The 256,403-nt window shown below is 40.0% G+C and overlaps 4 protein-coding genes and 1 long non-coding RNA gene across 19 annotated transcripts; 1 reads left to right on the plus strand and 4 right to left on the minus strand.

The window, feature by feature from the left end:
* The first annotated feature begins 41,575 nt into the window (after positions 1-41,575).
* Positions 41,576-158,564, plus strand: PPP4R4 (protein phosphatase 4 regulatory subunit 4). 15 transcript variants are annotated; one of them, XM_078335691.1, is made up of 26 exons: positions 41,576-41,868; positions 43,328-43,401; positions 84,470-84,572; positions 102,241-102,344; positions 105,318-105,465; positions 105,977-106,050; positions 108,068-108,174; positions 109,271-109,378; positions 112,337-112,458; positions 115,943-116,065; positions 117,110-117,279; positions 117,623-117,742; positions 120,044-120,121; positions 120,993-121,076; positions 121,765-121,947; positions 125,679-125,784; positions 127,250-127,397; positions 133,111-133,255; positions 135,413-135,454; positions 135,922-135,996; positions 141,407-141,476; positions 141,912-141,998; positions 142,325-142,418; positions 143,487-143,557; positions 151,909-152,056; positions 155,110-158,564. In XM_078335691.1, the coding sequence occupies exons 5-26, from the start codon at positions 105,345-105,347 to the stop codon at positions 155,132-155,134; spliced, it is 2,301 nt and encodes a 766-aa protein (XP_078191817.1). In that variant the 5' UTR covers positions 41,576-41,868; positions 43,328-43,401; positions 84,470-84,572; positions 102,241-102,344; positions 105,318-105,344; the 3' UTR covers positions 155,135-158,564. The 15 variants fall into 15 exon arrangements, 12 of the variants coding, with proteins under 12 accessions (XP_078191817.1, XP_078191814.1, XP_078191816.1 ...); XM_078335688.1 differs by having other exon boundaries at positions 154,406-156,177; XM_078335690.1 differs by having other exon boundaries at positions 116,042-116,065; positions 154,406-156,177.
* On the minus strand, positions 127,589-132,775 carry LOC144577465 (uncharacterized). The gene is made up of 2 exons (XR_013521502.1): positions 132,573-132,775; positions 127,589-127,936 (listed from the first exon to the last, which is right to left on the minus strand). It is a non-coding gene; the product is annotated as an uncharacterized LOC144577465 (long non-coding RNA).
* A 1,468-nt stretch (positions 158,565-160,032) lies between the features above and the next one.
* Positions 160,033-169,079, minus strand: SERPINA10 (serpin family A member 10). The gene is made up of 5 exons (XM_002754245.7): positions 169,000-169,079; positions 165,690-166,442; positions 164,106-164,379; positions 162,632-162,782; positions 160,033-160,879 (listed from the first exon to the last, which is right to left on the minus strand). Exons 2-5 carry the CDS (start codon positions 166,390-166,392, stop codon positions 160,688-160,690), a joined length of 1,320 nt encoding a protein of 439 aa, XP_002754291.1. The 5' UTR covers positions 166,393-166,442; positions 169,000-169,079; the 3' UTR covers positions 160,033-160,687.
* An 11,106-nt stretch (positions 169,080-180,185) lies between these two features.
* Positions 180,186-197,935, minus strand: SERPINA6 (serpin family A member 6). The gene is made up of 5 exons (XM_002754244.5): positions 197,867-197,935; positions 189,918-190,549; positions 185,887-186,157; positions 181,971-182,118; positions 180,186-180,542 (listed from the first exon to the last, which is right to left on the minus strand). Exons 2-5 carry the CDS (start codon positions 190,528-190,530, stop codon positions 180,357-180,359), a joined length of 1,218 nt encoding a protein of 405 aa, XP_002754290.3. The 5' UTR covers positions 190,531-190,549; positions 197,867-197,935; the 3' UTR covers positions 180,186-180,356.
* A 41,458-nt stretch (positions 197,936-239,393) lies between these two features.
* On the minus strand, positions 239,394-248,991 carry LOC100388006 (alpha-1-antitrypsin-related protein-like). The gene is made up of 5 exons (XM_035261371.3): positions 248,843-248,991; positions 244,547-245,205; positions 242,767-243,037; positions 240,819-240,966; positions 239,394-239,682 (listed from the first exon to the last, which is right to left on the minus strand). The coding sequence occupies exons 1-5, from the start codon at positions 248,893-248,895 to the stop codon at positions 239,491-239,493; spliced, it is 1,323 nt and encodes a 440-aa protein (XP_035117262.1). The 5' UTR covers positions 248,896-248,991; the 3' UTR covers positions 239,394-239,490.
* Positions 248,992-256,403: the final 7,412 nt, after the last annotated feature.

The raw sequence follows: 256,403 nt of genomic DNA on the forward strand, positions 1-256,403 counted from the left end.
AGTCCCCTCCTGCAGGAAACCGGTTCGATTTTGGCTCTCTTTTGCCTGATTTGACCCAAGGCTAACCCTCTGACCAGTTCTGTCTCACCTTCCAAAGCTGTGCCATGGTACCAGCTGGATATAACTTCAGATCCCTGCTCTCTCTCTGCCAGTGCAGATCTGGTTTACACTCTCTGGGTGCTGTTAGCTCTGCAGTTGCTTCTCTGTATTTCTGCAAACTCCCTCACTTCTGGGCTGAACTGGATCTTAGCTTAGTTCCCAGGACTATGTGCAGCTGGTGTGGCTGGGCCATGTGACACCCTGGCATGTTATTACCATGTGTATCTCGACATGAGAACATGCCACAGGCTATGTCATTCATTAGCCACGATGAGCCAACAGTATCTCACCTTCCCTCTCTTTCCTGTTCTCCCTTTCTCCCTCCCTGTTTCTCTTCCTCCTGTTTTATTTTTTCACATCGACCACATGGTACACTGGTTTGCTACAGCCACGATAATGTTGTGTAATAAACTATCCCAAAACATAGTGGCTTAAAACAATTCTTTTTGTTTTTGTTTTCTTGAGGGTCAGGAGGCAGACTAAAGCCTCCCTGTTGATCTAGGCTGGTCTTGGCTGGGTGGCTGTCTCGAGCTGTGGCACCTACTGCAGCACTGATGTCCACTGCTAGCCTGTGGTGTGGGTCAGCTGGGGTGACTGTTTCATGTGTGTGCATTCTGGATCCCAGCCTGATGGACAGCAGCTGCCCAGGGGAAGTCCTTTTTATGGTGATAGCTGAAACATATGAGACCTCTTAAGGCTGGAACTGGCATGCTGTCACTTTCAGTTGGTCAAAACAAGTCACACCATTAAGCCCAAGTTCAGGCGATGGGGAACTACTCTGCCCACAATGAGGCCCTGCAAGGCTGTGAGTCAGGGAGTGGTGAAGAACTGGGGCTAGGGATTCACTCAACCACCTGTCAGCAGTCAGTAAGTTCTCCCGCAGTGTATTTCACTTGCTGACGTGTATATTCTCGAGGTTTCGAATGCACACATGGGAGCATTTAAAACTACAGTCAGAAAGGACTTCTTTAACTTGATTTCCTCAAGGGATTGGGTTCAGCTAGGAAAAGCACATAGGGCCAAGCTGCTTGTGTTTCTTGAAGCCAATAGAAGAGCTTTTTCTGAAAAGAACACCCTAAGCCCTGAGTCCAGCTTTTAGGATCAGGACTCATGACTCCATCACCGTGGACTTGAAACATCGATCAGCAGAGCCATCAGAGTTCAGCTGCTGGTGGAGGCCAAGGAAGGGGCCACTGGGCCAGAGCAGAGCTTTCGATTCATCTGCAAGACTGGGGACAAGGCTAATTGCAAACCTATGCTAAGAGCGGGCCACACGTTACCACATTTAATGCTCACCACAGCCCCATAAAGTGGGTATTTTTAAAACCCACAAAATGGAGCACTTACGTTCTTGCAATTATAATATCTCTCTCTGGGTAATTACTTGAATGGAGTCTTGTCAAGTGTGATGCCGTCCATTTCCCAGCCTTGCAGGAAAATTTTGAAACACAGGTCAAGTGCCCTCACCTTCGAGTTACATCAAGAAGCTTGCTTAATAGAAAAGCCAGTGTGATGAGAATACCACTCTTAAGTGTGCAGACAATGCCTCCGAGACAGTCTGCAAGATCCTCTCGACTGTCCCCTTTGCAACCTGGAGGATGGGGCTACTCCAGCATTTCCCGATCCACTTGCTGAGCTCAGTCCTGGGTTTACAGGGGATACTCTGCAGCCTGGGCCAGGCTGAAGACCCCTCCAGGCCTCAAGATGCCACTTTTGATATCTGACAACTAAGTAGGACTGTCCACTTCTCAGCTACCTTTGGCCCACAACTGACTTGAGGGTCCACACCAAGAATCTTTGGTGACTGGGGAGGGAAGGGGAGGGGTGGGGGTGAGCGGGGCTGGCAAGGGGAAGCGCTGATCTTTCCCTGCTCTTCTCCATTGTCTTATCTGACCCATTTCATTTACACCACTGGGAAGGGGCTCCCTGCTGCTCAGCCCTTTGCCCTGTGCCCCCTCTCCTCTCCATTCCAATTCTCCTATTGCAGCAGAGTGACACTTCTTCTACTAAGGAAATGGAGGCCCCAGCCACCTCCCAAGGCCAGGAAGGACTTCATGGCTGAGCTGAATTTGAACTCAGAGCTCCAGGATCCAGACCGCACATTCTTCCCCCCCATATCACATTTCTGTTAGCATATTGCAATACTTCTCATGCAAATCACGTGCTACTGGAGTTCCACTGCCGGTGGAGGCCAGATGCAGATTCGGATCCAGTAGGTCTGGGGTGGGGCCTGGGATTCTGCATTGCCAGCAAGCTCTCAAGTGATGCTGATGCTGCTGGTCCATGAACCAACCTTTATGCTGCAAGTGCATAGCGTTTTATTAAAAAAAAAACCAAAATACCTCATGTAGTTTTTATTCCTCTTGATCCTAGCTGCAATCCAGCAAGGCTGTCAGGGCAGGAGCTGATGCCCTGGGCGGAGGGGAGAGGAGGCTGAAGGCTAGAGAATTGCTATGGTGTGTGTGCGTTCCCCTGGGCAGCAGGTAGGCAGCATCAGGGAAATTCAGCCCCCACTTCGGATTACGAACCTCTTGCCTGGGGCACCATGCTGCTCACCTGCAAAGAAGCAAAGGGACTCCAGCCTGCCAGCATGGCCCTCCAGCGGCTGGAAACCACCCGATGTGTTTAATGTCACCCACATCCTTGTGTCTGAGAGCAGCCTTGAAATTGTGGTGACTGTCCTATTATTCTGAGGTCCCATTGTTCCTGCCCTAGTGAGGTGCCCCAGTAAAGCAAAACACTCTGGAAAAGTCTCGTGTGTCTGTAGGTGGAGAGCACACGCACCCCAGAGGGCAAAGCTCGCTGTTTTCTTGTGCAGGATCAAGTATGCTTTGTGGGCTGTCCTTGGCAGTGAAAATGGGCCACATAAATTATACATTGAAATAATAGAGGCTGCTGCAATCTGCCAGAAGGTCTACAAAGGTAGAGATGACAAACTTCTTTGTCAGTGAACTGTGGGCTGTGCCGAGGGCACCCAGAGAATTCAAGACAGGAGGGACATTGAGGCCAAGCGTTTAACCTCCGGGATTCCAGTCAGCAAGGACACATGCTTTCATCTGTGTTTAAGCTTGCTGGCATTTGACAAAGGACTAACATGCTCAGGGTTTCAGGTCTTGGGTATGAAAAGAATGAAAAACAGTCCAATCAATGAGTGACAGTATTAGCTCTGGTGAATCTGAGAATGTCCAGGGTGGGGGGTAGAGCTGAGAGTCTGAACACCTAGATCCTCTGTTGAACAGCTAAGGAAACAGAGGCCCATAGACAGGGACATTTGACTGAGGTCACTCATTTATTACAGGCAGTGACGGGGCCAGGGAGTGGGCTTCTGAATTGTATTCTCAAGTTCATCACCTGGCTTCAACTCTGAGCCTTCTCCTGGACCAGCTCTTGTCTGACTTTTTTTAAGCAGGTCAGAGGGGCTCTGGATTTAAAACAGATGGCAACAGGGCAGCACACTGGAGAGCCTTGGAGAGAAAGGCTGGTTCGGGGGTACACATGGAAAGACATCAGAAAAAGACACATGCCTGCAGGTTGTCTCCCTGTGTGGGGTTCTTTCCTTGGGCCACTATTGGGTTTGACCCAAGGAAAGAGCATTTCAGTCTGCCTTGCACTATTTGTCTCTTCCTCTCAATAAATGCTTGTCAATCAAATGAGGAGGATGAGCTGTGTTTACAGCTCTCTCAGGGTTCTCATTTTCTTTGTTAACAAACCTGATTGGATGCCTCTCTCCACAAGTCAGGTCCTATGCCAGGCACTGGCTATCTTTAAATTGGAATATCCATTTTCTTATTGTTGAGCTTTACATATTTTAAATACAAATCCTTTGTCAGATGTATGATTTTCTCTCTCTCTCTGTTTTTTTTTTTTTTTTTTTTTTTTTTTTAAGATAGAGTCTCGCTTTGTTGCCCAGGCTGGAGTGCAGTGATGTGATCTCAGCTCACTGCAACCTCTGCCTCCTGGGTTCAAGTGATCCTCCTGCCTCAGCCTCCTGAGTAGCTGGGACTACAGGTACACACCACCACCCCCAACTAACTTTTGTATTTTTAGTAGAGACGGGTTTCACCATGTTGGCCATGCTGGTCTCAAACTCCTGATCTCAGGTGACCTACCCTCCTTGGCTTCCCAAAGTGCTGGGATTACAGGAGTAAGTCACCATGCCTGATCAGATGCTTGGTTTTCAAATATTTCTCCTCAGTCTAAAGCTACCTCAACATCCTCGCCCAGGCTGCAGTGGCACGATAACTCACGATAGCCTGCAAATCCGGAGCTCAAGCAATCCTCCTACTTCAGTTTCCCAAGAAGCTGGGACTACAGGTGCACACCGGCATACCTGGATTATTTTTATCATTTTTTATTTGTAGAGACAGGGTCTCACTATGTTGCCCAGGTTGGTCTCAAGCTCCTGGCCTCAAGCTTCCTTTTGCCTAGGCCTCCCAAAGTGCTGGGATTACGGATGTGAGCCACCATGCCTGGACCTTAACATTCTCTTAGCAGTGTCTTTCATGAGCAAAACTTAATTTTGATAAGATCCAATTTATCAATTTAAAATTTTATGGATAGTGTTTTCAGTGCCATTTCTGAGAACTCATTACTAAATTCAAAGTCATGTAGATGTTCTCTGGCCTTTTCTCCTAACAGTTTGATAATTATACATGATAATTATACAGGGACTTTGTGTTTCATGGAAGGAATGAGGTTTAGGTTCCCTTTTCTGCATATGGATGTTCAATGGTACGGTAAGTCCTCACTTAATACTGTTGATAGGTTCTTGGAAACTGCGACTTTAAGTGAAATGGCAAAACAGTGTATGATGAAACCAATTTCACCGTAAGCTAATTGATAAAAAGAAGAATCAAATTTCTATGGCATATTTCTCATCACAAAAACATCACCAAGCTTCTAAATAAAGACCAAAACACTTCTAATATTAAACATGGAAATACATGTCAGTTATCTGTACATTTAAGAAAGATTAGTAAAAATAAGCAGAATTATTTGCCTGCCTATTTTAGTTCAGGGTGGCGATTGGCTGGAGCCTATTCCAACAGCTCAGGGTGCTAAGCGGGGACTGACCTTGGACAGGAGGCCATTCTGTCATGGGTACACACACACACACACACACACACACACACACACACACACACACACACACACACTGGCATGGGGACTATATAGACATATCAATTCACCTAAGGTGCACATCTTGGGATGTGGGAGGAAACTGGAGGACCTGGAGAAAACCCAAGCACACATGAGGAGACCGTGCAGGCTACAGTGGCCCCAGCTGGAAGTGACTTTTTTTTCTATCAATGTTATAACAAAGCAATGTTGAAGGAAACAATGTTATTTGAGGACCTGCTGCATGGACACAATTGGGCATAAAGACTATGTTTTTTCCATTTCATTGTTTTTGCAACTTTGTCAAAAACTAATAAGCCTTATCTATGTGGGTCTATTTCTGTATCTCCCTTCTTTTTCATTGATCTGTGTGTCTGTCCCTTTGCTAATACCACACTGACTTCATCACTATAGCTTTACAATAAGCCTTAAAATTACAGTGTATGATTCTTACAACTTTATTCTTTTTTTTTTCAAAATTACATTAGCTCTTCTCATTCTTTTGCCTTTCCATACACACATCTATATCTCAACAAAAATCTTGCTAGGACTTTGATTGGTACTGTATTAAATCTATAGATTAATCTAGAGAGAACTGGCATCTTTACTGTGTTGAGTCTTCTAATCCATGAAAATGGTATGTCCCTGTACTTATTTAAAACTTTGGTTTCTTTAATCGGCATTTTGTGGTTTTCAGCTTAGAGAGCTGGTACTTTTTTTTTTTAGATTTATACATAAGTATTTCAGTTTTTGAAGCTATTGGGAATAGTATTAATTTTTTGTTTCCAACTGTACATTGCTAGTGTATGGAAATACAGTGGATTTTTATGTATTGACCTTGTATGCTACGATCTTGTAACATTTATTAGTTTGGGGAATGTTGTGTTGTTTTTTGTGACTTTCTACATAGATAATAATACTTCACATTTTTCACATATAGTTTTTGCCTCATAGCTATGTCTATTAGGGACCCTAAATAACAGTAGCTTAAAAACCATACTAGTTTATTCCTACCCGGCTCTTCTCTGTGACATTTTGGGGGCACATGCACCTTCTATCCCCAGGGTACTGACTCCACCTGCAGGTCTGAGTTAGCTCTGCACTTATGTCTGCATTCCAGTAGGGACAGGAAGAAGAGGGTAAGCCTGGAAATTCTGCTCACATCTAACCGCAAAGGATGCTGCGAAATTGGGTCTTTATTCTGGACAGCCACTGTCTGTCTCCAGCCTCCTCCTTAAAATAGGAAGGGGCAACAATTACCAGGCTGTGGCACAACAATGAAGTTCAAGGAATGTCTCATTTCTTTATTTTTAAAATCAAATTAGATATGGCTCGGAGCTGCCACTGTCAAGGTTTGAGACTGGCTATCAGTCATCACAGGACTTTCTCCAACATTCCACTCTGCCCAGAACAACACGGGGACCAACTGGTTTCATGGACGCTGTTGCTCAGTGCCACTAACAAGGGCATAGCCTTCATTCTCTGAGGGGCGCTGTGGCTCCAAAGAGGGGCAAAAGGTGCCCCTCCCTGAAGGCTCAGCCACAGGGGCATAAGCTTCTGTGAAGGCTGCTGCCTTCAGAGTATGGCTTCCACCACATCTTCCCAGTTACCCCTCATCCAGGACCCAGGGCTTTAGGGCACTGCATGGCAATAGGGCTAATTTCTCACTCTTGAAGAACACTCCAAATCTCGGCAAAATTCACACTTAATAATAATCTTAAAAATACATATCTATGGCTGAGTGCAGTGGCTCACACCTAGAAGCCCAGCACTTTGGGAGGCCGAGGCAGCAGATCTCAAGGTCAGGAGCCTGGCCAATATGGTGAAATGCTGTTTCTACTAAAAATACAAAAATTAGCTAGGAGTGGTATTGCATGCCTGTAATCTCAGCTACTCAGGAGTCTGAGGCAGGAGAATCGCTTGAACCCAGGAGGCAGAGATTTCAGTGAGCTGAGATCACGCCACTGCACTCCAGCGTGGGTGACAGAGCGAGACTTTGTCTCAAAAAAAAAAAAATCTATTTAAAATAGTCTTGTAGAAAATACATTCAGGGGAGCCTCAAGGAACCTGCACAACCTATGACATTTGACAAAAAAGCCCAGAATATGGTTAGGTTTAATATTTAGAAAGTAGGTGTCTCAGTCAGGGTCTTGGCAAGAAACAGAGTCAATCTGGGACGTTTCAGGAGAATTTAATGAAGGGGACATTTACACAGGTGAGGACAGGTGTTGGGGAGCCACAAAGACCGTGAATACTTTGGGGTTGGTAACATCAGGGAGCCTGGGGGGGATTTGGAGAGGGAGAGAGCTGTGAGGAGGGGGTTTCAGGCGTTTAGCCGCTCGCAGAGAAGGTGCTGGAAAAACACAATACCCTGACGTGCTCCTTCCTTCTCCTGTTCCCTCTCAGTGTTCCTCCTCCCTCCTTAGTTGAAGCCAACAGGAAGTTAGAGCCCAGAGGGCCTCCCTATGCAGTTCCTAGGAGTCAACCCCTGTGGACAGAGATGGCACAGAGTGGGTTGGGAGGGGCCTGTGGGGGCATCCAACACAGTGGGCAAGGGAAGACAAGGAGAGAGGATAATAATGGCCAACATGTCCACAGGGCTAGCTCTGTGCCAGGAATTATTCTAAGGTCTTTCATAGGATAACTCCCCTAATCCTCTCAGGGCCGCAAACAAAGGACACAAAGAGTGAGGTGGATTCAGAGGCATTCCAGGGAACCTTTTTTTATGAGCAAGGGTCTCACTGTCACCCAGGCTGAAGTGCAGTGGTGCAATCACAGCTCACTATAGCCCTAACCTCCTGGGCTCGAGGGATCCTCTCACCTCAGTCTCCTGAGTCACTGGGACTACAGGTGTATACAACTATGCCTGGCTAATTTTTCTACCTTTTTTTTTTGTAAAGATAGGGTCTCACTATGTTGCCCAGGCTGGTCTTGAACTCCTGGGCCCAAGTGATCCTCCCATCTCAGCCTCCCCAAGTGCTGGCATTACAGGTTCAATCCACCACACCTGGCCCAGAGAACTTCTGATTGAAAAGATGGAGAAGGGCTTCCCGAGGGGAGGTGGTTTTGAGCTGGGCCCCATGGAGGGAGTGGCTTGAAGAGGAAACACTTATTTGAAAGGCCCAGCAAACAATATCCCAGGATTAAAGTGACCATTCATCTCATGAACCAACAACAGTGAGTAGCATTTTGTGTGTGCTAGGAGGGAGCAACTGTGCGAGGCAGGAGATGTTTGCATGTTTAGACAGGATTAGGGTAAGAAGGAATTGAGTGCCATTCTGCAACTGCTGCAGCCTACTGACTGTAATTAGGACCTTAAAGAAGGCCAGGCCAGCAGAAGGAGGACTTACTGCTCATTAACACCAACGGTGGCCATCATTATTAAGCTCCCTGCGTGCCACTGCGTTTATGCCCATTACCTCTAATAATCACCAGAATTCTGCAAGGTAGGCATTATTGTTTCTCTTTTATAGACGAGGAACTGAGGCCCAGAGAGATTAAGTAACTTGTCCAAGGTCACACAGCTAATAGGTGACAAAAGTGAGACTCAATTCCAAAGGAAGTGAGCTTCCTATTATACTATACCCCCCTCCACATTTAAAAAAAAGACAGAAAACACAGAAAACACAGAAGACCGGAACAGACCATGTGCAGAAAGATGGGTGATGTGGCTTCACTGTCTCCATCCAAATCTCATCTTGAGTTGTAATGCCCATAATCCCCATGTGTTGAGGGCGGGACCTGGTGGGAGGTGATTGGATCATGGTGGTGGTTCCCCGAAGCTGTTCTCATGATAGCAAGTGAGTTCTCGTGAGATCTGATGGTTTTTGAAAAAAATTATTGTTATACTTTAAGTTCTGGGATACATGTGCAGAATGTGCAGGTTTGTTACATAGGTATACACGTGCCATGGTGATTTGTTGCACCCATAAATCTGTCTACATTAGGTATTTCTCCTAATGCTATCCCTCCCCTAGCTCCCTACCCCTCAATAGGCCCCAGTGTGTGATGTTCCACTCCCTGTGTCCATGTGTTCTCATTGTTCAACACCCACTTATGAGTGAGAACATGTGGTGTTTGGTTTTCTGTTCTTGTGTCAGTTTGCTGAGAATGATGGTTTCCAGCCTCATCCATGTCCCTGCAAAGGACATGAACTCATCCTTTTTTATGGCTGCATAGTATTCCATGGTGCTTATGTGCCACATTTTCTTTACCCAGTCTATCATCAATGGGCATTTGGATTGGTTTCAAGCCTTTGCTATTGTGAGTAGTGTTGCAATAAACACACATGTTCATGTGTCTTTATAGTAGAATGATTTATAATCCTTTGGGTATATACCCAGTAATGGGATTGCTGGGTCAAATGGTATTTCTGGTTTTAGATCTTGAGGAATCGCCACACTATCTTCCACAATGATTGAACTAATTTACACTCCCACCAAGAGCGTAGAAGTGTTCCTATTTCTCCACATCCTCTCCAGCATTTGTTCTTTTCTGACTTTTTAATGATTGCCATTCTACCTGGTGTGGGATGGTATCTCATTGTGGTTTTGATTTGCGTTTACCTAATGGCCAGTGATAATGAGCTTTTTTCCCTATGTTTGTTGGCCACATAAATGTTTTCTTTTGAGAGTGTCTGTTCATATCCTTTTGATGGGGTTGTTTTTTATTTTCTTGTTAATTTGTTTAAGTCCCTTGTAAATTCCGGATATTAGCCCTTTGTCAGATGGATAAATTGCAAATTTTTTCTCCCTTTCTGTAAGTTGCCTGTTCACTCAGATGATAGTTTCTTTTGCTTTTCGGAAGTTCATTAGTTTAATTATATCCCATTTGTCAATTTCAGCTTTTGCTGTCATTGCTTTTGGTGTTTTATTCAGGAAACCTTGGCCCAGGCCTATGTCCTGAATGGTATTGCCTAGGTTTTCTTCTATGGGTTTTATGGTTTTAGGTCCATTTAAGTCTTTAATCCATCTTAAGTTAATTTTTGTATAAGGTGTAAGAAAGGGGTCCAGTTTCAGTATTCTGCATATGGCTAGCCAGTTTTCCCAACACCATTTATTAAGTAGGAAATTCTTTCCTCATTGCTTATTTTTGTCAGGCTTGTCAAAGGTCAGAAAGCTGTAGATGTGAGGTGTTATTTCTGAAGCATCGGTTCTGTTTCATTGGTCTACATATCTGTTTTGGAACCAGTACCATGCTGTTTTGGTTACTGTCAAAACAGTAACCTTGTAGTTTAAAGTCAGGTAGTACGCTGCCTTCAACTTGTGCTTTTTGCTTAGGATTGTTTTGGCGATATGGGCTCTTTTTTGGTTCCATACGAAATTTAAAGTAGTTTTTTCTAATTCTGTGAAGAAAGTCAGTGGCAGCTTGATGGGGATAGTATTGAATCTATAAATTACTTTGGGAAGTATGGCCATTTTCATGATATTCATTCTTCCTATCCATGAGCATGGATGTTTTTCCATTGGTTTGTGTCCTGTCTTATTTTCTTGAACAGTGGTTTGTAGTTCTCCTTGAAGAAATCTTTCACATCTCTTGTAAGTTGTATTCCTAGGTATTTAATTCTCTTTGTAGCAATTGTGAATGGGCGTTCACTCATAATTTGACTCTCTGCTTGTCTATTGTTGATGTATAAGAATGCATGTGATTTTTGCACATTGATTTTGTATCCTGAGACTTTGCTGAAGTTGCTTATCAGCTTAAGGAGATTTGGGACTGAGACGATGGGTTTTCTAAATATACAATCATGTCATCTGCAGAGACAATTTGATGTCCTCTCTTCCTATTTGAATATGCTTTATTTCTTTCTCTTGCCTGATTGCCCCAGTCAAAACTTCCAATACTGTGTTGAATAGGAGTGGTGAGGGAGGGCATCCTTGTCTTGTGCCAGTTCTCAGGGGAATGCTTCCAGCTTTTGCCCATTCAGTATGATATTGACCATGGGTTTGTCATAAATAGCTCTTATCATTGTGAGATATGTTCCATCAATACCTAGTTTATTGAGAGCTTTTAGCATAAAGGGGTGTTGAATTTTATCAAAGGTCTTTTCTGCATCTATTGAGCTAATCATGTGATTTTTGTCATTGGTTCTGTTTATGTGATGGATGATGTTTATTGATTTGCATATATTGAACCAGCCTTGCATCCCAGATTTGAAGCCAACTTGATTGTGGTAGATAAACTTTTCGATGCGGTGCTCAATTTGGTTTGCCAGTATTTTACTGAAGATTTTCACATCGATGTTCATCAGAGATATTGGCCTGAAATTTTCTTTTTTTTTTGTTGTGCCTCTGCCAGGTTTTGGTATCAGGATAATGCTGGCCTCATAAAATGAGTTAGGTCCCTTTTTTTCTATTATTTGGAATAGTTTCAGAAGGAATGGTACCAGTTCTGTTTTGTACCTGTGGTAAAATTTGGCTGTGAATTCATCTGGTCCTAGGCTTTTTTTTTTTTTGGTTCGTAGGCTATTAATTACTGTCTCAATTTCAGAACTTGTTATTGGTCTATTCAGGGATTCAACTTCTTCCTGGTTTATCCATTTCTTCTAGATTTTCTAGTTTATTTGCACGGAGGTGTTTATAGTATTCTCTGATGGTAGTTTGTATTTCTGTGGGAATCAGTGGTGATATCCCCTTTACCATTTTTTAAATTTTATATATTTGGTTCTTCTCTCTCTTTTTTTATTAGTCTGGCTAGTGGTCTATCTAGTTTGTTAATCTTTTCAAAAACCAGCTCCTGGATTCATTGATTTTTTTGAAGGGTTTTTCATGTCTCTATATCCTTCAGTTCTGCTCTGATCTTAGTTATTTCTTGTCTTCTGCTAGCTTTTGAATTTGTTTGCTCTTGCTTCTCTAATTCTTTTAATTGTGATGTTAGGGTGTTGATTTTAGATCTTTCCCACTTTCTCCTGTGGGCATTTAGTGCTATAAATTTCCCTCTAAACACTGCTTTAGCTGTGTTCCAGAGATTCTGGTACATTGTATCTTCGTTCTCATTGGTTTAAAATAACTTATTTATGCTTTAATTTTGTTATGTACAGAGTAGCCATTCAGAAGCAGGCTGTTCAGTTTCCATGTAGTTGCAGGGTTTTGAGTGAGTTTCTTTATTTTTTTAATTGCATTTTACGTTTTGGGGTACATGTGAAGAACATGTAAGATAGTTGCATAGGTACACATGTGGCAGTGTGATTTGCTGCCTTCCTCCCCTTCACCTATATCTGGCATTTCTCCCCATGCTATCTCTCCCCAACTCCCCACCCCCCGCTGTCGCTCCCCTATTCCCCCCAACTGACCCCAGTCTGTAGTGCTCCTCTCCCTGTGTCCATGTGTTTTCATTGTTCAACACCTACCTATGAGTGAGAACATGCAGTATTTCATTTTCTGTTCTTGTGTCAGTTTGCTGAGAATGATATTCTCCAGGTTCATCCATGTCCCTACAAAGGACACGAGTTCATCGTTTTTGATGGCTGCATAATATTCCATGGTGTATATGTGCCACATTTTCCCAGTCCAGTCTATCATCGATGGGCATTTGGGTTGGTTCCAGGTCTTTGCTATTGTAAACAGTGCTGCAATGAACATTTGTGTGCATGCGTCCTTATAGTAGAACGATTTATAATCCTTTGGATATACACCCAGTAATGGGATTGCTGGGCCAAATGGAATTTCTATTTCTAGGTGTTTGAGGAATCGCCACACTGTCTTCCACAATGGTTGAACTAATTTACACTCCCACCAGCAGTGTAAAAGTGTTCCTATTTCACCACATCCTCTCCAGCATCTGCTGTCTCCAGATTTTTTAATGATCGCCATTCTAATTGGCATGAGATGGTGTCTCAATGTAGTTTTGATTTGCATTTCTCTAATGACCAGTGACGATGAGCATTTTTTCATATGTTTGTTGGCCTCATGTATGTCTTCTTTTGTAAAGTGTCTGTTCATATCCTTTGCCCACTTTTGAATGGGCTTGTTTGTTTTTTTCTTGTAAATCTGTTTTAGTTCTTTGTAAATTCTGGATAACAGCCCTTTGTCAGATGGGTAAACTGCAAAAATTTTTCCCCATTCTCTTGGTTGCCAATTCACTCTAATGACTGTTTCTTTTGCTGTGCAGAAACTGTGGAGTTTGATTAGGTCCCATTTGTCTATTTTGTCTTTTGTTGCCAGTGCTTTTGGTGTTTTGGTCATGAAGTCCTTGCCTACTCCTATGTCCTGAATGGTTTTGCCTAGATTTTCTTCTAGGGTTTTTATGGTGTTAGGTCTTATTTTAAGTCTTTAATCCATCTGGAGTTAATTTTAGTGTAAGGTGTCAGGAAGGGGTCCAGTTTCTGCTTTCTGCACATGGCTAGCCAGTTTTCCCAACACCATTTATTAAACAGGGAATCCTTTCCCTATTGCTTGTTTTTGTCAGGTTTATCAAAGATTGTATGGTTGTAAATATGTTGTGTTGCCTCTGATGCCTCTGTTCTGTTTCATTGGTCTATATCTCTGTTTTGGTACCAGTACCATGCTGTTTTGATTACTGTAGCCTTGTAGGATAGTTTGAAGTCCGGTAGTGTGATGCCTCCTGCTGTGTTCTTTTTACTTAGAATTGACTTGGCTATGCAGGCTCTCTTTTGGTTCCATATGAAGTTTAAGGTAGTTTTTTCCAGTTCTGTGAAGAAGGTAGCTTGATGGGGATAGCATTGAATCTGTAAATTACTTTGGGCAGTATGGCCATTTTCACAATATTGCTTCTTCCTAACCATGAACATGGAATGTTTCTCCATCTGTTTGTGTCCTCTCTTATTTCATTGAGCAGTGGTTTGTAGTTCTCCTTGAAGAGGTCCTTTACATTTCTTGTTAGTTGTATTCCTAGGTATTTTATTCTCTTAGTAGCAATTGTGAATGGCAGTTCGTTCTTGATTTGGCTCTCTTTAAGTCTGTTATTGGTGTATAGGAATGCTTGTGATTTTTGCACATTGATTTTGTATGCTGAGACTTTGCTGAAGTTGCATATCTGTTTCAGGAGATTTTGGGCTGAGATGATGGGGTCTTCTAGGTATACTATCATGTCGTCTGCAAATAGAGACAATCTGGCTTCCTCCTTTCCTATTTGAATACCCTTTATTTCTTTTTCTTGCCTGATTGCTCTGGCTAGAACTTCCAGTACTATATGGAATAGGAGTGGTGAGAGAGGGCATCCTTGTCTAGTGCCAGATTTCAAAGGGAATGCTTCCAGTTTTTGCCCATTCAGTATGATATTGGCTGTTGGTTTGTTGTAAATAGCTTTTATTATTTTGAGATACGTTCCGTCAATACCGAGTTTATTGAGCGTTTTTAGCATAAAGGGCTGTTGAATTTTGTCAAAGGCCTTCTCTGCATCAATTGAGATAATCATGTGGTTTTTGTTTTTGGTTCTGTTTATGTGGTGAATTACATTTATAGACTTGTGTATGTTGAACCAGCCTTGCATCCCTGGGATGAATCCTACTTGATCATGGTGGATAAGCTTTTTGATGTGCTGTTGCAATTGGCTTGCCAGTATTTTATTGAAGATTTTAGTGTCTATGTTCATCATGAATATTGGCCTGAAGTTTTCTTTTCTTGTTGAGTCTCTGCTGGGTTTTGGTATCAGAATGATGTTGGTCTCATAAAATGATTTGGGAAGGATTCCCTCTTTTTGGATTCTTTGGAATAGTTTCAGGAGGTATTGTAACAGTTCCTCTTTGTGTCTCTGGTGTTGCTTTAAAATCTATTTTATCAGAGATGAGAATTGCAACTCCTGCTTTTCTTTGCTCTCCGTTTGCTTGGTAAATCTTCCTCCATCCCTTTATTTTGAGCCTTTGTGTATCCTTGCATGTGAAATGGGTTTCCTGGATACAGCACACGGATGGGTTTTGGCTTTTTATCCAATTTGCCAGTCTGTGTCTTTTGATTGGTGCATTTAGCCCATTTACATTTAGGGTTAATACTGTTATGTGTGAATTCAATCCTGCCATTTTGATGCTAGCTGGCTGTTTTGCCCATTAGTTGGTGCAGTTTCTTCATTGCGTTGATGCTCTTTACCATTTGGTATGTTTTTGGAGTGGCTGGTACTGGTTGTTCTTTTCTATGTGTAGTGCCTCGTTCAGGAGCTCTTGTAAAGCAGGCCTGGTGGTGACAAAATCTCTGAGTACTTGCTTGCTTGCAAAGGATTTTATTTTACCTTCACTTATGAAACTCGGTTTGGCTGGATATGAAATTCTGGGTTGAAAGTTCTTTTCTTTAAGGATGTTGAATATTGCCCCCCACTCTCTTCTGGCTTGTAGGGTTTCTGCCGACAGATCTCCTGTGAGTCTAATGGGCTTCCCTTTGTGGGTAACCCGACCTTGATCTCTGCCTGCCCTTAGCATTTTCTCCTTCATTTCAACCCTGGTAAATCTGATGATTATGTGCCTTGGGGTTGCTCTTCTTGAGGAATATCTTTGTGGTGTTCTCTTTATTTCCTGGACTTGAATATTGGCCTGCCTTGCTAGGTTGGGGAAGTTTTCCTGGATAATATCCTGAAGAGTATTTTCCAGCTTGGATTCATTCTCTTTGTCACATTCAGGTACACCTATCAAACATAGATTAAGTCTCTTTACATAGTCCCACATTTCTTGGAGACTTTGTTCTTTCCTTTTTGTGCTTTTTTTCTCTAATTTTGCCTTCTCATTTTATTTCATTGAGTTGATCTTCGACCTCTGATATCCTTTCTTCTGCTTGGTCAATTCGGCTGTTGAAACTTGTGTGTGCTTCGAAAAGTTCTTGTGTTGTGTTTTTCACTTTCATCAATTCACTCATATTCCTAAGTTGTCCATTCTTGTTATCATTTCATCAAATCTTTTTTCAAAGTTCTTAGTTTCTTTGCATTGAGTTAGAACATGTTCTTTCAGCTCACGGAAGTTTCTCATTACCCACCTTCTGAAGTCTGATTCTGTCATTTCGTCACACTCATTGTCCATCCAGCTTTGTTCCCTTGCTGGTAAGGAGTTGTGATCCCTTGTAGAAGAGGTGTTCCGGTTTCGGGTGCTTTCCTCCTTTTTGAGCTGGTTTCTTCCCATCTTTGTGGCTTTATCCACCTGTTGTCTGTGTAGTTGCTGATTTTCAGATTGGGTCTCTGAGTGGACATCCAGGTTGTTGATGATGAAGTTATTTCTGTTTCTTAGTTTTCCTTCTAACAGTCTGGCCCCTCTGCTGTAGGACTGCTGAGGTCCACTCCAGGCCCTGCTTGCCTGGGGATCACCTGCAGCAGCTGCAGAACAGTAAGGGTTGCTACCAGTTTCTTCTTCTGCTATCTTTGTCCCAGAATGATGCCCGCCAAATGTCAGTCTGATCAGTCTTTTGTGAGGTGACTCTGGATATACAGGGGTCAGGGAGCTGCTTGAGGAGATAATCTGTTCTTTATAGGAGCTCAGGTGTTGAGCTGTGAGCTCCATTTTTCTTTCAGAGCTGCTAAGTGGGTACATTTAAGTCTGCTGCAGCAGAACTCATAAACCACCTTTTTTTCCCCAGATGCTCTGTCCTGGGGAGTTAGGGCTTTATTTATGAGTGTCCATCATGCTGCTGCCTTTTTTTTTTTTTCAGGGCTGCCCTGCCCAGCTAGGAGGCAGCCTAGTCGCTGTCTGCCTGCAGAGGCTTTGCTGAGCTCCGCCCTGCTGCTGTTGAGCTTCCCTGTAGTCTCGTTTATGTGGGTGTGGTTAGAACTGCCTCGGCAATGGTGGCCTGCCTCTGTAATGGTGGACTCTCTCTGTTGTGGTGGGTTGCCTCAGCAACGGCAAGCTGCCTCAGCAATGGGAGACTACCTCCATAGGGGTGGAGTGCCTCAGTAATGGCAGAAGCCCCTCCCCCACTGAGCTGCACCATCCTGGGTTCAGATGTGCTTGCTGTGAAACTCTCAACCCCGAGCGTTTCCAATTGCTGTTTTTTGTTTGTTTGTTTGTTTTTGTGGGGGTGGGACCCGCCAAGCCTGATCACCTGGCTCCCTGCCTCAGAGCCTTTTTTTTTTTTAAGTTGAACGGTTGACTCTCTCCTAGGTGTTCCAGTCACCTGCTGAAAGGGCGCCGGGATCTGTGTGATTTCCCATGCAGTGACCCACTGCACCGGCTGAAACAACGGCGCTACCCAGGAATCTCCTGGTCAGCTTAAAAGGGCAACCAGACCAGTTGGTCTGGAGAGCCGCTGCACTGTGGCACCGGCAAAACAGCCGCACTGGCTAAAACAGCCATGCTGACCAAAACAGCCGAGCTGGCGACCCATAGGGCTCCTCCTCCTAGGAATCTCCTGGTCTGTGGGCAATAAAGATCTGTCTGGAAATGCGGCATCCACTCCCCCTCTGCACTTTCACTGGGAGCTGCAATCCTGAGCTGCTCCTAAAAGGGCCATCTTGGATCTTCTCCTGAGTTTCTTAATCTTCAGTACTAATTTGATTGTATGATGGTCTGAGAGACTGTTTGTTATGATTTTCATTCTTTTGCATTTGCTGAGGAGTGTTTTACTTCCAATTATGTGGTCAATTTTAGAATAATGTGGTGCTGAGAAGAATGTATATTCTGTTGATGTGGGGTGGAGAGTTCTGTAGATGTCTATTAGGTCCACTTGGTCCAGAACCGAGTTTAAATCCTGAATATCCTTGTAATTTTCTGTCTCATAGATCTATTATTGACAGTGGGGTGTTAAAGCCTCCCACTATTATTTTGTGAGAGTCTAAGTCTCTTTGTAGGTCTCTGAGACCTTGCTTTATGAATCTTGGTGCTCCTGTATTGGGTGCATATATATTTAGGACAGTTAGCTCTTCTCGTTGCATTGATCCCATTACCATTACGTAATGCTCTTTCTTTTGTCTTTTATGATCTTTGGTGGCTTAAAGTCTGTTTATCAGAGACTAGGATCGCAACCCCTGCTTTTTTTTGCTTTCCACTTGCTTGGTAAATATTCCTCTATCCCTTTATTTTGAGCCTATATGTTTATGTCAGCTGAAGCTGTGCCCATAGCCACCCCTTCCTCCAAGTGCTCTGTCCCAGGGAGATGGGAGTTTTATCTATAAGCCAGTGACTGGATCTGCTACCTTTCTTTCAGAGATGCCCTGCCCAGAGAGGAGGAATCTAGAGAGGCCGTCTGATAGGTTCCTCCCATCACAGCACGGCAAAGTTCAAGCTTCCTGGAAGCTTTGTTTACACAGTGAGGGGAAAACCTCACACTGTAGCCTCAGTATTGGTGGATGCCCCCTTCCACACCAAACTAGAGTGTCCCAGGTCAACTTCAGACTGCTGTGCTGGCAGTGAGAATTTCAAGCCAGTGGATCTTAGCTTACTAGGCTCCATGGGGGTGGGATCTGCTGAGTTAGACAACTTGGCTCCCTGGCTTTGGCTCCCTGGCTTCAACCCCCTTTCCAGGGGAGTGAACAGTTCTGTCTTGCTGGTGTTCCAGGAGCCACTGAGGTATGGAAAAAAAAACCCCACCTCCTGCAACTAGCTCAGTGTCTGCCCAAATGGCTGCCCCATTTTGTGCTTGAAACTCAGGATCCTGATGGTGTAGGCACCTGAGGGAATTTTCTGGTCTGAGGGTTGTGAAGACCATGGGAAATGCATAGTATCTGAGCCAGAATGCACCATTCCTTGTGGCACAGTCCCTCAGGGCTTCCGTTGGCTAGGGGAAGGAGTTTCCAGACCCTTTTCACTTCCCAGGTGAGCTGATGCCCCATTGCCTTTGGCATCACCCTCCTTGGGCTGCACCCACTGTCTAACCAGTCCCAATGAGATGGGCTAGGTACCTCACTTGGAAATGCAGAACTCACCTGCCTTTTGCATTGGTATGCTGGGAGCTGCAGAGTGGAGGTGTTCCTATTTTTTTATGAGATGAAGTCTTACTTGTCACCCAGGGGGTGTGCAATTGTGTAATCTCAGCTCATTGCAGCCTGCTCCTCCCAGATTCAAGTGCTTCTGTGGCCTCAGTCTCCTGAGTAGCTGGAATTACAGGTGTCTAACACTACTCCTGGCTAATTTTTGTATTTTTAGTAGAGATGGGGCCTTGCCATGTTGGCCTGGCTGGTCTCGAACTCTTGACCTCACGTGATCCACCCACCTCAGCCTCCCAATATGTTGGGATTACAGGTGTGAGCCACCACACCTGGTGTCTGATGGTTTTATAAGTCAGTTTTCCCTACTTTAGCTAACTCTCTCCTGCTGCCATATGAAGAAGGTCTTTGCTTTCCCTTCTCTTCTGCCATGATTGTAAGTTTCCTGAGGCCTCACCAGTCATGTAGAACTGTGAATCAATTAAACCTCTTTTCTTTATAAATTACGCAGTTTTGCCAGTTCTTTATAGTAGTGTGAAAACAGACTAACACAATGGAGGACCCAGGATGGAGGAGGAGAGGGGTAAGATTATTCAACATAGTTCTAGGAGGAAAGCAGGCACACATTGTAGGACCTGCTTTCCTAGGAGGTGAACGGAAATTCACCTTGTCCTTCAAATGTACACATTGTAGGTACACATTTGAAGGTGCACATTGTAGGTGCACATTTGAAGGACAAGGTGAATTCCTGTTAGTGGATAGTGAGAAAAGAGCTTTGGTGGTGGCGGAAAGCTTCAGCAAATGTATGAAGGCAAGAGTGAACACGATTTATAGCACATGATGGAGGAAACCGTCCTCGTTAGAGCAGGTGGGCTACTTTGGGAAGGGACTTTGCAATAAAATGTCTGGGGGCAAGACTTAGGACTGACTTCAGTAGGACTTAGGCATCAGCTTAAATTCTTGAACAAGAAAATGACATGATGAAAGTGGCGACTAAGGAAGATTAAGATGCAAGGTAAACAATTCAGTGCCACAGACAGGACGTGAACAATGTACATGACACAGGTATATAGATTAGGTCTTCATAATAAGGGGCTCTCCAACACAGTCATTGTCCAAGTCTCTCCTTTGGCACTAGGTATTCAAACAAAAGGCTGTCATTCAAAACATAAGTAACACAAAAGGTGGCTGGGGTTTTTGTTTGTGGGTTTATTTTGTTTTTTAACCTTTTCTGGCTTAATGAGTTTAACCTACACTTACATTACTTTTATGGAAAACTACTGCTCACAAATAAAACCTATGAGCATTTGTGTGCCTACCACATAGTTCGTGCAAGGTGCTCTGCTATTTTGTCAGGGTTGATGGTGGGTCCCTCTAATAGAGCCCTGCTACCTGCTCCCTGACTTGCCTGAATCCCTCAGCAGGTGCTAAAAAGGAGGGCTTAGTCTGAGGAGCCTCAGGACATAAATGTCTAGAACGGGTCTGGGTAGACCTGTAGTAGATGACCTCCTCTTCCAAGACAAACTGAGAGCCTGGAAGCTGGGTTTGACTTGGTTTTTTATAAAATTGGAAAATCAAACTTTAACTGGCGCAGTGGCTTATGCCAGTAATCCTAGCACTTTAAGAGGCAGAGGTGGGTGGATCACTTGAGGTCTGGAGACCAGCCTGGCTAACATGATGAAAGCCCATCTCTACTAAAGATACAAAAATTAGCTGGGCATGGTGGTGCATGCCTATAGCTCCAGCTACTCAGGAAGCTGAGGCAGAATAATTGCTTGGATCCAGGAGGCAAAGGTTGCAGTGAGCTCAGATCACATGACTGCCCTCCAGTCTGGGTGACAGAGTGAGACTCTGTCTCAAAAAGAAAAGAAAATAAAAAACCTTAAACACACATAAGTGAACTTACTCCCCAGGGCTCAATGAATGAGGGAGTGGGAGAAAGGTGAACCCAGTTGCTCAGGTGTCATCTGGGATGACTGGATAGGTGACAGTGCAAGCCAGTGGTTCCTCCATGTTCACCCTGCATAAGACTCTGTACCAGGTATGGGAAAATGCAAAGCTGGCTGGGACCAAGTCTCTGCTCTCAAGTGGGGAAGCCACAGCTACAGGTCCTCAGATGTCACCTCTTCTAGAACTCTTCTTTCCCATGCAGGTGCCTCACTGGGACCCCACAGGCCCATATGTTCATACTGAGCATGTTGCTCACTGTGCTGGATGGTTATTTGCTAACTTCTGTCTTCCTACGCTCCTTCTATTGCATCACTGCTGGGACCCATGCTTTAAACAATTGATTGTCTGGTGAAACAGGGGATGTGAATTTAAATTTAGCTGAGAGGGCAAATGAAAAATTTTGAGGTGGACCTGAAAAAAGTCAAACTCATACAAATGGAGAGTTAAAGAATGGTTACCAGGGGTTGGGGATGGGAGAAATAGGTAGGATACAAATTTGTAGTTAGTTCCAATATGAGTAAGTTCTGGAGACTTAATATATAGCACAGTGACTATCGTTCATGTATACCTGAAATTTGCTAAGGGAGTTGATATGGTTTGACTGTGTTCCCACCCAAATCTCATATCGTTGTTCTCATAATCCCCACGTTATGGGAGGGACCCACTGGGAGGTAACTGAATCTTCGGAGCAGTTACCTCCATGCTGTTCTCGCAAAAGTGAGTTCTCACAAGACCTGATGGTTTTATAAGAAGCTTTCCCCCACCTTCACTCTGCCCTTATCCCTGTTGCTGCTATGTGAAGAAAGATCTGTTTCCTTCCTCTTCTGCCATAATTGTAAGTTTCCTGAGGCTGATTGTAAGTTTCCCAGTCCATGGAACTGTGAGTCAATTAAACCTCTTTTCTTTATAAATTACCCAGTCTCTGGTATGTCCTTATAGCAGCATGAGAACAGACTAATACAGTAAATTGGTACCAGGAGTGGGGTGCTGATGTCAAGATACTAAAAAATGTGGACACAATTTTGGAATTGCATAATAGGCAGAGGTTGGAACAGTTTGGAGGGCTCAGAATAAGATAGGAAAATGTGGGAAAGTTTGGAATTTCTTAGAGACTTGTTAAATGGCTTTGACCAAAATGCTCATAGTGATATGGACAATAAAGTTCAGGCTCAGATGGTCTCAGATGGAGATGGGAAACCTGTTGGAACTGAAGTAAAAATAACTCTTGCTATGCAAAGAGACTGGTGGCATTTTGCATCTACCCTGAGATTTGTGGAACTTTGAACTTAAGATGACTTAGGCTATCTGGTGGAAGAAATTTCTAAGTGGCAAAGCATTCAAGAGGGAGAAGAGCATAAAAGTTTGGAAAATTTGCAATCTGACAGTGTGGTAGAAAAGAAAAATCCATTTTATGGGGAGACATTTAAGCCTGCCACAGAAATTTGCAAAAGGAATGAGGAGCCCAATGTTAATCACCAAGACAATGGGGAAGGTATCTCTAGAACATGTCAGAGACCTTAATGGAAGTCCCTCCTATCACAGGTCTGGAGGTCTAGGAGGGAAAAATGCTTTCATGGACCTGAGGCTCTGTGCAGCCTCAGGACATGGTGCCCTGCATCAGCTGCTTCAGCTCTAGCTTGGCTAAAAGGGGCCAAAGTACAGCTCTAACCATTGCTTCAGAGGGTGGAAGCCTTAAGCCTTGGCAGCTTTCATGTGGTGTTGGTCCTGTAGGGGCACAGGAGACAAGAATTGAGGTTTGGGAACCTCTGCCTAGATTTCAGAGGATGTATGGAAATGCCTGAATGTCCAGGTAGAAGTTTGCTGCACGGATGGAGCCCTCATGGAGAATCTCTGCTAGAGCAGTGTGAAGTACAATGTGAGATTGGAGTCCCTACAGAAAGTTCCAGTGGGACACTGCTTAGTGGAGCTGTGAGAATAGGGCCACCATCCTCCAGATATCAGAATGTAGATCCACTGACAGTTTGCACTGTGTGCTCAAAAAGCTGCAGGCACTCAATGCCAGCCCATTAAATCAGCTGGGAGGAGGGCTGTACCATGCAAAGCCATGGGGCAGAGCTGCCCAAGGCTGTGGGAGCCCACCTCTTGAAACAGCATGACCTGGATGTGAGACATGGAGTCAAAAGAGATCTTTTTCAAACTTCAAGGTTTAATGACTGCCCTATTAATTACAGACCTGCATGGGGCCTGTAGCTCTTTTGTTTTGGCCAATTTCTCCCATTTGGAATGGCTGTATTTACCCAATGCCTTTACTCCCCATTGTGTCTAGGAAGTAACTAACTTGCTTTTGATTTTACAGGCTCAAAAGAGGAAGAAACTTACCTTGTCTCAGATGAGACTTTGGACTTGGGAGTTTTGAGTTAATATTGCAATGAGTTAAGACTTTGGGAGACTGTTGGGAAGGCATGATTGTGTTTAGAAATGTGAGAACATGAGATTTGAGAGGGGCCTGGGCAGAATGACAGGGTTTGGCTGAGTCCCCACCCAAATCTCATCTTGAATTGTAGTTCTCATAATCCCATATGTTGGGGGAGGGACCCAGTGAAAGGTAATTAAATCATGGGGCTGGTTACCTCCATGCTGTTCTCATTATAGTGAATACTCACAGGATCTTATAAGGGGCTTTTCCCCACTTCCCTTTGCTCTGCACTTCTTCATGCTGCTACCATGTGAAGAAGGTTGTGTTAACTTCACCTTCTGCCATGATTGTAAGTTTCCTGAGGCTGCCCCCATGCTGCAGAACTGAGTCAATTAAACCTCTTTCCTTTATAAATTGCCCAGTCTCAGGTATATCCTTATAGGAGTGTGAGAATAGACTAATATAGGAGTAAACAGACAGACAGACACACACACACACACACACACACACACACACACAAAGGCGATATATATCTTAATTAGCTTGATTGTGTCATCATTTCACAATGTATATATATTTATCAAAAATCACATAATTTTTGTCAGTTATATCTCAATAAAGCTGGGGGAAAATAATTTGGAGTTACCTTGGAACCATTTGCTTTCTTAAGAGAAGTGATTCACAGAACATCTTCCAGCAGCTCAGAAAGAAGCCACCTAGGGTGTTTATCTAGACTCCAGGGTGGTTGTGGGACTCTGGGAAACTACAGTCACCAATAGGTGTATGGATGCCCAGCTGTCTGGACTGGCCGGATAGTGGGTCAGAGCTACTAGGAGGAAACACCAATCACCTCTTACCCTCTCACTCTTTGGGGAGGAGAATGCCACCATATTCTCAATGGCCTTGGTGCTCCTTGGGCTGGGGGTAATGAGTGGCTAAGGATGACTGTGACAACCACTGTGGAAATATTGTCCCTCACTCTACTGGTCAATGTACATGATGGCACCAAGTCCTAGGCGCTCATACTTGACCAGATGACAACACAGTATTTGACAGGGAAAAAAGTCAAAAGATAGATTGCCACCTCGTTTAAATGTGGTCATTGGTGTACCTCTGTCTATTGTCATGTGAAGAATCATATTTCCCTCTTCCCTCCTATATGCTTTCAGTTCTTCCTTGCCCTCTCTATTCTTTCACCTTGTTCTAGAAAATACTCTTTAGATGGCTGAACAATAATAGACTAACTGCATAGGTGATGAAAAATGAAATCCCATATTCTATTCTCCAATGTTAAGTTCACTCTAATTATGTTGGCATAGTAAGGCGACACAAGAAACAGAGTGCTCACACACTCATACCAGGCAGTAGTGGTTACTTAGCAACAAACTGGAAACTATGTTAAGTAGGTCTTGTTTGGGTCCAGGTTCACATACTATAAAGAGCTGGAGTCACTGTTGAATGTGGATGGACATTTTGTGCGTGCGTTGAGTTCTATAGGCTCTATTGCAATGTAGTTACCTAACAAAGAGTTTGAAAGGCTGCAGTATTCCTGAAATTGTTTCATGGTTCTAGAGCTAATTTTAAGAACTAATCTCATCTGCTTATATTTGTCATTAATATATTCTTTGAGTTATAACAATTTTCCTGGAGTAGCATAGAATAGCTATTCTAAAGATCTTAGTTTCTAAATTCATCAATCCCTATTTTCTGTTGGTTGCTTCAGTGATCATAGCGAACATGCTTTAATTTCAATTTTACCTCCTGCAGTAGAGGCTCAGAGAGGAGAAGAACATGTCCAAGGTCACACAGCTAGTGAGGGGCAGGACTAGGATTAAGCCTAAAATCTGCCCACTCTGTCATGTCTATGGTATTTGTAGGAGGTTTCTAGTTTGAAATTTAAACCATTAGAGTGTAACTTCTAAAATATTGTAGCCAGGGTGTTTTGGGGTGTCTGTGACATATGTTATCACTCTCCCAGATTTCAGCATCAAACAGTCACTGTTCTGGCAGCCTTTCTCTCTGGATCAAGAGGTAGGAGAGAAAAAAGCCAGACTAGTCTCCACTGCCTGTTGTGTTACTGGTGTCTTATTAGTATGTACTGAATAAATGAATGAATGAATGAATGAATGAATGGTTCCAATCCCATTTACCACCAAGGTTTAAGCTTGCCATGAAAACTGAAGAAGAACATATGGTTTCTGTTACCCAATACTCAGAAGAGTTTTTTCTGTGAATGACACCACTTTTGCATGTTACTAGAGAATTATAAATTCTCATTGTTCAAATTATTGTTCTCAATAATTACTGTGGTGAAACAGGGAGAGAAACAGAGCTGCCACCTCTTATGAAACTGAGCCAGTGTGAGTCAGGAAGGAGCATCAGCAGGTATTGTGGTGAAACAGGTGGCGGCGGACTGCTGATAGCTCTGTTTGCCAAGACAAATGCTATCCCAGGGCATGCCTTTGACAATCTCTGCATAGTCTTGCTGAGAAATTATGTAGAAGCATGCCTACATCGACTCACTTCGTTTTCTCTTGAACATGAGTTGTTCTGACATAGGCTGACTTCTGAGGCATTTTGAGTTTTGGGGGCTATGGCATCTATTTATAAGCTGGGTCTCCAAATGTAAAGGAACAGAAGCCCTGCATTGCCTCCCCCTCCAACCCACATCCTGGGACAGTGCTCTCCTTGGGTGCATCCTACCTTTCCAATTGTACCCAGATGTAAGGTTAGAGAAATCCTATGCTATTCAATCATCATTCACTCTTTTATCATCTATTTATTAAACATTTCTTCTTTTAAAAAATCTCTCTTATAATAAATAGTCATCGATTTCTTGCAAAGTGCCAGACACTTGGGGGAGAAGTAAAAATGGGAATGTCATTTTTTACAGTGAAGAAGCCACACCCATGGGACACAGTGCCTTTGTCTCTAGGGCCAATTGTCTTGAAGATTTATTGTCAAAAGAGGAGTCTTTACCACTCAGCAATGCAAACTTAATATTGAATATTAGACATCACCATCCTTAAGTCCTTTTTTTTTTGAGACAGAGTCTTGTTCTGTCTGCCAGGCTGGAGTGCAGTGGCACAATCTTGGCTCAGTGCAAACTCCTGGGTTCCAGTGATTCTCCAGCCTTAGCCTCCTGAGTAGCTGGGACTACAGGCATGCACCACTGTACCTGGCTAATGTTTTTTTAATTTGTATTTTTGACATTTAAAAATATTCATTCATTCTTTTGTTTATTTTCCCCATAGGTTATTGGGATACAGGTGGTGTTTGGTTATATAAGTTCTCTAGTGATTTGTGAGATTTTGGTGCATCTATCACTTGAGCAGTATACACTGCACCGTATTTGTAGTCTTTCAGCTCTGGTACCCCTCCCACACCTCCTACTAAGTCCCAAAGTCCATTGTATCATTCTTATGCCTTTGCTTTCTCATAGCTAAGCTCCCACATATCAGTGAGAACATATGATGTTTGGTTTTCCATTCCTGAGTCACTTCACTTAGAATAACAGTCTTCAATCTCATCCAGGTTGCTGCAAGTACCATTAATTCAGTCATTTTTGTGGCTGAGTAGTAGTCTACTATATATATATATATATATATATATATATATATATATATATACGCACCACAGTTTCTTTATCTTTTTCAGATAGTGACTTCTTTTCCTCTGGGTAGATACCCAGTAACTGGGATTGTTGGATCAAATGGTAGTTCTACTTTTAGGTCTTTTAGGAATCTTCACACTATTTTCCATAGTGGTTGCACCAGTTTACATTCCCGCCAGCAGTGTAGAAGTGTTTCCTGTCCACCACATCCACACCAACACCTACTGGTTTTTGATTTTTTAGTTATGGACATTCTTATAGGAGTAAGGTGATATTGCATTGTGGTTTTGATTTGCATTTCCCTGATCGTTAGCGATGTTGAGCATTTTTTCATATGCTTATTGGCCATTTGTAAATCTTCTTTTGGGAATTGTCTATTCATGTCCTTAGCCCACTTTTTGATGGGATTATTTTTGTATTTTTAGTAGAGAGAGGGTTTCACCATGTTGGCCAGGCTGGTCTTGAACTCTTGACTTCAAGTGATCTGTCCGCACTGGCCTTCCAAAGTGCTGGGATTACAGATGTGACCCACCGCACCTAGCCACCATCCTTAAGTCTTTCCACTATGATGCCTTTCTTTTGTCTTGGGTATCTTCTTTCCCTGATAGGGAAAGACTTTTATCCCTGCCTCCTGATGACTCAGGGAATGTCTTGATGGCCAAAGATTCATTCATGCAACCTCCTTGAACAGCAAACAGCTACCTTAGGTGTGATTCCTTGCCCTTCCTGTCTTCTGTAAGGGAAAGGAGTGAATGGTATTAAGATTTAATTTATCCATGGATTTAAGTTATGTCACACACTTTCTCCTCTCGACCCTCCACTCCTGCCCTGACCCTTAGAAGTGATTTCTGAGTAACTACAATCAGTTTTGGTTTTAAACCACATATATTTGCATTATATGCAGGTGCTCTTAACAGTTTGTCTCTCTTGTTTCTTGTCTTAGATCATAAGCTCATTTGGGCAAGGGCTGCACCTCATTTACATCCCTTTTGTTCTCTCTTAGTTCCAAGCATGGTGCTAAGTGAATAGAGCAAAGCTTTAGAAATATTTTTGCTAGATTGAAACAGGGTTTGCATCGGGTTTGAATAAAGGGGTCATTTCCTTTATGCAATAGAGCGAAGCATGCAGGACAGGAACTAAAACAGCCTTCCTTCAACTTTGCTTATTGAAGAAATTGATGAATAAAGCTGGGATAAAATGCTCAGAGAAATAACAAGTGGGTGGCATGGCCAGGTTATACCCCAACCAGTAGTAAGTCCAGAGGCAACTGGGCAGGACTGTTCCCATTCATAGTTTTGAAATTCAAATTCCATAACAAAATATTGTGCTGGCCTACGAAACGTACAACCCCATCCTCAGAAACCAATGGATAAGAGAAGTTTTCTCTTCCTTGGAATAAATAATAATATTAGCAAACCCTTTGCTATAGTTTGGCTGTTTGTCCTCTCCAAAACCAGTGTTGAAATTTGATCCACAATGTTGGAGGTGGGTCCTAATGGGAGGTATTTGGTCATGGGGGTGGATCACTCTTGAATGCCTTGGTGCCATGCATATGGTAATGAGTTCTTACTGTATTAGTTCCTGTCAAAGCTGGTCATTCAAAAGAGCCTGGCATCTTCCCTCTCTCTCTTCTCTCTCTTGCTTCCTCTCACGTGATCTCTGCACACATGAGCTCCCCTTTGCCTTCTGCTATAAGTGGGAGCAGTCTTGAGGCCCTCACAAAAAGCAGATGTATGTTCCATGCTTCTTGTACAGCATGCAGAACTGTGAGCCAAATAGACCTCTTTCCTTTATAAATCTCCCAGCCTCAGGTATTCCTTTATAGCAACACAGATGGACCAAGACATCCTTAAGATAACACTTTCTATGCTGCAAATGCTGTCCTCAACATTTGACTTGTACTAACTCATTTAGTCCTCATCAACTCTATAAAAGTCAGTTATTTATGCCTTCTTACTTCCTTCAAAACTGTTTATTTTCTTGCTCTGCAAGGGCTGGGATATTTTCCAGAATAATGAAAGGAAGAAGAAATGAGCTTTTTGGAGACAGGCACTGTGTTCCCATCTTGTGACCACAGGGTTGGCTACATAATTTGTGGGGCCCAGTGCAAAATAAAAATGTGAGGTTCCTTTCTCAAAAAGCAGAAAAAATATCACTAGAGATATTAAAATAGAAACCACTGTGGACACTCTGGGTAAGGAAAGGTGGACACGTCTTGTACTTCCCTCCTCTGCTCACAGACATGCTCCAGCATCCCATCGGACTTCACTTGCAAAACACAAGTTCAAAGATAAAATTGTTGAGAATTTCAAGATGGCCACAGCAGGAAACCAAGCTCAGGGCCCCTCTGAGCTCTGGACCCTGTACAACTGCCCAGGTCATCTACCTATGAGGCCTGGCCCTGCCCAGCCATAGGAAGTACTCAATAAATACTTGGGTAATGAATAAGCAAATGTTACTTCTTAAGCACAGGCCTTATTAACCAAAGCTCAATCTACTAATGGTAGACAACACAGATATATTAATCCCTCAGATAATTTTTGTTGAAAAAAACTCTTCTTTTCTTTTCTTCTTCTTTTTTTTAAAACACAGTTCCACTCTATCACCGAGGCTGGAGAGCGGTGGTGTGATCTCAGCTCACTGCAACCTCTGCCTCCCGGGTTCAAGCCATTCTTGTGCCTCAGCCTCCCCAGTAGCTGGGATTACAGGTGCCTACCAACACATTCAGCTAATTTTTGTATTTTTAGTAGAGACAGGGTTTCACCATGTTGGCCAGGTTGGTCTCGAACTTCTGACCTCAAGAGATCTATCCACCTCGGCCTCCCGAAGTACTGGGATTACAGGTGTGAGCTCTCGTGGCTGGCCTAATCTTTTCTTATATGAGATTGGTTAATCAGCTGCAATTCTGAGTAGATTTGAGTTTCATCAACTCCATTCTTTGCTAGAGAAAAGGGGATGTAAACTGATGAGGCATGAATAATTCATGTTGGGGGAAGCAGTTCCAGGCAAAGGAAAGATTAACTCTTGTTGCATACAGAATTTGATGTATCAATAACCATCGAGGTTTGGAAGGGCTTGTATGAATGAATATGCTGAAGAAATAGTACTTAAAAAATCTGAGTCTGGTGGGTTGTATCTGCATGCCCGGGGCTTTCCTAGGGAGATCTCATATTAATGCCAAGGGGAATGAATGCCATTTACAGGGGCTGAAATGCAATTTTCTCAAAGAAGGTAAGTGGGGAAGAGACCAAGTAACAGATGCCTGGAGTCCTAATTCCATTTCCTCTCTCTTCTAAATGAAGTGCATTGTTGATTAAGATAATCAGATTTACACTGCATTTATTCATTCGACCAGCATTTGTCATCTGCCCACTGTATGCCAGGCACTGCGTTAGGCTTTGGGACTTTGAAGCAAAATTCAGCCAAGTCCTTGTCCTCCAGAAGCCCTCAGTATATCTTGAAATGAGAACTGAAATGATGATGGGGTATGGAGGAGTTAGGTGTGTATCCCTCCCATCTCCTGGTGCCTTGGTAAAATGACCATAGACATCCGCAGCATTTGGACTTTGGAGGAAGTCATTTTACCCTACAGAGGTTGGTGAAGCTGTGATTGTCATGGCAACAGATTAAATGGAGCTGGAACTTGGGTGTGAGGGCCCCAGCTGTGAGCATTGCTTCCTCCTCCTGGGCCTAAGTTCTAGCCTGACAATCCTTGCTTACTGCAAAAACCATTTTCCTGGATGTGGGATTTGCCTGGAGAAGAGTAAGCAGATGGCAAGGGGCTGCTGGGAAGGGGAGAGGGTAGTAGAGACGCTATAGGTTTAGATAGAATAATCTGAGGCTGAGTGCAGTAACTCACGCCTACGATCCCAGCACTTTGGGAGGTGGAGGCAGGTGGATCACTTGAGGTCAGGAGTTCGAGACCAACCTGACCAGCATGGTGAAATCCTATCTCTACTAAAAACACAAAATTAGCCAGGTGTGGTGGTGCATGCCTGTAATCACAGCTACTTGGGAGGCTGAGGCAGGAGAATCGCTTGAATCTGGGAGACAGGGGTTGCAGTTAGTGGAGATCACACCATTGCACTCCAGCCTGGGTGACAAAAGTGAAACTCTGTCTCAAAAAAAAAAAAAAAAAAGCAGCAGCAGCAGCAGTTGAAAGCCTAACATTTATTCGGCTCCCCTGCCCCTAAGGCGCTAGGCCCTGTGCTATGCTTGTGGCCGCATCTCATCTGATTCTCATGGTAACTGCACGGTTGGCAGTCCTTTTTCCTCCACTAGACAGATGAGGAAACTGAGGCTCAGATGGGCTACAGATAGACTGTCCTGTCAGATCCGAAAGCCAGCACTTTTAATGGCAGATTACAGCAGCTCTGAAATGCAGGTCCAGTGAATCTGGGAGGCGCAGCGGGTGTAATGGCTAAAATGCAGATTCCTAACTCCAGCTGTGGACCTACTAATCACAATGTTTGGGGTGAGGCCCAGGAATCAGAACTCAAAGAGATCTTGGAGGGTGCCTGGTCCAAATGAGGACTGGAGAGCGGAAGCCAGTCGTCCCGGGTTCCAGGGCTAACTAGTTAGGATTAGGACCCTGGCCTTCTATGGCAGCTCAGTGGGCTTAGAGCAGGTGGAGTGAGGTTTTCAGAACCAGAATGGGATATGGTGGGTCCAACCACAGAAAGTTGTCCTTCGTTTATGATGACAAGGCTCTATTGAACTGTTGCCCCAATCAAGAAAAAGAAAAGAGAAAATCCCTAAACGGTGCTTATTATATTTTCCTTCCAGCATCTGTCGGCAAGGCCAACCCACTTTCCAACCTAGTCACCAGGGCAACCATCACCCCCACCTTGACAGGCAAGTGCAAATGCAGCTTCTTGCACCCACATCCAGGGCCACGGGACCCAGCCCTATAATCAGTCTCCGGCTGCCTCTGCAGTCAGCCAGCAGCGACAGTCACACACACTCCCTGCACTCCGGGCCCATCACCCCATCACAGTTCTGCAGGCACACCCTCTACATGCTCACACAGTGCTTTCTGCTTCCCTCGCCCACTGCCTCCCAGGAGACAAATGTGCAATCTGCTCCTGGCGAGTATCATCACCTTTGGAGGGAGGAATCTGCCCTCGAGTCGAGGCACAGCCCAACACACACAGCCTACACATGAGAAAAAAAACACCCCTTCCCGGAGAAGGGGAGTGGTGGCAGCAAACGCCCTCTCTCCCTCCAGAGACAGCTGAGGGGGTGGCTGGAGTTTAGGAAGAGTTTGCAAAGTGTCGAGCAGATGAGCGGCTGAGGCAGCTGATGGGGAGGTGGTTGGGGGGAGCTGGGCATCCACAGCCTGTTGCTAATGAAGCAGCTCTGGCTGCCACTTGAGATCAGAGCCTCTTCCGTGGCCGCAGACACCTGGAGTTACACCCGGCAGGGAATGAAGCTGGGCTCCTTCTTCAGGGTCCCTGCTAGAGCAGCTTCATCAGACCACACTGCCAGGGACATGGATCCTCTGTCAGGACTTCAAACAAACCAACCCAGCTCCTTGGGTCCAGGGCACCTACCCGAGTGCCCACCTGCAATACTGCACTCATCTGAGCTCTCTCCTCAACTGCTGGAGCCCACCTGTGCTTCTGACTAGCTTTATCGTGGCCTCTGTTCAAGATGCTCCAGTTGTTCCCCTCACTGACTCCTTTCCCCATCTTACTTGTCTTGGACACATCCTGGGCATCTCAGGGTCTCTGGGTTTCCCTTGTCTCCTAGGCTCTGAGCCATTTGCCCAGCCTGCAGGGATCAGGGCTGCGGTCTTCATGACCCTCCTTCCTCAGGTCCCTGGAGCCTGAGGCCAACCCCTTCAGGCTCCTCCATCCACTTCCTGGCTGGAGGCAGTCCTCCTCCTGAGGGGTTGAGCCCCAGAGGCTGCTGAGCCAGGTGAGAGCATTCCAGTGCAAGGGAGTTAATCCCCAAGAAGCCAACTGTGACCAACAGGAGGTGGCAGGAAGCCTGACAGGCCTCCTTCCCATGGACAGTTCCCTAACCTGCCTGGAGATGTCCTGTGTGGCCAGGCATCTGGCTGTGCCTATTGGTAAACTGAGGCCTGGTAGACAGCACGGTGCTCTCTATTTGCTTCCCTTCCTGCCCCACTTCACTGCACTCTCCCTCCACTCCAGTTGCCCTGGGATTGTACTCCCCAAAGGAAGCATTAACACCTAATAAGCTTCATTGCAGACTGTTTTCTAGGTAACCCAGCTACGCTGCACTGAGATTTAAATAAAACAGAATTTTTGTTCTGTATTATTTAGCCTAATTCCCTTATTTGACAGAGGGAGCTGAGGCTCAGAGAAGTTAAATGGAGGAGCTATGTCTATTCATTACTGTCACAAACAGTTCACAAGCATCTGCTATGCACCAGGCATGATTCTAGGCACTGGGAATGCAGTAGGTGAATAATAAAATATTCAGAATAGTGGGGACAAAACTCCCTGCCATTATGGAACATAATGTGATTTCCAGTCACACATTCCCATCCAGGCCTAGGAAGTGCCCATGGGAAGGAGGCCTGTCAGGCTTCCTGCCACCTCCTGTTGGTCAGAGTTGGCTTCTTGGGAATTAACTCCCTTGCACTGGAATGTTCTCACCTGGCTCAGCACCTCTGGGGCGGAAACCCTCAGGAGGAGGGCTGCCTCTTATTAGAGGAGAAAAAGACCACAGAAAGGTGAATGAGTAAAATATTCAGAATGGTGGAGTGATCATTGCTGGTGGTGATGTCATGGGCTGAATTGTGTTTCTCTCAAAATTTGTATGTTGAGGCTCTAACCCTTAGTACCTCAGACTGTGACTATATTTGGAGATAGAGCCTTTACAGAGGTAATTAAGTTAAAATGGGCCCTAATCCAATAGGAATGCCTTCATAAGAAATTTGGACACAAAACCAGGGAGGTCTGCACACAGAGTAAAGGCCTTATGAGGCCCTGGCAAGAAGGCAGCCACAGGAGGCAAGCCATCCTGCAGATGCCTTCATCTGGGACTTCCAGCTTTCCGAACTGTGAGAAAATACATTTCTGTTGCTTAAGCCACCCAATAAGTGGTATTTTGGTATGGCAGCCCTAGCAAACTAATACAGTGAGATTTTAATTTCATGAAAGGCATCCCAAATTGGCCTCATCGAGAAGATGACATTTGAGCAAAACCCTAAAGGAGATGATGGAATGTGATTTGAAAATCCAAGGGAAAAGCATTCCAGGAAGAGGGAATAGCAGGCTCAATGGCTCTGATCCAGATCATACCTGGAGTGTTAGAAAAAGAGCAAAGCAGCCAGTATGCATGAAGGAAGAAGACTGGGTGAGGGAGAAATGGAAGGACATGAGATCAGAGGGGTGAGGGCACGTGGAAGGACATTCACTGCGTGAGATGAGAAAATTGCAGGGTTTGGGATGGAAAGAGGGAAGGAGAAATTTTGTCTCCAAGGCACATTTGGCAATCTCAAGAAACATTTTTTATCATCTTCCTGTGGGGAAGAGGGTAGAAGAGAGGTATGACACTAAGTAGGTAGAGGATAGCTTTCAATGCACCGAACAGCATTTTCCTCCCCTCTCCAGCAATTACCAGGCCCACAGTGTCTGTGGTGTCAATGTTAAGAAATCCTGGTTTCAAGCTTGTAGTGACTAGATCTGACTTTTGTGTTAATAGGTTCACATTGGCTACGAACTTTAGAAGAGTAAAAGCAGAAGCAGAGGCACCCTTGATCCATGGTGGTAGACGGCCTCCTAATATTCCAGTTTATTGTTCCCTGCCTCCTCCCTCTTTCTCTTCTCACTTTCTCAATAAACATTAACAGGGCTCTTACTATGTGCTAACCATTGTGTCAGCTGCTGGGTAGATTCCAATGGGTATGGCCCACTGGGAGCCTGGCCTAGTTCACTTAAGATCCAAGCTGAAGAGAACTGCAGAGAACAGCTGCTGACTTGGGAGGCAGACTGTGACGTCCACTTGGAGCTGCAGATGGAGCTCTGGGGCAGTTGTCAGCAAATGCCATCTACTCAGACATTAATGAAAGGACAGAATGAACACTGGGTGGGTGATGTCTTCATCTATCCAGCTCCACAAGCCAAAAACTTGGAAGTCATCTTTACTGCCTTGGCCTCCCTGACTTCCATGCACCACCCCCACTGCCCATCTAAACCATCCCAGTTACCTCTAAAACTTCTCTTGAATCTGTTCACATCTCTCCATCTCTATAGTAATGACTCTAGTCCAAGCTACAATCATTTCCCACCTGGTCCCTGTTGTCACTCTGTGGCCTGAAATCTTTATTAGTGAGAATAGTCAATGGTGCAGAAACAGAAAGCACGATCTCTCAGTGGCTTAACACAAAGAAAGTTTATTTCTCATTTACACAAAAGTAGGTGGGGTGATGCTCCTCTATCAGTCTAACTACCTGTATTTTTTCCATAGCAATTATCCTAGTTTGTAATGATATATTTGATTGTATGCTTATTGGATTAGATTGATTTTCACTGTTCTCATTAGGATGTGTGCTACCTGATAGTAAGGCCTACACCTAGAACAATGACTATAATATAGCAATAATCCTTGAAATATTTTTGAATGAATGAATGGATAAATGAAGTAGCTAAACTATAACTGGAAAACATATAATTGCCCTGATCTAAAAATATAAAATATTATTTTATGCATAAAAATTATATGTAATACATATGGATATTTTAAGCATAGCAATAAAATAAACACTCAGGTATCACCAATTCAAAATAACACATTACCTATACCCTCTGTGTGTCCCTCCCTGATCACATCTTAGTCCTAGAGCTAAACAATAGGTTGCATTTTGTGTTTACCATTCCTCTTCTTTTTTTGGTAATTTTAACCATATATAAATATTATATATTATTGTTTTAGAATATTGTATAAATAGTGTCATATGTAGATAAACTTTAGCAATTTGCATTTGTGTTCAACATGTTTGTGAGATTTGTCCTCACTTAATTAGGTAGTTGTATATTTTCACTGACAGTTTTCCATTGATTGAGTATAATGCGATTAGCTTAAGTATTTAAATGTCCTTAAATGTTTGAGTTCTTTCCAGGTCTTTGCTATTGCAATGTGTACTGCTATGAACATTCTTGTGCATAGTTCTTTGTGCAAATGTGCGAGAGTTTCTCAGGTGTTTTACGAGTTAATGCCAAATTATTTTCCAAAGTGGTCGTACCAGTTTACACTTCCACGAGCAATATGTAAGTCTGCCTCTTGACATTTGCAAAACATTTGATGTGATCAGATGTTTAAAATTTTGCCTGTCATGGGTATGTAAATTTGCCTTTCCACTTTTATTAGAGAGGGTTGAGTTTAATTATTATTAAGGTCATGTTAATTATTCTTAATTAAGGACTACTGAGATTGAGCTCTTTTTCATATTGGTGATTGTTTCTCTGTAAAATGATGGTTTACATATTTTGTCCATTTTCTATTTAGTTGTCTTCTGATTTTTTTTTGAGGTTCTTGATTCTGGACAATAATTCATTTATGATTAATTGGTTGTAAATATGTTTTCCCAGTCTATGGTTTGTCTTGTCAGGGTTTTTGTGGTGTATTTTTTTTTTTTTTTTTGAGAGGGAGTTTTGCTCTTGTTACCCAGGCCGGAGTGCAATGGCGCAATCTTGGCTCACCACAACCTCTGCCTCCTGGGTTCAGGCAATTCTTCTGCCTCAGCCTCCTAAGTAGCTGGGATTACAGGCACACACCATCATGCCCAGCTAATGTTTTGTATTTTTAGTAGAGACGGGGTTTCACCATGTTGACCAGGATAGTCTCAATCTCTTGATCTCGTGATCCACCCGCTTCGGCCTCCCAAAGTGCTGGGATTACAGGCTTGAGCCACCACGCCCAGCCCTGTGGTGTATTTTTTTGATAAATACAAGTTCTTAATTTTAAAGGAGTTAGATTTTTTTCTTTTTTTGAGATAGGGTTTGACTTTGTCACCCAGGCTGGTAGACTTAAAGTAGTTAGATTTATCAATGTTTTATTTTATGGCTCATGCTTTTAAGAAAATTTTCCCTATTCAGATGCCATAAAATTATTCTCCTATATTTTCTTCCAAAAGTTTGAAAGATTTGCCTTTCATACTTCCGCATTTTATTCACCTAAAATAGTTTTTTTTTTTGTGGATGATCTGAGGTAGAAACCAAGTTTAAGTGTTTTTCTCACATGGATCATTGTATTAGTTTCCTACGGCTGCTGTAACTAATTACCACCAACCTAGCGGCTTAAAAGAACATAAATTTATTATCTTACAGTTATGGAAGCTAGAAGTCTGAAATAGTTTTCACTGGGCTAAAAATCAAGGTATCAGTAGAGCTGCATTCCTGGGAAGAATTTTTAAGTTTTTTTTTTCCCCCAAATTCTATAGGGTGCTGGCTTATGGCCCCATTTCATACTGAAAACCAGCAGTTAGCCAAGCTTGGTGGTGCATGCCTATAATCCCAGCACTTTAGGAGGCCGAGGTGGGCTTTGAGTCCAGGAGTTCCAGACCAGCCTGGGAAACACGGTAAGATCCAATTTCTACCAAAAAAAAAAAAAAATTAGCTGACACACAGCTGTAGTCCTAGTTACTCAGGAGGCTGAGGCAGGAAGATCACTTGAACCTGGAAGGTCAAGGGTGCAGTGAGATCCCATCTCAAAAAAAAAAAAAAAAAAAAAAAGTAGCAGGTTGCATCCTCCAACACTCAACTTCTGCTTCCGTTTTTCACATATAAGGTCGCTGTGATTACAGTGAGCCCACAAAGGTAAACCAGAATAATCTTCCTACTTCAATATCCTTAAATTAGTCACATCAATTTCTTTAGACCATGTAAGGTAACATGCCCATATGTTCAGGGGATTAGGGTGTGGACATCTTTGGGGACACATTATTTTGCCTCCCATTGTAATTAATTGATTCACCACAACTTTTTGACTCTATTCTGAACCTGGGTTCAGAAGGACACTGGTCTGGTGGCAATAATAACAGTCACAACAAACACTTGTGCCAAGAATGTCTCTAAGCATTGTATGCATATTATCTCATTTAATTTTCACAACACTTTGCACTAAGTACTACTGTTCCAGGAGTTCCAGACCAGCCTGGGACACATGGTAAGATCTTAGAGATGAATAAAGTGAGCAACAGAGAGGTTAAATACTTTGCTGAAGATAGGAAGCAGCAGCACTTGACTCAAACCCAAGTACCTGAGCTTCAAAGTCCATGTGCTTACTTGGCACCATGCTATTTTATTTTTGGACAGGGTCTCATTCTGTTGCTCAGGCAGGAGTGTAGTGACGCAATCCCCACCTCCTGGGCTCCAGTGATCCTCCTGCCTCAGCTTCCCAAGTAGCTGTAACTACAGGTGAGGAACCACCATACCTAGCTCATTTTGTCTATTTTTTGTAGAGAGGCTGTGTTGCCAGGGTTGGTCTTGAGCCCCTGGGCTCAAGTGATCCTCCCACTTCAGCCTCCCTAGTAGCTGTGACTATAGGTGTACACTGCCATTCCCAGCTAATTTTCGTATTTTTTGTAGAGATGGGGTTTCACTAAGTTGCACAGGCTGGTCTCGAACTCCTGAGCTCAAGCAATCCACTTGCCTCTGCCTCCTAAAGTGTTGAGATTGCAGGCGTGAGACACTGCACCCAGCCTGTCTGCTATTTTTAAATGAATAAACAAAGTGGATAAATCTAGTTTCCCTTAGCTGTGTGTTTATGACTAAGTCACATAAATTCTCTGAGCTTCAATTTCATTATTTGTAAAATTAGAATAGTGATGCAGACTGCACTCCACAGGGATGCTGTGAGGGCACGTTGAGACAACATGCAGGAAAGCAGTTCAGATAAGGAAAACAGAGCTCCAAGAGTCATTCTGCCACATGTTACTGGCAGAGCCAAGACTGGGACTCAGGTTTCCTGGCAGCCAGGCCGGGCAGGCTACTTCCACCACACAGTGGTAATTAGAGCAGTTACAGATTCCGGTCATCAAATTGAACATTTTCCCTTCATCAACCTCCTGCCCTGGAACAGCCAACATTAAAGATACATCTGTATATTCAATCAATCCTTCATTAAGAATGTCCTCCAGTTTTAGATGATACTGTTACAAAATCCAAATGTGAGATAATGCTTCTTCGCTGGAATAGGGTAAAGTTGACAGGTAATATTTCCTATCATTTACAAATCAAAAGACAGAGAATTTCAGAAATTGACAGAAAAGGGGCCTGTAAGATATTTGCTTAGGAAAACCACCTTGTCATGTGTTTGCCTCTTCTCCATCCTCATCCCACCAATTTCTGTGCCCTTCTACTTCACTTCTCCTTAGTAAAGTAGGGATTAGAAAACCCGAATTTTAGCTGTGGGCATCATTACTGACCATTTTGCTTTGAACTACAAAGGCAAAATTGAAAACAAAACAGCCAGGAATGGGAGATTCACTCTACCAGATCTTAGGATGTATAATTAAGCCGTAGCAGTAAAATCAGCACAGCACTAACATAGGAACAGATCTAGATCAACAGAATAGCAACAAAAGCTCAGAGACAGACATGGCATATGATACAGATGTCATTACATGTGGAGGGGAAAAGATGGATGGTTTGGTGGGTGCTTCTGGGAAAACTGGCTCACTAAATGGAGTTAATAATAATACTATATTCCTGCTCACACTGTACGCAAGGTGAACCTCAGATGGTTAAGAGCTGTGATAGGTAAAAGTATGAAGCCAAATAGGGGAAAATGTAGGAGAATATTTTGCGACTAATAGGTGGGAAAAGATTCCTAAACAAGATCAAAAAGCACACTCCACAAGGCTAAAATTTGATGCATTAGGCTAAAGGAAAGCTAAGGATTTCTCCTCAATGGTAACATAGCGAAAACCAAGCTAACAGGATGCATGAAAGGTTGAGAGAAATATTTGCAATATTTGTCTAAAGCTGACAAAAGATTAGTATTTAGAACATACAAGAAACTCAACTCCTCCAATTCCTTTATAAAAAATAAAATTCAGCAGAAAAATAGGTAAAGGATGTAAATAGATAATCACAGAAGGAAAACAATCCAAATGGTTCTTAAGTATATGGAAAAATATAGTGCATGACACCACCAATAAAATAAATACAAATCGAAATTACAATGTGATGCTACTTTACTGATTTTAGATTGACATCAATTAGGACATCAGATAATACCAAATGTTATCATATAAAATGGGAAACGGGTATCTTCCCACCTTCATGTGCCATTGGTGTGGGTGTCAATGCAAAGCCATCTGGAGGGAAACATGACAGAGTGAAGCCAAGCGCTGTGGACCTCATGACCCAGCGACTCGATTTCTTATGTTCTGTAAGGGACACGTCTAACAACCATTTCAACGTGGTCTGTGTAGCAAGGAACTGCTGGCGACCTCACTGTCCGTTATTGAGGAAATGGTTAGTAGAATATGTTAGACACAGAAATCAAATATTATTATTGGTCATAATTAATGAACTCGTTGTATAGTGTCACATGAATAGATCTTCTAAGAGAAAAAACAAGGAACAGAATGAGTTCTCATCACAACGCCATTCATGTATGTTAAAAACAGACACAAACCATGTATCTTTTGAGGCTGTATACAGTGCATGAACTGGGACATACCTTAATTCAGAAGAGGGCGCATATGGTGGGAAGAAGAAAGGTGTGGAGGAACAAGTGGAAAATAAAAACAAAAAAGGGGCCTTGCTGACTGACGAGCCGAAGGGTACCAACATAACTTGTTCCCCAGGTCCAAAACAATCGCCCCAATCCCCCTTCCATCGCTTCCCATTGTTAACAGAACTAAGTGCAAGGGACTCAACGTGGCTGTCCAGAGCAGGGCTTTCCCCCACCGAGGACCTAGGTCCTCTTCCTCTTCCACCCACCTCGCCAAGCCCTGGATGCCTGAGCCCGGAGCTCTACTTTGACGGCACTTCTCAAACCCAACCAAACACACCCAGGCTTCAACCCCAGACGGGCTTGCTCTAATTATTTCTCTTAGGAAAGCCTTATCGGTCTCTAAGATTCAGTTTAAATGACTCTTCTCCAGGAGGCCTTTTCCGATTGCTGCCCTTGCCCAAAAGCTAGTCACCCCCCGTCTGCCGGGCACCTCACGTCCTAATTGCTTATTTGCGGCACTCAGCCCTCCTCCAGGGTTGGAGCTGTGCCGGGGGCGGTCTCTGGGTCCGCTGCCCCGCCAGCTAGGGTGGGCGGTCTGGGAATAACTGGACAGTTAAGTCAGTAGGTGCAGCCGCAGCCCCGCCAGCTTCCTCTCCTCGGCTTCCGCTCTCATTGGCTCAGCCTCCCCGCCCCCAGCCCGCCTCTGCCGGCTGCGGGAGGCAAAAGGCTCTGCGCACGCGCCGCGGGGTGGGGCGCCCTCAGTTGCGGGCGGACGGGGGGTTAAGGAGGGCGGCGGGGAGCGGGCGCAGAGGGGTGGCGGAGCTGCCGCGTAGCTGCTCGGCAGTTGCGTCCGGCCGCGTGTGCGCGGCGCCCGGGAGGGGGCGGGGCCGAGGCGGGCAAGGTGGCGGGCACCCGCCCCTGGCCCCGCCCCCGCAGCGCGCCCGCGCGCCTTGCCCCGCCCCCTCGCCGGGCCCGCCCCGCCCCCTCGCCGGGCTGCGCTCGTGCTCCAGCCACCCGCCAGCCTCACGTTCTGCTCCGGCGGCCGAAAGCGGGAGAAAGTCCTGCTGGTGGGCGGCCGCTGGGCTGAGCGCGTCCGGCATCCCGGGGCCGCTCCGGCCCTGGTGGCGAAGGTGCCCGGCGGTCCATGCATCCGCCGCCGCCGGCCGCCGCGATGGATTTCAGTCAGAACTGCCTGTTCGGCTACATGGAGGACCTGCAGGAGCTCACCATCATCGAGAGGCCGGTCCGCCGGAGCCTCAAGGTGCGCCCCGGGGAGAAGACCTGCCCTCAGGGCGTCCGGCCGCCTGCCTCGCGCGGCCCCGCGCCGGCCTTCGCCCCACCCCGCCACCCTCCCCTTCTCCGGGCGGCCGGGACCCTCTCAGTCAGACCGGCCCCTCTGTCCTCCTCCAGCCCCTGTCGCCCTAAGCCAGCTCCTCCCGGACCCTTCCTCAGAGCGGACTCGGTCCTCTCAGTCTGGACCCCCATCCCCAAGAGACGGGTCCCTGTAGCAGCCCTGACCGGGCGCCAGCCCCGCGGCCCTTGCCCCTCCTGAGGCGTCCGAATCCCCCCGTCCCACCCCCAGGAACGGCCGAGCCCCAGCCCTCGGGGCAGCCCCAGCGTCCTCAGTCGCGGGCCCCCTTCCTTCCTTCCGCCCCCCCCGCGGGAGCTGCCTCTCGAGGCCGCAGCCCACTTCTCCCCGGTCCTCTCCTGGGCTCCCCGACCCCTGGTCCGCTGACGACGCCCGGGTTCTGGCCCCAGGCCCACCCCTTGGTCCACACCGCTCCTACTCCTCCCCCCACCTCTCCCGGAGACACCACCCGTGTCCCATCCCCTCACCCTTAGCCCACCGAGTCAGATCAAGCTCCGGTCCCCTTGCCCTCGAGGCAGCCCGGCCTCCCCTCGCCTCCCAGCTAGCACCCTTTCTCAGTGTCGTCCTGGTTCCGGTCTTCAAAGCCCTCGCGATCCTCTGCCGCCATCCTGAGTCACCGCGCATCCTTTCCTCCCAGCCCCTCCAGGACTCTAGCTGGGACCCTGCTCCCCAACCCCCTTGAGGGAGTCAACCTTCACCTTGTTCCCCCCGCCCCCACTGGCTTCCCCACCCCGCAGAGTCATCTTCCTCCGGGAGGTTCCTGCCCTTAGCGCAGGCAAACCTAATTTACGGACCCCTTTTCTGACCATCGCTTAATAGCTGCTTTAGCTGGTCTAATTCCCACCTGCCGCAATCTCAAATCTCTGTTTTTCTTCCAGCCCCAGAGTTTATTTTCCTCCCTCCCCCACTCCAGATCTTGTCCTTTTCATGCCCACTCGTCTGCAGTCTTCATCCATCCCCCCTTTTAGCATTTCGTGGGTTGGAAACTGCTGGAGAAATAGCCTTGAGGTATTAGAGATAAAAAGTGTGTGTATTTATTAGTTTTATAACATGCGTATGAAATGGATTTCAGCCAAGGTTCTGAAGCCACGATGCGATTCTCAAGCTGCAGTCTAGAAGCTAGAAGAAGAAAAACAGAAAAAAACAATCCCCTCCCCAAACTCGCCCACCCAATTAGAGACCTCCGTGATTGATGTTGCCTGGTATCCTCAGCTCCTTGATTACTTTTCATTGTTAATGCTTAATTGTGAAACTTTTTCATTCTTTTATCCTCATAGAGGTTCACTGGGAGGTTGGGGGGCAAGACTGACCCAATGTTTGTGGTGCATAATGTGTATTTTACCCTTGACAGACACCAGAAGAAATAGAAAGATTGACAGTTGATGAAGACCTCAGTGACATTGAAAGGGCTGTTTATCTGCTCAGGTATTTCCTAATCATTCTGTAAAATTGCTCTTTTTTTTCCCCCTGTGGCAGCATCGATGAATGCTTTCTGAAATGTATGTTCCCGTTATGTTCAGATTTACTTAGCCACTTCAACAAAGTACTTTTGTGTGCATAGTACTTAACTGTATTATAAATTATATTTGGCTGTGGACTTACGAATTTGAGAACCCAAATAAAATACGTAATTTATAGAATGTTGCTTGGAGGAGGAAGAACAGATGGTTTGAGTTGAACCTCATCTTTTTTTGTTCTTTTCTGGCATTGGTTCTTCTCATGTAAGATTCAGTAAGTTTAGATGAGACTTGAGTACACAGTGATTAGTTTTAAGTTCATTGTAGAGTATGAACATTATATGGGATCTACTATATGGAAAAAAATCCACAAATGTGATAGTTACTTTTGCTGTTCAGGATGTCCTATTTGTATTACTTTTGCTATGCAAGCTTTATTATTTTGTCTGAGGGGTTTTAGAAACTTAGTTGGGCCTACTGTCGTTTAAATTTCAAACCATCTCACAGGCTCTACAGAATTGCTTAAGGCAAATGGTTACTGCAAATATTTACAAGATTTTTCTGAACTATTTAAAACATTGCCTTGTAGACTGAGCATCTTAAAAACTAATACAGTGAACATTAATGATGTTTAACGAATTGATGAAAATCCTTTAGAAACAGAAATTTCCTACAGCATTTTGTGCATATTTACGTAAAAATTTTTCATTAGTTTACACGACATTTTTTTCCCTTTTGGCAAATTAGTCTTCACTTTCTCTTTTTTTCAGAATCAGATTTTGAAAGCTGATGTTATTTACCTCCTAGGGTATTTGTTGTCTTGTTTCTTTAGCTCAGCGCCAGTTTCAGGTACTGGCAAGTCTCTTGTTCTCCTTTCTTGTTTATAGATCGTGTTTCCAGTCCCGTGTTATTCACTGAATGATCCTTTGAAAAAAAAATCCCTCTCCAGGTCTTCAATTTTCTTAATTACTTTTTTAGCCTACTAAAAGTGGCATCATGAGTTTCTGTTCTAACTTTAGTCAGAATATCAGCATATTTACCAGGTAGACCATTTCCTCTGATAATTGTATCATTTAGAAATGTTTCTGCATCTTAGACTTTATGTTGATGTAGTTTTTCCCCATCTTTGGGGTATCTGTGGTAGCATGCTCTCCTCATTTCTACCTATTTGCTTAAAAGAAAACTTCTGTTTGTATATGAATTCAACAGTATATGTTTTGGGTGTTTACTGAGAGAATAATTCAAGTTTTAATCTATTTTCATATTTTATTGTGTTATATTTAGAATACTTTATTCCTTAATAATTACCATGTTTATTATGGTGAACAGTAGTTGTCAACATTTACCTTTTTCCGCAGTTGTTTTACTCAAAGTAGGTAGAAAATTGAGAAAGTGTGGATAAATGTGTTTTAATCTACAACAGTAAGCTCCTGTTTATTCCTACTGAATTTTTTTCTTTAGTATAAAAACTGGCTTAGAATTAGGAAATGGAGAGTCTTGATCTATTTACTTGTGATAGAAGACACCATATTCTAGATATCAGTGATAAGATTTCTTTTTTAGGAAAGCTTATTTGTTTTCTATTTTGCTTTTATTGTTTGTTAGCAAACCAGGATGTCTGAGTTGTCTTTATTTCTCACACTCAACATAAGTTTCACTCAGTTCTGGAATTTACAAAGCCCTTATAGAGACAGATGGGCCCTCTTATTCTTAGACAAAAGAGTTTTAAAAGAGATCCAATATCTCCTTTAGTTTCCTGTGGCTCATCTAACTTGAAGGAGGTTTGCAAGGTGACTCAGAAGGAAAACACTAGTTTGGTTGTGTATGGGTTCTTCAACTGAGTTCTTCTTTTGTATCCCTACCATCTTCCCACCTCCTGGGGGAATGTGGGATTTCACTTTAGTTCAGCAGAGGGAGGGATGATGCCAGGAATGCCTGAAAGGGTCTTTCTTCCCTGGGATTCAGGGGAGGGGTCAGGATTGTTTCATAGAGATGTTCCAAACTTTGCCTCTGTTTAGGCCTTCTCATCTTCTCTCATGTACTGAGCCTGCTATTATAAATGCAATTTATTCATTTTTTAAAAATTTGTAATTTGATGAGTCTGTTTTTCCCCTCTGTCAGTGATTTTCAGGTTTATTTTTGAGCATTTTACCTTTTCCTCTACATTGAATAATACATCATGTGTAAAATAGTATATATATATTTGTTCTCTGCTTTTATGTGTCATTTGTTTCTTTAGTTCTTTTATTTTGTATATTAAAACTATTTGGGAGTATTATGTTAAAATTAGAATTCAAAGTCATATTTGTCTTTGTCCACCTTAGTGGAGGTTCCGATAGCATTTTTATTGACTCCAATATCTTAAAAAAAGCTTTATTTACAGAGTACTGTCATTGATAAGAAACAAATTATACTGTTCATTGTCTTACCCTGAAATATGACAGGTCAGTTATTAATAATATTTTCACAGTTAAGTTTAGAATATTACAGTCTTCAAAGATTTGACACAGATGAATTTGTGGTTTTTGCATGCATATGATACTGATATACCCATCTGTGGCATTTAGTACTGAAGCAAAACAACTTTCCTAATAGTCACAGCTTGTGTCTTAGTCAGAATCATATCACATCTTTTTCTTGTTCATTCTCTTCTTTGTGATTTGCATATATTTTTGGATTGTACTTAAAACATGTGAATGATTTTGTTATAGAAGAATCTTAAGTATGTGTACTGTGCTTTCATTAGGTAAATCTTTACTTGTCTATCTCTAGTTGCCTACCAGATCATGTAGACCCTGAAGCCAGGCATTCAGAATACTCCATAAGTGACTCTGTCTTAGCTGTGCAATGTGATATCCCACCAGTCCCTCACTTTTAAAACTAACTTTATTGAGATATACTTCATAGTTCATATAGTTTACCCATTTAAACTGTATTGTTAAGTAGGTTTTATTATATTCACAGAATTGTGCAACCATCACTGCAATCAATTTTAGAACATTTTTGTCATCCCCGAAAGAAACCTTGTACTATTAGCAGTTATTCCTCATTTCCCAACCCTCTCAGCCTTTGGGAACTACTATTCTGCTTTCCATCTCTGTGGATTTGCCTATTATGAACATTCCTAAACATGGAATCCTACAGTATGTGGCCTTTTGTGACTGGCTTCTTTCACTTAGCATAATGTTTTCAAGGTTCATCCATGTTGTAGCAGATATCAGTACTTTCTTCCTTTTTATTGCAGTGTAGTATTCTACTGCATGGATATAGCATTTTTGTTTAGCCATTCATCAGTTGATGGATACTGGGTTGTTTCCTCTTATTCTCAGCATGGAATCATGCTGGCCTTTTCACTGTTACTCAGCTTCACTGTATTTATCCTTAACTTTTGCTTTTCCCCATCCTGGAGTACTCTTTCATTATATCCCTACCCAACATATACCATCTCTGGGATCCAGTTGTAATCGTGCATCTTTCATAAAGTCTTCCCTAACTTCTTAAACCACCTGGATCCCAGGATTCTTTGAGCTTCTTTATCACTTAGTGGCGGCTTTCATCAATTGGCTGTGAATCATCGATTTATATTCCTGAATGATGTTTTCTTCAGTGGATTGTAGGTCCTGGAGGACAAGCTTTCAGAGGATAAGAGCAAACTTTCTTGTTGTTATTCTTTCTTGTTCTTTGGTGTGATATAAATATATACCTCTTATTTCTTAGATGGTTTTTAAGGGAATTCCCTTATGAATAAAGTTCACGATAAAGGCTAAAAAAATAAATATATGCTTAATGGAATAAAGGGTATCTAAGATGACTATACTGCCAGATGAATTATGCAACTTCTGATATTTTTGGTTTTGGGTATTATGGGTTATATCTTGTTCTACAATTTGTTATCTATGTGATAATAGTTATGGTTTTCAAGCCCTGTTTTTCATCCCTAAAGTGGAAATAATAATTCCTTTGCCCAGAGTGGTTGGAGCACCTGGCACTAATTTTCATCAGTGTCAACTCCCTTCTGTCTCCTTTTCCTTTTCCCTACTTCCTTGCTACTTAGGTGCTCTAGTTAAATTTAAAACTTTAAAAGAGGATAATGGTATTAATTTAGCCTTCCAATAATTGAACAAACAGACAAAGTGTACCAACTGAAGTTTGTGATAGATATCCATTAACTTCCTTTGCTAATAGTATTTATCAGAAATTAGAATCTTCACAAATCATAATTAAGCATTTTTAACTGAGTAATAGAAGGTCAGCCTGTTGATATATATATTTTTACCAAATATATATATATACCAAATGACCTTAAGTAATATTTGCTGATATGCATTAAAATGTGTTGACTGGTTAACGTACTGAGCCTAGCTTTTATGTTGCTTACTTTTAAAGTCATTTGTGACTTTAAAAATATTTTTTACTTTGTGCTGTGAGTTTTAAAGCATTTTTGTACTTTTCTTTTCAGGGACAGTCAGATAAAGGGCTTTACTTTTGTTTTCTTTTCTTTTTTTAAGACAGGATGTCACTATGTTTCCCAGGCTGGAGTGCAGTGGCTATTCACAGACACAGTCGTAGTGCTGTAACTCCTGGGCTAAAATGATCCTCCCACCTGAACTTTCTACAGCCTCTAATTCCTGGCTAAAATGATCCTCCCACCTCAACTTTCTGAATAGCTAGGACTACAGAAGGCACACACCCCTTCCATAGCCACTGCCCCTATCATAAAGTGCATCTTTCATTGGAACTTTTTTTTCCTTTCTCTTCCCATCTTTTAAAGAGTAAGTGCTCCCCCTAGTGATATGAAAGAGTGAGATTTCTGCAACTAAATCTGGAAATAAGAACTCTGGCGTACTTCTTCTTGGGTTCAGGGCTAGGATAGGGTAGCAATGAGACTGTGAGGAAGAACTCCAGTGATGAAAATTTTGCTACCCACCTAGCTCTGGATTGTTTTATCTTTCAAAATACCTATCTTATTTGCTATCCAAGAGTGGAAAGTTGTGTGAAAAACTCCTTTGAATGCCCTCATTTTTAAGACCTGTGTCCCCACATTTCTTTTACTTCCATTTATTGTCTTGATTTGTGTCTTTGATGCTTTCTGCCTTTCAGTATTGTTTTAGTGAGGCATGGTGTGTGTATTTGTGTGTGTGTGTGTGTGTGTGTGTGTGAGAGCGCATGAGAGAGATCATACTTGCGTGTGTGTGTGCATGTGTGTATGTGTATATAGGTGGTCTTGAGTCACTAGTATTGCTTGCCCACTTTTCTTTAGTGATATACAGGAGAGGACTTTTGCATTCTTCATAATTAAGATAGATAGTTGGTTAGTTAATACAAAAAATTGGCTAGAGTGGGAAATCATAAAATTATAGATGATACGTATTTTCAACGTTACATTTTAATGTAAACTATAAATATATTTTCATTTGCCAATCTTTCAATGTAGAGACATGATCTTTACTTTGAGTATGGGGCTGCTGATTAAAGTTTGAAATTCTCCTTCTTTCATAAATCAACCCATAATGTATTTACAGTATCAAGTTAAGTTTTCTTTAAAGTTGAACAGGAATTTAAATTTGCTTATTAAGCAGTTTGAAAGAATGGTCCTAGGTCTTTATGATTTTCTACTTGTCTTTTAAAACCTGTGTTCTTCCATACTTTAATAGCAATTTTCTTTGATAACTTATGTTTATTGAATTTAGTTTCTCTAAAACTTCTAACTTAATTTTTATAGAAATAAATATATTTATTAGTATTCAATTAAATTATGTAATTGTGTAATTGCAACAGCAAGTGAAATTTGAGATAAATTAGTTTGGGAACATACTTAGCTGACTGTTGATTACAACTCAGCTATTGAGAGTGGTAGTCTGTGGGCATTCCAGAGAGTAGCTTATTAGGGACCAGCTTTCAGCTTGCAGTTGCAAGGGAATAGAGAGAGTATTTATTGCTTAATCAGATCTTTGAACACTTTGTAACATCTCAAACACCTTTGTTTGAGAGAAATACATACCATCTCCTTTCCAAGTGTGCTCTGTGATGATCTTGCTTCATTCTTGATATTCCTCTCCTGTGTCTCTGTTGAATTTGTTCCCATGGTCTGGTTTGTTCTTTGTTTGCCTTTATACATTTAAAAAAATTAATGAATTTGGAATATCAGTTAAAGGAGTACTTTCATAAGCATATATTTTATTTTTTAAAGCGAACTTTGAATATATGCAGAAATGTGCACAAATCATAAAGTACAGCTTGTTAAGTTTTCACAAGTGAACACACCCATGTACCCAGTATCCAGATTAAGACATAGAACATTATCTATTGTGTTAGCTTAGTAGCTTCCTTTGGATTCCTGTCCCGGTGCCTCATACTTCCTGCAAAGGGTAGCCATTCTACTGACTTCTAACAGCATACATTGCTTTGCCTGATTTTGAACTTTACATAGTAGGAAGCACTCTATGTACCTTTTGTATGTAGCTTCTTTTATTCAACATTTAAAAAAGATTTATCCATATTGTTGCATGGAGCAACAGATTGTTCATTCTCATTGCTGTATACTATTCCATTATGTGAATATACCACAATTTGTGCATTCTACTGCTGATGAACACTTGGCTTAGTTTTCAGTTTTGAGCTTTTATGAATAATGCTGTTATAATCATGTACAAGTCTCTTGGTGAATACATGTATACATTTCTTTTAGGTATCATTATAGAAGTAGAATTGTTGGTCATAGCATATGCCTATGTCCAGCTTAAAAGAGATTGCTAAACAGTTTTCCAATGTGCTTTTGCCAGTGTATACTTCTGCTGGTAGTGTTTGCGTGGTCCTGGCCTATATTTTTTAGGAAATAAAAGTGACAAACTTTCTAGTACATAATTTCTATCATATCAATAATGGGCTTCCTAGTTAATAGCCTTCAGATGTTTCTGTTTCTCTGTGTATGACTTACATCATCTAACTTTTTTCTTTCCCTACAAGAAGAGTTCTATAAGTTTTTACATGGCTAGACTGTTGGTTGGAAGACTCTCAGTTATTAAGTTGTCTCTTAGGAGATGAGGCTTCTTGTGTGATTAGTTTTTCTTAGAAAAAGAGAAACAAAGTGGATATTGGAGTCCTTTACCTGTTTCTGAGTTCTATTCTCAGACTCTGTGCCTTTAATAATTCTAAGAGGTCCTCGTTAAAAAAAAAATTGCCCTCATTGTTATCTTCTGTGAAGATGATGTAAAAATGACTTGCCTTTCTACATGGAAATTGCAGGTATCTTCTTTTTATTTTTTAGGTTAGAAGGATCAGTGTTTAATATATTAAGAGCAGTATATAATGGATTCCAGCTGTATATCTTCTATTATTGCTAAGGCCAAATTACTGAAGTCTTTGGCAAACCTTGAATTCTCTGTTTTGGAAAAGTACTAGGTCTCTGAATATAAAGGGTTTGGAGATTGTTTCCCATCTCCATATCCTTGTCTTTTGTTATGAGAGCAACCATTTGAGGCATCTGTGTCTTTTTTCCTGCTTACCAAAGATTCGGAAAGGTTTCTCAGTGACATAGGTAGAAAGCAGAATGTCCTCATGGGATCTGTAGGAAAAGCTTAAAAATAAAAAGTAAAATATTTTCATCAATGTAAAAGTGACCTGCATAATGTCATTGAAAAGGTTTCTGAAGCGTAATAACGTAACATGATCTTAGAGAATTGAGCAAAGTTTTCATCTTGTAAGCATAGTGTTTTATTACTTTAAAAATGCCTATAAATTTCTATAATATAAAATAATATAATTTCACAATATAGAATAAAATATATTAAAATTAATCTATAAAATATCTGATATATAAAGCAATATAAATTAACTATATATATTTGAATAAAGAATGTATTATGTAACTACAATGCAATCATGTTATAACATGTACATTTTAAATGTATATGGGCGTGTGTCTGTGTATGTGTATGTGTATGTTTATGTTTATTTTCATGAGCAATTAACTAATACCAATGCTCCCTCTTGGGAAGTAGCTAAGTGAGACCCAGGGACAAAGGAAGATTGAGTTCTATCATAAATTATAATTAATTAGTTCCCAGTAAAAAGTGGGAGTTGTATTTCTTGGCTCCCAGTTTTGTAACATTGAATTGTGCAGTAGTTTCTTAGTATTTACAGTAAGAATTAAAGTGTTCACCATACCAAGTAGTAAAATTAATAGCTTTTTTTTTTTTGGATAGGGTCTTGCTCTGTCACCCAGGCTTGAGTGCAGTGGTGCAGTCATAGCTCACAATAACCTTGAACTTCTGGGTTTAAGTGTTCCTCCTGCCTCTGCCTTCTGAGTAGCTGAGACTACAGGCACTAGTCACCATGCCTGGCTAATTAATTTTTTTTTTTTTTTGGTAGAGATAGGGGTCTTGCTGTATTGCCCAGGCTTGTCTTGAACTCCTGACCTCAAGTGATCCACCTGCCTTAGCCGCCACAAGGTTCGGGGATTATAGGTGTGAGTCACCACACCTGTCTTCCTCCTCTTTTTTTTTTTTTGGAGACGGAATCTTGCTCTGTTGCCCAGGCTGGAGTGCAATGGCACACTCTCAGCTCATTGCAACCTTTGCCTTCCAGGTTCAAGTGATTCTCCTGTCTCAGCCTCCTAAATAGCTGGGATTACAAGTGCACGCCACCACACTTGGCTAATTTTTTTGTATTTTTAGTAGAGACGAAGTTTCACCATGTCAGTCAGGCTGTTTTTGAACTCCTCACCTTGTGATCCACCCGCCTTGGCCTCCCAAAGTGCTGGGATTACAGGTGTGAGCCACCGTGCCCAGCCGTCTTCCTTCTTAAAATTAGGATTACCTGAAGGGAATTAAAGCATTGTATAAGGTCTAATGATCTTTTGAATCTGTACATCTTTCAGTTTGATCTTTTGGGTATTATAGTGTCTTTCATTGACTTTGTTGGCTATCAGAAATGGAAAGCATAAAGTGTTTAGGCTTAGGTCTTCATAGTTGTCCCTTTTGGCTTATTCTTATATGATACTGGTATATGGTAATCATGTTAGTAATAATTGCAAAATCTGTTATACCATTAGAATGCAATTTTCCCTCCAATTAGAGATGTTAATAATGGAAAAGATTTGTAATACAACTAATAGTTGCTCTATAGTAAATCTTATGAATTTAGATTAACATATATAAAATGTCTGAGTACTTATGTGCTAGGCATCTCCTGGGGAATGAAGGTCATTATACTAGCAGAACTTGTATTCAGGGAGATATTCGAAGGAAACAAATACATTTTTCGTAAATTTCAGTAGAATAGAGGTTATCCCCAATTAACAGGTATTGAGAGTCAGTATGTTGTGTTGGAAATAGTTTAAGACAGACCCAGATTTATTCTAGGAGGCTGAGGCTCGCTCATTTGCTTACTGAAAGACCTTGGGTGGGTTGCTTATCTTCTCTGAGCCTAAGTCTTTTAATCTAAAATGCGAATAAATAGGTTGGGCACAGTGGCTCACTCCTGTAATCCCAGCAGTTTGAGAGATCAAGGCAGGAGCATCAATTGAGCCCAGGAATTCGAAACTAGTCTGGGCAATATAGCAAGACTCTGTCTCTACAAAAAAATTTAAAAAATTATCCAGGTGTGGTGGCTTGTGCCTGTTTTTCAGTTACTTGGGAGGCTGAGGTCTGAGGATCACTTGAACTCAGGAGTTTGAGGCTGCAGTGAGCCATGAGTGTGCCACTGAACTCCAGCCTGGGCAACAATGTGAGACCCTGTCTCAAACAAAAAATGAAATGGGATTAATAATGATACCTTCATTGCAGGATTGTTGAGAAGATTAGAGGAAATCTATGTATAGGGCACAGTGCTTTGTACAGAGTAGTGTTCAGTAAAGGATAGTTGTTGCTGCCCTTTTAAGTCATGTGTTTGCGATTCAGAACATAGTTTAGTTTGGATAGATAGGAAACATCCTATCTATCCAACAGAAGCTTGTTACAGAGTTTCCTCTCCAGATTAGTTTTCTAGATTGGGCACCAAATCTCCCACATCCATTTTTGGAAAATAACTTTATTGAAGTATAATTTAAATAAACTAAGTATATGGTTTGATGAGTTTTGACAAAAGGGTACACCTGTATAACTAGCACAAAATATAGAACATTTTCCTCACCCTACAAAAGCCACTAGTGTCTCTTTGCAGTTAACTCCACACCCTAATCCTGAGAAATCATTGATCTGCTTTTTGTCATTGTGGAATAATTTTGCCTCTTCTGGAATCTAGATGTTTTTCTGTCTTTTGGATAAATAAGATATATGTTTTTATATCTCTTGAATAAATGCCTAAGAATGGAATGTTGGGTCATATGGCGACTATATATTTTTTCATTTTTTGCAGCTTTTTGAGGTATAATTGACATCCAGTAAATCACACATATTTAAACCATGTAATTTAATAATTTTTGACATACATATACACAATTCAGATATTGAACATATCCATCACTCCCAAAAGCTACTTGTGTCCTTAGATTATCTATTTCTTTCTCCCATGAGCCCCTTCCCTTCCAGGCAACAACTAATCTGCTTTCTGTCACTATAAATTAGTTTGCAGTTTTTAGAATTTTATAGAAATAGATCATACAGTCTACTCTTTTGCCTATCTTCTCTCAATCTAATTATTTTGTAGTTCCTCCTTGATGTTGCTTTTATCATTAGTTTACTGCTTTTTATTATTGATGATTATTACATTTAATGGGTATAACACATCTTGTTTATCCATTCATCAGTTGAACATTTGGGTAATTTTCAGTTTTGGACTGTTATAAACTTAGTGGTTATACACATTCATTTTTAAATCTTTATGTAGACATGTACTTTCCTTCCTCTCTGGTAAACATCGAATGACTGGACCATCTAGTAAATGTTTGTTTATATCTTTAAAAAACTGCTAAACTGTTTCTAAGGTGATTGTACCATTTTATATTTCCACCAGCAGTATATAAGAGTTTGAGTTGCTCCTTATGCTCTATAACACTTGATATAATCAATATTTTTAATTTTAAGTCATTCTAGTAGTGTGTAGTGATATTTCATTGTGTTTAGAATTTGTTCTATTGATTACAGAGAGTATTGAAGTCTCTCTGTAATTGTAATTGTAGGTTTGTCTATTCCTCCTTTCAAATATGTAATTTTTTTACTAGTAGTTTATGTATTTTGAAACTGTGTGGTGAAGTGCACATGCAATTTGGATTATTATGTTTTCTTGAATTGACCCCCTTGTCATTATGTAATGTTCATCCTTTGAAATATACTTTGTTAGCCCAGGTATGGTGGCTCATGCCTGTAATCCCAGCACTTTGGGAGGCTGAGGTGGGTGGATCATGAGGTCAGGAGTTTGAGACCAGCCTGGCCAACATGGTGAAAACCTGTCTCTACTAAAAATACAAAAATTAGCTGGGTGTGGTGGCGGGTGCCCGTAATCTTGGCTACTCAGGAGGCTGAGTTGGGAGAATTGCTTGAACCTGGGAGGCAGAGGTTGCAGTGAGCCAAGATAGTACCACTGCACTACTCCAGCCTGGGTGACAGAGCAAGAGTCGTCTCAGGAAAACAAAAAAAAACAAACAAAAAAGGAAATGTACTTTGTTTGAAATATACTTTATCTAATCTTAACATATTCATTCCAACTTTCTTTTGGTTAGTATTTACAAAGTATATCTTTTTCTGTCCTTTTAATTAAATTAAAAAAAAATTTTGGAATAATTTTAAATTTTCACAAACATTTCAAAGTTAGTACAGAAAGTTCCTATATATCTTCCACCAGTATCCCCTAATACTAACATCTTATTAATACATAATCATGGTACATCTTTCAAAAATTCAGAAGGTAGCATTGATACATCACTCTAAACTTAAGACTTAATTTGGATTTCTCTAGTTTTTTCACTAGTGTCTTTTTTTTTTTTTTTTTTCCTGTTTCAAGATGAACTCCAGGAAACTACACTGTATTTAGTTGTCATGTCTCCTTAGTTTTCTCTTGGCTGATACTTCCTTAACCTTTCCCTATTTTTCATGATCTCGATAGTTTTGAAGAGTACTAGACAGGTATTTCATAGACTGTCTCTCAAGTTGGGTTTGTGTGTTGTTATTTGCCATCATTAGATGGGGGTTATGTGCTTTTAGGAAGAGTACCCTAGTGGTGAAATGCCTTTCTTATCTCATCAGGGGGTTCATGCTATCACCATGATTTATCATCAGTTATGTTAATCTTGGTCATTCAGTTAAGCAAATACCTGCCAGGTTTCTCCACTGTAGGAGTGGTGAGAAAGGACTTCCAGCCTTCCTTCATCTTAGAGAGAAAGCATTCTATCTCTTACTTTTTAAAGCAAATACCATTAGGTTAAGTTTCCTCTATTCCTAATTTGCTAAGTTTTATTATGAATGGGTATTGAATCTTGTATAATGTTTTTCTCCTTGTATCTATTGTTATGGTATATGGCTTTCCTATTTAGTCTTTTAATACAGTGACATACACTGATTAATTTTTGAATAATGAACCAACCTCTCATTCTTGGAATAAATCCTACTTCTTCATTATGTATTAGTCTTTTTGTATGTTTCTGGACTCTATTTGGTAATGATTTGTGGAGGATTTTGTCATCTCTGTTAATGAGAGGATTAATCTTCAGTTTTCTTTTCCTGTAATGTCTTATTTTGACTGTATTTTATGAGGATGACACTACAATCAAAATGTCTTTTATTTTGTTACCCTGCTTAGTTTCTTCATTATTACTACATAAGTAGCATATGGACCTGGTCTTTGGACAACATACTGAAATCTTGACAGGGATATATATATATATATATATCTATATCTTGCCTATACTATATCTATCTTGCCTATAATATATATACGTGTGTGTGTGTGTGTGTGTATTTAAAGAGTACTGGTCATGTATTTCATAGACTGTCTCTCAAGTTTGGTTTGTGTGATGTTATTTTTTCTCATCATTAGATTGGGGTTATGTGCTTTTAGGAAGAGTACCATAGTGGTAAAATGTGTGTGTGTGTGTGTGTGTGTGTGTGTGTGTGTGTGTAGTCTATATATTCTATATATATAGTCTCTATATATTCTATATATATATATTCTTTATATATAGTCTCTCTATATATTCTATATATATACTTTATATATATTCTCTCTCTATTGAATACATATATTCTATATATATACACACACACACATATCTATAGATATATACACATATTGATATGTGTATACATATATCTATGTTTACCTATATCTCTCTATATATGCACACATATCTATATATACACACACACATACATGGAGATATATATCTTGATATCGTACCTAAATTATTTACCCATTGAATTACATGTTATAATTAATAATTGTATTTCCTTAGACATTTGTGTAGTTGAAATTTGCTAAGAGAACAGATCCTAAGTATTCTCACCACAAAAAATGTCAGTATGTGAGGCAATGGACTTGTTGATTAGCTTTATTATAGTAATCATTTTACAATATATATGTATATCAAGACATCACTCATGATCACTTTGTAGCCCATAAATACGTACAATTTATTTTTTCTCAATTTACCATTAAAAAGGATTTAAAAATCCCATCACATTGTAATATGCACCATTTTTATTTGTCTATGCCTCAATAAAACTGAAAAAGGAATTATTTTAGAATAACTAGAGGACTGATGACTCATATATTGTTGAAAGGAATGATAATAATGTCTAAAACAGTTATAATAAATCAGGGAGCAAATTGACTTCTTTTCTCTTAAAGAAAAAATATACATATGTAAAATATATTTAAATGAATAGTTATTTAAGAACCCATGAGAGATCTTATAGGTGCGCTAGTTTTTACAAATCCACTCTTGCTTTGTGGAGATGACATTTTGACTCTGATAGTAACTAGCTGGTTGACTTTGAACAAGTTCCATAATCTCTGTAGATGTTGGTTTCTTCATTGTCACAATGTGAAGGAGATGCATTATATTTCCAAGGCCCTATTTTAACTTGAACATAATATCTTATCCTGTCCTTATTAATATTAGAGAAAAGAAATTATTATATCACATAGCTTTTACAGATTGATTTTGAATTGACTGATGAGGTTTTAAATATTATAATTGGTTTGTTTGTGTTAGCTTTTTCCTGATTCAGTGACCCATTTACAGTGATAATCAGTCCAATAAACAGGCAGGAGCCACTGTGTATTATTAGGGATTCTTTTTCTGGGTCATATTATACATTCTGGACTTCAGTCATCATTTCCATGGCATGATTTCCAAATGTGTGGCTGTAGCCTTGGCCTTTCCTTCTCATTTCAGTTTACTGGGTACCTCTACCAGGGTGTCTCCACCAGAATGTCTTGCTGGCTTTTCAAACTCAATGTGCCTGAAACTGCATTAATCACTTCTTATCTAAATGCGCCTCTGCTTGTTATTGAAGTCTGACCATCTTTCTATATCACACAGCAGGGAAACCTGGGAGTAATTTTATACCGTTTCTTTTTCTCTCAGTATTCTAAGTACTCCGACAGTCGTCTTTATCTGACACATTCTGTGTTAAGCATAAAGCACTATTAGATTGTGTTGGAGAATCCAGAACCAGTGCCTGGCACCCAGCAGTTCCTGAATGATTGAACATATCACTTCATCTGTTTAGGTTAGGTAATTGGATCTCTTCTCCTTCCTGTGATACTTACTTGTCATCCCTTCTTCCTGTACATGTCAGGGATTTGGACTGCTTTTATTAATTCATTTCTTTGAGATAGGGGCTTACTATATTGCCCAGGCTGGTCTCAAACTCCTGGCCTCAAGCAATCCTCCTGCCTTAGCCTCCCTAATAGCTCCCTAGTGGAATTACAGGAGTGTGCCACCAAACCTGGTATGTTTGTTTGTTTATTTACTTATTTTTAATAGCTGTTGGTTACTATTCTGTTTTCCCTTCTGAGTTTGTCTTACTGGGCTGGCTGGGATGGCAGTATGTTGTCTTAGCTAGCTCTTTTCCCCTGCTATGTCCTAACATAGCTATATATTTTTTAAAAAGTCTTTTAGGCCTGGGACTATTATAGGTGTGGCTCACACCTATAATCCCAGCACTCTGGGAGGCCAAGACAGGCGGATCACTTGAGGTCAGGAGTTCGAGACCAGCCTGGCCAATATGGTGAAACACTGTCTTTATTGAGAAATTAGCCAGGCATGGTGGTGTGTGCCTGTAGTCCCAGCTACTCAGGAGGCTGAGGCAGGAGAATTGCTTGAACCCAGGAGGCAGAGGTTGCAGTGAGCCAAGATAGCGCCATCTTGCTTTAGCCTGGGAAATGCAGGGAGACTCCATCTCAAAAAAAAAAAAGTATTTTAAAGGAATTTTTACTGCTATTTGTTAATGAAGAGATAGAAAAATAGAAAGCGTGGTTAAAAAAATTAACAGGAATGACCTTACAATGTTCCCAGAACTCTTCCAAGTTTATATAGTTATTCCTGAACTAATGTTTTGCATACCTTTCAATATTCCTGCTATAGCTCAGATATTTAGGAGGGACTTTGGTAATATTCCCTTTTACTCTATGTAAAATATTGTAGAGCAGTGATTTCCTACCTTTTTTTTTTTACTATGACATTATCTTGTAAGGAATACATTTTAAATTGTGACTCTACATGTACACACACGGTTGTGTGCATATATATTAATAGATATAACTGAAACTAAAATTTAACAATAATTCTCCCATGTATAATACAGTAAAACATATCAAAGTTAATATGAAATATAATCTTGTTTATATTTTACAACTTGAAAAAATCCAAGATAATACAAAAAACAAGGATTTATTAATGCCGCAGGTGTGCTTGCACCTTAGTAAGTTCTTTTCACTCCAGAACAATTGGGAGTCATACACATCTTATTATACTGTTGTGAAATGTGCCATGGGGTGTGAGGAGAAAGGGAAGGTTAAAATAATTCTAGACTGTATCCTGAGGAATCAGAGGACTGTTTGTACCCCTGTTGATATAAAGAGGGATGGGGAAAATAAGGTCAAGTGTTTTTTCAAGCAAATTTTGGGCCTTTATTTATTTTTTATTTTGTTTTTAGTTGACATGTAATAATTGTTTAGATTTATGGGATACAGAGCATATTTCAATACATGTAAGCAGTATGTAATGATCAAATCAGAGTAGTTAGCGTATCATCACCTTGAACATTTATCATTCCTTTGTGTTGTGAACATTCAAAATTCTCTCTTCTGGCTTTTTGAAAATATACACTATATTGTTGTTAATCATATTCACCCTACAATGGTATAGAACAGCAGAACTTATTCCTCCTATCTTTCTGTATAAATTGTTGAAGAGCCACTCAAAAGGCAATGTTCTCTCTATACTTGGTAATAAAGGTTTAATCCAAAGAGGAATTTGTCTCTTCACAAGGAAGATGAAACACTTGTATATGGTTTTGACATGGCATTCATGGTAAAAGATACATAGTGGACATTATTAGTAAAAGAATTTATTTAACATAAATATTAAATAAATAATGAATATAACTCATAAAATTATCAACTTAGAAATCCTTTTAGGCTGGCAATTAAGCCAGTTCTTCTGCTGGGACTATGATCTGAGGTGGTATGATGGCTGTAGGTTATGGACTGAGAAATCATAGGTTGGAATCCTGGCTCTAATCTTTAATAGTCTCATAGCTTTGGGTGAATCCCATTTTTTTTTTCTGGGCATCAGTAAGGATAGAAATATACTGCTCATATATTGTGGTGATTAATGCAATTATGTATGTAAAGTGCCTTGTATAGCACATAGTAGGCCCTTAGATGTTAATTTTCTTTTGCTCTTTTTTTGGTCCTACTAAAAACCATTATTTGTTTCTCTATGGTCTTAAGCATGAAGACTATAATCAGGTTTGAATGGTTTTCTAAATAAACCTTTTAAGGCAGTGTTTTAAAGACTTAACATTATTAAGGATTTGATTTTACACAACTAACATGGAAATATGCTATATTTGAAAAATTACTGATGTTAGGGATTGGTATTCAGTATCTTCTGCTTAAGTTTCTTGAGTCATCTTTGCCTTTGGTTTTGTCTTTCTTGGAAGGTTAATTCTCTAAGGTAATCATTTAATTTATTTTGTTCTATTCATTAAAACAAACTTTAATAATTTAATTTGAGTAAGGAAATAATTAACTATCAACTATGTAAAGTTTAATTTTTATTGTGAACTCAAAGCGAGGCCTTTGTGGCATCTGCTTTGTTGTTATAAATTCAAGCACAGATCAGCAGCTTATGAGTTATATTTTGGATTTTAAGTGAGAGCTACTAGGAGTAGGATCACTGGCTCTCTATAACTACAAACATTTGATATCCTATCCAAGCTGGAGTTCTCAGATACTGATTATGCCACATCATAATTTTTGGATAGCATCTGCTCATTTCCTTTCCTTTGTCCAAGTGGTTTAGGATTAAACAAATTATGAGGATGTCCAGGCTAGAAAAAGAGGACTTTGTGCTATATAGTCAAAATTTAGTGTGTGAATCTGTTTTCCTTATTAGATTTTAAGTTCTTAGAGGTAGGAGCAAGGTACAAGAATACTGGAAGATAATATTGTTAGCATCTGGATTTATTCTAACATGTGGCTTATTTTTTGTGGAGAAGGGCGAAGATTTCATAAACTAGCACAGGTAGCCTCATTTGAGAGATCAAAGATGTTTTTGAAAATGCTCTAGGCAATATCATAAACTAAGAATTTCTGGTTCCTTTCTTGATTGCAACAAATTGGTTATCATTTTGTATTTTTGTCTAGCATCATTGATCTTTGAGGACAAACTTTTTTTTAACCATATGTTTTTAAAGCATTAAGCAGGAGTGGGAAAGGAAAAGCTGATGGATGTGTTTGCTGTTGTCTGTATGCGTAGTTCGAATGGGAGTTAGTGTAGTATAGTGGTTGATAGCCTGAGTTTTGCAGTAGTACAGGCTCCATAACTTTAGGCAAGTACCTTAGTTTTTCTAAGCTCTAATTTCCTTATATACAAAATGGGATAATAATAGTATCTACCCACCTTATAAAATTATGAAAATTAAATAAGATGAATGCAAGTTAGGTGCTTATTTATTAGCACAATGCCTGGCTTATAGTATATTATATACTATTTTTATTTTGTTGTTATTAGAAGGAGGTTATTAAAGTTATGGGTGAGAATCTAATTGAAATAATAGGGAGGTTTAGGCTGGCAAGGAAGAAAGTGAAACTAGCAATAATTTAGGGACTGGAGAATAAAAAAGTTAATAGATAAGAAATGTAATGAGGGTGAAACATAGGCTTAGCTTAGCAATAGAAAAATAAGAGTTGATGGTCAATAAGTGAGATCACAATTTGAGATTCTAGAGATGGAGTATTTCCAGATAATAAGATCCGGCCTTTTACAAAAGGAGCGGGTTGCTGATATGAAGTGGAGATGAATTCATTTTAACAAATGTTTATAAAGCCCTTACTGTGTGCTGCTTTGCTAGGAGTTGAGGAATGCCGTATTTGGGTAAAACATCCTTGGATTACAAGAGATCAGAAACCAGCTATTGGCCACTCACCTTAATGATAGAGCTTGCCATGACAATGGCAGAAGCTGGGACAATAAGAAAGACTATAACACTTTCATTGTAGCAAAGAATACTTCAGTGGATTGACTTGTTTTCCACTGGCTTAAGATATTACTATAAATGGCTCTTTAAAATAGGTGCGTCTCCCAGTAGGGATAAAATAATTAGTAACATTAATTTAGAGTTTAAAAGATAGATGTCCTAAATTCATTTATTTAACTAGTCTTTTTTTTCCCAGCTTTTTTTTTTAGCCACTAGTGTACAGACTAGATGATTAACCCAATTCTTTTTAGTTTTAGCGGAATGGTTTGTTGAGTGGGCTTGTGTTCATTTTGTTTCTGAATGAGTATCCTAGAAAAGGAGCATGTCCCAAAGAATAACACAACTGGGGCAAAAAGGAGCAGCTCAAGTTGTAACCATGATGGTTGTTTCCCATGCTGGGCTTTTCAACAGAAAGTTGTAGATTTGAATGTCTGGGAAGCTTATTCTGAAACAAAAATGTTAATGTTGATCAACTATTTATTTAGAAATTACATATATGATATAAAGTAGCAAGAAAGTATAATCTATGCCAATTGTTTTTTGGGTTTCTTCTAGTCAGTGATGGTAGCATAGATCCACACATACCTTTTTTTTTTTCTTAAGAGATAGAGTCTGGCTATGATGCCCAGGCTGGAGTTGAATGCCTGGGCCTGGGCTGGAGTGATCTTCCTATCTCAGGCCCTTGACTGTCTGGGACTACAGGTGCAGTACCACTGCACTGGGTAATACTTGGTTTATTTGTACTGATTATGACTAAAGTTAGCAGGACAAACAACATGTTCACAGCCCCCAAAATTCCTAGGCATGCAAGTTAAGAGCTCTCACTTTAATGCACAGCCAAGTCTACTCAGTGCCTCTTTTGTCTGATACACAACCCTTTCCCAATCTCCTTGTTATACTTTAATGACATTTAAGTAGACTTACATGTTATTCCATCTCTGCTATTTTTTTGCCATATTACTTTTAATATCATTATGAAAAGCCCTGTAGCCAGGACTAACAGAAGTTGTGAACATATGCAGTCTACTGTCAGATGAACCTTCTGCTTCATTTGGGCAAACTGCTGCTATGCACTTGGCTTATTTCACTCATATGGTCTAAAAAATGTTGCTTCTGCAGTCTCCTTTTCCTCTTTTTTGTTTTTGACTGTCCTTCTACCATGGTGACTCTTGATGTGTGAACCTGTTAGAAATCAAGTTTACAGGCCTCAACAAGACCAATTGAACCAGTATCTCTGGGGGTTGGACCCAGTTTTAACAAGTGCTGTACAAGGTGATTCTGAACTGCTGCTCTGCATGCAAGTTTCAGAACTACTGCTCTGCATATTGTAGTTACTAACCTGTATACATTTTCTTGATGTTACGGACAATATGTTTCTGCCAAGCTCAATATATATGTTGAACTATGGCCAGTAATTAATATTGGTGGTTTCATGTGGCTCAACTAACATTTGCTTTGTCTAAACCAGGATTTCTTAGACATATTTTGTTGAGATATTGACATTCTTTGTTGTAGGCAGCTGTCTTGTGCACTGTAGGATGTTTAGTGGTATCCTTGGCTTTTGCCATTTAGATTATAATAGTATTTCCCAAGTGGTGATTAAAAAAAAAAGTCTCTAGACCTCAAGTAGAGGGGAGGGGAAGGAGCAGATCACTCCTGGTTGAGAATCACTAGCTAATCTAGTTTCTTTTCCTTCAAACTCATAATACCCAATGTACTAGCCATAATATATCAGTTTTTCTCCCTGGGTAGGAAAAGGGCCAGATATAAATTGATTATAGAAATTAAACATTGTGGTGATTATAATTTTTTATTCTTTTTAAAATTTATATTTATTTTTATATTTTTTATGTCCTGTTTATAGTGAGCAATATCAGCCTACAGACTTAGTATTATTTGCTTTTCTTGTATCTTATTGGTGTGAAAGTCTAATGATAATCTACTTTTCTTTTTTTTCCTAAGTAACTTGCTTATTTTGCTTGGATGCCCAAAGGATTTTGCTTTATCTTTAAGGTTCAACAGTAAATCTCAGTATTGGTTATATTGCATTGATTTTTTTCAGGTTTGTTGTATGTGCTTTTGCATATATATTTTTTTTTATTTCTAAATTATAGGAAAGGGCTGTTTTTTTGTTTTTTGTTTTTTGTTTTTTTGAGACGGAGTTTCGCTCTTGTTGCCCAGGCTGGAGTGCAATGGCGCGATCTCAGCTCACTGCAACCTCCGCCTCCTGGGTTCAGGCAATTCTCCTGCCTCAGCCTCTGGAGTAGCTGGGATTACAGGCACGCGCCACCATGCCCAGCTAATTTTTTGTATTTTTAGTAGAGATGGGGTTTCACCATGTTGACCAGGATGGTCTTGATCTGTTGACCTCATGATCCACCTGCCTCGGCCTCCCAAAGTGCTGGGATTACAGGCTTGAGCCACCGCGCCCGGCCTAGGGCTGTTTTTATTTATTTATTTTTTGACTTAAAAAAATTCCTTCCTTTGCTTTAGTTTTCTTATTCAGGAACTCCTATTAAAAGTTGTTGGATCTTCTTTGCCTATCTTATATATTACTTTCTCTCAATTTTTTTTTTTTTTTTTTTTTTTTTTGGGAGATGGAGTCTCATTCTGTTGCCTAGGCTGGAGTGCAGTAGCACAATCTCAGGTCACTGCAACCTCTGCCTCCTGGGTTCAAGTGATTCCCCTGCCTCAGCCTCCCATGTGGCTGGGATTACAGGTGTTTGCCACCACACCCAGCTAATTTTTGTATTTTTAGTAGAGACGGGGTTTCACCATGTTGGCCAGGCTGGTCTTGAACTGCTGACCTCAGGTGATCCACCTGTGTCAGCTTCCCAAAGTGCTGGGATTTTCAGGTGTGAGCTGTAGCACCTGGACTCAAATCTTTTTTATTAAAAAATTGTTTTTCTTTTCACCTTTTATTTCTCTTGAGGTATTATCTTATTGTGTTCATTCACCTTTTTCTTTTTTTCTAGCTCCGTCTTTTCTGAAATACTTTCTTCTAATTCTTTCCTGAGTTCTATCACTTCATTTCTGAGTTTTCATAATTGATTCATGTATTTTTTCATATCTTATACATCGAAAATTTCTTTGCTTGTGGTAAAAAGTAGCTTACAGTTACCTGTTTTGTAAGGATGTCTGTCTTTCATTGTCTTTAGGAATATTAGTCTTCTCCTTATTCTCTCTTTTTAAAAAATAACGATCCATGGAATTTAATCATGATCCTTATTTTTGATTTTTAGGTGAAATTAGTTTTCATAAACCTTAGAAGGAGGTGTGATTCAGGATAGCTTTTCTAATTTCAAGGTTCTAGAAATCCCTTTTTTGTTGTTTGTATAGTGTTCGAATTAAAATACCTTACTTTCTGAGGTTTCTTGGTTCTCTTTCTCTCCTGTACTCTATGGGGACCTTCTCTGTTGTTCCTCTGCTGCTCAATTTGGATTCTGTTTCCCAGAATTTTTCTTCAACTTGGGTCTCTGTTCTTTTCCATTGATTATATACCAGTATTGCACTATCTGGTTTATTGTAAAGCTCATGGGAATAAGACTGCTTGGCCCTCTCAGATGTTACTGTGGACTTGAATTAATCAGCTATTGGAGTATACAAAACCATTTGTAGTTTTGGCTGCTGTCCACACATGGCATACATTTTTGATTTGTGTGGGAAATCTTATCACGTAGTTATGGTGTAGATGTCATGCATGGTTTATTTTATTTATTTATTTTGTTTTTTATTATTTTTGTCCCAGTTCTGTTTTTTTTTATGAGGGATTCAGGAAATTAAAAAAAAATGTGTTTACTGCTGCCATCTTTATAAGGGCCCTTTCATCAGTCTTTTAAAATTTATATTTACTTTGTACTAGTTTATTGAGGTATTGATGTACAGTAAACTATATATATTTAAAATGGGAAATTTAATGACTTTTCACATATGTATATTCCCATGAAACCTTACCATGATCAAGACAATAAGCATATCCACCCCTGAAAATGTCCCAGCTTTAATTCTCCTTTCCTCATTCCTGGGCAAAAACTGCTCTCTGCCACTACAGTTCAGTTTGCATTTTCTGTAATTTTCTGTAAGTGAAAACATACAGTAGTAGTAATTTTTTTTAGTATGACTTCTTTCATTCAGTGTAATTGTTTTGAATGTAAATGTTTCATTTCTTTTTATTGCTAAATGGATATCACTGTATGGATATATCACAATTTGATTATCCACTTGTTAGTGAACATCTGGATTGTTTTTATCTATTACAAACAAAGCTGCTATAAATATTTACATTTAAGTGTTTATGTGAACATATACTTTTATTTTTCTTGGAGAAATATCTGAGTATAAAATGTCTAGGTTGTTTGGTAGGTGTATGTGTAACCTTTAAAGAAATTGTCAAACTTTTCCAAATGATTGTATTATTTTATATTCCACAAGTAGTATATGAAAGTGCCATTACTCCTCATCCCTGCCAACATTTGGCATGTTCAGTTCTTACCATTTTCGTATTTTAGTGAATGTGTAGTGATATCTCATTGTGGTTGTAATGTAATTTTACCTAATGATTAAAATTTTGTTGAGCATTTAAAAATTTATTTATTTGCTATTTTTATATTTTCTTTGGTGAGGTGTTCAAATCTTGTCTGCTTTTTATTGGATGTTCTTACTCTTGTAGTTAAGAATTCGTTATATATTCTAGATAAAAGTCATTTGCTAAATATTTGCTTGGCAAATATTTTATGGCAAGTCTCTGGCTTACCTTTTCATTTTTGTAACAGTGTCTTTGGAAAAAAAAACATTTTAAATCGTGGTGAAGTTCATTTAGTTGATTTTTAAATTTTTTATACTTTACCTTTTGTATTCTCTTCAAGAAATCTTGTCAAATACAAGGTCCCTAAGATTTTCTGCTGTTTACTGCTAGAAGGTATACATTATTGGCTCTTACATTCAGGCCTGTAATCCACTTTGAGTTAACTTCTGTTTATTGTTTCAGGTTGAGGAGACATTCATTGTGTTTGTATATGGCTATTTTACCACTTGTTGAAAAGATTATCATCCCTTCATAGAGTTTTCTTTTCACCTTTTTAAAAACTCAGTTGCATATTTATGTTTGGGTCTATTTCTGGACTTTCTGTTTTTTTCCATTGATTATATACCAGTATTGCACTATCTTGTTTATGTAGCTCTATCATAGGTTTTAAAAATCAAACAGTATTAGCCCTACAGTTTTGTTTTTGTCACATTTGTTTTGGCGATTCTGTATCCTTTGCATTTCCATACAGGTTTTAGAATAAACTTGTTCATTTCTGCAAAAAGCCTACTGGGATTTAGAAGGAGATCATATTGAGTCTGTCTTTAATTTGTGAGATTGACATCTTAGCATAATCCTTGAATATATTTAGGTCTTTATTTTACTCAGCATGTTCTGTAATTTTTGATCTATAAATCTTGCACATCTTTTGTCAAGTTTTCCAAATATATTTCGTATTGAAACAGGAAAAGTTTCCCAGTCCCCCTCGCAGGGCCTGCAGTAGGGGAGTGGCTAGCTTCTTTGGTGCCCTGCTGCTCAAACCTCTAGGGGGAGCATGCAGACGGGCAGGTCGTGGGGCTCCGACCTCACCACAGTGTCTAGGAGTGAATGTTTACAGCTCCTGAAGCCTCAGTGGGTATGTGTTACAGAGCGCTCTTTTAGTTTTGCCAGTTGTGGGTGGCTTGTGTTAGCTCAGTTAGACCCTGTGCTTTATCGCAAGGAAAGAGGGCTTTCTGTATTCCGGGGTTTCTTGCCTCTGTGTACCGGAAGAATTGGATCACATTTGGACTTGAAAAATTAGTGCAAGGTTGCAATGAGTGGAAGTAGCTCTCAGCAGATGGAACCAGAAGACAGACCGAGTGGAAAGGTGATTTCCCCCTGGAGTTGGGCTGCTTAGCAGCCGGACCTCACCTCTGACTGCCTCAGCCAAACTCCGCGTCATTCTGCTTGAGGCACGTGTTGGTGTGCTCTTGGGTGGATGCGTTTTTTTTGACGTCCTCTCTCGACCTCCTCTCTCGACGTCGTCTCTCAACGTTCAGTCGCTTGTGTGTTCTTCTGCTGGTGTATTCCTCTCAATGTCCATCTGCTTGCATCTCTGTCTGCTAGGGTCTCCGGGGTTTTTACAGGCACAGGATGGGGATGTGGTGGGCAAGGATGGTCTTGGGAAATGCAGCATTTGAACATGAAGGCGGGAGTGCCTGTCCTCACCTAGGTTCGTAGGCACAGGCCCAGGGGTGGTACCTAGACAGGGAACACGCCCTTCCCTTCCCAGCACTTCCCTGCGCTGCCTGCCATATCAATATTGTTATGTTAATGTAAATTAGATTACTTTAAAATTATAATATATATTTTCTATTATATGGAGAATATAATATATAAAAGTGGAGGTACTTTAAAATATATAAAATATATTATATTCTAAAATATATAAAAGTAGTGGTATTTAATATAATATATATTTATCAAATATAATATATAAAAGTAGAGGCACTTTATATATTCTCCACATAATATAATAGAGGTACTTTTATATATTATATTTTCCATATAATAGAAAAGAATACTTTATCCAGTATGCAGGATATAAGGTCAATATATAAAAGTAGAGGTACTTTATCCAGTATGCAGGACATATCCTGCATACTGCTAGACTCACTTATTCTTCTTGTCACTTTGTAAACTATTTAGGGTTTTTCACCATAGACAATGTTGTTTGTGAATAAAGACAATTAAACTTCTTCCTTTCTAATCTGTTTTATTTCTTTTTCTTGCCTTATTGCACTGGCTCAGATCTCCAACACAGTGTTGGATAATGGCAATGTTCCAGTTTCAGTAGATTTGGTACCAATTCTTCTTTGAATATCTGATAGAATTCAGCTATGGATCTGTGTGGTCCTGGAGTTTTCTTTGTTGGCAATTTTAAAATTACATTTTTTAATCTTGCTGCTTGTTATTGTCTGTTCAGAGTTTTTTATTTTATTTTAATTTTTTATTGGATTTTAGGTTTTGGGGTACATGAGCAGAGCATGCAAGACAGTTGCATAGGTACACACATGACAGTGTGCTTTGCTTTCCTTCTCCCCTTCACCCACACTTGGCATTTCTCCCCAGGCTATCCCTCCCCACCTCCCCCTCCCACTGGCCCTCCCCTTTTCCCCCCAATAGACCCCAGTGTTTAGTACTCCCCTTTCTGTGTCCATGTGTTCTCATTTTTCATCACCCGCCTATGAGTGAGAATATGCGGTGTTTCATTTTCTGTTCTTGTGTCAGTTTGCTGAGGATGATGTTCTCCAGATTCATCCATGTCCCTACAAACGACACAAACTCATCATTTCTGATTGCTGCATAATATTCCATGGTGTATATGTGCCACATTTTTCCAATCCAGTCTATTATCAGTGGGCATTTGGGTTGATTCCAGGTCTTTGCTGTTGTAAACAGTGCTGCAATGAACATTCGTGTACATGTGTCCTTATAGTAGAACGATTTATAGTCTTTTGGATATATACCCAGTAATGGGATTGCTGGGTCAAATGGAATTTCTATTTCTAAGGCCTTGAGGAATCGCCACACTGTCTTCCACAATGGTTGAACTAATTTACACTCCCACCAACAGTGTAAAAGTGTTCCTTTTTCTCCACATCCTCTCCAGCATCTGTTGTCTCCAGATTTTTTAATGATCGCCATTCTAACTGGCATGAGATGGTTTCTCAATGTGGTTTTGATTTGCATCTCTCTGATGACCAGTGACGATGAGCATTTTTTCATATGATTGTTGGCCTCATATATGTCTTCTTTTGTAAAGTGTCGGTTCATATCCTTTGCCCACTTTTGAATGGGCTTGTTTGTTTTTTTCCTGTAAATCCGTTTGAGTTCTTTGTAAATTCTGGATATCAGCCCTTTGTCAGATGGGTAAACTGCAAAAATTTTTTCCCATTCTGTTGGTTGCTGATCCACTCTAGTGACTGTTTCTTTTGCCGTGCAGAAGCTGTGGAGTTTCATTAGGTCCCATTTGTCTATTTTGGCTTTTGTTGCCAATGCTTTTGGTGTTTTGTTCATGAAGTCCTTGCCTACTCCTATGTCCTGGGTAGTTTTGCCTAGATTTCCTTCTAGGGTTTTTATCGTGCCAGGTCTTATGTTTAAGTCTTTAATCCATCTGGAGTTAATTTTAGTGTAAGGTGTCAGGAAGGGGTCCAGTTTCTGCTTTCTGCACATGGCTAGCCAGTTTTCCCAACACCATTTGTTAAACAGGGAATCCTTTCCCCATTGCTTGTTTTTGTCAGGTTTATCAAAGATTGTATAGTTGTAGATATGTTGTGTTGCCTCCGGTGCCTCTGTTTTGTTCCATTGGTCTATATCTCTGTTTTGGTACCAGTACCATGCTGTTTTGATTACTGTAGCCTTGTAGTATAGTTTGAAATCCGGTAGTGTGATGCCGCCCGCTGTGTTCTTTTTGCTTAGAATTGACTTGGCTATGCAGGCTCTCTTTTGGTTCCATATGAAGTTCATGGTGGTTTTTTCCGGTTCTGTGAAGAAAGTCAATGGTAGCTTGATGGGGATAGCGTTGATTCTGTAAATTACTTTGGGCAGTATAGCCATTTTCACAATATTAATTCTTCCTAACCATGAACATGGAATGTTTCTCCATCTGTTTGTGTCCTCTCTGATTTCGTTGAGCAGTGGTTTGTAGTTCTCCTTGAAGAGGTCCCTTACGTTCCTTGTGAGTTGTATTCCAAGGTATTTCATTCTTTTTGTAGCAACTGTGAATGGCATTTTGTTCTTGATTTGGCTTTCTTTAAGTCTGTTATTGGTGTAGACGAATGCTTGTGATTTTTGCACATTGATTTTATATCCTGAGACTTTGCTGAAGTTGCTTATCAGTTTCAGGAGTTTTTGGGCTGAGGCGATGGGGTCTTGTAGGTATACTATCATGTCGTCTGCAAATAGAGACAATTTGGCTTCCACCTTTCCTATTTGAATACCCTTTATTTCTTTTTCTTGCCTGATTGCTCTGGCTAGAACTTCCAGTACTATATTGAATAGGAGTGGTGAAAGAGGGCATCCTTGTCTAGTGCCAGATTTCAAAGGGAATGCTTCCAGTTTTTGCCCATTCAGTATGATATTGGCTTCATAAATAGCTTTTATTACTTTGAGATACGTTCCATCGATACCGAGTTTATTGAGTGTTTTTAGCATAAAGGGCTGTTGAATTTTGTCAAAGGCCTTCTCTGCATCAATTGAGATAATCATGTGGTTTTTGTTTTTGGTTCTGTTTATGTGGTGAATTACGTTGATAGACTTGCGTATGTTGAACCAGCCTTGCATCCCCGGGATGAATCCTACTTGATCATGATGAATAAGTTTTTTGATTTGCTGTTGCAATCGGCTTGCCAATATTTTATTGAAGATTTTTGCATCTATGTTCATCATTGATATTGGCCTGAAGTTTTCTTTTCTTGTTGGGTCTCTGCCAGGTTTTGGTATCAGAACGATGTTGGTCTCGTAAAATGATTTGGGAAGGCTTCCCTCTTTTTGGATTGTTTGAAATAGTTTTAGAAGGAATGGTACCAGCTCCTCTTTGTGTGTCTGGTAGAATTCGGCTGTGAATCCGTCTGGACCTGGGCTTTTTTTGTGAGGTAGGCTCTTAATTGCTGCCTCAACTTCAGACCTTGTTATTGGTCTATTCATAGTTTCAGCTTCCTCCTGGTTTAGGCTTGGGAGGACACAGGAGTCCAGGAATTTATCCATTTCTTCCAGGTTTACTAGTTTATGTGCATAGAGTTGTTTGTAATATTCTCTGATGATGGTTTGAATTTCTGTGGAATCTGTGGTGATTTCCCCTTTATCATTTTTTATTGCATCTATTTGGTTGTTCTCTCTTTTATTTTTAATCAATCTGGCTAGTGGTCTGTCTATTTTGTTGATCTTTTCACAAAACCAGCTCTTGGATTTATTGATTTTTTGAAGGGTTTTTCGTGTCTCAATCTCCTTCAGTTCAGCTCTGATCTTAGTTATTTCTTGTCTTCTGCTGGGTTTTGAGTATTTTTGATCTTGCTCCTCTAGCTGTTTCAATTTTGACGATAGGGTGTCAATTTTGGATCTCTCCATTCTCCTCATATGGGCACTTATTGCTATATACTTTCCTCTAGAGACTGCTTTAAATGTGTCCCAGAGGTTCTGGCATGTTGTGTCTTCGTTCTCATTGGTTTCGAAGAACTTCTTTATTTCTGTCTTCATTTCATTGTTTACCCAGTCAACATTCAAGAGCTAGTTGTTCAGTTTCCATGAAGCTGTGCAGTTCTGGGTTGGTTTCTGAATTCTGAGTTCTAACTTGATTGCACTATTGTCTGAGAGGCTGTTTGTTATGATTTCAGTTGTTTTGCATTTGTTGAGCAGTGCTTTACTTCCAATTATGTGGTCAATTTTAGAGTAGGTGTGATGTGGTGCTGAGAAGAATGTGTATTCTGTGGATTTGGGGTGGAGAGTTCTGTAAATGTCATCAGGTTTGCTTGCTCCAGGTCTGAGTTCAAGCCCTGGATATCCTTGTTAATTTTCTGTCTGGTTGATCTGTCTAATATTGACAGTGAAGTGTTAAAGTCTCCCACTATTATTGTGTGGGAGTCTAAGTCTCTTTGTAAGTCATTAAGAACTTGCCTTATGTATCTGGGTGCTCCTACATTGGGTCCATATATGTTCAGGATCGTTAGCTCTTCTTGTTGTATCGATCCTTTTACCATTATGTAATGGCCTTCTTTGTCTCTTTTGATCTTTGTTGCTTTAAAGTCTATTTTATCAGAGATGAGAATTGCAACTCCTGCTTTTTTTTGCTCTCCATTTGCTTGGTAAATCTTCCTCCATCCCTTTATTTTGAGCCTTTGTGTATCCTTGCATGTGAGATGGGTTTCCTGGATGCAGCACACTGCTGGGTTTTGGCTTTTTATCCAATTTGCCAGTCTGTGTCTTTTGATTGGTGCATTTAGTCCATTTACATTTAGGGTTAATATTGTTATGTGTGAATTTGATACTGCCATTTTGATGCTAAGTGGCTGTTTTGCCCGTTAGTTGTTGTAGATTCTTCATTATGTTGATGCTCTTTAGCATTTAGTGTGATTTTCGAATGGCTGGTACTGGTTGTTCCTTTCTATGTGTAGTGCCTCTTTTAGGAGCTCTTGTAAAGCAGGCCTGGTGGTGACAAAATCTCTGAGTACTTGCTTGTTCGCAAAGGATTTTATTCTTCCTTCACTTCTGAAGCTCAGTTTGGCTGGATATGAAATTCTGGGTTGAAAGTTCTTTTCTTTAAGAATGTTGAATATTGGCCCCCACTCTCTTCTGGCTTGTAGTGTTTCTGCTGAGAGATCTGCTGTGAGTCTGATGGGCTTCCCTTTGTGGGTGACCCGACCTTTCTCTCTGGCTGCCCTTAGTATTTTCTCCTTTATTTCAGCCTTGTTGAATCTGATGATTATGTGCCTTGGGGTTGCTCTTCTTGAGGAATATCTTTGTGGTGTTCTCTGTATTTCCTGCATTTGAGTGTTGGCCTGTCTTGCTAGGTGGGGGAAATTTTCCTGGATGATGTCCTGAAGAGTATTTTCCAGCTTGGATTCATTCTCTTCGTCCCCTTCTGGTACACCTATCAAACGTAGGTTAGGTCTTTTCACATAGTCCCACATTTCTTGGAGACTTTGTTCATTCCTTTTTGCGCTTTTTTCTCTAATCTTGGTTTCTCATTTTATTTCATTGAGTTGGTCTTCGGCTTCAGATATTCTTTCTTCTGCTTGGTCAATTCGGCTATTGAAACTTGTGCATGCTTCGCGAAGTTCTCGTATTGTGTTTTTCAGCTCCTTTAATTCATTCATATTCCTCTCTAAGTTATCCATTCTTGTTATCATTTTCTCATATCTTTTTTCAAGTTCCTTAGTTTCTTTGCATTGATTTAATACATGTTCTTTTAGCTCACAAAAGTTTCTCATTATCCACCTTCTGAAGTCTAATTCCGTCATTTCGTCACAGTCATTCTTTGTCCAGCTTTGTTCCCTTGCTGGTGAGGTGTTTTGGTCCTTTCTAGGAGGCGAGGTGTTCTGGTTTCAGGTGTTTTCCTCCTTTTTTCGCTGGTTTCTTCTCATCTTTGTGGATTTATCCGCTTGTCGTCTGCGTAGTTGCTGAGTTTTCGATTGGGTCTCTGAGTGGACACCCAGATTGTTGAGGATGAAGTATTTCTGTTACTTGGTTTTCCTTCTACCAGTCTAGCCCCTTCGCTGTATGACTTCTGAGGTCCACTCCAGGCCCTGCTTGTCTGGGGTGCACCTCTAGCAGCTGTGGCACAGTGAGGGATGCTACCAGTTTCTTTTTCTGCTATCTTTGTCCCAGGATGTTGCCTGTCAAATGTCAGTCTTTTTGATATAGAGGGGTCGGGGAGCTGCTTGAGGAGACAGTCTGTACTTTATAGGAGCTCAATTGCTGAGCTATGAGCTCTGTTGTTCATTCAGGGCTGTTAGGCTGCTATGTTTGATTCTGCTGCAACGGAGCTCATTAAAAAAACCCTTTTTTTCTCAAATGCTGTGTGTTGGGGGGTTCGGGCTTTATTTTTGGATATCTGTTGACGTGTCCTGCCCAGCTAGGAGGCAGACTAGCCACTGTTTGCCTGCCGAGGCTCCACCCTGCTGTTGTGTGGTTCGCCCTGTTGCTGCAGGCTCTGCTGTTCTGCTGTGGTCTCCGCCATGCCCTGGGGCAGAGTCTCTCTGTTCTAGTGGGTTGCCTCGGCAACGGCAGGCTGCGTCAGCAGTGGGCGTGTATCTCAGTAGGGACGGGTTGCCTCGGCAATGGCTGGCTGCGTCAGCAGTGGGCGTGTATCTCAGTTGGGGCGGGTTGCCTCGGTAATGGTGGATGCCCCTCCCCCAGAGAGCGTCTCGGACCGTCTGGATGGGGATCGTTTGAAATCGCGGTTTTGTTCGTCCCACTGGGCTAGCCCAAACGCTCTGTCCCTGCAATCCCCTGGGCTGGCCCACTGTCCAAGTCTCGTTCAGTCTCAAGTCCAGCCCTCTCAAGTCTCAGGTTGCCAGTTCAACAGGGCACCCGGACAAGCGCGCCCTGTGGGGAGCGCTGGGTAGGGCTGGCCACCGCCACCCCAGCTGCTGGCTTCGCCAGGCAGAGGTACTGCCTGGCGTCCCGCGTCTCCTTTATACTTGGGAATTTCCCCGTTCTGTGGACAACTAAGATCAGTCTGGAAATGCAGCTCCGACCCACCTCTCCGCAGATTCAAGGAGAGCTCCAATCCTGGGTTGTTCTCACAGCGCCATCTTGAGTCCTCCCCTGTTCAGAGTTTATTTCTTCCTGGTTTAATCTAGGAGGGTTGTATATTTCCAGGAATTTATCCATCTCCTCTAGGTTTTCTAATTTATGCACTTAACAGTGTTCATAGAAGCCTTAAGTGATCTTTTGTATTTCATATATATATAATATATCTTATTATACTTTAAGTTCTGGGGTACATGTGAAGAATGTGCAGGTTTGTTACATAGGTATGCACATGCCATGGTAGTTTGCTGCACTCATCAACCCATTATCTGCATTAGGTATTTCTCCTAATGCTGTCCTTCCCCTAGCGCCTGACCCCTGACAGACCCCAGTGTGTGATATGTCCATGTGTTCTCATTGTTCAACTCCCACTAATGAGTGAGAATATGTGGTATTTTGTTTTCTTTAGTTTAATTAGAAGCTATTTAGTTTATTTAGATCCCATTTGTCAATTTTGGCTTTTATTGCCATTGCTTTTGGTGTTTTAGTCTTGAAGTCTTTGCCCATGCCTATGTCCTGAATGGTATTGCCTAGGTTTTCTTCTAGGGTTTTTATGGTTTTAGGTCTGATGTTTAAGTCTTTAATTCATCTTGAGTTAATTTTGATAAAAGGTTTAAGGAAGGGATCCAGTTTTAGCTTTCTGCATATGGCTAGCCAGTTTTCCCAACACCATTTATTAAATAGGGAATTCTTTCCCCATTGCTTGTTTTTGCAGGTTTGTGAAAGATCAGATTCCCATTTCATTTCTAATTGAGCTTATTTGGATCTTCTCTCTTCTTGTAATCTTGCTAGTGGTCTATCAAGTTTTTTTTTTTATCTTTATGAAGAACCAGCTTTTTGTTTCATTTATCTTTTGTATTATTATTATTATTTTTTTGGTTTCAGTCTCATTTAGTCTTGTCCTGGTCTTTGTTATTTCTTTTCTTCTGCTGGGTTTGAGTTTGGTTTGTTCTTGTTATTCTAGTTCCATGAGATATGATCTTAGATTGCCTGTTTGTGCACTTTCAGACTTTTTGATGTAGCCATTTAATGCTATGAACTTTACTCTTAGTACCGCTTTTGCTCTATCCTAGAGGTGTTGATAAGTTGTGTTACTATATTGTTCAGTTGAAATAGTTTTTTAATTTCCATCTTGATTTCATTGTTGACCCAACAATCATTTAGGAGCAGGTTATTTAACTTCTATGTATTTGCAAGGTTTTGAGGGTTCCTTTTGGAGTTGATTTCCAATTTTATTTCACTGTGGTCTGAGTGAGTACTTGATATAATTTTGGTTTTCTTAAATTTATTGAGACTTGTTTTGCGACCTATCATATGATCTATCTTGGAGAATGTCCCATGTGGTGATGAATAGAATATATATTCTGCAGTTATTGAGTAGAATGTTCTGTAGATATCTATTAAGTTCATTTGTTCTAGGGTATAGTTTAAATCCGTTATTTATTTGTTGACTTTCTGTCTTGACCTGTCTAGTGCTGTCAGTGGAGTATTGAAGTCCCCCACTGTTATTGTGTTGCTGTCTTAGGTCTAGTAGTAATTGTTTATAAATTTGGGACCTCCAGTGTTAGGTGTATATCTATTCAGGATTGTGATATTTTTGTATTGGACAAGTCCTTTTATCATTATATAATGTCCCTCTTTCTCTTTTTAAACTGAGGTTGCTTTAAAGTTTGTTTGTTTCTGTCTGATATAAGAATAGCTACTCATGCTCACTTTGATAACCATTTGCATGAAATATGTTTTTCCACCCCTTACCTTAAGTTTATGTGTTAGGTGAGTCTCTTGAAGACAGCAGCTGGTTGGTGAATTCTCATCCATTCTGTGATTCTGTACCTACTGGGTATTTACCCAGAGGAAAATAAGTCATTATATTAAAAAGATACTTGCACATGCATGTTTATTGCAGCACAATTTACAATTGCTAAAATATGGAACCAGCCCAAATGCCCATCAGTCAATGGGTGGATAAAGAAAATGTGGGGTGTACACACACACACACACACACACACACACACACTCTCTCTCTCTCTCTCTCTCTCTCTCACACCATAAAAAGGAAGAAAATATTGGCATTTGCAGCAACCTCGATGGAGTCGGAGACCATTATTCTAAGTAAGTAATTCAGGAATGGAAAACCAAACATTGTATGTTGTTACTTATAAGTGGGAGCTAAGCCATGAGGACGCAGAGGCACAAGAATGATACAGTGGACTTTGGGGAACCTGGGGAAAGGGTATGAGGGGTGTGAGGGATGAAAGATTACACACTCAGTACAGTGTACACTGCTTGGGTGGTGGGTGCACCAAAATCTCAGAAATCACCACTGAAGAACTTATTTATATAACCAAACACCACCTGTTCCCCAAAAACCTCTAGAAATAAAAAGTCCTTAGATATGAATCTAAGCAAATGTGTATATAAGATCTGTATGCTAAAATTTCATAAAAATGAAATTATTCAAATATCTAAAGATAAATATTGTGTTTATGGATTAAAACAAAGAAGTGGTAATAGTCAACATCCCTGCCTTGTTCCTGAGTTGGGGGAAAGTATTCATTCTTTCACCATTAAGTATGATGCTGGCTTTAAGTTTGTCATAGATATTCTGTTGATAGTTTTAAATCATGAGTAGATATTGGATTTGTCAGATTTCTACATGTAGTGAGATATCCATGTGTTTTTTGAAAATTCTGTTACATTGACTGATTTTTAAAATTAACCTTTTTATTTTGAGAAATCTATAGATTCACATACAGTTGTAAGAAATAATACAGAAATACCCATGTTCTCTTTACCCAGTTTCCCTCTATAGTAACATCTTGAAAAACTATAGTATAATATTACAACCAGGATGTTGACAATGATACTATCAGGATGCGTAAGATTTCCATCACCATTGGATCTCTCACGTTACACTTGTGTAGTCATACCTGTTTCCCTCCTGCTCCTATATTCCTCCTTAACCCCTGGAAATCACTAACTTGTTCTCTATTTGTATAACTTTGTAATTTCAGGAATGCTATATAAGTGGAATCATACTACATATAACCTTTTGGGATTGAATTTTTTTCACTTAGCATACTTTCTGGAGATTCTTCCAGGTGGTTACCCATATCAATAGTTTTTTTTTCCTTTTTGTTGCTGAGCAGCATTCCACAGTATGGTGTACTACAGTTTGTTTATCTGTTTCTTCACTTAAGGACATACTGTTTTCATTACTTTCCTGTTGAAATAAAGATGTTATAAACATTCATCTGCAGGTTTTTATGTGAACAGAAATTTTTATTTCTTTGAGATAAATGGTCCAGAGTGCAATTACTGGCTTGCATGGTATTGCATATTGAATATTTTAAGAAACTTCCAAACTGTTTTCCAGAGTGGCTGTACCAGCTTACATTCCCAACAGCAATGAATGATCCAGTTTTTTTGCTTTTGGTGGTGTTTAAAAAATTTTAGTCATTCTGATTAGAGTGTAGCGATGTTTCATTGTCCTTTTAATTTGTGTTTGCCTAATGGTTAATGAATTAAGCATCTTTTACTGTGCTTATTTGCAATCTGTATATCATCCTCAGTGAAACGTCCCCTCATGTCTTTTACCCATTTTTGAATTGGATTGTGTATTTTATTACTGTTGAGTTTTGAGAGTTCTTTATATGGTCTCGACACTAGTCCTTTTTCAAGCATTCATTTGCAAATATTTTCTCCCAGCCTGTGGCTTGTCTTTTTATCCTTTTACAGGGTCTTTCACAATGCAAAAGTTTTAAATTTTGATGAAGTTCAACTTTTCTTTCCTGTGGATTATGATTTTGCTGTCAAATTTAAGAACTCTGCCTAGCCCTAGATCTATAGGCTATTTTCCCATGTTTTTCCTGACATTGTTCTATTGTTATATATTTCACAATTGATTTTATTGAAAAGGCTGAGAAGTGATTAGTTTTATGTTTTAGGTATAAGTCTGTGATTCATTTTGAGTTAGTGTGAGGTGTAGGTTGTGTCATTTTTTTTTTTTTTTTTTTGAGACAGAGTCTAACTCTGTCTCTAGGCCAGAGTACAGTGGCTTGATCTCAGCTCACTGCAACCTCTGCCTCCTGGGTTCAAGTGATTCTCCTGCCTCAGCCTCCTGTGTTGGGGTCTCCATCTGTGGGTGTCTCTTCTGCAGACCCTGACTCAGTAATGGATGAGTAAAGTACACTGACACACAGATACTGTGCCAGTTTGGCTGAGGGTCTGGGCAGCTTACAGACTCCCTGGAGAGTGCTCTAAACAGTTGCAACCCTCTGGCTACCACCAGCCAGTGAGACGTACATTTATTTAGTAAAGTTTAATTGACAAAGGCTTGAATCAACACTGCTAGAGTGAGGAGATTAAAGGACAAGTTCCTATGCCCAAAGCAAACACCATTAGTGGATAATCTCCCTGATTGACCTCCCCCTGAGAGGGCCATCAGGCTCAACGGTTCATTTTAAGACCACATGAGTAAACTAGTTAGGTAAACTCCCCCACATATCCTAGCTATTTGCTTTACTTATTAACTAAATGTAAAGGAGATTTAGCCTGCCTTTAGCCAAGAACTGTAGAAAAAAACCCTAGGCCTTCCCAAAAGGGTTTGAAACTATATTCTATAACTTTCTCTGGTATTCTTTCCTTAATATTTTTGCTACTACCCTGAGTGAATTCCCACACTCACAAGTAGCTGGGATTACAGACACATGCCACTAAGCTCAGCTAATTTTTTTGTATTTTTAGTAGAGATGGGGTTTCACTATGTTGGCCAGGATGGTCTTGATCTCTTGACCTTGTGACCTACCTGCTCCAGCCTCCCAAAGTGCTGGGATTACAGGTGTGAGCCACTGTGCCCAGCTGTCATATATTTTTTTTAAATTTTAAACACCTGTGGATATCTAGTTGCTTCAGTGCCATTTGTTGAAAGGCTATTTTTGGTCTACTGGATTGTCTTTGCACTGTTGCCAAAAATCAGTTGGGCATATGTGTTGGGGTCTATTTCTGGGTTCTCTCTTCTGTTCTGTTGATCTGTGTGTCTCTCTCCATAAATACACTGCAGTCTTGGTTACTATAGCTATGTAATAAGTCTTAACAGTGGGTGGACACAATTCCTCCTACTTCTTCTTTTTTAAAATTATTTCAGCTATGCTCATTCCTTTGGTTTTTCATATAACTTTAGAAAAATAGAATCTATGTATCCCCAAAATCTTGAGATTTTGATAGGGATCGTGTTAAAGCTGTATACTACTTTGGGGAGAATTACCATATTTACCATGCTGAGTTTCCCAATGTGTGTGTCTCTAATTGTTCAGATATCCTTTGATTTCTTTCAGCATTGTGTATTTTCAGCCTACAACTTCTGTAGGCTGAAATTATATTTTGTTAGTTTTTTTTGGAATGATTATAAATTATATTGAATTTGTCATTTCAGTATTCATGTGTTGACTATGTCAAATGTTTTTTCTTAATTGATATGATCATGTGATACTTTTCTTCTTTAGCCTGTTAATATGATGGAGTACATTGATTTTTAATATTGAACCAGCCTTGTTTCCTTGCAACGAACTCCATTTGATCATGGTATATAATTCTTACTTTTATATGTTACTATATTTTATTTGCTAACATTTTGTTAAATATTTTTAGTCTATATTTATGAGGTATATTTCTCTGCAGTTTTTCCCTATGAAGTGATTTAGGAAGTGCTCCTATCTTCTCTTTTCCGAAAGAGATTGTGTAGAATAGTGTTAATTTTTCATTAAATGATTGGTAGTATTCTCCATTGAAACTATCTGGGCCTGGAATTTTTTTTAGGACTTTGAAAATATTAATCCAATTTCCCTAATAGTTGTAGGAACATTCAGATTATCTCTTTCATACTGGGTAAGTTGTAACTATTTGTGTTTTTCAAGGACTTGGTCCATTTTGTCTACCTTATCAAATTTATATGTATAGAAGTATTCACAGCATTCACTTATTATCCTTTTGATTTCTGCAGTCTGTAGAGATACCTACTGTTTAAATCTTGATGTTGGTAATTTGTGTCTTCTCTTGTTCTTTTGTCATTCTTGCTAGAGGTTAATTGATTTTATTTACCTTTAAAACAACTAGGCCTTTGTTTCCTTCCTTTTCTTTATTTTTTTCTATTTTTATTATCATGAATCTCATCTCTTTGCTTCTTCTGCTTGTATTGTGATTACTTTGTTCTAGATTCTTGAAGTGGAAAGTTAGATTATTGATTTGAGATATTCTGTTTCTTTCTAATGTTTGCATTTCCCTCTCTGTCCATATTAGCTACATCCCTACGTGTTGATTTTTTATTTTTTCATTCAGTTCAGTGTATTTTTTGATTTCCCATGAGACTCTCTCCTTGATTCATGGGAATATATAGAAGTTTGTTGTTTAGTTTCTAAGAGTTGGGAGATTTTTCTGTTATCTTTTTTTTTTTTTTTAATTCTGTTGTGGTCAGAGAAAACTTTGTATTATTTACATTTTTGAAAATGTGTTGAGGTTTGTATTGTGGTCCGAGATGTGGTCTGTCTTGAAATATATTCTTTGGGCACTTGAATGGAATGTATATTTTTGTTGTTGGATAGAATGTTCTAGAAATGTCTACTAAATCTTGGTTGATGGTATGCTTGAGTTCTTCTATATATTTACTGATTTTCTGTGTAGTTCTGTTAGTTGTTGAGAGGTGGACTCTGAAATTTTCAGCTGTACACTGTGTATTTGTTCATTTTCTTTTCAGTCTCATCAGCTTTTGCTTCATGTATTTTGCAACTCAGTTTGGTGCGTGTGCATTTAGGATTGCAATTTCTTGGTGGATTATCTGTTTTATCATTTTATAGTGTCCCTGTCTGTCTCTGATGATTTTCTTTTCTCTCAGATTTACTTTATCTGATATTCATATAGCCACTCCTGCTTTCTTTTGATTCACATTTCTATATTATATTCCATTCTTTATTTTCAGCCACTGATACTGTTATATTTGAGGTGAGTTTCTTATAGACATCATATAGATGAATCATTTTTAAAATCCACTCTGCTAATTCCTGTCTTAAATTGATGTATTTGGACCACTTATATTTAATGTAATTGTTGATATTTTAATTGTATAATTTCACTTTTCATTTTTATTTGTTTTTTTGTTTCTGTTTTCTTTTTCTTGCCTTCCTGTGAAAAGTTTTGTTTTCACATCTGTGAGGTATTAGAGATCATATCCTTTTTTATTGTAATTGCAAATTAGTGAATAAAATTCACCAAATGTTCAATATTAAATATTCCTGACATCTGTTAATCTACTTAGCCATCTATTCATTCATTCTTTCAAGCGATATTTATTGAACCTTGGGCCAAGCATTGTCATTTTCTTTATCTCTCAGATTATTCTCTTCTTTCAGTTCTTTAGTAGTGTACTGTATTTATTTCCTCTGGTGGTTGTAACAAATTTCCAAAAACAGTGTGGCTTAAAAATAATAGAAATTTATTCTCTCACAGTTCTAGACAACAGAAGTCTGAAGTGAAAATGTAGCAGAGATCTAGAGGAGAATACATTCTTGCATATTCCAACTTTTGGTGATCATCACCATTAGCTGACTTGTGGCTGTATTGCTCTAATTTCTGCTTCTGTAGTCAAATGACCTTTTATGTGTTTTATTCTCTGAGTTTCTCTTTAAAGGACACTTGCAATTAGATTTAGGGCCTAGCCAGTTTGGATTATCTAGAATAATCTCTTTATCTGAAGAGCCTTCTAAAAATTAAGACAACAATCATAGGTTCTAGAATTAAGATATAGACATTATCTTTTAGGGGACCACCATTCAATTCACTACAAGTAGTATTTTTTTGTGCATCTTTAATTTTCCTTTTTTGATCCTCTCTCCATTTGGCATGGGTTCTCTATTTCATACCCCTTTTCTATTCCTTCTTAATTTTGTCTCTTAAAGGATTCTCCTAGAGAGTGGTGACAACAGTGGAATGATTATGGTGTCTTGTATTTCATAGCTTACTGTGTTGCAATAGAAAAAGGCTTTCTTCATGGCAGGGCAGCTTCATTTAGAATCAGAATATGTTTCTTTTTAATAGAACTTATAAGACTCTGAAGTTCTGCAATTTAAAACATGTATTAAAGTCTTATGTACATATGCTTTAACTACAAATTCATTTGAAGAGATAAGTAAAAATAATTCTAATCAATAAGTAAATGTTATGGAATCAGCAATCAATATTTTAATTTGTATCAGTTAAGAATAGGTGGATTTCCCTCTGAGGTGATACCATGTTTATTAGCATCTTTTTGAGAGAGATACATGTGATGTAGATTAGTGTGTATATGTATGTTTCAAGTTTTTTCAGTACTTAGGCCACTTTGGTTATAATTGAAAAAAGTTTTTTGCTGTTTGGGAAGTGGTTGTCTTGGAAGAACCTAAACACTTTTTTTCAAGGTATTTAGGCTACTGAGTATTGCTGAGATTATTTTGATAACTCTTTAGTGAATGTTATGTTAAAAAGGAAAAGGAATTAGGTAAATATACCCTGCTGATCATTAAGAGTATTGAGTGTATTTTTAAGAAGTTTCTGGGATGCAGTTAAATCTAGTGCAACAAGTGATTTCACTATACCAAGACAAAATTGTATGATTTTGCTGTAGTTGATTTTATTGGTGTCCCTGTTGCTATGATTATTAATGTCTTATCCTAATAAAATGTTACCATTTATATATTTTTATAAAATATGGCAAACTGACAGGTCACAGGAGAACATTAGACAATTAAAAATATATATTTCATAATAGTCTCAAAACTTTTAGACTTAAGACATATAAAACAATAGACAATCTTGTTTCAGCACAAGCATAATTAATATCGTGTATTTGTTAGAAGATTTGCTTAATGAAATTTCAGTTTTGGTTTTAGTTTTATATTTCAATGCTGTATTTCTTGCTTAAAACTTAATCCGAATTCTGAGTGCCTATCATTCAAAGCAGTCATTTTTCTAATTAGTCCACATTTAACTGTGCAGAGGAATTTACCTTGTAATTATAAATTTTAAATTTGTGTTTTCTTTGTAAGTGCTGGTCAAGATATCCAAGGAACAAGTGTGATTGCAAATCTCCCATTTTTGATGCGACAGAATCCCACTGAGACACTGCGGAGAGTCCTGCCAAAAGTCAGAGTAAGTTGTATAAAATAAGATTGGAGTTTCCTGTTTTTTCCCCAGCAGTGTGTTGTCATTGTTGAAGAAAGATTTTGGAGCTTTAGTGGCTGATCTTTTGCACCTAAAAATTGAGTGGAGAAAGCATTATTATAGACATTTCTAATTATAATGAAAATATTTAGGGAAATTAGCTGATGGAAATGGAGAAATCCAGATTTTAATGTAAAATTTCTTCAGTCATATTCTCAGTAAAGACGGTTTACTAAAGGTGGTTTTCAGTAGGTCAAAAACACCTCTTAACCATTGTTTAAAAAAGTATTTAATAGTCTGTTGACTTAAATCTATATTAATAGTATTTGTATAACACTGATGTTATAATTGAGCTGATATTCCTGATATTGACCCTATGACGGCTTCTGAAGAATCATCAAATAAAGATTGAATTATGGCCATCACAATTTTAGATGTGTATGTAATTTATTGCTTTATAAATTTCTTCAGAGTTAGTTTTTCTGCAATAAACAAAAATGTTTGATTTTGATCTGCTATTATATTATTTCTTGGGACTTATATTTATTGATTATTAATATAAAATTAAATAATTTCAACTATTAAATATTTAATACTTATTTGTTTGTACTTATGTGCAAAGTGCTTTCCTTTATAAGAACTTGAATAAACAAAACACCAGTGTGTGTGTCTTTTAAGAGTTACCTGCTAATGGGGTCAGTGAGGATACATACTAATGAGGATTATGTTTGCTAATAGAGTTTGGTAGATCTTACCTTGTTTTTTTAATTTGGATATAGCTCTTTTCATAATTTTTAACTAATTTGTACGTGTTTAAAATACTGAAGTTATTAGTGAGTTCTTGAGTTTTATTTTTAGGTATGTGTAACATGGTTCTAGTTACTGTGATTTAGATCAGAATGTACCATGTTATTTTCATGAGATGCCCACTTTTCTATGCAGGCACTATGAATGTTTTTACTGATTACGATGGTGAACTAAGATGATAGTTATTTTGGCATTGCATGTGATTTGAAAGTAAATAAGCTTTTTTGTATCTGTTTTTCCCAGAATTATGACATAATTTCAAAGGAATTAGGTCCACACAGACCAGGTTTATTCACATTCATTTTCAGTGACAGTAAGTGACCTACTCTTGTCAGCATGACAGCTGGAAGAGCCAGTTAAACAATAGAAAGGAACAGATATTTAGGTCCTCTTTGGTACAGAGTTAATGTAAGTAAGCAAATGAGATTTAAAGCTAAAAATATGCTGCACACTCTGCATTGAGCAGTTGAAATCTGGTCCACAGAGAGCATATTAGATGTCCAAAGTTTCATGATGAAAGAGAGCAGTGAACTTTAGAGGTCTCTAAATTACTTTGCAAAAATCCTTTTGCTGAGTTAACAATAAAGGAAATTAAATAACAGCTCTCCTAAAACCTTAATTTCATGGGACTGTATAAAGAATATTATACAGTCATATGCATAGCATATTTATACAAAGAATCAAATGTATCTTCTGAAACTATAAGGTATTTGCCTGAGTTATAGAAGATATGGTTTTAATAAGCTTTAAAAGTAATCAAAATTAATCCGTAATACAGAGTATATTAACAGAATAAATAGATAAATAGGAAGTATATATTAATGAATGTGTACTAAGGAAACCTTTATTTATAGCTGAATGATTTCATTCATTTATTTTACTAATCAACATGCAACCATTTATTTAGGACCATCGTCTTGACTTGTACTCCCTTTAAAAGAGATACCAAAAAGGTAGAAGAGTCCAGATTAGGCTGTATATTAGGAAGACCTAATGACCACAGAAAACAGTGAGAGAACAAGTATAATAGAATATTGTGCGTTTCTGACTTTATGTAAAAATGCTGAAGAATAAGGCAGATGAGAAGGGCTTTATGGTGGTAACTCCAATAATAGTGACTTTTATTGATAGTTTAATATATAATGTAGACAGCTAAACATTTAATCACCCCCATTTTTTAAAAATAAAAAAAGATTTTTATCATTTTTCAAATGATAAAATCTATGTTTCTGTGCATGTCATTTTAAATTCATTGTATTCAGATTTTGTTATGACTTATTGGTACTCCTTGTTAGCACCTTTGTTAATTCCACCTCACTTCTGTGAGTTTACTTTCCAGTGATGAAACGCTGACAAAATCTTGGGTTAACTATGTACCTTTGCTTGGCCATGATTTCTCAATTTTTTTTTAAAAAGTGATCTTGAACATTTAGTAATAATGGTATTCTCATTCATTCATAAATATTTACTGAGTACTTCCTATAAGACAGGCACTGTTCTAAGCACTGGGAAAATAGAAAGGAACAAAAGATAGGGGACTTGCCCTCAAGGAGGCTACAGTCCAGATGGAGAAATGGACATTAAACAAGTAAATCCCTCCCCACCCAAGAAAGGTATAATCATCCTTTGTGATAAGCCCTCTGAGTGTACAGAACAGGAGTTGATGAAGTGAAGTAATAAAGTAATGAGAATATCTGCTGTGCATTGGGATGTCAAGGAATGCCTTTTTGAGGAGCAGAAAACTGAAGGGATGGAAAGAAGCAGCAATTTCAGAGTCAGGACCAAGTAGGGAGTGTGGTAAATAGCCCTAAGGTGAAAGAGCTGGGTGGGACTAAGAGAGACAGGTATGTTTGGGACCCAGTGGATGGGGTGGGATGTGATTGAGAAGAGGTTCAAGAAATGTTTGATGACAGAGCATACAAGCATTGGTTTTTATTAGGACAGTGAAAAGTCACTGAAGGCTTTAAAGCAGGCAGTGACTTAATTGTGTTTCTATTTCACGGTGATCATTATAGTTATTGTATGGAGAATAGATTGGAGTGGGATAGTTAGGAAGCTTCAGTACTAGTCCTCATAGCTAATATGAGGCTAACTAATTAGGACAGTAGAGAGCAGTGGACATATCTGAGATACATGGATTAAGATAGAATGAGCAGAACTTCATAATGGATTGGGTTTCTGAAGTGAGAGATGACTTCCGGATTTCTGGCTTGACCATACATATGGTTCTGCTGGTTTTCAGTTATGATTAATAGTATGTTAAATTCATAAGGAAAAATAATTTGTATACTTGATAATACTGGTCTTTTATGAATGATTTACTTTTTTTAGATAGTTTAAAGATATGAACAATAAATATTTTATGCAAGAAGTTAATAACAAGATTTTTACCATGTTTATAACAGTAGTGTATGCAGTTTTTAGAGCTCACTTTTTACCTTGTCTTTACCTTTAAGAACATCAGATAAAGTAATGGAGATATTGCTGGGCTTATGTATTATAAACTTTCATCAGTGATATTTTTTGTTTTATTGCATTTTCATTTTGTTCTTGTAATAATGGATTAATTGAAAAGTGATTTTAAAACTAGGTTGCTGTTTTCACTGTTTTAGAGATAAAGGAATTTAATGTTTAAAAATAAAATGTCAGAAACAGAGTTAGTATTACAATTGAGCCAATCCATCAGATTGAGGTTGATGTCTAGAATAACTAATAAAAGAAGAAAAATAGAAACTAAGAAAAATAGAATTGAGCCAATCCGTAGTATTTCCCCAATTTGTTTTCTAAATTGTATCCATTGGTAGTGCAATTAGGTCACTCATCTCAAGGTTAAATTTAGCTAGGAATTTAGAAAGGAAATATTTTGACCTCCAATTTACATTTCCTAAATGTGGAGACATTTTAAAATATAGTCATTACCATATATTCATATTACATGATTTAATCCTAGGATATCTATTAAAAAAGAATTTCTCTCCTGTGTTCTTTATTAAGTTTTAATTCTTTTTCCACAGTATATTAAATTGAAATCTTAGATGTTTGTTAGACTTCAGTATTTGATTTGAACTTCCAGTTATCTAGAAGTGAAATAATTTGATTGTCAAGATAAATATCCAAAATATTATACAATAGTCTTTTATAAAATTCAGAATAATAGTGATATAATTCCACTATGTAACGAGGGTGATTCCTTTACAATCCAATGCAAAAAGATTCTCTACATATTGAGTTATTTACTTAGTTGTTTTTATACTTATATTTAGGCAACCATAATACAGGTTATAAAATTAATAGAAATTGAGCAATGCGATGCACAGATAAAAATAACTAGCGAATATTTATTGAGGTCTTACTATGTGTCAGACACTGTATTCTGTCAGATATTCTACACATTTTAATCTGAATCCTCATAGCAGTTCTATAGTGATCATTTGACAGTGGAAGAATAATCTTAGTTAAGCAATTTGCTCAAAGTCACAAAGCTTGCAAGTGGTATAATTAGGTTTAAACAGCAAGTCCGACTCCTGAGTCCTCACTCTTTACTACTTGTTAGCTGATCATGACTGTAACAGATATATAATGTGTAATTTAATGTCTCAAGCCTTAGTCATCTCCTGTCTGTACTACAGCAGCCTCCTCACTGAATTTGTTGCTTTTCCACTTTGCCTCCTATAACAAACTCACCCAGAGAGATCTTTTAAAAAGTGTCAATCTATCTTATCTCCCTCTTGCATGAAAATTACTTAAATGGTGTGGAAGATAGAATCATGCCCCTTCCAAAGAGGTATTGGGCCCTAATTCCTAGAAATTATAAATGTTACCTTATTTGGAAAAAGGTTCTTTGCAGATATAGTTAAGGATCTTGAGATTGGAAGATTATCTTGGATTATCGGGGTGCCAGTCTAAATGCCATCACATGTGTCCTTATAAGAAGGCAGAGGAGTGTTGACACATACATGTAGAAGAATGCAGTGTCAAGATGGAGGTAGATATTGGAGTAATGTGGCCACAAGCCGAGGAATGACAGCAACCACCAGAAGCTGAAAGAGGCAAAATTAGATTCTATCCCAGAGCCTCTAGATGGATTGTGGCCTTGCTGACACTTGGATTTTGACCAGGTGATACTGATTTTGAAATTCTGGCCTCCAGACCTGTGAGAGAAGAAATAGCTGGTGTTTTAAGCTGCTATTTAAGTTTGTGGTAATTTGTTACAGCAGTCACAGGAAACTAATACAAGTAACTTCCCATTTCAGATAAAATACAACTCCTTACTATGTCCATAAATCACCCCCCTCTATCTTTGTGATCTCATCATCCGCCAGTCTTTTCTCTTTCTTTCCTAAGGGCAGAGTATTTGTCAGTCTGGTTTCTCACTATATCCCCAGGACTTAGAATAGTGCCTGGCAAATAATGGGCACTCAAAAAAATTTTGTAAATGAGTGTTAATTGAACTTAACATTCAGAGACAATAAGTATATACCTGAAAGTATATACTGTTCAGAGACAATAAGTATATACTGAAAGGGAGCATTGGCCTGATCCACTGATGGCATTCTTGGATGAGAATTAGGAAGATAATTTATTTGGAAATTTCACATATACATATAGAGTGGTGTAACACTGATTTTTGTTTCTAGAGAGACTTTTTGGGGGCTTGGGGAGGATTCAGGAAATACATAAGAAAGAAGGATAAAAGAGACATAATCAATATGAAATTTGATTTCCTTTTATTTTGGTGCATGCCTGTAGTCTCAGCTACTGGAGCTCAGGAGTTTGAGGCTGCAGTGAATAGCTACTGACTGCACTCCAGCCACGGCAGCATAGCAAGACCTTGCCTCTAAAAACAAAAAAAGAAAAATAATAGGAAAAAATCATAAATTTCTCCTAATTTGATTATTTTAGATTTGTATCTCCTGTATATGGGTAGTTTTTAAAAACATCTTATTCTAGAATTTTTACAGAAAGCATTTACTTTATAAATTTTGTAAATAGCTTAACTTTTTTAAAAGTCATATTTCAAATAGCATAGTTAAGTGGACAAACAACACATATTGAGAATTCCTAATTCCCAAATCCAAAATCAAAATGCTCCAAAATTTGAAGCATTTTGAACATAGATATGATGCTACAAGCAGAAACTCCCCATTACCTCATGTGATGAATCGCAGTTAAAGTCAAAATGAAGTAAAAACTTAGTTTCATGTACAAAATTATTAAAAATACGGTATAAAATTACATTCAGCCTATGTGTATAAGCTGTATATGAAACAAATGAATTTCATGTTTAGACTGGGGTCCTATCCCCAAGATATTTTGTTATGAATATGCAAATATTCCAAAACCCTAAAAACATTCAAAATCTGAAACACTTTTGGTCCCAAGCATTTGGGATAAGGGATACTCAACTCAGAATAATGTGTGGAACACTTACTGTGGGCCAGGCATTGTGCTTAATGCTTTAGATATATCCTTAAAAAAATCCTAACAACTCCATGTGATGTATTTATACTCATTTTACAGTTGGGAAAATCTAGGCTTAAAAAATTCAGTGTTTGTGAATATGTTGTTGAGAAATTTCTAGGAAGCATGAAAGTAAGTATGTAATTTATTCTTACAGTTCACTAAGAAAAAGACATAATCCTTGACTAAAGGGATTAAAGAGCATAAACAAATGATACAGATTGCTTTCTTCTTTGGTTTGCAGCTAAAAAAACAGGCAACTGTCTTCCTCACTGTAGATGATGTGTTCTGAGATAAACTAAAAGTTAAGTTCTGAGGAAAGCAAAAGGATTTTGTGAAAACAACACAGTTATGTATCATAGGCAGATCATGATGCTCCAGACCCCCTACAGATCATAAAAAGCCCACAGCATAGTATTCTATAGAGAGGCTAAACATTTAGGGACGCTCATAGGAAGGAATGTAAATAAAAAAGTGAAATAATTTCTGTAATGTAAGGTTGATAGAAGATAATTCTCAGGGTCAGAATTAAGAGATCTTGTGCTTTAGGAAGCATAAAATTATATAACTTATTTTTCTAGTTCACTTAGAAAAAAAGAGGTAGTATTAATGAAAGGAGTTATAGATGAACAGATTGATACAAACTTATATGGTTTACAGCTTACAAATAAAAGTAGATTGAATGCTATGTATTTTGAGAATAGTTTTTTATGCTTTTTCTTTTTACATATATCTATTTGTATTTAAGGACAAAATTGATTGACATTACTAATTACTTCACAATAATAATTAAAATTCTGTGAAAAATTTACTGACTATATAGTTTTTCTGGGCATTATTAGCTGATATTCCTTATAGACCTAGAAATAGTACCTTTTGATAAATTCTTAATGGACACCAGTGTTTTTACGTATGCTTTTTAGTCATTTAGTCACTTGTTAATTTTACCCTATCTGCAATAAAAATGAACTGAAACTTCTGAAATGTTTTTAAATGTGTAGTTAAGCTTGTAAGGGAGTAAGGAATAGTACTAGGGCTCAAAAACAAAGCAATCTGTTTCAGTTCCACTTAGGACATAGAAAGCTGCAAAAGAACATCACACTAATTCTGATAACAGTAGGTTAGCCACAAATTCTACACAGTCATAACTTCTTGAGCATAGCAGAGCTGGTTACAAAGCAACCAAGTGAGCTGAATTCATAAGAGTAACAAACCCCTCTGCGGATAGATGGGACACAGGAACATTGACTTGGCAGAGCATAGGAGGAAGAGGTTCCCACCATATAAAGTAATTAGCGGCATCAGCTAAGATTTTAACAAAATGTTAAAGGGTGACTGTGTATTAGCACAGTTTATATGTTTAGAGTAACTTGTAGCTTAGACACAGAGGAATTTTGTATTCATTTGCAAGCTCTTTTTTATACGTCTCCACTGTTTGCTCTGTAAGAAAGATTGGGGGACAGCGCAGGAGATTGGAGAGCATCTCCCTTGGTGATAAAGGTGTGGTAGTGATGAACTGCTTCTAAGGGACAGGAGCCAAATCTGCCTACCTTCTGAAAAGCTTCTACTTTATGAAGCAAAAGTCTGAGCTGTGGAGGGAGAAGCAGTGAACTGTCCTGCTTCTACAGCCCAGGTGAAGTGCCATTGCTTCTGTGGGAATGGTAGGAGCAAAACCCACTTGCCTCTGGAAGAGAGGTAGAAAACCCTCCTCTAGGACTATGCAAATGTGCTATAGCTGGAACCTGAGTAACGCCATTTTATGAAAGACAAAGCTGTTTTCCAAAAATAAGTTGTAACGGCTGCCCCATTCTCCTCACAATGACTGCTAACCTTGGCTTCTGTAAATAAAACTGCTTACCTTTTCTTATCAGTGACTGCCAGAATTGCTGGCCTTTGCTTACCAGTAGTAACCAGAATAAGCAGCCCAAGTTAATTCCATCCTGGCCCCTGCAACTTGTAGTAAGTAACTAAGATCTGTGGATTCCACCACTGCCCAGATGATGTGTAAACTAATGCTTATCTTGACTTCTGTAAACCACTTAGGTAACAATTGAAGTGACAAGTCCCCTAGCCCTTGGAATGTCCAAAGACCCACACCCTCCTCTCTGCCCGGGAGGTGATTTACGGAATCCCCTGGCCTTCAGAATGTCTGAATCCCTTCACCCCCACCCCTGCCCCATATGCTTACCCCTGGAAGTGGTTTACTGGCATAAAAGGGTCTTGTCACCCTCCTTTCGGGGCCACGGGTTGGAGAGACGTGAGTCCTCTGTGGTCGCCGGCAATAAAGACCCTGCAATTTGGCATACTTTTGTCTTGGTGTTAATTTTATAATCTCACATTTCAATACTTCATGAAGATCTCTTACTTCTGGGAGAAGGTGGTAGAATAAGCCTTTTGACACTAGAAGCTGGGTGTGGAAGGCAGGAGATGTTAGACCCAGGAGTCTGCACTGATAAAAAGCAGAGGTCTGCCACCAGTGGGGATAGGGCAAGAAACTTGACCCTGCCAAAGGACCCCTCTGCACCCTAAGATACAAAGTCATAGAACAGGAACACTGAAAAAGTTATATTCCCGAGGCCCAGGCTCAAAGACCCTGCCTATGATGAGGCTGGACCAAGATATCTGAGAATCCGCTATACCCACCATTAGCCTAGTGTGTAGTAAGAAGCATCAATTGTCTACTACTAGACAAGGGACAAAAGTGTGGAGAGAGAGCCCTACTGAAAACGGTGGAGCAGGAACACTGAAGAAAATCCTTTGGCATCTGAGGCTGCACGTTAAACACAAGGTAACAGTGGCCTACCATTGGAGGTTTGAAACCTGTGGTGCTGTGATTACCATAGCAACAAAAATCCTCAAACCCAGCTCAACTGCTAACTCGACGACTTATTCAGCCCACTATACTTAACAGCCTAGCAGAAGAGGAATGCTCATTTCTGAGCATACATACTGTTACCTCTATCTTCACTGAATATCCAGGATTCAAAATTTCAAAATCAAAAATTTCTGGGCACCCAAAATAGGAAAACTTAGTAAAGCATAAAGTAGCAACAGGTCTAGTGTCAGAGGTGACCCAGATATTGGAAGTATTAGGGAATTTAAAGTAACTATGATTTATATGGTTAAAAATCCACTGAAAAAACAACATGCCTGGATGTATAAGAGATTTCAAAAGAATATGGCTGGCAAAAAAATCAGTGAACTTGAAAATAGAAATTATTCAAACTGAAACATAGAGATAGCAAAGAGTGAAAACGTAGAAGAGAACATCCAATGGCTTTGAGACAGTATAAAAAGATCTAATATATATGCGATCAGTATCTCAGAATGAGAAAAGAGAAATGGGAAAGAAGAACTATTTAAAGAAGTACTAGCCAGAACAACGTGTAGATCTAAGAAGACCAGAGGACTCCAAGCAGGATACATGCGTGTGTGTGCAAACATACCCCTAGACACCATAAAGTGCTGACAATAAAGAGATAATCTTGGAAGTAGCCAGAGACAAAGGTGAAAATTGAACAGACTTCTTGTCAGAAACTAGTCTAGAGGGCAAAAGAATGCCATATTAAAAGTACTGAAAGTAAAAAGCAAAAATTAAAGTCAACTAAAATATATACCCAGTTAAAATATCTTTCTAGGATGAAGACAAAAATAACTTTTTTTAGACAAACAGAAATTGAGAGAATTAGTTGTATCAAATCTAAACCACCAAGAAATGGTAAAGGAAATTCTTTTTTTTTTTTTTCTGAGACAGAATTTTGCTTGTTGCCCAGGCTGGAGTGCATGGTATGATCTTGGCTTATGGCAACCTCTGCCTCCCAGGTTCAAGTGATTCTTCTGCCTTAGCTGGATTACAGGTGCCTACCATCATACCTAACTAATTTTTTATATCTTTAGTAGAGACGGGGTTTCACTATGTTGGCCTGACTGGTCTCGAACTCCTGACCTCAGGTGATCCGCCCCCAAAAGTGCTGGGATTACAGGTCTGAGCTACTGTGCCCGGTTGTAAAGGAAATTATTCAGGTAAAAGTAATGTGATACCAGATGGAAATTTGGATTTACATGAATAAATGAAGAGCACTGGAAATGTTAAAAATTAGGGTAAGCATAAAAGAAATAATAACAATTCTACATAAGTTCTTTCAGAAAATAGAGGAGGCGGTCAGAACTTCCCGATAAACTTTCAGGCCCAACATTACCCTGATGTACATACCTCATGAGCTTAGATGCAAACATCTAAAAAATGACAAATCTAACAATTATAGCAAAAGGATAATGATACATTATGACTTGTCAGGGTTTATCTCAGGAATTCAAGATTGTTTCACAATTTAAAAACTAATCAATATAAATCATCCTATCAAAAAACTAAAAAAGGAATACCACCATCTAATAATCTCAGTAGATTTAGAGAAAGTATTTGACACAATCTAACAACTATTTCTAGAAGAAAGAAATCTAGCCAGATGCGATGGCGCACACCTGTAATACCAGCTATTAGGAGGCTGAGTTATGAGGATCTCTTGAGCCCAGCAGTTTGAGTCTAGCCTAGTGAAGATATGAGACCCTGTCTTCAACAAATAACCCCACAACTGAGTAAACTAAGAATAGATGGGAGCTTCCTCTGTGAGAACCCTACAGGTGAAAAGTCTTTTCCCTAAGATCAGGAAAAGGCCAAAGGTGTCTGTTCTTACCACTTTTGTTTAACAGTATACTGGACATACTAGCCAATATAGTAAGGCAACAAAAGAAAAAGCATTCACATTGCAGAGAAAGAAGTAAAGGTTTTTTTTTTTTTTCTCAGATAACATTATCATGTTTAGGAATCTACAAAAGAAAAATACTGGAACTTCGAAGCAAGTATAGAAGGTTGTGGGATACAAGGTCAATATACAAAAATCAATTGTGTTTCTACAAACCAGCAACCAACAATTGGAAATTGAAAATTTTCTTAAACTATCAAAATAGCATTAAAGTATGTAATACTTAGGGATAAATGTTACATAAGATCTATAAACTGAAAACTATAGAACATTTCTGAGAGGAAATGAGAGAATGAAGTGAACTGAATATAGATCATATTCATGGATCAAAAGACTCTGTATTGCTAAGATGTCAGTTTGCCCAGATGAATACATATATTTAATGCAAAATAATAAAAATTCAAGTAGGCTGAGTTTTTGTAGGAAATGACAAACTAATTCGCAGTTTCATTTGAAAACATAAAGTACCTAGAATAGCCAAAACAACTTTGAAAAACAGGAACAAAATTGAAGGACTTTTATTACCTGATTTCAAGACATAATACGTAGCCACAGCAATTAATACTGTATGATTGGTGTGAAGGGAGAGAAAGAAATCAATGAGACATACAAAATGGTTTAAAAAAACTCTCACATACCCCACAAATTGTCAGTTTGTTTTTGACACGGGGCAAAGGCAATTCATTATAGAGAGGATAGGCTTTTCAACAAATGATTCTAAAACAGTTTGAAAAATAAATCCATGCCTGGCTCCATATGCAAAAACTAAAATAGATCATAGACCTAAATGTTAAAGACTGAAATTATTAATACTTCTAGCAGAAACCATAAGAGAAAATCTTCGTGACCTTGGGTTAGGCAAAAGTTTCTTACGTATGATTCTAGAAGCATGATCCATAGAAAAAAAATTTGATAAATTAGATCTATTTTTCAGAAGACACTCTTAAATGAATGAAAAGACAAATCAGAATGGAAGAAAACATTTGAAAATCACATAGATGACAAAGGGCATGTGTTCAGAATACATAAAGAACCTCTCAATATGCTTTAAGAAGACAACCCAGTTTTTAGAAATATGCAAAAATTTGTAAGATGCTTTACCAAATAACATTTACAGATGGCTAGTAAACATAAGAAAAGATGTTCAACATCATTAGTCATTAGGAAAATGCAAGTAAATCTCTAACACACTTGTTAAAATATCTGTACCAAAAACAAAAAAGATCAGCTGACCTCATGAAGTATCATGGAAGATTGTGGAGCAACTCAAACTCCCTTACACTGTTGGTGGGAATGTAAGATGGTATAACAACTTTAGAAAACAGGTTCTCAAAACTTTAAACATACATCTACTGTATTGCTCAGCTATTTAACTCCTAAGGATTAAGAGAAAATGAAACATCTTTTCATATAAAGACTTATGTATGAATATTTATTGCAGCTTTTCCTGCTACAGCTAAAACTGGAAACAACCCTAATATTGTCAGCAGTTGATGGAATTATGGTATAAGCATTCAATGATATAATGCTCTATTCATACTCTGGTTGTGTTGAAATTTCTTCTCTATTCTGTGGCTTCTCCTGATATTTTATATTTTATTTTGTAAACAACATGATTGGGTTTTATTTTTTAATCCAATCTCACACTGTATTTTAATTAGAATATTTTTCCTATTTATATTTAATGTACTTTCATAGGTCATGTTACAATTTGCTTTTTCTTTTTGCCAACTGCTCTGTTTCTTTTTCTCTTATTTTATTTGAATTGATGAAGTAGTTTTATCACTTTCCCCTTCTTCTGTTAGCTCGGAAGTTATAGACTCTTAGTTTTCTTGTGTTAGTGACCTTAGACATTACAAAAAGGACATATTGTCAAAGTTTAATTTCATTTGTATTTTTACCCTCTTCCTGGATAATAATACAAGGACCTTACTATTCTCTATTTAATCCTCTTATGACTTATCTGTTATTGTTGTTAGCTATTTTATTTATATATTTCAGGTCTCCCAGAGACTGTTATTGTTTTATCCAATCAATATCTATTTAGATTTACCCATGTATCTATCATTTTTTATTATTACCTATAGTATTTCCATTTGGAATCTTTTTTTTTCCTGCCTGAAGAACACATTTTAGTATTCAGTACAATTCTGCTGGTAACAAATTCTCTTTGTTTTTATTGGTTTGAAAATGTCTTCCACATGCATTTTAAATAGATGTTTTATTAGCATAGGATTTTACACTGTGTATCTGTAGATTTCTAGAAAAATGGAGACATATTTATGGCTTCTTGACTTTGTGGCTTATTTTCCTTGGCCAGTTTTGGAAAATTCTGATGTCTTTTTACATGTGCCTCTGGCTAATCTTCTCTCTCTCCTACTTCTAAGACTTCAATTTTACATATATTAGACCTTTTGATAGTATTTTTATGTTCTTTATTATCTTTTCTTTCTTTTCCATCCTTTTTTTCTGTTTCTGATTCAGGTGTTTTATTCTAATATATCTTCCATCTCACCAATTCATCTGTGTCTAACCTGATTTTTATTTTGATTATGTATTTGGTCTATAATTTCTATTTAGCTCTTTAAAATATGCCATATAAAAAACATCTTAGAGAATTAAATTCTCAATTATACCAGTACCTGGAGCTCCTTTTGGTATGTTTATATTTTGTATTGTTTCTGCTTATTTTCTTATCTCCTCATATGTGTTGATATTATTGATTGTGTGCTTGATCTTATATTTGACAAATTTTTGTAAAAATAGTTTGAGGCCTAAGATGATATCTTTCTCATGGAAGGAATATGTTTTCTTTTATCAGACACCTAACTGCACTAGCAATAGAGTCTTATTTAACTTGATTCTAGGTACTGGATGATTTGAAACTAGGCTGTCCTCCCCTGCAAAGAACAGTCTATTCAGGATTGCCCTTGTAACTAATGCAGAGGACCGGACTCTGAAAGGCTGTCAGAGAAGTCACTTAGGCTCTCAGTCCCTCAAGACCCTCTTCCAGAATCAACAAATAGCCCCAGGTCCAAAGCAGGCCCCAAATTGCATGCTCACTTGTCTGGATATTAGTTGTCTCTTAGATCTTGGAAGGGTAATTTTTTACTACCTTATTAGTGTCCATATGCCTGTGTGGAGACGATTTTTACATTTTGTTCAGCTTTAAAAATTATCCTTGCCAGGAGCGTTGATTGGAGTTACCTAGTCTGCCTTTATTGAAAGAAGAAGTTCTCTTTCCTGTTATTATTCCTTCTTGATTTAATCTTAGAATGGTATTAACCACAACATTACTATTTATATACCTGTATAGGTTCTCTGTGCACACATACCCCTCTACCATACCCTGTTCACCAACTCCACATCCACACAGATCAACTGATTGTTTTCTAATGATACCTTAGAAGTAATCCAGAACCTAAAATTAAATATTTTGCCAAAACCTTTGTGATATGTGTCCTTAATGTACACTTTGAGTTCTTAAGCTTCCTTATTTTGTTGGTGTGACATTATGTTTATAGTAGCAGTAGCAGGATGGCGGAGCTTACATTCTAACTACACTGTTAATTCTGTAACTAAAATTGTGATAACAGCAAGTCATCTTCTCTGGGGTGTTAGAGAAGGCTTTACTGAGAAGTGACAACTGACTTGTATGAGGAGAAATAATTAGACAAAGAACAAGATAAGGGGAGATAGGAAAGCAAACATTCCCAGCATTGAGAAGGAAAGAGAAGCATGCAGATTGAATGCAGATTCAAAGAATTGAGAGAAAATCAATGTGCTAGAGCATAAAGCAGGAAGAACTGCTGAGGCAGTGAAAAGCCCAAATTATGCAGATCCTTCGGTACATTATGCAAGAGAATATTCAAATTACAGTGTTAAGTGCTTTGAAATCTCATGCTGACTCTAAAGTCAAAAATGAATCAGAAAAGAGTGATGTAGGATGGAATGGAAGGGAGGCAGTGGGTGAGGATCACTTGGAATCTGTGACCCTTACCTGAGAAAACCTTCAAAATAGCTTGGACTGTTTGAGAAAATACCATGAGCTCAATTTTGGAGTTGTTCTCTTTGAGACATCCAAAGTAGATATTGCAGAGAGTTGTATATTACAGATCTGATACTCTGAACAGGTCTGCCAATAAAAAAGTAAAATTTATACAGATTCCATTTAAAGGCATTTGTGTGGAAGAGATTGTCTACAGAGAAAATGAAGAGCAAAAGGGGAGAACTGCTACTGGAGACATAATTTTACACTAACAAAATAAGGAAGCTTAGGAACTCAAAGTGTAAATTAAGGAGACATATCACAAGGGTTTTGGCAAAATATTTAATTTTAGGTTCTGGATTACTTCTAAGGTATCATTAGAAAACAATCAGTTGATCTGTGTGGATGTGGGGTTGGTGAACAGGGTATGGTAGAGGGGTATGTGTGCACAGAGAACCTATGCAGGTATATAAATAGGAATGTTGTGGTTAATATCATTCTAAGATTAAATCAAGAAGGAAAAATAACAGGAAAGGGAACTTCTTTCAGTAAAGACAGACTAGGTAACTCTAATCAACACTCCTGGCAAGGATAATTTTTAAAGCTGAACAAAATGTAAAAATCGTCTGCACACAGGCATGAGGAAACTAACAAGGTAGTAAAAAATTACCCTTCCAAGATCTAAGAGACAACTAATATCCAGACAAGTGAGCCTGCAATTTCGGGCCTGCTTTGGGCCTGGGGCTATTTGCTGATTCTAAAGAGGGTCTTGAGGGACTGAGAGCCTAAGTGACTTCTCTGACAGCCTTGCAGAGTCCCTGGTAAGGTCCTCTGCATTAGGTACAAGGGCAATCCTGAATAGATTGTTCTTTGCAGGGAAGGACAGCCTAGTTTCAAATCATCCAGTACCTGGAATCAAGTTAAATAAGACTCATTGCTAGTGCAGTTAGGTGTCTGTACATTGTTAGTGCTGCTGGTTGCTTGGTTTCTAGATCTCTAGTACAGTGCCTTGAACATAACTGAGCATTTGAGTGAGCACGTAGAGTCAACAGGAATCACTCAAAGGTAGAGATCCTTATCTTTGACTTCTTTCCAATTTCCCAGAATACATAGTATGATGCTGGGACTTGAATGAAATTAAAATTATGTTATCTTCAGAATTAGATGTCTTTGGGCTACTTTTGAGAGAGATTAGGATGGAAGGTGAAAGTATTATGACTGACTCAGCGGAAAAAGCCTGTTTCCTCTTGCTTATAGGTATTTGCTAGACTTTCCCTGGCTAATTTTTTTCTAAGAGAACTGTGTATAATTTTTGGAAAAAGTATTTAATTGGTTAAATATTACTACAGTGGATCATTCAGAATGAAAGGTTCTTTATAGCTGTCACATCCATTAAAAAGATATTTCTTTGAAAAGTACATCCTTTCTTTGCAAAGTTTTAAATTGCTGCTTATTTATATTTTAAGCCTAAATTATGAAATTCCTGTAATGCTAATTTATGACATTTAAAAATGACTTACAGAGTATTTCAGCTAGAAGGGTCAGTTGCAGAACCATGGTCTTGAAATTTATTTGTTTGTTTTGGCATTTTTATGATTTTGCATGACAGCATATTTTATTGTGCATTTGCAATAGTCATATGATACTATTGGTATTTCCTTTATGGAAAGAGTTCTTAAGGATATTTTTATGTGTACCTCCTCATGAACCTTTCTAATCACTGAAATGCAGATTTAGGAATGGTAACACATACCTCCCTTTGTTATTTCTGTTTACTGTCTTCACTTCATTTCCCCCTCAGATTTTGTTTTTCAGTGGTCTCATCTAGTTTTCTTCACTCTTTATTTTAGTGGTGGTGGCAATCAGGAATAGGGAAAATAATGAGGTATAATCATAAAGATATCTTAGGGCTGGAATATTTCAATTATTCATATTTAACCTATTTGAAAGTCTTTTATAAATATTATGATTTTATAATGCAGAGAGCTGTTACACTATTATGTTAATTATTTTAAATTCTCATATTATGATCTTCAATGCCCCAGATATTTTGTATGTCCCAGACATTCATTATTTTAATATTGGAAGTCCCTATTATTTAATTTCACAATAATCAGTGCTGTCTCTAAAAATACACAGATATTTTGTAATTTTAGAGTTCCTTTACCTTTTACTAGCACTATTCATGATAAATACATTTTTCAGTTTTATTCAAGAAGATTATTTTCAGAATTTGTGAATCTTAAACATTTGCTCTTTTGGAGAAAGGCAATGATTTATTTAATGCTTTTCTATGTGTATTGTAAAGAGAAATATCTTCCTGATGGTACAATATAGGCTTGTTGGAGACAGAGCTATTTCTCTCTCTGCAAGGAATGTATTATGTTGTTTTACAAAAGGCTTTCTTGCACCACTCATACTAACTAAAGAGTGAATTTAAACACAGACATGTCTAGTACACTTTCCTTCCTTGAATGGGTATGGTTTTTAAAACTTGGAAATATACCATTAACTTTTAATGTCTCATTTCATTTTTGAGGAATTCAAGTTGGGATGCCAGCTGTACAATAGTATTGTAAGAGGAATGGTAACTGGCATTAAGGCATGCACTTAAGCAATAGAGGAATTTACTTTTCAGTGTCTTCCAAGGTCCATGAGGATGCACACTTATTTATCCAGAGAGTATGGATCTCACATATGTTTGTCCAGAGGGTGTGACTCTGTGGAAGAGAACACTTACCAGTAAGTATTGAACTCTTATTGTATTATGTTTCAGAAAAATATGTTTAGAAAATCAGTTAATTTTTAGCAGTGATGAAATCTCTTAGTCTGTGCTGGTTTCTTAACAGTGGACAGTCCCTGATGTTGAAGTCAGCACAACAAGAGAAAAACCCAAATCCTGATAAGACTTGAGGATTTTTCGAAAATTAAATGCAAAATAGTTGGGGCAAATGTTGCTGCGGGAGTCAAGACTAAGTAATACAGTAAGAAGATATGAAGGTGGAGAGCTTCTCCTGTTCTTCTTTTGTATAATGTTTGCATACATATAAAACCCAGGACTTTAATGACTTTAAGAGGGGGCAGAATTGCATCTCTTGGAATTTAACAGACTCATGTGAACTGGAATGTACCTTGTGGCCCTCACAATTTATTTTAATATTTCTTTGCAAAGTCCTTTCTGTTTTTAAATAAAAACTGTGCCTTCTGAAACCTGTAAGTGATGTATACTGGCCACATCAAATCTTTTAAAACTGTTTTCCAAACCCAAAATTGTTAGTGTGGAACAAATGTTTCTTTTGGGAACAGTAAAACAAAGGGGTACGGAAGGATTGATTTCAGAGACCAATTGCTGCTTCTGCTTTATACTCTAACATTCTTTTTCTCGTTCTCTCAGCTAAGAACTCTCATGATACGCAGTTGACTTTTGGTTGAAAAAACCTGTAAAACAATGTTTGTGTGTGTGATACAAAAGTTTAGAATAAAACAAAAATCAGCCACTCTAATATGTGATAGGTTTTCTGGCAATTAACCATAGCACTTAGACATTTGCCACAGGAAATGCCACTGCCAGATCTCCTACACCACCACATGAAGGCTTAGGAGTGCTTTAAGTCAGACCTTAATAAATAATGACTGGAAATGCAGAATCCATGAGGAAGAATTCAGTGCTTAGGAGTTTTGGCATCTGGTAGACAATGGTTAGAGTTGCCAGTTATTAGCTCGCTGGCCTTTATCGAAGTGCTTTGCTATTCTGTTTTTTCTGCTGTGGAAATCCCTATGTGATCTCCTATTGTGATAACTGGCAGTGTCCCACAGCACCCACTGTGCTGAATTAAGAAGACTGGGTATATGGATCCAAATCGTGGGTATGGAGGTGTTAGGATAGAAGAAAGCAGTATGGACCTGATAGAAAGAGGGTTGAGAATACGTTTCTATGTGATTCATTTTTGCTTTGCCTTATGTCTAAGTCTGCCAATTCCTAATCTTTAGGACTCACTTCAAGATCTCTTGAAGCCACTTTTTGGGAGATGTGCAAAATGTGTGTGAAGGGTGAGAGCCTCAAGAGCAGGAAGCGTAGGTGAGAGGGTGAGAGACATTTAGTCACCCAGCAGCTGCTTACCGAATGCCTGCTGCGTGCTAGGAGATGGGGATACGTGAAGCTTGCGGTCCAGTTTTGAAAGATAAGCCATAAACAAATATGAACATGTTGTATATTGGAGGATGGTAATGAATAAACCTGTAAAGGGGATAATAAGAGCTGGGGTAAGGAGGTGACTTTCAGCATGAAGTAGGGTCATCAGGGAAGGCCTCAATGAAAAGTTAATATTTGAATAGAGGCTTGAAAGAGGTAGGGAAGCCAGCCATATGGAAATCCGGGAAAAGGGGAACCGATAACAGATACTGTAAGTCATTAAAAGGACTTCGATGTTTCCTTTGGATGAGATGGAAACCTGTTATAGAGTTTTGAGCAGAAAAGTGACATTATCTGACTTATTTCTTAAAATAATTCTCAGGCTACAGTATAGAGAATGGATAGTAGAGGGAAAGCGATGGAATCAGGGACTGGTTAAAGATTTTTTGAGTAATTGAGGCTGGAGAAGATGGTGACTTGGACTAGGGGTGGTAATAGGAGAGGTGATAGTATTCAGATTCTGGATCTGTTTTGAAGGTATATCCTTCCGGATTTATTGGTCTTTTGACTGTAGGGAGTGAGGTAGTGAGAGGAGTTAAGGATGACCCCACAGTTTTTGGGCCGAGCAACTGTAAGGGCAGAGATGCCATTTACTATTTATCAGGATGATGAAGATTATAGGAGGAGCAGGTTTTAGGGAGAGATCAGTGAAGGTGTGAGCAAGATGAGATTCCTACTAGATATCCAAGGGTAATGTAGACAGAAGACAGTGGATAAACAATAGTAATTATTTAAACATTCATTTTACACAGGTTGATAAACTACAAAAGTTCTGTTTAAATGATTTAAATCTCTATGAAGATGTTGCTATAATTCACACTTTTTTTTACCCTTTGGTGTATTGAAAACATACTATAATGTAGGCTTTAATTTTTGATATGGATTTTAAAATTCTTCAAATGGTGAATGGAGATGGCTATGAATATAATTATTTTTTAAATAATTATATTCTTTAATTATATTAAAACATATTCTTAAACATTTTTCTTTTGAAAATGGTTTACTTCATGGTAATTTATGCTCTCTTCAGTTGTTTAAAGGGGAAATATATTTGCATACTCTTAAGTGTATTCTTTTTTATAGTAAAATGTATGATGTTTATTTTTTGAAACACAAATGCAAATAATGGAAACACATGTGATTGTCTGAGTTTTGACATTGTTCTAGGTAGGGTGATAAACTGTACAATCCAAACAGGAAAACAGAAATTAAAATCTATCAAAAGTTTCTACTCTGTTGCTTAAAGGTTTATGTATTGTTTATAATTTTTATTCAATAAAACGATGGAATGTTACTTTATCTTATAAAATCCTGAGACACCTAAATTTTATGTAGTCTAATGAATTAAATGATCAGGAGCCTATTAATATAGTTCTTTTCAATAAAGTAATAAGTACATATCCTTAAAGGTCATATGTCTAATTTTGTGGAATATGACTATTTAGTTTCTATAACCTTGGATTTTTAAAAATTGCAATTTGTGATTCATCTATGTAAACAGCAAACTCTTTCTGATTATACAGGAAGCCCTTCATGTTGCAGGAGTGGAAATGCAGTTAACAGCTGCAGTGTCATTTTTGACCATTCTGCAGGATGAATCAGTGTCAATTCATGCATATACTCACTCGTTCCTCCAAGTCATTCTCCTGCATCTGGAACACAGGGACACAGGTGAGGGGCCTGGAAGGCTTAATTATATACTTGTTTACTGTTTTTTGTATATGACCATGATATTCTATAAATCCTGTTAGGCTGATGAGGATAACTGATTAAGACTGTGCTGCCTGGGAGTTGAGCAGTGGAATGACTAAAAATAGCTGTGGCTATCTTCTTGTAAAACCCACAAAATTTAATATCCTTGAATGCTGAAGCCCCATTAATTGATCTTATAATTTATACTTTCTTCTTAGTTTTTTTTCCTTTTCAAGCAGTCATGTTTATAGTATTGTACAACAAAACAGCAAACCTTGCTTTAAAGATAATCTCACCAGTACTATTTTTAAAAATATAAAATTTTTTTAGATTTTGGCTGAGACAAAATAATAGAGAAACTTTTTAGAATAGTAATGAAAATAATTATTTCCATTTTATCATTAAGTGCTATTGCAACTATTAATGGCTGAGTTGAAACTGAATTTGAAGTGAGATGTTTAATTTAGTATGTTTTATCTGTGCCAACCAGGTGTCAGCAATGCATGGCTGGAAACCCTTCTGTCTGTTATAGAAGTATTGCCAAAAGAAACCCTACGGCACGAGGTAATACTTTTGTGGGGGTAAATACTAATAAGAATATCACTCTTTAAGGTTTTGTTTTTAAAGGTTTATTGTCAAAAAAAATTTTTTTTAAAAGAAAGTTGTTTTTTCATTTTGAATGTAACATGTGTACATTGTAGAAAATGTGAGTAACATAAAAAAATCGAAGGAAGAGAAAAGAATTCATAGTTCTGTACTTGTCCACTTTTAAGATCCTGATGTATTTCCTTTCAGATTTTTTTCCTATATATGGTTGCTGCTTGCCATACTGGTGATCATATTTAATTTATATATGGTTGTTTTCACTTGCATTATTTTCCTATATTATTTTAAACTCTTTTCATAGTAGCTGCAGAATATTTTACTTACTTGTTAAACATTTAAGCCTGTTTTCAAGCTTATATTTTACTATTGAATAGGACATTAGTCAACATTTCTGTAGAGTTCTTCCTGTTTTTCAGATAATTTCTTTAATTGTAGCTTTCAAAAAGGAATTAATGGATCAGAGGGCATTACTATTCTTAAGCTTTCGACTAACAATATGTAAAGATCTCTTTTCCTGAGCTTTTATCAGCAACAGTGTTTCTATTTCATTTAATGGGCCAAAAATGGAATTATATTTTAATTGGAATTTTTAAATTATTATGCTGTTGAATATTTTCTCATATTTTTATCAGTTTCTGTTTATCCTTTGCAGTTGTCTGATCCTGTCCTTTAATCATGATTTATATGTGCTATTTACCTATTATGGTTGCCAATTCTTTGTTACACTTACAAATATTATTCCCAACATGTTTGCCTATTAATTTTCAACATTGAACAGCATACTCTTCTCTAAAGGTTTTAAGTAAATTAAAATGAGAGAAGAAGAAAAATGGAAAGGAAGTGTATCCTCTAATGAAAAGATATTGTATTCTTTGAACATTATTCCTGTATTTATTTCTTTCCAAATATCATGATTGAAAAAAAGTGTTGTCAGCCAGCGAGATGTCCTCTACTGACTTCATTAAGTTTCTTTGTCCTTTCTTTGTCTTCATACGGTTTATGGTTCTATCACAATGCTTAAATACTGGCTTGAAAATGGGAAAATTTTCTAATTACAAGGATGTTTGTATACTTGATGCCAAAAATCTAGATGACTATACATATTTAAATGTCGAACATAAAATAGACATGTGATTTTTATATTTTTTGAAAAGCAATATGCTGTATAATGCAATTTTTACTCTAGAATACCATATTATTTAACATGGGGTTTCAAAGATTTTAAATACGTAATTTATTCTAAACTTTTCACTTCTAAATTATCAGTACATATTCAGTAATTCTAGCTACTTTGAGAGGAAACAAGCTAGTTGACTATTTTATGAGTCATATAATTTTAGAAATTAAAGATACCTTAGTAGGACATAGTCTAATTTCTATTTTAAATAGATGAGAAATTGGAGATTAGAAATAGCAAGATTATTTGGACGAACTAAAGAGCTGGGACTGTAATCTCAGGGTCTAATCTTCATTTTTACAGTCTGTCAGGCTGTTGGAGTATTTGAGTGCCTAGTGTATGCATAATGCAGGATCAGACTTGGCTGATGTATTCAAATGACAGAATTATTTCTTGGGATTTATTTGAAGCTATAATGTTTTTCATCCCGTTAAGATAAATATAAAAATCTATATGAAATAAAAATACATTTCAAGGTATTCAGTCATTAATTTGCTTTTTTCTTTTTAAAATACATATTTCAAAATTATAATTTTATCTGTGCATAGAGAGCATTGTAAAATCACCATAAACTTTAACTCATTTTTTTCTAATTGTTTTAATTACATAAGTTGTCATTATATTTACCTTAATAATTCAGAAGACAAATAAGATGATCCAGGTTATTGAGTCTTAAACCTCAAATTATAATTCAGGTCCTTTAAAAACAGAACATTAAAATACTCTGAAGGAAATAGCTGATATGAGTGGAGAGAATGTATAAAATTTTGTGAATTTTTTTCTAAATTTTCTTTTCAGATTTTGAATCCACTTGTTTCCAAGGCACAACTTTCCCAAACAGTCCAGTCTCGTTTAGTTAGTTGTAAAATTTTAGGAAAATTGACCAACAAATTTGATGCCCACACGTGAGTATTTGTATGTAATTTTTGGTCTACTTTATTACATTGATTTAAAATGTATAATGACTGTATAACAATATATTTGTGTTATTTCATAGTGTATACAAATTTAGTTATCTTAACTACATTATTTTAACTTTATAGAATTCTCATGACAGAATTTACTTTTTTAGAGGCCTTTCTTTTCTTTTTTTTTTGAGACGGAGTTTCGCTCTTGTGACCCAGGCTGGAGTGCAATGGCGCCATCTCGGCTCACCGCAGCCTCCGCCTCCAGGGTTTAGGCAATTCTCCTGCCTCAGCCTCCTGAGTAGCTGGGATTACAGGCACGCGCCACCATGCCCAGCTAATTTTTTGTATTTTTAGTAGAGATGGGGTCTCACCATGTTGACCAAGATGGTCTCGATCTCTTGACCTCATGATCCACCCGCCTCGGCCTCCCAAAGTGCTGGGATTACAGGCTTGAGCCACCGCGCCCGGCCGAGGCCTTTCTTCTCAATCTCATGACTTTTCAAAACTGATAAGGTTAACTTTTTTCCTACGTCCCTAGTCTTCCCTGTCTCATACCAAAAGTAGTTTTGAGGAAAAAATGGCATTATCTTATTGACTTTTGAAATTGGCAAACAGCATAAAGATAGAATTTCTGCTTTTTTGCACTATTGTTATGAATTTGTTGTTTTGAATAATTTAACTTATTTTGAGGTTTATGGAGCATGTTTATAATTTATATGCTACTTCTTGCCCACTTATTAAATACCAAATGAAAAGAATGGAATGTTGTATAATTGTAATAGAAGAGTAAAGGTGAAGAATATTTTGGCTGGTGGTTGCCAGGCTCAGATATTCTACTGCTACAGCCTTTTATCTCAGCTATGGACATTTCAACCAATCCAAAGTTAACCATTATTTTAAAAAGACTCTGTGATATACATAATTTATAAGTGGCTAATAACATCCAAATTTAATAACATATGTAAAATACATTGTAAACGATTTTTTTCTATTAAAGTACATTTGTTATTAAGGTGAGTTAAGATTTTAATAATTGTTTGAGAATATTTTTCTGAAATATTCATTTGCATGTTTCTTTTCTGCCCACTCTCAGCATTAAACGAGAAATACTACCTCTGGTAAAATCACTCTGTCAAGATGTAGAATATGAAGTTCGATCTTGTATGTGTCGGCAATTAGAAAATATAGCTCAGGGCATTGGGTAGGTATACTTTGAAATCCTATGCCATTCCTATGAGAGCATGCCATTGAAAGCCTATATTTTATATTATCTTTAAAAATGAGCATAACAAGTACATCTTTTATGTCTGAATTAAAAGGCATAAAGAGGAATGTGCTTGCATGGTGGTAGGCATTTGAGATTAATATTAATTTCTTTTCTTCTCACCTTAGTTGCTTAGTTATCATTCCAGAAACCTAGATTCGGGAAAGAAAAGATATCCCAGTATAAACCATATTTGGAATATGGTTGTAGCGTTTCTTTTGACTGACGATTCTTTGACTATATTATTGGGTCATTTCAGATGGGCTTGCAGTTATCCCTCTATATCCTTGGGGGATTGGTTCCAGGACCTCTTTTGGATACCAAAATCTGAGGATGCTCAAGTCTCTGATACAAAAGAGTGTAGTTTTTCCATATGACTTGCTTATATCCTTCCACATGTTTAAAATCATCTCTAGACACTAATACCTAATACAATATAAATGCTATATAAATAGTTATGCTGTGTTGTTTAGGGGATAATGACAAGAAAAAAATCTGTAGGTTCAGTAAAGAAGAATTTTTTTTTTTCTGAATCTTTTCTATTAATGATTGGTTAAATCCACAAATGCAGAACCTGCAGAAGTGGAAGGCCGACTACACTCTAATGGAAGCCTTTCTCTATCTCCTGTGCAGCTTGAGGCTTCCAGTGTTTGTTTTGTTGCTCTCCTTCCTCTATGGGTGCATGAAGCTCCAGGAGAGGCATAGCAGCCAATCTCCTCACCCATAAAAATTGATCTCATTTCAATCTTATAAGTATGATATTAAAGGGAGTCCTATATAAAAACTTTCTTGGGAAATCTTTTCTTTTAAAAAGAAGATTCAAAATTGGTACAAAAACCATTGGAACCTCTCATTTTTAATATAAGTTGCACTGATTTCATCTGGTTCTTTGTTTCACAAGCTATGACAATCAGATTGTGGTCATTTGTACCTTTGTTAGTTTTTAAAAAATCTGGGCCAATATTTAAGGCTCCAAAAAGGCTCTAGAATGTCACACAGGGTATGGTAGAATGTCACACAGGCTATGGAAGATTGTCACACAGGGTATGGTGGTATGATCTGTCCCGTTTCCACTCTTACTAAATAGAATTTAAGTGTTGTGTTGGAAGTTTAACACAATTAATGAAAGAGTTATTTGTTATGATTATTTTCATTTTTAATTCCCAGAGATAACTAAGTTGAATTTGCATCACTATAATGTGTTTTTGAAAAAAGAGAACTCTGTTTAAAGATTGAATGAAAATAACTTTTACTATAGAGATGAAATTATTTATCTTAAACTATTTTCTTTTGTTGTTTATAAATTCAAGGATTTCAGTAGGTATACAAATATATTCTTTTTTTTTTTTTTTTGAGACGGAGTTTCGTTCTTGTTACCTAGGCTGGAGTGCAATGGCGTGGTCTCGGCTCACCGCAACCTCCGCCTCCTGGGTTCAGGCAATTCTCCTGCCTCAGCCTCCTGAGTAGCTGGAAGTACAGGCACGCGCCACCATGCCCAGCTAATTTTTTGTATTTCTTTTTGGTAGAGACGGGGTTTCACCATGTTGACCAGGATGGTCTCAATCTCTTGACCTTGTGATCCACCCGCCTCAGCCTACCTAAGTGCTAGGATTACAGGTGTGAGCCACCGTGCCCGGCTAGGTATACAAATATATTCTGAGCAAAATTTATATGAAATAAATTTTTATGACCTTTGGATATGTTCTGTCATGTTTTACTCTCTTACTTCCTCTATCTGCATCCTATGTTTGCTGAATGTTTGTAAACTACTGATAATATTAACATTTGTATCTATATGATCTAGATCAATCTCTTAGAAACATATCTTTTTTTTTTTTTTTGCTGTTCAATTGGTCAAGCCCTTGTCTTTGTGCTGTGCTGTCTAATATGGTAGCCCCAGTCACAAGTGACTATTTAAGTTTAAAGTAAGGAAAATAAAAGAAAATTAAATCTTTAGTTCCTCATTCATAATAAACTTATTTTAAAAAATGCTCGATAGCCACATGTGGCTACCCTATTGAAGAGTCAGTGATAAACATTTCCATCATTGCAGAAAGTTTTACTTGACAGCATTGTCTTAGAGTGTTTGAGCTTTGCCCTGAATTTTTAAAAAGTTTTCTACAGCTCTTAATAACTTTCTTGGACTCTTATCAACATCGTCTGTCAACTATGATTGATGCCATTTTCCATCTTGTATCCAAGAAAGCTAATCACATAATAAGACTCTCCTTTATCAGAGTGTTTGTCATTACAGTGACACCTTATTATGAGGAATAAGCAGAAACAAACTGTTGAATAATAACTATTTATGATTGTATTATAAATATTATATACTCCCTAAAAGCATTTATGTTGTGTTTCATTCTTTGAGGTATACCATCTAGAGCCATATATCATCATGTATATAGAAATTAGTTACTTAATGTCATATAATAGGTGAATGGAAAAATAATTTATACCCTGAAATCTAGATAAAATTATATTATTTGGGTTTCTGCAGTTAGTACTGATAAGTTTTTCTAAGTAGTCCAGATAATTTGCTGAAACTGAAGTTTTTCTAAGTAGTCCAGATAATTTGCTGAAACTGATTAAAATGGAAAACCATATTATAATTTATAAAGTTTAATATAAACTTTTAGTTATTAAGATCTCTGTAGGTAACAGTATCATTCTGGGGAGAGTGGGATTGATTTAAATCATTACGAAATTACTATTAATCTTTCTTAAGTGTATGGTATGCTTTCTCAATAAGACTGAAAGCTACTGGAGAGCAGAAATAGTATCTTTATGATTTTTCGTATTTTCTGCAGCAAATAGCCCAGTCACTGGTTTTTAGTAAGTTCTTGCTACACATTTATTGATTTGATTTATTTTCTTTTATTGCTTATTGTGCAGGACAGAACTTACAAAAAGTGTGGTGCTCCCTGAATTAATAGAACTTTCTAGGGATGAAGGCAGCAGTGTACGACTTGCAGCTTTTGAAACTTTGGTTAATCTGCTTGACACATTTGATACAGGTAAATCATGTGAATACATCTTTGCTTCTGAAAACAGTGTTTTTTCATATGTTTTAATCACTAATAAGGAATAAAAGTCGATATAGAATTTCTTACATTAAGTTTCATGTTAAGCCTCCCTTCCTCTCTCTCTTTTTATGATTCATTCTGTTTTGGTGTCTTCTTGGCTTTCACTTTTACCCTCATGGTGTCATAGTCCATTTTGTGTTGCTATAACAGAATACTTGAGACTGGGTAATTTATAAAGAAATTTATTTTGGCTCACATTTAAAAAAATTATTTATTATACTTTAAGTTCTGGGGTACATGTGCAGAACATGCAGGTTTGTTACATCGGTATACACGTGCCATGGAGGTTTGCTGCATCCATCACCCCATCATCTACTTAGTTATTTCTCCTAATGCTATCCCTCCCCAGTCCCCCTACCCGCTGCTATCTCTCCCCTAACCCCCTACTCCCAGTCAGGTCCTGGGGTGTGATGTTTCCCTCTGTGTGTCCATGTGTTCTCATTGTTCAACACCCACTTATGAGTGAGAACATGTCCCTGGAAAGGACATGAATTCATCCTTTTTAAAGGCTGCATAGTATTCCATGGTGAATATGTGCCACATTTGTCCAGTCTATCATTGATGGACATTTGGGTTGGTTCCAAGTCTCTGCTGTTGTGAACAATGCCACAGTAAACATAGATGTACATGTGTCTTTATAATAGAATGGTTTATAATCCTTTGAGTATATACCCAGTAATGGAATTGCTGAGTCAAATGATATTTCTATTTCTATATCCTTGAGGAATTGCCACACTGCCTTCCACAATGGTTGAGCTAATTTATACACTCTCACCAACAGTGTAAAAGTGTTTCTGTTTCTCCACATCCTCTCCAGCATCTGTTGTCTCCAGATCGTTTAATGATCGCCATTCTAACTGGCGTGAGATGGTATCTCAATGTGGTTTTGATTTGCATTTTGCATTTCTCTAATGACCAGTGATGATGAGTTTTTTTTTTTTTTCATATGTATGTTGGCTGCATAAATGTCTTCTCAGGCTGGGAAGTTTAAGATTAGGTGGCCCCATCTATTCTGTTTCTTATGAGGGCCTCATGGTGCCTCATAATGTGGCAGAGAAATGGAAGGGGAAGCAGGCCTGAAAAAGGGAGAAGGGACAAAAGAGGCTTACCTGCTTTATAACAACCTACTCTTCAGAGAGCTAACCCAGTCCCACGAGAGCTAATCTAGTCCCTTGTGAAGGAGAGCTCACTTCATACCACAGGAACTTCATCAGTCAACCCAGGAGGGTGGAGCCAGTGGGTGGACCCATGTGGCCCCACCTCTTAAAGATTCCACCTTCCAATATTGTTGCACTGGGGCCAAGCCTTGACAGGCATTTTGGTGGGGACGGACCATATTAAAACTGTACTACATGGCATACAGTGTTGTTACATATTCAGTTTCTCTTTTCACCCATCAAAACTTAACTGACTTGTGTGTGTATAGGATTAAGAATTTAGCCTTATCTTTTTCACCTAATTGACATGAAGACAGATCCTGAGATACGGTCTACATGAGTTTCCTCTCCTTAATAACATTTTAATGCCAGAAATCTTATGCCCATTGGGGGAGAAATTTGGGATGGGGTGTTTGAGTGGGAGAGGGTAAAGAGATATTCATTACTGTTATGCAAATCATGTCACAAAGAGAGTAGAGTAACTGCTCTACTCAATGTATGACTAGACTCTTGACTAATGCTGTCATTAGTTATCAGTAAACATTAACCATTTTGAGAAAGTCAAATTTAGAGGGGTAAATGTCAAGTACTTAGGTGCAGAATTCAATTGTGTAATTGTAGTATTACATTTACTTGGATTATCAGCATTTTATCTGAACTCTAGGAAGCCTCTTAAAGATTATTGCAATGTGGACAATAATTGTGTTTGGATTTTGGAGAACAGTCATTTAGACGATATGACAAACCAGAGGAGTAAAACTGCAATACATGATAAGTGAATGAATAAATCTTTTTTCCTCTAATAATGGGGCATCCCCAATCTCCAAACTAGAACCTTGCCATCATCTTTGATCTTTTCCCTTTTCCTGCCCACACCCATTTATCACGGAGCTGGATCTCACCTGTGTTTGGGGCTTTATTTCCTACCATTCTTTTCCACTCCTCTTGTGTCTGATGCTTCAGTCCCACTTGCTTAGCATACCAGATTCTTTCACACCTCTAGTATTTTCTAGTACTTTTTCTTTCCCTATTCTTTCCTTCCCTCTATTTTTCTCCTAGCCATCTTCTGCTCCCTTAGTTCCCAGTTCCAATACAGTTTCCTCCCTGACATTTTTCTAAATCTCTTAAAGCAGGGATTGGCAAACTATGGCCTTTAGACCAAATCTGGCCTGCTCCCTGTTTTTTTTGAATAAAAGTTTATTGGAACAGAGCCATACTTATTTGTTCATATATTGTCTGTGAACAGGCATATATGTTTTTGTGATACAAGAACAGAGCTAAGTAGTTGGGACAGAGCCTGCAAAACCTAGAACAAATATAAAAAAAGTTTATAGATCCCTGCCTTATACCAACTATTAAGACAGTGATCATATCGTCTTATATTTTTTGTGTTTGGCTTTTTTGCTGTTTTACATTTCTCAAAATCAGAGATCATGTATTATTCATATTTCTACTCCTACTTAGTAACAGTGCTTGTTCTGTAAGAAATAACAATGTGTTGGATGAATGTCATTTAACAAAAATAGTAGATAGGTGCTGAAATATAGGGATAAGAGTAATAGTAGTAATAATACTCGTAAGCCTGTTACAGCATTTTAATTTGTATTTCCAGACAATAAGTGATTCATTTCTGAAATTTAAGAAAACTGTGAGAAATTTGGAGAGTATTTAGAACTGAGACTTAAATATTGCCAATATGTCAGATAGATGCTTGTGACCTAAGCAGATGTATTCAGAGAATCAATTAACTTTTTCAAGAAGCATCAGCTAAGAAGTAAAAGTGATGAAATTCAATACATAGCACAATATTATAAGCTAATGTAGTTTTAGTAAAAAATGAAATGATAAAATGGGCTGCATCATGGTCTGAGATGTGTGTGAAAGAGAATAAGAAAAGTTTTCTTTGCTTACTATTTATTTATGCCAATGGTGTTAGAATTCTTTTAGTTATTCAGACTCAAACCCTCAATCATCTTAGCTTTTTAATTCATAATCACACTTTCTTTTCTGTTCCCAATGGCCTGCCGTATGAAGTCCAAACCCCTTAACCTGACATTAAAGTTTTCAATCATTTCAAGCTTCCTCTTAACCCTTTTTCACCACCCACCTCCATCATCATTGCTTTCAGGTATTTTCTATTACTACAAACTAGGCTAACGTAGTAATTTTTCTTTCTGGAATATGTGTGTGTATTAGTTTCCACATGTGCAGTGTGGGCATCTGAATTAAAGTATTTATTATTTTGTTTTGTTTTCCAGATGACAGAAGTCAAACTATACTTCCATTAGTGAAATCATTTTGTGAAAAATCTTTCAAAGCAGATGAATCAATTCTTATTTCTTTATCTTTCCATTTAGGAAAACTATGTCATGGACTATATGGTATGATATATTCTAAGACTTTCAAGACTGTAGATAATTTTTCCCTTTTGTTCTATCTTAGTCATTTAACTTTGGCTCTTCAGTTAATTGTAAAGCCTACCTTTTAAGTATATAAAAATCTTATGAGATCTTAGAATTTTGATAGCATCATTTAGAACACATTTAGGAATGACTTTTTCACCAATAGAATATATTTGAAAAAACAATGACAATAAAGTAAGCATAGTTCATTAAATATATGAATACTTATATTTTATTTGGTATGTGATAATAGAAGCTCAGGCTTATTAACTATTGGTACATAGTAAGTATACACTTATTAATCATTTATTGAATAATTTATATCATGTGAGAAGTTCAGCTTGGGATGTGGAATAATACCATAACTCTTGGCATTTTGAACTCATTACTTAGTTCTTAGCTTACTATATCAATGTGAGATAGACTATGTAATAATGAACTCATAACAATATATCATCAGTTTCTAGCTTCTTGAGATAGTTAATGACTATGGAAACATTCCATTGATTAAATATATTTTGAGTCTACTTTGCTGTCTTTCAGATTCAATTTTTAAGCTCCTTTCCTGCAAAGAGAGAGAGAGAGAGAGAGAGAGAAATACACACACACACACACACACACACACACACACACACACACTGACACACCTTTTCTGCCAGCAATTATAGAACATTTATTGTAAGAAAATGGCAGTTGTATAAATAGCCACAATATTATTATTAGTGACTTTTTAGTGGCCTACAGTATGGTACATGCTGCAGCAATTAATGCAGACATAGTTCCTGCATTATATAAGTTATGCTTTTGAAATTAAAATATTACCAAAATTAACATGAGGTAAAATAATGTGATCTGTTAGATTCCTAACAGTTACTCTTTTCATGTTTCTTTTATTTATGAACTATCTGCAACCACTTATTTAAGTATTTTGCTCCAATTATATTTTTATTGTACTTTGATTTGCCCTTTTAAAATTTTGTTTTTAATTGAAACATTGAGCAAAGGTTTTTATATTTGTTTTAGGAATTTTTACTCCAGATCAGCACTTGAGATTTTTGGAATTTTATAAGAAACTTTGTACATTGGGTTTGCAACAAGAAAATGGACACAGTGAGAACCAGATTCCACCCCAAATCCTAGAGCAGGAGAAGAAATATATTTCAGTACGGAAGAACTGTGCTTATAACTTTCCGGTAATAAATATACACTTATATTTATTGAGGATTTTTATTATAACTTTAAAATATGTGAATGGATGTCAAAATATTGCCATATTTGACACTTGCTGCTTAGTATTATGTGTAATACATACAGAGTATTGCAACATAGTACACACAGATTAAATATTTGTGAAATTTATATCTTTGTGGACAAATCAGAATGATACACACATATTTGGATCTTCCAAATATGGTTTCTAATCAAATTACAATTCAGAGAACATGATTTCAATTTAAGTGAAACAATTATAATATTAGGTATTGATGCATGTTTTTCTTTCCTTCCCACTCATCTCCTCCCTTCCACCTCCACCAGGCCATGATTGTTTTTGTTGATCCTAAAAACTTCCACTTGGAACTCTATTCTACATTCTTCTGCCTTTGTCATGACCCTGAAGTACCAGTCAGATACACTATTGCTATTTGCTTTTATGAAGTAAGTCTGAAGACTTGATATCACTTTACATTTGTTGTTAATTCTACCTATGTATTAGATGATTTTTTTTTGATATTTTTTACACTTGTGTTTATAGATTATAAGATATAGACTGCATATCTCTTTTATGTTCTAGTCTTAAATCTTGTTTAAAAATTTCCATAATTCTTTTTGAGTGTGTTTACAGGATCCATTTCCATAAATACATTATATTTGTGTATTTTTTTATGAATCCATTTATTCACCATATCTATACCAAGTGCTTTACTTTAAGCCAGACATTTTGGTAGATATGGGTGATGCAAATTTTGAAGTAAAAGCAGTTTTCATAGGCTTTATAATATTTACAGTTAACTTTGCATCTAAACTTAAGCGGTTGAGAACCAATAGAAAGTTGAGACACATTAATTATTTTTTACTAAAAATGGATGGTGTTTCATGAGCGTGGCTTTCAGATTCTGCTATTACGACTCTCCACAAGGTAAGAACAAAAGTAAATTTAAACTTTTATGATGAATGTAACTAATATTTTAATCCTTGAAGTTGAAATTTGGGGCATGTTTCTTGGCTAGCAAGAAGTGAACCTAAGCCATGGTTGCAGTAAATATGGGTAAGCTATAACTTTCAACTTCTAAACTGACACATTAAAAACCTCTGGATAAGTAGTATATTAAGATATTTCCTTTCTTTATTAAGTGGTATAATAAATTCTTATTCTTAGTGAGAATATTTCACCTCCTTCCTTGCACTGTGTTCCTGTGTCAGAACACTTTGATTAGCTGCAACTGTGTAGGATATCCATCCATAGCATCATTACAAATGTTGCTTAGATTATTTTTTGGCTATTGGGTGATAGTTTTGCTTTTTAAAAAGAACACTTTTTCTGGTATGAATGAAATATATATGCATTGTACAAAATCTTGGACATCTTCCCTTTAAAGTATAATTAGTTAAAATAATTTCAGTGCTGCACAATTGTATCATCTTTGTAAAATACACCTGTAGAACACTGCTTTTGGAGGAGAGGGCAGAGGGCACTGTTCAGCTGAGTAGAATATTCACCTCGAAGATGCATTAAACGATCATTTAGGCTTGATTGCCATGTCCACATGTACTTGTTAGATCATTGGTCTCCAGAGAGGGTTGTACAAGATTGGAGTCTGAGAATGCAGTATTTATACACTTTTAGTCTATTTATGTTTGTTTTTCTCATCACTTTAATATTTAATTTTATTTATGTTTTATAGTGGACATGATAGCACCATATAATTAAACATGGAAATATACATGTGTATACAAAAATGTTTCACTGGTGGAAGTAAGTTTGATAATCATTGATTGGGCAGCTAGTTTCCATATTCTGCAACAATCATTGCATCTAGGTAGGGTAAGAATGATGTGCCCCTCCATGAAATGAAGGGCTAGTGTAAGTTTTTTTTTTTTTTTTTTTTTTAAGTAATGAAAATCTACTGGCAGATTAAAATTTTTCTAACGGTGTTAATGCTAGATTCTGATAATTGCTTTACTATATTCTTTGTTCTTATTTTTCAGAATAATAATATTTTGGAAATATTTTCAAGTCAAAAACAATCCTGTTAGAGCAAAGAATGTTAAAGCCCCTTCTTTATCCAGGGACTATTTTTTTTTTTTCAAATAAAACTTTACTCAAGCCAAGTGTGTTTTAAAAAGAATAAGATGAAGTAGAAACTGGTAAATCCAACATTGTGGGCTCTGAGTTTATCTGGAGAAAAAAAAATACTGTCTACAAGGGGAACTGTACTATTCTGGACTTTCCTGACTCCTCTCATGCTGATTTAAGTATTTGACGGGGAAAAGGAAAGTTGGTTTGCTTTCTTAGGAGTTACTGTTACCCCAATATCACTGTAGGCCTTCAGTAGAAATTACTCTGTGGGAAGTTCTGAACTGGTATGTATACTTGTATGCCTAGGATATCCTTTAAGACCCTGTTGGCTGCTCTAAGACTTTAAAATGTGAACGAGAGGCCCTTATGGGTTTGTTATTACTGTTGATGTGAAAGTTATGACTCTGGTAAATCTCATTCTTTTGTATTTCCTCACCCCATGTGTGCTCATATTTCCACACACTTCAGCATGTTATGAGGCAGACTAGAAAGCTGGTTATATTTGCATCACTAATTTTTATAGAAACTGATTTTTTATTTGTGTTGTAACATGGCTTTATTTTAGAAGAAATATAAGGATGTATTTTTTTTAAATTACTATTGTAACCTCTATCTGTCTAGTAGTCTCAAATCTGAGAGACTTTATTGCTATATTTTAGGTGTCTAAACTTCTGAATTCTGGAGTATATTTAATACATAAAGAACTAATAACATTATTACAAGATGAATCACTAGAGGTAATATTTTCTTACTCTTTGGTTTTTAATTCTTTTATGTTTGGTCCAGATATACTAATGCCTTTTCTTCCCTACTTCTTGGAATTGTGTGAACTCTTTAAGCTAACTAGCCCCAGAAGCTTCAAATTGATGTACCACTGTGTCATAAACTGGATATTGGGAAGATCTTAAAAAAATTAGGTTTTAAAATATGTTCAGTTTTAAAACTTAGTATATATATATTAGCTTATTAAGAAAAGTTTAGGAAGTGCCAAAAAAAGAAAAACCAGACAAAAGAATACCTTTAATTCCAATTACTGTTACTATTTGTTTTTTTCTTTTTATATGAATCTTCTTTTCTATATAAAGGTTTTTATTTTATTCAATTGTAATTATATATTGAATTCTAATAACTGTTTTTTGCTCTTGCCATTGTTTGTGTAGTATTTTACCCCTTAGTATATACTTATGAAGACTTTGAAATACTTTATTTTGATGCTGTATTTAGGTAGTCCATTCAACTAAATGACTGTTAATTTGCCAAAGCTCAACTCATAAATATTTTGATATCATTGACAATATTATCTGATTTAAACCACCTGTCAAATTTTGGCGACAGTTTTTGAACATGTTAGTTTTGTAGAAGCAGCTATCTCAGATTTAAACTATTTGAACAATGTCAAGAGGCAGGTACACTAATCTCTTTTCAAAGATTGGCCAAGGCAGTTGATCATGTTTCTAAGACTTTTCAGCACAAAGATGGTAGAGTAAGAAAATAGAAATCCCCCAAATGTTGTTTGGGAATTGCTATATAGAAATTGACATGTGGAATTAGCTAATCTAGAAAAAACATAGTAATCACTATAACAGTAATCAATATCTCTGTTAAAAGGTACTAGATGCTCTTATAGATCATCTTCCAGAAATCTTGGAACTTATGTCTACCGGGGGAGAAAGCAGTGTTCAAGAAAATAAGGTAAATTTAATCTTTCAGAAACATTCTAAGCTTTGTAAATATCCTACTCTACAGGGTGTTAGGCGTCAATGAGGGAATGTTTGGAAAACATGTAAAGTAGTGCACGCCACATAGCAGTTGGTCAGTAAAAGCCTGTTAGAGTTTGAACAGCTTGAATTTCCTTTATCTTTCTTACATTAATAATTTAAAATTACTGTGATTGTTACTTATTGTATTTGGAGTTTATGTTTATATTTTCATTTTTCATTAGTATTAATGATTATTCCAAGAATAACAAATAGTGAGGGCAGAAGGGTAGAAATTTATTCTTTATTATTATTTTTTAAGCCTCTGTGTAACCTAAGAAAAGGATAGGAGTTTAGGAGGTCAAAGCTTGTTGACAATAATAATATGTAATACATTGTACTGTAGTTAGAAGAATTGCTATAATCTGACAGGAAGAATGAGTTGTAGTTTTTATTTCAAAATTTGATTCCCAGGAATCATACATTTTACTGAAGTATTTCTTTTAAAAGTTTTGATTTAGTCAGATAATTTTCTCCTTGTGACAGTTAAGATGTCTCCTAAACTCTGAAATGAGCAGGCATATTCCCCTCCCCAATGTCTTGTAAGACTGAGTAATTTTACTTAGTGCTGCAATTTATTTATTTATTTGTAATTGATTCTTTTGATGTGTTTCATTTTTCAGTTATCTTCTTTGCCTGACTTGATTCCAGCCCTCACAGCTGCTGAACAGCGAGCTGCAGCCTCTTTAAAATGGAGAACTCATGAAAAGCTACTTCAGAAATACGCCTGCCTGCCACATGTCATATCAAGTGATCAGATTTATTATCGTTTCTTACAAAGAATGTTCACAATCATGATGACAAATGTGAGCTCAGTACCTTTCATCTTATTCTTTTGAACTCATGGTTGATTCTGGAATTACTTAGTTCATTCTGGAACAAACTCAGTTCATTCCATTCTTCCTAGGAGGATGTCACCTTCCCAGGTCCAGAGGAGGAATTTCAGGTTTCCCTTTGCTACCCAACTAAGTCTCCCTCTGAGAATCTTTTCTCGAGCTGGAGAGAGGAATGACCAGGTGGCACTTTCACCTACGCTTTATTGATATACTGCCAACAACTGTGTAGACTCACTTCAAACTTGAAATAGTTCTTTTTTTTTTTTTTATTGCAGTTTAGGTTTTGGGATACATGTGCAGAACATGCAAGATAGTTGCATTCTTAAGAGGGTTGTTGACAAGACTTAGTGACTTTAACTGCAGAGGACCTTCTGTTCTGATGTGCACCTCTGATGTATCTATAACCTTAGTGTCTGACCCCAGCTATCTGTTTTGCCAAGGCACCCTTTAAGCTTCCTAGTATTAGTTTGGTTACTTTTATAGTAACTAAAGTATGGCTATGGAACAGAGAAAGCTTATAATAACCTTATCAATAACCTATTGATAACCTTATAATTAGAGTTAACAGAAAAAAAAAAGACTCCTCCCTTAAAACCAGGTGGTAGTCAAGCCTCCTCACAAAGTTAGTTGTCTACTTTTTTTCACAGAAATTTATGGGGGGATTATTTAACTCATAATTTACTCTGCATTTAATATGAAATCCTATTGCCATTTTTTTGAAATATAGAAACATTCTATGGTTCAGCGATCTGGGCAGAGGAAGGCTTAGGACAAGCCCAGCTGGTCAGGCCTGCCCCTGGGGCAGATTCCAGGTTGGGGGAGTTCAAGCTGGGTGAGCCCCACACCCATCTACTGGGCGCACCTACCTGGTTGTATACCAGTGGTACAACCAGGGCAGTGCCCTGCCCTTCCCTGACTTGCCCTGCCCAGGGATCTTCTACCCTTGACCTACTGCACTGCCAGACTTCCAGCAGACAGACATACCCTGCAATCTGTTCTGAACTGTTATCAGTTCTACTGAAACTATTCAAAAAAAATTGAGGAGGAGGGGTTCCTGTTTAATTCTATAAAGCCACCATCATCCTAATACCAAAATCTGGCAAAAACACAACACAAAAAAGAAAACTACAAGGCAGTATTCCCGATGAACATTCACATAAATATCCTCAAGAAAATACTAGCGAACCAAATCCTCTAGCACATCAAAATGTTAATTCATCACAGTCAAGTGTGCTTCATTCCTGCAATGCAAGGTTAGTGCAATGTAAGCAAATCAATAAATGTTATTGATCACATAAACAGGATTAAAAGCAAAAATTATATGGTCATTTCAATAGTTGCAGAAAAGGCTTTTGATAAAGTCCATCATCTCTTTGTGTTAGAAACCTTCAACAAAGAAGGTGTTGAAAGAACATACCTCAAAATAATAAGAGCCATCTATGACAAACCCACAGCCAATATGATACTGATTGGGCAAAAGCTGGAAGCTGTCCTCTTGAGAATTGGAACAAGACAAGGATGCCCACTCACACCACTCCTATTAAACATAGTACCAGAAGTCCTAGCCAGAGCAGTCAGCCAAAAGAAAGAAATTAAAGGCATCCACATGGGAAAAGAGGAAGTCAAATGATCACTCTTTGCTGATGATAGATTCTATACCTAGAAAACCCTAAAGATCCTGTCAAAAGGCTCCTAGACCTGATAAACCACTTCAGTAAAGTTTCAGGTTACAAAACCAATGTACAAAAATCAGTAGCATTTCTGAACATCAATAATGATCAAGTTGTGAGCCAAATCAAGAATGCAATCACAATTATAATAGCCACACACCAAAAAAATCCAGTAACACATCTAACCAAAGAGGTGAAAGATCTCTAGAAGGGAAACTATAAAACATGGCTGAAAGAAATCATAGATGACATAAACAAATGGGAAAACATTCCATGCTTATGGATTGGAAGAATCAATATTGTTGAAATGGCCATATTGCCCAAAGCAATTACAGATTCAACACATTCATATCAAACTACAAGTGTAATTTTTTACAGAATTAGAAAAATTATTCTAAAATTTATATGGGACCAAAAAAGAGCCTGAATAGTCAACTCAATCTTCAGCTGCTACTTCAGCCCTCTGAATACCCAATTTTCCTGTCAGCCTTTTACCTATTAGTTTTAGAGTCTATTGATTATCCTTACTTGAATCAGTGATTTCATTGTAACTTGCAAAATAATTTTAAAATTCCATCATTTCTTATACATTTTTGATGGTGGCATTCTGTGAAGAAGTACATTCCTTTGTCCTCATTGGTTATTTGATGACCTTGAGCTACATTTACTAATGTAAAGACAGGATGAATTCTTAATATTTTTCCTCTAATTATCAATTTTCAGAGCTAGGATTTGATGCAGTAGCTATTTTTAATGGTGACAAGAGTACTTTGTTTTTAATTTCGACTCTTTTAGATAAAATAATGTCATTGCAGTTATTTTTTGTGTACAAATTGTCACAACTTCTTTAAGCTGGCTTTTCAGGCTTTTGACCTGATTACATTTATCTTTGACTTTGGGCCCAAAAGAATACCTTATGGCATAAACTATATATAATATCTATTTTATATGAGATACAAAATGTACATATTTTCATATGACTAGTGTATATGTATTTGAAATTTTATCAGTAAATACAAAATGAAAGGAAAGAATAACATGCTTTTATTTTGTTTGCCATTTATCAAAAATTCATTTTCCTTAAGTCCAGTCATGTTTCTGCTTATGTATATTTCTTAAATTTTCTAAATCATAGGAAATAACCTCTTTTAACATTCAACAGATTAAAAACCCCTCTCAAATTGTACCGGATAGAATGTGAATAGCTTGTATAAAATATGAGAGGAGGTAGCAGGTAACACTGTCTCAGCAACATAGTTTCATTCTATTTGAATTTTGAGGATTCCCACTATGATATTTGGGATCTGTAGTAATTCAACATTATATTTGTATGCAAGTCAAGATAATGAACGTGAATTTATACTGGGCACAATATACCTGGTTAAGAGATTTTTCTCTAATGTATGGTTTGAACCCAAACCCAGGAAAGAAAAATGGCTGTATTTATTTAACTTAAGGTTCTGCTTAGCAGTGTGACAGAAATTCAAAGGACAAAGGGACTTGAAATACCTTTAAGAGTGATTGACATGATATCTTTTGAATTCTAAACTTCATCTGTATCATGAAGAGCTAGAATTAAGCCAGAAGGATTGAAGAGCATACCTGATCATGGGATCCCTAAGTTTATATTTTAGTAGTGGCATATTTTTGGTGATATACCTGACACATGGCATGTTTTAGCAAATGTTGTCAGATGAATGAATGACAAAGTCCAGGGAACAGCTAAAAGAATAGGTGACAGGGATGTATTTGATCATTTAAGGTGAGATGGCAAGGAAATGAGCGTCATATCTGGATGATTTGGACATGACTATGCCAAATTAACTTTGTAATATCATTATTAGTTGATTTGCCTGGTGGTTAACATTAATTTGTGAAGATACTTCCAGAAGGATAGAAGTTCAGTGAGTTGAGAGACAGTGAACACTTCCATTTCTTTTTAGTCAATAACTTAAAATTGATTTGGTGGGGCCAAATTATCTAGAATAGAATTAGCCTAGTGTAACTGTCTGCCTTATTTATTTCTTCAAGAATGTCTTACCTGTCCAAAAGGCAGCCTCACGAACTCTATGCATTTTTCTGCGTTATAATCGAAAACAAGAACAAAGACATGAGGTCATTCAAAAATTAATTGAACGTAAGTAAACATTATCTACTATTTCGAAAAAGGAAAGTAAACAAACTAGTTGGCTTTAGTTATATTTGACTTATGTGTCATTTTGCTGTGAATAATTAGGTTGATATTGGGTTTTATAAGTTGATTTTCATTTTTAAGAAATCCTTATGGCAAGATTAGATCTATGATGAATGAAAGAAATAATTACTCTATTTTCTTTTGTGAATTTCTACACTTTAGAAATTAAAATATGTTTACTTATATTGAAAGCCCAGTTTCTACTCTGATGAAATAACATTTGGAACTAAAATATAAATAGAATATCCATGAATCTAATCATTTATTTTATGGTCCTATTTCAATATTAACATAATTAACAGAATCTGGGATTTTTCCTTGAATAGAGTTGATAGTATATTTGAATATGAATTTGATGAGCCTAGTTGGTTTATAATGCCTTAAGAAACTACGTCAGTTTACAAATGCAAATTTATTTTGATTTGGTAAGAGCTAAAATCAAGGCAGAACCCTTTGGTTTATAGTATTGATTCTAGAAATAGTTGCACATACCCATATATACTTAGTAAGTTTGTTAATTATTGTATATTTGCTTTGCCTATAATGTCTTAATGTTTTTACTAATCTATATTATCCAGCATAGGCAGGTAATGGGATTTTCTAGTTATTGGAGTTTACCATTTTAAGTGTGGATCACTACTTTTCAAAAAATTAGACTCCTTTTATAAAATTCCATTTAAGAAAAGGTATGCTCAGCATACTTTAATCTTTCTTTTTATAGTCTTATTTTAATTCAGTTTTCAGTTTTCAGTGGTAAGACCTCATGTTTAGAATGCTTTATTTTGAAAGAAGATTCAGTTTGGTTTTAAATATTAAGAATTTTATTTTTGAACGTTTATGTAAAAAGAAAACCTTTTTAATATTGATCTCAATTATTATCAATAATACTGTTTACATATGACTGTATCTAGCATTTTTAAGGAAACAAAGGGAAGAAAATTTGATTATTAAAACACTTTGAAGTTTTACAGACCTGTGTTTGAATTCTAGCTCTGCACCTGCCAGCTGTATGACTTTAAACTCACTAAATCTCAGTATCCTTATGTTTAGGAGGAAGAAATATGTGCATCAATTTGGGCTGCTTTTCAGGGTTAAATGAGATAATATGTGTAAAGTACTTAGCACATAGTGGGTGATAAAAAGTAGTAAATGTAGTCATTCCATAGTTAATAAATGCTTATGAAATTGAATGAAATGTTTGACAAATTTTTTTTTATGGTTTTTGAGGTGTCAATTTGGGGATTTACAAATCTGAGGTATATAATAATGATTTTTTTCCTCTTATCTCTTGTACTTGCTAGCCAAATTGTGAGTATGAAGAAACTTGTTATGAATTTTGTGTGTCTAATTTTGTCACATTAATTTCATGTAGGAAAAATTAACTTAAGATGATTTTTGTTGTTTCTAGAATTGGGCCAAGGAAAAAGTTACTGGAATAGACTTCGATTTTTGGATACTTGTGAATTTATTATAGAGATATTTTCCAAATCGTTTTTCTGTAAATATTTCTTTCTACCTGCTATTGAACTGACACGTGATCCAGTAGCAAATGTGAGGTATGTTATCAATCAATGAAAAAATTTGAAAACATTGTATTTATTTTTATCTACTGTAGTGAACATATGCAAAGTCTTTTTCTTAGCCAATTAAAAATTTAAGTGAAGAATTTACACATGCTTTGAAATTGTTAGTATTCATAATTGATGGGTATCAGTAAGACTTGGAAGCACACTCTTTCAGCACTGTCTCAGATCTTTTGTTTTATTGGGTTGAGAGCAGCAGTAAGTCAAAGCCAGATTGGTAACCTTCTTTGGCTGTTTAGGCATATGCATTGCAATGATTAGAAGGTGGAGTAGATATTATTAATTTTTCATTAAAATTAAAGAAAAGTTGGTCAGTAGCCTTGTTGCTTCAAAGTTGGCTTGGTGAGCATCCGTTAGTTTTTCGAGGCCCATTTATTCAAAGAAGTAGTATTGCTTCGAAGTCTTCATCTTGTCTTCTATGTTTAGCTGCCTTACATTTTTGAAATCCACTGAAATGTTAATTGCATTTGATTAACTGTTGAGTTGGATGGACAGACCTGAAAATGGCTTGCCTGGAAATGCAAAAAAAGAATAAATATATTTTGTCCTCTTTCTCCCCAAATGAGCACATCTTCCTTTTTTTTTATTGTGGTAAAATATATAATATAAAATTTACTATATATTTTATATTATATATAATATATAATTTACTATATATTTTATATATAATATATATCACTGAACTATAAAGTGACATTAAAGTTCAGTTTACATTAAAGTAAACATTAAAGTAAATGCACATTATTACTTAAGAGCTATTTTTGTACAATTGATAAAGAATTTTAAACCCTCAATCATTAGATTACTGTGTTCTAAGTCCTGCATCTCCATTTTGAACTTGAGCTCAAATCTGTAGGAAAGAGAAACATCAGAGTCAGTTGGCCAAAGGCTTTCCTGGACAAACTCTTGAACTCCTTTCTAAATTTTTATACACTAGGGGCACTTAGTTTTATGCATCAGAGAGATGCATATGTACCTCTTTTATAAACAACTGATGTGAATTTTAGGCAATATGTAAAAACATCAAAACTTTTTAATAGGAGGAGTTGGTGAGATAATAAGCTAGCTAAGATTAATAGCCTTGGTGTTGAGATATGTACAAAAATGAATTGTCAAAAGATACTGAAAAGTTCAACCTAAGAATTTTATGAGCATTTTTTAATGGGAACAAATATAGAAGTTTTTGTTTTGTATTTTAAATGTGAGAAAATATAGAAAACACAACTGCATTGACTTAGTTTTCTGTGCATATTTCTTGTGCTTTATAAATGAGAGGTGATGTATTACTGACATTCAAAACAGCATGGTACTGGTACAAAAACAGAGATGTAGACCCATGGAACAGAACAGAGGCCTCAGAAGTAACGCTGCACATCTACAACCATCTGATCTTTGACAAACCTGACAAAAACAAGCAATGGAGAAAGGATTCCCTATTTAATAAATGGTGTTGGGAAAACTGGCCAGCCATATGCAGAAAACTGAAACTGGATCCCTTCCTTATATTGTATACAAAAATTAATACCAGATGGATTAAAGATTTAAACATAAGACCTAACCACATAAAAACCCTAGAAGAAAACCTAGGCAGTATCATTCAGGACATAGGCATAGGCAAGGACTTCATGATTAAAACACCAAAAGCAATGGCAACAAAAGCCAAAATAGACAAATGGGATCTAATTAAACTTAAGAGCTTCTGCACAGCATAAGAAACTATCATTAGATTGAACTGGCAACCAATGAATGGAAAAATTTTTTTGCAATCTATCCATCTGACAAAGGGCTAATAACCAGAATCTACAAAGAACTTAAACAAACTTACAAGAAAAAAGCAATCCATCAAAAAGTGGGTGAGGGATATGAACAGACACTTTAAAAGAAGACATTTATGCAGCCAACAAACATATAAAAACTCGTCATCACTGGTCATTAGAGAAATGCAAATCAAAACCACATTGAGATACCATCTCACACCAGTTAGAATGGTGATCGTTAAAAATCAGGGAACAGCAGATGCTGGAGAGGATGTGAAGAAATAGGAATGCTTTTACACCGTGGTTGGTAGTGTAAGTTAGTTCAACCATTGTGGAAGACAGTGTGGTGATTCCTCAAGGTTCTAGAAATAGAAATGCCATTTGACCTAGCAATCCCATTACTGGGTATATACCCAAAGGATTATAAAACATTGTATTATAAAGACACATGCACACATACGTTCATTGCAGCACTGTTTACAATAGCAAAGATTTGGAACCAACCCAAATGCCCATTAATGATAGACTGGATAAAGAAAATGTGGCACATACACACCATGGAATACTATTCAGCCATAAAAAAGGATGAGTTCATGTCCTTTGCGGGGACACGAATGAAGCTGGAAACCATCATTCTCAGCAAACTGATCCAAAACCAGAAAACCAAACACCACATGTTCTCCCTCATAAGTGGGTGTTGAACAATGAGAACACATGGACACAGGGAGGGGAACTTCACACACTAGGGCCTGTTGGTTTAAGGGAGGGATAGCAGGGGGTGGGGGCATTAAGGAGGGATAATAGGAGAAATACCTAACGTCGCTGGTGGGGGGATCAAATCTGCACATTCTACTCATGTACCCCAGAACTTAAAGTGTGTGTGTGTGTGTGTGTGTGTGTGTGTGTGTGTGTGTGTATATATATATATATGTAGAGAGAGAGAGAGAGAGAGAGAACCTTTTGGGCTGGGCGTGGTGGCTCATGCCTATAATCCTAGCACTTTGGGAGGCCAAGGCAGGTGGGATCACTTGAGGCCAGGAGTTTGAGACCAGCCTGGCCAACATGGTGAAACCCCGTCTCTACTAAAAATACAAAAATGAGCTGGGCTTGATGACGCACACCTGTAGTCCCAGCTACTTGGGAAGCTGAAGCAGGAAAATCACATGAACCTGGGAGGCAGAGGTTACAGTGAGCCAAGATGGTGCCACTGCATTCCAGCCTAGGTGACAGAGTAACACTTCATCTTGAAGAAAAAAGAAAAGAACCTTCGGTAATTCTTTAGATTTTAGCTCTTCCTAAACAACTAATGGATCCAGCTTTATGAACATTTTGTGAATTGAAATTGTGATTCTAAAAACTCAACTTTCAATGTGATGTATCGTCACTTATCAAGCAGTTGACAAAAATAATTTGAAAGGAAATGAAATCATCACTACTTTGATCAATGTGGCTAAGAGCATAACATTGACTCTACGAGAAAGAAATCTGCCAATTTAAAAAACCAAATGAAGAGTAATTAAATATTGCTCTATAAATTTCAGAGATTTGTGGGGCAATAGATTCTTGTATAACTGTGTGTCTTGGTTCCTAATCTCTTGCCTGGCCAGCTGCCAGCCAAGAAATGGGTCCAACAACACTGTATGCTCACTGGTTTGGGGTATAAAAGCCGTTGATCAGTGCTTTAAAAATATGCAGATAGAATGAAAGCCGTCACAGCCAAGGGTAGTAGGATCATGTAGATTAGGACAGTTTCTGGAGCCACACTCCCTGAGCTGAAATTCCAGGTCTATATTAGATGTGTATCTTTAACCAAGTTACAAAACTTCTGTGTGCATTGATTTCCTTATTTCCTAATTTATTATGTATTCTGAGGTACAAATACCTGAGATAATATACATAAATTATCCAAAAGGTGAGGTCCCTAATCTCAAGAATTTGATCATCTCATGGGCCCAGGAGTCTCATGGAGATGAATCACTACAATGGCTTGTGTAGCTTCTGCTGAATATCTATTTTCTAGACCTTCTAGCCTTGGGTTATAAAGAATGGAGTGTGCATAGATTAAGTGTTTTGGTTTTTCCTTAAGTTAGTGTTTAAAATTTAAACTCATCAAGTTTATACAGTATCAAGCTGGAAAAAGACTCTTGGTATTCAGAGAAGCCTTTTCCACAGCTGCCAGAAATGAAATTTCTTTGGGGGGATTGATGCTCCTTAATTAGAGAAAGCATTACTAGGTTTAGCTGCATCCGTGGTGAGCTCTGAATGAGATTGAGACCATTATTACTATTTACAGTACTAGAAATGCTACAGGAGGAGCTTCTTTACCCTTTTTGGTTAAATATGAAGCAAAATTTGTTGTATATGAAGAATCCTCAAGTAAAGATTCAGCTGAGAAAGTGTTCTGGAAACTCTAAAAATGGGATTCAGTTGTCTCAAGGGTTGCATTAAAAATAAAAAATAATAATTTGGAGAGCATTCAGATGAATAGATGCATATAGTAGCTATAAAATAGATATCCACCTAGCATCCCTCTCTAAAACAGCCCTGGAAAAAGAGTAGACTTTTAGCTTAGCAAAGGAGAATATTACCTCTGAACTGTTTCCTCCTGGAAAGGCTTTTTTTTTTTAGGTTCTGGGATTTACTCTTACCTTCCAGGCATTCTTCATCCTCCTCTTTCTTTTTTTTCCCATCCCAGTCTAGACTGTGGTAGTGCCTTAGACCACCTTAGACTGTGTTCCTTTATCCTTTTCTTCTCTAACTGAACACATTACCTTGGTGATCTCTCCCGTTTCATGGCTTATCATTTACTTGCTGAAGAGTCCTCACTTTATCTCCAGCATTGACCTCTACCCTGGACAGCCAACTTATTGAGCCTACTGCCCACTTAGCATTTACATTGCATATCTGATAGACATCTCTGACTTGATGTGTCCAGAATTAAATTTTCATATTTCTTATCTGCTTTTGCTCTTTCTGTAGTCTTCCCCATCTCAGGAAATAACCATTTCATCTTCCAACCTCAAAACCTTAAATAAATTCTTCTCTTTATCATTCTACCTCTAATCCCTCAGCACATCCTGCTGCTTGTAAAAGATATTCAGGATCCAACTACTTCTCACTACCTTTTACTCTAACACTCTGGTTCAGTGTACCATCATCTCTTGCCTGAATTATTGTAAAGGCTTTTCCTATTTCTCTTCTTCTGTCCTGGATCAGCTGCAGTCGGATTTCAACACAGTAGGCAGTTGATGCTTGTAAAACATTGTCAGATCATTTCACCCCTATGCTCACAACCTACCAATGGCTTCTTGTCATACTCAAAATAAAAGGCAATTTCCTTACAGTGGCCCTCAAAGCCTCTTACGAGTCTGAGCTCTTCTGCTAGTCTCACCTTCACTCTGTTTAGGCACAATGGCCTGTTTGCTCATTTGGACCAATAGTAGCAAAGCTCTCCATATTTGCTGTGATGCTCTTTTCCAGATATTCACACGGCTCATTCCCTACTTTTCTTTAGTTCTTTGCTTAAATGTCATCTTTTCAGTGGAAGCTTCACTGACAATCCTCTTTGGCCACCTGCTTTAAAACTGATTAATCCCCAGCCTCTGGGACTCCCTTGCCTTTATTCCCTTCTTTATTTTTCTACATAGCGCTTAACACTCTGACAGATTTCTACCTGTTTCTTTTCTCTTCTCTGCTCCCATAATAAAATGTAAGCTCCAGGAGAGCAGAGAAGAGAATGTTGGTCTTATTTACTGTTGTATCTTAGCATCTAGAATGATGAATGCTTGACACATAATAGATACTCCATACATATATCTTATATGAATAAATGAACTCTCGGGCTATCTAAAGCTTGATTTTTCTTTGTTTCATGTTACTGTTATTCTTAGTTATTAAATTCTCTCAAGAGTAAATACTATTTATTGTAGAATGAAACTTTGCTACTTGTTGCCCAAAGTGAAATCTACTCTGAAGATTCCTGCTGATAAGCATCTACTTCAGCAGTTAGAAATGTGTGTGAGAAAACTCCTGTGTCAAGAAAAAGATAAAGATGTTCTGGCTATTGTAAAAAGAGTAAGTATCACTCTTTCACTTTTTGCATGAAGGTAGTAAGAATCATAGCTTCACTGTTTCAGCTTGACAGGATAGCAATATATTAAAATGTTTTTATCCTTGCTAGAGTTGTAAGAATTAGTAAATGATTTGGTTGATATGTGCTACAACTGGATATGAAAGTTTCTTCCAAAGGGCACCTAGATATTAAATTTTTATTGCCAGTAGTATAAGCTCATGAGAGAGAGTTTCACAAGTTTTCAATAAACATTGTTCAATTACTAATACATATTTTATTTATCAGACTTTCTTTATAAGTGATTATCCAGCAAAACTTTGTTGGTGAAATTGGGAAAGTCACATTTTATAGAAACTTATCTCTGGAAGGGCCCTTAGAGTTAATTCAGGAGTCTGTTTGACTTTATGGAAGTTCTATGCCTAGAAATACTGTGTCTACTTGAGATCATATTAGTAAGTAGCAGAACCAGGAGGACTAGAATAGAGACCTCTTACCTATCCCTGAGTGCATTTCTTTGTGAATAATGTAAGATTGTATCCTATGAGTTTTTTGTTTGTTTTAGCAGGAGATCTTAGTATATGGATTCCTTGGAAATGTTGGGAAAACTGAAACAGTAAAACTTTGGGTTAGTGAGCCACATCTTAGAATAATTTTTACTCTTCAAAAATTGTTTATGCTGAATATATAACTAATATTTTTATAATTTAAAAGGGAATTATTTACTTTTGTGAATCTGATTATAAACTTCAGGACACATAGTGTTTGAGCATTTATTTGTAGTGAGGGAAATTTCCTTATTAATGTCATAAATAAATTAGCATACATGGTGAGAAAAAGTTCTCATTTTTTCTCTAGAAATCATTGCCAGATGTTACATGAAGAATCTTTTAATTAAGTGATTTAATGACTTAGTATTAATTAGTATAGTTTTAATGAATGTGAATTCTTCTTTCATCAACTCATATAATCAGAAATACCTAGAGTTGGATGTGCATTTAAATATAAAAATACACACACACACACTCACACACACTCTCTCTCTCTCTCTCTGTCTCTTTTATCAGATAGTTCCTTCCTTACTATTTAATATTTAAATATAGAAGTTTAGGCAATGGAGTTAACTTGTCAAAATAATAAACTTGAGAGGGTTAATTAGTTTTTCAGAATAATTTATTAATTCAAAAGACAATATAAGCTAACCCCATACAGGTGCAACAATAATGTAATTAAATTAATGGATTATTAGTCTACAGTGGATTGTTCTGGAGTACAGCTCTTATTTTAAGTATGCTGCATATTATGAAGTCAGTTTGTCCTATGGAAATTCTGTAGTATAATGAGATATTAGTATGAAAAACTCCCAGGAGGCTGCACAAAACTTTTGGATAAAAATGGAATAGTTTCATCAGTTTTGTAATATGAGAAGTAACTTTATTTAGAAAGAGAGTATTTCATGGCAAACATTATGAATTTTTCATCAATTTCAGCAGAAAAAGCTTCCAATAAATTTTATGTTTGTAATGGATAGCTTTGGATTTATGCATATGCAAATGTACTTTATTTTGGCCATTAGAGTCACTCTTGTGGAATAAGTTTTAGAAGTACTGTACTCTATCAGAGACAGAACCCTGGGGTTAGATTAACTATTGTTTTGATTGGAATAATTTGTTTCAAACTAGTATATTCCAAAAGACAAATAATAAATTGAGAGAATATTTTTAGATCAGATATACAATTTCTGCAGAAGGGAACTAGGATTATTAAGCCAAATGATGGCTTGCTTCATTCATATATAGCTAAAAGACTTTTTAAAAAATTCAAAAGCTACAGTATGTTTCTGAAAATTCAGAAAAGATTGGCACTAGGACTTACTAGAAATGAGTTAGATTGCATGAATTTGGTATTTAAAATATGCCTGGAGACTTGGTCTTCTTAAGGTTAAAAACTTTCAAGTTAAAATTGACCCTGCCATTATTGTATAAAGGTTAATTCTAAGTACAGTGTAGAATTGGGCAAACTTTAGAATTTTCTGACTTAGCCTTCCCCATAGTGCAGAAGTCTCCTATTTGAACCTCCCTCTGCAAAATAACTTGCTGAGAAATGACTGGTTCTTTTAATTTAATTACTTTTGAATAATTTTAAGAAACTTTTTTTTATAGACTGTATTAGAGTTGGACAGAATGGAAATGTCTATGGATTCTGTAAGTATACTCTCTTCCTTTATTGTGTTAGTCCATTTTCACGCTGCTGATAAAGACATACCCAAGACTGGTCAATTTACAAAAGAAAAAGGTTTAATTGGACTCACAGTTCCACATGGCTGGGAAGGCCTCACAATCGTGGCAGAAGGCAAGGAGGAGCAAATAACATCTTATGTGAATGGCAGCAGGCAAAAAGAGAGCTTGTGCAGGGGAACTCCCACTTATAATATTGTCAGATCTTGTGAGACTTATTCACTGTCATGAGAACAGCATGAGAAAGACCCACCCCCATAATTCAGCCATCTCCCACCAGGTCCCTCCCACAACACGTGGGAATTAAGGGAGCTACAAGATGAGATTTGGGTGAGAACATAGCCAAACCATAACATTTCAATTGAAAGGAATATTTTAAATTTGGCAGAAACTCATCACTAATGTTTTACAATTTCATTTTAAACTTTAAACAGTTTCAGAAAAAGTTTTATGAGAAAGATTTGTTGGATCAAGAGAAAGAAAGAGAAGAACTGCTTCTTTTGGAAATGGTATGTTTTTTTATATGCACACATATACTCTTTTCTGATGAATATTAATTGTGTTTCGTTGTTAAACTTAAAAAATCATTTCTTTCCATTTCACCATTTCACATTACTGTTTTTTTTCTTCTTAAATGACTAAAGAACAGTCCCAGTTTTCTGAAATCTCGTCTTTTATGAACTAGAAAGAAAACTATATTTGAGAGCCTTTTAAAAAAACTACTGAAGTGTAATTGACAACTATGTATATTTAAAGTACACTATTTAATGAGTTTTGACATATCTGTAAAACTATCACCACAGTGAAAATATGAAACGTTTCTATTCCTTTAAAGATTTCTACCCCTTTGTAATCCAGTCTTCTGGACTACACTCCAGTATTCTACTCCAGTCCCCAGCAACCAGTGATCTAGTTTCTGTCACTGTAGATTAGCTTGCATTTTCTATAATTTATATAAATTGAATAATATATTAGGGTATTAATACTATTTTTGGTCCTGCATCTTCCTACCAACATAATTACTTTGAGATTCATCCATATTGTTGTATGTGTCAAGAAGCCATTCCTTTTTATTTCTGAATAGTAATCTATATTATGGATATATCACAATTTGCTTATCCATTAACCTCTTTATGTACATTTGGCTTCTAATTTGGGGATATGACAAATATAATTGCTTTGAACATTAGTGAAGAAGTCCTTGGGTAGACATGTTTTCATTTCTCTTGGGTAAATACCTAGGAATAGAATGGCTGGATTGTATGGCCTGGTTAACTTAAAAAACAAAAACAAAAACAAAAACAAAACACAACTGTTTTCAAGTGGTTGTACCATTTTATATCCCCATTGTCTATGGTAAAAAGCTTTAGTTACCATCCGCACTATTGGGTATATAATGGTTTCTCATTGTGTTTTTAAATATTTTTTAATATTCTTGGTGCCTAGAGATGTCAAGCATCTTGTCTTTTCTTACTGCCATCTTTATCTCTTATTTGATGAAGTCTGTTTTCAGAATTTTAAGTGGCTTATTATTATTATTATTATTATTATTGAGATGTAAGAACTTTTAATCCATTCTGAATACAATTTTCTTGACAGATATACACATTGTGAGTATTTTATTGGAGGCTGAGGCTTATCTTTTCATTTATTAATGGTGTCTTTTGAACAATAGAAATATTTAATTTTGTTGAAGCCCAGTTTGTTTATCAATTCTTTCTTTTATGGTTCTTTTTTGCTCCAGGAGTCCTTTGTCTATCCCAAGATTGTAGACTTTTTTCTGTGTTTTCTTTAAAAAATTTTAGTTTTAGGTTTTACATTTAGGTTTATGATTCATTTCAAGTACATTTTTGTATAAGATACGTTAATTTTTTTCCATGGGAATATTCACTTATTCCAGCACCATTTGTTAAAAAGCCACCTTTTCCCCATTGAATTGCCTTAGCATCCTTAAAAAAAATTAGTTGTACACATATGTGTTTATTTCTTGACTTCCTTTTATTCTTCTCCCCTTATAAGTTTATCTTTTAAGCAATACCAAACTCTCTTGATCACTGTAACTTTATAGTGTTTTTGAGGTTTGGTTGGGTAAGTTTTCCATCTTTGTTCCTTTTTAAAATTGCTTTGGCCAGTCTAGGGCCTTTGCATTTTGGTATGAAGTCTAGAATTTATTTCTAGGTATTTTATGTTTTTGGCATTATTATGAATGGAATTATACATTTTTTATTTCACTTTCTAGTTTTTTTGTTGCTGGAGTGTAAGAATACTGTTGATTTTTATACATTAACCTTGTATCTAATAAACTTTCTAAATTTGTTTATTTGTTCTAGAAATTGTTTTTTAAATTTTCTACAATGAAGATTTTCTATGTAAGCGATTATATCTTCTTTAAATACAGCAAGATTATTTCTTTCTATTCAATATTTATGCCCTTTGTTTCTTTTGTTTTGTCTCATTGCAAGGTCCAGGACCTCCAGTAAAATTAAAGTGGTACTAGTAGACATCCTTGTCTTTTTATTGATCTTAGGGGGAAACAGTTCAATTTTTCATTATCAGGTATGATGGTAGAAGTAGGTTTTATGTAGATGCCCTTTATAAGATTGAGGAAGTTACTTCTGACTCCTAGTTTGCTGAGAGTTTTTTATGAATGGTTGTTGCATTTGGTTATATCTAGAAATGATGTTTGGCTTTTCTCCTTCATTCTGCTAATACACTGAATTACACTTATTTTTCAAATGTTAAACAAATCTTGTATTTTGGAGATAAACCCTATTTGGCAATGGTTTATTATCCTTTCTCTTTATTGAATTATTGGCTAATGTTTTTGTTAAGGGATTTTGCATCTGTGTTCATAGATCCAGTGAAATTGGCCTGTAATTCCCTTTTGTCATTTTTTGGGATCAGATTTGGTATTAATGTTATTCTGGCCTCATCAAACAAGATGGATGGTATTCCCACCTTCTCTGTTTTCTGACCAAGTTTGTATAAATTGATTTTATTTTTGCCTTGAGTGTTTTATAGAATTCACTAGTGCAGTTATCTAAGCCTGGAGTTTTCATTTTGGGAAGTATTTTGATAATTGATTCTATTTCTTTAATAGACATTAGATTATGTAGATCTTCTGTTTCTTCTGTTGTCAGTTTTGGTAAGTTGCTTCCCCCTGACCCCGGTTTACATGTTATTTAAACAAATCTGTTATCATGAAGTTATTTATAATAGTCTTCTTTTAATTATGGTATTAATCTATGGTGATAACCATTTTATTGTTGTGCTAGTGATTTGTGTTCTTCCTTTCTCCTTTTTTTTTTTTTTGGAATTTGTTTGCTGGTTTCTCTAGAGATTTTAGTATCCATACCTAACCTTTTACAGTCTACATAGTGTTATTATCATCTCATGTCACTTAACAATAATACAAATCTCTTTTACCCCCTCTACACCCATTCTTCATGTTACAGTTGTCATAGGAATTATGTCTGTATTGAAGACCTCACCAGACAGTGTTGTAATTTTGCTTTAAGTTGTCATATGTATCTTGAAGAATTTAAGAGTATAAACTTTTATGTTTACTCACATGTTTACCATTTCCAGTGCTTTTCATTCATTGCTTAAGATCTAAATTTCCCTCTGGTATTTTTTTTTCCTTCAGGCTGAAGAATTTTCTTTAGCAAATCTTGCAGTGCAAGTCTTCTGGTGACAACGTCTCTTATGTTTTCTTTATCTAAGATGTCTTATTTTTACTTCATTCCTGAAGGATATTTCCACTGGGGATAGAAATCTGGGTTGACAGCCTTTTCCTTACTGCATTGTAATAATGTGTTTCTATCTGTCTTCTGGCCCCCATAACATCTGATAAAATATCTACTCTCATTTGAATTGTTGATGCTTCTGTATGAAGTATTGCTTTTCTCTGGACACTTTGAGGTATTTTTTTTTCTTTTCTTTTTTGTTTTTAGCAGTTGGCTTTTGATGTTGTCTAGGCATTATTTGCTTGAAATTTATCCCATTTGGATTTGTTTATCTTACTGAATCTGTAAACGTATATTATTCCTGAAATTTAGGAAGATTTAGTCATTGTTTATTTAAATATATGTTCTGTTCCAATTTTTTGTCTCTTATTTCTGGGTCACTAATTGCAGATATATTAGATCTTTTATTATTGTCCATAGACTTATAAGGCTTTGTTCCTTCTCAGTTTTTAAAAACATTTTGTGCTACTCAATGTGAATAATTTCTCTTGATGTATCTTCAGTGTTACCAACTCTTTCCCTGTCCCCTTCATTCAGCCGCTGAGCCTATCCAGTGAATTTTTTTATTTCCAATATTTTTCAGTTCTAAAATTTCCATTTGGTTCTTTTTATATTTTTTATTTCTGTGCTGAGAATTTGTGTGCTTAAAGGGGAAGTCCTCTGAAAAGCAAAGTTTATTATTTCAGCATTCTTTCAAAACAAGATTAGATTTCAGGATTGCCAGTGGGAGAAGCTGTAGGGAAGACACTCAAAAAATTTTAGGACCAAATGACCTAGCCCAAGACAAAAGCAGACAATAGAAAGATGCCCACAAATAATTCTGATATTGCAGCTAGTAGGCAAGGACTTCAAGATAACTGTGATTGATATGATCAAGATAATAGAGGGAAGTACATAGAAAAGGGATAACTCTGTTAATCACACCCAGTGAAGTTTTATGCTTTATTTCTGTTTTAGAATTTCTATTTGATTTTTTTATATAGTCCACTTCTATTTGGAAATTCTTTATCTTATTTTCTCCATATTTTTTCTTAGTTTATATGTGTACTTGAAAAGAATGTTTATTCCACACTCGTTGACTGTATGGAAATGACCAAAGTAATGTTATTTTGCTAAGGAGAATACTGTAGTATTCTATGCATGTCAATTATACCAAGTTTGTTCAGAACTTGCTGTGTTTCTTGATTTTCTTGCCTATTCCATTGGCATAATGGGCTCCTGTGTTTTGGTAATGGTTTGCTTTTTGATATTGGAGCTGGTTATACAAGTGTGTCTATTTTGGGAAAATTCATTGAGCTATGAATTTGTACACTTATAATTTATGTACTTTCTCTCTATATAAAGAGATACATATATTTATATATGTATATAAAGAGCTATATACATTTATATATAAAAAATACACTATGTATTTTATAAAATAGTGAAATATATAAAATATTTAAAATAAATATATATTTTATATATATTTGAAATATTATATATATATGTGTGTGTATATATATATATATATTTTTTTTCTTTTTGAGACAGTCTCACTCTGTCGCCCAGGCTGGAGTTCAGTGGTGCAATCTCAGCTCACTGCAACCTCCACCTCCAGGTTGAAACGGCTCTTCTGCCTCAGCCTCCCAAGTAGCTGGGATTACAGGCATGCACCACCATGCCTGGCTAATTTCATTAATGAAACTTCCTCATGTTGGCCAGGTTGGTCTCGAACTCCTGACCTTAGGTGATCCACCCACCTCGGCCTCCCAAAGTGTTGGGATTACACGAGTTAGCACTGCGTCTGGCCTTTCTCTATATATTATACTTAAATAAAGCATTTAAAAATATCTGAGACCATATTCTTTTCTCTCAGTCTTTTTGAAAGATATTATTTAACCATTTACCAATCTGAAATGGAAATGACCAAAGTAATGGTATTTTGCTAAGGAGAATTAGTAAATACCTTCTAGAAAATGAAGGCTCATTACTACAAAGGTACCAAATTCATTGTTTTAGCTTGACAAACCCCCAAGGACCCTGAATTTTTTAGACACTAACATTGAAAAAAAATACTTTTTTAAGGCATTTTTATGAACTTTATTTGAATCTCTAAGCTTTAATTTCTCAGAACAATTTTCTAAACCTATTTAAGTTGTACCTTTAATACAAGATACTGTCTTAATAACAGGAACAATTAGAGAAAGAAAAGCAACAGAATGATGGAAGGCCCACGACTGATAAAATGTTTGAAAAGAAACGTAAGTAGTTTTTCTGTCTTCACCACTTGGTCACAAAATTAATGTTGCATCCTGGTATTCTGAAAGACCATGCTGAATTTTTTATTTATATGGAAAATTGCTTTACTTTCTTTCATTTTTCAAAAGTCAGTTTGAAAATTGGCTGCTTAATGTGGTACAGGTGTTAAGAATACATGAATGAAAGACAGGAACCAGAGTGGATGTTCAGATCCTTCAAAAGAAAAGATTAAAGTTTGATAACAGCTGTAAGATTGTGAAATTGATCACTGAATAACAAAGATTGAAATATGTAAATATTACAAAGTAAGAATATTTGGAAAAGAAAGCTCCTTAGCTAGGAATAATGATTCATATTGTCTGGATTGTCTTGTATATTTATGGAGATTAATAAGGACTCAGAGGAAATTATAGAATTTAAAACAGAGTTTATTTTAGGTAGAGACACTAAAACACCAACACAAAGTCTGCCCAAGAACATCCCCATTTCTGTTCCTGGACCACCTTCTGTCACCCCATCAACAAGTAAGAAATAACTTCTTTTTATATCTTTTTAATGATTTTTCTTCCTTTTATAAAAATTAATTGCTGGCAAAGTCACTCTATTAGATGAGATATAAAAGGATAAAATAGCTCATTCTAAAGCACTTTTCACCTTCTATCATTAGTTGTTTTGGTAGTTCTTAATGGGTAGTATCGGTAAGAGATACCTCAGTGAGCTCAAACTAAGGAAAAAAAGGCTAAAGCCGTCTGTGTTTTACTAAAAGTGATGGTAGTTGGGGAGGGAATGGAGGTTGGGGCAGCTAAGGATGAACTTAATACATTTTCCTTTTTTCTGCTTATTATTCTAGGTAAAGAAATCAAAAAATCCAAATTGATTCGAAGCCAGTCTTTTAATAATCAAGCTTTTCATGCAAAATATGGCAACTTAGAGAAATGTGCTAGGTATGATCTCTCAGCTCTTCAATTTTTAACATAATTTTTATTTTTATTCACATCTTCATATATATGAGTTTACATTTTATAAAAATCAAAATTAATTTTGAGGGTTTTTTATAGGCCAGTATTTTGTCAATTTTCTTCTGTAGGGATTCTTATATTTAAAAAGAAGAGATGTCCACCAATTTTTCCAAAAATTGGTATCCTGGCATTCTAGGAAGAATACGGCCATGATACTATTTAATAATATCATAGAATCAATCTGTGTATTATTTCATGAGGGAAGGAGTTCTATATCACATATGCGACTTAACTTTTAATAGGTATGAATATGCCCCATTTAAAAAATATGTATAGACATCCATTTGCTACTAATATTTTTTCTGTCTATAAAGAAGCCACATGCATGTTCATATGATAAAGTGATCACGACAGAATTGTCCTGACAATAGATGAATGTCTGACTTCCCCTTTAGCCCAGGAGACAAAAATTACAAGCAGTTATGATTAGGAGAGAATCAATATAAATTAAATTACCATGATTTTTTATATGTGCTGTACAAACAGCTATATGTCAATTGACATGTAAAATAAGTTTAAGAGAATAAATATTTTTAAAAGTATTCCTTTGTCTATCAAGATAAATGTCATCTTTCAGGAAAAAGTATTTTTCTTTTATTAAAGATAGCTTCTTCCAGAATTTTAGCTGTGTTTTGGGGCATTATCAATAGATCCATCAAGAGTACCTAGCCAATAGAGTGATCTCAAGGTAGAAAAAAGAGATTATAACTAAAGGTAAGTTTTATATCCAAGAAAATTTTTACCCATCTTAGCTGCCTTGCTTGAACATCAAAAGAAATTCTGATAAAGCAAAAGTTTAAGGAAATGCTTTTAATTTATAGAGAAAGTGTTGTGAGGCATGAGTATAATAAAACACATGAGAAATAAGAGCAACAGCTGTTTCATATGTAGAGGAAAGCATTAAAAAGAAGAGTAAAACAGCTCAAGTGTTAGATGACTGAGATCATAAGAAGTGTGTTTTTATATTTTAAACTAAATCATGTTGTTTTCTAGTAAAAGTTCTACAACAGGATATACAGCTTCTGTCTCTGGGTTAGGAAAGACTTCTCTGCTTTCATTAACTGGTAAGTAGCAATCTAAGTTTTTAAAAAACTTGCTAAATTTAATAAAATTTGATTTTTCTTAAATGAATTATTTCTTTACTACTAGATACAGTGTTTTCCTAAATTTATATCTTTATTATATCCCTAAGAAATTAAACTTTTCTCTAGCAATTGAGAAAATATTTGACTAAACTATTTTGTCTTCAAGATAAAAAGTCAAGGCTCGGAATTTAATACTTTTAAAATAGAGAAAGAACAAAAGTGATAGGGTAGGTTTTACCAAACTTAGAAGGCTTACTGAGGCACAGACAAAAAGATTTTGTAATGATTTTTAAGGAGGTTAAAAACAGTAGGACTTCACTATAAATCTAGATGAGCAGCTAAACATTTACAGTATTATGTGTTTAGAAGTTTGTGGCAAAGGTCAGCACATTTCTCTGAAGGGCCAGAGGGTAAACATACAGGCTTTCTTGGCCAAAGTGGTCTGTCACAGTTATTTATTTATTTATTTTTTTGAGACTGAGTCTCGCTCTGTCGCCTAGGCTGGAGTGCAGTGGCTTGATCTCGGCTCACTGCAACCTCTGCCTCCTGGGTTCGAGTGATTCTCCTGCTTCAGCCTCCTGAGTAGCTGGGATAACAGGGGCTTGCTGCCACGCCCAGCTAATATTTGTATTTTTAGTGGAGACAGGGTTTCACCATTGTTGGCCAGGATGGTCTCGATCTCTTGACCTCATGATCTGTCCACCTCAGCTTCCCAAAGTGCTGGGATGACAGGTGTGAGCCACCGTATCCAGCCCTGTCACAGTTATTGAACTCTGCTGTTACTGAGTTAAAGCAGCCATAGACAGTACATAATGAATAGATATGGCTGTGTTCCAACAAAACTTTATTTACAAAAACAGGCCATGGGCTAGATTTGACCCACAGACTGTAATTTGCTGACCTCTGGTTTATAGAATCGATCATAGAATTATACTACTAATAATGTAGAATATATTGCTGAAATTATTAGTGGCTAAATGTGTGTTTTTAACTTTATACCTTGGAAATATTGGTTGAAAAGTTTACTGTTAATCTATTGTAATTTTTTTAGTATAAATAATAGCGAATCTGCTCAAAGATCTGAAATTTTTAAGAGCTTATTTACTTTTTTTTGAGGTTGCATTTTGAGTATTCTGTCATCTTTAAAAAAATTTTTTTTTTTAATTCTCATGAAGAATGTATATACTCATTGGCTGTTCTGTAAAGTGTTTCATTTGCTAGAACAGAAAATCTTTCCAGCATTAAAGCATTGACATTCATGTACAGTATATAGAGTGGTTTTCCAAGGTAGACTATGATTATCGTCAGAATTTGGTAACAGAAAGTTGACAAACTAAAATTTTCCCCATATCTTGGACTATATATAATAAACCCATTGATTACTTTCAGCCCAGTAAAGCAGTGAATTCTTTAGGAGATATTAAGGAACATTCAGAGTTTAAGAACTTTATTTAAAATCTAGAGTGGCTGAGAAACTGTCAGCCAAAGCCTAAGGAGAACTAACAAGTAAATGTGATGTAGTATTCTGGATGGGATCCTGAGGTAACGGTGTGGATAATTAGAGATGTTCATAAGGGGTTCTTCAGACTTGGATGGATCTCACCTGTCCTCTTGGCACTTCTTCACTTAGCTGTATTGAGCAAGTGAGCATATTTATTTATGATCTGGTAACATTTTTTGTTAAGAAATTTCTTTGTCAAAATCATTAAGAATAGTGATTCAGAAGTGGTTTTTAAAAGTTTTAATTATGTGCATTTATTTAGTTTTCACTTTGCTAGTTTTTAAGTGACCTTGAGAACCAAGAGAGTAGATATGGTCCACAGATTCTAAAACTTACATCCAAAGTCTTAAATAATGTATTTTATGAGATATATTAGCCCGTTCTCATGCTGTTAATAAAGACATACCCAAGACTGGTATGTAGGAATTTATATAGGAAATTTATATAGGAAAGAGGTTTAATTGACTCACAGTTCCACATGGCTGCAGAGGCCTCATAATCATAGCAGAAGACAAAGGGGAAGCAAGATGTGTCTTACATGGCAGCAAGCAAGAGGGTGTGTGCAGGGGAACTGCCCTTTTATAAAACCACCAGATCTTGTGAGGCTTACTCACTGCTATGAGAACTGCATGGGAAAAATCCACCCCCATGATTCAGTTACCTCCCACTGGGTCTCTCCCATGACATGTGGAGATTATTACAGTTCAAGGTGATATTTGAGTAGGGACACAGAGCCAAACTATATCATGAGGGTATTTTACTTAAATGTTTGAAAAATATTCTATCTTAATATTATTTTTAGTTGAGGGAGAACTGTAGGTTGAATGAAATATCTCCTAGGGTTCTTGGTTGGAAAAAGATGTTTATTATTGTTATTTATTACTTAAAATAGAAACCGAAAAAATTACTATATAGTAACATATCTATAAAGAGAAAATGGAAGCAGAATATCTTTTAACAAATGTGTCAGGTATTTGCATAGAGAAAAGATCTTATATAATTGTGGGACTCAAGACAGGCTTCAAGATGATTGTGTCATTTGAGATCAAACTTAAAGTATGCTAGGATTTTGACAGGCAGAGATGTGTATAGAATAACATTCCATTCACAGCACCAGTCATAAACAAAAGATGATTGTTGGTGTTTTCAGGGAGCAACAGCTAACTAGTTTGGCTGGAGTGTGGAGTAAATATAAAGGAGTAGTGTTAGATGAAACTGTAAGGAAAGGTCAGAGTCATATTTTGGAATGCCAGATTGGATACTTTTTACTTAACATGAATCCACTGTTGATTGTGTGGTGACTTCTGGCCTGTCATCAGTTATACTAGTCAAAACTGTTACGGGAAGTCTGAGGAACTGTCACAGTCAGAGCCTAAGGAGAACTAACAAGTAAATGTTGTGCCGTATTCTGGATGGGACCCTGAGACAGAAAAAGTGGTTATTAGATAAAATAGCAACTACTATGGATTTTAGTTAATAATGTATCAGTATTGATTCATTAACTATAATAAATATAGCATACTTATGTAAGGTGTTAATAATAGAGGAAATTGGGTGAGGGGATATATGAGAATTCCTTATTCTGCCTTCTCAATTTTTCTGTAAATCAAAACTGTTCTAAAAAGACAGTTTATTTAAAAAACATTTATAGTATCTTCAAAAACACTAAATTCTCAGGGACAGATTTAACAAAATGTGCTAGATATACATAAAAACTTTAAAACATTGCTGAAAGAAGCTAAAGACCTAAATAAATGGAGAGATATAACATGTTTATGGATTGAAAAACTTAATATTGTTCCAATGTCAGTTTTTTTTCTAAATTGATCCAGAGATTAGATGAAATCCTAATTAAAATTATAGTAGTCTTTTTGCAGAAACTTATAGGGTGATTCTAAAAATCTGTATTGAAATGCAAAAGGACCCCAGTGTAGTCAAAATAGTTATGAAAAAAAAAAAAAGCTGGATAACTTAAATGTAAGTTTGATTTCAACAATTACTATAAAATTCTGGAAATCAAGACATTGTTTTCTATGTTGTCATATATAATAAGCTGATTTTAACAAGGGCTTCAAGATAAATCAATGATGATAGAATAATATTTTTTTTAAATGGTGCTGGATGGACCAGTTCCTTGAAAGACGTAATTCATCCAGGCATGGTGGCTCACACCTGTAATCCCAGAACTTTGGGAGGCAGAGACGTATGGCTAACCTGAGGTCAGGAGTTCAAGACCAGCCTGACCAGCATGGTGAAACCCCATCTCTACTAAAAATACAAAATTTAGCTGGGCATGGTGGCATGTACCTGTAGTCCCAGCCACTCAGGAAGCTGAGATGGGAATCACTTGAACCCAGGAGGCGGAGGTTGCAGTTAGCCGAGATCATGCCACTGCACTCCAGCCTGGAAGACAGAGAGAGACTCCATCTCAAAGAAAAAGAAAAAGGAAAAGAAAACAGACAATTCAAAACTCACACAAAAAGAAATAGACAATCTGAATAGACATATCTATTAAAGAAATTGAATCAGTAATTAATAATCTTCCAAAACAGAAAACAGCTAGCCCAGATGGGTTCACTGATAAATTCTACCAAATATTTAGGGAATAAATTATACTAATTATCTGCAGTCTCTTTTACAAGATAGAAGCAATGCAAATACATCCTAACTCATTCTGTGAGGTCAACATTACCCTGCTACCAAAATCGAAGTCATTCCAAGAAAGGAATACTACATACCAACATCTCTCATGACCACAAATGCAAAAATCACCAAAACGTATTAGTAAATAAAATCCAACAATATATAAAAAGAATTAGAGACCAAAACCGAGTAGGATTTATCCCAGTTCATGTAATACATCACACCAATAGTCTAAGGAAGAAAAATCACGTGATCATAGTAATACATGAAGAAAAGACATTTGACAAAATCCAACACCTATTCATGATAAAAACCATCAGTAAGCTAGGAATAGAGAACTTACTCAACTTTTAAGGAATATCTACAAAAAAATCTACAGATGACATCACAGTAGTGAGGAACTAGAAGTTTTCTCCCTAAGATCAGGAACAAGACAAAGATGTCCTCCTTTCACCATTCCTTTTTACCATGATACTGGAAGTTCTAGAAAAGGAAAGAAAAGATATACTGATTTTCGAAGGAAGAACTCAAATTGTGTTTGGTCACAGATAACATGGTTATCTATGTAGAAAATTCACAAGAATTGACAGAAACACTTCTGGAACTAAGAAGTGATTATAGCAAGGCTGCAGAATGTAAAGTTAATATATGAAGGTCAATATAAGGTTAATGTACGAAGTTCAATATGTCCTATATTCCAGCAATGAAAAAGTAGGAATTTAAAATTAAAAGCACAATACCATTTACATTAGCACTCAGAGAAGTGAAATACTTAGGCATAATTCTAACAAAATATGTATAAGATCTATATAAGGAAAACTACAAAACTGATGGGAGAAATCAAAGAACTAAATAAAGAAAGAGATATCTCATGTTGATTGCTAGAAAAACTCAATATCGTCAAGGTTTTAGTTCTTCCCAACTTGATCTATAAACTCAATGCAGTCTCAGTCAAAATCCCAACAAGCTATTTGGTGGATATCAACAAACCGATTCCAAAGTTTACCTAGAGAAGAAAAGCCCCAGAATAGCCAACATAATAATGAAGAACAAAGCTGGAAAATTGAAACTACCTGACTTCAAGACTTACAATAAAGCTACAGTAATAAGACAGTGTGGTATCAGCAAAAGAATAGTCAAATCGATTGAAGGAACAGAATAGGGAGCTCAGAAATAGACCTATGTAAGTATAATCACATGATCTTTAACAAAGGAGCAAAGCCAATGCAATGGAGAATAGATAGTCTTTTCAAACATATGCAGATGGACCAATAAGACACCTGCATGCCAAAAAAAGAAAAATGAGATCTTTCACAAAAATTTATTCAAAAATGAGCCACTGTTCTAAATGTCAAATGCAAAACTATAAAATTCCTAGAAGATAACACAGGAGAAAATCTAGATGGCCTTGCTTATGGTAATGACATTTTTAAATACCATGTCAAAGGCACAATCTATGAAATAAAGAATAAGCTGGAATTCATAAAAGTGAAAACTCCTATTTGAAAACTACTGTCAAGAGAATGAGAATGCAAGCCACCGACTAGGAAAAAATGTTTGCGAAACACATAATCTGATGAAGGACTTTTATCTAAAATATACAAAAAACTTATAAAACTTAACAGTAGGAAAACTAACAACCTGATTAAAAAGTGGGTGAAGACTTGAACAGATACCTCACTGAAGAAAATATGTAATTGGAAAATAAGCATATATAAAGATGTTCAACATCATATATCATAAGGTTGATATAAATTAAAACAATGAAGTCCCACGACACACCCATTAGAATGGTCAAAATCCAAAATGCTGACAGCAAATCCTGCTGAGGATGTGAAGCAGCAGGAACTCTCATTCATTGCTGATGGGAATACAGAATGGTGCGGCCACTATGGAACATCAGTTTCTTACAAAACTAAACATACTCTTGCTATGTGATATAGCAGTCATGCTCCTTGGTCTTCATCCATGGAAGTTGAGAACGTATGTTCACACAAAACCCTGCACATGAATGTTTATATAAACTTTATTCATAATTGCCAAAATTTGAGAGCAAACAAGATGTTCTTCAGTAGGTAGATGAATAAACAAACTGTGGTACCTCCAGACAATGGAATATTATGCAGTGCTAAAATGAAATGATCCATCAGGCCATGAAAAGACATGAAGGAACCTTAAATACATACTACTAAGTGAAAGAAGCAAGTTGAAAAGGCAACATTCCTACTATATGACATCCTGGAAAAGATAAAACTGTGGAGACAATAAAATGATAAGTAGTTGTTGGGGGTTGGGAGAAAGGAGAAATGAATAGGTGGAACACAGATAATTTTTAGGGTAGTGAAAACACTCTTTATGATCCTGTAAAGTGATAGAAATGTATCATTCTGTAAAATGATAGAAACTCATTTCTATATTGTCCAAATCCATAGCATATATGCCATCAAGAGTGAACTCTAATGTAAACTGTGGACTCTGGGTGATAATGATGTGTCAATGTAGGTTCATCAATGCAACAAATGTATCACTGTTGGGAGACATGGAAGTTCGGAGGCTGTGTATGAGTGGGGAGATATGCGAAATCTCTGTACCTTCCACTCAATTTTGCTGTAAACTTAAAACTGTACTAAAAAATAAATTCTATTTAAAAAGTGGTGCTAGAATCAATGGATATCCATATTAAAGGAATAAAAACAAAAACAAACCCTGAACCTTAATTCTTTAAAAAATTTGTATAAATTTAAAGCATACAAGTACAGTTTTATTACATGGATATATTACATAGCAGTAAAGTCTGGGCTTTTAGTGTAACCTAATAGTGTACATGTTACACATTAAGTAATTTCTCATCCTTCACCCTCTCTGACACTCCCACCCTTCCTATTCTCCAGTGATGAGTATTCCCCATTCTGTGACCACATGTACATGTTATTTAGCTCCCACTTAGCTGCAAGTGAGAACATGCAGTATCTGACTTTCCATTTCTGTGAATCTCAAATCTTATCTCACACTATACACAAAATTAACTCAAGATGTATTATAAACTTGAGCATAAAGAAAATATAGAAGAAAGACTTTATGATTTGGGAATACACAAAGATTATCTTGACCATAAAACAAAAATATTAACACACTGGACTTGATCAAAATTAAAGCATCTGGGCTTTGAAATAGAGCATTAAAAATAAAAGGCAAGGCATAGAATTGGAAAAAATATCCATATACATTTCAGACTAAGGATTTTTATCCAGAATGTACAAAGACATCTTTATAAAAATTAGGCAACCAATTTTAAAATGGGGAAAAGATTTGAACATGAACTTCACAAAAGTTATACAAGTAATCATTAGGGAAATAGAAATTTAAAAGCAATAAAAAATAAAAGCACCCATGGAGATACTGCTTCACATCTGCTAGAATGTCTAAAACTAAAAAGACACAATATCAAGTGTGTGTGAGGATGTGGAGTAACTCTCCAAAATTCTCATACGTTCCTGGCAGAAATGTCAGGAAGGAAAAGAAATTGTGGACATCAATTTGGTAGTTTCTTATGAAGTTAAGTGTATATTTAGTATGTGACCCAGCAGTTTCACTTCTAGACATTTACTGAGAGGAAACTAAAACATACGTCCACACACAGATTTGTACATGAGTGTTCACAGCAGCTTTATTTGTAACATATAAAAACTGGAAAAAATAGAAATGCCTATCAACAGATATTATGGGTAAACAAATTTTGACATATTCACACAATACCAGTCAGAAATAAAAAGAAAGTATTGATACATAAAACAAGAATGAATTTCAAAATTATGCTGAATGAAAGAAGCCAGACAAAAAAGAGTATGTACTGTATGTTTTCATTTATATAAAATTCTAGGCAATGCAAACTGATTTATAGTTGACAGGAGTGGTTTGGAGAGGGAGGAGGAGGATTGTGATGGGATATGAAGGACTATTTCATAGTGATAGATGTGTTCACATCTTCATTGTCGTGGTCTTCATGGGGCTGTACACATGTCAAAACCTTAACTTTTTGCTCTTTGTTGTACGTAAATTATACCCTCATAAAATTGATTTAAAAAGTGAAAAAGTCAGCTATCATTAACCTTTTCTTCTTTACTTTGGTTACCCTCTTTCTTAGTATATTTGATATGTCTAGCTTTATATGTATTATTACTTTCAGATGATTCATTCCGGACTCGTAATGCCAGTAGTGTTCCACCTTCCTTTTCTCCTAATACTACCTTACCAAGTACTTCCCGTGGGACAGGTAACTCACTTGATCCCAAGAGCAGTGGAAGTAAAGATACACAACCACGGAAAGCTACCTTGTAAGTAATCAAGGGATGTTGGACTCAGTGTATTATCCTATTCTTTTTCTCAACACACTTTTCTTCCCACTTAAGTACTTTCCAAAGAATAGAAAATGTCTATAATGAGAAAATGTTATAAATTAGAAGGTATTATTGTCACATGTGACTCTTATGTTTATATAGAATGACTTATATATGGCAAAGACATTTGTAACCTTAGGGAAACAGAAAACATTTAAATGGCTCCCACTAGTATCTGAGTTCTATTTTTTTTCTATGAAATGTTTGCATTTAGGTTATCTCTAAGAAGACATCCCTTTAAACACCTAGCTTAATGATATGGTATTTAATCACCCAGTGTGCAGAAAGATGGGTACAGCTGATGTCACTTAAGAAATAAGTGGCAGCATGGAACCCAGAATTGTGAGTCCAATAAACTGGAGATATTTACAGACTATATTATGTCTTGAAGTTGAAGTTATAAAGAGCCTCTGTTCTTTTCCCCCATGGTTCTTTTTAATGTGCTATTCATGTCTTCAACTTAAATATTTAAGAGAGGGGTACCATAAAAATCACCATGGTTAGAGACTATATCAAGGCATAAATGATTCAGCCAGGATACCCAAACCATAGTTACAAGTTAGCCATTTCATATAGGACACCGGAACCTTCTGGTTGGAACAGACTTTAAACAAGATTTAGATTTTCTTTTAAATATATGTTTGTGAATACATGGACATTTTTGAATAAAGTTTTTAAAATGCATTGTTTTGTAAAAACTCTATCCCAGAGTCCCTTTTAGGATCTGATTTAGGCTGTTTTGCATTGCTATAAAGAAATACCTGGGACTGGGTAATTTATAAAGAAAAGAGATTTAATTGGCTAATAGTTCTGCAGGCTTTACAGGAAGCATCTGCTTCTGGGGAGACCTCAGGAGGCTTATTATCCTGCTAGAAGGTGAAGCAGGAGCAGGTACATCACATGGTAAAAGCTGGAGCAGGAGAGAGAGCAGGGTTGGGGGAGGTGCCACACAGTTTTAAATGATCAGAGCTTGTGAGAACTCACTATCACAAAGACAACACCAAGCCATGAGGGATCCGCCCCCAAGATCCAAACACCTCCCACCAGGACTCACCTCAAGCATTGGGGATTACAGTTCAACATGAGATTTGGGCAGGGACAAACATCCAAAATATATGTATACTGAATTTTAACTAGTCATTATGTATATACCAATATATATGTATATGCCTAACTTCATTCAAAATTTAGAAATAAGTTTAGAAATAAATTTATTGCATGGAGCTCAAGGAAAGAGGACCAATACGCTATTACAAGAAAGTAACAGTAATAGAAAAAAATGAATAATGCTATGACAGGTTAACAGTGTAAATGCTACTTTTATTTACAGAGAATGCTTTTTAGCTCTACAATTATTGCTCTCATGATTATACTGTGAAAATTCATCTTAAGTCATGAAATCACTGGGCGTGGTGGCTCATGCCTGTAATCCCAGCAGCACTTTGGGAGGTGGAGGCTGGCGGATCATCTGAGGTCAGGAGTTCGAGACAGCCTAGCCAACATGGGGAAACCCTGTCTCTACTAAAAAAATAACAAAAATTAGCCGAGTGTGGTGGCGCGTGCCTCTAATCCCAGCTACTCCGGAGGCTGAGGCAGGAGAATCACTTGAACCTAGGAGGTAGAGGTTGTAGTTAGCCGAGATCATGCCGTTGCACTCCAGCCTGAGCAACAAGAATGAAACTCAGTCTCAAAGTCATGAAAGCAGAGGCAGGGCATGGTAATGGTGTATAGAGAACATGAGCCTTGTGTGCCTCCTTCCCAGCAGCAGCTAAGTGGCTGTGCAAAGTTCAGCTCAGCACACTGGCCCTCACTGTGCATGTCTGTCACATGACAGGGCCGCCTCATGGTTCCTTTTCTAAGGTGCCTTCTAGCTCTGGCATCCTGAAATCTTCTTTCTTACCCTAAGTTTGCTTCCTCTCTGTTTGCCCTGAAATACTTCTGTTGAGGAATTATGTTGATGTTATTTAGTAACATCAAAAGTAATATATTTTCTTGTCCGCTTACTATATATTTTTTAAATGCCATAGGCATTTTTTACAGTAAAGACCATTGAAACCCAATATATTTATGCCAGTTGTTTATTTCAGATTACTCTCTTTATCTGTTCTTTCATTGTTGAGCATGCTTTTCCTTTTCATAGATTGAATTTTCTCTTGTTCTACATAAAAAATGTGTAATTATTTATATAATTTATATATATGTATAATTGATTAAAAAGTGAATCTAGAAACAAATATTTTGATAACAAATCACATCGGGTATATTTTTTCTTTTCTGATTCTAAAGGAAGAATGTTGATATCTTCAGTTGCTTTTTAACATGTAACTGGATATACAAGCTTGTAACTGTATTTCCATCTGATGTGGCATTTAATGGATCCCTCCTGACTGCACACTGCCACATGGCTGGATGGGTGATGATATCCATGTTGGTTGTTCTTTTGTGAAATAGTATCCACAATTCAAAGCAGGCCATATCCAAATGAAAATATGTTCTTTTCATTTAAAATAAGCCTGTGAGGTGATTTGGAGAGTATAAATTATCTCAGTTTTTGCTTCTCAAATTCTATGTAATTCATTCCCAAGCTTTTCAGTGTTATTGAGATGACACATTTGGTATTTAGGAATATTAGCATCTTAAAGGAAGCATAGATCTGTATTATATCTTGTCTTTTAAGGCAGGTCATGTATTTATGCCTGTGTAACTTCCATTATGGCTATACAAAATTAAAAATGTAGGAAAGTATGAATTAAATTGAATGCTATGTTAGATTTACACAGAATTTTTAGTAATTAAAGATAATTCCAAATAATCTTTGATGTGTAATTCATTTTTTCTATTAATGAGAATTCTAATGTATTAGATTTATTCCAAGTAGAGTATCTATTTTTAATTTACTTTGTAAACATTATATGAATAACATTTTTCATGTTTTTTTCTTTTCTCTCTTTCTCACTCCCTCCTTCCCCACCCTCCCTCTTTTCCCAAAGAAAATCCAGGAAATCCAATCCTTAAATCAACTGCTTGATGAAGGAGGCAAAAAAAAGGCAGCAGGAGATAATGTGATTGGTGCACAAAAGCTAAAGCAATGGCTGGGGCTTTGTTTTTAAATTTTGGGGGTTTTTGTTTGTTGTTAATGAGCAGAAAGAGAGATATAATGACAGCTGATGTACTTTCCATGTTTCAAATTAGATTCCCTAGGAGGTATAATATATATTTTTTGAATAATAATGTGGTTACAGAATTCCAGTGTTATAGTGAAGTGTAATGAAAAACATCTCTAGGTATCTGCTTTCACCACTGCTGCAAAAGAGAAAAGTCTGCATTTATTTGTGCAGGAAACCAGCTATTTAATTGTTCTAGAGTTTTAGCATTTAAAAATTCTATGAAAGTCTACATCAGCTGAAATTGTCCTAGCTTGATAATCACTTGAAAGAGGACTTAGAGGGTAAGAAAGATATTGCATTTTCTCATGACTCTCCAAACCCACTTGAAAAGTCACACTGAAAGGATGCAAATAGCCGTCTTTGATGTTGGCAGCCCTCCGGATTGTGGAGATAATATGTTGTACCCAGACATTCCCAAATTTAAATTTGGCAATGAAAATTCCACAAAGATTTCTGATAACTTTGAACTATAAATACCTTAAAAATAATAGATTGATGATTTTCTTTATTTCTTAGAGAATTTGTTTTATAAATACTTTGTTTACATTTTAGATTGTACTTGTCCTTATTTAATTTAAAATGATGAATCTAGTCTGAATCAGCTGTTACTCCAAGCTATCAGGCTTAAGCTATGTCAATAGCATTTGTTTGTGCTAATGCTAATATTTCCATCTAAATTTGCCTGTGGAACATATACAGTCTTAATTTTAAACTGTCAGTTCTTGAGAGATACTGTATGAAGCTATTGTCAGCTTCTCTATTTCAAAATCAAGCATATAACTATATTGATACTAGAAAATACTTGTTTTTTTTTAAATATATCAATGTATGGTAACGATGGTCTAATTTGTGAATGCACATGTGTGTGAGGTTAATTTTTATAATGTGAAATAATGAATAATGAATTTACTCAAAATAAAACATAGGTTAATAAGATACCTGTGTTTGTGAAAAAAGTTTTAAATACTTTCCTGCAGTTTTTATTCTATAATTAAAGAGTAAGAAAGTTCATTTGTAGGTAGTGAATAAGAGAAATATTTCAGCGTCAACTATAAGAGCACAGTTACTCAGTGTAAGAGCTTTTCATGCCATTTGTCTTTCTTTTTCCTTCCTTATGCCTTCTTTTTGGCTATTTTTAGTGATGCTTAATAATATACTTTGCCAAAGGACAACCAGATAAATGGAGTTGTTATTATTCATTTTGTCAGTAGTTACAATTCAGTAGGTATGAGAATTTGACAGTACTGGTAAAGTAATCAGTACACTCACTGTGGATTTCATTTAACTGTTTTCATTATGTCTCCTACTAGCACCAATAATGTGGAATTGAATATATTAAGATCTGGAGAATTTGGTACATAATGAGACATAAAAATTGCATCCATTTTTCTGGTGCTTTGATTTATAGTCAGCGTTTTGTTAAATAAAATGGAGAATTTCAATTTATTTGTTAAATAGTAAATTTAGCAGAATTATAAGTTTTTATTTCCCATCATGCAAATGAGAGAAAGGGAAAATGATTTGACTGAGAAAAACGGCTACTACTTATAAAGCTCAGAAATGTAGAGCAGTCAGTTGCAGTCTTGTTCCTAGGCACTAAATTATCAAAACAGTTAATCAGATTTACTTATGGAAGTTTATTTATTTATTTTTTTTAAATGGAGTCTTGCTCTGTCATGTGGGCTGGAGTGCAGTGGCTCAATTTTGGCTCACTGAAACCTCCACCTCCTGGGTTCAAGCAATTTTCCTGCCTCAGCCTCCTGAGTAGCTGGGATTACAGGCACGTGCCACCATGCCCAGCTAATTTTTTTTTGTATTTTTAGTAGAGATGGGATTTCACCATGTTGGTCAAGGTGGTCTTGAACTTCTGACCTCATGATCTGCTGGCCTCAGCCTCCCAAAGTGCTGGGATTACAGGTGTGAGCCACCGCACCTGGCCAGAAGTTTTTTTTTTAACAGAACATGACATTTCCTAAAATCTTTGAAATATTTGTTAAAATTATACTTCCAAGGACAGATATATAGAAACAGAATAAAAAAAAATTGGTGACAGTTATGAATATCTACATGTATCTCCATTTATGCCAGAAACAAGATGGATACTTTTGTGAAAGTTCTCACTTTAACAACTTATCAAATTGATTCTTTAAACTAGTTGCATGACAAAGAAAAATCTCCCTCCATCTGTACCTGTAGGGAAAAGGGACATCTTCATCATCATTTTGTTAATGATTAAAACTTGCATTTTTAAGAATAAGTCCACAAATTTCACTAGTTAGCCTTATAAGCCAAAAAACTTTTACTGCAGAAATGGAGATAGGGCTATAAAGGATTTTACTTAATAGAGGTTAAATAAGGAGCACATAAAATTTTTCATTATAACCTCATGTACATTTAAAAAATCATTTCTATTATTTGATTTCCTGAACTTGAATATCTTAGTCTGGAGATGAGTCAGTTTTGCCATACAATTAGTGGATGTATGAGAAATCTTTGAAATGAAACAGACTCTTCAGCTTGAGTAGAAATTTTACAATGAGGATAAAATGAATTAGATTAATTCAGTAACCTGTTCTCAGTTGTTACAGCATGTATGTGTGAGAGTGTGTGGTTGAGTGTAGGAACAATTTTTTATTTTTGAGATAGAGTCTTGCTCTGTCACCCAGGCTACAGTGCAGTGGCACAATGTCAGCTCATTGCAACCTCCGCCTCCCAGATTTAAAGCAGTTCTCCACCTGAGCCTCCTGAATAGCTGGGATTACAGGCGCATGCCACGATGCCTGGCTAATTTGTATTTTCGGTAGAGATGGGGTTTCACCATCTTGGCCAGGCTGATCTTGAACTCCTGACCTTGTGATCTACCCACCTTGGCCTCCCAAAGTTCTGGAATTATTGGTGTGAGCCACCGCGCCCAGCAGGAACAATTTTTAAAACTTGACACTTATATGTAGTGAGGACTTGTACAATGTTAAGATTTTCTCTGCTCAGTCGGAAACCCGGAATTTGTGTGTGTGTGGGGCGGGGGGCGGGTAAGTTACATTTTTTATTGGTCTGTGTTTTTCAGTGATGCCTGTGTACTTGGGAAATCTAAAACAATGTCTTAGGAACTTCTTAAAGCAAATGTGGGGGAACATTAGAAAATACATTTAAAATATAGAATAGGTTCATTTTCTACCTTAAAGAGTAATAAGTTAAATACAGTTATTATGCTGTTGTTGCCTTGTTGTTTTTTATCTGCATGTTTTTGTGTCTTTCAATAATAATGCACCTTTTTATAACTGGGTTTGGCCATACTGATTTCAGCGGGTATTGTGTTCTCACAGACTTTTTTTTTCCAGATTTCATTTCTTAAAAGTGGGAAATTTGACTGAATTCTACTTTATTTTTCTTTCTACTATTTTTCCACAAACAAATCTGACTAATTGAACACAAACAAGTGACTTAAGAATGTCAGAGTTAGTCCTCTGTCTTTGGCCCTCTAGGGCCTAGAATTGCCTGTCTCTTCATGAGTCTCAATTAGTGCTCTTGGAATGAATACAGAAATGAATTTGGTTTTATTATGCAGTCTAAATACTGACTTTTCATTATTCTAAAGCCTGGATTGATTTTATAAATAACCTGGAATTATGAAAAGTCAGTATTTAGACTGCATATTAATATTACCTATTCATATTACTCTGAATTACATTAATCAAACAACTAATCAATAAATGAATTTTAGATTTGTTTAAACATTAGGTAGCAGACAGAAATTCAATTAGGCATTTAGTAAACATAGCTGACACTCTATTCAAGATTCTCTGAATATACTCTCTTTTGTTTCTGTGACAGAAAATGACTGCCTAAGGAAAATCAGGGATATTTGCCATTTCCCTTTTCACCCTGGGACAAAGTTTGTGCTTATGTTCTGTTTAACCCCCACAGGTAGCTGTAGTGCATGCTCTCTGTTTACCTGGTCCCCATTACATGTTTTAGACGGAAGGAAGGAAGAGTGAAAAGGGCTCGGGGACTAGACTCAGGAAAGGAAGGCCTCTGACTGCCACTGCCACACTGGGAGACCTTGGACAAGTGTTTTCTTCCCACTGAGATATAAGGTATGACTTATCCACTAGATGCAGAAGACAGTTCCCAAGACTGACAGTACTATAAGGGCTCATGAAGGTGTTTTGCTTAGTGCCATGTGCTAGATATAGAACTTTGAAGCTAGATAGACAACTTTGAAAGACAAGTATATTCATCTTTGTACCAGTGCAGCCATAAAACATATATACATGAAGGAAGGAGGAGTCTACAAGGGTAAAAGTGCCTAGGGCCCATGAAAGTAAGAATGTGGAACTGTTTCTGGGTCCCTGTTTCTTTCCTCTGTAAAATGAAGGTAATCTGTGATTCAACCAATGGCCTCTGCCATGTGATTTGATGCACCATGGCAGCAAATGCTGTGAACAGGACTGATTAGAGCTGTTTTCTTCTGATTTGAGCCAGCAAGAAATGGTTCCATAATAGGTTAAAATAAAACACTGACTTTGCACCACAGAGAAGTAAAGAGAGAGAAGCACGTGACTCAAGGAGAATATGTACATGTCTTTCTCCCAAAGGCTTTATCTTGACATAGTGTTCTCACCTACAACTTTTGAAAAATCCAAATATGTGAGCAACAGAGAAAAGATATTCTACTCAGCTAGTCTTCAGCCAAATAAGTAAGGCTCTTAGAAACAGGTAAAATACCAGACAGATTGCACAAACATCTTAAAAATATATATATCAATTTAATGCATTTGTAGTAGTCCTCCCTTATCCATGGTTTTGCTTTCTGCAGTCTCACTTAACCATGGTCAAGTGAAACATTAAATGAAAACATTAAATGAAAAATTCCAGAAATAATCTAAAAGTTTTGAGTGGCATGACATTCTGAGTAGTGGGATGGAATCTTGCATCGTCCTGTTATGTCCCACCCTACCCGGGATGCAAATTCTCTCCTTGCTCAATGTCTCCACACTATCTATGCTTCTTGCCTGTGAGTCACTTAGTAGCCTTCTCTATACTCAGTTTGAATGTCATTGTATTGCGGTGCCTGCATTCAAGTAACTCATTTTACTTAATATTGTTATTGTTAATCTCTTAACTGTGCCTAATTTCTAAATTAAACTTTATCATAGTTATGTATGTGTAGGAAAGAATATATATAAAGTTCAGCACTATTCACCGTTTCAGGCATCTGCCAGGGGTCTTTGAGTTTGTCCCCCTCAGATAAGTGGGGACTACTCTATTTATTTGAGAACACCCTAAACTAGTTAAGAACAAAAGGCACACTCTCCTGCCATCCATGGCTGGTATCCTGTGTGGGTTTGATACTTCAGATTCAGCATCTACTGCAGCACTAAGTGCTTATACATGTCCTGAATCATAGGAGAGTTGGATTCACCACCCTGCCCAGAAACAGAAGCATTCCAGAGGTTTCTTCATAGATCATGAAATGAAATGGCCGGTCCACTTTGATGACAGGAGGCATGGAATAAGCAATAATTTCTGACAGCGTTCCTGCCACTGCCTCAGTGCCCCTTTCATCAACTTCAATCACTGCTCTTTGTAAAACCTGGAAAAGGAAGTAATGTGAAAAACCATTTGTGTGGCAGTGCAAAGGAGGAATTAATTGATCCCCTTGAAATTCTTCACACGGGTCCTATCATGGGGTCATGCTCCTGGTATTTAGTGGAGCAGGCCCATCTATGTTAAGAGGAGTGGTCTGGGGTTGCACCAGGGACTGCCACAGGAGTAGACCTCAGGAAACCAATGTGATGTATTGTGGAATATGTGGAACACATTCTGTGTGTGGATTCAGGATGCACACATGCATGAAATAAATGTTTATTGAGTATGTACTTTATGCTACTAATTCTTGAGCTGAGCTGGTGCTCCTAAAAGGTTTTCAAGCTGCCTGGATCCCTTGAATCCTCTTATTTTCCTTTTGGCAGGCAAGGTGGAGGCAGGGAATGACTAGTTTTCTGTATTGGCTTCCCAGCACCTGGTACTACTCTGAGGCATTTTCTGGGCAAAGCCCATGGGTCCCTGGAGCCTTTCTGAATTCTGGCTGCCTGTATTGTGACTGCTTGCTATGTTTGGGAGGCCCTTTTTTTTTTACAGGAATATGATGGGATATCAGTGATGTACCTATATAATTACTGTATTATAAGAGATAATGAAAACATTCATGTAATTACACTGATTTTCACTCCAGGAAATTCTCTGATTTCCTAGAGGAAAATTAACTCCCCAGAGCAAACACGGGAGAATATTTAATGGTTTACAATTTAAATTTCATCATGACCCTTCATAAACCAGCAGTGCATTTCAGTTTTCCATGTGTTTGTAGCAGAAACACTTTCAGGTGCTGGTCTGCAGGTTGTTTAATTGTCTTATCTCCCTTGAGGTGGTAAGACCCAATTCCAGGCCACGGTTGCCCTACTGTGTCCTACTTAAGTGGATGTCATTTTTAGTCTCTCTTGGAATGCAAAATTGTAATTGTATGAGAAAATGCTAACCAAACCCCACAGCTAAGGAAGAATGTAGAGAGGTGTAACTGCCATTTGGAAACGCTTAGGAGCATTTTTATAGTGAAGACTGGAGTTTCCTACTGGCATTAGTGGCCATGGGCCAGCAATGCTAACTAGTTCCTGCAACACGCACAACTGCTCTGGACAACAGGCAGTTCCCCTCAAAACCAGGGAACCTTCCACGGAGAAACACTGAGTAACTGAAGGGATTCTATGTAGATAGTGGCTGAACTTGTACTTAGTACTTTTAGAGTGAGGTCGAAGTTACAGGTTTCTCTCTCTATATATACCAATTTTAGCCATTTGTGGACTGGGCAGCTTTTCAAAGAAATGGTGAGTTTCCTGTCACCAGAAGCATGAAGAGGAAGAGGGAGAAGTTGGAGGCCTATTTCACAGGGCGACGGAGGGTATTTTCACAAGGAGGGAGAAGTTGGGATCATGATGTCTAGGTATCATGGTAAAGGTGGTGTAATTTCATGAACTATTCAAGTTGTATTCAACATAAATGATGGCGAATCTGTAAACCAGTTCCATTTCAGGGGCAAATTTCTCTCTGAGCACTTTAAGCAGAGGGAGAGAGGTCTACTTAAATTAAGTAGATTTATTAGGTATTTTAATGAAGTCACTTGGAATTCTTAAAACATCCAGCTTGGGTGCGATTGCAAGTATTTGGGATTTAAATCTAATTTTCTACTACAATTAGGTATTTTATCAAAATTCAGTGGTTTGTAAAAACATTTGTTTTCATGACATTTCCTGCTGAGGTTGGGCTCTGATGAAAGATCCTGACTTACCCTGGATACTTGGAGATTTCTTTCAGTAGCTGAGAGTTCACTAAGGTCAGCCCAGGGTGAGAAGATTCTTCTGATTCCCATCTGCTTAAGCAGCTCATGCATCTCATATTTCTGATCTAGCTTGAATTTGGGGAAAAAAACTTCCATGTTTCTGTGGTACAAGAACAGATAACAGTGAAATATAAACAAAGCCATAGTCTATGGACACTAAAAAGGTCACAATTTTTTTTCTTTAAGATGATTTCCATTAATGAGTCTTTCAGTTGACTGTGTAGCTCACGCCATTCTTTTGCAATGGTCTATCTCAGGGAAAATATTTCTAGCTTATCAAATAGTACTTCAGTTTCAGTGAACGAGTTTTATTCCTCAGCTAATGATTTACATTCTCTTTAGCAAAGTACCTATGTGTTCATTTCCTGATATTTTAAAAACAACCTGAATTGACAGCTGCTTTCAGCAATCCTGCGTTCTCCTGGATATTGGCCGTTTCCACTTCCTGGACTCTGCAGACTCCAGGAGTCTGGGGATGGACGCGGAGGGGAGTAAGGAAAGCTTTCAACCCCTACCCATCTTTAGCCAGATAAACTCTTAATATCATCTATTTTGTATACTGGGGTCTTAAAATATGTTGCTTTGAAAGATGAGTTCTGTGGCTCAAAAAAAAAAATGTGAAAACTACAAATTGATACTAACTTAGTCTTTTTAAAGTCCCAATTTCTTAATCCATGAAGTGCAGACAAAAATATTAATACCAGTTTTACAGGATTGCTCAGAGGAGTATTATATGTTAAGTACCAGAGCAGTGTCTGCTGTATAGTAGGGTCTTGGTAAGTATGAACTCCCACCTACACACTATTTCTTTATTCTCTCTCTGTTGCACAGTTGGTCTGGGCTGTCAGACTGGAACATAATTGAGGACATGACATGTCTTGAAGATAATAAACTTATTCATTCAGCAAACATTTCTTGAGGGCTTATGATGTTTGGGGTTCTTTGTTAGGTGCTAAAGATATGAAGAAAAATTAAAGAGGAACAATGAAGATAAAACTAATTCTGGGGACCTTTAGCTGGACTTATCTCTGCCAAAATCTGGGTCACAGAATTCAGAAGTGATAGCCATGGAATTCATATTGCAGCCATTTTCCCAGCATTAATACCTATTTTTAATGGACTGTTTGTCTTCCTTCAATAGAACATAAGCTCCATGAGGACAGGGACTTTTGCCTGATTTGTTTGCTGATGGATCCCTGGCATCATACTTATATCTCAGTAGCAGAACATGAAGTACTGGTGGACTCAATGAATGAATCAGGCACTCTGACAGATGCTGAGGATTGAGTGGAAGAAAATGCTGTGCTGCCCTCAAGAAGCTTATAGGTCACTGGAGGAGATGGGCATTAACTCACGAAATTGTGCTGAGTGTTTGCAAGTATGGAAAGGTAGAGTTTGTATAGGGTAAGGGCAAGAGTTGTACCTGGTTTTCATGTTTCTGAGCCATGTCTCCACCAAGTCTGTGGTCAGGTAGTCTTCAAGGGCGAGGTGATCATTCGTTTTCTCCATGAGGATCACCAGCATGGTGGCATTTCCTCGGTAGGGCAGTTTGAGGACATGACAACGAAAATTCTTATCAAAGGTGGAGGCAAACTTGCCTGTGCCGTACATCATGGGCACCTTAATAGTCTTGTACTTGTCCAGGTGGAAAGTGTCAGCTTCAGTGAAGACAGGGTCAAATGGAGTCAGCCATTTCCCTGAACAAGTAAGAGAAGAACTCATTGCAGAAATCCCCTCTTTGAAAAGCATTGTTCTTGCTTAAATAATAGGGAGCATTCTGTCTCCCTTCTTGTTTCAACTAGGAAAGGTGTTCCCAATCGGGTTCACTTTTCCACAGCTCAGGCAGGCAAAATAGATTTCCTCAAAGCCTCAAATGACAGGCTTTTCTCTGGCCTCTAGCCCAGCTAGTAAAATACAGCTCCACTCACAGGCCCTACTGGAATTGCACATGAAAGAAAGGAAATGTTTCCCAACAATCCCTGGCTCCCCTCACTGTCCTGGACCTGAACAGAATTCACAGTCGTTCCCTCAGAGTTGGCTCCAGCTTAGAGAAGACAGCCTTGGCCTGGTTCCTCTGACTGCTACTTTGTCTCATTCATACCAGGCAGAAGCACACTCGGAGTCCAAGGTGTCAGGAGTGATACTTCTCACCCACCCACTGTTTAGTGTGGTTCTGAGAGAAGGGGCCCCACAATGCAGAGGCCATCATCAGGCAGGTGCAGGACTTTACCCAAATGTCTGCCCTGGGGGTGTGGCCTGGCTGGTGGTAAAGTGGCTCCCCCTGCCTGGGCTTTCCAAGTCTGGTGCCAGCTCTGTGAAAGTGGCGTCCAACCCACATCCAGTGCCTCATTAGGGAGGCAGGGTTGGACAGAACCTAGAATCGGGGTCAGGAGGCCTTTGGGTTTTGCCTCTACCATTTATTGCAATCAAGCTAACCTCTCTGAGCTGCTTTCATCTTTAGAAAGGAGACAACAACTCCTACTCTACCTACTGATTGGCAGTTAGGAAGATGAAATAAACAGAGCTAATAGATATTCAGTGTCTACTATGTGCCAAGCACATCTGGTACTTTACATTCAGTGTCTCATTTAGCCTCTATAGTAGGTGGAGTGTCCCTATTTCCTATAATTAGAATCTAAGGGCAGAAAGTTTGTCACTTGCTCCAGGTCAAAAAAGTAAAAATGAAGGAGAAATGGTGCAATTCTAAATCTCTCAGATAATCCCCCGCCTTTTTTGGGGTGGTAGGGATGACCCTATGCTTCTAAACATTAGAGGGGAGCTGTGTAGAATGCTCTGAAAATTATAAGCACTACAAGCATATGGGATACTAGGGCAGGGTCTCAAATGACAGCATCTGGCACTGTTCAGTATGTGTATTAATCTGTTTGTGAAACCTGAAAACATACTCATAGAAAATCACTTAGCCGTATGTTGGCCTAACGGAAGGAAACGGAGAGACAGTCATAGGGCCCTGTGGCCTTGGGAGAGCAGAACATTATCAAAGTACCTTTGAACAAGATGTAATCCACAATCATTAATTTGGTTTCAGGATTAATCTCATCAAACAGTTTGGGAATTTTCCCCCGAGTCTCTTTGTTAATATAATGATTCATGAGCCCTTTGGCCTGTGAGGCATTGCGAAAATTCATAGGCACACACTCTGTATCGAAATACCTCTTGGATAAATTGAGGAAGGTCTCTTTGACATCAAAATCCTTGTGGATGAAGGCAAAACTCCCCTGGGCAAGGCCCAGCTCCTGATTGCGGGAGAGGGTTTCTCTGAGTCGCCTAAAGAGGGAAGGCAGGAGCCCGGGCTTGGTGGGGTTCAGGGTCTGCAAGTGGAGCCCTCTCTTGATCTGGGCTTTGGTGGGTCCTGTGGCCCCCAGCATCAAGCCTGCCATGGCCAAGGATATGCCAAGTGGAGAGAAGACCATGTTGCCATCGTGCCTCATGGAGATCTTCCGCAGCAGGCTGAATCCGAAGTTTGAAGTCTCCTTTGCAAGTTGCTGCTCTCTGGCTGTCAGCCAGGCTTCGTCCTCCTTGCTGGCCGCCTCCTCATCCTCCTCTTCCTCCCTGGGTGCCTGCACTACCCTGCTGGTCTGGTTCTGAGGGGCCGGGGCCTCTGGAGACTGAGGACTAGGGACCAAGCCAGGTACCAGCCATACCTGTGCCAGGAGGATGGGGAGCAGGAGGCTTGGCACTACCTTCATGTGGTCAGCTGCAGAGGCCAAAGACTGCCTCCCTTCAGCTGCAAGACTTCCTGTGGAGAGGAGAGGATAGAGATGGTTTTAACACCGTCTAAAATGTCTTTGTGGATAGTAAAAGCTTCTTTAGGAACGCTGCCTCCTTTCTGTGGCTCAAGTAGGTTAGCCCTGCCCCAGGGAGACCTGGAACAAGTGTGGGTGACATTGGCTCATTCAAGGAGGGGGCATTATTTCACAGAGCAAAACCTCATCCAGTTCCCATTTCCTGCCAGGCTGGCAAGCAGCTCAGTCCTGACCCCTTTTCCATTCATCCAGTCTCCTTCCTGAGGGCCAGGGCAGAGACCCCACCCTGGGAGCAGGAGGCAGCACAGAAGGTGGGGGTCTGAGCAGGTGGAATTGGGGGTCCTCACACACCTTTCCCTGATCTGTTTCATTCATTACCCTGACCATCCAGCTGGGCGACCAGTCTTGCCCTGTGCCCTGTTTGGCTGGGGATTGGAGTGCCTGCATGGCCACTGGGCAAGGAAGGGGGAAAGTGCTGGAGCTTCATTGGATTTTTTATCGAAATTCTTGCACTACATCTCTGCTACGCAGTTCCTTGGAGGTCTTCCTTCCTATAGTTGAGGCTCTCAGGTAGCAGGAGGCACTGCGATTCATGCAGCCTATGGCTGGGCTCCCTCCCAGCCCTCATAGCCACCTGGGCTGCCTGCTGGCTCTATTGCCCAGGTGCACAGCGTGAGAGCCACACTTCCTCACCATTAGCTGTCCCCCGACCCTGCCATCACCTTTCAGGTTCCCTCTATGTCCTGGGACACAGGGCCTGGCTCCCGAGCACTTGCATGTTTTCCATCCAAATACATGGCTTGGGTTGGACTGGGCCACCTGACTGTGTCCAAACTCAGTTCTGGTGTTCAGCCACACAGCAGGCCTGATACCAGAGGCTGGCTGGGCAGGACCCCCGAGATGCCTGCCCTCCCTCATCCTCTCTCTGGACCCTCCCCTGGGTCTGGGTGGGGCAGGATACCCAGTCCAGTGGATGCCAGGTGGATGCTGCCAGCCTCATGATAATTCCCATCAGCAGAGACCCTTATTCTTGACCAGGTGTCACCTGAAGCAAAATGCGGTGGCAGGCAGAGCTCCCAGGCCTCTTTTCCCTGATGCAGAGGCTGAGTCTGTATCTATGCCTGGGACAAAACTGCCTTCTTGCTTATGCTGAAGGGCACTCCGGAATTCAGAGCCTCACTCTGCAGTCTGAATGGCACTACTTTCTACCCTACAGAAGCAGTGAAATAACTTGCACTGTTATGGGGCCCAGCATGTTGCTCCTTGCTTAGTCTGAATGGCACTCCAGAATTCAGGGCCTCACTCTGCAGTCTGAATGGCACTACCCTCTACCCAACAGAAACAGTGAAATAACTTGCACTGTGTTTCCCAAAGGACATTGTGGAGGAAATTCTTGTGGATTCTAAATGGCAAATCCGTGTTCAATAGGTCACTCGGGTATTGTACATGTTGGGTAAATACCTCTTTCAGTGTAAATGCACCCATTTCATGCTTTTATTATGGGCTGAATGTGGCCCCCCGAATTCATAAGTTGAAGCCCTAACCCCAGTGTGATGGCAGTAGGAGTTGGGGGCCTTGGGAAGTGATTAGTTTAGATGAGGTCATGAGGGCAAGGCCACTGTGACAGCACTAGTGCTGTTAGAAGAAGAGAGACCAGACAGACCAGCCCCGCTCCGCACCTCCTCTCCACAGGAGGACACGGTGAGAAGGGGGCCATCTGCAAGCCGAGAAGACAGCCCCACCCTGACTCAGACTTTCAGCCTCCAAAACTGAAAGAAATGATGTCTTTTGAAGCCACCCAGTCGGTGGTGTTAGGGCAGCCTGAGCTAAGATGATGACGTGGTATTGTTTAGTGCTACTTTCTACATTAAGACCACACAGAATACTCCTGAATTCAAGGTTACTTCTCCCTATCACAGTGGTCCGGAAATTGGCCTGGCATGCCAACCAGATGTCGCTGCTTCCAAATGCTGAGTCTTACCTCCCTGCTGGTGAAGATTGTCCTGCTGTCTGCAGAGTGGCAGCCCCGTAATCCCCAGCTGCACCTGGACACGTATCCCCTAAGGTCTTTGCTCATCTACCCAACTCTTTGGAGTCCAGGCCAGGAGTGCAGGAGGCACTCCTGGACTAGGGCACCATCCAGCATGGTGAGGATGCACTTTCCTAGACAGAACTCGGGCAGTGAGGAATCATCAGCTCACCTGCCACTTCTCAGCCCTGGGACAGCACATACCCCCACCTCCCCTCAGGCCTGGGAAGGGGATGCCCACTCATTCCGGCATTGAATTGATGTGGGTGAAATGTCAAGCCTTTCAACCTCTTTCCTTTGGCCTCCTTCCAGCAGAGAAGCCCCTCGTGTCTAGAATTTGCTTCTCGTCCCACTCCAGCCCCCAGTCTGGATGTGCAGTCCCTATGGAGTGCCAGATGGAGGCCTTTGCACTGCTCAGCCACACAGCCCTTACCTTGGTGCCCACCCAGAGATGAGAACATCTCTCCCAGTCCCTTCTGGTTAGACTCTTTGAAGGTCTCCTGTAACCCACTACCTCTTACCAGTGTGTGGCCTCGGGTCCTGGGAAAGTCCTTCATTCAGAGCAAAAACCAAAGCTTCAGCTTTGCAGCCCAGAACCTTCAGCAAATATTTGCTATTCCAAAGTTTGATCCTCCATGGGATGGTTACTGATTAACATCCTGCTTGTGATGGTGGCATTTCCAAAAACCAAAGACCAAGTGGGAGGCTTCCTGTACCCACCAGTTCCTCCTATAACCCGGAGCATGACCCACATCCCATCACGAGGGCTTCTGTCTTGCAACTCAAGGCTTGGCCTCAGTGTGATTCAGCTCCTTCTGGGTGGGGTGTGGGGGATTTCTCTTGAGTTGTTATGGGTGCCAAACACCTCTAAAAAGAAGGCACTGGGGGATCCCACAGATGCTTCCTGAGACCCCAACCTGGTACTGACACGATGGGGGTATGGGTTGGGGGGGCACAGCAGAGATGTTTTGAGACTTGCTCTCTCAGCCCCTAAGGAACTGGTCAGTCCAGTGAGGGAGGCAAACAAAGTACATCACTACTTAGAGTACTTAGCTCCTTTCAAGGTAAATTTCCTGCTTCACAATGTTGCTAGACTCCAGATTGAATTGTCGGGTACTCAGAGTCGAGGCTGGTGGAGACCCTTTATGGAAAAACTTCTCAGACTTCTCAGATCCTCTTTTTTATAACTAAATATTTTGTTATGTGTCCCTTAATACTATGCTTGAAGTGAAATGTATACCTAATATAACCCACAAAATTAAAAAAAAATAATGCTCTAGGGAGAATATGGAGGCATAATAAAAGAGAATAATGTGTCCCTGACTATGGCAGTGCTGTGGCCTAAGGGTCTGGGCAGGTACAGTGAGGCCGGCCAATGTGATGCGCGTGGGAGGCCATGTGTGTGCTGCTCGCCGCTGGCCAGTCAATGTGGCAACCAATGTAATTACCAGGGATAGTTTTGAAATGGTAAATAATGCTTGGTAAAGTTTCAGGCAAAATAAAATATAGATCTTTCCCTAATTTACATGGTCGTTGTCTTCACAGAAAATGCAGTGTGTAGTAAAACCTTGTATAAATATTGTATTTTTATATGAAATAAAGCAGCTCCAGGATTGAGGGTCTAGGCTCGGATAATTCCACTCGAACTGGAGAACTTCCAGGTGGACATGTGAGTCCTGTGGGACCTGGTGGCCTCTTCATCATGGTTTATCACCCTGCATGGTCTGGTATGTTTGGCATTGTCAACCCTGAATCCTTAAATGGTACTGATTCTCCCCCAAAACCTTTGTGAAGAGCAGAAGTGTCCCAACAGGTTTCCAGAGTGTTCCTTTTGGGCATACCTGCTCTGTTGATTGGCAGTTCCTTAAGAGGTGAAAGTGAGGGTTTAGAGGGGCAGGCTGGGCTCACACCATGCACAGGAGCTAGCCTTGGCCTGCCCATCCATGTCGAGCTCTGCAGCTGAGGGCTTGTGGGCTCCCAAAAGGCAGGGACTGCTTGCTCCAGGCTTGGGAAGGTGTCTGCTTTGCTAAATGTCTGAGCAGAGCCCGACAGTGCACAGAGTTGTTTTGTTTTGACAGATTCTTGCCCTGTCACCCAGGCTGGAGTGCAATGGTGCAATCTCAGCTCACTGCAACCTCCGCCTCCTGGGTTCAAATGCTTCTCCTGCCTCAGCCTCCCAAGTAGCTGGGATTACAGGCACCCACTACCATGCTCAACTAATTTTTGTATTTTTAGTAAAGACAGGTTTTCACCATGTTGGACAGGCTGGTCTCAAACTCCTGACCTTGTGATTTGCCCACCTCAGCCTCGCAAAATGCTGGGATTACAGGCATGAGCCACCATGCCCAGCCAGGGAACAGGGTTTCAGAAATGGATCCTTATAAAGGAAGGCAACAGAGTATATTGGAAAGATTGTGAAGGCTTCAGCCAGGCCGTTACCTCCTGCCCTGGTGTGAATCTAAAGTTCTCTGCTCCCAATTCCTAGCTGCTGGGATATAATTCACCTCACCGAGCCAGCCTTTCTTCCTCTTTTAAGTGGCCAGAACTCAGACTCCGGCCTATGATTATCTCAGCAGCACTGAGGAACCAGGAAAGGGGTGGACAATGCTGCCCCTAAGGCATCTGTTAGCCCTGGACCCCAGGGTGTGGTTCAGAAGTCCTCCTCCTTCAGCAAGGACATTATTCCTGTACAACGCCCAGCAAGGGAGCCGCCCACCCTTTGATCTTTAGCCCTCCAGTTAGATGGGAAAGTGAGAAAACTCCATGCATAGCACTGTAGCTTGAGCTGTTTCACCAGCTGCATGACCCTGAACAAGCTACCTAACCTCTCCCTTAGCCTCAGTTCCCCAATCTGTAAAATGGGGCTCCCCCAGCTGAGCTGTTTTGACTTCTGGGCGGATGAACTGATATGGTGCTTGTGGAGTTTAGTACCTCGCCTGGTAGGAAGGAAGTGCTACGTGAATGGCATTTGTTGCGTACTCTTAGAGCCAGACTGAACCTCAGAAGTAAGTAACCCTGCCCCCAGGCTTTGATTTTACAAAGGAGGATATTCAGGTCCCACCAGGAAGGCCTTTCCTGCTAGAGTTGAAGCAGAATAGACCAGGCCATCTGACTTCCAGCTGTTATTGACTTTAGCTTCTCACATGCCTTGGCCAAAAATGATTGGGAAAGCTCTGACAGGAAGGCCTCTGGTGACCCAAATAAACTCAGAGGCGACTCAGAACCCTTCCTGGAACTCCCCTCAGGCAAGAGGCACAACTTCTGAAAGCCTCTCTTCAGGGTGACATTGAGGGTTTTCTTTTTTTTTTTTTTTAATTTTTTATTGGATTTTAGGTTTTGGGGTACATGAGCAGAGCATGTAAGACAGTTGCGTAGGAACACACATGGCAGTGTGCTTTTCTTTCCTTCTCCCCTTCACCCACATTTGGCATTTCTCCCCAGGCTATCCCTCCCCACCACCCCCTCCCACTGGCCCTCCCCTTTTCCCCCCAATAGACCCCAGTGTTTAGTACTCCCCTTTCTGTGTCCATGTGTTCTCATTTTTCATCACCCCCCTATGAGTGAGAATATGCGGTGTTTCATTTTCTGTTCTTGTGTCAGTTTGCTGAGGATGACGTTCTCCAGATTCATCCATGTCCCTACAAACGACACAAACTCATTTCTGATTGCTGCATAATATTCCATGGTGTATATGTGCCACATTTTTCCAATCCAGTCTATTATCAATGGGCATTTTGGTTGATTCCAGGTCTTTGCTATTGTAAACAGTGCTGCAATGAACATTCATGTACATGTGTCCTTATAGTAGAACGATAAGACCTGGCACCATAAAAACCCTAGAAGGAAATCTAGGCAAAACTATCCAGGACATAGGAGTAGGCAAGGACTTTATGAACAAAACACCAAAAGCATTGGCAACAAAAGCCAAAATAGACAAATGGGACCTAATGAAACTCCACAGCTTCTGCACGGCAAAAGAAACAGTCACTAGAGTGGATCGGCAACCAACAGAATGGGAAAAAATTTTTGCAGTTTACCCATCTGACAAAGGGCTGATATCCAGAATTTACAAAGAACTCAAACGGATTTACAGGAAAAAAACAAGCCCATTCAAAAGTGGGCAAAGGATATGAACAGACACTTTACGAAAGAAGACATATTTGAGGCCAACAATCATATGAAAAAATGCTCATCGTCACTGGTCATCAGAGAGATGCAAATCAAAACCACATTGAGATACCATCTCACGCCAGTTAGAATGGCGATCATTAAAAAATCTGGAGACAACAGATGCTGGAGAGGATGTGGAGAAAAAGGAACACTTTTACACTCTTGGTGGGAGTGTAAATTAGTTCAACCATTGTGGAAGACAGTGTGGCGATTCCTCAAGGCCTTAGAAATAGAAATTCCATTTGACCCAGCAATCCCATTACTGGGTATATATCCAAAGACTATAAATCGTTCTACTATGAGGGTTTTCTAAAGCAAATTTGTCCAGAGACTACAGGGGTAAACGTCTGAAAAACAGGGATTGGGCAGTCCTGTGAGGCCAAACGCAGACTCCAGGAAACAGTGAGAGTACTGGAAGAGTTTACTTTGTGTGGATCAGATGAATGGGGTGCTTGGATAGGTGGGTAGGTAGTAAAGGAAACCAGACTATGTTACCCCCAATATGGTCTGGCCATGTCCCCACCCAAATCTCATCTTGAATTATAGTTCCCATAATTCCCACGTGTTGTGGGAGGGGCCCAGTGGGAGGTAATTGAATCATGGAGGTGGTTTCCCCCATACTGTTCTGTTGGTACTAAGTCTCATAAGATCTGATAGTTTTATAAGGGGACACTTCTTTCACTTGGCTCTCTCATTCTCTCTCTTGCCTGCTGTGATGTAAGATGTGCCTTTCAGCTTCCGCCATGATTGTGATGCCTTTCCAGCCATGTGGAACTGTGGGTCCATTAAACTCCTTTTCCTTTATAAATTACCCAGTCTTGGGTATGTCTTTATTAGCAGTGTGAAAATAGACTAGTATACCTGCAAATATGCCTTTCTGATATAAAAATTATTTTTGAATTGAAGGTAATTAAGAAGCAGCAAATGGAGAAAATGTTTTCTCTATCTTTCCCCCTTTCTGCCTAAAGACAGATAAAATTTCTCCTTTATTGGAGATGACTCTAGACTCTTATCAATCCAGAGGAATCTGCAAACAAGGCTTATTCCTTTAGTTTTCTCCCATATGTTTACATTCTGTGGTTTCCTGGCCTTGGAAGCATAAAACCACTACCCTTGTCGGATGCCATGGTTTTCCTATAAATTTTTGCTCTTTATTAAAGTTAAGCGGAGTTCTAAGGCACCATTTTGAGTTACCTTTCATGCAGGTTTCTCCTGCGTGAAGTGCATGCCACATGTTATAAACTTATTTTTCTCTTGTCTGTCCTTTGTTACAGGAGTCCACCCCCACAAAGAACTAAGATGGGAAGAGGTTCAAGTTTAGCCTCCTCCTACAGTACTACAGAGGTAGAAAAGAAAGGGCTTTCCAAGTCCTTGCAACATGTACACACGCATATGCACAAACAGGCACAAATTTCTTGCTGGTTTCCATACATCCCTCCTGCCTTGAACTTATTTCATTTTATTTATTTACCATACTTTAAGTTGTGGGGTACATGTGCAGATCGTGCAGGTTTGTTACATAGGTATACACATGCCCTGTGGTGGTTTGCTGCACCCTTTGCCCCGTCATCTACGTTAGGTATTTCTTCTAATGCTATCCCTCCCCAATCCCCCCACCCCCAGGCCTCAGTGTATGATGTCCCCCCCCATGTCTGTGTGTTCTCATTGTTCAACACCCACTTGTAAGTGAGAACATGTGGTGTTTGTTTTTCTGATCTTGTGTCAGTTTGCTAAGAATGATGGTTTCCAGTTTCATCCATGTCCCTGTAAAGGACATGAACTCATCTTTTTTTAATGACTGAATAGTATTCCATGGTGTATATGTGCCACATTTTCTTTATCCAGTCTATCATTGGGCATTTGGGTTGGTTCCAAGTCTTTGCTATTGTGAACAGTGCCACAATAAACATACATTTGCATACGTCTTTATAATAGAAAAAGACATCTTTCCATTGTGTTATGGCTTATGTGATTTCTTCTTTTTAAATTTCTAATTTAGAAATAACTTTAAACTTGCAAAAATTTGCAAAAATCATGGTCTCCCCATCTACTCTTCACCGAGCCTCCACAAATATGAACATATCATATGACCATAGTACATAACCACAGTGTACTAGTTCGTTTTCATGCTGCTGATAAAGACATACCCAAGACTGGGAAGAAAAGGAAGTTTAATTGGACTTATAGCTCCACATGGCTGGGGAGGCCTCAGAATCATGGCAGAAGGCAAAAGGCACTGCTTACATGGTGGCAGCAAGAGAAAATGAGGAAGATGCAAAAGCAGAAACCCCAAATAAAGCTGTTAGATCTTGTGAGACTTACTCATTATCACAAGAACAGTATGGTGGAACAGCCCCATGATTCAAATTATCTCCCACTGGGTCCCTCCCACAACATGTGGGAATTATGGGAATACAATTCAAGATGAGATTTGGGTGGGGACACAGAGCCAAACCATATTATTCCACCTCTGGCCCTGCCAAATCTCATGCCCTCACATTTCAAAACCAATCATGCCTTCCCAACAGTTCCCTAAAGTTTTAACTCATTTCAGCATTAATCCCAAAGTTCACAATCCAAGTCTCATCTGAAACAAGCTAGTTAATCAAAAGCAAGCTAGTTACTTCCTAGATACAATGGGGGTACAGGTATTGGGTAAATACAGCTGTTCAAATGGGAGAAATTGGCTAAAATAAAATGGTCACAGGGCCCATGCAAGTCTGAAATCCAGCAGATTAGCCAAGTTTTAAAGCTCCAAAATGATCTCCTTTGACTCCATGTCATGCTGATGAAAGAGGCAGGTTCCCTTGGTCTTAGGAAGCTCTGCCCCTGTGGCTTTGTAGAGTACAGCCTCTCTCCTGGCTGCTTTCATGAACTGGTGTTGAGTGTCTCTGGCTTTTCCAGACAAACAGTAAAGCTGTCAGTGGATCTACTATTCCAGGATCTGGAGGATGGTGGCCCTCTTCTCACAGCTCCACTAGGCAGTGCCCCAGTAGAGGATCTGTGTGGGGGCTCCAACCCCACATTTTCCTTCTGCATTGCCCTAGCAGAGGTTCTCCATGAGCACCCCGCCCATGCAGTAAACTTCTGCCTGGACATCCAGACATTTCCATACATGTTCTGAAATGGAGGCAAAGGTTCTCAAACCCCAGTTCTTCACTTCTGTGCACTCATAGACTCCACCATGTGGAAGCTGCCAAGTCTTGGGACTTGTACTCTCTGAAGCCATGGCCTAAGCTCTATGTTGGCTTCTTTCAGCCATGGCTGAAGTGGCTGGGACATAGGAAACCAAGTCCTTAGGCTGCACACAACATGGGGACCCTAAGCCCACTCTATAAAACCATTTTCTCCTAGACCTCCAGGCCTATGATGGAAGGGGCTGCTGTGAAGGCCTCTAACATGCCCTGGAGAAATTTTCCCCATTGTCTTGGGGATTAACATCCTGCTCCTCATTATATATTCAAATTTCTGCAGCCAGCTTGAATTTCTCCTCAGAAAATGGGTTTGTCAGGCTGCAAATTTTCCAAATTTGTATGCTCTACTTCCCTTATAAAACTGAATGCCTTTAACAGCACCCAAGTCACATTGTGAGTGCTTTTCTACTTGGAAATTTCTTCTGCCAGATACTCTAAATCATCTCTCTCAGTTCAAAGTTCCAGAAATCTCTAGGGAAGGGGCAAAATGCCACCAATCTCTTTGCTAAAACATAACGAGAGTCACCTTTGCTCAAATTCCCAACAAGTTCCTCATCTGAGACCACCTCAACCTGGACCTTTTTGTCCATATCACTATCAGGCTTTTGGTCGAAGTCATTTAACAAGTCTCTAGGAAGTTTCAAATTTTCCCACATTTTCCTGTCTTCTTCTGAGCCCCTCAAACTGTTCCAGCCTTTGCCTGTTGCCCAGTTCCAAAGTTGCTTCTGCCTTTTGGGTATCTTTTCAGCAACCCCTCACTCTACTGGTACCAATTTACTGTATTAGTCCCTTTTCATGCTGCTGATAAAGACATACCTGAGACTGGGAAGAAAAAGTGGTTTAATTGGACTTACAATTCCACATGGCTGGGGAGGTCTCAGAATCATGGCAGGAGGCAAAAGGCATTTTTTACATAGTGGTGGCAAAATAAAATGAGGACAGTGCAAAAGTGGAAGCCCCTGATAAACCCATCAGATCTTATGAGACTCTTTCACTGTCATGGAAACAGTATGCAGGAAACTGCACCCATGATTCAAATTATCTCCCACTGGGTCCCTCCCACAACCTGTGGGAATTATGGCAGTACAATTTAAGATGAGATTTGGGTGGGGATGCACAGCTAAACCGTATCACATAGTATAATGGCATTATTCAAGCTTTTTTCAGTTGTCCTATCAATATCCTTTTTTTCTTGTACAGTGTCCAATCCAGTAACCCATATTGCATTGGGTTGTCATATTTCCTCATTCTGCTTGAGTCTGGCACAGCTTCTCAGGTTTTGTTTTTTTTGACATAGGACCTTTTGAAAAATAAAGGCTAGATATTTTGTAGAATGTCTTTCAATTTGGAATTTTCTGATATTTCATCATCTCAACTTTAGATTGTACATGGGCACAAATATGGCAGAAGCAATGTGCCTTTCTTTGTATATAGTTTCAGCTGGTTGGCATAATTTCTAATGAGAAATCAATCCTTATCTTTATCTTTGTGCCCTGTATGTAATGTATTCTTTTCTTCTAGCTGCTTTTAAGATTTTCTCTTCATCCTTAGTTTTAAGCAATTTGATTATTGAAATTGATTTTTAATTGGTTATTAAAAGAGCAGCTTGGCTGGTGTTCTTTCTCCTGCTTTGGGCTTGTTGAATTTCTTGGAACTGTGAATTTATAGTTTTCATCATGTTTAGAAAAAAAATGAGCCATTATTTCTTAAAATATTTTCCTGTCCCCTTAACTGCCCCCCTTCCCGGGGCTCCAATTTCATGTGGTAATGTAATGGTGAAGGCTTAGGCCATCTGTAGTTTTATGTGGGCTACTGCTGATTTTATAGCTTGTTGGGGTGATGTGCAGGAAATATTCATGCAGCTGCCACTGTCCTAGGGTCAACCAGAATAGTATGACATATAGAAGAAATTAGCTATTTGAGGATATGAATGGCAATAGTTTTGGCGCTTTGTCATCTGCCTTTTAAGTTTGATTCTACTTTTAAACATGTTTTTGTAGTTGAATGTATCCATCTTCTCTTTAGTCATTTCTGGCTTTTTGGCCCTCTTAGGAAAGTCTCATTATGAGATTATTTTCAAAACATTCACTATATTCTTCTTATTTTAGGATTTCAATATTTACATATACATCTTCAATCTATCAGGAATTGATCCTGGTATAAGGATAACAGTGATTCCAATTTACACTGTTTTTCAGGTGGCTACCTGATTTTTCCCAAATATTTTAAATAAATATTTTAACACAGTTTGTTTGTCCCATTCATTTGAAATGCCACTTTTTATTTTTTGAGAAGTCTCATTCTGGTACCCAGGCTGGAGTGCAGTGGCGTGATCTCAGCTTATTTCAACCTCTGCCTCCTGGGTTCAAGCAATTCTCATGCCTCAGCCTCCTGAGTAGCTTGGGCTACAGGTGCATGCCACCATGCCTGGCTAATTTTTGTATTTTTAGTGGAGATGGAGTTTCACCATCTCTACTAAAGTTTGGCCAGGCTGGTCTTAAACTCCTGACCTTAAGTGATCCACCTGCCTGGGCCTCTCAAAGTGCTAGGATTATAGGTGTGGCCACTGGGCCTGGCCTGAAATGCCACTTTTGGTTTAAAAAAGAAAATTTAAAAACTGTATTGATGAGCTTATAAAAGCGAACAATGTGAAAAAATAAATCAATAAGACAAATTCAATCACTCACCAAACAGAAACAGTGTTCCTGGTACTGTGGGGGGGTAGGATCATATTAGCTTATTAGGAGGGCAACTGCCTCAAGATGGCCCAACCCCAGCCTCTACCTGGGGTTTTGCTTCAGTGTGTGTTGCTTTTGCAGTAAGAAAGGATAACCACTGAATATGAGAACTGATTCTGTGTTAACCTGTTTTCACACTGCCATAAAGATGCTCCCTAAGACTAAGCAATTTATAAACAAAGGAGGTTTAATTGACTCATGTTTCTGCATGGCTGGGGATGCCTCAGGAAACTTACAATCATGGTGGAAGAAGAAGCAGGCACATCTTACATGGCAGCAGGCCAGAGAGATAGTGTGTATAGGAGGAAATGACACTTATAAAACCATCAGATCTCGTGAGAACTCACTCACTATCATGAGAACGGCATGGAGAAACCACCCCCATGATCCAGTCACCTCCCTCCCTCAACAGGTGGGGATTACAGGTTACTCTCTAGACATGTGAGGATTACAATTTGAGATGAGATTTGGGTGGGGACACAGAGCCAAACCATATCACACACGTTTGCTAAGTCTCTTCCTATCTTTCTGAAGTAAGACTCCACTGTTTACATACTACAGGCATCCAGCATCAGCCGCTCTGGTGGGAGCGCAAAAATGTCCAACCCCTGCTTCCCCAGAAAACCTTAAAATGAACAACACAGACCTTCAGTCTCTTACCTCTCATGGGCCTGTCTGGGATTCTGTCTCTTTCCCACATATCTCCCTGCACTGCCCTGACCCTTAAGACCCATAACAAATCAAAGATGCTACCTTCATCTATCTGCACTTGTCAGGGATGTTAAATCAAGTTTACCCTAATGCTGCCTCCTTACATATTTTAAATTCAGCCTAAAGGTTTTTCTGTACATCATGAACTATAATAAGTAGAAGGATGAACCATAGCCTACGCTTGTGCCAGTCGCTGAGTTTGGCTGGCAAACACCAACCTGTAACCAATCCAGCTGTTTCTGTTCCTCACTTCTGTTTTCTGTACATCACTTTCCTTTTTCTGACCATAAATCTTCTTCTACCATGTAGCTACACTGGAGTCTCACAGCTCAGGAGGCTGCCCAAATTGTGAATCATCCATTGCTCATTTAAACTTTAGATTTAATCCAGCTGAAATTTTTATTTTATGAGGGAAGGGGGAGGGTTTGTTGGCCGGAAAAGTTGATCCTCCTATGGTGGTACCAGGTGTTATGGCCTGAATGTTTGTGTCTTCCCAAATTGATACATTAAAACCAAACCCTAAAGGTGATGGTATTAGAGTTGGGGCTTCTGGGATGTGATTAGGTCATGTGTAAAACTCTCATGAGTGGGATTAGGACCTTTATAAAAGAGGCCCCAGAAAGCTTTCTCTGCTCTTTCTGCCATGCGAGGACACAGCCAGAAGATACCACCTCTGAACCAGGAACCGACCTTCCCCAAAACCTGACCATGCTGGCTTCTGATCTCAGTCTTCCAGCCTCCAGAACTCTGAGAAATACATTTTTGTTGTTCACAAGCCACCCAGTCTATGGCAGCCCACATGGATGAAGATGCCAGGCCTGGGGATTTGCAAACACTACTTTATCACGGTAACCTCCAGAATCCCCCTGCCCTTCCCTTCAACCACACTGGTCATCAGAGTTGCAATGATATTTATTACAAGATGCCTAAAAATAGATACAAGTCTGATTGGAAGGAGAACTTCAAGAGGATTGGGGGAAACTTACTTTCTGCTCTCCAAAACATTTCCATAGGGTCCCTGGTGCCCAAAGTCAGATAGTGCTGTGGCTCCAGGTGGGCAGTCTCTTACGCTGGGTTCACAACCCTGCCCAGGAAAAGGCTGCTCCAGGTGAGGTGGTCGAAGATCATGATGAGGAAGGGCTGGTTGAAACGCATGATGATACGCCTGGACATCACGTTTAGGGTGACCCCACTGGAGCCAGTTGTGTCCACACCCTCCTCACTGACTTGCAGCACAGCCTTATGGAACACCTGTTAGGTACAAAATGAAGATGGGTGGTGAGCACTTGCTATGTGTTCTCACTTTCCTGCCTCATTGCTGCGACTCCTAATGTCCTTGGCTTTAGGAAGGACATTAGCTAGGCTCAGAGAAGGTCACTTGCTGGGTCTTTATCCAAGTGGCAGCCCCAGAATGACATAGCCCAAGTCTGTTCACCTCCAGAACCTGAGCTGTACCTACACTCCTGTAAAAAGGCAGGTTGGGCCCATCACATGGAGATTAGAGGTCTCAGGGGTTGAACTGGACTTCACTGTCCTTGTTCGGTGCTTCTTACTGTCCTGGGGTAGTGGAGGGAGATCTTGCTCCATTTCCACTCAGCTGGGTATGCCTATTCTGTTTGGGAAAGCTGAAGCAGAATCTAAAATGTAAATCTTTGACTGTTGATATGTCCTTGTTGTGATCAAAATTAGGAGTTCGGAAATCAGCAAAATGTCTGCCTAGCTTGTATCAAAAGACTTTGGTGGCTCATAACCTGGCTAATTAAGTAACAGGTGATATTGGTGAGCTCCCTACACCCTAAGGGGTGGAACTCCCAGCAACTCTTTCCAGCAAGCACACTGAGGCTTTAGTGGTTCTGTGAGTGGGCACCTATGGCTAGGAAGAAGCTGAGCTGGGACTGGAACCCCTGCAGTGTGTTTTGAGCATATGACATAATGAGTTTTGAGTCAAAAGGCCTGAGATCAAACATTAAACTGTAATTTACTAGCTCCGTGACTGTGGCCAAGCTGTATACCCTCCCTGAACAGGAGATTCCTGCTTTGAGAAATTGGGATAATACCCGCCTTCTAAGGAGGCAGCTCTGTTGACTCAATCCACTCATGCAGCATGCATTTTACTGAGCACATATTGCGTGCCAGGTACCACGGTGGCCATGAAGTCCTTGTGTCTTGAGGTCAGGGGCCACATATCTGAGTAATGGGGGCACACCCAGAGCTACACAGTTTGGAGCACATAGTAGGTGTTCAGTAAAAATTTTCCAAATGCATGAATAACAAAACATAGAGCTGAAGGATTTATGTAATTGAATGGATGTAATCGGGTAGAAGGCTCAATGTGATCCCAATTAGACATTTGCCACTTGTTTCTTTTTCCAGGGGCCAGTCACAGTTCTGCCATGGCCATTCGGTTCCACAGTGCCCCTCTGTGTGGTCTGGCAGGATGGGTAGGTGCCTGGGCTATGGCCCTCCTTTGTCGCTAGCTTCCTGTGTGATCTCGGGGGTGTTGCGTTTTCTTGCTGAGCCTCCATTTACCTCATAGTGAGATGAGGGGCTTGGACTTGAGCTGGGTTCTCAGCCAGGGATCTAGAGGTTCACTCATGAATGAACTCAGTGCCACTTCCTAGTATTATATTTATATTGTAAATTTTGGAGGGAAAAAAGGTGGGCTCCCAAGACATTTACCTTTGATAACTTCAGCTGGGCATCCTGGGTGATGCGTGAGAAATTTGCGTGGTTGGTGAACAAGTCTGCAATGCCCATTTCCTCCAGCACACCTCCGAGGTCATAGGCTCCAGAGATGGTGACCTTCGGAATGTACAGGTCCACCTGGCTGTTCGGGGGAAGCAGACAGAGTTAGACATTCCAGGGCTGGGCCTGGCAGAGGGGAGAGCAGCTCCTCTTCTCTTGGCCAGAGTCTTATTTCCTCATGTGCTCCCTCCAGCTCCTGTCTCCCAGCCTGACTTGCTCTTTGGGGTCAGGAGAAGGGGCAGAGCAGGAGGCAGGGTTTGTTTCTGCCTCCATGACACAGGCAGCTTCCCCACTGGGTCTCTGAATTGTAAGTTCTTTTCTTCTCTGCAATTCCTTTGAGCTGATTCTACCTGGGATGCAACTGGACCATGGAGCATTTAAGACATTGGTCCACAAAGAAGCCTTTTTTTGAGATGGAGTTTTGCTCTTGTTACCCAGGATGGAGTGCAATGGCGCCATCTCGGCTCACTGAAACCTCCGCCTCCTGGGTTCAGGCAATTCTCCTGCCTCAGCCTCCCGAGTAGCTGGGATTACAGGCACGCGCCACCGTGCCCAGCTAATTTTTTGTATTTTTAGTAGAGACGGGGTTTCACCATGTTGACCAGGATGATCTTGATCTCTTGACCTCGTGATCCACCCACCTCAGCCTCCCAAAGTGCTGGGATTACAGAAGAAGCCTTTTTGGTCCCAGGAGAACCCTGCTAGAAGCAGAGGACTGGAGGGAGCACCCAGCTGGGAGCAGTGGTCCCTGGCTCCAGCCGTGCCACTAGTGCTGTGTGGTCCTAGCCAAGTCCAGCCCCTCTCTTTGCTAACGTCCTCACCCACACACAAAGGTGGTTGAACACAGGCTCTCCCAGGGCCTGTGGGTGCTAAAGCTCTGTGATTCTGAAAGAATCTGATGATTCAGCTGGCACTTTCTACCGGGTGAAGCAGGTGGGGTTTCTAGAAAGGTAAGTGGGGTCACACTAGGGGCAGCACAGGCATGTGCACTTTTTAACATGTCAAGGCATTAGTGTTATTTTTAAATTCTTCCTGTGCCTTCTCCCCAGAGGGAGAGCAGATGCCTGAAACACTGAAACTGAGGAGTGTCAGGGAACTCACACTGGCTCTCTGCGCAGGTGAGAGGGAAGGCACGAGACCCTGTCCTCACTGAGCAAAAGCAGCTCTGGGTGAGGCCTGGAGACCAGCAACCATCCTGTATGAAGTGGAAGCCGTCCTTTTCTAAAGGAAGAAGAACCAGAGGTGTGTACCTTCTCCAGATGCAGAAATCCTAACAGGAAGAAGGGAATGGAGACCAACTTATCCGAAACACCTAGTCTGTGTTCTTTACTTTTTTGTCTCCTCTCTCTCTCTCTCTCTCACACACACACACACACACACACACCCCATGAAGTCGGAATCAACATCTTCAATTTCCAGGTTGAGAAACCAACACTTAGAGAGGCTGAGGAATTCCCCCAAAGTCACACAACTGGAAGGCAACAGAACTGAAAGGCCAGGACTAGTTTTGCTACCTGCCACCTGCTGTGTTGTCGACAGCTATCAGAGAGCGAGGCAACGGGGCTTTAAACTATGTGTTATTGATTAATGTTGCTCACACTGAAGTATTTTCATGAAGAGATTATTTTTGGTGTAAAGAAAGATAGTCCTTCCCATCGTTTTCGGTGGAGTCTGATCTGGAATGCACTGTTTGCATCATGGTACGTTATCACCCCTTTGTGGAATTACACCTAAATTACAGGTTTTCTTTGGTGGGTAGAAAGGAGGAAGAGATGGCAAATGGATCTTTAGCATCACCCAGACACAGGTTTACACCTATGCGTACTACAAACACACACACACACACACACACACACACACACACACACACACACAGTAGGTATGGATGGTTTAAGCACTGTTTCCTCCAAATAGCTATAGGGATTACTCAGAAGCCCAGAGCTCACCACATGACTTCCCTACAGGAGAGGAGTCAGATCCTCTCAGGCACTTCATGTGCCTTCACAGACCTGGATGAACTTCTCTAGAAGCACCCAGCACCAAAAAGCTCTCTGAGGGTATCATTCAAAATGAAAACAATCTGAAACCATAAACCACAAAACCTACATATTAATAAAGTAGAGGAGCTTCCTCTTAGATTTTCTACTGCAGAATTTTTAGAACCACAAAATTTTGTGGTCTAGGAATTCTGCAGTAGAAAATTTGTCTCCAAGCCAAATTTGTCCCCTTCATTACTGCTGGCCCTGCATTATTGGCACTCTGGGCATGGTCCCCTGACTTGGTTGGTGCCATGCCCCGCTTCATGCCAGTTCTCAAGGCCACTTCCTACTGGCTGAACTTCCACTCAGCCTCAAGGCAGTTTCAAGGGAAGACAAGTTGCTCTACAGCCCTTTCCGCTTCCCTGGGCAGAGCCAGGCATTCCCACCTCACAGCCAGCGGCATGTTACACTTGTCTCTCTGTCTCTCAGAACTCAGATCATTGTACCACTGTTAATTCCACCAGAATCTGTTTTCTGCTCTAGAGTGAATGTCTTTAAGAGCTCTCTTTTGCCCTATTCACCATTCTGTTCCGTGTGCTTAGCTAGTGCATGGTACATAGCAGGTGCTTCCATTTATGTACATTGAATGAAGGAATGAATGAGAGAATGAAATGCTGTTGGATCCACTGCTTTCCTGAGCTACTCCAGATCTCCATGCCCACTCCCTTCTCAGCATCCCCTCTGCTTTTGTGTCTGCATCAACCCACCTGCCACCAGGTTCCATGCTGGTTGACATTTTCTGACTCTCCTGCACAGACAGAACTTGAATCTCTGTGAGAGTGAGAACCATGTTCTAAAGAACTCCTCTTTCCTCCTCCAAGGTGAGGAGCAGGGCCGGGCACATGCATCACAATAATTTCAATTGCTGTCCAGCTCAGGGGTGCCTGGGGGGAAAAGCTTTGTGTTTATAGGGGATTCATCCATCCATCCATCCACTCACTCATTCCTTTACTTATTCATCCATTCATTTACTCATTCTCCATTCACTCATTCACCCATCCATTCACTCATCGTTCTATTACTCACTCACTCACTCACTCATTCATCCATTCATTCTCTAGCTCATTCATCCCTCCATTCATTCACTCATCCATTCATCCATCCATTCATTCACTCATTCATTCATTGCTGACTTATATCCTTAGCTGACCTTGCCTGAGTGTCAACCCTGCACTACCTCTTGCTTGGGCCTGAGGTCAGAGATAGAGAGAATCCATTGGCAGCTTCTCCTCCTGACTACTGGCTCTTCAGGATATGCAGCCCTTGCTTTCTTTCTACTTACTTGCTTATTACCTACTTGTAGCCTTGCTTTTTTAGTTGTTTACTGATTGACTGATTGATCGAAGAGGTAGATGCCCTGAGTGACTTAAGAACCATTCATAGGTTTTACATTGGCTCCATGATGAATACAGAGGTCATTTTCACTATATTTCTACGGGGTCTCCCAGGAATCTTCAGCAGGGCATGGTTTCAGGTAAGCAAGATAACAAAATAGATAAGTGGGTAGCTGGGTGGTTGGTGAACTTACTTTACGAAAATGCTGCAAAAATATGACAATGCAGATGTTGTGTATGAATCTCACAGGGAAAGGGGACCTCATTTTGTGAAGTATTTCAATGTTGATGGACAAATCAATAAAGAAGTGTGAACTCTAGATCAGAGAACCTTATAGCCTTTGGGGGTCCAGCAGACAGGAAACAATGAGCCCTGGAGGGTGAGTCCAGGGAAGAAAAGATGCACCCTTTTGCACCTGCCCCACTTTCTGGGGACACATGCATTGCAGAAATCAACACGGGGGCTGGAGGGCTTACCTGCTGGTCAGGCCTGCAGACCACCTGTCAATTGTGTCCCGGCTTAGCGCAGTGATGACCATGTTCATCTTTCCCTTTTCCGGAAGGATGAAGAAGGCAGTCCTATTGCCTGAATAGTTCAGCTGCACCAGCTGGCAGGGGAGCTCTGAGTCATGAAGGTAACTGATGGTGCCCGACAGGAACATCATGGGCACCTTCACCACAGTTGTCTCGTCCACATAGAAGTTTTCCTCCCCGGTGCTTGCGAGGTCAAAGGGCTGTTTCCATGTGCCTAGGGAGAGGAGGAGACAGGTCTGTAGGGCAGAGAGGAAAACACAGTTCCAGGTGACCTTACGGGCCTGCTATCCAAGTGACACAGTGGCCTTCTGAGTGCCTGGAATGTCCCCACTTGAGTCTCAAGGGTTTTTAGGTAAGATAAGAAATGTAACGTGTGTTCCATCCTCTACTTATTGGAATGGGTTGAGGGTGAGCTCTGTTTCTAAGATTGGCTTCTAAACAAGGAAGTGGGGAGAGACCAAGAGGGTGCTGGTCCTTGGATTTGATGGTAAGAGTCACTTAACCTAGACTGTACCTTGGCTCCCCCTGCCTAGAGTGGGTCCCGGCTCTGAGGGCTCTGCAAGTGGGGCTGAGCCTCAGGCCTCAAACTCACAGTCCCTGGTGGGCAACGAGGGGACCATCTCCATTCCTGCCAGCCTGGTAGGCCCAGCCTTTGAGTGGTCCTTCTTTCTAGACCACACTGTCTAAATGCAGAGTCAGGGTAAGAAGACTCCTTCAGGATCACAGACTCCCACCCCCAGCAGGCTCTCTGGTCCCCTCTACCATGTTCCAGGGTACCACCATCCAGCTTGTTTGTTGCCTTGAGATGGGGATCTCACTACCTTCACAGATGGGACTTGGCAGTCCTGGTCAGCTCTGATGGGAAAAAAATTGCTTCTCAGACTGAGCTAAAGCCTGCCTGATTGTCTGACACCTGTGGGACCTCTTCTGTCCTTCCGAACTTATTCCAGACAACTGAGTCCACCTGCAGGAAACTTACCTGGGCTGGGTGGCACAGGGCCTCTTTGCTCTAGGTGAAGGCTCCCCAGTCTTAAACTGATGACCGAGGCCCCTGGGTCTAGCAGGTCCTGGGTGTCTTGGCTGCCATTGACCACAAGTCCTGAAGCCCTTGTGAGGCAACTGTTTCCCAGCCGAGGCTCCCTAAAGGTGGCCAGAACATCACTGCAGGTAGCCTCTTCTCCATCCTACTGTCTGTGGGATCTGTGGATTTCTTGGCCAAAATTCTTGCTTCTGAGCCAACCACAAATCTCCTGTAATAGCTACTGATGGAGACAACAAGGGAAGGCTGATGATGTAGGGAAATCAGCCATGGCTGTGGAGTCTAGAGACCCCAGAGCTATGCTGGTCCATTGGGAATGACCTCGCTAACCTTGGTGTCTGCAGACACTGACCAATGGTAGAAAACTCACCGTCCATCTGACTCAAATGAGATCACTTGAGGGTTCTCAAATCATCCTCCAAAGGAAGTCCAGAATCCTCAGAACTAGAGGTTGTATTTTGTGGATAACTTAGAATCAAACAAAAAAAAGTGGGTAAACTGTTTTTCATTGTTAGATTTTCTATGATACAGCAAAATGAATCCACAAGTCTGACCACTCAGCCAAGGTCGGCTGAGGATGTGAGTCAGCAATGAATGAATGTGTGAATGAATGGATGAATCCTTAACATTTTCCTGCTTGCTTTTTATGAAGTATTTCTTTTCTAGAAGCAAGTGTAATGTATATAGTTTGACACAAAACAAAATACAAAATGGGGTTCAGCCTCTACTTTAAGAGATTTATTCTCAAAATGTCCTAGGAGAATTGGAAGTAGAGAAAGAATTTGTGGGGGAAAATCCAAGAGAACAAGGATGGCTCCTCTGGAAAATCTTTGAACAATATTTTTAATGTTCTTTAAAAAGGACTGTCAAGAAAGTCCAATAAATAAATAACACATCAGGGCCATTTTGCATGTCCTACATTTAGAGATAATAGCTACACAACTCTCGATTTCTATTTATTCCCCTGGCTTGCTAGAAATACTTCAGAGTATTTTCCAAGTGGTTTTAAGCAAAACACTTACAGATTTGTTTTGCTGTATCATAGAAAACTTGTGTACAATGAGGCATTTTACCCCCATCAATGTCTGGTCCTGCATTCAAGTGTTTAAAGTTTCTCTGATTTTGCGTCCTAAAGCTGAGATCTCCTATCCATTTAGCCCCTCTGTGGTCCTGAGGACACAGAAACCTCGTGCAGAATGAAGCCAGGCCAGCACCTGTTCTGCCAGATGCCCACATGTGCTCAGGCCTCTCTCAGGCTCAGGAGAGCCCTCCCTGCACCTGGGTTTCCTGTGCCTTTTCCCCAGCTTGTTTTGCCTGAACCTCTGTGCAACCACCACTGAACTTCCATGCACCAAGCACTTCACAAAGGCACTGGATCTCCCAAAGAGACAGGGGTGCTCTGCACAGGAGTGCACAGTCTCATGGGGGAGATGGTCTATGGAATTCATGGGAGCACACAGAAGAGGTTTTGGGGAAATGTTCCCAGCCTCCCTGGCCCTCCCACAGTCAGGAGTAAAGAAGGCTGTCTTTGTCTGGTCAGCCTCTCAGCCTCCCCATCCTGCGAGGAGGGCAGCCTCTCCCAGGAGTTCCAACCTTGTGCTGGAGAGCGGGAAAGACCCAGAGGCAGGTGGAGAAGAAGGACTCATGGAGAGGCTAAGTCAGTCCAGTCAGTAAGGAGGCGTGGGATGGGAGGGGAGGTGGGCGCAGTCTGATGGGAAGCCATGGGAAAGAGCTGGGGAGGAGGGGAAAGGGGGGTGAGGAGTCCTGGCTGGCGATCACACCTCTACTGATCTGATGATGTCAAGAGACACATGTTCAATAGTGATACTGGCATTGTTTGCTTATTTTGACTGTTTTACCTGCATTCCTTTGAATATGATTGCCTAACTGAAACTCAACCAGTTGGGTGCTAAACAACATGTGATGGCAAGATGATTGCCAAAATGAGGCATGGGAAAACTGTAAAGCATGCATATGAGGACAAAGCTTTTCCTGGGTGAATCTGGGGGGAGGCTTCACAGAGGAGGTGCCTTTTGAGCTAAGATTTGAAATGAGGGAAGGCAGTCAGATAAGTTTCAAGAGGGTTCATGAGGCATAAGAGGCCTGGGCTTTGTGGTAGGTAGAATAATAGCCCTCCAAAATGTTCACATTCTAATCCCCAGAACTTGTAAATATGTTAGCTTACATGTCCAAGGGGAGTTAAAGTTGTAGAGGGAATCACAGTTGGTGACTGGCTGGCCTTGAGATGGGCAGGTTATCCTGGATCACCCAGATGGGCCATTATCCACTGAAATCCTGCGGGTTCTTGTAAGTCAAAGAGGAAGGCAGGAAAGCCAGAATCAGAGAGAGAGAGAGATGTGATGACGGATGCAGAAGTGGGAATGATGCAATTACTGGCTTTGAAAATAAGAGGGGCTCACAAGCCACGTGGCTTCTAGAAGCTGGAAAAGGCCTGGAAGTGCATTTTCCCTTAGAGCTTCTAGATTTTTGTGAACAGGAAGGTTGAAAAACTGAAGCAGGACCTGGTCAGAGCAGTGTGTGCAGGACTGTTTTGGGGGCATCTGGGAGTTTTTGAGGGGGTGGGTGGGGTTCTGTCTGGTTCTAGACCATTTTTCCAGCCCCTGGTCCAGTGCTTGACAGTTAGTATTTGTGGAGCATGAAGCAGCCAGACTGTTTGTGGTTACAGGTATGGGCCTCAAACCAACCTGCCAGAATGTGGGCACATTGCTCAACCCTTCTGGGTGTCGTTTTGATCTTTTGTAAAATAATATAATTCCACCTACCCGACAGGATTGTGGTGAAGATGGAAGTTCCCAGATGTGTATGTGCTTTATAGAATCAAAGGCTTTGCCCAAGAGTGTGCCCTGGATTTTAATGGCTGTTATTATTCCTGGCCAGAGCGGATGGGGTTTCAGACTGGGATGGGAGGGAGTACCTTTGAAGAAGATATAGTTGACCAGGATGAGGATGGTTGGGCTATCCAGCCCTGAGAAGAAGTCATCAATTTTCCCCTGTGTCTTACTCTTGACATAGTCATTGATCTGTCTGCTGGCTGCTGTAGCCCAGTCCTGGAAATTCGAAGTCAAGATCTCTGACTCATAGTAGTGCTTGATGTCTGCTGAGAATGACTCCAGCAACTCCAGGCTCCCATCAAGAAACAAGGCATTGCCCAAGGTCATTTCTAAGCTGGTGTCTGATTCTACAAGGAGTTGGTGGAGGTGCTGGAAACCCTGGTGGATCTCAGCCTCAGACTTCTCAGTGTGGTTGAAGCCCAGGCCCCAGAGAAGTTGGGCCCGTGTGTGGTCACAGGTGCCCAGGGACAGCATAGCTAATGCCATGGAGATGCTCACAGGGGAGATGAAAATGTTCTTCTTGGGACTCAAGGCCACTAGGTGCTTATACAGGCTGAAGGCAAAATCAACGTTGACTGAAGCCAGATCCCGATGTCTACTCATGTTCATATAAGCAGCGTTAGGATCCATGGCCTGGACATTCCAGAGGCCACTGGAGGACAGCCAGAGAAGACAGCTATACAGGAGGAGTGGCATTGTCCAGTATAGCCAGGCCCTGCCAAATCAGAAAAGCTTGTTAGACGATGTGGCAGCCTCTGAGTCAATGGGGCATTGTGCAACAGGAGGCCGGCAAAAGCCCCCATTTACACCCCAGTTCCTTTCTCCACACTGGCTGTGTGATCTGGAGCACATCACAGAGGGCCCTGAACTTCAGTTTCCTCATTTGAAGATATGAATGATGCGTGTTGTGATTTTTCCAGTGCCTACCAGGTACCCAACACTGATCTAGGTGGTCTGGCTATATTTGGTCATCTAACCATCACCTAAACACTCCTAGAGTAAGTGTCATTAGCCTGATTTTAGGCAGGCAGAAATAGGTGCTCAGAAAGGTTAAAACCCACCCAACATATATGTTTAAAGTGCTGAAAGAAAAACAAAAAAAATTAAAGCATTCCCAGAAAAACAAAAGCCAAGAAAGCTTTTTTCCACAATACCTGCCTTGCAGGAAATGAGAGGCATTTTATTTCAGATTGAAATGAAAGGACACTGGAGAGTAACTTTAAGCTGAATGAAGAAATAAAAGACCTCTAGTAAAGGTAAATGCATGGGTAATTGTAAGTTACATTTTGCGGTACATGATGCATAGAGATAATTTGTGACATCAGGAACTGGAAGCAGGTGGGAACAGAGCTATAAGGATGCACAGCTTTTGTATGCTATTGAAGTGAAGCTGGTTATATCAAATATATTATGGACTAAATGTGTTATGAATATACATATTCATTTTGGCTTACTTTATTTTCTCTATTGTTTTTCAATTCTTGATTTTATTTATCTCTGCTCTAATCTTTATTATTTCCTTTCTTCTGCTATTTTTCAGTTGAGTTTGTTTTTTTTCTAGTCCCTAAATTATAAACAAAGACTAAAATTGCTTTTATTCATGAGCATTCTACAATATGATCCAAGTATGTGCTGTCTACAAGAGACTCATTTTAGATCCAAAGATGCAAATAGATCGAAAGGGAAAGGATGGAAAAGTTACCCCATGTAAATAGCAACTACAGGAGGGGAGGGGTGGCTACACATATATTAGACAAAATAGATTTTGAATAAAAAAAGATTACAAAAGACAAAAGACAAAGAAGGCAATGATATATTAATCAAGTTTTCAGTACAGCAAGAAGATATAACATTTTTGGTCTGTAATTTCCCATATTATTGTCTTTTTTGTATTTAGTTTTTGTACTGATTTTTGTACTGAAATGCTTTTTTGTACTACAACACTTCAATAATTCTGTTCTCATCCCTTTTGGTCATTATGGGGATTACATTAACATCCTGAATTTGAATATGTGCCATTTTTTATTTGAGATCTTGTTTTTTAATGTGTTTACAACTATTCATTTCTATCATCCCACTGCTTTCACTTATTCCATAAATTTTGGTATGTTGTGTTTCCATTTTCACTTGTATTTATTTTCTAATTCCCTTGGTGGTATCTTTTTTGATTCACTGATTGATAAAGAGTGTGTCTTTTCCATAATTTGTAAAATTTCCGGTTTTCCTTCTGTTACTGATTTTGAACTCCATCTCATTGCGATTGAAGAAGATACTTAGTATGATAATCTGTCTTTTTAAATCTATTGACTCCTGATCTGTGGCCTAACGTAGGGTCTATCTTGGAGAACGTCCCATGTGCAGGTGAGAAGAATGTGTATTCTCTTGTTATAGAGTGTTCTGTATATGTCTGATACATCTAGCTTTTACTGGGCTGTTCAAGTTCTCTATTTTCTTACTTATTTTATATCTGGTTGTCCATCAGTGAGAATGAGGTATTGAAGTCTCCGAATTGCTGTAGAATCATTTCACCCTTCAATTGTGTCCATTTTTCCTCAATTTATTTTGTCTCAGATACACCCAGAAATAATGTTTTACCAGCTACTAAAGTGTGAATGTTTGTGTCTCCACAAATTCATATGTGGAAAACTAGTCATGGGGGCTCTATCCTCAGGAAAGGAATTAGTGCCTACATAAAAGAGGGCTGTGGCAGTATTTCTGGAAGAAATTGGCATATGAAATCAATAGATTGAATAAAGACAGTCACCTTTACCAATATGGGTGGGCATTTTTAATCCATTAAAGGCTGCATGAAATAAAAGGTTAGGGGAAGGGCAAATTCTCTCTTCTGTCCCTGAGTTGGATATCCATGTTTGCCTGCTTCTGTTACACTGGGGCTCCTGGTTCTTGGAGCTTTAAACTCTGGGACTTAAACTGGCAGCCTTATTAGGCCCCTTTTCCTAGGATGGAGCTGAACCATTGGCTCCTGTGGTTGTCAGGCCTTCAGACTCAGACTGAATTACATGGCTGGCTTTCTTGAGTCTCCAGTTTGCTGATGGCAGGTTGTGGGACTTCTCACTTCTGTAATTACGTAAGCCAATTCCCATAATGTCTCCTCTTATATATATTTCTACATATAGATTCTGTTTCTCTGAAGAACCCACACTAATATAATAGATTAAATTAATTTCAAGAGCCTATAATAGAATTATACACCATGCCCAATTTGGATTTATTTCTGTAATGCAAATATGTTTCAACAGACAAAAATTGATCAGTGTAATACACCATATTAACAAAATAAAGGAAAAAACAATCACATGATCATCTCAATTGGTGCAGAAAAAAGTTGAATTTGACATAATTCAACATACCCTTTCATGATAAAAACACACAACAGATTGAGAGAGTCGAGTGTAAAAAGGTGCCTGGAGAACATTCAATCTGCCTGCACACTGGGAGAGTGGGTGGAGATGTGGGAAGCCCTTTGAGGGGGAGGAGCTTGGCCTTTCTCCCCTGATCCATTCAATCGGTGAGCCTCAGGCCTGTTCACGGCACCCTCTCTCGCTTTGCTGAGTTGTTTTCTTTTTTGCCCAATAAATTCAATTTTTCTCACCCTTCAAAGTGTCTGTGAACCTAATCCTTCATGGCCATGCGACAAGGACCCTGATTTTAGCTGGACTAAGTAGAAAGTCCTACAGATAGGAATAGAAGAAAACTACCTCCACATAATAAAGACTATATATATATATATATATGTTTTTTTTTTTTTTTTTTTTTTGAGACGGAGTTTCGCTCCTGTTACCCAGGCTGGAGTGCAATGGCATGATCTCGGCTCACCGCAACCTCCGCCCCCTGGGTTCAGGCAATTCTCCTGCCTCAGCCTCCTGAGTAGCTGGGATTACAGGCACGCGCTACCGTGCCCAGCTAATTTTTTGTAATTTTTAGAAGACACTGGGTTTCACCATGTTGACCAGGATGGTCTCGATCTGTTGACCTCATGATCCACCCGCCTCGGCCTCCCAAAGGGCTGGGATTACAGGCTTGAGCCACCGCGCCCGGCCGAGACTATATATTTTTTAAAAACCTATTATACTCAACAGTGAAAGACTGAAAGCATTTCCCCGAAGATCAGGAACGAAACAAGGATGCTTGCTCTCACTACTTTTACCAAATACAGCACTGGAAGTTCTAGCCAGAACAATTGGCCAAGGAAATAAAAAGGTATCCAAATTTGAAAGGAAGAAGTAAAATTATCTGTGTTCACGGATAACAAGGTCTTATATGTACAAAACCATAAAAATTCTACAAAAAATCCTGTTAGAACTAATAAACACATTTAGCAAAGTTGCAAGATACAAAATCAAAACACTAAAATCAGTTGCATCTCCCAACACTAATAAAGAAAACAATTTAAAAAGGAAGTTAAGAAAACAATTCCATTTGCAATAGTATGAAAAAGAACAAAATAGAGATTAAGCAGAGAGGTGAGAGACATACACGGAAAAGTACAAAACGGTGCTGAAAGGAATTAAAAAGGACATAAATAAATGGCAAGACACCCTGCATTTGTGTATCGGAAGAAATCGCTAAGATGGTAATACTACCCAAAAAAGTCTATAGATTCAATGCAACGCCTATCAAAATTCCAATTACATATTTTTCAGAAATAGAAAAAAATCATCCTAAAATTTATATAAAAATCTCAAGGGACCCTGAATAGCCAAACAATGCTGAAAAAGAATGAAGTTGCAAGTCTTACGCTTTCTGATTTCAAAATTTACCATAAAACTGTAATAATCAAAACAGTGTGGTACTGGCATAAAAACGGACATATAGACCAATGGAATAGAATACAGAGCCCAGAAATCAGCCTTGCATATATGGTAAAATGATTTTTGACAAAGGTGCCAGATCATTGGATGAGGAAAAGACAGTCTTTCCAACAAGTGGTGCTGAAAAATTGGGTATTTACATGCAAAAGAATGAAATTGGGCTGTTACCTAACACCATATACAAAAATTAACTCAAAATAGATCAATAACCAAAACACGAGTTAAAACTATAAAAATCCTAGAAAAAAACATGGGGGAAAAACTTCATGATATTGGCTTTGGCAATGATTTCTTGAATATCACACCAAAGCCATGAGCAACAAAAGAAAAAAATAGACAAATTGGACTTCGCCAAAATGGAAAACTTTGTTCATCAAAGGATACTATCAGTGAAGTAAAACCGCGACTCACAGAATGGGAAACATTGGCAAATCGCGTATCTGATAAGGAATTGATATCCAGGATACATAAAGAACTCCTAAAACCCAAGAACAACAACAACAAAACATATAAACCCAGTTAGAAATGGGCAAAGGACTGGAGTAGACATTTCTTCAGATACAACATACAAATGGCCAAAAAGCACGTGAAAAGATGCTCAGCATCACTAATCATTAGGAGTATCAAAACCATGATGAGGTACCATTTCATCTCCATTAGGATGGCTACTATAAACAGACAAACAAAACAGAAAACAATAAGTTGGCACACCAGGCCTGGTGGTGTGTGCCTGTAATCCCAGCTACTCTGAAGGTTGAGGTGAGAGGAATGCTTGAGGCCAGGAGTTTGAGACCAGCCTAGGCAACAAAGCAAGACTCCATTAAAAAAAATTTTTTTTAAGTGTTGGTATGAAAGTGGGAAAATTGGAATCCTTATGCATTGCTGGCAAGAATATAAAGTTTTACAATATGTAGAAAACAACATGGCAATTCCTTAAAAATTAAACAGAATCATCATTTGACCCAGAAAGTTTGCTTCGACTATATACACCACAGAACTGCCAAGAAGATAGTCAAGGAACTCGAAAAGGTATTTGCTGACCAAAGTCACAGCAGCATTATTCACCATAGCAGAAGATGAAAACAACCCAAATGTCTATCCGTGGATGAATGAACAAAGCATGGTATAAACATGCCACTGAATACTATTCAACTTTAAACAGGAATGAAATTCTGACATCTACTGCAACATGGATGAATCTGGAAGACATTATGTTACTTGAAATAAGCCAGACACAAAAGGACAAATATAATATAATTCCATACCTAGAGTAGAAATATATATAATTCTGTACATAGGGACAGAAGTAAAACTGTGGTTACCAGGGGCTGGGGCAAGGGGAGACTGAGGAATTCCTGTTGAGTGGGTACAGTTTCAGTTTGGAATGATGAACAAGTTCTGGACATAGATGGTGGTGAGGGTGGCACAACAATATGAAAGTACTTTCAATGCTACTGAACTGTACACTTGTAGTTAAAATGTTAGATATTACATTTTCCCAAAATAAAATTTAAGAAAAAAATTAAATATAAATGATTTAAAAAGGGGCTGATTCTCACTAACGTAGCCCAGGGGGTCTTTGTGACCCAGACTCTGGTGGCAGTTCTGCCTCCAGCCTCAAATCTGGCCCCTTGAGTTCTCAGCCACAGCAACACTGGGGGCCAGGGATTCCTTCCAGCACACACCAGCCTTTTATTCGACTTTGGGGCAGGGTAGGGTAGGGCAGGTCAGGGCAGGTCACGTCACTGCAGGACAGGTTACTTACTGCAAGACAGGTCGTGCAGTTTCTCAGGGCAGGTCGTTTTGATTTCCCCATGTTTGCTGAGCCCAGGTACAAAGACGTACCTGCCTCAGCCCTGCTCATGTGGCTCCAGTCCACAGGTTCCTCGCCTCCCTGCCTCACCTGGCTCACTCCATATTGTGCTTTGAGACTCAGGTCCCAGGTCGCCACCTCCAGGAAGCCTTGCATCTGTGCTTCTCTATGGCCTTGCCCCATGACGGGCAGTGAAAACTTTGCTGAGCTCTGGTCACTGCCATGCCTGTCTGGGATCACCCTCTTGGACACAGGCAGCATGACAACAATGGTAGGATGGGCCCCCATTCCTTTCCTGCTGTCTCTGTGGAAATTGTATGCCTCACCTTCTCCTGCGTTCATTCTTGAAGATGAGGATGAAACTCCACCCTCCCCACAATATTGTCATGAATACCAGAGGTGGCTGCTATCAGTGCTTGGTTTATGTTATTTCACTTAATGGGTCATCCTGGGGCCCATTTTATAGACGAGAAACCTGAGATCCACGGAGATAGAGTAACTCCCCCTGAGTGGGAATTCTAAGCATAGACGTCTGACTTCAGAGCTTGTGCCATGCCATTCTGCTTGTCTCTACAGAAAGCAAAATGATGAGTAAAACACCTCTTAAGAGTACCCTGCCATATATAAAAATGCAGAGTATCAGTCTTATTCAGGCATTTCATGTCAAGTATGCCCTCTTTATTCCTCATCTCTGAGACTCGCTTAGTAAATATTCACTGTGTTCTGTTTTCACAAATGCCCTATGAGCCAGGCACAGTTCTTGACCATCTGTATTGAAACCTTATGTGGTACAGTGCAGGCAGTTCTGTTCTCTGTGCATCATCTCTGACCCAGGTCACTGAGGGAGGAGCTGCGGTGGAGAAAGGTCTGCGTGACTCTGAAGAATGCCTCTGCCCTGAGCCAGCTGAGCACTCCCTGGCCCCCAGCCCCAGCCAGCATCCTTCATCAGTGGTGCCGGCTACCAGATACACTGTAGCTCTCAGGCTCCGACTCTGTGGCTCTTAGGAGCGTCAGTTGTGGCAGTGGATGAGAATGGCCCAGGGGACAGCAGAACCCCAGTGGATGACTCACAGACTCTGGGATCTGGAAAATCCTCCCCAGCGTTGCCTAATAACACTGCTGGCTGCCCTAATGTTCAATGTACCATTTAAAAAACCAAAACATCTCAACAAACCAAGCAATCAGACGAGCTGCAGTCATGGTTTTGCTCTGTGCTTCTCTGTGGCCTTGCCCCATGGCAGGCAGTGAAATCTTTGCTTTGCTCTGGTCACTGCCATACCTGTCTGGGGTCCCTTCATGGGCACAGGCCCTGTGCAACATGATGCCAATCGTAGGATGGCAGAGACAGGGCCGGGGCAGGGACACAGGGTTCTCAGGTGTTACTCACAGTCTGCAGTGGACTCAGGCTGTTTCTGCTGGCTCAGTCCTCCTGTCCTGGACCCAGCATGCGTACAGTAAGCCTGTGGGGGATGCTGCCTGTTAAGTTCTGTTTTCCAGCTTCCTGGATGGTTAATGGTTAGAGGGGCAGGTGGCCTTTACCATTCGGTAATCCTCTCCCCCCAGCCATGAACCAACGGGAGGCTTTGTCAGGAGAGTTGAGTAAACACCGTGATGCTGCAAATTAACTTTGCTCTGCGTTCAGTTCTATGAAGTCGATTTTAAATATCAAAATGTGGCTGGAGTCGCAGCACTGCAGGTGCCCTGTGTCAGTGGGCAGGGATGTCTTAGGTGCCCTTAATTGGCACCAAGATGCAGATACTTGTAAACACACACACACACACACACACACACACACACACACACACACACACACACGTGTTTAGCTCCAACTGGGGATGATTTGTGCAAGGTCCTGCCTTCCAGGGGCCTTAGCCTGGTGGGAGAGGCAGATATGGAATAAAACGCTTCCTCTGGATTATCTCACAAAATCTTCCCAATGACTCTGTGAAGTGGATAGCGTTGTTATCCCTCCTTTTTAGATAGGAAACTGAGATGCATGGGAGTTAAGTGAAGCACCCTTGAGATTCAAATCCAAGACCATTCAACTCCAAAACCTAGCACCTTCCCCCTTCCCCACATTTTATTTTTCATCAGTTTTCTTTGGATTACAGGTGACAGACATCAAATTTGAACTGCTTTAAAGCAAAAAGGAATATTTATTGGATCTCATGAATGAGAGGTCCAAGGGTGGAAAGGACTTCAGGCGTGGCTGGGTCCACGGAGTTTCAAATCAGATCCCTCCTCTCTCTCTCTCTCTCTCTCTCTCTCTCTCTCTCTGATTCCTTCCTAGCTCTGCTTTCTTCTTCTACTTTATTCTGTCTGCACTGGGGAAAAAGGTGGCCACTGCAGCTCCAGGTTCTTTGGTTCTAACTGGTTAGTTGGTATCAGAAGGAGAGAAATTCTCATTTTTCTCAGTGTTCCTATCAGTCTCCCCAAGAGTCTAAGGCACGGTTGCCCCGCTTTGGACTGATCACAGTGCACGGAAGGATGAGGCATTGTGGATGCCTCGCTAGAGTTCTGGGCTCTCCATTGGGGTGATAGCATCATTGCTTCCATGCAGGGATGAGGGAAGCTCTTTCCAGGGGAAGAGAGGAAAGTAGGGCTTATTACTGGATCTGCAGTTTTGGAGACACCTTAGTTTTGCTGATATTTCTTTGGTCTTTTCAAGTTTCCTATTCTACAAGCCAATTTTGAACTTTGTATCTGGGAATTTATCTATTTCATCTAGATTTTTAAATTAAATACTAGAGAGTTATTTATTCTGCCCCTATTATTATTTTATATCAGTAATTCTTTTTTCTTCTTTTGTTCTGTATTTTACTTATGCCTTTCCTCCCTTTGATAAATCGTGTTACAGAGATCTATCCAGATAATTAATCTTTCCAAAGATCCACCTTTTAGTTTTTTTACTGGTTTTTAAAAAATTGATATTTCATCGATTTCTGTTTATGTCCTTATTTTTTAATCACCTTTTAAATTCTCTGGGGTTTGGTCTGTTGCACTTTTTTCTGTTTTCATGGGATAGATGCTTGGCTTTCTCAGGTTTTACTATTTCCAGGCTCCACATAAATGTAATAAAGTTAGAAGTTTTCATCTAAATACTGATTGAGCTATGTCCACAAATATTTGATAATTACTATTTTTATTGTCATTTTTTCTAAGTATTTTAAAATTTCTTTTATACTTTCCTTTTAAACCCAAGAGTAGTTTAGTAACATGTCACTGAGTTTATTTAGAATTTTAGGCTATTCTTTTGTTATTAACTTCCACTTTGATTTCACTATGGTCAAAGAAGATTGTCTATTATGATATTGAACATTTGGAATGTTTTGAGGTTTTTAATAACCAGATCAGGCCTATTTTAATAAATGTTCCATGTTTTCTTAAAAATATTATCTATTTGATATGTATATATACACATTCATATATATTTATATGTAATAACGAACTTATTATTTATCTAAATCTTCATATCTATGTTGATTCTTTTTTTAAATTGTATTTTAAGTTCTCAGGTACATGTGCGGATCTTGCAGGATTGTTGCATAGGTGCACACATGCCATGATGGTTTGCTGTCTCCATCCTCCCGTCACCTACATCAGGCATTTCTCCTAATATTATCCCTCCTCAACCTCCCTGCCCCCTGCTGTCCTTCCCCTAGCCCCTCCCACCCCCCAACAGAACCCAGCGTGTGACGTTGCTTTCCCTGTGCGCATGTGTTCTCATTGTTCAACACCTGCCTATGAGTGAGAACACGCAGCATTGGGTTTTCTGTTCTTGTTTTTGTTTGGTTTTCTTTCTTGTTCTTGCGGTGTTTGTTTTCTTGGGTCAGTTTGCTGAGAATGATGGTTTCCAGATTCATCCATGTCCCTACAAAGTACATGAACTCATCCTTTTTTCTGGCTGTATAGTATTCCATAGTGTATATGTGCCACATTTTCTTTGTCCAAACTATTATCAATAGGCATTTGGGTTGGTTCCAGGTCTTTGCTATTGTAAACAGTGCCACAATGAACATACATGTGCATGTGTCTTTATAATAGAATGAGTCACAATCCTTTGAGTATATGCCCAGTAATGGGATTGCTGGGTCAAATGGAATTTCTATTTCTAGATGGTTGAGGAATCACCACACTGTCTTCCACAATGGTTGAACTAATTTACACTCCCACCAACAGTGTAAAAGTGTTCCTGTTTCTCCACATCTTCTCCAGCATCTGTTGTCTCTAGATTTTTTAATGATTGCCATTCTAACTTGTGTGAGATAGTATCTCAATGTGCTTTTGATTTGCATTTCTCTAATGATCAGTGATATTGGCCTCATAAATGTTTTCTTTTGAAAAGTGTTTGTACATATGTTTTGACCACTTTTGAATGGGTTTGTTTTTTTTCTTGTAAATCTGTTTTAGTTCTTGGTAGATTCTGGATATTAGCCCTTTGTCAGATGGGTAGATTGTAAAAATTTTTTCCCATTCTGTTGCTCGTTCACTCTGATGATTGTTTCTTTTGCTGTGCAGAGACTCTTAAGTTTCATTAGATCCCATTTTTCTATTTTTGCTTTTGTTGCCATTGCTATTGGTGCTTTAGTCATGAAGTCCTTGCCTATGACTATGTCCTGAATGTTGTTGTCTAGGTTTTCTTTTAGAGTTTTTATGGTCTTCAGTTTTATGTTTAAGTCCTTAATCCATCTGGAGTTAATTTTAGTGTAAGGTGTCAGGAAGGGGTCCAGTTTCTGCTTTCTGCACATGGCTAGCCAGTTTTCTCAACACCATTTATTAAACATAAAATCCTTTCCCCATTGCTTGTTTTTGTCAGGTTTGTCAAAGATCAGATGGTTGTAGATGTGTGGCATTACCTCTGAGGCCTCTGCTTTGTTCCATTGGTCTACATCTCTGTTTTGGTACCAGTACTATGCTGTTTTGATTACTGTAGCCTTGTAGTATAGTTTGAAGTCAGGTAGCATGATGCCTCCAGCTTTGTTCTTTTTGCTTAGGATTGTCTTGGCTATGTGGGCTCTCTTTTGGTTCCAAATGAAGTTTAAAGTAGTTTTTTACAGTTCTGTGAAGAAGGTCAATGTAGCTAGATGGGGATAGTGTTGAATCTAGAAATTACTTTGGGCAGTGTGGCCATTTTCACAATATTGATTCTTCCTAACCATGAACAGAAAGAACTCCCATTCAAAATTGCTACAAGGAGAATAAAGTACCTAGGAATACAACTAACAAAGGATGTAAAAGGCCGCACTACGAACCACTGATCGAGGAAATAAGAGAGAACACAAACAGATGGAAAAACATCCCGTGCTCAAGAAATCGCTGGGTCATATATTTAGCTTTAGTAGAGACTGTCAGAAATTTTTCCAAAGTGATTGGATCAATTTATACTTTCAAACAATGGCGTATGCGAAGCACAATTGCTCCACATCTTTACAAATCCTTGGTGTTGTCCATCTTTTCCATTTTATCCATTCTGGTGGGTGTGTAGTGGTTTCACATAATAGTTTCATACCTTATTTCCCTGATGATTAATGAAACTGATTACCTTTTAATTTTTTTGCCATTTGGATATAATCTGTTGAGAAGTAACTGTTTAAGTTAGATTGAACAGAAGTGCCTGTTTTTGTCATATTGTCATTTTCTTATCAATTGGTAAGGTTAACTATCCGTTGCCAGATCAATATATTGCAATATAAGTTTGTGACTTAACTTTCACTCTTTTAATGAAATTTTTGATGAACATCATTCATTAATTTAATGAGGTTTAAATCACCTGTTTATTTTTTTTTACAGTCAATGCTGCTTATGTTCTGTTTAAGAAATCTTTGCCTATCCAAATATTATGAAACATTTTCTTTGAAAAGCTTTATTGTTTTCTTTTTCACTTTTAGGTTTGCTATACATCTGAATTTGATTTTTGTGTATGGTGTGAGATAGAGGTCAAATTTATCTTATTGCATATATATGACACCATTTGGTGATGATGGGGATTGTGTTCTCTAAAAATGTCATGTCATAAAAGACAAAATGTGTTACCTCTCAGAGGGTACTAAAGAGACGTGACGACTGGGTGCGGTGGCTCACGCCTGTAATCCCAGTACTTTGGGAGGCCGAGGTGGGCAGATCACGAGGTCAGGAGTTTGAGACCAGACTCACCAACATGGTGAAACCCCATCTCTACTAAAAATACAAAAATTAGCTGGGCGTGGTAGTGTGTGCCTGTAATCCCAGCTACTCAGAAGGCTGAGGGAAGGGAATCACTTGAATCAGGGAGGCGGAGGTTGCAGTGAGCCGAGATTGTGCCACTGTACTCCAGCCTTGGCGACAGAGTGAGACTCCATTCAGAGAGAGAGAGAGAGAGAGAGAGAGAGAGAGAGAGAGAGAGTGGGAGAGAGGACATCAGTAATGGTGCGATTTCAGAGAAAGAGGTAGTCACTGTTGGAGGGCATCGACAAGAAGCTCCTCCCAGGATACGGATGACCTTCTGAAAGTTCTTGATGACTTACTAAATGCAGAGCTTGGGTCCTTAATAGGAGAAAACATGTGCTATGTATTAAGGACCTTATTGGGACAATTGACAAAGTTGGAATATGGATGGTACATTAGATAAAGGTATCAGTGCTAAATATCCTCAAATTGGTAGGTTTACTGAAAAGCAACACCTCAAAATCATAGAAAATATACACTGAAGTATTTAGGGTTAAAGAGATATAATGTATACAATTTATTATCAAAATATTCTGAAAAAGATTATACATGCACATACAGGCATGCATACATGTGTGTGTACATATGTCTCAGGGAGAGAAATCTCATATGTGTGTTCTTTGTGTTATTTTTACTCTCGCAGCTTTTCTGTAGATTATGAATTACTTCCAAATACAGAGTTAAGAAAGAAAGAGTAAAGGTTGGGCTCTGGCTCTTGCTCTGCCACTGTCAGCATGTGGCCTTTTGACCTTCCTCTGTGGGGTGTACCTTCACCTCTGGTGGAGCTGTAGATATTCCCTGCTTCATGGGGTTGCTGTGAGGATGATGTGGTGCTTGAGCCTAGCACAGTTGCAAGCATATTTTAAGGCATGAGAATCACTGCTAAGATTGTTGTTTTATCTCTTCAGTGACTGGTACCCACCAAGCACTGGATCCTGCTTGGGCAGTGCCAGCCAAGACCTTTTCTTTCGTCATCAACCTCTTAGCGCTTTAATAAAGAAAAATCATTTTTTAAAATCAAAGAAAACTTTTTATAAACAACTTTGAGCTGTTTCTCACATGTGCCTTGAACCACTGGCCTGTGCCCACCAGGCCCTGGCTGGTGGACTTCAGGTGAGTGAGGGCTGCTTCCTGCTGACCAGGAGGCTGGGTTGTTCCCTTAAAGGCAGGGCTGCACCTGCTTTAGACATCCTTCCCTGGCCCCCAGGTCAAACACTGCCGTGTCTGGGTCTCGCTTGAGAATGACTTGCTGGTCTCTCAGGGGGTCATCCCCAATACTGAAGCCCTCCATGAAGAGCCATCCCTCTTAAATCACACCATCATGAACAGCCACTCCTCGAAAATCACACCATCACTGAACAGTTATCCCTCTGAAATCACACCATCCATGAACAACCATCCTTCTGAAATCAACCACCCATGGATGGCCACCTCTCTGAAATCAGATCATCCAGGTATGGCCACTCCTCTGAAATCACACCATCTGCGGACAGCCACCCCTATGAAATCACACCATCTGTGAATGGCCATCTCTCTGAAATCATACCATCCATGAATGGCTATCTCTGAAATGACAGCTGTGCTGCTCTGGGTTCCACTTGCCCAATTCTGCGAAGCACAGAAGCTGGGCCAGGAGGGTTACTCAGGGTATCTGAACTTCCCCATTCCTCTCTAGGATCCTGTCTCTAGGAGGTCAGGGCTCAGATCTTGCCTGGCAAGGGACAGGCCATGTGAAGCCAGAGATTACAGTGACCAGAATCTCTAGAATGAGTCGTGGCTGGACTTTCCAAATCCCATCTGGCTGTTTACCTGATGAATCATGAGCTATGTTGGCAAAGAAGGATGCCACCCAGTACTAGTGGCCAATGTGGGGTCAGCAGGGGTAGATGAGTCCTCTCCCAAATCATGAACTTCTGAGCTGGAACTGGCTGTTGCTGGACCTGGGGCCTGGCTTTTGGCTGTGGTGACCCAAGGGAAGTGCCTGGATCCCTTTCCTGACAGTTTGCACTTTGGGAGCCAACTGTCCTACTCACAGCCTTTGAGTGATTCGTGGACCAAGCAGGACCTCAAACCCCTCTTGGCCCTCATCTTCTCAGACAGGCAGGAACACAGTCTAGCAGTACTATTAATTTGGCCTTAGTTCCTTTGGGCTGCAGCTTCACTGATGAGCTGCCTACAATGGCTGGGTGTCCCTTCTGTTCCTCTTCTCCCCACCTGCCAGCCCCTGCCCTACTCCAATCTCCCCACAGCATGTAAGAACTGAGCACAGTGCCCAGAACCTGGTGTGGGGAGTTGCTGGCGTTTATTGAACCCTCACTGGGTACCAGCTCTTGGAGTCTGTTGTAGATTGATCTAGTCAATCCTCAAAAGAACCCTGTGGAATGGAATTAGGATAACCCAGGGTAGTTTAGCCAGCAAGAGCATGGACTCTGGGTTCAAACCCTGACATCTCAGTTAACTGTGACCGGGAACACGTAGCGTAAGCTCCCTGTGGCTTGGCCGTATCATCTGAGGGATGAAGATCCTGGTGCCCAGGTCTCTTCAGGCTATTGTGCAGATTAGGGGAGGTCATATATGGCAAGAGCTCCGAACAGCTTCTGCCATACAGGTGCTGTATGCATGCTAGAGAATATTGCTGTTCTCACTTGACAGGTGGGGAAACTGTGGCAGAGGGGTAGAAGACTGACCTAAGTCACACTGCCAAGTACAGCAGTCAGAATCTGAACCCAGGCATCCTAGCTAAAGTCTGTGCTCTTACCATGGAGCTCTTCTGCCTCTGCCTTCATTTGGTCCTTGCCAGCCTAGTCCCACATCTGGCCAGTGGTTATGGCATTCCAGGCTTGGTCCTGAGGAATTCTTCAGGGCAGACACCGGGGAGCAAGGGCTAGATCGGGGTGTTGAGTTTGGGTGTGGAGTGGTGATCTGAATGCCCCTCATTGGTCCAGGTGTGGCCCATGAGTTTAGTAGCCTTAAAAAGACCCAGAAACTTGGGGTAGGCAAGCTCTGCAGGCACCATCTTCCTCAGTAGAAGCTGGACCGAGTCCCCACTCTGCCTACCTGCTGCTCTCTCACCAACATGCTCTGTGACCTTGGACAAGTTGCTTGACTTGTCCAAGGCTCAGTTTCTTTTTTAAAAAATTTATTTTTGACAAATTACAATTGTGTATATTGGTATGGTGCAATGTGATATTATGGTGTGTGTATACAGAGAAGAATGGTTAAATCAAGTGCATTAACGTCTTTCACCTCAAATGCTTATTTTTTGTGGCAAGAGAGAACATTTGAAATTTGCTCTTTTAGCAATTTTGAAATATACAGTACATTATCAACTATACTCCTTATTATGCAATGGATCTGAAAAAGGTATTCCTCCCATCCAACTGATAATTTGTACCCTTTGACAAACACCTCTCCGTCTCCCTCACCCGCCTGCTTCTTGTAACTATCATTCTACTCTCTTCTTCCATGAGTTCAACTGTTTTAGAGTCCACATGTGAGTGAGATGCTGAAGTATTTGTCTTTCTGAGTCTGACTTGTTTCACTTAGCATAATGTTTATCCATGTTGTCTCAAATAATAGAATTTCCTTTCTTTTAAAGGGTGAATATTATTCCACTGTGTCCGTGTGTGTGAATGTGCATAGAAATGCTACTGATTTTTGTATGTTGATTTTATATTCTGCAATTTTACCAAATTTGTTTATTAGTTCTAATAGTTTTCTGGTAGAGTCTAGGCTTTTCTATATATAAGATCATGACACCAGCAAACAGAGACAGCACACACACATCAGACTTTCTTTATTCATTTATTGATGGATGCTTTGGCTGATTCTGTATCTTGGCTATTGTGGACAATGCTGCAATGAACATGAAAGGGAAGGTATCGCTTTGACATATTGATTTCATTTCCTTTGGATAGATACCCAAAAGTGGGATCGCTGGGTCATATGGTTGTTCTGTTTTTATTGTTTTGAGGAAACTCCACATGGTTTTTTATAGTGGCTGTACTAATTTACAATTCTACCAACAGTGTACAAAGATTTTCTTTTCCCACATCCTCACCAATGCTTATCTTTTGGTGTTTCGATGACAGCCATTTTGACAGGTGGGAGGTAGTATCTTCTTGTGGTTTTAATTAGCATTTCACTAATGATTAGTAATGTTGAATATCTAGTCATATATCTGTTGGCCATTTTTATGTCTTATGAGAAATGCCTATTCAGGCCCTTTGTCTATTTTTAAAAATCAAAGTGTTTGTTTTCTTGCTATTATTTATATATTGTGGATGTTAACCCCTTATCAGATGTATGGCTTCTAAATATTTTATTCCAATCTGTAGTCTGTCTCTTCACTCTGTTAGTTGTTTCCTTTGCTGTACAGAAACTTTTTAATTTGGTGCAATCTCATTAGTCTATTTTTGCTTTGGTAGCCTGTGCTTTCAGGGTCAAATACAAAAATTCATTGTCCAGACCAATGCCATGAAGTTTTCCCTTTATTTTTTTTAATAGTAGATTTATAGTCTCAGGTCTTATATTTAAGTCTTGAATCTAATTTGAATTCTTTTTTTGGTTTAATATGAAATAAAGGTCCAATTTCATTCTTTTACATGTGGATATTCAGTTTTCCCAACACTATTTGTTGAAGAGATTTCTTTTCCTGGTGTGTGCTCTTGATGCCTTTGTTGAAAATCAATCGACCATAAACACATGGGTTAGTTTCTGGACTCTATTCTATTGGTCTGGGAGTCTGTTTCTATTAGCCAAAACTGCTGTTTTGATTATTATAACTTTGTAATATATTTTAACTCAAGAGGATAATACCTCCAGCTTTGTTCTTTTTGCTCAATTGCCTTGGTTATTTGAGATCTTTTGTGGTTCCATATGAATTGTAGGATTTTTTTCTATTTCTGTGAAATGTTGGAATTTTGATAGGGATACAAAATTTTGATAGGGATACAAAATTTTGATAGGGATACATTGCTTTGGATCTGTAGATTGCCTTGAGTAGTATGGTCATTTTAACAATATTATTTCTTCCAATCCATGAACACAGATTATCTTTCCATTTATTTGTGTCTTCTTCAATTTCTTACATTAATTTTGTGTAGTTTTCAATGTACAGGTCTTTTACCTCCTTGGTTAAATGTATTCCTGAGTATTTTATTTTATTTTTTTGTAACTACTGTCAATGTCATTGTTTTCTTGATTTCTTTTTTTTTTTTTTATTGGATTATAGGTTTTGGGGTACATGAGCAGAGCATGCAAGACAGTTGCATAGGTACACACGGCAGTGTGCTTTGCTTTTCTTCTCCCCTTCACCCACATTTGGCATTTCTCCCCAGGCTATCCCTCCCCACCTCCCCCTCCCACTGGCCCTCCCCTTTTCCCCCCAATAGACCCCAGTGTTTAGTACTCCCCTCCCTGTGTCCATGTGTTCTCATTTTTCATCACCCACCTATGAGTGAGAATATGCGGTGTTTCATTTTCTGTTCTTGTGTCAGTTTGCTGAGGATGATGTTTTCCAGATTCATCCATGTCCCTACAAACGACACGAACTCATCATTTCTGATTGCTGCATAATATTCCATGGTGTATATGTGCCACATTTTTCCAATCCAGTCTATTATCAATGGGCATTTTGGTTGATTCCAGGTCTTTGCTATTGTAAACAGTGCTGCAATGAACATTCGTGTACATGTGTCCTTATAGTAGAACGATTTATAGTCTTTTGGATATATACCCAGTAATGGGATTGCTGGGTCAAATGGAATTTCTATTTCTAAGGCCTTGAGGAATCGCCACACTGTCTTCCACAATGGTTGAACTAATTTACACTCCCACCAACAGTGTAAAAGTGTTCCTCTTTCTCCACATCCTCTCCAGCATCTGTTGTCTCCAGATTTTTTAATGATCGCCATTCTAACTGGCGTGAGATGGTATCTCAATGTGGTTCTGACTTGCATCTCTCTGATGACCAGTGACGATGAGCATTTTTTCATATGATTGTTGGCCTCATATATGTCTTCTTTCGTAAAGTATCTGTTCATATCCTTTGCCCACTTTTGAATGGGCTTGTTTGTTTTTTTCCTGTAAATCTGCTTGAGTTGTTTGTAAATTCTGGATATCAGCCCTTTGTCAGATGGGTAGACTGCGAAAATTTTTTCCCATTCTGTTGGTTGCCGATCCACTCTAGTGACTGTTTCTTTTGCCGTGCAGAAGCTGTGGAGTTTCATTAGGTCCCATTTGTCTATTTTGGCTTTTGTTGCCAATGCTCTTGGTGTTTTGTTCATGAAGTCCTTGCCTACTCCTATGTCCTGGATAGTTTTGCCTAGATTTCCTTCTAGGGTTTTTATGGTGCCAGGTCTTATGTTTAAGTCTTTAATCCATCTGGAGTTAATTTTAGTGTAAGGTGTCAGGAAGGGGTCCAGTTTCTGCTTTCTGCACATGGCTAGCCAGTTTTCCCAACACCATTTGTTAAACATGGAATCCTTGCCCCATTGCTTGTTTTTGTCAGGTTTATCAAAGATTGTATAGTTGTATGTATGTTGTGTTGCCTCCGGTGACTCTGTTTTGTTCCATTGGTCTATATCTCTGTTTTGGTACCAGTACCATGCTGTTTTGATTACTGTAGCCTTGTAGTATAGTTTGAAATCCGGTAGTGTGATGCCCCCCACTGTGTTCTTTTTGCTTAGAATTGACTTGGCTATGCGGGCTCTCTTTTGGTTCCATATGAAGTTCATGGTGGTTTTTTCCAGTTCTGTGAAGAAAGTCAATGGTAGCTTGATGGGGATAGCGTTGATTCTGTAAATTACTTTGGGCAGTATAGCCATTTTCACGATATTAATTCTTCCTAACCATGAACATGGAATGTTTCTCCATCTGTTTGTGTCCTCTCTGATTTCGTTGAGCAGTGGTTTGTAGTTCTCCTTGAAGAGGTCCCTTACGTTCCTTGTGAGTTGTATTCCAAGGTATTTTATTCTTTTTGTAGCAATTGCGAATGGCAGTTCGCTCTTGATTTGGCTTTCTTTAAGTCTGTTATTGGTGTAGACGAATGCTTGTGATTTTTGCACATTGATTTTATATCCTGAGACTTTGCTGAAGTTGTTTATCAGTTTCAGGAGTTTTTGGGCTGAGGCGATGGGGTCTTCTAGGTATACTATCATGTCGTCTGCAAATAGAGACAATTTGGCTTCCACCTTTCCTATTTGAATACCCTTTATTTCTTTTTCTTGCCTGATTGCTCTGGCTAGAACTTCCAGTACTATATTGAATAGGAGTGGTGAGAGAGGGCATCCTTGTCTAGTACCAGATTTCAAAGGGAATGCTTCCAGTTTTTGCCCATTCAGTATGATATTGGCTGTTGGTTTGTCATAAATAGCTTTTATTACTTTGAGATACGTTCCATCAATACCGAGTTTATTGAGGGTTTTTAGCATAAAGGGCTGTTGAATTTTGTCAAATGCCTTCTCTGCGTCAATTGAGATAATCATGTGGTTTTTGTTTTTGGTTCTGTTTATGTGGTGAATTACGTTGATAGACTTGCGTATGTTGAACCAGCCTTGCATCCCTGGGATGAATCCTACTTGATCATGATGAATAAGTTTTTTGATTTGCTGTTGCAATCGGCTTGCCAATATTTTATTGAAGATTTTTGCATCTATGTTCATCATGGATATTGGCCTGAAGTTTTCTTTTCTCGTTGGGTCTCTGCCGGGTTTTGGTATCAGGATGATGTTGGTCTCATAAAATGATTTGGGAAGGATTCCCTCTTTTTGGATTGTTTGAAATGGTTTTAGAAGGAATGGTACCAGCTCCTCCTTGTGTGTCTGGTAGAATTCGGCTGTGAACCCGTCTGGACCTGGGCTTTTTTTGTGAGGTAGGCTCTTAATTGCTGCCTCAACTTCAGACCTTGTTATTGGTCTATTCATAGTTTCAGCTTCCTCCTGGTTTAGGCTTGGGAGGACACAGGAGTCCAGGAATTTATCCATTTCTTCCAGGTTTACTAGTTTATGTGCATAGAGTTGTTTGTAATATTCTCTGATGATGGTTTGAATTTCTGTGGAATCTGTGGTGATTTCCCCTTTATCATTTTTTATTGCATCTATTTGGTTGTTCTCTCTTTTCTTTTTAATCAGTCTGGCTAGTGGTCTGTCTATTTTGTTGATCTTTTCAAAAAACCAGCTCTTGGATTTATTGATTTTTTGAAGGGTTTTTCGTGTCTCAATCTCCTTCAGCTCAGCTCTGATCTTAGTAATTTCTTGTCTTCTGCTGGGTTTTGAGTTTTTTTGATCTTGCTCCTCTAGCTCTTTCAATTTTGACGATAGGGTGTCAATTTTGGATCTCTCCATTCTCCTCATATGGGCACTTATTGCTATATACTTTCCTCTAGAGACTGCTTTAAATGTGTCCCAGAGGTTCTGGCACGTTGTGTCTTCGTTCTCATTAGTTTCGAAGAACTTCTTTATTTCTGCCTTCATTTCGTTGTTTACCCAGTCAACATTCAAGAGCCAGTTGTTCAGTTTCCATGAAGCTGTGCGGTTCTGGGTCGGTTTCTGAATTCTGAGTTCTAACTTGATTGCACTATGGTCTGAGAGGCTGTTTGTTATGATTTCAGTTGTTTTGCATTTGTTGAGCAGTGCTTTACTTCCAATTATGTGGTCAATTTTAGAGTAGGTGTGATGTGGTGCTGAGAAGAATGTGTATTCTGTGGATTTGGGGTGGAGAGTTCTGTAAATGTCATCAGGTTTGCTTGCTCCAGGTCTGAGTTCAAGCCCTGGGTATCCTTGTTGATTTTCTGTCTGGTTGATCTGTCTAGTATTGACAGTGGAGTGTTAAAGTCTCCCACTATTATTGTGTGGGAGTCTAAGTCCTTCTGTAAGTCATTAAGAACTTGCCTTATGTATCTGGGTGCTCCTGTGTTGGGTCCATATATGTTTAGGATCGTTAGCTCTTCTTGTTGTATCGATCCTTTTACCATTATGTAATGGCCTTCTTTGTCTCTTTTGATCTTTGTTGCTTTAAAGTCTATTTTATCAGAGATGAGAATTGCAACTCCTGCTTTTTTTTTGCTTTCCATTAGCTTGGTAAATCTTCCTCCATCCCTTTATTTTGAGCCTTTGTGTATCCTTGCATGTGAGATGGGTTTCCTGGATACAGCACACTGATGGGTTTTGGATTTTTATCCAATTTGCCAGTCTGTGTCTTTTGATTGGTGCATTTAGTCCATTTACATTTAGGGTTAATATTGTTATGTGTGAATTTGATACTGCCATTTTGATGCTAAGTGGCTGTTTTGCCTGTTAGTTGTTGTAGATTCTTCATTATGTTGAAGCTCTTTAGCATTCAGTGTGATTTTGGAATGGCTGGTACTGATTGATCCTTTCTATGTGTAGTGCCTCTTTTAGGAGCTCTTGTAAAGCAGGCCTGGTGGTGACAAAATCTCTGAGTACTTGCTTGTTCGCAAAGGATTTTATTCTTCCTTCACTTCTGAAGCTCAGTTTGGCTGGATATGAAATTCTGGGTTGAAAGTTCTTTTCTTTAAGAATGTTGAATATTGGCCCCCACTCTCTTCTGGCTTGTAGTGTTTCTGCTGAGAGATCTACTGTGAGTCTGATGGGCTTCCCTTTGTGGGTGACCTGACCTTTCTCTCTGGCTGCCCTTAGTATTCTCTCCTTTATTTCAACCCTGTTGAATCTGACGATTATGTGCCTTGGGGTTGCTCTTGCGGAATATCTTTGTGGTGTTATCTGTATTTCCTGCAATTGAGTGTTGGCTTGTCTTGCTAGGTGGGGGAAATTTTCCTGGATGATGTCCTGAAGAGTATTTTCCAGCTTGGATTCATTCTCTTCGTCCCCTTCTGGTACACCTATCAAACGTAGGTTAGGTCTTTTCACATAGTCCCACATTTCTTGGAGACTTTGTTCATTCCTTTTTGCGCTTTTTTCTCTGATCTTGGTTTCTCGTTTTATTTCATTGAGTTGGTCTTCGACTTCAGATACTCTTTCTTCTGCTTGGTCAATTCGGCTATTGAAACTTGCGTTTGCTTCGCGAAGTTCTCGTATTGTGTTTTTCAGCTCCTTTAATTCATTCATATTCCTCTCTAAGGTATCCATTCTTGTTATCATTTCCTCGAATCTTTTTTCAAGGTTCTTAGTTTCTTTGCATTGATTTAATACATGATCTTTTAGCTCACAAAAGTTTCTCATTATCCATCTTCTGAAGTCTAATTCCGTCATTTCGTCACAGTCATTCTCCGTCCAGCTTTGTTCCCTTGCTGGTGAGGAGTTTTGGTCCTTTCTAGGAGGCGATGTGTTCTGGTTTCGGGTGTTTTCCTCCTTTTTGCGCTGGTTTCTTCCCATCTTTGTGGATTTGTCCGCTGGTCGTCTGCGTAGTTGCTGACTTTTCGTTTGGGTCTCTGAGTGGACACCCAGAATGTTGATGATGAAATATTTCTGTTGCTTGGTTTTCCTTCTACCAGTCTAGCCCCTTCGCTGTACGACTGTTGAGGTCCGCTCCAGACCCTGCTTGTCTGGGGTGCACCTCTAGTAGCCGTGGCACAGCGAGGGATGCTACCAGTTTCTTTTTCTGCTCTCTTTGTCCCAGGATGATGCCTGCCTAATGACAGTCTTTTGGATATAGAGGGGTCAGGGAGCTGCTTGAGGAGACAGTTTGTACTTTTATAGGGGTTTAATTGCTGAGCTGTGCACTCTGTTGTTCATTCTGGGCTGTTAGGCTGCTATGTTTGATTCTGCTGCAACACAGCTCATTAAACAACCCTTTTTTTTTTTCTCAAATGCTCTGTGTTGAGGGGTTTGGGCTTTATTTTTGGATGTCCGATCAGGTGTCCTGCCCAGCTCGAAGGCAGACTAGCCACTGTTTGGCTGCCGAGGCTCCGCCCTGCTGTTGTGTGATTCGCGCTGTTCCTGCCGGCTCTGCTGTGGTCTCCGCCACGCCCTGCGGCGGAGTCTCTTCGTTATAGCGTGTTGCCTCAGCAACAGCAGGCTGCGTCAGCAGTGGGCGTGTATCTCAGTAGGGACGGGTTGCCTCGGCAACGGCTGGCTGCGTCAGCAGTGGGCGTGTATCTCAGTTGGGGCGGGTTGCCTCGGCAACGGCTGGCTGCCTCAGCAGTGGGCGTGTATATCAGTTGGGGCAGGTTGCCTCTGTAGTGGTGGACGCCCCTCCCCCACAAAGCGTCTCGGACCGTCTGCCCGGGATAGTTTGAAATCGTGGTTTTGTTCGTCCCACTGGGTATCCCAAACGATCTGTCCCTGCAATCCCCTGGGCTGGGCTACTGTGCAAGTCTCGTTCAGTCTCAAGTCCAGCCCTCTCAAGTCTCAGGCTGCCGGTTCAACAAGGCACCCGGACAAGCGCGCCCTGTGGGGATTGCTGGGTAGGGCCGGCCGCCGCCGCCCCGGCTGCCGGCTTCGTCAGGCAGACCTACTGCCTGGCGTCCCGTGTCTTTTTATACTTGGGAGTTTCCCCGTTCTGTGGGCAACAAAGATCAGTCTGGAAATGCAGCACTGACTCACCGTTTGCGGATTCAACGCGGGCTCCAATCCTGGGTTGTTCTCACAGCGCCATCTTGAGTCCCCTCCGTCTTGATTTCTTTTTGATAATTTGTTGTTAGTGTATAAAAATGCTACTGATTTTTATAGGTTGATTTTATATCTTGCAATTTTTCCAAATTTGTTCATTAGTTCTAATAGCTTTTTGGTGGAGTCCAGGCTTTTCTATATGTAAGAGCATGCCATCAGCAAACAGAAACAATTTAGTTTCTTTATTTTTCTATATGAGACTCAGCTTCTTGTCTTCCTGGCTTCCCTGAGTAGGAAGGTTAGACTGAAAAACTAAAGAGAAAACCTATGAAGACTTTTATAGTCGGTCACATCTGCTTTCTATACTACTATAATGAAGTATTAATTATGTGACTTTGTCAAATTTCTTATTCTCCACAAACCTCAATTTTCTGATACATTAAATGAAGCAAGAATATTACCCACCTAAGAGTGTTGTGGTGCTGAGTGGAGATAGTTGATGGAATGTGTTTGGTACACACAGTGGTCAGTAATTTTCCTTTGCCCTTGTGCTCTTGCCAGCTCTGATTATGAGTGTTATGCTGACCTCATTAAACAAGTTGAGGAGTGTTATTCTAAGGCCCGGAAAACTGTGTAAGCTTGACGTCAGTTTTTCCTTAGATGTTTGGTAGAATTTGGCAGAGAAACTATTTGGGCTTAGAATTTTCTTTGGGAGATATTTTTTATTTATGGATTTAACTTATTTCATAAAGAACTATTCACATTTTCTACTTCTTTGATTTTTTTTTTTTAGAAATTTTGTAGGGACATGGATGAATCTGGAGAACATCATTCTCAGCAAACTGACACAAGAACAGAAAATGAAATACCACATATTCTCACTCATAGGCGGGTGATGAAAAATGAGAACACATGGACACAGGGAGGGGAGTACTAAACACTGGGGTCTATTGGGGGGAAGGGGGAGGGCCAGTGGTGGGGGGGAGCTGGGGCGGGATAGCCTGGGGAGAAATGCCAAATGTGGGTGAAGGGGAGAAAGGAAGCAAAACACACTGCCATGTGTGTACCTATGCAACTGTCTTGCATGTTCTGCACATGTACCCCAAAACCTAAAATGCAATAAAAAATTAAACAAAAAAAAGAAATTTACTAATTTAATCTAACTTCTAAAGCTTACTTACACGAAGTGCTCATACTATCTTCTAATTACCTTTTTGGCATGTTTCAGATATACAGTAATGGCCCATTTTTCATTCCTGGACTAGATTACTTGTGCTTCATTTCTGTTTTTTGTTTTTGTTTTCAATCCTTAAAGTTATGGCATACTCAAAGAATCGACTTTTGGAATTCTCGATCTATCTTATTTTATGTTTACTTTTATATCATTAATTTTTGTTCTGCTTATTCCTTTATTTCTACATTGTTTTGTTTCATTTGTGCTTCTTTTTCTAATTTCTTGAGATGATTACCTTGTAGATATTTTTTAGTTGATGGGAAAATATATGCCTTAGAAGCAGTAAAATTTCCTCCTAAATATAGTGCTAGATATGTCTCCAAATATTTTTAACAGCTTTATTGCAATATAATTCATATACCATAAAACTTACCCATTGTCTGATCCGATGATTTTTACTTAACTCATAGAGTTGTGCCAACTTAACCAGAACCCAGGGTTAGAACCTGTCTGTCACCACAAAATCCCCAGGAACCTTTTGCTGTCAATTGACCCTCCCAATGTGTACAGCCAGGAAGTGGACCAGCTATAGCCCTGGCTACCACTGATCCACTTTTTGACTTTACACATTTGCCTTTTCTGGATAATTTACATAAGTGGACTCATAGGTAGCCTTTTGGATCTAGCTTTTTTCACTTGGTACAGCATTTTCAAGATGAAGCCGCATTCTATACCTGGCCCTTGAACAACATGGGAGTAAAGGGAACCAATTTTCCATGCAGTTGAAGATTCACAAGTAACTTTTGACTCCCCAGAACTTGACTACTAATAGTCTACTGTTGACCAGAAGCCTTACCCATAACATAGTCAATTAATATGTATTTTATCTTTATAGCATTATATAGCATATGCTTACAATAAGGCAAGCTAGAGAAAAGAACATATTATTTAAAAAAACATAAGGAAGAGAAAATATATTTTTTATTTTTGAAGTGGAAATAGATAATCATAAACATTTTCACCCTCCTTGTGTTCATGTTGAGTAGGCTGAGGAGGAGGAGGAAGAGGAGAGGTTGGTCTTGCGTCTCAGGGGTGGCAGAGGACGGAGAAAGTCAAACCTGTTTTATTCAAGAGTTAACTATAGTAAGATCCATAGATCATTTCGTTTTATTGCTGAATAGTATTCCATTATATAGAATTGTATTAATCAATTCTCCAGTTGATGAATATTTAGATTGTTTCTAGTTATTCATACATGAATTGATATCATTCATATAGTATTATATTCATATATTTATCCATTTAAGAATTCATTTTATTCATATAGACGTGTTCATGTGCAAGTCTCTTTTTGTACAGACTTATGTTTTCATTTTATCTTTGTAGAATTGTTGTGTGATATGTTCATGTTTGACATTTTATGAAAATGCCCAATTGTTTTACAAAGTGGCAGCAGCATTTTATAGTCTCCCCAGCAATCTGTGAGAGTCCCAAGTTCTTCCTCTTAATAAACACTTGGTATTGTCTGTTCTTTTATTTTAGAAATACTAGTGGTTGTGTAGTTGTAGCTCATTACAGGTTTAATTTGCATTTTCCTACTGACCAAATAGAGAACCTTTTCATGTGCTTTTGGCAATCCATATGTCTTCTTTGGTGAATGCCTAGTCAAGTCATTTGTTATTTTTAAATTGGGTTAACTGATTTGTTTTATTATTGAGTTATAGGAGTTCTTTATATATTTTGGATACAAGTTCTTTATCAGAGATACGATTTGCTGACATTTTTTTTCCTGTATGTAACTTGCCTTAAATTTTTTTTTAATTTTAGAAGTTTTAGATTGACAGAAAAATTGCAAAGATATTATAGAGAGGTCCTATATACTCTACACCCAGTTTTCCATATTACTGACAGCTTATATTTATATGATACATTCATTTTAATTAATAAACCAATATTGATACATTATCATTACCTAAAGTCTATACTAATATTTCAATGTGAGTCTTTCTTATCAAATGTCCTTTTCTGTTCTGGGATCCTATCCAGGTCACCACAGAACACTGAGTCATCATGTTCACTCCTTAGGCCCCTCTTGGCTGTGACAGTTTCTCAGACTTCCCTTGGTTTTGATGAACTCGCCAGTTTTTAGGCATACTGATCAAATATTTTGCAGGATACCCTCTAGTGGAATTTGTCTGATGTTTTTCATTACTGTATTGGGGTTACGGGTTTTTCAGAGGAAGACCACAGAGGTAAAGTGCTATTTTCATAACATCACATCAAGAGTACATACTATTAACATGACTTATCATTGTCAATGTTTACCTTGATCACCTGGCTGAGGTTGTGTTTATCCAGTTTCTTCACCATAAAGTCACTCTTTTTTTACACTGTCCTTCTTGGAAGGAGTCACTATGTGTAGCCCACACTTAAGCTGTGAGTGAGGAGTTGAACTCCACCCCCTTATGGCTATTTACATAGTATATTTGAAATTCTTCTGCATGGCAGATTTATCTCTTCTTTCCAATTTATTTTTTTATTCAATAATTTCTATCAGTATGGACTGATAAATATTTATTTTGTCCTCTAAGTTATAACCTATTATATATATATATACATTATTATGATCTATAATACTACTTACTTTTTGTTCAAATTGATCCAACTTGGGTCATTGGGAACTCTTTCTGTTGACTCCTGCATTCCACTGACATACTCCTAGCACTGTGGTAGTTTTTAAAAACACTTTCTTATTTCCTGGGAATACAAGATGCTCCAGTATCATCTTGTATATTTCTTACCCCGTCCTAGATTCAGTAATTTCTTCAAGGAGACCTGGTTACTTCTATTGAAGAATGGTGTTAGAAACCAAGATCCTGTTGCTCTGTGTGCTCATTGCTGCCGAAGTGTCATCACTTCTAGACCCGCTCAGCTGACAGAGTATATTATTCCATTCTCATACGGCTGTGAATAAATACCGGAGTCTGGGTAATTTAAAAAGAAAAGAAGTTTAATAGACTCACAGTTCCTCATGGCTGGGGTGGCCTCAGGAAACTTACAATCATGTTGGAAAGTACCTCTCCACAGGGCAGCAGGAGAGAGAATGAGTGCCGGCCAGGGGAAATGCCAGACACTAATAAAACCATCAGATCTCGTGAGACTCACTAGCACGAGAACAGCATGGGGGAAATTGCCCAGATGATCCAATTACCTCCAACTTGACATGTGGGGATTACAATTTAAGATGAGATTTTAGGTGACGACACAGCCAAACCATATCACAGAGCAAGGGAATATATGTGTATACACAAACCGGTGCCTATACACATATCTTTTAGCATTTATACATGTAACCCTCTATCTCTGTATTAAACAGCAAATCAGGAGCTCATACTAATATCTCTAACTCTAAACCATAGACCATCTCAGTGTCCTCTTACTTATCTGTCATCTCCCTCCCCAACCTGGCTCTGACCACCCACCTTCCATTTACTTCATTTGGCAAATTGTTTAATTCCTGTATACATGGATATCGGTATCTGAATTGTTAACCCTTACCCTGTGGGAAACAACTTTTCTAACTAGAGCACAGGGCTTACACACAATTTCCATTGCCTTTACTCTCTCTCTGCAGCCATTTCTAAAGTTACTTAGGTCAGCAACCTCCATCCTGTCAGCAAAGTTGTTCTGCATATTTCTAACACAATTAGATGGTTTGGTCACATTCTACTTTTTATCCTGAGATCCTCAACTCCTAAATGAGGATTATTTAATTTGTAGGTTCATATTTTTTGTGGCAAAGTTCTATGGGCTTTGACAAACGTGTAGTGTCATGTGTCTACCATTACAGCATTGTACAAATACACCTGAAAAATAGCCTGTGTTTTACCTACTTTGCCCTTCCCTCCTTCCCCTGAACTCCACAGAACCACTGGTCTTTTTACTGTTGCTATAGTTTTGCCTGTTCCAGAATATCATGTAACTGAATCATATAGTATGTAGCCTGACTTCTTTAACTTAGAAATATGCCTTTAAGGCCTCTCCATGTCTCTTTAAGATTTGACAGTTCATTTATATTTATTACTTTATCTTTTTATCATACAATCATATTTTGTTGTTTGCATAGACCAAGCTTCATCTATTAACCTATTGAAGGACATATTGGTTGCTCACAGTTTTTTTTTGTTTTTTGTTTTTTGTTTTTTTTGAGATAGAGTCTCACTCTGTGTCCCAGGTTGGAGTACAGTGGTGAAATCTTGGCTCACCTCGAACCCCCAACCTCCACCTCTCATGGCACAATCAATCTTGGCTCACTCCAACCTCCACCACCTGGGTTCTAGCAATTCTCCTGCCTCAGCCTCCCTAGTAGCTGAGATTATAGCATGCACCGTCACACCTAGCTAGTCTTTTTTTTTCTTTGTATTTTTTGTAGGGGTTTCACCATGTTGGCCACGTTGGTCTCAAACTCCTGACTTCGAGTCATCTGCCTGCCTCAGCCTCCTAGTGCTGGGATTACAAGTGTGAGCCAACTGTTTCTGGCTTGCTCATAGCTTTAGTGATTGTGAATAAAACTACTATAAACACTTGGGTACAGGTTCTTGTGTGGAGAAAGCTTTCTAATTGGTTGGGTAAATATCTGAGATAATGATTGCTCCATCTTGTGATAAGACTGTGTTTCAGTTTGTAAGAAACTTGTGGCTGGTCTTTTAATTTTCTTAGTAGCATTTTTTGAAGTACAAACATTTATTTTAGTAAGGTCCAATTTACCATTTTTTCCCTCTTTTATTGCTAACGCTTTTGGTGTCATATGTAGGAATGCCTTATCTAACCTGAAGTCAAAATGTTTCTCCTGCGGTTTGTTGTAGAAATCTTATTGCTTTAGCTTTTACATCTAAGTCTGGTTCATTATTAGGTTAGTATATTTTCCATATCTTCTGTCTCTCCTTCAACCTCTATATTTAGGAAGTTAGTTTAGGCAACTGTTGCAATAGTTGAGGAGAAACATGATGGCAGCTTGGACAAGAAGGTAGCAGTGGAGGTGGTGAGAGGCAGTTGATTTTAGATATATTTTAGAGGTAGGGCTGATAGTATTTGCTGACAGTATTTGCTAACGGATGCAATGTGTGGTGCAAGAAGAAGTGACAGGTCAAGGACTCCAAAGGTATGAAGGCAAGCAACTGGAAGGATGACATTACTGTTAACCATTAACTAAAATGAGGAGATTGTAAGTGGAGCCAGTTTGGCTGTAGGGGTCTGGAGCTCAGTTGTAAATATGTTATGTTTGAGATGGATATCAGATGGCCAGAATGTAGCTGGAGGTATGAGTCCGGAGTTCAGAGGTGACATTTGTGCTAGCTATACAAATTTAGGAGCATCAGCTTTTAGATGGTTTTCAAGATCCATGAGACCAGATGAGATCACCTAGGGAGTGAGTATAGATGGAAAAGAAAAAAGGCTCATGAACTGAGTCCTGGGACACTCAAAAGTTAAAGAGTTTGGGAGGTGAGGCAGAGCCAGGATAGGAGGCTGAGAAGCAGCAGCCAGCTGAATGCAGGAGTGCACAAGATGTCGAGGAGAGTGTGTGTCCTGGAAGCTAAGTGATGAGAATATTTCTAGAACCAAAAGTGATAAATTCTGCCATTAATGTTAAGCAATCAGGAAACATGCAGACTAACAACTGTTGGAGGAATTAGCAATTGATCATGGGTGACTAGCCAAGAGCAGATAGGTGCAGTGGGGGTGGGATTGGTGGGAATGGGGAGGGAGCCTGAGTGTAGCATGCTCAAGAGAAGGAAAAGGATGATTTTGTGGGATGACCAACTTGTCCTGGTTTGTCTGGGAATGTTCCCGGTTTTAACATGAAGGTTTGCATCCTATGACTTCTGATTTGAAAACGGAAAGATTCCATGTCCTGGAACCCTTTCATTTCCAGGCAAAGTGGGGTGACTAGTCATGCCAATTTGAAGACAGGGGAATAGATAAGTTTTTCAAGCAATGATGTGTTAACTAGAGGAGGAAATGATATGTCTATCATCTATCTACCTACCTACCATCTATCTATCTGTTTGAATGTGGAGGCAAAAAAGCGTGTTTGCATCCTGATAGAAAAAGCCCAGTAGATAGGGAAGATTTGTGAGTCAGGAGTAAGAGGGAAGGGTAGCTGGTGCAATGTCTTCGTTATGGTATTTCATCAGAGTGAGGTGAAATACAATGACAGCATCAGTAGATGGGTGGCCCTAGCTAGGAACATGACCAGGCATCCACTGTGGCAGGAGGGATGGCAGAGGCACGGTCAGAGTGGCAGTGAGTGGGTAGATGTTTGCCTACATTTTGCCAGGGAAAAAGGAAGTGAGGTCATTAGCTCAGAGTGATTTGGGGCTGAGGGTGTAGGAGGTGAAGGTATGAAGATGAAGGATAAAGTGTTTATTTAGGACAGTGGGAATATGGAAGGGTTCGAGGAGTAGAGAGTGCTTGCTCTCCAGGATCCGAGCTCTCTTGAGGTTAGTGTTCATGAATTTAAAACGGGGCCAGAGAGTATGGTTTTCTCTGGCTGCATTCAGCAGCTCATTGGCACGGAACAGGAAGAGTCGGAGGGCTTGTCAGGAAGCGCTGGTAAAGCAAGAGGAGCAGGGGCTGTGACTGCTGTGACACTGGAGTTGGGCAAGAAGGCAGTGAGGACCTGAGAGAAGAGAGAGAAATGAAAACCAGTAGAATCGATGGATGTGCATCCCAGTGGGACTAGAGGATTGCTGGAGTTGGGTACCAAAAGGAATGAGCTGGAAAGAAAGGAGGTGGTGGCTGATCTGAGAGCAGAATGCTTGAGATGTTGGGGGGTCGCTGTTGTGATAACCAGTGTCTATGGGATGACTGTAAGAGCAGTCAACATTCCCGTGGGTTCCTGTCAACTTGCAGCTTTTTCTTGGCACCAACTCAAAGTGAGGCTACACCCGTCTCTTTTTCGCACATGAGTCAGACTCTGTCACTGCTGGGCTGCTTGCCCACTCAGCTTAAAACCATCTGGCCCACTTCCCACAAAGAACATGGATTCTATTTACAAAACAAGAATCTATGTCACACTGATGAGCATTTGCCCATGCACCCAGGGTGGTTACGTGATGGCAGCATGTTGTATACACCTACGTGATGAGTTCTTTAGGGTGGGCCCATCGTCTCCATCTCTATGTCCTTTCGGTCCTAGAGCTGTGCCTGGCACACAGTTGGTACTCAATGGGTGCTTACTCAAGTGACTTACATAGGATTGAATGTTAAATGGAGACTCTTATGAAGATCTCAGTCTCTGCTCTGCAGTCTCCTCTCATAGAGGCGATTCCCTCATGGAGAGAATTTTACAGGCAGAGTTCAGGGAGCCTTTGTTCTTGCTTCCCTGAATCCTTTGCAGGAACACAGCTGCAGCACATAAATGACCTTCAAATGTACCGTAATACTCAGTAGCTCTCTTTTCAAAGAGACTCAGAGACAGCCCCTGCATGCTTTCCTTCTAAGACACTTGTGCAGGAGACCTGAACCCCACTCAACCCATCGGATGCCAGCTGGCAGTGATGACAGGACAGTCCTGCCCCTCCATGTCACAAACCTGTTCCCAGGACACTCTCCACAGAGTCCCCAAGTCCTGCCAGGAAGACAGCCTGCCCAGCAGCACCAGAACACCCACCCACACCCACACCCACACACACACACACACACACAGAGTTGTCATTTGCTGCTTTATGAGGTTGATCTTGCAAAAGAGAACAACAGTTCTGCTACAATCCAGGTGGCGAGGGTCTGAGAAAACTGGAAGCCAGGGAAAAGCCCAGAAGCCAGCAGCAGATAGGAAGCTGGTGAAAATCCATGAGAGTGAAGTAGGTCTGAGAAAGTTGGCATTAAAGCAATGAATGAGTTTGGCTGGTCATCTGTGTAACCACAGACCTTGATTTGTTGATCTGTGAAATGGGAGAATCACTCACAGGTGATTTGTGCAAGGACCAGAGGATGGAGCCATAGGTTGTGTGCTGTGCCAGTGAGCTCCAGCTAGAGTTTTCCTTCTTCTTCAGGAGCCCCAAGAATTGCACAGCACTGGGAGGGTTGGGGGTGGGGGCAAGGAGGTGTGAACTTTTGTCACCTAATGGTGACTTTGCTGTGGGATTCATCACTTTCCCCATGAAGGGGAGGTTGCAGCTGCCTTCCTCAAAAATTAATTAAGGGCCTGTTGAAACAGAGCATGGGAAGAAAGTACCCCGGGAGGGACTGGAGGTTGGTGACATCTTCATCTTCTGCTCCTTCGTCTTCCTCGGTCAGTTCTACCCTGTGCTCTGCCTTGGAGGGACCACGGTTCCCAGTGTTGATCCAGCAGAAGTTGTCCCTTCCTCCAGCAGGTGCCACACTGAACCTCAGTCTCTGCATGGCCCAGGAGGCCCAGGTTCGTGTCCTGGTTGTGTCCTCCCTGTAGGCATGACCTGGTGTATCCGGTTCCCTGGTGGAGTCTCAGTTTCTTTGTCTGCTCCTTCCCTCCAAACTAGGAGTGGGGGTTCTTGCCTTAGCAGCAAGCTTGGGAACCCTTCCTCCAAGTCCCAGACCCAGCCCTCTCCTCAGATCAGCTGTCCTCAGGACACCAGTGGGTACTGTAATTTGACATTTCCACTTTTGACTTCCCCCCCAGCAGTGGGGCAGTGTCATTGTGGCTCCACTGGGGAGTGGTGAATGTGTGAGAAAATGTATGCACTTTTAGAAATGACTCGACACAGGTGGATTTTAACTTACCTTGAAGGCTTCATGGACATGGTTTGCAGAGAAATTCTCAAGTCCTGCATGGTAACTGAATATATCTGAGATGCCCATTTTGGGCAAGAGCTGGTCCAATTGAATATGCCCAGGTAGAGAGAATTTTGGAAAATACTCCCTCTCCTTCCATTCAGGGGAGTCAGAGGAGAAAACAGAGCTGACATAATGTCATCTAATAAACTGCCCCCACCAGCAATCTCACTGCAGAATAACAGAATAAAGTTAATGTCAGCTGTGTTTCCCGAGTGCCTGCAATACGCAGGTCTGTGCCAGGTTCTTTAGAAGGAAATGTTGATTCATCCTCACTGTAATCCTGGGGACTGGGTGCTCCAAATACCCACTTTACAAATGAGAAAATGGAGGGTTGAAGAGGTCCAGAGATTCGCCCAGTGTTTGGGAACATGGTTCGTAAAAAGCTAGGAGTGAAGTGAACACGGAAGCCCCTTCTCTAGCTGTGGTGCTGTTTCTCAGACTAGACATGTCCTGCTCCTGAGTGCAGTGGAATAGAAGCATCTCTGTCTGTCTGCTTATCTTTGTTCCAGCACAAAGCCTTCCCCTGTTTTCTTCCCTCTCTAAGGTCAGCCTGGAAGGCCTCAAAGGTCCCGGGGGAGGATTGAGAGCCACCTTTTCTTGTATTTACCTTTCCATATCTTACATCAATGGCACATGATGGGGACATGTTCTCACTTAGAAGTGGAATCTAGAAAGTCAAACTCTTAGAAGCAAGAGCAGAAAGTGGGTGGCCACGAGCTGGGGAGAGGGAAATGGGGAGAAGTTGATCAAGGGATAAAAGTTCAGATGAACACATTCCAGACTCCTATTGTGCACCATGTGCCTAGAGCTATGTATATAGCACTGTGTGCTTGAAATGTGCTAAGAGGTTCGATCTTAAGTGTTCCCGCTATACACACAAAAAGTGGTCCTCATGTGAGGTGACGGATCTGTGAATTAGTGGGACTGTGGGAATCATGTTCAATGTATGCATACATTGAAACAGCACGTTGCACACCTTAAACATACACAACTTTTATTCGTCAATTCTACCTCAAGAAAGTTGGAAACAGATTAAAATGAAAAGCACCAATTAGGAAACAAAGACAAGCCATCTGTGGGCACAGTTTCTGCATGGCAGCCTGATGGTGACTTGTGTCTACAGCCTGGGGGACGACTGAGCATTGAGAATCTATCTTCCCAGCTTTAGTTTCCCAACTGCCTTGACCACAAGAAAGCATGCCTTCTTCCCTCTTCCCACTATGACTCACCTAGCAGCTTCCTGGTGGCAGGAGGCTGGAACCTCCTAGCAGCTCCAACATGGGTAAACCAAGCAAAGTGGGGTATGGTGGGGAAAGCTGGAGGCTGTCAGCCTCTCCAGGAGAAGGGTGCTTGAGGAGCATGAGAAAGTCCCATCAGGACGAGCTCAACCCTCAGCTCCATGCAGCCCATGGCATGTCCATCAGACAGGTCTTCAGTGGGGAATGAAAACTCAGGGCTAAACAAAGTGCATGGTCCCCGCCTTCTAGGATCCCACAGTCCACACACATAGTCTAGAATACGAGTGACTCTGCCCCAGAAAACATCTGGCAATGACTGGGGACATTTTTGGGTCATCACTACTGTGTGGGTGTGTGTGTGCTGCTGGCATCCGGTAGGTAGAACATCCGGGGTGCTGCTGCACACCCTACAATGCACAGAAAAGCCACTGAACAGCACAGGGCTCTCCAGCCCATAACGTGACGAGGCTGAGAAACCCTGATTTGGAAGACAGGGCTGGGTCTGAGGACAGAATGATGGGTGTAGAGAAGACACTTAGGGCACAACACGTGGGTCACCACTTGGTGATTTGTAATGACGGGGGATCTGGAAGATCTATCAAGAAGCAATAAGATTTATGTCAGAGCTTCCCAGTCCTTCATGTGCACGTGAATCTCCTGGGATCTTGTAAAAATGAAGATTCTGGTTCAGTAGGTGTGTGTGTGGGAGGAGTGGGTATCTGAGATCCTCTAATTCCCACAACTCCCAATGAAGCCAGTGATGTTGGTCATTGACTACACATTGAGTATCAAAGACCTCAAATACTTGAGAAAAGCAAGGAATCTGATCACAGAGTGTGGCCAAAAGGGGAGACATGCAGGTGGCTAGAAAACAGCTTTGTGTAAAGCCTCCCTGAGAGGTGATCAGTAAAGCAGCGTGGTCCCAGCTCCCTCTGAGTTCATTGCCAGTCATGTTGACTGCATCAGTATATGAGCTGGAATGACAGCTCCTTGGACACTTTCCAACTACATTCCATGGAATTGTAGCTTGTTTAAAGGTCTTATGTTAAAATGCCTGCCATGTTCACGTGCTGTTTGGGAAATGCTGAGTAAAGCTAAGTTAAACATTGTTCCGTTCTGTACCACTTCTCGGCACTTTGAAGTGCTAAGGTGAATCGCAAATCTCTCAGGGGAAGATGTAATGTGACAACGTGGTGGTGGTGGTGGTGATAAGAATAATTTTATTGTGCCAGCACATTTGTTTCCATCTCTTGGAGGAGTGAATGAATGAATCCTGTTTGATAATTAGTGCATGACCTAGTTCCACCCCCTCACGTCATGGTCCAGAAGACCAGAGGGATCTCAGCCTCCAGCTGCAGAGACTGCAGAGGTGGATGTCGAAAGGATCCCATTGCATTCCGGGGGCAGGGATAGCTGTTTTACCTTATTGGGAAGGGCTGAGTCCATGTGTCAAAATTCTCCTTCACCAGTGCCCCTCTGTCTCTCTCACTTTCTCCATGTCATAAAGAATGAAGACTGCGGTGCCATTGCAGCTGTAGGGTATAACTGTGCAGGTGGTGGAACACAGGAGCAGGAACCTGCCCAGATGCTGCATTGTGGACACCAGGATTATGGGCCCTATTGCTCATCGAAAAAGGCCTGTCACAATGAGCTTTGGGTCAAGCAAGGGAGTAGTGGTATTTGCCATTATTTAGGTGGGAGAAACTTATCTAGAGAGGGGGCTGGAGAAGGGTCAGGTAGATGTTCTGTGAGAGATGGAGAGAGAGAACCCCTGGGTTCCCCATGGTATTCCTGGTCTAAACCTGAGGCTCGAGGCTCCCTGCTATCTGGCAGGTCTGGCAGGTCATCCTTCCACCATCCTCTGCTGTGGTCATCATTCTCCCCATCTCAGAAACCCTTGTGCACTGCGCATCAGGGTTTGGCAGAAAACTTCATTCAAAGCAAGTCATCAAGGAAAACCTGGAGGTGGGGGTGGGGGTGGGGGTGTCATGAATAGGGATCACGAATTCCCGATTTCTTTTTTTCTTTTTCTTCTTTGAGACAGAGTTTCGCTCTGTCATTCAGGCTGGAGTGCAGTCGTGTGATCTCGGCTCACTGCAACATCTGCCTCCCAGGTTCAAGCAATTCTCCTACCTCAGCCTCCCAAGTAGCTGGGATTACAGGCATGTGCCACCATGCCTGGTTAATTTTTGTATTTTCAGTAGAGACTAAAAATACAAAAATACATTCTCACCACATTAGCCAAGCTAGTCCCAAACTGCTAACCTCAGGTGATCTGCCTGCCTCGGCCTCCCAAAGTGCTGGGATTACAGGCTTAAGCCACTGCACCTGGCTCCCCTATTTCTTAAAAATGTCCAAAATCTGAATTCACCTCTGGCTTAATGGGAAATTTCATTCAGCCAATAATGCAACTTATAGTGTAATGAGTGCCTCTGTGCTCAGGGTTCAGCTCTTTAATGAGTCAAGATTAAGAGAAATATTGTGTGTACTCATGGCACACAGTGAGTGCTCAGCAAAAGCTGGCTATTACTATTACTAGTGGCAACACCTTTACTGCAGGCTGTTCTCTGTTTGCCAGATCCTGCCCAACCCACCCCCAGATCCTTTCTCTCCCCTGTTTTGTGCCCTGAGAGGCTGACCCCTTTGGACTGAGCTACTGGGCTCTCCTGCCAGCTGGCTTCCTCTTGGGTTTGGGAGTGGGAGTCCTGGGTAGGAGAATAGAGAAGCTATTCTCTATGGGTATTCCTTCTCATTCCCTCCCTGCATCTATCCACATCTTTGGGAATAGCTTCATCCCCCAGCCACTGCAGATAGCCCCCTCCAAGCACCCCTTGTCTCCATGGCTCCAGAGGTTGGTCATGATTCATGTAGCATGAGATGGTTGAATGAATGAATAATTGATTGACTGAATCTATTTCTTCATAAGCCTAGTTTATGTGAACAATGACTAGCAATCAAAAAAAAAAAAAAAAAAAAAAAAAAAAAGCCCAGACACCAAACACAGGCAATACCCACCAGGAGGAAATATACCCTTTTTAGAAGCAGCTTTGATGGCACAGTTACTGAAATGACTTAGATAACAGTTATTCTGAAGCCCTTGCATTGACAATTCATGTTACTCCTGTCAGATTTCTGCTCCCACTCAGTCCCCCACCAGATTCTGTGTTGTTCTATGGGAGGAACTTTCCCAGCATGTAATGACAGAGGTTAAAACTATATATTTATGTGACTCTCAGTGGGATCACCATCCAAGGCCGGGAGATAAGCTTTGAAGATCCAACAAAGTGAGCAAATCACGTTTATCAGGTCAGTGACTCTTAGGGTTGCTGGTGCTTCCCCAGGCTGGAAATTGGGTTAATATTAACAGGCCTGAGGTGATATGGGATTGTGAAATCATACGCCTGCTCACCCCTGCCCCAGTGAACAGTCTTGTTCATTCACCCTGCCTCCTACACCCCAGTTGCTCTCCAGTTATAATGCTCAGGCAGGAGGGAGGTGGGCTGGGATTCGAACAGCAGTGTGTTGTCTCTCTAAACAAAGAATGTTGAACTCCAGGGGGCCAAGTCAACATCCTTTCAGTGGATGCCACTGAGTCCTGGGAGTGTAGGGGCATCTGAAGGCACCACATCACTGTCTTTGCTCACAAGGGCATGTTGTTGCAGAGAGGGCAACAGATATGCTTGGCAGGAAAGTAAGCTCTGGGATCTCCTTACACCTGATCATGTGTCCCAATAGATTCCCTTCGCCACTGCCAGTGTGAGCCTCAGAAATGCAAATCTGCCCTTGCCACTACCCCATTTAAGAGCCTCTTCCCCCCAGCAACATTATATATATATATATGTATATATATGTGTGTGTATATATATATGAACTTTATATATATATATATATAAGAACTTTCTTCGTGTATCTGGGTGCTCCTGAATTGGGCGCATATGTATATCTTTATATATATGTATATATAATTGTACTTTAGGTTCTGAAGTACATGTGAAGAACATGCAGGATTGTTGCATAGGTACATACATGGCAATGTGGTTTGCTGCCTCCATCCCCATCACCTGTATCTGGCATTTTTCCCCATATTATCCCTCCCCAACTTCTTACCCCCTGCTGTCTCTCCCGTAGTCCCCCCAGACAGACCCCAGTGTGTGATGCTCCCCTCCCTGTGTCCGAGTGTTCTCATTGTTCAAAACCCATCTATGAGTGAGAACATGCAGTGTTTGATTTTCTGTTCTTGTGTCAGTTTGCTGAGAATAATGGTTTCCAGCTTCATCCATGTCCCTACAAAGGACACAAACTCATTATTTTTATGGCTGCATAGTATTCCATGGTGTATATGTACCACATTTTCCCTGTCCAGTCTATCATTGATGGGCATTTGGGTTGGTTCCAGGTCTTTGCTATTGTAAACAGTGCCACAATGAACATACATGTGCATGTGTCTTTTTAATAAGACAATTTATGATCCTTTGAATGTATACCCAGTAATGAGATTGCTGGATCAAATGGAATTTCTATTTCTAGGTCCTTGAGGAATTGCCACACTGTCTTCCACAATGGTTGAACTAATTTACACTCCCACCAACAGTGTAAAAGTGTGCCTATTTCTCCACATCCTCTCCAGCATCTGTCTCCAGATTTTTTAATCATTGCCATTCTAACTGGCATGAGATGGTAACTCAGTGTGGTTTTGATTTGCATTTCTCTAATGAACAATGATGATGAGCATTTTTTCGTATATTTTGTTGGCCACATAAATGCGTTCTTTTGAAAAGTGACATTCATGTCAATATTATAAATGTAACTGAAAGAAGATCTAGCATCACTTATCATTTGAAAATGCTTCCCATACAAGTTACCAAATAAACCTAATCATTTAGTATCTCTATAAGGTGACAGAAATATCCATTGAGGCTCTCCAGGGGTGCAACTGAAAAGTTTCAAAGATAATTTAGGTCAGAAAAACTTAATTTAGAACTTAATCTTTAGGAAGGCTGTCAAAGATGTCAAAGGTTCAAAACGCCAATCGAAACAGAATCACGGGTCACTGTGGGAATACTGGGAACTCGTTTGACTAGAGTGATCATGGAAGACTTCAAAAGCAATCAAGACAGTCACATGGATGTTAAGGAAAAAAAGCCCTTCATCTTTTCGAAGCTCAGTTTCCATAAGTAACTTTAAAAAATCTAATAAAGACAACATGAAGCACTGAAAATTACAAAAATATTTTTTCTTAGGCCAATCGCCAATAGGTAAAAATCAACCTCCTGCAGTGTGATTGCTTCTCTTTGCGAGAAGCTCACGTTGTTAAACTGCAAGTCAAGCCTTATGAAAGAGTACTTGATTTAATCAGACACAAGGAAAGTGTGTGTCCAGAATTATGAGTGCACACCATCTCATAGAATAAGTAAACAAAAAACTCCGTACCTTGAGCAGGGGAATACATGGCTTTTAGAAAAAGTAAAAGCATATGAAATTACCTGGTTACAGGAAACAATTCAGACACATCAAGAAAACCCAAGAATACAGAATCAAGTAACACTGGAGAGAAACAATGCTTTTCTAGAACTTCAAGACAAATATTTTCATGTCAGGCCACAACAGCAGGATTCAAACCAGATAAAAAGGTTGCAGGAGAGAAAGAGGAAGAGTGGACATCAATCCCAGGCTGCAAGGTACAGCAAAAGTTGAACTTCTGAGATATGAATCTGAGAAGCTTCAAGAGGAAAGCTTTGCCTTGAGAAAGGAAATTACTACTGTAACTGAAGAAGACAACATTTCTCACCTAAAAACCAGGAAATATAATGAAGACTAAAAAAGAAAAAGGTTTCAGTTTAGAAGATTGCTGAAAATTTTCAAAATTCAAAATCAAAACCTCTTGCAAAATTTACTAAGATCAGATCAATACTTCAAGACAATTTTGTTGATCTAACCTAGGGGACCAAAATCTTAGTTTTCTCTCTCTCTCTCTCTCTCTCTCTCCATCCATCTATCCATTCATTTTATCAAAGCTCAATCTTTAGAAAGACTTAAAAATAATTCCCTTTTAATTGTAGCTGACTTTATTGCATATGAAATTCCTTTTGTAAATCATCCTTCAAAAACCTTTCATGACCTCACAGACCTTTGATGACACACTTAATAGTTTAGTTTTATCCTATACTTTCCCTTTTTAAAAAAATAACTTTCTTCACATCACTCTTCTACTTACTGGTTTCTTTCAACCCTGTTAATATTTTGTTTCCAAATCCATATTTGAAACAATCTTTAAATAATCATTTTTCTCAATTAAGAACATATTTTTATGATTCTCATTCTTTTTCTCATCAAATATACATTTTAGTTTTTTTGTACATTTTGTATACAAAATTATATATTAATTACAAATTTAACTCTTAGTTACCTTTATTTCTAATGAAAACCTAGAAAGCAAGACATTTGGAATTGTCTGTTATATATCAATATTTCATAGATGAGAACCATTTTGTAATTTTAAAAATCTGTTTCCCCTTAACATGATTTTTTATGTGTATTGATAGACCTAAATATATTTAATCTTTCTATGGAAAGTAAGAAGCTAAGAACAAGCTTATATTTGTGTTCAGAAATTTAAGTATTTTATCTTATTTGAAAATAACCCAGATATTTCATAATTACCTATTACTTAATTTAACATAACTTTAAGATTTAAAATTACCAACAAGATTTTTAAAACTATGAGGTTTATTTATAAATGTTTACATAATTTAAATTTACCTTATATATGTATTTTTTAACAATTATACCTAGATTCCTTATGAAAACTGATGTATTAAACAAAGCCAGTTATTATTTCAAGCAATTTCTTTGTTAACCATTTTTACGGCCTGTGAATATCAGACATCCATCATCCAGGTAAGTACCTTATGGGTTAATTATATAACCCACAACTCAGAAAATACAACTGTTTAAAATTAAATCAACAATATTAAATTAGTCTTACCAAAGAATTACATAAGCAAATATTATTATTATTATTTTGGATGGGTTTATAGTTTTAAGACCTTAGTTTCAAACTCTGACACCTTAAAACATCCAACGGTGATAAATATAAAATAGTCTGACTAGTAGACCCAGGCAAAAAAAATGTATGCTGACAATTCTGAAGACATTTCTACTTTAATTTTACCAACATGTATTTTTAATTTTCAGTTTTTCTGGGCACAGAGTAGGTGTATATATTTGTGTGGCACATGAGATACTTTGATACAAGCATGCAATGTGTAATAATCACATATGTATTTTACCAATAACCAATTTTGAAATTAGTTATTTACCAAAGATTTACCCAAGTTTTGTGAACTTAAAAACATTTGGGTTAATTACTTTATTTTTGATAAAACACTTAAGTGCTTAATTTTCCCCCTTAATTAACTGATTAGAGCTGTTTCATGTATCTTGGTAGAAAAATATATACATACAACATAAAAAGATATAGACAATACAAATACATAGAAGTAGATTCCCTAGCTTTAATTTTGAAATTTTAATCATGAAATAGTAGAGCGTAGTAATATAAACTCATCAGTTTATAAAAGAGCAGTTTGATTCAAATTGAATTTTTGACAAAATGAAACCTGTTCATATGGCTACATTATATTTGCCCAGTAAAAAGATTTATGACAAGTCTTTGGCTGTCAACCAAAACTTTGGGTAAAGCAGCTTTCATAGCAGTTTGATGTTTTAAGAACAACTCTTTTAATTCTCTTTATTTCAGTTTCAAATGAGTGTAGGGATGAAATATTTAAATGTTTCCATTTTATCTGGAAGTGGCAGAATTGTATAAGAAAAACAAAATGTTCAAGTGGCCTTGAGTTTCAGAAACAAATTTATCTTTTTGTTTTGCCAGCCTGGTTTACTTGATTAATCAATGTGGGCAGGGAAGTATTTCATAGAGAGGCATTTAGTGGGTTTTTTGCTTAGATTTTTTTTGGGCTCATGTATAGCAACAAAGCAATATTTTTATGCCAGACAGAGATATCACATATTATTTCTCTGAGCTCAAGGTTTTCACCTGCTTGATCTAACTTTTATAAAGATGTATCTAATTCTTTCCTTTGTAGAGTATCAGCATTTTAATTAACTCTTCTGTCACCCTAAGTGATTGTTAGTCAGGCAAACCTATATTGACATTTCCAAAACAGATGACTGTTATCTATACAAGGCTAGGTTGTTGGTTGCCATGGAGCTGTTGTAATTTGAAGGCTGTCTCTTTTTTTTAATGTTGGCTTAAAAGATGAGGAAGAAAAACTTCTAAACTGCTTTTGAAATAAGCAGCAGTAGATTATTTTAATATAAGTAAAAAAATCAATAGATTCAAAGTAAACAGAAAGGAGGAAGAAAAACAGAGAAGTTAAGAGCCTGTGAAGTTTGAATAATCCCTATGATGACCATTGATTTTAAAATGTGCACTAGAAAAAACTATGAAGCCAGCTGGAATCCCAGAAAACCTGGTATGCCTTGAAACTTGAGAATTTGACTTGATTTCTTTTTACTCTCTATAGAGCAAAGAAAATCCTCTAACTCCTGCCAAGGAATGTCAGGAGTTTGAACCAGTATTTTAGATGGGGGCAACTGCCTTAATGAATTTTAATTTGCTGTCTCATGCTCAACATTTCAAATGTTAATTTTTGCTCTTGAAAAATGTTCAGAAACAAGCAAGGGGGGGAAATAAAAGATCTAAATTATTTATATATGTGCATAACCAAACAAAATGAGACCGAAATTAAATTGCCCATACATTTTAAGCCAGATGTACAGATGAAGCAAAATCTTAAATTGGGCAAGCTGAATTGACAAAAATTAAATTCACTAGAAAAGATGTTCCTCACAGAATGTAAGTTCTATAGAAACCAGAAGAGTACACTCACCATAGAGAGGAAATGTCTTTATACAAGAAAACGCTTGTCAGAAATGCCAAAAAGTCTCTTATCATCCTGGGAGGAATAAGAAGTTCTGTACTTAAGGCGGCCTTATTGAAATCAGATCTCAAATAAAGTCAAATAACTTCTACAGAAATGCAGGCTTTGCTTGAGAGAAGACACATCAGGGCAGAAAAGGTGAGTCCTTAGACTAGAGTTCAAAGGGCTCAAATGAATATTGAACATCAATCTCAAGAATCACAGACATCTTCCAAAGGTGATCTTGCTTGAGGTTGCCCTTCTGACTCCAGTCATGCCAACCTGTTTAACACAGATAGGGAGAGTCTCCAAAAGAAAGTGGTGTTTATTCAGGAATGGGCATTGCAAAGGGAATGCATGTGCTATCATAAGCTATGTGCATATTCGGAAAGGTAAAGGAAGACGAAGATTTCTAAAGGAAAAATAAGGAGAATTACATCATTGTTTGGAGATACGTATTTTTGGCTGTGAGGATCAATAACAAAGGTGTCAGTCTGAAGTTGGACAGGCGGTTGCTGGGCAGGTAACACTCACAGAAGTAGTTTTTGGTGTAAGATTGTGACAACCTTTGTACAAGGTTGTGGTTTTTGCAGAGTCTTTTGTGATGGTTTTTATCAGGCATTCGTGCATGAGGACCCACTTTTTAATACCATTCCTGGCTCCATTTCCAGGATTATTTTTTTCTTTGTAACACAGGTGACTCCATTTTGATTCTGACTACTTTCATAGTGTGTTGTAAAATTCCCTTTGCTAGCATTTTTTCCAGGATTTCTTTTTTCTCGCATCAATGTTCATAAGCAACATTGGTTTATATATTTTTTCTTGCAATGTTTTGTCTGGCTTTGGTTTCAGTGTAATTCTGACCTCATAGAATGAGTTAGAAAGTGTTCCCTCCTCTTCTACTTTTTGCAAGAATTAGTGTAGGATTGGTTTGAATTCTTCCTTAAATGTTTGTTAAAATTCAGCAGTGAAGGCATCAGGCCCTGAGCTTTTCTTTGTTGGGAGGTTTTTCATTACTGATAGTCATACATCTGTTCAGATTGTCTGTTTCTTGTGATTCAGTCCTAGTAGGTCATGTGTTTCTAGGAACTTATGTATTTTGTCTAGATTATCCAATTTTCGGTGAACAGTTGTTCGTAGCGTTCTCTTATATTCCTTTGTATTCCTACGAAAAGCTCTTGTAATATCCACTTTTTCATTTCTGAGTTTAGTTATTTTTATCTTCATTTTTCTCTTAGTCAATCTAACAAAAGACTTGTCAATGATCTTTTCAAATAACCGATTCTTCATTTTGTTGATTTTCTCTATTATTTTTCTATTGCTGATGTTCTCTATTATTTTGTCTTCTCCGTTTTGTAGATCTTTGCTCTAATCTTTAGTTTCCTGCATTCTGCTGGCTTTAGGTTTAGTCTGTTCTCTTTTCTTTCTAGTTCCTAAAGGTATAGTTTGATGTTGGTTTGAGCTTATTGTTTTTTAATGTAAATATTTTCAGCTACAAACTGCTCTCTTAGCCCTACATTTTTGCACATGAAATTTTGGTGTGTTGTGTTTTCATTTGTCTGGAGAGTTTCTAATTTTCCTTGTGCTATTTTTAACAATTATTAAGAGTACGTTGTTTAGTTTCCATATATTTGTGGATTTTCCAGTTTTACTTCTGTTATTGATTCCTTCTTTCATTTTAATCAGAAAAAAATACTTTGTATGGTTTAAATATTTTTAAATACACAAAGATCTGTTTTGGAGCCTAATATATGGTGTATCCTGCAGAACGTTCCATATGCACTTCAGAAAAATGTGTTTTCCACTGTTTTGGGGTAGAGTATTCTGTATATTAGTCTATAGTGTTGTTCAAGTTTTCTGTTTTCTTATGATCTTCTGCCTGGTTGTCCTATTGGTAATTGAAAGTGGGGTATTAAATTCTCCTACTATTGTTGTGTTGCTGTCTATTTCTTCCTTCTATTGGGTCAGTGTTTGCTTCATATATTTCAGAGTGCTGATGGTGGTGAATGTATATGTATAATTGCTTTATTTTCTGAGTGAATTGAATGGCATTTTTGGCATACAGTTTGCATTTTATAAAGGTAAATATATCAGTCCTTGTTTTATGATTTTTGTGTTTTCTGTCTTCTTTTGAAAGGTTTTACCCACTTAAAAAATTAAGAACTAAATTACATCATACTTTCTTCCAGAACGTCGATATTTTTTATGTCTTAATATTTGATATACCCAGAGGTCTCAACCCCGTTATTTACCTTGGTCTTTATCCTTTAACCCCTGAGCTCACTGCGGTCCTCACAAGAATACAGATTCCATAGCTCTCTCCTTATTGTGTGGTCTCCCCAGTTTACCCTTTTCTTACCCATGTCCTCTTTATTTCTCTCTCCTGAAAACCTCTAAACACTCAATTAAGTGTTCTGACCCACCTCCTGAGAGGTCTCTCTTTTGTCATGGCTGGCTCTCTCTAGCTCGTACATTTTCTCCTAGGAAATAACTACCTTTCATATCAGATGAACTGCAGAGTTAGAGATACAGGTCAGGGAAATGGTCAGGACTCCAGTAGATAAAGGATGGGGTCATGAACCCAGATAAGAGAGAGAAATAAGGTGATGGAAAAGATTGCCAGGTCATCAGAAGAATCAATGGATGCATATTTCCTTTCAGGCCAGGAGTTCTAAACAGGAGATCAAAGGTGGAGTCCCCTTGGGACAGAAGGGTGGGGCCCAGAGAGCAGTGAGGAGAAGGCACAGTGTCTTCTGGAATCTGGGTAACAAGCTCTGAGGGGCCAGAGCTAAAAGGACAGTCCTTTCTCCTCTGAGACCCTTAGGGTGGGAGGCATGGGGTCCACCAAGGTCTTGGATGCTGAGGTTTCTCAGGCTGGAGTTTCAGTGGAGTTGCTTAAGAAAGAAGGAACCTGAGACAGAGGGGCCTGTTGGAGACCAAGGGGCATCCCCAAGGCTGAGTCCTTCCTGCCTCTGCAGGTGGAGACACAGGTGAAGATCAGGAGACCACAGGGGAGTCCAGCCTGGCAAGGGCAGGAGGGGACTGTAAAAGTTGTCAGGCCAGCAGAGGACTTAATGAATTCACCTCACCCTTTCAGGCCAGGAGTTGTAACCAAGAGCTCAAGGGCAGCGGCACTTACCCTCTGTAGGGACCCACCCTGTGCTGGGCACTTTGTGAGAGTTGCAATTCCATCTCCCAACTCACTCTGTCCCGCAGGATCACCAAGATTCAGATGCCTGGGTTCAGATCCTGGCTCTGGCCAATTGGAGCTAAAACTCTGTGTGCCTCAGTTTCCTCCTGTGTCAAGTGCAGATATATCCAGGCAGGGAGGCTCCCGGCGCTCTCCCCCAGCGTCAGCTCCAGAGGAGGCTGAGGGAGAACTCCTCACCCGGAAGAGCCTGTGAGTTCCACAGAGAGGCTCGCTGAGCTGCCTTGCACACAGGCCACCCCCACACGCTCTGAGGGCTTCTCGTGCTCACGGGTCTATGGAGTGGGGGTGTGGGGACACTCAGTGCCTGTGTCCAGGAACCCCTGTCCTGGAAATCAGCCTGGGGCATCTGCAGCTCCTGCCAAGATGTTTGTCTCCAGTGAGCTGGATCTCACCCAAGGGCCTCGATGTTCTTCCCTGGGTGGGCTCAGTTTAGCAGAACCAGCCTGTGCGAAGCTGTGTGGGAGTGTGGGTGGAAGGGAGTCCCATGGCCTTCCAAGATCCAGGTTTCTCTATCCTTGACATGGCCTCAGAGGGGTGACGAGAGGAGCCAAGGAATCCATACACGCTAGGGGCCTGGAACTGTGCCTAACCCTTAGTGGATGCCCAGTAATTGCCAGCTGCCTGAAGTCACCAGGCTTGTGTCTACCAAGGCCCAGGAATCTCTTATCAGGAGCTGAAATTTGTGCTGCTTGGGCTTACTAGTCCATTTGTGTGGGCACTTAGGGTGGTGACACCAGCTGCCAAGTGCCACCCAAGGGCTCCTGGGTGTGACTTGGAAGGACTTGTTCTCTCCACTCCAGTGAGGGATTCCTGTTTGAGGATAAAGGGAGTTAAGACCCCGTCATTCTCACTACATCTGCTTCTGTTTCATATAACACACACAGTCACAGACACACACCAACTCAGAGACACACAATCACAGACACACACACACACACACACACACACATCCACAGCCACAGACACATCCTCAGTCTAGATAGAAATACCTGGACACACAGACACATGTAGCCTTGGACACACACTCAGAGAAACATCACACACACAGCCTTGTCCACACTATATGCAAACACACAGAAACACCGAGGGACACTAACACACACAGACTCAGACACACAGACACAAAAACTCTCAGATTCACATTGACTCAGAGACACACAAAGAAACACACACACACAGACATATTCACAGCCATATGCAGACAGAATTCCTAGACACACAGAGACACAGACATGCACACACACAAACACACAAAGACACACACGGTCACACACATACACACAGACACACACAAACACAGACACATGGTGTAGCCCTTCTCACTCTGGGACACATAAATGCCACCAAAGGCTGCACATCTGACTTTCCTGACCTCCGGGTCAGGGCCTGGCAGAGGGAGAAGGTGTGGCAGTGGCTCCAGCTGCCTCTCACAGCCTGCTTTGCACTCACAGGGTGGGGGCATTCTTTCCTCATGCTGCCAGTGAGAACAGGAGGCTCAGGAAAGTGGCTTTTCTGGGTTGCACAGTGCCACAGCATTCTCCTAGCACTCTGGCTGGGGCCTGGCTCTCCCTGGCTGACCCACACTTGGCAGCCTCTTCTGGTAACCCCTTCTTCTTCCATAAGCTCCTGGGTCCAGGTCCATAATCTGAGGATTCAGCTCCCTCCATCCTGGCCTGGCATGTGCCTGCTCAACCATGTGCTCCATGAACACAGTTCAGGAGGCCTGGAGAGGGCACTGACCTGGAGCCCACACATGGCCTCAGTGCACCAAGGGAGACTCAGAGATGACGGGGAGGGAGCTGCAGTCACACGCAGGTGGGGGTCAGCTCAGCTTTCTTTAATGCCATCCAGGGAGGAAGCAAGGGATGGACGGGAGGGGCTGAGGAGGGCGAGGCAGTTATTTTTGGGTGGGATTCACCACTTTTCCCATGAAGAGCGGAAAGTTGGTGTTGTCATCCTTGATGATGACCAGGAAGGGCCGGTTGAACATGACCGTCTGATACTTAGACCAGATCTTCTCTTCCAGATAGGGGGCTCCAGTGGCTTTGGTCTCTTTCTCATCAACCCTCAGCTCAGCCACATGCACGGCCTGGAAGGGAGAGAAGCAGAGACGCGTGCTGGGGCCGAGCTGTGCCCCAGCCCAGGCCTGGAGCAAGGCCTGTGTGGACAGTCTCATCCTAGGAGGTGAGGCACTCACTCGGGCCTTTCTCCACCCAGATGGCCCTGACTGCAGGTCTTCCCTCTCCCTGTCACACAGGCCCTGCTCCCCCCAAGGCTTTGGCTGATGGGGCTGGATCCCCTCCATCTACCTTCCCTCTAAGTATCTCTCCCCCTGCTCAGGATGCACCCATGACTCAGAAGGTGAACGAGCATCCCCGCTGCACTTCATTTGTGTTTCTTGGCCCCTTCCTCAGACTCAGGACAGAGCTGTGACCCCCAATCTAATCAAAGAAAATAACTATTAGGTATTATGCTTAGTACCTGGGTGATGAAATAATCTATACCACAAACCCCCATGGTTTAACTATGTAACAAACCTGCACGTGGACCCCTGAGCCTAAAAGAAAAGCTAAAAAAAATTAAAACAATCAGAAGTTAACCTTGGTTTGTTCTCCTTTGAGCTCCTTTATACCCAAAGAATGTTAGTACCAAGCTAACCATCTTGTTACGGCAGCTGGAAAGGCTCTCCTTTCCAGTACATGGCTTTAAGCTCCTTGAGGACACGGACTTTGACAGTGACCTTCAGAGTGCCCAGACCCCAAGATAATGCAGTCATTCACTAAATTATGGTTGTTCTTTGGATACCTTTAATTTTCCTAAATTAATGTCATCTTTAGCTGACATCACTCATTGATTGGAACTTGGCAATACACCCAAAACTCAAAATCTCAGATGAAAGGGGCCAGGAAGTCTTTTGAAATGATTGAACCTAAGCTTTTCTGCATCAATATGGATAAATTAAGGCCCCAAACGAGAAGGTCCTGGGCAAAGGGTCAGTGCCACAATAGCAGGAGTCCCCAAAGGTACCAGCTGCACAGGAGGCACCTCCCCAGCTCTGCCGTCGGACCATTCCTGGCTCAGTGGCTCTCAGGAATCCTCAAGAGCTCAGCCTGGGTCTTCACTTGTGTCTCTTGGCCCCTTCCTCAGCCTCAGGACAGAGCTGCCACCCCCATGCAATCTGCCAGCCGACACCAGGGGACAATACGGTCTTCCAGGTGACCTCACCTTAGAGAGCTTCAGGGGTGCCTCCTGACTGACTCCAGAGAGGTCAGCTTCATTGCTGAAGATCTTGGTGATGCCCAGATTCCTGAGGACTGGCTTAAGTTCGTAGGTTCCAGAAATGAGCAGTCTGGGAAAATGTAGACTGATGGTCCTGGTGTGAGGAAAGACAATGAAGGCATGGTGCAGCCACCACCACATGGTGTATTCATTCTGATTGTTTCTCCCACTTAGCATTTCTCCCACTTAGCACCATGTCCTCACCCACATCAAGATCAGAAGTCAGAGGGAAAGGATCAGAGAAAATAACTATTGGGTGCTGTGATTAGTACCTGGGTGATGAAATAATCTATACCACAAACCCTTATGTTAATAAACCTGCACATGGACCCCTGAACCTAAAATAAAAGTTAAAAAAAATAAAACAATTAGAAGTTAACCTTGGTTTGTTCTCCTTTGAGCTCCTCTATACCCAAAAAATGTTAGTATCAAACTAATCATCTTGTTAAGGCAGCTTGAAATGCCACCTCCTTTAAGAAGCCCTCCAGGCAGATTCTAGGTGTCCTGGAAGCCTGTCTCATCCTGCCCTATAGTGTTTGGTCACTGGGCCCCCAGCCTGGAACATCCCCAGAGCCCTACACTCAGGAGAACATGGGGCTGGTGGCACCCGTTCAGGGGATGAGAGCAGTGACCACCCCATGCTGAATGCTTCCCTCTGGTTTTCCATGGGGAGACAAGGCCACCCAAATGGGATCTGGCATGAGCAGACAGCCTGGCTCTGGGCTCTCTGATCAGTTACCCTCTCCACCACCTGGTTTTTTTTCTCAAACCCTGGAGCAGGGACCTCAAAAGGTGCTGGCATGGGACAGAGGAATTCCTACCTCAATTGCTATTATGAACCCCAACATCTTTTTTCTTTCTTTTTTTCCTTTCTCCCTTCCTTCCTTCCTTCCTTCCTTCCTTCCTTCCTTCCTTCCTTCCTTCCTTCCTTCCTTCCTTCCTTCCTTCCTTCCTTCCTTCCTTCCTTCTTTTTGAGACAGAATCTTGCTCTGCCACCCAGGCTGGAGTGCAGTGGGGCAATCTTGGCACACTGTAGCCTGTGCCTCCCAGGTTCCAGCTATTCTCCTGCCTCAGCCTCCTGGGTAGCTGGGATTACAGGTGCACCACCACATCCAGCTAATTTTTGTATTTTCAGTAGAGACAGGGTTTCTCCGTATTGGCCAGGCTGGTCTCGAACTCCTGACCTCAGGTAATCTGCCTACCTCAGCCTCCCAAAGTGCTGAGATTACAGGTGTGAACCACCACACCCAGCCACCTTTTGTATTTTCATCTTGGTTTTACAGTGTACAAAATAAACTAGATCAGCAGGGCATGGGCATCATTATGAACACACACACCACACACATACACTAATGTGTGGCTCATGTTTAAGTATCATTTACTATGGGGCACCCAATCTAACAGCAGCGATAAAGTGACTGAGGAACTCAAGCATTCTGTTAACGTGCCCTGGCTGTTCCAATTCTAACCCTTGCTTTTCTGGGCCATGTCACACAGGCTCTTCCCCCATTCCCCCAGGGACATTCTACCCTTGAACTCCACACTCCACTGTTGCCTTTGCCAGGAAGCCCATCTGTTCCTTCTTGGTTCTGTCAGAATGTGTGATGGTGCTGCTGTCCCTGCCCTGGGCACTGGATGTTAGGAAGGGACAGTGTCCACGCTAGAGTGGGAAGTCACCAGGGACTAGCCCTTTACTCTTCACCCCTGGGTACTTTCATGAAGCATGGCTGGTGCTACCTGAACTCAGTGATGGCATCTGTCTGCTGCAGTAGCTGTGACCCAGGGATGTGGGGTCCACCCTTTCCAGCCCTCTGGCCAGTCCTGATGGGCCTCACTCCTGACATGGCTTAAAGGTCTGGGCAGCTCCTGACTCAGACCCTGAACTAGAAATCACCTTAAGTCAATGGCTCTCTGGATATGTTCAAAGTGGCTGTAGGTCAGTTTATCTTCCAAGTGCCGCATCTTCTTTGGGTCGGGCAGGATGAAGAAGGCAGTGGCATTACCCACATAGTGCTGTGCCAACACCCAGCTGGATAACTCCTTGTCTCGGTGGACATCAAATCTCCCCAGGCGGTTTATCATAGGCACTCTGACGATGGTCTTATCATCCACATGGAAGCCTTCTAACATAACGCGCTCAGCCATGAATTTATCTTTCCATTTGCCTGGAAAGAAAGGAAGGTGGGCATCAGCCAGGTGGAGGATAAAAGGGTGGAACTGTGTGAATGAAAGGAGCCCTGAGTCCCTTTGGTGAGACATTTCCCTCTGCTTCAGCTGTATCCTCTGTAAAATGGGATTCTAATGAAACTATTAACTGCTGGGGAGCTTTTGTGAGAATCATCTGAAGATAAAGAAGAATCCAGAGTTTCTACAGACTCGAACTAATTGGCAGAATCCTGGCACCACAGAAAAAGCTTTTATATTTGGCTTTGTTTATTTGATAGTGGCTCCGGGATGGTTAAGGAAAGCTAATGAGCAAAGTCGGAACTCCGATGCCTCGTCGCCTTTGACTGGAGGCTTCCTGCCTCCTGCAGAGGGCTGGTTCCCTCGAGGTACAATGGACGACAGCATTCTGCTTACTACTCCTGAGGCCTTTCCCTGGACCAGCAGGGGAAATGCAGATGCCTAGGCAGCCTCCCCTCTGCCATACCAAGAGAGTTTCACCATTGAGGCATGCAGAGTGGGCAGGTGCCTCAAGGACCCCTGAGCTCAGCTTTCTCGTTGGACAGAAGGAGGAGAGTGAAGCTGAAGAGGGACGGGGCCTGCCCTAAGGCCACAGCAGAGCTGGGACCTCAGTTGTGCTGACTGCAGCCTGGCTGCTCCCCACTGCCCTCCTCTGCCTCAAGAGCAAGGGAGCCTCAGAGTGGAGGAAGCAGGCCTGGGCTTGCCTCCCACCTCCCTCCCCCAGGTTGTTTTCCTGGGACAGTGGGAGCTGGCTTGGAATGCCAGCTGTCTGCTGCAGTAGCTGAGACCCAGGGATGTGGGGTCTACCCTCCCCAGCCCTGTGTAACATTGTAACCCTTCCGGGGCAGGAAGGCAGCCTGAGGTACAGAAGAGTCCCTCACCTGCTGTATGCCACACACCGTCCCCACGTCCCCATGATCTTTGTTACTTGTTTAATTCTTAAAAAGCCTACAGCAAGGGTGCTATTTTGTCCATGCTAACCTGGGAAATTAGCACCTTAAAGAAGTAAAATGCAGGATTTGAACCCCAATATTTCAAACCGCAAAGCTCACACTGCTTCTGGGACACTGGAGTCGTCTAAAGTATGCTCCATGAAAGTATCCCTTTATGCATGTGCCACAAAATATTTTTCTGGCTTTAGTGTGTGGGAAGCATTTCATACTCTGCCTCCTCCCTGTTAGGGATTTCCAGTGAGTGTTAGGACAATAATACTCATTATTAATAGCGAGTATGCATTATTGCAGTAATTAATAATGCAGTAATTAATAGCACTCTGACAAGGTGTGTAGGGAAGATGATTGGCTGTCTTGAACTCATCATTCTTTTATCTTATTTGACCGTGGAAAGTATTTTACTGTTTGTGTTTGGAAAACTGCAGAATCCATGCGAGATGCCCTGCCATGTCTCACTGTGTAGGAATGCTTAAGAACTAGTAGTTTGAGAATATGCTTGGGTTATTTCAGTGGAATGGGCTTGGGCAGGTACCTTACCGTGAAAGGAAAGGTAATCCACCAGTGCAAGACTTGTCTCTTTTTTCAGCTGTTTGAACAAATCCACTATTTTTCTTGCAATTCTCTTCTCCACATAATTATTCATCTGCTCCTTGGCCTCCTCGGTGTCCCTGAAGTTGATGGAGGAGGGTTCTGAGTGGTACAGCTTCTTGATATCCTCCAGAAACGTGTCCGCCAGCTTCACACTCTTGTTGATGAACAAGCTACTGCCGGTGGTCAGCTGGAGCTGGCTGTTCGGGCTGCTGAAGGCTTGGAGAAATTGCTGGAAGCATTCATGGATCTTGGGCTCAGGCGTCTCCGTGAGGTTGAAATTCAGGCCTTCCAGGATCTCTGTGCGCGTGTCGGCCTTGGTCCCCAGGGAGAGCATTGCAAAGTCCATAGCCACGCTCGTTGGGGCAACTAGGATATTGCTGGTTTTTGATAGATCAGCCAGCTCTTTGTACAAATCGAAGGTGAAGTCGGTGATGTTATGGGAGATCTTCTGGCAAGCAGGGTCCTCCCAGGCTCCTTGATCATGTTGGGATACATGCATCTCTGGGGCATAATCTTTCTGGGGATCCTCAGCCAGGGAGCCGGGGACTAGGCAGCACAGCCCTGCCAGCAGGAGGATGCCCCATGAGACAGAGAATGTCATTGTTCTGCAAGACAGAGACAGGGGGAGGGGGGCAGGTCCCAAGTCAGGGCACATGATGACTCCCAGTCACCAGGGATTGACACCACGTGAATCCAACCATGCATTATTAAGCATCCACCATGTGCCCAGCCCATTGCAAGCACTTTCCTACACCATCATCTTCGAAAGAATCAGAAAGACAGCAAGCATGTATGAGGTACTTAGCATATGCCAAGAACTGTTCTAAGCATATGCTCGTGTTAACCCATTGCTTTCTTGTAACAATCCTGTGCGGTGGTAACGCTGCTATTTTCCTTTTACAGAGGAGGAAACCAAAGCCCAGAGAGGGTAGGCTCATGTCCAAGGTCAGCAAGCAGGAAAAGCCAGCATCTCTCACCCTGGCAGGCTGGGTCTTTAGCCCTTGCTCTCTACAGCTCCACTTACCTCTGTAATGACCTTGAGGTACACATGCCACAGCCCCATTTTATTTTATCTTATTATTTTATTTTATATTAGTTTATTTTTCGGAAACAGAGTCTGGCTCTATCACCCAGGTTGGAGTGCAGTGGCATGACCTTGGCTCACTGCAACCTCTGCCTCCCAGGTTCAAGTGTTTCTCCTGCCTCAGTCTCCTGAGTAGCTGGGGTTATAGATGTGCACCACCATGCCAGGCTAATTTTTTTGTATTTTAGTAGAGATGGGGTTTCGCCATGTTGCCCAGGCTGGTCTCGAACTTCTGACCTCAAGTGATCCTCCCTACTTGGCCTCCCAAAATACTGGGATTACAGGCATGATCCCACCGCACCCGGCCCCTATGTTAGAAAAGAGGAAACTGGGGCCCAGGATGCCTGAGGCACTTGCCCAGGGTTACTAAGGAAGTGGTTAAGTCAGGATCAGCATCACATCCACAGATCACAACGGTCCTTGGAGATCTCCACTGACTTCCCTTATTTAATGGACAGAGAATCTCTGTCCCTAGAGGGACAGGATACTGTGCCGTAACACACAGCCAGAGCTCAGAGGCGCTGTGTAAACGCAGCCCGCCTGATTTCTGCCTAGGCTCTCCCCAGATTCCACACACTTCTGCATTTCCCTCTCCTCCCAGCTGTGGCAGCCTTCACTGTACAGGACCCTGGAGCCTGTACTGAGTATTGTCTGAGCCCTGTGACATTCTGGCCTGGGAAATGCTGCTGCTGATAGAAGCACAACAGCCCTGTTCCCCCAGAGGCAATCGCAGACATTGCCTTTGGTCTAAAGGTATTTTATAGGATGGAAAAGGTGAACTCAGAATGGTTCAGTAACTTGCCCAAGGCCAGAAGCTGCTCAAGTAGAACCGAAGCCAACAGGCCACCAGCTGCTGGCCAAGTGCTTTGTGTAGAGCTGTAGCCCAGCCTCCTCCAAGGCTGTGACCCTGGATGCTGCCCTTGGCCAGGCCTGGAGGACAAGGATATTGGATTGGGCTGTGCTGTGCTGGGGGGACTCTGCCGTGCATCCGAGGATGTCTGACAGCATTCTCAATAAAACCACAGCCATGTAGTGACCCTCAACTCACGGGGATGATGATGAACCATCCCCTGCTAATGTCCCCTGAGGAGCCCCCTGGGGTGGGGGCTCAGATCACCCTGGCTGTTTTGAAGGCCTCCTCTTCCCTGATTGGACAGAAGCTTCTCTCCTTTCAGAGTGGGCTTAAGTCAAGTGAGGCCCAGCTGCATCTGCCTGGGCCCAGGCCATGTGGGATGTCCATTCCTTTGGGATAGGGGCCCTGTTTAGTGTCCCCAGGATTGCCTTGTGCCTGCTGTCCCCGGTCTCAGGAGATTGGATCCCAGGTCTTCGTAAGGAGACTGGCTGCACACCACAGCCTGTTTCTAGAAGCAATTGTGGACGTCAGCTTTCGTCTAAAGTTATGTCTTGTGATCTCCGTTTTTATATGATGGGAAAGGTAAACTCAGAGTGGTTGAGTAACTTGCTCAAGGCCACACAGCTGGTCAAGCAGAACCAGGAGCCACCAGGCCACCAGGGCTGTCGTGTTGAGATGGAGCTCCATCACCCATAAAGTTCCTCCCTGACCCAGGGCTTAATGACAGCCCCTAGGGAGAGTCAGGGGCTGTGCCTACTGCGGAGTCGCTGGAGTCCCAGCCCCCGGAGCCCGTCCTGGACATGCCCTACTATGAGTCTGGGGTCCCTGCCACACACGTGGGCTGAGGCACCTGCTGTCAGCTCAAGAGAGACTAAGGCATTGCTGGTTGAGCTCTGGGCCCAACAGCAATAGGGACCTGAGAACTCGATCTCTCCAGAATAACATGAGTGTATGGGAGAGAAAGTGATGACAATACACCTCGTTTCTCATCCAGGCTCCATCATTCACCAATGATGTAAGCTCAGAAAAATATTTTCGCCTCTCTATCCTCATCTTGAAATGGGAATATTGGGAGAACTAAGTAAAATAAATGTAAATGTGAAGCCCAACAATGGGAAGGGAACTCAGATGCAGCGTTCGTAGGGAGGAGGGGGGTGGGTTTCACAACCACAAAGCCTGCAGGACCAGTGAGAGCCCAGCATGTAGAGGAGCGGGCCATGAACCAGATAGGAGAGGGAGGAGGGGAATGAATAGGTTGTCAGGCCAGCAGAGGAGTTAACGAATTCACCTCTCCCTTTCAGGCCATGAGTCCTAACCAAGACAGGCCAGGAGTCCTAACCAAGACAGGCCAGGAGTCCTAACCAAGACAGGTCGGGGTCCTAACCAAGACAGGCCAGGGGTCCTAACCAAGACAGGCCAGGAGTCCTAACCAAGACAGGCCAGGGGTCCTAACCAAGACAGGCCAGGGGTCCTAACCAAGACAGGCCAGGAGTCCTAACCAAGACAGGCCAGGAGTCCTAACCAAGAGATCGAGGTAAGAGGCCCCTGGGGGCAGGAGGTGGGGCCCGGACAGCAGTGGGGAGAGGACATGGTGTCCTCTGGAATCTGGGTAACAAGCTCTGAGGGGCCAGAGCTAAAAGGGCACCCCTCCTCCTCCGAGACCCTTAGGGAGTGGCCATGGGGTCCACCAGGGTCTTGGACTCTGGCTCAGGCTGGAGGTCCCCAGGAGCAGGCAAGAGCAAAAGAGCCTGGCTGGGCGCGGTGGCTCACACCTGTAATCCCAGCACTTTAGGAGGCCAACGTGGTGGAACACCTGAGGCCAGGATTTCAAGACCAGCCTGACCAACATGGTGAAACCCGGTCTCTATTAAATACAAAAAAAAAAAAAAAAAAAATTAGCTGGGCAGGGTGGCACATGCCTGTAGTCCCAGCTACTTGGGAGGCTGAAGCAGGAGAATTACTTGGGCCCTGGAGTTAGAGGTTACCGTGAGCCGAGATTGCGCCATTGCACTCCAGCCTGGGCAACAGAGAGACACTCCCTCTCAAAAAAAAGGAAAAGATAAAAAGAAAAATAGCCTGAGACAGAGGGGCCTGTTGGAGACCAAGGGGCATCCCCAAGGCTGAGTCCTTCCTGCCTCTGCAGGTGGAGACACAGGTGAAGATCAGGAGACCACAGGGGAGTCCCAGCCTGGCAAGGGCAGGAGGGGACTGTAAAAGTTGTCAGGCCAGCAGAGGACTTAATGAATTCACCTCACCCTTTCAGGCCAGGAGTTGTAACCAAGAGCTCAAGGGCAGCGGCACTTACCCTCTGTAGGGACCCACCCTGTGCTGGGCACTTTGTGAGAGTTGCAATTCCATCTCCCAACTCACTCTGTCCCGCAGGATCACCAAGATTCAGATGCCTGGGTTCAGATCCTGGCTCTGGCCAATTGGAGCTAAAACTCTGTGTGCCTCAGTTTCTTCCTGTGTCAAGTGCAGATATATCCAGGCAGGGAGGCTCCCGGCGCTCTCCCCCAGCGTCAGCTCCAGAGGAGGCTGAGGGAGAACTCCTCACCCGGAAGAGCCTGTGAGTTCCACAGAGAGGCTTGCTGAGCTGCCTTGCACACAGGCCACCCCCACACGCTCTCAGGGCTTCTCGTGCTCATGGGTCTATGGAGTGGGGGTGTGGGGACACTCAGTGCCTGTGTCCAGGAACCCCTGTCCTGGAAATCAGCCTGGGGCATCTGCAGCTCCTGCCAAGATGTTTGTCTCCAGTGAGCTGGATCTCACCCAAGGGCCTCGATGTTCTTCCCTGGGTGGGCTCAGTTTAGCAGAACCAGCCTCTGCGAGGCTGTGTGGGAGTGTGGGTGGAAGGGAGTCCCATGGCCTTCCAAGATCCAGGTTCCTCTATCCTTGACATGGCCTCAGAGGGGTGACGAGAGGAGCCAAGGAATCCATACACGCTAGGGGCCTGGAACTGTGCCTGACCCTTAGTGGATGCCCAGTAATTGCCACCTGCCTGAAGTCACCAGGCTTGTGTCTACCAAGACCCTGGCCCAGGAATCTCTCACCAGGAGCTGGAATCCTTGTTGCTCGGGCTCCACAGCCCATTTGTGTGGGTACTTAGGGTGGTGACACCAGCTGCCAAGTGACACCCAAGGGCTCCTGGGTGTGACTGGGAAGGACTTGTTCTCTCCACTCCAGTGAGGGATCCTTGTTTGAGGATAAAGGGAGTTAAGAACCCCTCATTCTCACTACATCTGCTTCTGTTTCATGTAACACACAGTCATAGACACACACCGACTCAGCGACACAATCACAGAAACCCCCCCCCACACAGACACCCTCAGTCTAGATAGAAACACCTAGAGACAGAGACACATGTGCACCTAGACACACACACACACACACACACACACGTGTGCAGAGAAAGACACATACAATTATGTGATAACACGCAGAGACACAGACACATAGACATATGACATCACACAGAGACTAATGCACACACACAATCATACACACACACACACACACACACACACGGTGGAGCGCCTCTCATCCTGGGTCACACAGACACCACAAAAGGCCACACACCTGACTCCCCACACCTTGGGGTCTGGGCCTGCACAGAGGGAAGGTGTTGCGGTGACCCCACCGTCACCTGTGGACAGCCTGTTCTGCAGGGTGAGGGCAGTGATTCTCTGCCAGAGAATGGGAGGCTCAGGACAGTGGCTTGTCCATGTCACCCAGTGCCACAGTGTTCTGCCTGCACTCACACCGGCCTGGGCCCTCCTGCGGTGACTAAGTCCAGGCTGTGTCTCCTAGCAGCCTGTGAGCTTCCCAAATCACCCATTTCTCTGTCTGACTCTCTGTTGACGACCTGTAAGTGAACCTGGTAATACCTGCCCTACCTTCCCTCATGGGGAAATAACTTCCAGGACAGTACTTTGTGAGTTGACACTGAAAAAATTCTTAGCCATCTGGATGGAGAAGATAATGAGAAGGAGCCCCGCCGCTTGGGAGGGGCTCCCAATAAGACTAGGTCAGCCAAGTCCACTTCAATATAAGGCAGCTTGTTTCTACTCCTTTCCTTGGGCTAAGAGAGAAATTGCAACTGCCCCCGCCCCAGCCCTGCCCCGTTGGTGGAATGATTAGAACGAAATGTTGGTGGTGGGAATGGTCAGGAGAGGGTGCTTGCTCAACAGAGAGAGACTCAAGGCTCAGCGAGGGGCCTGCCCTCCTCCTGCCCCTCCTCAGGACGCCGAGGCCTGTCTCTGCCTGGAACAGGGAACTGTGACCTAGACACCATGTCATGGTGGGTTTACAAAGGCCACTGATACCCCATTCCTGAGGCTACACACACAAGTCACCTCTGAACTCACTTTTGTTGCAGGATCTACCCGATAATTGGGCTTTTGTGTTCATCTCCATTTGGCTCCCACCTGCAGAGGCTCCCTGTTGGAGGGGCTGTGAGTCTGCACCCCCAGGGGGGCACACCCACCTCCATCTGACCCTGGCCCTGTAGGGTCCCTCCCTGAGAGAACCCCCCACCTTTTCTCTCCAATCCCTGGGAGTGGGGGTAGTTTCACCCTGGCTCTGAGCCTTGTGCTGCTGGCCGGCCACCTCCAGCCCTCCTCCTCCTCCTGCACCTCACCCTCCCCTAACACCCCACAAGCAGCCTTTGCGCTGGGCTTCCACAGCTGTCCTCAGTGGTGCTTCCTTCACACTCATTTCCTTCCTTCCCTCCTCTGGCCCCATTATCTCCTCGCTGGTAAAGTAGGGCCTGCCTCAGGCTCAACAGTGCCCCCCAGAGATAGGTTACCCTACATGGGAGAAGTGTCCTTGCAGCTGTCGTTAAGGGTCTCGATAGGGGAAGAGAATCCAGGCAGGTCCTAAGTGCCATCCCAAGTATCCTCTTGAGGGGGATGTGGAGGGAGACCTGGCACAGGGGGAGCAAGAGGGAACAGTGTGACCACAGAGGCTGCAACGGGAGGGACAATAGGTCAAAGAATGCCGGCAGCCACCAGGAATTGGAAGACGAAGGAGTGGTCCCTCCCCTAGAGCCTCCAAGGGCACTTGGCCTTCCTGACACCCTGACCTTGTCCCACAGAAACTGTTCTGGACGTAGGATCTCCAGAACTGTAAGAGAATGCATTTCTATTGCAAACCACGGAGCTGGTGGAATCAGCTACTCCCACAGGGTCCTCACCTCTGCTCCTTCTGCTGTGGTCTCCACACATCGGTCTCAATGTGAGGTATGATTTTTTCAAGAGCAGCCTGGGCCCTTTCCCTGGACCTACCCTGCCCCAACTCAGTCGTGGGCACAGGGCGCACAGGTGAAGGGCTGGCGTGGGGCGGGTCTGAAGCCCTCAGAGCTCTGTGAATGTCAGGACTCCAGGCGCCTCAATGCTCACATTCTCTGGTGAGGAAACTGAGGCTCAAGGAGGGGAGGGGATGACCCCAATGTCAGGTGGCACATTAGTGGTAGACCTGAGGAAAGATCCCAGGCTGACTCCAGCTCAGGGTCATTGGTAACAATCATGTGAATATCTGTAATTTATTTCTCTGTCAGTTTCCCGCCAGAGCACTGGGCATTGGGGGAAGGTAGCCACACCACTCACCTCAACTAATATTTTTGGAATCCACAGTCTTCATTAATGTTTGATGGTCATCTACGTAGAAGCACCTTTTTAGTGGGACGCTTTGCACAGTAGTCCCTGAAAGTAACCTGTGAGTTAGGTGTTGTTTTATCTGTCTTGCAGGTGAGGACACTGAGGCACAGAGAGGTGTCACAGCCCGCTCAGGATTGCACTAAGGAGAAGGTGGAGCTGGAATTCCTGTTCTTTCCTTTTTGCTAAGAAGCCCTTAGCAATTTTGTCGTAACATTTTAATGCCAAAGGACACTTACTTGATCAATCTCAGAATATTTTGAGGGTATTAACTGCCAGTTAAAAGGGAGAAAAAATATTTTTCACTTAATACACACTGCTGACTTTGTTTGCTCCCCATGCCGTCAAGGAAGTCCACCAGAGTTTACACACAGTTCTATTTGCTCTGATCATTCATTCCTCTATGTGGGTAGCGTTCCTGGATCATCCCAAACAGGGAGCACTTCGATTTTGGAAAACCAGCTTTGACTTCTGAGAGCAAATGCCCCTGGAAGCTGCTGGCCAGTGCAGCGTGGGGTGGTGGCCGTCCCCTTGCTGGCCTGAGCCTCGATCAGTCTCTCCTGTGTGACTCAGCACTCATATCCCTCCTTTCTTGCTCACCACTCGATCTGGGCTGATTTCTGCATGGCCTGTGTTGAGCATCTTGTAACTAAAATTTTATCATGAGGTTTCCTTGTGAGAATTCCTTCAGTTTTCCTTGTGATTTTTAAATCTTAGCCACCCTTCCAGGCCTACATAGTAGGTGAAGACTTCTTAGACATATTTCATGACTTCTGGTTGTATCAGTCGGGATGGGCAAGGATGTGCTGCCGTAACTAAGAAGCCCACAGCTCAGTGGCTTCAACCCTTCAGCAAGGGTTGGTTCCTGAACAGAGGGGATCCACCAGCCCTGGGGGCCCAGCAACCAGGCTCAAGGAGGTTTCAGCTTCCCTGCTCCAGACCATCTGACTCTAGTTCTTTTCATCATTCCTGATGTCATGATTTCAGTAGTAAGTGTGATACCAATGACAGTTATCAGAAAACTCCTGTTGCCGTTGAAGTGTCTGCTGGCAGCATCTCTGAGCATCTACAGATGAGGAAACTGAGGCTCAGAGAGGCTACTGGTCTCCCACAATGTCACACAGCTCGTAAGTGGCAAGGCTGGCTTGATGGGCTACTTGTTCCTCTGAACCACACCACCTCACCACACGCTCCCCTTCGAGGGTCACCCTGACCTTCTGCAGAGCTAATTTCTCCCTAAACCATAAGCGTTGCTGGTGGCCCACAGCTCAGGCCTAGCATGCTTGGTGAGAAAAATGTCCTGTGCACAGCGTGGAGCAGGCCCTGCAGAAGCTCACCCACCAGATGTTGACACAGTCCCCAGCCTTGGGCGACCCACAGGCTTCTTCATATTTCCCAAAACTGACATTTAGTAGGACAACAGGGGCTGAGTCAAAGAGAAGTTGACTTTCTGGAGAGCCTGGGGCAGGAAAGGAGGCTGCAGAGCTCAGGGCAGTCACCTTAGCCACCATCATTTTACTCTGAAGAATTGCCTATCACACACGAGTTGGCAGTCTGGTTGGGAGAGACCCCATTCCAACTAGCGTGAGCTCCCAGACGGAATTCCTGGGCTCCCTGATAACCAGCCCCTCTATGCTGCCCAAGTGCCACCCATTTGAGGAAAAGGACAAATGGATATGACATGTTATTTTTTTGTTTCTATAAAGCTGATATGGGAGCGTGTGACTTATGCCTACTGGAATTTGGACTTCTAAAAACTGACCTCTCATGCTTGTCAGCTTCACCATCTCCAGAAATGTGAGATTCAGGCCAGGCCTATCCTTGGCTCCACAATGAGGCCAGAGGAAGATTTCTGGGCTGCATGGGACCAGGACAAGGAAATTTAGAGAAATAAGTCATTACATTGAGAGCTCAAATTTGATTTACATTTTGCAGGTGAGGAAACTATGACACAGAGAAGTTGAGGAACTTCCCTGAGGTCACACAGCCTGCCCTCTCCTAGATGATGTCATAGGGAAACTCCTGCTTTTCCAGGTTGCTGCCTGGGTCCCTGCTGGAGAGGGAGCTTGCCTCAGTGAGAGTGCCTTTCCCTGACTTCTCTACCCAGGGTCATTCCATTTGTCCCTTTAGAACTGGCCCTAATTCCTGCAGAAGCTGCTCCTGACTCTGGGTCCTGCAGCAGGCTGTGTTTACTCCAGGGCCTGTGAATTATCCAACAGAGAACAACACAAAGGCCTCAGCCTTTCAAGGAGCCCTTGGGGTGTTTGAGGTCATCTGTGGGTGTATGCTGACTGTTTCTCATGCCTTTGAAAAGTCCTGGGTTGCACCCTGACCCTCTCCAGTCAGATCCAGGGATGCAAGTCTCATTTATTCACCGTTCCCCACCGCCAGAGACCAGCACTCTCCCACGGATGGACCTGGGTTTCATTCTCTCCATCCCCACATGCAGCTCGTGTTTGCTTGTTTGTTGTTTGATAATGATTCCTAGCCTGAGTCCGGCAGGACCTGTATGGAGATCACATTAGACAGGGAATACATTTTTTTAAAACTCTGGAGGATTCGGTGAAGCTCAGGTCTTATGTCTGTCACATCACGGACTTGTGACATACATTTGTCTTCCTCATAATGAGGTTATTGTGATGCTCTGCCCACCCCTGTCTGATCCTGGTGGATTCCCATAGGAGCCCAGAAATTTGTTGTTTGAATAAATGCTCCCTGCTCAGATTTACGGAGAGGATCAAGTTGCTCCTGGGAAGGAGATCAGTGTGTAATCTGTATTTCCTGTTTCTGGTGTGAGAAGCCTGGACGCTCCCTGACTGTTGTCCTCTTTACAAATGGGGCTCACAGGGTGCCCCCTGCTGGCAGAGCTTGTACCTCAAACCAAGGTTTCCTTTAATTAGTCTTAAAATCTAAAATTCGTGTGTTCTCTCCCCTGCAAACTCCTATGCGAGGTAAAAGGTGATGACTCTGAGGTTCCTGGAAGCTGTTTTCTGTATTTCCCTGTCTGTTTCAGAGAAGAATGAGGCTCCTGCCTGCAGTGGGAACTGGCTTGGAACCCTCAGGATGCAGCGTGGTCCTGGAGGATGGAGTTTTTCATCATGATCCCGTATGGACTGAGGAAGTGGGTGCAGCTGGGGACAGCTAGACCTGAGAGTGGAGAAGACCTGCCTTCTCAGCCCACACTGGGTGGAGCATTTGACCTGTTGGACCTCAGTTTCCCCATGTGTACTTTGGGGATTCCTAGCTTGTGTCCTGCAAGACCTGTATGGAGGATCACATTAGACAGTGAATACATTTTTTAAAAAAACTGGTGGATACGGTGAAGCTCAGGTCTTATGGCTGTCCCATCACTGACTTGTGACATACATTTGTTTTCCTCATAGTGAGGTCGCCGTGACGCTCTGCACACCCCTGACTGATCCCTGTTGATTCCCACCAGAATCCAGGAATTCCCTCTGGGAGCTCACGCTAGTTGGAATGGAGTCTCTCCCAACCAGACTGCCAACTCGTGTGTGACAGGTAATTCTTCAAAGTAAAATGATGGTGTCTAACGTGGCTGCCCTTAGCACCGCAGCCTCCTTTCCTGCCCTGGGCTCTTCCGAAAGCCAACTTGTCATTGACTCAGCCCCTGTTGTCCTACCAAATGCTAGTTTTGGGAAATATGAGGAGTCCTGTGGGTCATCCGAGGCTGGGGACTGTGTCAACATCTGGTGGGTGAGCTTCTGCAGGGCCCCCTCCACGTTGGGCACAGGGCATTTTCTCACCAAGCATGCGAGGCGTGAGCTGTGGGCCACCAGCAATGTTTATGGCTTAGGGAGAAATTAGCTCTGCAGAAGGTCAGCGTGACCCTCGAAGGGGAGCGTGTGGTGAGGTGGTGTGGTTCAGAGGAACAAGTAGCCCATCAAGCCAGCCTTGCCACTTACGAGCTGTGTGACATTGTGGGAGACCAGTAGCCTCTCTGAGCCTCAGTTTTCTCATCTGTAGATTTGGAGTTTAAGAGCACAGCAGATCTACTCAGACATCACAGTGCTGCTACACTGATTAAATGAGAAATAGCCACCGAGGTACTTTGCAGGGCTGTCTGATTCACAGAAAGCTCATAAATGCAAGAAACATAGTTCTATTTATTCTCTGCTTTAATGGGTGTAAATGCTGTTTTATTATCTGACGTGAGTATCGTAACTCAAAGGTAGGTCTTTCTATCAATGATTGGGG

This window comes from Callithrix jacchus, chromosome 8 (genome assembly GCF_049354715.1).
Source record: "Callithrix jacchus isolate 240 chromosome 8, calJac240_pri, whole genome shotgun sequence".
Lineage (NCBI taxonomy): Eukaryota > Metazoa > Chordata > Mammalia > Primates > Cebidae > Callithrix > Callithrix jacchus.

Coding starts and splice junctions, on each gene's coding strand:
- SERPINA10 (XM_002754245.7), bottom strand. CDS start 166,392: ATGAAGGTAGTGCCAAGCCTCCTGCTCCCCATCCTCCTGGCACAGGTA. Junction 162,783..164,105: donor CTCAGAAACATGAAAACCAG/GTACAACTCTTG, acceptor CTTGTACCACAG/AAACATGGAAGTTTTTTTCC. Junction 160,880..162,631: donor GAAATCTCCAAGTATCCAGG/GTAAGTCAGGAT, acceptor TTCCTTTTCCAG/GTTTTACAAAGAGCAGTGAT.
- SERPINA6 (XM_002754244.5), bottom strand. CDS start 190,530: ATGCCACTCCTCCTGTATAGCTGTCTTCTCTGGCTGTCCTCCAGTGGC. Junction 186,158..189,917: donor CAACTATATCTTCTTCAAAG/GTACTCCCTCCC, acceptor TCCTCTCCCTAG/GCACATGGAAACAGCCCTTT. Junction 182,119..185,886: donor TCTGCAGGCCTGACCAGCAG/GTAAGCCCTCCA, acceptor TCCCCCGAACAG/CCAGGTGGACCTGTACATTC.
- PPP4R4 (XM_035261363.3), top strand. CDS start 41,752: ATGCATCCGCCGCCGCCGGCCGCCGCGATGGATTTCAGTCAGAACTGC. Junction 112,459..115,942: donor GCTTGACACATTTGATACAG/GTAAATCATGTG, acceptor TTTGTTTTCCAG/ATGACAGAAGTCAAACTATA. Junction 125,785..127,249: donor CATTCAAAAATTAATTGAAC/GTAAGTAAACAT, acceptor TGTTGTTTCTAG/AATTGGGCCAAGGAAAAAGT.
- LOC100388006 (XM_035261371.3), bottom strand. CDS start 248,895: ATGGAATTGCAACTCTCACAAAGTGCCCAGCACAGGGTGGGTCCCTAC. Junction 240,967..242,766: donor CAGAGAGCCATTGACTTAAG/GTGATTTCTAGT, acceptor TCCTCACACCAG/GACCATCAGTCTACATTTTC. Junction 239,683..240,818: donor CACCCCTGAAGCTCTCTAAG/GTGAGGTCACCT, acceptor TCTCCCTTCCAG/GCCGTGCATGTGGCTGAGCT.